The sequence below is a fragment of the Periophthalmus magnuspinnatus genome, chromosome 13 (assembly GCF_009829125.3).
Source record: "Periophthalmus magnuspinnatus isolate fPerMag1 chromosome 13, fPerMag1.2.pri, whole genome shotgun sequence".
Classification (NCBI taxonomy): domain Eukaryota; kingdom Metazoa; phylum Chordata; class Actinopteri; order Gobiiformes; family Gobiidae; genus Periophthalmus; species Periophthalmus magnuspinnatus.
In genome coordinates, this window is record NC_047138.1 from 27,982,821 (window position 1) to 28,271,178 (window position 288,358).

The 288,358-nt window shown below is 41.4% G+C and overlaps 1 protein-coding gene across 3 annotated transcripts; it reads right to left on the reverse strand.

The window, feature by feature from the left end:
* Positions 1-63,865: 63,865 nt before the first annotated feature.
* epha4l (eph receptor A4, like) lies at positions 63,866-194,581 on the reverse strand. Of its 3 annotated transcripts, XM_055225778.1 has the most exons (19): positions 194,297-194,575; positions 192,569-192,636; positions 185,544-186,207; positions 142,688-142,843; positions 129,384-129,719; positions 109,773-109,897; positions 109,335-109,494; positions 106,583-106,694; positions 101,122-101,180; positions 98,178-98,291; positions 94,322-94,507; positions 88,037-88,098; positions 86,660-86,869; positions 85,873-86,022; positions 84,663-84,862; positions 78,739-78,903; positions 77,386-78,397; positions 72,567-73,151; positions 63,866-63,876 (listed from the first exon to the last, which is right to left on the reverse strand). In XM_055225778.1, the coding sequence occupies exons 1-17, from the start codon at positions 194,388-194,390 to the stop codon at positions 78,283-78,285; spliced, it is 2,976 nt and encodes a 991-aa protein (XP_055081753.1). In that variant the 5' UTR covers positions 194,391-194,575; the 3' UTR covers positions 63,866-63,876; positions 72,567-73,151; positions 77,386-78,282. The 3 variants fall into 3 exon arrangements, with proteins under 3 accessions (XP_055081753.1, XP_055081754.1, XP_033832759.1); XM_055225779.1 differs by lacking the exon at positions 63,866-63,876 and having other exon boundaries at positions 70,443-73,151; positions 101,122-101,177; positions 194,297-194,581; XM_033976868.2 differs by lacking the exon at positions 63,866-63,876 and having other exon boundaries at positions 70,443-73,151.
* Positions 194,582-288,358: the final 93,777 nt, after the last annotated feature.

Here is a 288,358-nt window from a genome sequence, read left to right on the forward strand (position 1 = left end):
ATTAAAACATGATTACATTTGCTGCTTTATTTTATTGCAATTTTTGTCTTTTGTCATATAACTCCCCTTTCCATGTAAAGTACTTTGAACAGCGCTATATAAATCAGCACTGTCTATAAAACCTTGGACTATTTTACTGTCTAATATTTTAACATAGACTCTCTCGGTTATTGTGCTGTTAACATTCACCATCTCTTTGGCCTGTATGTTATTAGGTCTCTGGCCATAACATTTCTTTATTGCGCAAAACTGACTCTTGTGAGCTTTAAATAGTGTTGTAATGTTGTTACCTCCTCAAAAACATACCAGGAGTTGTGTTTTGTTTCATTCACACATGTTTGAGTAAAGCTTTATCAGGGCTGTCAGTCTCATTTTCACTGAGGGCCACATCAGCAAAATGGTCGCTGTAAATGTAAGACAGTGTAAATGTAACTAAATGTAATGTAAAATCGTTATCTTGTTAATTAACCGTTTCTGTATTTATTACAAGTTAAAGATATTGCATATGAATTTGCATAGATATGAAAAAACATTTACCTTTTAATTTACCTTGTAGTGGGCCACATAAAATGACGAGGTGGGCCACATTTCACCCACGGGCCTTGAGTTTGACACCTGTGGTCTACATCTCCAAAACTCAAAATGCTCTGTTCCACCTTGTGATGTCATGAAGTGGTAGTTTTCAATTTAACAGCTACTTTTTTACCTTTTGTTCAGCAGAAAATGGGAATTCCAGGTGTGAAATTGTCCTAATGATTCTGGTAAAGGTGCATGGAGTTTAAAAACAAAATGGGGGAAGAATTCAGCCTAAATTTGCAGGGTTTGTGTGTTAAACATGTGCGAATGAAACAAAACGCAACTCCAGGTCTGTTTGTGATGAGGAAACAACATTATAACATAGATCATAAATAGCGTAATATGGTCCATGTAAAAATAATGCTTTAGTCTTCCACCGTGTTAATTCACTCTATTTTCCATTCTAACTCCTCAGTAAAATGAGTGATACAAGCTGTCATTCCATGGTTGTGGTTGGCTGCTCTTGTGGCTGACCGGCTGGCACACTGAGCAGGATTTAAGCTTTTTTCAATATTTATCTTTAGTTATTTATTTTTTATTATCTATGTTAATAAGTCTGTAAGTTGTAATCTCGCACTCTCTGCTTTGGTTATGTTCACTTGCTCAATAATAACTACACTTTAATACAGCACGAACAGAAACTTAATTCATAAAGAACAAATTGTTTATTAAGTATTATTAACGCTTAGTAACTTCTTAAAACCACTGTGTACAACATTTAGCCAAAAACACATTTATTTTATTCATTTCTTTATTTACTTTGTTGTATTTACTGCACTGAAACTAAAAGCATGCGTCATCACTGTGAGAGGTCTTGCATCTCCACAAACCTAACTCTTACCTTGGCCTGGAAAATGGCGTACTCCTGCTTGTTTCCATGGGAATGTTGTCCGTTTGGCTATATCCTTCCACAGTACGGCATGAAACATAATTATCTCCATGGAGAATGTTCCGAAATATGGTTTGAACCTTTTATTTCTATTTTTCCAATCACCCAAGAGCCACCTCCAGAAAGTTACACACTGTATCTTTAATTACAGGCTTCGGATTAGGGTGTTAATTAAGTATTTAGTAAGTCTAAATCATTCTTAATTAACAGTTTGTTCATTGTAAGTAAGTAATCAGCGACTTTTAAGATACCCAAAGCTCTTAACGGTGATTTGCGTTTTAGTTCATGCTTTATTAAGTCTATTATTACACGTGTAGTTCATTACAAAGTGTTAGTGCTAGCTTGTTTCGTTTCAGTGTATGCTAATTTCGCTAAACTCCAAGAACACGTGAACATATCTGGAGACGTTTGTGCGTGTAGAGTGAAAGTAGGCCAAGGGTACGGTCCCCTGCCTCGTACACAAGGGATCCTCTATCCTCCAAACGCTCGGCTAGCATCTCGTCTGAGTCAGGAGAACGCTGGAATGTACAGAGAAAGATGCACGGGGAGTTTCGCGTGAGAGCGGACCTAATCGGATGAGCCGTTTGTGCCGACTCTAAATCAATAAGAGCGCTAGCGTGTGTGCGTTTCAAGGGCTAATTATCACATGCTATGCTAGGCCACGACGCAAGAATGAACTGAATCCAAAACTGTGTCTTTGACCTTCAAACTTCAACACTGGAATGCCTGATTTCATTGTGAGAAAACTGTCGGAACTGTGCGCTCGTTCGAGTCAAGGTTACAAGCTGAACAAGACTGAGAGATGTGGGTTTGATCCAAAGAGGGCAGAAACAGTTACAGCGTATGGCAGAGGAGGTTTCTGGGAGCATGATAAGTTTATGGGATGGATAGCAGAAGTGGAATGGGGTCCAGAAGTCACCAGAGTTTCCTAAAATTGCATTAAAATTGGTCAAAAAACTAAAAACTGAAATGTACTGAAATGTAAAACATAAGTATATATCTCGTCATTTTTCACCTTGCTGCTCAATCATACAGTAACCAGCCACATTTCCTGTATTTGGAACAAGTTTCTTTATACTCAGATCTAAACATGATATCCCACACTGCCACTGATGCCCTCCCAGCCCCCCCCTGTTTCCTAAGAGCACATGCGCCTTCACCCACATGGATATGTTTGTTCAGGCGAAGCGTCTGTCAGATGGTTGTGATCATAAGAGGCCACCGTACCATAAGTGATGAGGAGAAGGGACTTAACTTTGTGGATCAATAATTGCTGGACTCTGGACCAAGCTGCTGGTCCTTTGCAGGTCGTTGGCCTCTTAGGGTCATAGCATATGTGACAGGCCATTATGTTAGATTGTGCAGGGGGAGAGTGAGGCAATTTATCCAGAAACCCCGCACATCGTGTTTTCTGGTTGGCTCGTTTTGAATCCCCTCGTGAGTGAAGGCTGGCACATTCTTTGGTGGCACAAGGAAAGAAACTGTGAAAGAATCAGTGTCTTTAAACTGCAGCTCTTGCCGCACGTTTTTGGGACCAGCTATTTCCTGAAGCCCAAAATATAAAGCAGAATTATGGGATGTCTTGGAGCGACTAGAGTGTCCAGGCACACAGGCTCCAACTGTGTCTAACACAGCAACACAGAATAAACAGAGATGTGTGCACAGACAACCTTTTCAGCTTCATATGTTATGATCAGTGTCGATGTACATCGACAGCCCAACAGCCCAGAGCCTGTGCAGGTGTTTGGTTCTGCACAGACAGACGCTCTGGATCCATGCTCTGGTCTCCAGACACATTGGCACAGCATCTAAAAGGCAGGCCCGCAGCTTATTACAGTAGGCCTATTCCTACAAGTTGGAGTAGTGCCATGTGGCCCATCCTGTCATTAAACAGAAGTAAAATCATAAGAGCTTAATGGCTCTTCCCTTGAGCATTGCTACAGATTATAGAGACTGAGCTCAGACCTGCAGTGACTTGCTCCTATTCAGTACATTAGATGTGAGCTAAATATGTTCACATTAAAATGTGAAATTTTAGGTTTAAATAGTGGAGTCAGAGGAGCAGCAATGGCAACAGGAGACGAGAAGCTGCCAAACACTATCTCTGTCCACAGACCTTATTCAAGGAAGCACAGCTCTGCCGTGTGTTTTGGAGCAGAATTTATTTGCCATTTGAGTAACATCATCTGACGGGGCTCATGCAGTGAAGTTGTGTGTGTACACGAGCAGCCTTTGCTTTGTCCCACCTCCGTCCCAAAGTCCAAAATGTGCCGAGCTTGGACAGGGTTTGATTGGGCTGGTGGGAGCACACTCTGAGGCATTTTTGCAGTTGACAAGCTCGTGTTATAGCCAACTTCTTGAAGAATAGTCTGTATTTTAAGCCAATAGAGATGATAAAAGTTCAGTAAATCAGGCTACTCCGCACTGTCCCACAGACTGAACTGAATCACCTGCAGTAGCCTCATCCTCAAAGTTACATTATGTCGTAATTACGAGAAATTTATTCCGTAACTGCAGGTTAAATATTATTATTTTTTCACGATGTAGAAATGTCTGGAATTAAAAAACTTAAATAAATACATCTGCAGGAGGATGCCCCACACCCCCCGTCCCATGACAGTTCTGTGGCCAGATTGTTCTGGGTCTTTACAATAGCTTTTTTTCACCTAAGTACATCTGTTTGCGTACGGCAGTAATGAAGCCGCTGTGTTTGTATCACCAGCATCAATATTGAGTTGAGATGTGGGTCGTCAATTGTTAAGATCAAGTACCAGTGAAGTGGGGAGGGCCCCTAAGGGACAGTTTGCTCAGGGCTCCCTGAATGCTGATTAGTGATTTTGGGAACAAAAATCTACTATTGTTGCTTCTCTGGTGCAAAAAAACCCAAAAAACTGTAACCGTAATGTTCACACAAAATGAATCTTTTAAAAAACATACTTAAACAATCATTTTATTTCCTGGTGACATTCACAAGTCTGTTACATTTGTGTCTTGTCTGAAAACCTGTCAGGTTGTGGATCGAGTTTCAGATTTCATTTCATTTAAATTAGGACAGTTCAAACTAATGTGTCAACAAGCAGCTTCAACAGAAACATGTCGCAGTGACACAATATCTACATTTCATGAGTTGTCCTCAGGCAGGTAAACACAACACCAGACACAACACTGACATTACAAGACTTTAAACATCAGGTTCAGACAAAAGCAAAGACCCAAAATGTTTAGACTTGAACACAACTGAAACGTGGCTGAAATTCCTTGGTGCTCTATTGTCTCGTTGATACACTGTGAACAGCAGAGATGTGTTTTTCCCATGCAGTCTCCTCCTTTAATAAAGAGAAAGTTCAAGCCTTTGCCCCGTGAGCGATGTATGATCTATGATATTTAAGAACAATGTTGAACACAGCGCTCATGTGTGGCCTGACCTTTGACCTGGACGTGTTATCAGATGTAATGCATTTCTCTGACACATGCAGAGTGTGGCCCAGAGGAATGCACAGACACACCCACACAGCGATGAGCCAGTTCATACGATCACATGTCAGCTCGTGTGTTTTTACATTTTAATTTTTGTGTGTCTAATCTTTAATAAGCTTTTTATTTGTTCATGTATTTATTTATCACACGGTTTGGTCCGAAGGTTGGAGGTTTCGAATCCCGCTTTTGACATAAACGTCATTGGTTGAGCAGTCAGATCCACTGATCCACAGGTTGGCGGTGCGATTCCAGCTCCCACAAATTAATACTGTTGTTGTGTCCTTGGGCAAGACACTTAACCCAACTCGCCCCCAGTGTCTGTGTACACTGGTGTATGAATGTGTGTGTGAATGGGTTTGAAAAGTGCTATATAAAAATGTGACCACTTGCTTTTTATTTTCTTTTTGCATTTATTTGTGTTTTTTTAATAAATATATTTTATAACAGTTTGCTTTTTTAAATATGAAATACAAAATCAAAAGCATTTTTAAGTTGATTACATAAGACGCAAAAATTACTTGGCATCAGCGAATGTGGATCTGGGTCTAATATTTTCTGTCTTCACTGGATGTTTGAGAAAAGCTTTTTGGTCAGAAATTATACTTATTAACTTTAAATAAAGGTGGGACCAAGTCATTGTTTTTCAAGTCTCAAGTCAAGTCTTTTACCTAAAGTCCAAGTGAAGTTCCAAGTTCTTAAAATCAATGCGCCAACTTTTGATAGTCATCTCAAGTCACAGGGCTCAACGGCTCCAGTCCAAGTCAAGTCCTGAGTGTTTGTTCATTTTATCAAGTCAAGTCTCAAGTCACTGACTCACAAGTCCAAGTCGAGACCAAGTCCTCTGCTTTGAAGCTCAAGTCTTTAAACCGAAGTACCAACTTTTAATGTAGTTTTTGAGAAGCATCAAGTCTTCTCAAGTCAAAGGGCTCAAGTCCAATTCAAGTCCTGAGTGTTAGACCATTTTATCAAGTGAAGTCCCAACTCAAGTCCCAATTTAATGGCGCACAAGTCCAAGTCTACTGCTTCGAAGCGCAAGTCTTTAAACCGAAATACCGACTTTTGATATATTTTTGAGAAGCATCAAGTCATCTCAAGTCACAGGGCTTAGGTCCAAGTCAAGTCTCAAGTGTTAGTCCATTTTATCAAGTCTCAAGGCAAGTCCCAAGTCAACGACCCACAAGTCCAAGTCAAGTCCAAGTCCTCTGCTTTGAAGCTCAAGTCTTTAAACTGAAGTACCAACTTTTGATGTAGTTTTTGAGAATCATCAAGTCATCTGAAGTCACAGGGCTCAAGTCCAAGTCAAGTCCTGAGTGTTAGTTCATTTTATCAGGTCAAGTCTCAAGACAAGTCCCGTCAATGCCCCACAAGTCCAAGTCGAGTCCAAGTCCTTTGCCTCGAAGCTCAAGTCTTTAAACCGAAGTACCAACTTTTGATGTAGTTTTTGAGAATCATCAAGTCATCTCAAGTCACAGGGCTCAAGTCCAAGTCAAGTCTCGAGTATTGGTGTTAATTTTATCAAGTCAAGTCCCAAGTCACCAAAATAGTGACTCAAGTCTGACTCGAGTCCAAATCATGACCCACAAGTCCCCACCTCCGCAATGAAAAATATCTATTTCTTATCAATATCTTTTTCTATTTGCTATCATTATTGACTTGTTTGTTGCACCATGTTGCCAAATAAAAAAATAAATAAAAAATCTTATCCTGATTTGTTTGCAATTTCCTAAACTCCCTGTATGTACTTTGTGACTAGTTTCCTGATTGATAAGGGGATTACAGGCTCAGTAATAAGCACACAATGGGTTTCTTTCATAACACAGAGCAGTGAGAGAGAAAGAGCGGAGGAGAGAAAGAGAAAGAGAGGGAGAGAAAGACAGAGAGAGTGTGTGTGTGTGTGTGTGTGTGTGTGTGTGTGTGTGTATGTGAGAGAGAGGAAACTACACCTCAAACAAACCACTGAGGATTACTGAATAAAAAGAGCCATAAAACATGCCCCTGTGGCACGACCCGCGGCTTAAGCTAACACACACGCTGCGCTAATGATTTTAATATCTGTGCTTAGCTGACACTGTAAATTTAACACAGTCCAAAGAGACAGCGAGAGGGGGAGAGACAGTTTAAATCTGTAAAATATTGCCTTCTAACTGTGGGAAAAGGCAGAAAAATTCAAAGCTTTATCCATAAGTTGAATCGTTTCACCTCACCCCAGATTTTTACAACCTCAAAAAACATGAAAAACAGATCTGGTGTAGTTTTAAGCGGTTTGCAGTGGTTCAAAGTTATTCCTCACTTGCCTTATGCATTCAGAGCACCGTAAGTATTCACCATGATGAGTTTATAAGGGCTTTTTACAACTTTCAGAGGCCAGTACATGGACTTATATTGTATGAGCAGCTCTTGAGTTCAAAATATCTGTACTGTAAGATCATTTTTTCTCAAATAGATGTGGAAAAACTGGGTACTGGCCCTTTAATTCTGTAAACTATCGCATATGCTGTTGTTAAAGGGCCCATATTACGCAATTTTCTGATCTATTATAATGTTGTTTCCTCATCACAAACATACCCAGAGTTGTGTTTTGTTTCATTCACACGTTTAACACACAAACCCTGCATATTTAGACTAGATTTCTTCTCTCAAACAGAAAACACTCTGTCCCACCTTGTGATGTCATGTGCCAATACAGGAAGTGCTCTACTGTGTTTTGAAACTCCGCACAGCTTCACTAGAATAATTTCGATCATTTCAGCGTCGGAATCGCAAAACTCTACTGAACAAATGGTAAAACGTAGCTCTTAACTTAAATAACTACCACTACATGACATCACAAGGTGGAGCAGAACATTTGAGCTTAACAACGGATAACGTAAACCTTTGTGAATGAAACAAAACACAACTCCAGGTATGTTTTTGAGGAGGTATACACATTATAACATGACTTAAAGCTCACAAGAGTCAATTTTGTGTAATATAAGACCTTTAAGTTAAGTTGTCAAAGCCACAGTATATACCTTTTAGCCAAAAGTAAAAAAAACAACACTCTTTTCTTACCTTTGCCTTATCATGACCTCCCACAATAATAAGCGTGACATTTTCAGTCCGTACCTGGTCTATTAGAATCATATTTGCTGATATAATAAAACTATATGTCCATTTAAAGCCGTCTTTATATACATCCCTCCTCGGTGACTTGGGGAGTCTGGACCTCCTCGGGCGATCGTTGTCCACATTGGTTTGTGCGAAGAGCCTCATTAAAGGACAGATGCTGATGCTGCTCCTCCTCCTCCTCTACCTCCTCTTCCTCCTCTTCATCGCGTTGCCCTTAAACTGAACCTGGCCTGAGGGAAAGACTCTACAAAGGAGCTCTGATGAGAAGAGTGAAGGAGACAGGTCCATGAAACGTATGGTAGAGTTAACGCGCAGGGCTCCTCTCTGATGTAATGGCATCCGAGCAGTGCCTTTACATCAGATTTAGTGAGTAATATAGTGTGAGTGTGTTCAGTTTCACCTCTACAGTGTGTACGATTAGCTTGTTGTACAGTAAAGGTCCTATATTACGCAAAATTGACTCCTGTGAGCTTTTAGTCATGTTATAATGCTGTTATCTCCTCAAAAACATACTTGGAGTCGCGTTTTGTTTCATTTTCACACATGTTTGAGTAACACTTTATTATTCTCCAAAGGTCAAAATGCTCTACTCCACCTTGTGATGTCATAAAGTGGTAGTTTTCAAGTTAACAGCTACTTTTTACCTTTAGCGTATGACGTAATATAGTTGGACAAATTTTCCTTTCCAATCCTCATTCAAAGCCCGGTACGTTCACAGACGACAGTTGATACTCGGCTAAATTACTTTCAAAAACGGTCTGAATGAGTCGTCTGCTTAAACTGCAGTAAACCTCTTGTATTTAGAATAGCCGATCTCAGCACGCAGCCCGTCTCTCCGCTCGCTGCCTCCCGTTGTCAGCTCGGTTCATCTGACAAAGCACTTATCTCTCCGGTTCTTCTTCAAGACTGGACCAAACCCAGAGCCCTCCCCTGAAGGGCCATCCATCCCCCGAACGCCGCTTTCATGTCTAATCGACTTTCACGAGGCCTAGCGCCGCGCTGCACGGCTTATGAGGCTGAGAGAGCGGATGGGAGCAGTGACACAGGTGCAAAACATTACTGCTTCATCAGGCTGGATTACAAACAGGTGAGTGTGTGTGTGTGCGTGTTTATCAGGTCGGACGGGGACTGAAACGGAAGGATGGCGAAGTGCAAGAAGATCGCGGCGTTTCCGTGGATGTCCTTAGATACGCCATTTTTTAGGAGTGGGCGATATGATTGTGATTATTATGATAGCAAAATGTGCTAATATATACACTACTACGGGGTAACTGCTAACACGTAGCATATTTAGCTCACCGTGTTACTTTTTTATTGTTTTGAAAATGCGTACGCGCCATAAACGTGCTAACATGTTTACTAAGTTTCATTTTCAGAGTCCCTCCTCCCTTTGCTCCCTGTACTAAGTCACTCCCCCTTCTGCTAATGGAACTACTGCACATCCCACCAGATTTGTGAAGTTGTAGTGTATTGTTTTGTATCTTGCTTTTGTATATTTATGGATAATTAGGCTTGTGGGCGGAGTCTTGTACAGAATCTTAAAGCTAACAGTAAGAAGGGTTCGAATAGGGGAGATCGCTAGATTACTCAAACATTTTAGACATTTTATAACGTTAGAAACTGTTCCTAAAAGTCAATTTTGCATAATATTATTTAAGTATTATGAATATTAATGGACTATATAAGAAACAACTAAAATCACTTTGTATCCTTGTTTTTATTTTTATTTATTTATGTATTTTGTATTAATTTATTATTATTTTAACACAAAACTCTTTTATCCATTTCTGCACAGCTTCAAAACAACATTTGCAATACTACCATTTTATTTTATTTTATTTTATTTTTTATTTTTTTTGGCATAAGAACCAATCTAAAGATCTGGTGAAAGGTACCCATAAGTTGGTACCCATACGGCATTCAAGGATGGGTCAAATACAAAAGTCAAATTTCTTAAACGATTTCAGAAAGTCTATTGATAACCTGTTTTTCTCAAAGGCACCAAAAGGATTAGTGTCAAGGTTAAGACAGTAGTAGATACTTTAACCACAGTGAGTCTGGTTAAGATTAGTGTTCAAGAATGTCCTCAAAAGATACGTGAATCCAGAATGTGTGTGCAGGTGTGTGTGTGTGTGTGTGTGTGCAGCTGTGTGTGTGTCAGTACAGGTGGGGTGCAATAAAGGGACAGTCTGACTTGGTTTATGAAGAAAAAGCACAGAACACATAAGTCAAACATGTCCAAACGCTACAGGAGTTTCATGGGGTGAAGTGATGCGTTTCAGTAAGTTACAGCCATTTTGGTTTTATAAAGACGGACTTGGCTCGGCTCCAACCTGCAACATCTGCTTTTGTAGGATTTGAATGGTCGCAAATTATAACCTGGGGTCCCTGGGAAACACCTTGAGTATTATTTTGTATATATTTTTTAAAGATTCTCTACGTATCTTTTTGGTGGAGAGTCTGCCACCTGCTTTTCTTTGCCTTGACTATTCCACAGTATGTCATTAACGATAGCTATCTCCATGGAAAAAAAAACAAAAAAAGAAAAAAAACCATCCAAAAAAAAAGCATAATAATGAAGAAAAAAACATATAAATTGCATCTGAGTATAAGTCGCACGTCAAACTATGAAAAAAAGACCCCGAGGTCGCTCTCACTAGCGTTAGCAACAGGTTTGATTGACAGCGTTGCTAAGTGCCCACCTCCTGCTAAACCAGCGGTGTGGGCTGGAAGCAGTGTTATATTCAACAGCCTCGCTCCAGATTGGCTCTTTGGTTGCTATGATACTCCCGATCGGCATTCCAAACATGGAACTCCACTCTAAATTCACCTCTATAACTGCTAGCTTCGACAAGATTCATTTAGCTAGAGCTGAACGTCACGCTCCCTTAGTCCACTTCTTTATACAGTCTGTGGTTACAAGTCATATCTGTGGAGGGGCAATCCCACTCACACAAGAATGCACATTTTTCAATAGCTTCCGAGTAACAAAAACACCTGGAATTGGACTGGAATATTTCAGGCAAAACTCTCCTTGGAGACAACAGACCTGAACCTGATACGTTTAAAACAGTTGCACCCACTCTTATTCCATTAAACCCTACATATTTTTACACCACATTTTTACTTTCTAAGCCATTGTAAGTTCCTCGATAACAAAATACTCAATAATTAGTCTGAATGTGTTTTCTGAGTGAGCGGTTGGAGGTCAGAGAGGCCAGTGGTTCAAACTTTCAGCCACATTTCCATCACTCAGCCCTAGGGCATCTGTGGCTAAATTAGTAACTGATTTAGACCCCGGATGGCCAGTTTCTTTTCACCGTACTCACAATGGTACAATTTACACTGCGTTTCCATATTTATAATTTATAATAAGCTACGGTTGAACTCACCGGTCTTTCCTACGGAGACGATCGCTGACCTGGGAGCGTAACCACAAAATGTACTTATAGAAATGTCATTGATAGAGTGAATACAAGTTCCTTTTATCAACTCAACCACAGCCATTTGTCCAAAGCCTGAACGTGAACTAGGGAAAACAACTTCAACATGGGGAATTGTGAAATATTGGGCCACTACCCAATTTTTTCCCATGTATTTGAGCAAAATGCGGAGATTCACTGGAGAAGCAGCTCTTGAGGTCAAAATAAGTCCACTATTTAGATCAGTTAATGAAATGGACTAAGATTTGGGATTTGACTCGGATTTGGAAGCCTGGGAATTGGAGACGACTTGATGCGTCTGCTCAAAAATAATAATTATGGATAGAAATAAGTTTGGCGATCAGATGATGGGCTCTCGTGTGCCTCTTGGGGCAATGTTTGGGGTGAATGATGCGTAGTGTATGTGAACAAGAGTAAAGTAAAAAAAAAACATAACTAAATCTAGTGTGCACTGGGGTTGGTCCAGAGAAAACAACTTTAAATACGAGTGTAATGTAGCTAGTCCATTTCCCATTAGGCCTAACCTTAACGCTAATGGGTAAAAAGGACAATGCACAAAGACGCTTGAAATTTTTATTGATTGAGGTTGTGTAGTTTAAATTTTGCTGTTATTTTTTTTATAAATATTTCTGTTGCTGGAAATAAATGCACTTGGGTTTGCAGTGGACAAATCATCTCGTCAAAACCGCTAAGATTGCTGTCCAGGCGATTACAACATGAAAAACAAAACTAGGTCATTTCACATAATTTGCAGTGGACCAAAGTTACTCCTCACTTCCCATATGCATCCAGAACATCCTAATGATTCACTGTGATGAGTTTATAAGTTCACAGCTTTGAGAAATTACTGGAGTTTTACCTTCACGTTAATGCGAAGAACAGGTACCATGCTAACATACATGTCCTAATTATGCATCCGTCCGTCCATTTTATTCTGGGTCGTGGGGAAAGCAGTCTAAGCAGGGACTCCCAGGCTTCCCTCACCCCAGACACGTCCTCCAGCTCCTCCGTTGGGACCCCAAAGCGTTCCTAGGCCAGCCGAGAGACGTATTCATAGACATGTCTCCGCCCGGTGGGACATGCCCAGAACACCTCCCTAGGGACTTCCTGATTAATGGACAGTACAACACTTTATAAACTGATGCACACTTCTGACATATTTTGACCTCAACAGATGTATATACCAAACATCTGTGCTGGAGCAAGACAAATCGCTCAAATACGTGGGAGAAAATTAAGCACAGCACGTTTAACAAAAATAGATTAAAGTGAGGTACTGTCTCTTTAAGAGCTCTTGAGTATCATCACTTGTACTCACCACAAGTTGGTCTAAAACAGAGGTGTCAAACTCATTTTCATCGAGGGCCACATCAGCAAAATGGCCGCCATCAAGGGCCAGATGTGACTGTGCGGCAGGATAAATGTCACTAAATGTAAACAAATGTCATGTAAAATAAATGTAACGACTTTTAAACTTGTTAAATAACTGTTTCTGTATTTATTACTTATTCAAGTTGCAAATATTACGTGTCTGTGTAACTCCGGGTAACTGTGTATTTCCTGATAAAAGTGTGTATCTGGTCAGAACCTTCAGAATTGCTTCAAAAACAGACTTTTTTAGCCTTTTAATTATTGGACAATTTGTTGTTTTTCTTGCAGTCTAACTTTTTCATACTTAGCTCTGTGTTTGGTGTCAAAATGTCGATGTAGATTGTACCGACCCCGACTCATAACACAAAAAACATACAGATTTTCTCCTTAAAGCACAGACTTGTATTCACCTTTAGCACCTTTCTTGAAACTTCCTTCCACGCCGGAAATGTTCCTCTTCCTAAACAATTTGGGATGATTATTTGCAAATATTTCTCAGTGTCACTTGTTGGTAAAATCTCATTAGTTTATTGTCAATGCACACATTAAAGCAGCATAGACTTATTTTAAAATGACAGTCAAGCCTTAATTTACCTTCTCGCGGGCCACATAAAATGACGTGGCGGGCCGCGTTTGGCCCCCGGGCCTTGAGTTTGACACATGTGGTCTAGAGTGTTGTAAACTACCTTCAACTTTTAACCTTTCAAATGTCCTGTCACCTGCTGCAAAACATAACAAACGTCTTTCCAAAAACATGAGAACCATCACTCCCTCTGCGACTCCGGGCACGGCATGGACAAGGCTTAAGCACATTTACAGCTGGATTTGTTGTAATTAGCTTGAGCGACTTCCAAAATCTTTCTTTTTCTTTGCGGTAAATTGGTCATTACTTCTTTGGGGAAATAATGAGGAACATGCCGTACATCTTTGGCAGCTTGAGACACAATTTGGCCTTCACGATTCATTTCTAAGATGGAGTGTCTGAAGAGTTTGGACTTGGGTTACAGTGGACATTTGCCACTTCACAGTTTGATCCAAAATAAGTCCTAACAAAGCAGAGCAAGAAGAAATGTTGGTTTCAAAATAATTTGTACATTTAAGGAAGTAGTGAGTGACATGAGCTTATTTAAAAGTGCTGTCTGATTTTCATCGTCTTAAAACGGTTTGCAGTGGTCCAAAATTATTCCTTACTTACCTTATGCATTGCTTTCAGGGACTAGAGTGGAGTTTTTGCGGAGTTCACTGTAATGTTCAACACAACTAGCATGCTAACACACACTTCCAGATTATCGGACAAGAAAACGCTTCATAATTAGATGCAGACAGCACGCGAGGTGAGGATTTTCGAGTCGAGATTGGACTCAAATAAGTGCTATCCTAGAAAGTGTCTTCCTTCAAAGGTGAGAAAATTGGGTGGAAATTGATGAGAACCATGTGGAAACAACTGCATAAGACAAGTACTATGTCATTTTTCTGGTCGCGGGTCCATCGCCTGGAGACGTTATTGCTTTGTCTGGAGTGCTCCACAATATGGCCTAAAAAGCTGGCAGTAAAAAGACAGGTACAGCACCGAATTACACGTCAGGTCTGTGGAGAGGAGACCCGACCCACATTTCCATCCATAGTAAGAATGGATGTTTTTCAAGGTATTTTTGAGCAATAAAAACACTTGTAATTGAATATAGAGTACCATACTTTCCTGGAATCATGCATTTTGATCTTTTGAGAGCATAGACTGTATATAAATGGACATGCAGTAGCTAATGTCTTCCAGCTTCATCGACTCTGGCTCCAATTCACTTTCTATTGAAAAACTGTCGCCCCTCTTTCTGTAACGGCTGCTGTCAGGCTCGTCATTTTGTCCGTGATATGAACATTAATAACAAACCGATCAGGCTTTTTCCCAAGGTCACTCCCAATAGTGTTAGCAACAGGTTTGATTGACAGCGTTGCTACGTGCCTGCTCCGTGCTAAACCAGCGCTGCGGGTGAGAAGAGGCGTTACCTTGAACTGCCTCACTCCAGATTGGCTCTTTGGTTGCTATGATACTCGTGGTCGGAATTCCAATTATAGAACTCGACTCTAAATTCTCCCGTATAACCGCTAGCCTCGACGAGCTTCAATTGACTGAAGCCGAACGCTATGGGTAACCCCACACTCACTCAGTCCACTTCCATATACAGTCTATGTTTGAGAGGGCGATGGCTCAAATTTGTAGGATTTGTATGAATAAAACAAAACACAACTCCCGGTATCTTTTTAAAACTGCAACATGGCTCAAAGCTCAAAACACATCGTCAGCAGATTATAGGACCCGCGTGGAAAACCAAACATCTCTGAGGTATGTGGATTAAACGCAGCCATCCTTATGTGCTAAAATAGTAAAGACATAAACAGCCTTTTCAATTTGGCAGGGCAGGGAAAATTCATTTTGACTGAACAGCACACGGGAATGTCCAAAATATGAAACAGCTTCGTTTGACAGTGTCCAGACTCTGTGTATATGTGTGTACATGCCAGACGCAGAGCAGGCCAGACAGCTTCTATGTACGCACCGCAACTGGAACATTATAATGCAATATCGACTTGAAATTTAAGTTATATTTGACTTTTAGGGTTTAATTTTACTTACTAAACAGCTTGTGGTTTGGGCGCACAACAGTAAATGGCAAATGAGAAGAAGTCATCATGTGAAGTCTGCGAGTCGTCTCTGTCAAAGCTCGTACGCTGTTTGTACCGACAGAGAACGAGAGCAGATTTGTAAAAACACTATGGTTTTAGCTTGGAAAATCACACATGGTTTGACATGAAGACGTTTTGGATATGTCAATCTATCAGTCGCTATAGTAACAGTGGTGTTTTGGATGAGGGGCAGTTGGCTCTGTGGACGGTGGCACGCTAGCTAGCTCTCTGCGACTCAAAGCTTATGCTAACTTTCATTAAACGCGTAAAATATAAAATAAGCAACCTATTAAAATTCAAACGCATTCAAAATGAAGACTATCAGATTGTTTTAAATGTAGAGTACTGCAGTTTGCCTCGAAATTAGCATTAGCGTTAGCATTGAGACATAAACATCTCTTTTTTCTGAACACAGAAGAGTTCTCTGGTGAAGTATTCAGTTTATTTGTCCACTTATCTCTAATTATTTATTAATTTTAGCGTGACTCTGCAAAAACATAGAGATAAAAATTGACAGGAAGTAGTGACGCTAACAGAGGTTGCAATTGAAACTGATAAATGTAAAGTGAATTGGAGCTTTTTAAGTCCTGGTGACCACTTTTTTTCATGTAAAAGCATTAGATCAACCAAGTTACTAAAGATGCACTATGGAACTTTTCTGATGGTGGTGGTGGGAAGAATGGGCTCTGTCACCAATGGACTCACTCTTTGGAGATATTCTTGCATTACTTGAAATGTTTCCGGCTATGGCATTAAAAATAACTTGCATTTATTCAATTACTATAGTAATATTAGGTGTTTAATGGACTATAGTAATATTAGGTGTTTAATGGACTTGCCTCTCCGTAGATGTGACCAGTAACTTGGCTCTGTACTGTCACCTGTTGTCTCCATTGAGTTATACAGTATTTTAACGCAATATTTTTGGTAAATTCTACACATAGCAATGAAAACTCCATACAGACTAGCAAATGACACCCCCTCCACCAGAAAAAGTTACATAATACTGCTTTAATCAACTCTGTGCACTTTTTTGCTTCAGTCCCACACTCGACTTGTACTTGAGTGGTCTTTTCTCTGTATCGTGCTGGTGCATTGATTAATACATTGATTAATCACAAGTTAAGCACCTCGCCTGACGCACTTACTCATGTGTGCACGGCTCTGCTTGTAACTCACAGTGAAAACATGGATTCAAACTGCACTAGAAAGTCACATCGCTTAAATCAGACCTTTCCTGCAAAATGGACTTTTCAGAGGTTTTACCCATGTTGTAGTCGTTTCCCTCTCATTGACCCTCTCAGAGTTGTTTTTGGAGCGATTCGTGCATGTTTAATCGCTTATTTTCAAGACGCATATTGCAGATTAATGTGACGTACTTACTTTGTTTTCCAATTTAATTTTCTTAATCGGTGATACACATTTATTTATTTATTTTAATTAGGACAGTGCATATTAATCAACATGTCAACAAACAGCATCAATGTAAATATGCACAATAGCTACTTTACATCCGTTGTCCTAAGGCAGGTCAGAAACAGAACATTTAGAGAAACACACAGATGAGACAAAAGTGCACATAGACATGACAACAAGTGAACCACAATAGACCATATTCTGAGTTTAAGATGCCCCAAGGAAAAAACAAAACAAAACATATGACAAAAATATAACACATAGGATTCGGCAGTGTCGCGTAGTCATTTTGGCACAAATGAAACAAAACCCGTGGCTCTTTATGTGATGCGTCAAAGGAGCCGACTCTTTGCGGTTCTGACGATTCTTATATTCAAGGTCGTATATATTACACAAAATGGACTCTTGTGAGCGTTTAGCCGTGTTATAATGTCGTTACCACCTCAAAAACAGACCTGGAGTTGTGTTTTCTTTCATTCACACACGCCTGACTAACGCTTTAATACTAGTCTGTCTACATCTCCAATGCTCAAAATGCTCCGTTCCACTTTGTGATGTCATGAAGTGGTAGTTTTCATGTTACCAGCTTCATTTCACCTTTTGTTCAGTGGAGATTGACAAATCCAATGCTGAAATTCTCCAACTGACTCTAGTGAAGGTGTACGGAATTTAAAAAGACAGAGGAGCACTTCCTGTATCACCACATGACATCACAAGGTGGAACGGAGTGTTTTCTGTTTGAGAGAAGAACTCAGCCTAAAAAAATGCAAGGGTTTGTGCGTTTAACATGTGTGAAAGAAACAAAACACAACCCCAGTAAACAACATTATAACATCAGAAACTAGTGTAATATGGGCCCTTTAAAAATGATTCAGACTTAGGAATGATTCAGGCTATAAGTAGTTACTAAAACTCTATATGTTCATAATGACTTAAGTCTTTGTTTATGCTTTATTTATTCTATTTCAGGTAGTTACCCAAAATCCTTGTGTATTGTTTGTTGAGAATCAGCTGATCACATAGAAAACCAGACCATTACTTGATTAGTGATACCGAGGTGCACAGTTGTATTTCACAGCGCAGTAGATGCTAACTTGTTGTTTTCCTGTAGAATTAGCTTGTGTTGCACCAAAGTGAGCCTGACCGATCGCTGACTAAGGCTCTGCTCGGAGGCATAAGCACTTTCACAAGATTGATTCATTCTAATTCAGCCCATCTGACAGCCTTTTAGCTCACATTTACCTCAGATTTGTGTAGCTCCCAATGACAAGCACAAATTTGTTACGTTCGCTCGGAAAATTTACAGTGTGTTTAGGTTTGCGTTTGCTTGTCCTGGTTTGGTCCTGGTGTGAGACAAGTTTAGTCTCGGTCTAGTCTAGGTTTGATCCCAGTTTGAATGAACTGTGCAGTGTTAGTTTCGTTGGAAAATTTTGTTTCGTTTTTTCACCATCGTTGTGTTTTCAGATGACATCATAACATTCTACACGCCAATAATATTTAATACAGAAAGAATTATTATTATTTTTGTTATTTTTATTTGTAATATAAGAAGTTAAATCAGACCTTTTAACCATGTTATAGTGCACATGTGTCAAACTGTGCGGCCCGCCACATCATTTTATGTGGCCCGCGAGAAGATAAATTAAAATTAAAAGGCTTGACTGTCATTTTAAAATAAGTCTATGCTGCTTTAATGTGTGCACTGACAATAAACTAATGAGACTTTCCCAGCGGAAACTGGAACTGGAACTGAGAAATATTTGCAAATGATCATCACAAAATGTTCATGAAGAGGAAAATTGTCGGCGTGGAAGGAAGTTGGGAGGAAGAAAGGTGAAGGTGAATACAAGTTTGTGCTTTGAGAAGAAAAATCTGTATGTTTTTTGTGTTATGAGGTGAGGTCGGTACAGTCTAGGTCGACATTTTGACACCAAACATGGAGCTAAGTATGAAAAAGTGAGTCTGCAAAAAAAACAACAAATTGTCCACTAATTAAAAGTCTGTACAAGGCCGTATTTGAAGCAGAGCTGAAGGTCTGTGAGGAGGTGTGTCCCGGCCAGATACACACTTTTAAAAATGTCAGTTATCACAGAAACCGTTATTTAACAAGTTAAAAAATAATTACATTTATTTTGCATGACATTCGGCTACATTTAGTGACATTTATCCTGCCGCACAGTCACATCTGGCCCTTGATGGCGGCCATTTTGCTGATGTGGCCCTCGGTAAAAATGAGTTTGACACCCCTGTTATAGTGGTCTCCTTCTCATTTACCCTTTGTTCATGTTTGAGTAATCTTTAATCGCGTATTTTCAAGACGATCAACACCTGTTTTTGCCTCCACTGGTACACACCCACTGCTCTTTACTTACTTTGCTCTCCAATTTTTATTTTCTTAATCGGTGATACACATAGGATTTGGCAGCGTTGCTTAATCAGAGGAGCTGACTCTCTGTTGTGATGATGTTGAGGGTGGCATCCGCTCCCATTGGGCACTGTAGTTTTCTACAATGGACAGAAGACAGAAGATTTGTTTCTTTTATTAAGTCGTTTTACATGAATATTGAGATTTCAGACGTGCAAATTATAACATAATGATCCGCGGGTGTCGTAGATTATAACTGTAGAGCAGATACAAGCACAATAGAGTAGGTCGTCTTTAATGGGTCTAGTCACTAATCAAAATGATCAGGTTCAACATTTGTGGATTTAGCTTTGGAATATTTCATGGTAAAGTACAGTGTAGTCTCGTGGCGTCCATCTGGGAGTACGACGTCATCACAGTCTAGAATCTGAAAACCACCAACAGACTTATATTTCAAAGCAATGTAATTCTTAATGTATTTATTTAGTTTAATTATCTTTGTAATCAATGAAAGAGGAACTGTATGACTTTCTCTATTCTACCACTTGCTTGTCTTCATAGATGTTATCACTTTGCCTTGAATTTTCCACATTATTGCATTAAATGTATCCATCTCCATAGTGACAGGCAGCTCTCAGTAAAAATGCATGAAAAGTACAACACAGTCTCCATAGTTACACTCAGTGCTCCCTTAAAGTTGGAGTTGTGTTTTGGAGCTGTTTTCAATGACCAGAATTGGCTATTTGAATATAGTTACCCCCTTAGATTTTAAATTGCATAAATATGACCTAACTGTGTCCTCAGATACGAGGTAAACATCCATCCATCATTTTCCATCTATTTTCTTCCTCTTGTCTGGAGCTGGGTCGCGGGGGCAGCAGTGTAAACAGAGACTCCCAGACTTCCCTCACCCCAGACACGTCCTCCAGCTCCTCCGGTGGGACCCCAAGCAACATAGTCCCTCCAGCGTGTTTTGGGCCTCCTCCTGGTGGGGCATGCCAGGAACACCTCCCCAGAGAGGCGTCCAGGAGGTATCTTCAACAGATGCCCAAGCTAGTTAAGGCTCGACATGGAGGAGCAGCGACTCTACTCTGAGCTCCTCCGATTGTGACTGAGCGAGGTAAACATGTTCAAATCAAATTTAACTTTTACTAATAACAATTCTGATAAACGGTTACATTTTTATATAGCGTTTTTTCACTCTCAAGGCACTTTACATCAAGGAACCACTCACCCTTTCACACACATCATACACCAATGTACACACACACACTGGGGGCGAGGTGGGTGAAGTGCCTTGCCCAAGGACACAACGACAACATTCATCTGTAAATTCGAACCTCCAACTTTCAGATCAATGGCAAACACTCTACCAACTGATCTGCTGTTTCCAAATGCTGATTTATTCTTAATTACAAAAACACTGGGCATGGCCAAGTGGTTTATGTTATAATTTGGTGTTTTGGTTCTGAAGATGAATGCCCAATCAGAAAGCAGACTGAGCCTCACATGAGTCTCATTTGGGTTGCCACATTTAATAGGGAAATCTGGTTTTGACCTAAAAGGACTCTCTCTGATCTGAATCCTCATTACCTAAACCCCAGCATCTGCAGCCAATCATTAATCAGTGTCTCTGCTGCTACGTTATATGCTGTCCATATAATGAGAAAAATGAGAAAAATCTGTACCCTTGGGCAAAACAATCCCTAGTACGCAACTTACCTCTCAATTAAACTGTTTGCAGCCACTTTACTCTCCTCCGCTGAAGTGGAGAAGGAGACAGCTGAGGACACAGTTTGCTCGTTGTCAGCTGATCTGTCCAGAAGATGTTTAAGTTTGAGTTTAAGTTCAAATGAGCCCAGAGTCTTGGATAAACATCTCAAAATCCGCAGGCGTTCATCCAAACACTGGGTTTCTCATCAGGCTCAGCCCCAGCACATACAGTACAGTACAGACACAGGACAAGAGAGCGGCACCGAGACAGGTCTGAGAGATGGAAGAACACAAGAAAACAAGAAAAAACAAGAAGCATTCAGTTGTGTTGATGTTATTCTCCCCATCCACTTTAGTCTTTAAACGTTCCAAATCGAACTTTCTTTGTGGTGGGACTTCCGGTTAAGCGAGAATCCCATTTGAGAAAAGTTTTGCTGCTAAAATCTGATATAAAGTGGTGTTGATCTGTGTAAAATGTTCAATGTTCACACGACCAACAAATCATCACTGAACCGATTCTCTGAGGCTTTAAAACGGCTCTGTAGTCACTGTAGGGATTATTAATACAACCTCAATGACGACTATGGCATCCACTGCAACTTTTGGAATAAGTTTATAGTTTGGACTGTATATAATAATGAACGTCGCTAACCGTAGTGATCATGGGCGCGCTTCCAGCTCCATCGACTCTGGCTCCAATTCACTTTACATTGAAAAATTATCGCCCGCTGCAGTGAGCTTTGTCATTTTCGGTCTTAAAATGGTCGTATTAACCCGCTCTACATGATCCCGGTGTTTTTATTTCGCTTTTGTGTCTGTAAATCAAGAGATGAACATTAATAACAGGCAAATCAGCGCCTTCTTTCCCCGAGGTCGCTCCTGCTAGCGTTAGCAACAGGTTGGATTGACAGCATTTCTAAGCGCCCGCTCCATCCTAAACCAACAATCCTTACCTTCAACCACTTTGCTCCAGATTGGCTCTTTGGTTGCTATGATACGCGTGGTCGGAATTTCAAATATGGACCTCGACTCCAAATTGGCCGCTAAAACTGCTAGCATCGATGAACTTCATTTGCCTCCAGCTGAACATTATGGGCGATGCCACAGTCCCTTAGTCCACTTGACCGTTCTACCTTTCAGTGAAGTACATTGGTGTTAGAACCTGGATTTACTATTAGCTTTAAAATAAAAACAGTATACATTTTTCTGAGGTACACTGGCTTCCATCATTTAAACAACACACTATAGTAAAAGTATGTATAGATCAGACCAGAAAAAGACTCGCATATGCTTGGATCAAAACTCCATGGCGAAGCTCCACTCTCCACAACTCTCAGGAACTCTCAGGGACTTAACAGAAACTTGGCTTTTTGATGATGAGTGAATCCAAACCAAACAAGAAACGCATCTCCCCGTGACCTTCCGAATGAGAAAAAGTCCCGCTTAGGTACACAGCTCCTCATGTCAAACCATCCATCAAACTCCACACTGCTCCTACAGAGATTCAGACTAATGTAACCGCAAAAGCCCCAAGCTGAAAGACGGGACTCCGCTCCAAATAATGCGCTGGTAAAAACAAGAGAGCTGTGTCATTTTAACCAAAACGGACAAATGAGTGATGTGTATTTAATAGTTTTTATAGGTATGGAATTAATAAATGTAAACGTTAGACCGCAGAGGGTAGAGACAGATCAGTACGGAGAGCACACCGAGTCAAAATCAATCCATCAGATTTTATTTATAAAGCGTTTTTCATGCTTGTAAAGTGCTTTACATGGTGGGACTGGGAATCACAGGGTCTCTCATGATTCGATTCACAACATATGGCTCACAATACAATCATATCAGCTGCATAACTCATATATTGCACAAGGTTTAATGTTGTAGTAGTAGTTTTAGTAGTAGTAGATAGTATTACTAGCGGTTATAAGTATTAGTACAGTATTAGTAGATATAAAAATGTGACAGTTTACCATGTGACCCAAGGCCGTTGTCCTAACTTCAGACATTCAGAACAAAATATATATCTTCTTACAGCTAAAATACGTAACGGTTTGGTACTTGGACAGTTGATTCTGCTAAAATCTGTTCCGTTTCTTAGTGATTTTTCCCTCCTTTTTTATTCGCCATGTTTGTTTTGACAGAACAAAGCACGTGTCTCGCTGATTGGTTAGAGGAGGAATCGGGGAAAGAGGGGAGAAGAGACAGTATACCATATATTTAGAGTTTTTCTCTCAAAAACACTCTGTTCCACCTTGTGATGTCATCTGGTAAAACAGGAAGTGCTTCACTGTGTTTTTAAACTCCATACACCTTCACTAGAATCGTTTGAATGATTCCAGCGCTGGTATTTCCACTCTCTACTAAACTAAAGGTAAAAGGTAGTTGTTAATTTGAAAACTACAGCGTCATGACATCACAAGGTGGAACGGAGCATTTTGAGCTTTGGAGATGTGACAGACTAATAATCAAACGTGTGTGAATAAAACAAAACGCAACTCCATGTTTTTGGCTTAAAGCTCACAAGGGTCAATTTTGCGTAATATAGGGCCTTTAAATCATAGACATTTGGACATGTACTGGACAGAGATAATTCTGTTGCAAAATATGAAGGGAAAAAATAGTCACACAATAAATAAATAACAAAGTTACTAAAATCTGTTTTATGTGATATTTTTACCAGACCAGTGCGATGGCAAGAAACAAGGAGGATAAATAAGCTGTGTTGAATCTGGTCCAGGGGCGTCCTGGGACAGAGGGGAGAGGAGTGAGAGGGGACAGAGAGAAGAGAGGAGTGGGAGAGGGAGGGGAGAGGTAGAGAGGGGAGAGGAGAGAGAGTGAGAGGGGACAGAGAGAAGAGAGGAGTGGGAGAGGGAGGGGAGAGGTAGAGAGGGGAGAGGAGAGAGAGTGAGAGGGGAGAGGAGTAGGGGACAGAGAGGAAAGGAGTGAGAGAGAGAGAGTAGAGAGGGGTGGTGGAGGGAAGAGAGAGGGAAGAGTAGCGGGACAGAGGGGAAAGGAGTGAGAGAGCGAGGGGAGAGGAGTGGGGAGAGGAGCGGGGAGAGAGGAGTGAGAGAGAGAGGGGAGAGGAGTGAGAAAGGCATGGGGAGAGAGGGGGGAGGAGTGGAGAGAGAGAGGAGTGGGGTGGGTGAGGAGTGTGAGAGAGAGGGAAGAGGAGTGGGAAGAGGAGAGGGGAGAAGGGTGAGAAGAAAGGGAGCGAGAGGGGAGAGGAGTGAAGAGAGAGAGGGAGAGGAGTGTGAGTGTGAGAGAGAGGGAAGAGGACTGGGGGGAAGAGGCGAGAGGAGTGGGATAGAGAGGGAAGAGGAGTGCAGGGGAAAGGATGGGAGATAGAGAATAGAGAAGTGGCGAGGAGAGGAGTGGGGGGGATCTCTGGCGTCTGACCTCCTCCTCCTTCTCCTCCTCCTCTTCCTCCTCCTCTTTGACTTTTTTCCAGCTGTATCCTGGCCTCAACATCTGAACAAAGACCGTGCTTCCACAGCCAAGACTGAGACCTTAGAAAATGCTGATATTGCCCAAGCTAATGACGAATGTGTCCCTCTGGATCAGACAGAAGCAGTGGACTTTTTTTCAAGGCCCTGTCCCCGATTTTTTCCCATGTATTTGAGCAAGTACACATATGTTGTACAAGCAGCTCTTGAGGTCAAAATATTTCAGCTGTGTACTGCCTGCATTTAATTTGGAAGCGTTTTACCGTCTGACGCTAATAATAGTTGTTTTTAGCATTACCGTGACAACGAAACTGTGCTCTGGCTTCTGAAAACTGTGAAAAGTGCTTGTAAACTCTGAGTGAGGAATAACTTTGGACCACTGCAAATCTGTTTTTTACATCTTTAAGACAGTAAAAATCAAGTACAGCACCGTTTAACTGGGACTAAACACCTGAAGTTCACCCACAGTTTTCAAATATCGCTGCTAAACTGAGCTGCACCTGGGGGACTGAAGGAGAGTAAAGGCCAAGGGTCTAGATATATGAGGAACAATGCGATTGGTCTAACAGGTATCCACATTTCAAACTTTGCCTCCGCTGCCAGGTGTTTGTAATCACAAGCACCTGGCAGTCATGTCTGTGTAATCCTTCAGTCGTCCACGTCTGATCCATCGTAAAAGCCAAAGTTAAATCTGTCAGCTGGTCAAAAAGTTGTAGGAGTGAAGACGTTTCGCAGAAATAGTTTGAGAGGGGAACTCTTTTGTAGATAAGACAATCCTTGAACAGGAATGGAGGCCTTAGACATCACCTTTTCCCCATCTATAACCCCATAACGTCCTCAGACCCGAAGCAAACAAAGGAAACAAACAGAACAATAGAGCTAGTCAGTAGGCCCATTAAGAGTGAATGAATATGCTAAGTAGGTCTCAGGCACAGTGCGCACTTAGTGTAGCTCAATAGACCTAGCATACATACAGAAACTATAAGCAATAGCGTTTTTAGTTTCAGTGTAGTTAACTCCTCCCTTCAGACAGATGTAAGGCAGTGTCCACCAGTGATCTGACCACAACTGAAGAAAAAAAACGACTTCACTCCTACAACTTTTTGTCCAGTTGACAGATTTGACTTTGGCTTTAAGTTGGGCAGTCATGTGTGTGATGTCACGTAGTACTTGGAATTGCAGCGGCCACACACCAGAAACCTGCAAAATGATCTAGGTTGCACTGAACTTTCCAAAAATGATTAAGAACAGTCATAACTGCAGGAAGTAGGAGTGCTGGGGGTCAGGGAGATGCAGGAAGACCCATTGGTTGCTGGATCTGTCCTGAACAAAACTAGATCTATTCCTAACAGAAATAAGATTAAAAAATAATAATACATTCTAAAAGTTCACATTTTGTTTTTAAATATATTTATATTTTTGCTTTATTGAATCGTTTCTGCAATCGACTATTTGCCTGAAGGTTAAACTGTGGGTAAACTAAACCTGAATGCACTCATATTCTGTTCGCTAACGTGTGCGCTAATGTGCAAGCTAATGTGTGAGCTAACGTGTGACCTATCGCTCTTTTTATTTTGTGAAGGACTTTTGGCGAAAGATCAGAGAAAAGGACGATCCCGGACTGGATTAAGAGGGAGAAACAACAACATGGATCCCTAAAAGTTTGAGGTTTGATTAGATTTGATGTACAGGTCGTGTTTGTTCAAAATTAGGACTAGTTTGTGACCAGATTTACAAGTTCCAAAGTGGGACACACTGGGGTTGGGATGGTTGGTACAAATACATCGTAACTTTGTCCATTCTCGACTCATTTGAGGGTCAGTACATCATCCAAGGGACTTTTGTTGGTGCATTTTTGCCTCATGGCCATTTTCAAGCGTGGGTCAAATTGGTCAAAAATGGGAACACCTAGGACATGTCTTGTATAAAACTGGGACAAATCACTAGTTTTGGATGAATCTGCTGGGACCATAGACTATATATATAAATGGACATAGCTAAACTGCTAGCGTTTAGTATTCTGTATAGGAAGTGATCGTGGGCGCACTTTCCATCGACTTCACTTTACATTAGAAAACTGTCACCCCTCACTCTAGAACTGCTGCTGCGAGCCTCGTCATTGTGGTGTTAAAATGTTTGTATTAATCCGCTTTACATAATCCTGGTATTTTTATTTCGGTCTTGTGTCCATAAATCAAGATTTGAACTTTAATAATACTCAAATCAGCTGCTTTCTTTCCCCGAGGTCCCTCCCACTAACGTTAGCAACAGGTTTGATTGACAGTGTTGCTAAGGGCCCACTCTCTGCTAAACCAGCGGTGTTGCCGGAAATGGGTTCTACCTTCAACAGCCTCGCTCCAGATTGGCTGATACTCGTGGTTAGAATTCCTAATACGGAACTCTGCTCCAAATTCGCCGCTATAACCGCTGGACTCGATGAGCTTCATTTGACTGAAGCTGAACGCTATGGGTGACGTCGCACTCACTTTGTCCACTTCTTTATACAGTCTGTGGCTGGGACAGGGGACACAGGGCTCAAAACTGGGACTGTCCCGGGTCAATAGGGACGTCTGGTTGTCCTAATCAGGAGAACAAGTTGATTTAGTGTTTAGTTTGACTCGAAAACCTGCAAAATCATCTAGTTTGTAAAAAAAAATGGCCAAAAATGTTTAGGAACAGCACACAACTCTACTGAATCACCTTATACACAGTTTAGTTTCAAAACATAGTTGATTTACTGTTTAGTTCCACTTTGAGGAGGAAAAAGCTGAGAATCCTAGTGTGAATTTGAACCGCTGAGGTGGGGAGACGTCATTGGCACGTCGACTTACGCTAAGATGAGTTTTACGAGCGCTTTGAGTGTTTGCGTGGATGTTTTATGGCTCTTTTGTGGATGTAGTCAGTTGATAAACTCATCAGCACAATAAAAGTCATGGAACACTGAATTCAAATAGAGCAAAAAACGTTCCGCGAGTTTATATTTGCACATTTTCACAGAGAGAAAAGGCCAGGTTTGATTGAATAGGAACCAAACGGAGACCACAAAAGGAAGACCCTCGTTAAGCAGTATATATGTGTGCTGTTTTACTCACTTAAAGATGGATTATGTAATTTTTCTGGTAGAGGATCAGCCACCTGCTTGTCACTGTGGAAATGTTCATTCTTCGCCTCGAATATCCCACAGTGTGGCATTAAAGTTTGACTGAACAGCAGCCAAGCAGAGACCATAAAGGAAGACTATCAGTGTATGTGTGTGTGTATTAATGATGGGACTTTCGGCTCTTTTATGGGATTCGAATCTTTTGGATCTGTTCACTTCAAAGAGTCGTTCAAAAGGCTCTTTTTACATTTTTTTTTTTTTTTTATAAGACAGAAGCCAAAGTTCAAACTCATTTTAGCCACAAATGAATCACAAAGAGAAACGACCAAGACTCAGATTTGTTTAAAATGGTTCAAACTGAGAGTGGGAGTGAGTTTAGCCTTTGAAACTGCTCTGCTTCTGTTTTGATTCTTGTGTTGGTTTAGCGTTAACCAGGATAAAAAACGCAGACAAATTAGAAAGAAAAGGATTCAGTTCTTTTAAAAAACAAGAACCAATTCTAACCATTCATGTTAAGAAGCCATTCAAAAGAGTCGACTCGTTCACAAACGCCACATCACCAGTCTGTATGTGTGCTATTTTTACTTATTTAAAGATAAATTATGTAACTTTTCTGGTAGAGGATCAGCCACCTGCTTGTCTCCACAGATATCTTACTTCTTTGTCAAGTAGAAGACATCACAAAACCGCGTTACAGGTCATATCAGTGCATAGGCGAGCCCACTCACACTAAGAATACATGTTTTTCAAAGCTGACCAATACGAACACCTGCGGTTGAATAAATACAAGTTTAATGCCATACTTTGGAACATTTCTGATAAAGCAAGAACATCACCATGGAGACAAACCTGCAGCAGATACCATATAAGGAAAGTTACCAAGTGTAGCTTTAATTTAGCAGTTAGCAGTTAGTAGATATTGAAATGCAGAACACACCAGTGGTTTCAGATAAATAGGCAAATAATTATTTCACATTTTGGAAGTTTTTGTGAAGAACTGTCATACAATTGATATAATATTTTGATTTGATATGCTTAATTGCTATGGCGACGGATGGCCTGTGTCATGGCTTTAAACCCATGAATATCACACTTTGGCAAAACGTTGCAGGTTCATTTCCAGGTTTGGAAATCTTATATTCGCGTTTCTGTTTTGGCCCACTTCTGATGACCACTGCAGACCTCACAGGAGAGTTTGTGATGCTTCGACCCAGTTTTATTTAGTGGAAAAAGGTTAACACAGGTTTTTAGCCATAATTCCTCACATCTGGCGCCTTCTTCTAGCCAAATCTAGAACTGTTTTGTTTGACAGTTTTCATTTGATTGACCAAAACTCGGCTTCGCTCGGGGAAAGCTGCAAATTCAACAGAAGATTTGCCAGCCTCCCTTCAGCCCAAACGTTCGGAGGATCAGACTGTGATTTAACCCTGTAAGACTCAGTGTTATGTCTACAGCCATATACGCCACATAAGAGAGGGACCTAAAGTCAAACAAGTGCAAGTGCAATTCTAAAACATGAATTTAAAGGTCTGCTATGTAACCTTTGCAGTGAGTGACTGTCAGTGTGTTTCTGTTATGTTACGCAAAATAGCATTACACTAATTTAACTTGCATTTATTCAATTATAGTCAACTCGTTTTACGCAAAGATGAGTTTTTAGTATGTTTTTCGCTCATTGTTTGCTTGTTGTAGGAGTGAAGACGCTTGTGAAGACGTTCCACTGCTCATCTTCCGTTCATATCTGGATGAATGAGGGATTACACAGACAACTCAAGCTAAAGTAAGCGGCTAATGCTGGTGACTTTACACAGCAACGGTTTATTTAATAGTGATTTTTTTTTCATAATCAGGATCAACACTGCAATGGCCCAGTGCTTCTACTGTATCTGCTTCATTCAGTCGTGCTGTGTCCAGTTAAAGACCTGTTGCTGTTGTTTTTCCGACTTTCCCAATGCATTGTGGTCTATATTGATCAGTCCAGCGACAATTGATGCCCACTACTTCACCTGCTGTTCATTCTGACGCTGCTAAAAATGGCGTGACCCCTAAATAGTGTCCTAACTAGAGAATACTGTGGACTGTAGCATCGGACAGAGCCTCGGTCGTACATGTATAGGGTTAAAAAGTGTTGCATATCCATTGTTCAGGAATAAAAACACATACAAATGCAACAGGAAGTGAATTGGCTTAATAGTAGAAATCAATGCTGCAGCTTATGTACAAAATAATATAGTTTATTAAGTACCAGAAAAAAATGTGGATGACTTAGAGATCAGCCCTCGTGCCTCAGAAAGTACTTGGTCCGACCTCAACAAACTCATTAAAACGATCCCCTCAGATCCATGGAGGTTTGGACATATTCTGAATCTTTTTCCTCTCTGAAGATGAGATTACTTTTATTCATCCCACACTTTGTCCCACACTCAGGAAAGTTCAGTGTTACATATATATTCATGTTCTTAGCTATTAATGATCGCTTTATCACTTTTAGGATCTCCTGTGTTTCCTCTGTGCCGGGAGCGGTGCTGTGTGTGGGTCGGGTGGTTGTCTGGGGTCGGGCGGTTATGGGGGTGGAGTGGTTGCGTGGAAGAAAATGTGGGATTGTTTTTAGTGACTGTAAAGCAATTGTTTTATAAAAAGTAAAAAATAAAAGTTGGATTTGATTTGAAAAAAAAAACAAAAACAAAAAAAACACCAGCAGTAAAATTAAAAGTATCAAAAATATGCAAGATAAGTAATGATTAAAAATAGAGAAATACTTAGCATCAAATATAAATAATAAATGGAATAGAAGGATAAAAATTAAACAAAACGTCTGACAAGTATTAAAGTATAGACCTAACCTGAATAGAGTTCTACACATCGATCTGTCAGGACCCTCCCTCCCGTCTGCTGTTCTTCCTGTGGACTCCGCCTCCCTTCTGTGCTGTCTGTCTCTCCTCCCACCTGGGCGTCGGTTTCCTTCATTACCTGCAGGATAAGTTCATCGTTGATACTTAGTCGATGTGTTTGGCTCCACAAAACCAGTAAACTTCTTTTGTTTTTGATTTACAGTTGTGTTGTTTTGTGTGTAGGTGCCTCTGTCTTATTTTTGGAAGCTGTCTGTCTGCCTCGTCACCTGTCCACCTATCTTGTGTCTTCACCTGTCCGCCTGTCGCTTCACCTGTCTACCTTTCTTATCTCCTCACCTGTCTGCTCACCTGTCTGCCCACCTCCTCACCTGTCTCCCTGCCTCCTCACCTGTCTGCCTGTCTCCTCACCTGTCTGCCTGCCTCTTCACCTGTCTGCCCGCCTCCTTACCTGTCTGCCCACCTCCTCACCTGTCTGCCTCCTCACTGTCCGCTTGCCTCCTCACCTGTCTGCCCGCCTCCTCACCTGTCTCCCTGCCTCCTCACCTGTCCGCCTGTCTCCTCACCTGTCTGCCTGTCTCTTCACCTGTCTGCCTGTCTCCTCACCTGTCTGCCTGTCTCTTCACCTGTCTGCCTCCTCACTGTCCGCTTGCCTCTTCACCTGTCTGCCCGCCTCCTCACCTTTCTCCCTGCCTCCTCACCTGTCCACCTGTCTCCTCACCTGTCTGCCTGCCTCTTCACCTGTCTGCCCGCCTCCTCACCTGTCTGCCCACCTCCTCACTCGTCTGCCCGCCTCCTCACCTGTCTGCCCGCCTCCTCACCTGTCTGCCTCCTCACTGTCCGCTTGCCTCCTCACCTGTCTGCTCGCCTCCTCATCTGTCTCCCTGCCTCCTCACCTGTCCGCCTGTCTCCTTACCTGTCCGCCTGTCTCCTTACCTGTCCGCCTGTCTCCTTACCTGTCCGCCTGTCTCCTCACTTGTTTGCCCGCCTCCTCACCCGTCTGTCTGCCTCCTCACTTATCTGCCCGCCTCCTCACCTGTCTCCTCACCCGCCTGCCTGCCTCCTGAGTTGTCCATCTGTCTATTCACCTATCCGCCCACCTCCTCACCTGTCTGCCTGCCTCCTCACCTGTCTGCCCGCCTCCTCACCTGTCTCCCACATGTACCTGATGACTTACCTGGACAATAAACAGTTGAACTACTTACCGGCGGTGGTGAGCTGCTTTTGGGTCCTAAGTAAAACCATGGCACAATGAAAACGATCGTAACCAATGATCAAATACTTCACTGTGATTGGTCGAAGCATCACAACCACAACAGCAGAACGAGCCAAAAATGTGTCAAACTTAAGTTAAATCCAGTTGCGAGAAAAGCACAGACATCCTACTCGTACACAAAACCTTTGTTCGGCGCTGGTTTCCACTCGGACCGCAAAGCTGCCCTGTGATTGGTCAGTGAGCCGGCGAGAATTCATCCTGCTGGCGACTATAGCAAAGACACGAAAACGTCTACAACAAATGAGATTACCACACACATAATAAAAAGGCTTTATGATTTGAGCCGTCTCTGAGTGGACGGACCTTGAGGAGTGGTAAGATAATGTACTGAAGCCACCCCAGAAGTAAAAGCCTAAAGTATAAAAGGTATTCCGACATCTGATCCTTCCAACTCCAACTTTCCCAGTGTTTGATATTGACAAAGCTGCAGATCTGTGTGCCGGCTCTACTTAAACCTGATTGAATGAGTGCTGACAGCTCAAAAACGCTCTCTGCCTCTGAGGTCTTTGGCAGCGGCCGATTCAATTTTGAAGAGAACAATTCACCGTTTCCATGTGTCTGAGGAAACGTCAGTGTTTGAGGAGCTCACAAATCTGATGTTATCGATGATACTGCAACTGTCAGCAGAGTTCAGGCTTGTCGAATTTTACCTTTGGCTTGAGTACTGCTACTGCTACTGCTACTACTACTACTGCTACTACTGCTACTGCTGCTACTACTACTACTGCTACTGCTGCTACTACTGCTACTGCTGCTACTACTATTACTGCTACTACTGCTACTACTACTACTACTGCTGCTGCTATTACTATTTCTACTACTACTACTATTACTGCTGTTACTAATACTTTTACTACTACTATTTCTACTACTACTGCTACGGCTATTACTGCTGCTGCTGTTACTATTGCTACTACTACTACTACTACTACTACAGCTACTACTACTACTGCTGCTGCTATTACTATTGCTACTACAACTACTGCTATTATTACTGCTGCTGCTACTACTACTACTACTATTAGTGCTGCTACAACTACTTTTACCACTACTACTGCTGCTACTACTACTATTACTGCTGCTACTACTACTTTTACTACTACTACTGCTGCTACTACTATTACTACTGCCAGTACTATTAATACTACTACTGCTGCTGCTGCTACTACTATTACTACTAATAATAACTAATACAAATACTACTATTATATCCTACTGTTACTTATAACTACGAGTAATACTATTGCTACTACTAATACTTATAACTTCTAGTAATACTAAAACTAACTACTACTATTACTTATACTAATAACTAATACAAATACTACTACCGATACTTATAACTACTAGTAATACTACAACAACAACTACTACTACCACTATAGACCTATAAAAGGGACCAATGCAAACAAAATGGGAGTAACTGCAGAAGATCCCAGAGTCCCATGTGAGGTACGAGGACCACAGTTTGAGAAACACTGCATTTGACCCTGAATGACATGTTTTGTTACGACACGTGGGTAAAGACATTGCAGAAGTAACACAAATCCTTTATGTGTCATTACAATACTGTGGCCAAAAATCACTTTCTCTTCCGCATTAGTCGGGCTCAGAGCGGGACTCGGCTAAATCTTACAAAGCTAATGTTTTGGCGCTTTTTAAATGTTTATGTTGTGAAAAAAGCCAAGAATCCCAACCAAATCTGACCTTTGTGAAAGCTCTGGATGCCCCGTCAGCCGAAACTCGGACAGTTTGAATTCCCTAAAAAATGCTTTGTGCTCTATGGGAGAATTACGAGTCACATTTGTGGAGAGGCGACCCCAATCACAGTGAGAACACATGTTTATGGAGGTAATTATGTGCAATAAAACACACACATAAGGCACAATTTAATAAATGCAAGATAGACAAATTTTAATGACATACTGTGGAACATCCTAGGCTAACCCATAACATCTCCATGGTGACAGACATTCCACCAGAAAAGTTAGGTAGTAGACCTTTAAATCCATTCTTATATTCTAAAAATCTCCGCATCGGGACAGCTCTTGTGTCTATACATGGGTTTCAGTTTCATTTTTGTAGGTGCCATTTTGAGGACTTTAGATCATTACTTTGGTTAATGGTTAATCGCTATGGCAACTGTACGAGTTTCTCATGATTCTGAAACCCATGGATACATGACATGAAAACAGAACATGGAAACATTGGTTAGCTTTAGCTTAACAGTTACATTTGACTGAGTACATTTAGCCTGTGTTAGCTTTTGTAACGTTAGCTTCTCCAGACTTGTTTTCTGTCCCTCCTCCTCAGCGTGAGCATTGGCAGACGGCGCCGAAAAGAAGCTATACAGACCTGGGTAGTGGTCGTTAACACGGCCGGCACATGAGGGACGCATCAAAACATTCAAAACATACGAAACATACCACCTTCAAATTTGGAGCAGGAACCAATGTCCTACCAGGCAGAAAGTCATTTAAGGAAAGTCTGGAAAGAAAACAAAGCTATGGACATGTGTTCTGGGGACACTCACACCTAATTAGACCCAGAAATGAGAGTTAGGACTATTTAAGAGCCGAATCAAATGTTTTAAAAAATATATTTGGTTACCTAAACTCTGCCCACGGTCACATTTCAGCTGATAAACTGGGCAGTACCTGGAGGAGGCGGGGTCTGGGATTATGAGGAATTGGTCTAACAGGTCTCAACACTTTAAACTCCGCCCCTGCAGCCAGATGTTTGTAACACACCTGTAAACACCTGCCTTTTATGAGGGCAGTCCTGCGTGATGTCACCAACTACTTGAAACTGCAGTGACCACAAACAGATTCATGTGTTTTTGACCAGGAAAGCTGCAGATTTACTTTGTTTGTGCTAAAGTTGGCAAAAAAAACGACTAGGAACAGCAGATAATGCTATTAAAATACTATATAGACAGTTTAGTAGCAAAAAAGTGGATTTAGTTTTTAGTTCCACTTTAATGTCAACAAAAACATACTATTACATGTAGTGATTCCCCTTTAGGCTACGAAGCTCAACAGCCTTGCCAACTTCGAAGTTCGCTCTGGTTCTGGTAAATTTTCCATTTTCCCATAGACTTTTGGAAAACTTCTTATTGAGAGTTCAAAGGCACGGCTGAGGCTAACCAGCTATGTGCTAACTAACATCCATAACACGGTGGTTTCAAGTCCAAAAAGTACTTTAAGAAATCAAGATTTGGCAAAAAAGTTTTAATAAAGTTTCACGGTTTATAAAGTTTCAGAAACAGATTTTTTGTATTTTTCTTGGTCATTAGTTACGACAGAGCTGATTAGCCCTGAGCAATCTTTCAAACGTTTTATATTATTATTTCTATGGGAAAATCTATGGAAAAAAATGAATGGAAACTGCACCTCCAGAACCAGGGGGCAGGCGGTCACTGCTTGACTTCACCTTCAGTAGATCCATTAAACGCAGTTATAAACATTCAGAAACATTTCAGGACAGAATTGGGCTAAATCATTGCCTTGGATCCAGAACACACACTTAGTTTATAGTTTATGAAGATATGAGTCTGGTCACCGGTGACTCTCCCTGTTTTTAAATGGACGTGATTGACAGGTGGATGAGCCAATCAGGGAATAGCATGGTCCATCCATAATGAAAAAACAAGGGAAAGAAATATTACAGGGGGCTGAAAAACACTGCAGATTTCTGTATAATCAATGAGCAAACCATTAAACTCTGTGATTTTATTTGTAAATGATACGTGACCAGTGAGATCCCTCGTTCCACATGTCGCTGAAAAAAACAAATCTGATTGGACGATCACGTTTGACTGGGCTTGAGACGCAACGGAGGACATAGAGACTATATGACTGATATGACTGTATAAAAATAGAGAGAGAGAGGTCAGTCTGGATTTGCCAGGCAACGTAAATACAGAAATATAGGCCAAACTTTAAAACTGTGATTGTAAAAGCCAAAAGTAAAATCTGTCAACTGGACTAAAAAGTGAAGTGAAGACATTGCACTGCTCATCCAAGGCGCTTCTTCATTTCTGGTCAGATTGCTGGTGGACACTGCCTTATATCTGTCTGAAAGGAGGAGCTAAAAAGGAGGAAGGAGGTCTGTTGTTCTCTTTGTTAGCTTTGTTTGCTTTGGGTCTGAAGATGGAGTTATAGATGGGGGAAAGCTGATGTCTAAGGCGTCCATTCCAGTTTAAGGAAGCATTGTCTTTCCTAACAAAAATTGCTTCTTTGACTCCCCTCTCCAAACTATTTCTTTCCTCTGTCTATGATCTGAACCTCACTGTCTTCAAAAGAGCGGTTAGCGGTTTTTGAAACTATGAGCATTTCTAAACCTATAGGCCTGCGCTAAACAGCAAACTAGCAATGTCTTATTCCTGAACTTTTGTTATAGCCTTGTGGCCAAATGATCGTAAAAGATGAAACACAATAGTCTAATTTGTAATAGAGCTTAACTCGTAAATGTGGGGATTTATTCAAAGTCCATGAAGAAAAACACGCCAAAAACCAGATTGGCTCAAGTATTTGTTGAATTCCAGTTTGTCCCAAGATCCCATAATAGTAATAATAATAATAATGTACTGGATTTAGTTCTATAAAGAGTCTGCCAGTCTGCGCTACTGGCCTCTCTAACCGCCATCGCCATCCCTCACATCATTCACACAGCTCAATGAGGGTGAAGTGTCTTGCCTAAGGACACAACAGCAGTTTGTGGCCTCCCGTAAAGCGCTGACCAGGCTCACTCCCGCTTAGCTTAGCTTCCGAGGACAAACGAGTGTCGAGGCAATACGTCCGATAGCGACAGGTCATCCCCTCTTCACGAAACGCCCCTAAAGCTTTAACTGTCGTATTAAAACATCCGGTACTCCCATATAATCTCCCGTATAATCTCATTGGTTCGTTCAGACGGTGACATCAGTAAAGGTGATGTGTGGTGAGGTCATTTTGTTTCCTGTGTAAACGTGTATGCAGATTTATGTTTATTGGATGGAGCGTTGCCTATATAATGAGATCAGAGCCGTGTCACGCTGGGCACCGCTATCTGCCGTCATTAATCTGAGCTGCTCCGAAATGCCAACCAACCGCTGTGGCACACTCAAGGAGAACTGCTCGAGTGGCGTGATTGGGAGCCTTGAAACACAGACCCTTAAAATGGGAGAAGTGTATATGTATAATTTATGGGTATCAGCTTATTGTTCTACGCAGTATTTGGAGTTTTGGACTTTTTCCCTCATTCAAAATACATAGTTAAAAGTTTAGACACAACCTATCATTTAATGTTTATTTTTACTACATTTTTACATTTGATATACATACAGCAAACATCAAATAAATAAAACAAGATATATTTGTTTTAATTAATTCGATGTTTTGAATTTTCTTCTGTTGTGTTGGTTTTATTGGAAAGCACTTCACCTTGAGTGTTGTAACGAACTCTATAAATAACATTTAATTGATTGATATGGAATTATGAAGTAGAAAAAACTAATTAAGTAATTCAACTCAGCACGAGGGGCAAGTTACGAGTCAGATCTATGGAGAAGTGATCCCGTTCACAGTAAGAAAACATGTTCATCAAGGTCATTCTTATCAATTCAACACACAACACAATTGAATAAATGTAAGATAGACTAATTTTAATTATATTACGTGGAACATCCCAGGCTAACCAATGACATCTCCATGGTGACACACAATTAACCCGAAAAGTAGCGTGGTAGATCTTATATTCTAAAAAGTAACTCTTTCACAGTAGTTATTTGGACAAGAGTTGAAGGCAAACTGCTGTTGGGCTCTTAAACTGGGCTATCCAACTTTATTCTCGTTGTAGAGGGAGTATTATGCCAAATCAACTTTTTTGAGCCCTATTCGAACCCTCCTTACAGTTCGCAATACAATTCTGTCCAATGCCCCGCCCGCAAGCCTAATTCACCCATGCTCTTACACGACATTCCTCCATAAATATACAAAAACATCATACAAAAAATACAGTACAACTTCACAAACCTGATGCGATGTGCAGTAGTTTCATTAGCAGGATGCACACTGATTGCACTCTGAAGAGGGAGTACGGAGAGCAAAGGGAGGGGAGATCGTAAAAGTGAAAGTTAAACATATTAATACGACATTTTTGTCATCAACAATAAAAGGTAAGGGTTATGTAATAGCAGTTAATGCCCCATAGTGTAATAGCTCCTCTTTAAAGGTCTTATATTATGCAAAATGGACTCTTGTGAGCTTTGTGTATGTTAGAATGTTCTCATCTGATCAAAAACAGACCTAGAGTTGTGTTTTTGTTTGAGTAATCCTGGATTATTAGTCTCCAAAACACTCTGTTCCACCTTGTGATGTCACGAAGTGGTAGTTTTCAAGTTAAGCGTTACCTTTTTACCTTTTGTTCAGTAGAGATTGGGAATTCTTCAAGTTTTTTGCTTGAATATTTTAGGGGTAGTTGTGACTAAATGTTGAACCATTCATTTATTTTCATTTCTGTAGCCGTTAGCTTAATTTGGAATCACGTTTAAACCCACATACATACAACCCATCCTGCTGCTTCGTACACATGTCTCCTCTCTCCTATACCTCCCTGACTGTAACCCCATGCTAGCCTGCAGCGCTGTGTTAGCCCTTTACTAGCCTGCAGCCCGGTGTTAGCCTGTGTTAGCCCGCGGCACCGTTAGCCTTGAGCAGACACTGATAACTCGCCTTATTAACAGCGACCTCCACACATCTCAGGGGAGTACACGGTGAAAGTGCGATTCTTCTTGTCCTTACAGCTCTGCCGCCTTAAGTCCGGCTCCACCAAGAGAGGCCTAGCGAACAGATGCGGCGCGCGGAGACGGTTTTGGTGAGTAATGACAGTCTGAGGTTAATTTGTATACCTCTGGAAGTGTGTGTGTGTGTGTGTACCGAGAATCGTTTATGTTATATTTGCTGTCGTCCCAGGGGCCAGAAAAATGCGGCTCTTAAGGTAGTATTAATGAATCACTTAGAAAGCACTTACAGCTGGTTTAGCACATATAAATAGATGCCACAACCTGTTTTAAATTTAATGTGCACTCTTTAGCTCTGGCTACCCCACAAGCAGAACAGAACTATGTACTCAGCTCCTCCTTTCAGGCAGATATAAGGCAGTGTCCACCAGTAATCCAACCAGAACTGAAGATTAGCCGCGAAACGTCTTCACTCAAACAACTTTTTGTCCAGTTGACAGATTTAAACTTTTCTTTTATATAAAGCAATGAATAGTAATATAATAAACTATGATTATTTATTTAAAACTGATGTATTTGAACACGTTGGCGACCATTTTATCCATAGAAGTTACACTAAATAACTTTGATGAGGGGTCCGCTACCTGCTTCGCTTGTCTCCATGGAGATTTAGCTTTGCCTGGATTGCACGGAATTAGTTCAACTGCATGTGTTATTAATACTGCTTAAAATACCTTGAAAAACGTGTGTTCTTACTGTAAGCTAGGTTGCCACTCCACAGAGCTGACCTGTGAACTTGCTCGTGTTTTAGGTTAAATGGTACTCCGGTTTCCCGCATCAATTCAAAACACGCACAGTAGGCCAAAAATACTCCAGCTAAGGTAGTACTGACCAAGACCAGCTCAAGATGTGGCAATAAGGTGAATGATGGGTCAAAGAGGACAAATTTAACTATGGGGGCAATAAACTTCAACACCTCCCAGAGAATCGGTGAGGTGCTCCTCCTTCAACAGATTTTACTTTTGGCTTTTACTATTGAAAAGAGTGGAATCCCTCCTTAATCCAGAAGTGCCACCATAAAGAAAGTACGATTTGGCACATTTAGAGGCAAAAGTTTGGGTGAGTCTTAGATGGTTATCACATATGTTAGTGGTTCTGTGGAGCGCCCCCCAGTGGTTCTAGATTTAGATACTGCACATCATCCACCCCAAACACCATGAGCCACGTGAGAGGCCATCAGCTGATTAGAGAATGTATTTCCATGACATTGCGCCTCGTCAAACCCGTCAAAGCTCACTTCCACGCTGGCTCTGAAGTGTGGGCTTAACTTTCTATTTCCATGGAATCATGCAGGTGACATGCCGCCTCCAGAAAGTTACATACTGTAACTTAAAGTACAATTTTGGCTCTTCTGTTCATGTTCTTGTTGGTAAGACATTTAAATACTGTAATAAAGAATAAGCAGTAGTAGTAGTAGTAGTAGTAGCAGTAAGTGATGTAACTGAAGTAGTAGTAGTAATAGTAGTAGTAGTTGTAGTAGTAGTAGTAGTAGTAGTAGTAGTAGTAGTAGTAGTAGTAGTAGTAGTAGTAGTAGCAGTAAGTGATGTAACTGAAGTAGTAGTAGTAATAGTAGTTGTAGTAGTCATTGAAGTAGTAGTAGTAGTAGTAGTAGTAGTAGTAGTAGTAGGTGATGTAACTGAAGTAGTAGTAGTAGTAATAATAGTAGTAGTTGTAGCTTTCATGGATCCCCCCAAAAACAAGATGGCGGCAGGTGGAACGGGAGCTGTCACTACTCTCCTTCTGTATACTTTAATTGGTAATCTCAGTCCTCCTACAGTGGATTCCGACCTTTGTCACTTAAGTATAAAGCCAAAACAACCATATTTTTACCACAAACTGCCATGTAAACTGCTGGATTACCTCAATAATCATCCAAACAGTTGGGCTAATGCTGGGCCAAACATCGGCTACGGTCAACACCTCCTGGCCGTATCTGTCATATTTCCAACACTCTACACCCAGTCGAACAAGAACATTAATAAGGCAGCACGTCATCAATGGGCTAATTCACTGATCATCGTGATTTGTTTGTTGCTGTCTGGAGACATTCACCCCTGCCGCGGCCCCAGCACGCCCTCCCGCCAGAAACAGGTGATAAAAGTACCTCGGTGGAGCACTTTACATCTTTCCTAGAGGTATGTTCAGAGCACGATGCTCTACGGTATAATCAAGATAACACTAACCTGTCTTATCCGTCATCCTCGTGTGATGCCGCGGATACCACCGGAGCGAGCCGTGCTAATGCTATACCGGGGTATGGGGACCGGTGCACTCGGGGTTCCTTTAGCGGGGCAGGTGTCTGCGAAACTACGGGGGAGTGCCTCATTACATTCCAAGAGGTATGTCCGCTGCACAATGTGCTTCATGGTCGACTCGATGTCACTAACTCGTCTTCTCCGTTATCTTCGCCATCTACGGGGGAGCGCCTCATTACATTCCGAGAGAGACGAGCCGACGCTGTGGATGTCGGGGACCCTTGCACCCAGGGTCCTCTCGCTGGGATAGGAGCCTGTGAAGCGCCGCGTACCCTCCGGAGCGATTAGACCTCACTCTGGGCTTGAAAACTACCGTACAAAGTGAATCTAACCAGGGTTCACACACTGTTTTAACACGTTTAACCAAACTAAAAACTAACTCATGCGCTTCTCCAATTCACGTGGCATCGAAAAATGTAAATAGGAAACAGCTGAACCAAGGCATACAGAAGAATCGGAAGTGGGAGTTCTTTTAGACTGTCAATCATTCTCGCACTGTTTGGGATCCTGACGCTAAACCAAAGGGAATCCTAGGTGGCCATATAAACATTAGAAGTATATTATCCAAGAGTGAACAAATACAACATCTACTGCTGGACTCCAACCTAGACTTTCTTTGCATGTCTGAAACGTTTCTCAAAAGCAACTCTCCAAAAGCGGCTCTAAATATCTCTGGCTACAACATATACAGGAGAGATAGGGAAGGTCCCAAAAAGGGGGATGCGAAAAAATCCAATGGGCAAATGACCAGCTATTAGAATGTTTAGGCCTCAAAATTTTGCTCTCTCAACAAATGTCTTTTATAATTATATTAATTTATAGGCCACCATCTGCCGACATCAGCTTCTATGGCAATTTCAAACACCTACTAAAGCAATGCAATCTTGACAAGGAAATAATCATTATGAGGGACTTCAACTTTAATAAACTGGGAAGACAGAAACACTCGTCAGAAACTTAAGAAAATCACAGACAAATTTGATCTTGTACAAATTATAAAAGGACCAACAAGAACACAAATTAATTTAATTTTTAGTAACAGGCCAGAGAGAATTGCAAAGTCATTGAATATGCTATCAGCTCTATCTGACCACAACCTCATCCTGTTAAATAGAAAAATTAGCAAAAAGCGCTTTAGTGCAAGCAATACGGAGGAATTTGTGGGCATTCCTAAAAACAAATATCAGGACTTTCTAGTTAAAGTTAATGAAGTCTGCTGGGACAACCTGATAACTATGGAGGATTGTGAACAAGAGTGTGAAAATCTTCTTAATTCATTGGGAAAAATTATAAAAGAATTCTCACAGAAAATTAGACATAAGCAGAGAAAGAATAAAGTTCCATGGATAAATGATAACCTTAAAAAACTAATGAAAGAAAGAGACAGTGCTTTAAAGATCGCGAATAAAAGCAAGTCCTCTCAAGACAGGGTTCGCTTTACAATGCTGAGAAATAAAGTGGTAAGGTCCTTCAGGAAAGCTAAAGCTGATTTCTTTATGACATTAATTGAAAAGGCAAATGGAAATTGTGAAACAATATGGGACCAAATAAAAAAAAAGATTGGTGATCGCCCAAAAACACAGATAACAGTTGAAATAAAAATCGGTCAAAACCTTGTAAGCAGCTCAGCAGAAGTGGTAGAAGCCTTTAACCACGATTTTATTGACTCTGTGGCTAGCATCGCAAATCATTTCTCACCTGAATGTACAAATAATTTTTCTGTAGATCAACATGCGCCTGTGTCTCCCACTATGATGTACGCCGGACTATTAACTCACTTAAATCATCTACATGCAAAGAAATCATCAACATGGACTCAATAATGCTAAAGGAACTCGGCTCATCGCTCTTACAACCCATAACACACATAATTAATCAGTCCATCTCACAGGGAGCATTTCCAAGGACGTGGAAATCTGCCATCGTCGTCCCAATATTGAAAAACGGTGACCCTCATTCATTAGCCAACTACAGACCAATAACTATACTTCCCATAATGTCCAAAGTTGCTGAGAAACTAGTTGCTGAACAGATTATAAACCACCTTAACACCACCCCATTCACGCTACACCCAATGCAGTTTGGATTTCGAACCAACTATTCAACTGAAACGGCCACTTGCTTCTTTACAGAAAATATTCGTCAGTCACTGGACAAGGGTGGGGTCGTTGGCACCGTTTTCCTTGATCTGAGAAAGGGATTTGACACGGTTAATCACAACATTCTGCTGAATAAGTTGCAACACTTCAACTTCTCTGCCAATACTGTAAAATGGATTCAGGCTTATTTAACAGACCGCTCTCAATATGTTAGAATTCAGTCACATCTTTCCTCCCCCCTTAGTCTCTCCACTGGTGTCCCACAAGGGTCAATTTTAGGTCCATTATTATTCTCACTATACATCAATGATCCAGGCCCAAGTTCATGTCACAAATTGGTTACAGCACTCATGTCTACAGCTAAACGCATCCAAAACACTCGCAATGTTCTTTACCAAATCTCATAACAGCTCCTCCATAAATCCTGACGTCCGTGTGTGCGGCGAACAGCTCCAGGTGGTTCCAGAATACAAATACCTCGGTGTCACCCTTGATTCAAAACTCACTTTCAAATCCCACATAAAAATCATCTGTAATCGCATCAAATTTAATCTCAGCGATTTTCGGCACGTTCGACCTCAAATGTCCATACAGTCAGCCAAAATGTTCATACATTCCATGATACTTTCCCATATCACTTACTGTCTCACTGTCTGGTCTCGCTCAACTTCTACAGCTCTAAAACCCATCCACTCTCTTTATAAACGGACTCTCGATCGGAAACCACACTCTTATCACCACTGTCCAATCCTCCAAAAACACAATCTACTGAACTGGGAAAACATGGTCAAATATGCTCATCTCTGTCTCATATATAAAATCATTCATGGCTTGTCATCTCCTCCACTCACACAGTTTATTCACATCAGGACCTCTGACCTCAAAAGAACCAGAGGGGCATCGAGAGGGGACTGCATCATCCCACTCAGAAAAAGTCTCTTTGGCCAAACCACCTTCTCTGTGAAAGCTGCCCATGACTGGAACACCACCCCCACCACAATTAGAAGTCTCCCCACTTACACCTCATTTAAATTACAGTTAAAGAAATGGTTAAGTGAAAATCAGTCTTGTCACCACTAACATCCACCTCTCGATGCTCCTGTCTCCATCCTGCCTCTGTTTGAGTTTTGTTGTATGTCTGTTTGTGTATGTGTGTGTATGTAGACAACGGTATGTTGTGTTTGTGGCTGAAACTGTAAAATGTGGTCTTCCTCAAGGTTCAGTTTTGGGACCAAAATTATTCGTACTATACTTAAATGATATTTTTACAATATCCACTATGTTGAAATGTATTATGTTTGCTGATGATACAAATGTTTTTTGTTCTGGAAAGAATATGGATGAATTATTGCAAACAGTAGAGGAAGAATTAGCTGTGATTAAAAAAAAAAGTGGTTTGATTATAATAAGTTATCATTAAATGAAAACAAAACTAAATTTATGATCTTTTCCGGTAATAGGACATATAATAATGTAAAATTACACTTAAATTGAAAGAGTCTATGAAACTAAATTCTTAGGTGTGATCTTAGATAATAAACTTAGTTGGAAACCGCATATCGAGTATATTAGAAACAAAATTGCTAAATCTTTTGGAATATTATTTAAAACAAAAGATTTAATAAACGTAAAAGGCTTGTATATTATATACTCCTCTTTGGTTATGCCCTATTTATCATACTGTTCAGAAATATGGGGAAATGCAAACAAAACTAACACAGACATGATAATTAAATTACAAAAAGAGCTATTAGACTCATTAATAAAGCAGGATATCGTGAACCAACAAACAAATACCTTAAAATTTATGGATATTGTATATATAAAAATATTGGAAATAATGTACAGAGCATTAAATAAAAGTCTTCCCTCTGGTATTCAGAAATTATTTCAGTTAAGGGAGGGTAAATATAATTTAGGAGGTCTGTTTATTTTTGAATGTGCTAAGGAAAGAACTAATGTAAAATCCAGGTGTGTTTCTGTTACGGGTGTGAATCTATGGAATGGCCTAAATGATCATTTCAAATTATGTACTTCTCTGGTGAGCGTCAAACGAACTTTAAAACAGAAGATTATAAATGATTATTATTATATTATATATAGATACGATTTATTTGTAATCATGTACTGTCCATGCTATCTATGTTCATGTGTATGCATGTAGATGCATATGTATATATCTTCTTTTTTTTTTTTTTCATGTAAAGCTGATTCTCTAGACATATGTCAAGAAGAGCTGGATAGGCAAATATAAGCCTTAGCTTCTGCCTATTCCTTTTTTGGTTATTTATTTGATTGTGGATTTGATTCTATCAATTTTGTAATTTTACCAAAATAAACCATTCATTCATTCATTCATTCAAAATGAATGTATGTGGCTGAATGTGGTTTTATAACTATAAGAATGGAGTTGTATGCAACTGTATGTAAGAATGATTTTAGAGTGTAAATAATAACCTTGTTTTTATTCTATTGTATTTTATTTCCTACAGGTCGACATTTTACACCTGTCCCAGGACTGAAAAATAGCCCTCAGGCTAATTCTGGCATATTTACAGGCAAATGTTTATTAATGTGCATTGTCCCTGAAATAAATAAATAAATAATAAAATAAATAAAGTAGTAGTAATTGAAGTAGTAGTAGTAGTAGTAGTAGTAGTAGTAGTAGTAGTAGTAGTAGTAGTAGCAGTAGTAGTAGTAGTAGTAGCAGCAGTAGTAGTAGCAGTAGTAGTAGTAGTAGTAGCAGTAGTAGTAGTAGCAGTAGTAGTAGTAGTAGTAGCAGTAGTAGTAGTAGTAGTAGTAGTAGTAGTAGTAGCAGTAGTAGTAGTAGCAGTAGTAGTAGTAGCAGTAGTAAAGTTCCACACTGCACTTTCAGTACAGTTTTGGCTCCTCCTCCTGTAGTAACATTAAGTAACCTGCAGGTTCTGGTTGAATCTTAAATGTCCTTGGTCTCCAGTTGATTCGCTGTAAACCGCTCCTCGCTCCTCGCTCCTCCTCTGACACAGGCTCTTGGGTCAGTTTGTAAACCTGGACTGACTTTTGGAGCTCTCCCTCGTTTCCTGCTCAAAAGCACGAGGTCAAAGGTCGGCATCACACCTGTCCTGGGGTCAAAAGGTCGTGACCCCTGAGTGAGGCTGAGTCGGTTTAGGTTTTCCTTTGCGCGTTATGCACCTGTGTCTGAGAGAGGGGAGCCGTAAATTAAGTTCAACGCCATAAAGTGGAGGATTCAACATTCGACAACCATTTTTAAAATGTTATAATTCAGAATGTGAAACTTACAGTGAAGATATATTTGACAGAAAGAGGAAAGTCCACATTTCATTTGTATTGTCAAAGTACATTGTTTAAGTTGAGAAGTAGTAGTAGTCGTAGTAGACGTGGCAGTAGTAGCAGTAGTAGTAGTAGCCGTAGTAGTAGTAGTAGTAGTAGTAGTAGTAGTAGTGGTGGTAGAAGTAACAGTAGTAATTGGTAGTAGGTTTAGCAGTATATTAATTAAAGTATCCATTTGTGATAAGAATAAGTAATATTGGTAGTAGTAATTGAGGTAGTAGTATTAAAAGAAGTTGTACTGGAATAGTACTGATAGTGGTAAAAGTAACAGTAGTAATTGTTAGTAGGTTTAGTAGTATAGTAATTAAAGTAATAATAGCAATTTGTGGTAGCTGAAGTAACAGCAGCAGTAGTAGTAGTAGTAGTAGTAGTAGTAGTAGTAGTAGTAGTAGTAGTAGTAGTGGTAGTAGTGGTGGTAGTAGTGGTGGTGGTGGTACAAGTAGCAGTAGTAATTGGTAGTAGGTTTAGTAGTATAATAATTAGTAGTAATTAAAGTAGCCATGATAAGAATAAGTAGTTTTAGAAGTAGTAATTGAGGTAGTAGTAGTAAAAGGAGTTGTGGCTGCAGTTTTATTAGTAGTTGAAGGAGTGGTGGTAGTAGTAGTGGTTTTTGAAGTAGCACTGGTAGTAGCAGCAGCAGCAGAAGTAATTGAAATCATAGCAGCAGTAATACTATTACTAGTAGTAGGCCTAGTAGCAACTATAGTAGGAGTTGTAAGTAAATGTACTCTCTACTACTCTAAAAACATATTTGATAGAGAGATAAGCACACATGCAGTTATTTGTGTTGCCAATGTATCATTTACGTTCAGATCCTAGTTGAAGTAGCAGTACCAGTTCTAATCATAGTATCAACAGTAGTGCGACCAGTAGGAGTAGTATTTTTACAAGAATTAAAAGTTAAAAATAGTAGTAGCAGGAGACAGTAAGAGCGGAGTAAATGTAGTGGTTTTGGTTGCTGTATTGTTAGCAGTTGAAATAGTGTCTTTTTTTTTGTTTTTTTTAAGTAGTAGTTGTAGTAGTAATAGTAGTAGTAGAAGTAAAAGCAGCAGTTGTAGTTATTGAAATAGTAGCAGTAGTAGTAGTAGGCCTAGTAGCAACTATAGTAGTAGTTGAAATAAATGTACTCTTTATTACACCCAATCCCAATACAGTATTACTATAATAATCACTCAATACTAGCACTTTGCATTGAAGTAATCCTGTAGTAGTGGTACTTCATGTGTAGTGTTGTGATCAGATCACATTATCCCATCAGCGGTTGAACCTCAGATATCTTGTAAGTGGCTCTGGTCTTTCGCTCAATGCTTTTTCTGCAGCTCAGGGCCTTTTAATGTAACTCCAGCAGACTGAGGGCAGAGAGGGGCCGTCACCTCTGAAATCCAACATGGCCGACAGACAAAAGTCCAATTTATTAGTGCTCTCCGGGCTCAAGGCGACGCTGAAATGGAGACTCAGGATCTGACCTTAAACGTAACATGGCGCTGATGGCTCACAGAGGAAGGGGAGAGGAGAGAGGGGGAGAGGAGGTAACTTAAGTGACAGTATTGTCTGTGAGAAGTAGTAGTAGTAATATAATAGTAGTTGTAGGCAGTATAGTGTATTGTTTAGTAGTGTGTAATGGTATATGGTAACTGGATAGTCTACAAGAAGTCTGCGTCCTAGATATTTCTACAGCTTGTCCATTCATAAAAGTGAATATATTCTTTAGTACGTGTACAAGCGTAATAGCAGTAGTAGTAGTGGTAGTAGGAGGAGTGGCTGGATGAGTAGAAGGAGCAGTAATAGTATTAGTAGTAGTAGGAGTAGTAGCACTGGTGGTGGTGGTAGTAGTAGTAGGCTGAGTAGAAGGAATAGCAGTAGTACTAGTTGTAGTAGTAGTACCGTTGTATTAGTATTAGTATCTGAAGCTTGGGCCATCCTAAGCTGTCCATGATGAAAATAAAAGTGCTTGGAATTGGGCAAAAAGGCAAGTCAGTCTGGGTCTGTCTGCGGAGGTGAGCCTGGGTCCATCTGTGCAGGTGAGTCTGGGTCTGTCTGTGTGTCATTCAAAGATTTTTCTCCTCCGTCACCAGCGTGTACAGTCATCACTGCGTTTAGGGAAAGTGAGTGTGTGTCACATACACGGGGCTCTGTCTGCTTGAAGCATGTTGCCATAGAAATACGTTTGGCAATCAGCTGATAGACTCTCACGTGGAAATTTTAGTATAGTGTGTTGTTTTTCCATTGTCCAAGATACACTGCAAGAAGTGTTAAAAGCCACACTAGTCTTTTCAAATCCTTTAGTCTCACAGGAGGCTCTTGGTAACTTTGTGTTTCCATTTACATGTCTATTGTTTGATCTTCCTTACCTGACCTCAAATGCTAATGTAAATATGTTACCGCTCTGAGCTAAGAAGGCCAAATGTCCAGCCAGACTGACCTAAATGTAAATTGTACTTGGGGAAGGGCTTGGACCTCAGACAGTATTTAAATGTTACACCATTGCTCTGGGGCCACTGCAGCAGAAACTCTGTCTGTCAGTAGCTGGACCATTTATTTACCGGTGCAAACATAATAAACTAAGCTAGACAGTCTTTTTGTATGCTATTTAACAGATAATTTCCACAACAGGTCAATGATGCACAGTGTACACAAAAAAGACCTACCCAAACGTAAGTAAACATAACTAAATCTAGTGCATGTGTGAAATCGACCTCACATACCTGTTTGTTTACTGTTTCTGTTTATCATTCTTTTTGCTATGGATTACATCTGGATGACTGAGGGATTACACAGACATTCCCAACACAGTATTACTACAGATATGAGTCAATAACAGTACTGTCACTGTATTGAACACACTGGGCACACCTCGCTCGGTCTCGTCTCTCGTCCCCCGGGTCCTGTCTCCTCATGTTGTTGTTGTTGGAGTCAGTAGGAGTGGTCCAGACAGACACTGCCTTTACGATCTTAGTCAGCGTATGTTAATCCCTCTGTCTCCAGCGCATCGTCGCTCTTTATACAAACTCAGACACAAGTTTTCAGGCCTGTGGAGTTTGTGAAGGGCAACACAATCAGAGAAACAAAAGCTGTGACAAATCACTCACATTCCTCATGATTATCCCCTGATTAAAACGCTCCTCTTATTTTGTTATTCACTCATTTTACATAACACCACTTTTTTGCACTTTTGTTTTGTCTCGCACGGTTCAAGAACAAAAAAGTCCTGTTGAATTCCAAACGGTAGGCCTTGACATAAAGGGGAATTATGGAACTTTCCTGTTTGTCTGCATAAAGAGTATTGTTTTAGCTGGAATGTTCCACAGTATGGCGTTAAACTTCATAAAACTATCTTACATTTATTGATTTACTGTTACTTTTATCAAAATAACATCGAAAACGACGCATTCTTACCGTGTCACCTTTGTTTCCACTGAGATGAATACATTTAACGTCAAACCATAGACTGTATAAAGTAGTGAACTGAGTGTGACGTCACCCATAGCGTTCGTCTCCGGTCAAATGAAGCCCATCGAGGCTAGCGGTTATAGCGGCCATTTTGGAGCCGAGGTCCATATTTGGAATTCCGACTGTGAGTATCATAGCAACCAAAGAGCCAATCCAGAGCGAGGCTGTTGAAGGTAATGCCCCTTCCAGCCCACACCTCTAAAACCACCCCTTAGCAACACTGTCAATCAAACCTGTTGCTAACGCTAGCAGGAGTGACCTCAGGGAAAGAAGGCTTATGTTTTTAATGTCCATATCTTGAGTTACGGACACAATAGTGAAATAAAACCACGAGGATTATGTAGAGTGGGTTAATATGAACATTTTAAGACCAAAATGAAGACATAGGGGCGAGAGTTTGTTTGATGTAAAGTGAATTGGAGTAGAGTGCGTCCATGCTCACTTCGTACCAGGTTAGCTATGTTCATTTATATATTCAGTCTATGTGCCGTACTGAGGAACTTTCTAGGAAAACCAGTGATATCTCCATGGAAAGAAGTACGTGTCAGACTCTCCAAATTTTGCGTAACGTGCCTTAAACCCGCTCTTCTTCTAGATTCATGGTAAATGGTAGCCAGCTGGATTAACCTGTTGTGCCGTGGGATACCGAAGTACCCAGACACGGGAAGAACATGCAAAGTCCACACGGAAAGGTCACGTGCAGCTCAGGAATTGAACCCAAGACCTATTAGTGTTGAGGCGCTGAGTTGGTTGAGGGACGAAAGTGAGAGTTCATAGTAAATAAACTTACCTGGAGTTGTGTTTTGTTTCATTCACATATTTTTAACACACAAATCCTGCATATGTAGCCTGTGTTCTTAAACAGAAAACGCTCTGTTCCACCTTGTGATGTCACGCATTAATACAGGAAGTGCTCCACTGAGTTGTTAAACCTTCACTAGAATCATCTGGATCATTTCAGACCTGGAATTGCCAATTTACTACTGAACAAAAGGTAAAACGTTTTGTTTTTTTTTAACATGAAAACTACCACTTTGTGACATCACAAGGTGGAACAGAGCATTTTGAGGGAGATTGGAGACAGACTAATAATAAAGCATTACTCAGACATGCGTGAATGAAATAAAAAAACAACTCCAGGTATGTTTTTGAGGAGGTAATATCATTCTAACATGACAAAGCTCACAAGAGTCCATTTTACATAATATAGGACCTTTAAATAAATACATAGAAATGAATTGCAAGTATTACCTAGAATATTTAGTTTGTTAAAAGGGAAGCTGCCAGGTCAAACAGAACAGCAATAGAAAAATGCTTTGAATGTGTTTTGTCAATAAATGAATGTACTTTATCCAATCCAAACTGTATTATCTCGCATTATTACAATATTACCCATCAGCCCCTCTTTTAGATGAACCAACTTATCTGGGCATTATAATTTATTCTGATGGTTCTGACCTGGTTCGATAGCCACTTAGTGCATTAAACCCGAGGCAGGACACTGTTCTTCCCGCTCCATTAACCTGCACTAATGACCACCCTATACACTGTAATGATGAATGCAATGCACTCTGGGTATTAATAGAAAGGACAGATTTAAACTGAATTTGTGGTTTATAGCCTCAGGTAACGTTCAAACAGTCCTATAATTAGCATGTAGCTGTAGATCTTACTCCTGATCACTATTGGCAGTTGATAGTGAGTGAATACAGAGGTTTAGAACAAACTCAGACTTTGTTAACCCTGGAAAGAACAACTCGGCGTTTTTAATTTCACAGAGAGAGTGAAGCTAAACCCTGAGTCAGTCACCAGGGTAACTCAGTCTGTGAACCTAACCTGATCCAGAGCAGGTTTTATTCATCTAACCCTGAATTTATCCAGAGTGTACTCCTGAAAGAGAGCTCTGATTGGACAGTTCTACTCTGAAAAAAGTTCAAGTATAAAAACATTTGTGCTTAATCCATCACACAAACGTATTACTTAACATCTAATTTTAATATTAAACCTGAATTTAACCTGTCAGCCGTCACGTGACTTCCTGTCCCTCTAAGATGAACGCCTCCTCTGGTTTACCGTTGCCATGGTGAATCCTCTTTTCTTTGATACACTGATTATGGCTTTTCTCCTAAACTCAAAGTGAATAAACTCTGAGTGGTCCAACTTTGCTTCAAATCTGTTTTCTGAAAAAGGAAAGTGTGTTGGCCCAGTGTGAGTCTGAGTAACATAACTCTGAGTCAGGAATTAAACTCAGTGTTAGTTCATCTGCTTTGTGCAATACAGTCCTGAAAGATCTAACATAACTGTCTTATTTAATTACAGTACCCCAAAATGCCCCAGAATGTCTATACTTAAAGGCTCTGTACCTGATTTTTCTCATGTATTTGAGTGAAATTAGCAAAGCACTTATAAACTCATCATGGTGAATAACTGGGATGCTCGGAATGCTTAAGGTAAATGAGGAATAACTTTGGGACCACTGCAAACCGTTTAAAATGAACAGTCCAGTGCCTTGTGTGTGTCCTGGGTAAGCTCTGATTTAGTCTCGCCTTTAGTTTTTGAGACGCTGTACCTGACGTTTTACTGAATAAGTTCATTTTAAACAGTTTGCAGTAGTCTAACGTTATCCCTCCCTTTCAGAGCATCCTTCTTACCATGATTAGTTTATGTTTTTTTCTCAACTTTCAGAGGCTAGGGCGATAATGCCGACATCAACTAGCATGCTAACAGTGTACCAGCCTTATTTCCTGGTTTGCGGACGATAAAGTTGCTTCATAATTAGATGCAGACAGCACACAGTGGTCTCATCTTGACCCTAAAGCCGGCTGTCCACTGCACAATTTTGGCTTGAGTCATAGCTAAAAATTGTAGGTCATAGGTCTCGGAGTGAAACTGGGACAAAGATCAAACTTCGAATGTGTCTGATATTTTGGAGTCTTGGCTGCAGAGTGAGCCATCCTGTCTCCGCGTCTGTGATCAATCTTTGTGACCGACAGTAAACACAAGCGCTTCTCAGGAACAGCATCTCTCCCTTTTGCCTTTCATTTTGCAACTTTTACAAATCTGAAAACACCTCTAGCATGTAGCGCTAGCCTCAGCTAACCTGTGTAAATTATGAAGACGTTGCCACACGAAGTTTGGAACCTGATATTTGCAAGTCAAGATTAAAGTTTATATCTTGAGTTACAGACACAATGAAAAATATAAACGTAAAAACACGAGGATCACGTAGAACGGGTTAATACGAATATTTTAAAACTAAATGATGAGGCTCAGTGCAGCAGTTACAGAGAGAGGGGGTGACAGTTTTATTATGTAAAGTGAACTGGAGCCAGAGTCAGTGGAGCCAGAAGTGCGTCTATGTTCACTATTTGGAGCACGGGCAAGCTATGTCCATTTATATATACAGCGGTCCCTCATTTATCACAGGGGTTACGTTCTAAAAATAACCCGCAATAGGTGAAATCCGCGAAGTATCAGCTTTATTTTTTACAATTATTATATGTTTTGCAGCTGTAAAACCCCTCACCACACACTTTATACACTTTTCTCAAACAGGCATTAACATTTTCTCACATTTCTCTCTTGTTTAAACACTCTCAAAGTTCAAACCTTTGTAGATTTTAAATAAATAAATATAAAAAACAAACTTTAATTTCATTCCTTGGGTAGAACCTCTTCAACATTACACACCTTTAGCCTGTTCTGTTAACTGTTAGCTCCCATTGCAATAAGAACAGCCCGGTGTATACGGCCTTAACTATCCCTCTGTTCAAACCTTTATATCCCGCAGCCTCTCTGACTCACAAACACATTTTTCCTAAGGATCTCCAGGGCTTTTTCCATATGCACACACTCGGAGAATTAAACGCACTGACCAGCCGGCATGTTGTTGTTGGACCCAGGAGTCTAGTTAGCGAAGGCTAGTATCAATCATTTAGCATTAGCACAGAGCAGCTCCGTGGAGGGGTCACGTTTGGGTGAAGAGCCCAGAATTCCTCACTCCAAAGAGGGGAGGGGGGGGCGAGGTGGGACTGTGAGTTCTGTGAGTCCGGGTTCTTGTTCAGACCTGGTTTATTTCTGGATCGTGTTGGCTTAGTCCTGATTTAGTCCTTATTTAACTTGATTTAAAGGTCCCATATTACACAAAATGGACTGTTGTGAGCTTTAAGCCATGTTATAAAGCCTTTACCTCTTCAAAAACATACCTGGAGTTGTGTTTTGTTTCATTCACACATGTATAAATAATCCTGCGTTATCGTGCTGTCTGCATATCCAAAGCTCAAAATGCTCTGTTCCACCTTGTGATGTCATGAAGCGGTAGTTGTCACCCACCTTTTAACATTTGTTCAGGCAATTCCAGGGTTGAAATCATCCAAATGATTCTAGTGAAGGTGTGTGGAGTTTAAAAACACAATGGAGCACTTCCTGTATCAACACATGACATCACAAGGTGGAACAGAGTGTTTTCCATTTTTTTCAAATATGCAGGTTTGTGTGTTAAACATGTGTGAATGAAAACACACAACTCTACTGTTTGTGATGAGGAAACAACATTATAATAAGGATCAGAAAAGTGCTGGTATATTCTGTTTACTTTATACCTGTTATTTTTCATTTTCATTTTGTTTTGGTTTACACAATAGATCTGTACTTTACTATATGTCCATCTTATCCAAATTTTGACCTTTTTGTAGTTTAAAATGGATTTCAATGCCACTTCAACAATTCAACAGTATTCCTGCATTTATATGTTACAGGTGGCACAAAGTTACAGGTCAGATCTATGGAAAGAAAAACCTGTTCAAAGTAAGAATCATTGACTGTATATATGAATGGACATAGCTAACCTTCTAGCCGTTGCGTTCCATATAAGAAGTGAGCATGGGGGCGTTTCCGGCTCCATCGACTCTGGCTCCTGTTCACTTTCTATTGAAAAACTGTCACCCTTCTTTCTTTAACTGCTATTGTCAGGCTCATCATTCTGGTCTTAAAATGTTCGTATTAACCCGCTCTATAAGATCCCGGTATGTTTATTTAACTTTTGCGTCTATAACTCAAGATATGAAAATCAATAACAGCTAAATCGAGCAGCTTCTTTCTCCGAGGTCATTCCCACTACCGTTAGCAACAGGTTTGATTGAGTTGCTAAGTATTCTCCCTGGAAACGGGCGTTACCTTCAACAGCCTCGCTCTGGATTGGCTCTTTGGTTGCTATGATACAAATTGTCCCCTATAACTGCTAGGATGAGACTTCATTTGACTGGAGTCGAACGCTATGGCCGATGTTACACTCACTTAGTCCACTTCTTTATACAGTCTATGGTAAGAATGCATTTTTTCTCAATACAAACACTATAATTGAATGGGACGTAGATCATTTGAATGTGTTTCTGGGGAGCAATAGGTTACATAGTCCACGATTGCTTCCTAAATCTCTGTTAGCGTAGGGTTGTTGTTGTTTCCATAGTACTACATGATCAGAAAACTCATCGCGTCTCCGTCGTGGCGTTAATAAGAGCTGCGTTCTGGCTGTCCGCAGATCACATGCTGGGTTTGTTATTCCAGAAAAACTCTCTCTTCTCCATCTCCATGTGGCGTCCACGGGGAATGTTTTTGTTTACTGCTAATCAGAAGAGACTGGCCCCATGTTAAAATAAGCCCAATACGAACTCATTATTTCTCACTCATTCTCAAGCCCTTTTAGAGTTTGCAGTGAAGACAAGCAGAGATCCCAGCATGCAACAGGCCAGTGGAGTAAGGTCAGATGGAGCCTTCAGGCTGTTTAGACTCCAAACTTAATTGAAATGTATTTTCAGATTGAGACAGGAGCTAAAATATCTGGGAAGAATTGTCTATGGGGAATCCACATGTGTATTAAGAGCCCGGGACTCCATTTTTCCCATGTATTTGTATATCCAGTACAGATATATTACGTAAGCAGATCGAGGTCGAAATAAGCCAGCTGTGAGCTATCTGCATAAAATGACACTGTTTTATTGTCTGACAGGAACAGGAAGTGATCTTTAGCTTGCTAGTTGTTACTTTTATCATGATGGGAAACTCTGCTCTGGTCTATGAAAGTTGTGACATGTTTATAAACCCATTGCATTAATAACAAAAGAAAATTCTATTATCTCAACTGGACAAAAGTTTTAGAATAAAGATGATTTAGTGCCGTAGACTGCGTTCGGCTCCAGTCAAATTAAGGCTAGTAGTTATACGGGTGAATTTGGAGCTGAGGTCATTATTTGGAATTCCGACTGTCAGTATCATAGCAACCAAAGAGCCAATCCGGCGCGAGATTGAAGGAACCGCCCTTTCCCATCTGCACCGCTGGTTTAGCAGGGAGTTGCAAACGCTAGCCCAAGTGACCTCATGGAAAGAAGGTGCCTGATTTGTTTGTTATTAATGTTCATATCTTGATTTACGGACAAAATAGCGCAACTTTGGATCACTGCAAACCGTTTAAAACAAGCTAGTTCTGTTTTTACGCTTTTAAGACAAAAATCTGTTCCAATGGCCTCCCCAGTAACAAACACACACTCGAGCTGTTCTACAATGACAAAAAACAGTAAATATTTCCAGTTAAATTACCTGTTGTATAGATTTGTAGTTGCATTCTGTCTTTGTGTCTTATTTTGTATGTTTTCAGTTTGTGAAGTAATGTCATTTGCCTTTTATTTAAAATATTTGAATCTTAACATTAACATTTTCTATTAGAAGTGATGCAATTTCTTCTCATAAAACAATCTGCAAGTGTCCTTTTACATTTGCAACATCAAATCAATGTAAGACGCTTTGTTTATTATAACGCTGTCCAAGATCTAGCATTAGCATTAGCATTAGCTCGACTTCAGCAGCAGCAGCCGTAATGCCGTATATGTTAACACAAGCCCGAACCCTTATCTGTACTTGTACCTTTATCCCTTGTTAACAATAATAATCAGGCCCTGACAGAGCGCATGCTAATGGAACACACACTGTATTTTTGAATCGTGATGGTATCGGCCGTGTTATTGTGGCTTTATCCCTTTGGCACGAGGTGTGTTTGGATTCCATAGTGCGACTTGCTGAAAAGTGGGATTAAACTGCGTTCTGGGCGCGCTGTATACATTTGTGTGGGGCATGTGAGCACTGATAGGAATCTTATTGTTGTCATCGCTTTAAATCCCAAAGAGGCAAGGAAAACCCCCAACTCTCAAACAGGGAAGTTACACAGCACGGCTTTAAAAGGGTCAGATTATATACAAAAATAGACTTAATCGAGATTATGAGTTTACTCAGAGATGCCAACCACCTCCTATCTCCACCCACTGCTCTACTTGTGATTATATAAAAAAAAAAAAAAAATCTGACTCTGGGCCGTTCTTGTTGATAAAAAAAAAAAATAAAATACAAAAAAAAATACAAAATTGCAATTGATTTTCCAACAGTTAAAACAAGTAAATGAAAATTCTATTTGCTATGGTGAAAGTTTTACATGAACAGGAAGTCAATGGATGTGTCGTCGTTTCTGTTATCACGCCATTTTCAACCAATATTGTGGTTTGCAATGAACAAAATGTAAAATATAATAATCTATGTATGGTATAGAGTTTGATCCATGAGTGAGGAACAGGTTTTGACGGTGGCTCAGTTGGTAGAGCGTTCATCCACTGATCCGAAAATGATGGTGATTCGAATCCCGCTGTCGACATGAACGTCATCGGTTGAGCGGTCAGATCCGCTGGCTCACAGTTTGGCGGTGCGATTCCAGCTCCCACGGGTGAATGCTGTTGTTGCGTCCTTGGGCAAGACGCTTCACCCACCTCGCCCCCAGTGTCTGCGCGCACTGGTGTATGAATGTGTGTGTGTGAATGGGTGAGTGGTTCCTTGATGTATGATGAAGTGGCTTGAGTATATTTACGATTACAGTTGTCTCTCACTATATCTTACAGTACAGAACGTGTTCAGTCAAATTTACATAAATGTTGGATCGCAGTGTGACTCTGAAGTGCTGTGCGTTTGCAAGTTTTCTCTCCGACAAAACCCACAATGTCGATGAAACGTTCTGCACCGACAAAGGCGTCGACGAAGGTTTGAACTTTGAGAGAGTTTAAACGAGAGAGAAATGTGAGAAAATGTCAATACGTGTCTGAGAAAAGTGTTTAAAGTGTGTGGTGAGGGGTTTTACAGCTGCAAAACATATAGAATAATTGTAAAAAATAAAGCCGACTACTTTATTTTAGAACGTAACCCCTGCGATAAACAAGGAACCACTGTACTGTACTTGTTTTATTAAGGCTAACTAGGTGTGTAGTTATTATGAAAGTTGTTTTTTTCTTCTTTAATCTTATAAAGTAGATAAAAGTTGGTTGCTCTGGACCTTGGCGTGGTCATAACTCACCTCTAATACAGTTCCTGGTCTCACTCCCCTCTCATCTCTCAAATCAAACAGTGATTGATAGCAGTGCTGCCATGAGGTCCATTTCTTCTTTCTTTCACTTTTCAGGTCAAACTTTTCAATAGATTTCTGACCGAGAGCACTCACCAAAACTCACAAAAAGTTTTCAATCAAATCGCTTGGCCGACTCCCAACTTCTCCCTTTCATCTTAGACTTTCTCATTCCCAATCTCCTCCTGCTCGCGTCTTCCGTGTTCACATCTCCGTCAGTCCCTCTCCCATCACGTTCTTATGAGCCGGGTTTGATCTGGGCTTTCGCTCTGATAACTGGTCTACAACTTGTTCAGACAAAACACGAGCTAAAAGAAATGAAGTACCAAGGAATATTCTTCATTTTGCCAACAGATCAGAAAGTTAGATTGGAGATATACTGGGATATGAGGAAGCATACCTCTAATTTAAAAAGATAAAATGTTGTAGCTCATTTTTCTGTCTGTACAATATACAGAATATATGGAAGATTTCATTATCCTCTGCTATTTTAAGACGACACAGACATAGGGCACTTTCACACCCGTTAGTCCGCTTAAGTCAGACGTGCCCAAACTGTGGCCCGGGGGCAAAATGCGGCCCGCAGACCAATTTTTCTTGGCCCTCAAGCTTCCAGGGGAATTGGCCCAGCACAGTACATTTTACTGTACATTTTTGAAAATCTACGCGATCGGTCTATGGCCCTCAATCGGCCCTCAGCTTTGTCTGTGTTTATATATGTGGCCCTTAATGAGAACATTTTGGACACCCCTGGCTTAAGTGGTTCGACTGGGGACTAAATTGTAAAGATTGACCGAACCAAGAGGAAGTAGAACATTTACCAAATGTAACAAATATATGGGCCATGTGCGTAGGCGTGGGACGATATTGAAATTTTGTGTGACAATTATCATGGCCAAAATAATTACGATGAACGATTATATGATCACGATAAAGACTAAAGTTGTTATGGATAGGAATAATTACAACTTTAGCCCTTTAAGGACTGAGCACACTATGGGCCAGTATAGGTCACCTAGACTTTTATATTTTTGTTAGCCATAAAAATCATATTAAAGGAAGTATCAGAATTTACTGCATTTTTTCACACATCTACTTCTATTTTACACATCCATAAGTATTTTTTCTTTTACGCATTGAATAAATGACTGGGAAACGACTGGTTGCGGAGTTACGCTGCTGGAAAGTCTGCATCCGCGCTCAATCGGCGACGATAGACTTCGACGCTATAGGGTTAACAGAGAATATTATGGATGAGCAGGGTCGTGGACTGAAATTTGGGGGCCCAGGACAATAAGCCTCACATGCCCCCCCTGTAATACAAATTAATAGGAAGAGGGTCAAATTCTGGGTCCCTAAGACCCTGGGGCCCCGGACAACACACCCCTTTGCCCCCCCCCCCCGTTGACTCCCCTGTGGGTAAGTCATTTTTTCTGCATATTCTGGTGATATAATGCCGATTATCTTTGTTGCCAATTATCACAATTGTATAAAATGTCCCATGAACGATTATTGTCTACCCTTTTATCACCCCTACATGTGCGCTCCACACTGGGTCATTAGAGGCAGACCCAGGTTACACACGACTGTACAGCTCACTAGAGCATTATATGAGAAGAAATACATGTAAATTAGTCACAGCCGAGCTGAGTGTAACTGATTAGCATAAACTCCACTGTATTTTGTGGTCAGTTCCAGAAACTCTGCTATATCTTTAACTAATCATATGAAATAGCAGAGATTGTTAGTTTCTTCTTCAGTATATGTCATGTCGCAGTTGGTTAAAGGTCCTATATTACAGAAAATTTAAATATGTGAGATTTTAGGCATGTTATAATGTCAAACATCATCAAAAACGTACCTGGAGTTGTGTTTTGTTTTATTCGCACATGTTTGAGTTACTCTTTTACTACATCTCCAATGCTCAAAATGCTCCATTCCACCTTATGATGTCAAATTAACATCTACCTTTTACCTTTAGTTCAGTAGAGAATAGAAAATCCGTGGCTGGAATTATCCAAGTGATTCTAGTGAAGGTTTGTGAATTTAAAAACACAGTGGAGCACTTCCTGTATTACCACATGACATCACAAGGTGGAACAGAGTGTTTTCTGTCTGAGTGAAGTGTGTTAATGTGTGAATGAAACACAACTCGAGGTGATGAGGAAACAAAATGATAATAAAGATCATAAAATTGTGTAATATGGCCCTTTAATCTGCCTGTCTGGCGTTGACCCATGTTTGTTTCACTGTTGGATTTTCTAAGTTTCTGTTGGTTAAATCAATGATCTCGTTAAGCCCTAAGAGGCAACTGCTGTTATGGTTTTGGGCTTTGCAAAAATACACTGAGCTAATAATCTCTTACGAGAAAAACAGCTCAGGCCACACCTCCCCAAAATCATATTGAGCCAAATCAGGCTTAAAATCCTCCATGTGCAGCGTCTTTAGACAGAAGCAAAAGTCCCCCCCACACCAAGACTCTGCGACGCCCCGAGAAAGTGCTTTGCTCTGGGGATTATCCTGTTTGTGCTGCTCCGTGTTGTGAATGCACTTCTTCCCGGGGTCAAAGGTCAGTTTATCAGGTGGAGCCATGCAGCGCTGCGGTCCATGGATTGAGATAAGGACAGATCCGGTGGTGGAGTCGATGACCCCCACCCCCCGCCCGCCTCCGATATGGGAACAGGCCACCCGCGGTCACCCTTGGGTCCGGAGGTGAGAGCAGAGAGGGGCCTCACCCACACGTCCTGCGTCCCAGCGGGGGCGCTCCTCTCCTGGGATTACCCTCGAAGCAGCGCAGGTGGAGAGATGGATCACTGTGGATTTTAAAGCTGGAGTAGACGATTTTATCACTGCCCTTGGGTTTTCTATAGAGTTTGTGACCTCCCTATGCCTATAAATAATAACAATAGCAGGATTTTTCTATTGGTTACGTGCACATTTTAGAGATGATTGGCCTATTCAGCTTATTCTGGAACTTGCCTTGAGCACCGCCATTGTCATTTGGGTCGTATTATTTCGTATGGAGCTGCCGATCTTGACGGCAAATAAGTTCTATACAGACTACAGAGCTGTTTTGAAGCTTCCCGGAGAATCGGTGCAGTGTTGACTTGTTGTTGTGCATAAACATTGAACATTTGACACAAAACAACCTACTTTATATAATATTTTAGCATCAAAACTTTTCGAAATAAACAGGATTCCCATATAACCAGAAGTGTCACCCCAAAGAAAGCACGGTTTAGTTGCGTTTACGGAAAAAGTGTGCAGGCTGAATAAGGTAAATTGTTTGTGTTCACATTCTAGACCAATGAGGTTCTTTGGGTCAAGTGATGTTACTGTGACATGTCTGGTCAGGTGATTTAAACTGGTTTTGGCGCTGTCTTCCTACCGGTGGAGGCAGGACGGCAGCGGTGTCTACATCCTGGATTAAAGAGGCCAACGGAATACAGAAACGTGCTTTAAACCGGGACGAGGGGGCCTTTTTACACTCACACACCTGGGATAAATCCAGACTGATCTCTCTCTATACATGTTTATACAGATTGATATCAGTCTGGTCCCTGTGTCCTCCGTTTCTGTCACAATTCCTGTTTTTCCCTGTGTTCTCCTGTGCTGTCTCCTTCCTCCCTTCTGTGTCTCTTGATGCTTGGAGCTGGGGAGGAGAGTTCGACACCACCCTCAACAATGGTCTCCACCCACTACAGCACATCGTCAATCAAGCTACAGCCTCTGCAGTACAAAGACTCGGCTCATTCACCGAAACGTCGCCCCATCGGCAGTTTATCCTCAGTTTATTGTGACTGTTTGGCCTAGTTTGTTTCGTTGCATTTTTCTAGTTATTAGTTTGTTTTTTTCATCTTTTCTTCAGACTCTGTTTTTTGGACCAGACCCCAACCCGCAGACCACCTCAGCCTCCGACCCAGCTCCCAGCACCCAGTCTTTACCTGCTTTTCAAAAAACTGTGCGTCTCAAGCCTGGTCAAACGCGATCATCCAATCAGATCTTTTTTTTTCAGTGACACATGTGAAACAAAGGAGCTCATTGGTCATTTATGATTTACAAATAAAATACTAATATATATCACCTCAGATTTACAGAATTTGCCCATTGATTCTGCAGAACTCCGCCATGTTTTTCAGCCCCATGTGATCATTTTTTCCTTGATTTTTTTTCCAGATTCACATCTTCGTAAAGTATTTTAGAAGTGTGTATAAGTCTGAATCCCAGGTAATGACTAATGTGGTTAATTAAACAAACAAACTAAGTTAAAGGAGCGCCACCTTAATAGTAATCAACCAATCAGAACAGTGAAAAAATACATTCACAATTGGACTATAATGTAACTACACTATTGTACATAATTCACTTTGCACCAGTTTTTGTGAGTTAAAATACGTGTCATAATGAAATACAGTTGTTACCTTTTTAGTGTGATAACATTTTTATGACTTTTTTTTATGACTTTTTATGATTAGTATGACTGAAACGTTGTACTTCTGTAGAAATCTAGGGATAATAATGGACTCAGAATTGAACAACCACATCAAATCAATAACATCTGCAGCGTTTTACCGTCTAAAAACATAGTAAAAATCAAAAGTATAATGTCAAAACAAGACTTGGAGAGACTTATCCATGCGTTTGTCTCCAGTAGGTTAAACTACTGTAACGTCCTGCTCACTGGCCTCTCCAAACGAGCGTTAAGACAGAACAGTACATCCACACACTGCTGCTCGGGTCCTGACTAGAACCAAGAAGTACGAGCACATAAGTCCAAGTACAAGTCTCTCTGTGGCCTAGCACCAAAGTACATCCCCGACATGTTACTGCCATATGAACCATCTCACACCCTGAGGACTTCAGGGACTGGCCTCCTGCTGCAGTCCTTCTGTAGTCCTGGTTTAGTCCTAGTTTAGTTCTGGTTCAGTCCTGGTTTAGTCCCGGCCTCCTGCTGGTGCCCAGAGTCAGGACTAAACATGTGGGATCAGTGTGTCAGTTTTCTTCAGCTAAAACCTGGAACAGTCTTCCTGAAGATGTGAGACAGGCCTCTACTTTGACAATGTTTAAATCCAGGCTCAAAACAGTTCTGTTTAGTTTTGATTTGTTGTATTGTGATTTTAATGTCTTTCTTATTCTGTAAAGCACTTGGAATTACTTTGTGTATGAATTGTGCTGTACAAATAAACTTGTCTCACCTAATAACAATGAACCAAGAACGGGACAGTGTGCAGGAGTCGTCTTGAAAATTTCATCCAGGTGCCTCTCCTCCAATGTCGCCCTGTCAGATTTTAAAGTAATATGTGACTATTTTTACACTAACAAAATGTAAATTTCTTGTCCAAATGACCACTGATTGGTTGTGAGTGTTTTTTTCTATGTTTAGATCCAGTCAATATAAAAAGGTGAACTTGTCTGACCCACTAATGCTTTTGAAAGCAGACTGAAGGACACTCTCCATCACTGCATCAGACGTCTAAGAGGCTTCTACTGATATTCTAATGCAGCTTTCACCACATAATGTTTTTTTTTTCCTCTCCTTCTAGTCAAAACATCACTCAATCCCGTATTTAAGGTGACAGGTTTACATGTTTTTATAATTCTGACTTGTTTTGGTGGTGTAGGACCTGTGGTATCACTTACCTGATATAAACCTATGATAAATAGGTTTATATCAGGTAAGTGACAGTTTGTTCTAAAACTGAATATCTCTTCGTCATCAACACGGAAAACTCCATCCAAAATGCAGGGACAGTTTACGTACAACAGACTCTGTGAACAACAGCGCCCGGCAACCTCACTGTTAGCGTCACTACTTCCTGTCCAGCTGTATCGCTATGAGGCTTTTGCAGAGTCATGTTAAAATGAATAAATATTTAAACATCAGGCAGTGGACAGGGAGCTGTGGGTGGATGTCACTGACAACAGGTTAAAAACTACACAAATTAAATGTTTTTTTTAAGTCCCTGAGTTGAATAGCTTGTCACATTTTAGTGGATGTTAAAGGTTTGTATTTTTACTGTAGTGGACAAGACTGTGTATTTGTCTTGTCATGATCTCACCAAGAATGTGTGGTTTTGTAAAGATTATGTCCAAGAAGCTATTTTGTTCAACATCATGCATTTAAGGCAATTCATTATTGTAGGTGGAGTAACTTTGTTCACATGTTTTGTACCTTTACTTTGAAGAACCCATATTATGGTATTTTTTCATTTGTTATGTTGTTTTTTTTTTTCATTTGTTATGTTATTTTTTCATCGGGAATGTGCCTGGAGTTGTGTTTTGTTTCATTCACATGTTTAACACACACTTTAACTTAACACTTTAACACTGTCTTTCTAAACACTGATGTTTGTTTCTCAATGCTAACGCTAATGCTAATTTTGAGGCATAATAAATATTAAAACAACACCACAAACTGAATATTCTACATATAAAAATAACTGGGTATTCTTTGTTTTAATTAATTTGATGTTTAATAGGTTTATTTTATGTTTTCCGATTTTAATCAAAGTAACCATTAGCTTTGAGACACAGTGAACTAGCTAGCAGAGCCTACTATTTTTCTGACAATTTATGGGGTCATAGGTCACATTTTTATATAGCACACAGACATTCATACACCAGTGTATGCAGACATTAGCATGCTAGTTGCCATTGGTTTTATAGCAATGGCAAAACTCAGCTCAGTTGTGAAAAGTGCTTATAAACTCATCATGGTGAATAATTAAGATGCTCTGAATGCATAAGGTAAGTGAGGAATAACTCTGGACCACTGCAAATGATTTAAAATTAACTAGTTCTGTTTTTCATGTTTTTAAGACAATAAAAATCAAGTACATATGAAATTAGTTATGAAATTAGTCGTCTAACCTGTTGCACTTTAATCTGTCTTCAACAACAGACATGTCAAAACTTCACCTGGACATTTGACAAACCTCTTCAAAATCAGGAGCAGCATTCCCGGGATTAACATGGGGGCGTTGGGATTATGGATTGTATGGAGAGTGGATTTTAGAAAAGACAGACACAAAGGACAGAGACATAATGATTTTGAATGGTGAAGGGTGGTGCCCAAGGGAGAATGTGCCAGAACACGCTTTATCGTCCCAATCAGGAAATAGAATTATAAAAACGAGAGAGGTTGTTTGAAAGGCAGACATGACGGTTCAGAGCTGCAGAGGTTAAGCACATTTGAAAGGCCCCCACTTCAGTTTGAACCTCCATAATTAGATTGTCTGACAAAAGCATCAGGGAGCAGCAGGGTGAGTGGTCTGTTCTGACTTTTGTTTTCAATTGAAGAGTTAACTTGGAAAAATAGAGGCAGTTTTCCATTGAGGTTTATCTGGCCTTCTGGTAATTTATTTTAATAGATTCTTTTTTCAGACCAAGGTTTAGTTTGTTTTCATACCTGACAAAAAAAAAAAAAAAAAAAGTAAAAAGCAAACATGCCCATGGGACTATAAACCGGGACGAGGGGGCTTTTTTACTCTCACACACTTAGGATACTGTCCTGAAGAAGTCGGACTGCAGATGGCGCTGTCGTCCTGCCTCCATATATAATGTATATAAAAATGGACATAGCTAACCTGCTAGCTGCCATTTTCCAAATAGCAAGTGAGCATTGGCGGGGTCCGGCTCCATCGACTCTGGCTCCAATTCACTTTATATTAGAAAACTGTCGCTCCTCTCTCTGTAACTGCTGCTGTCAGGCTCGTCATTTTGGTCCAAAAATGTTCATATTAACCCGCTCTACATGATCCTGGTGTTTTTATTTCGCTATTATGTCTGTGACTCAAGGTATGAACATTAATAACAGACATATCAGCTGCCAAACCAGCAGCGTGAGCGGGAAGGGGTGTTACCCTCAACAGCCTCGCTCCAGATTGGCTCTTTGGTTGCTATGATACTTGCTTTTGAAATTCCAAAAGTGAAACTCAACTCCAAATTCACCGCTATAACTGTTAGCATCGATGAGCTTCATTTGACTGAAGTCGAGCTCTATGGGTGACATCAAACTCACTCAGTCTACTTTTTTATTCAGTCTATGGCAACATGAAGTGTCCACTCTGAGGAAGATGGAGCAGTTGAAACTGTCAGGTATGAAAAACTAAACCTTGGTCTGGAAAAAGAATCAATCAAAATAAAAATAGAAACAATTTTCCAAAACGTCCTTTGCGTGCTCGTATACTGCAGGAGATCCTCAAAATGTTAATGCTTCGCCTGGAATGTTCCAAAGTATGGCATTACTAAGATACTATACTTACCTTGTAAATCTTATTACCTGTTTTACATTTACTCAAACATGCATTCTTACCTTGAATGTGGTCGCCTCTCTACAGATCTGACTGGTAACTTGTCTGGTCACCTCTTGCTTGTCTTTTAAATACCATTATGTGGAACATTCCCGGCAACTCGATGATATCTCCATGGAGACAGGCAGGTGATCAACCCAACACAAAAAAAAGTTAAGTATCGCATGTTTAAGTTTAGATTGAAGAAAAAAAAAAAAAAAGCAATTCTTACCTTAAGTGTGGTCGCCTCTCCACAGATCTGGCTAGTAACTCACTTGCTTGTCTTCATGGAGATATGTTTAAAGCTATACCGTGGAACATTCCTGGCAACGCAATACTATCTTGTATTCAAACATGCATTCTTACCTTGAGTGTGGTCGCCTGTCCGTAGATCTGACTGGTAACTTGTCTTTAAGTGCTTTTCTGTGGAACAGTCCCAGCAACTCAATGATATCTCCATGGAGACAAGCAGGTGATCGACCGTACACCCAAAAAGTTACATATTGCACATTTAAGCTGAATAAATTGAAAAAGTAAATACATAAAAATACATAATGTTGTTTTTGGGACTGGACACATGCATTTTCAGGGAGTAATCCTTGACTCCACAGGGTTACTACTTCATACTAGTTTTGTGCCAAATTGGGTAACTTTACTCTTTTAAAATTTGAAAAAGCAGCAGAGCAGAGCAGACCAGCAGAGGTTAAGTGGATTTGAAGGGGCACCACTTCATTTTGAACCTCCATAATTAGATTGTCTGACAAAAGCATTGGGATCCGCTGCTGCAGAGACTCCATTGTCCTGTCCCGACTTGTGTGTGTTATTTGCTCTCAAGAGGCTGAGCAAAAGTCAGCTCTGATTAAGATGTTTTATTTTTGCGGTTATAGAAAGCGTGAGCGAAGGTGTTTGGGTAAGACTCACTCAACCTGAACGATCCACTCTATAAAGTAACTAAAGGATCATGTCATAATGTTGTTTCCTCCTCAGAAATATACCTAGAGTTGTGTTTTGTTTCACCGTTTGTCTACATCTCCACAACTCAAAATGCTCTGTTCCACCTTGTGATGTCATTAAGTGGTAGTTTTCAAGTTAACATCTACCTTTTACATTTTGTTCAGCGACAGTTGGCAGTCCCAGGGCTGAAACTATCCAAATGATTCTAGTGAAAAAAACCCCACAATGTAGCACTTCCTGTATTACCACATGACATCACAAGGTGGAACTGAGTGTTTCCAGTTTGAGAGGAGAACTGTTTTGTGTGTTAAACATGTGTGAATGAAACAAAACACAACTCCGGGTATATTTTTTGATATATTGTAATATGGGTCTTTTCTTAACATCATCAACCCTATGAGGAACAATCATTATAATGGGTATTGGAGTTTTTATTTGTTTTATTTATTTATTTTTATTTTTTTGTTAATAACTGCTAACAATGTACCAAGCGTTAGAAATGGTAAGTTTGATGCTACACACTAATTTAGCCAAAAAATATATCAGAGCATCGTAACTAACTGAAGTAACTAACCCAATAACCTCACTGTTAGCATCACCACTTCCTGTCCAAGTTTATCTCTACGAGGTTTTTGCAGAGTCATGTTAAAGTGAAGACATATTTAAAGATGAGGCAGTGGACAGGGAGCTGCAGGTGGATGTCACTGAAAACATGATAAAAAACTACACAAATAAAATGAATACTTCACCGGAGGACACTTCTGTATTTAGAAAGAGACATGTTTGTGTCTCAATGCTAATGCTAATGCTAATTTTGTGGCATAATAAATATTTAAAACACCACAAACTGAAGTATTCTACATATAAAAATAATTGGGTTGTGTTGATTTTAATTAATCTGAATTTTAAGTTTAAGTTGTGCAGTTTATGTTTCAATGCTAATGCTAACGCTAATGCTTATTTTGAGGCATAAAAGATATTAAAACAACCCCACAAACTGCATTATACTACATTTTAAAAACAACTGGGTAGTCTTTGAATTATAATAGGTTGTTTATTTTATATTTTACGCTTTTAATAAAACTTAGCAGAAGCTCTGAGACACAGCGAGCTAGCTAGCCTGATGCTGCGCTTAGAGACTATTGGCTAAAACAGTTCCTCCTCTTCCCATACGATATTGATGAGAGCCATTTCAGATTGATAATGTGCAGGAGTCACGAATCAGTCTGGAGTGAGTCATGTGACCAGAAGTACGGATCATCTGCTCTGAGCTCAACTCGTCAGGTCTGCTCCACACCTCTGTGATCTGTCAACTGCTTGAGAAGACATGTGTTTCCCTTTTGTCTGATAGTCATCTCTCTCCCTCTCTCTTTCTCTGTCTCCTTCCTCCCATCTTTCACTCTCTTTGTCTCTCTCTCTCACACATACTTTCCCTCCATATTTGTCCTTCTCTTTCCTTCCATCTTTCAAGCTCTCTCTCCCTCTTCATGGATCATTCACTCTTTCCTTCTATCGTTTGCTTTTTCTCTCCATCTCTCTCTGTCTCTCATACACACTTTCTTTCCCTCCATATTTCTCCCTCTCTCCCTCCATCTTTCACCGTCTTTCTCTTTCTCTCCCACCATCCATTGTTCACTTTTTCTCTCCATTTCTCTATCTCGCACACACGCAAACAAACAAACACTTTCTTTCCCTCCGTATTTCTCTTTCTCTCCCTCCATCTTTCACGGTCTTTCTCTCTCTCGCTCCTGCCATCCATTGTTCTTTTTCTCTCCATCTCTCTCTCTCACAAACATGCAAACAAATAACCTCTCTTTCCCTCCATATTTCTCTCTCCCTCTATCTACCTTTCACTCTATTTCTCTTTCTCCCTCTCCATGGATCATTCACTCTCTCTCTCTCTCCCTTCATCCATCTTTCATTTTTTCTCCCCATCACCTTCTTTCTGTCTCTCTCACACACACAAACACTCTCTCTCTCCCTCCATTCATTGTCTCTTGTCTCATTGTCTCTTTCCCTCCATATATCCCCCTATCCCTCCATCCATCTTTCACTCTCATTCGCTGTCACCCCCCCCCCCACACACACACACACAAACACTCTTTCCATCCATATTTCTCCCTCTCCCTCCATCCATCTTTCTCTCTCTCCTGCACACGCTCACACTCTCTCTCCTTCCATATTTCACTTTCTTTTGATCTTTATCTCTCACCCTCCTCCTCTCCCTCTCTTTCTTTCCCTCTCTTCTTTGTTGTATGCGTTGCCGTGCGTCGGTCACTTTTGGGGAAATGTGTGCTTAACATTTGACTTGTTCTCAAATATTTTCTTTTTCTTATCACGAAGAGTTTATCTCAGCTGGAAGTGGAAGTAGAAGCAGATGTAGACCAGGGACCACAGCGGACTAGAGACCAGGGACTAGACCCGGGACTAGAGACCAGGGACTAGACCTGGGACTAGAGACCAGGGACTAGACCCGGGACTAGAGACCAGGGACTAGACCCGGGACTAGAGACCAGGGACTAGACCCGGGACTAGAGACCAGGGACTAGACCCGGGACTAGAGACCAGGGACTAGACCCGGGACTAGAGACCAGGGACTAGACCCGGGACTAGAGACCAGGGACTAGACCCGGGACTAGAGACCAGGGACTAGACCCGGAACTAGAGACCAGGGACTAGACCAGGGACCAGACCAGGGACCAGACCAGGGACCACAGCCAACGAGAGACTAGAGACTAGATTCGGGACTAGAGACCAGGGACTAGACCCGGGACTAGAGACCAGATCAGTGACACTTAACTATTGAAATTATTCTAGCTTTTGAATGGTCAAAAGTCCTCAATATGGCACCCATGGAGCAAAGTCCAGAGACTAGACCAGAGACCAGACCAGAGTCCAGAGACTAGACCAGAGTCTAAACCAGAGAAAAAACTAGTGATACTTTACTATTGAAACTATTCTAGCTTTTGAATGGTCAAAAGTCCTCAAAATGGCACCCATATCAGCAAACTGAGACCCATCAACAGATAAATATTTGTATTTGACCCATCCCTTCAGTGCACTCTTAAGAAATGTGCACGTAGTCTGTGAAATGAACCCAAGACCAAACTGTGAAAAAAAAACAAAGGACACAACACTGAAATTTCTACTTTATTAAGAATGCACATCGGCAGTCCTTTGATTTTCTTCACTTTAGGCTATTATTTTTACAAACTAGATATAAAAGAACATAAATAAATGACATAAGTTACATGTACCTAGAGCTCCTGGACAAAACAAGGCCAAAAAAGACATGGTCCGAACATGTACAAAATGTGGTTAGATCATATGGCATCTGAAGCATGACATTACAATATCAGAGTTATATTTTTTTCTTGTTTTTTTTGTTGTTTTTTTTTATTCTAAGCAAAGAAAAGTGGTGGTACAATACATTCGGGGTTCTCCTTCTTGCATATCTCAAACAGGTCCATTTTTCTTTCATTTTTCAACACTGGACAGAAAAATATTATGGAGTTGTATCTGTGTTAAAGTGCCTTTGACAGGGTTAGACCAGGTTTAGACCAGGTTTAGACCAGAGATCAAACAGGTTTAGACCAAAGATCAACCAGGTTTAGACCAAAGATCAACCAGGTTTAGACCAGGTTTAGACCAGGTTTAGACCAAAGATCAACCAGGTTTAGACCAGGTTTAGGCCAAAGATAGACCAGGCTTAGACCAGGTTTAGACGAGGTGTAGACCAGGTTTAGACCAGGTTTAGACCAGAGATCAAACAGGTTTAGACCAGGTTTAGACCAAAGACAGACCAGGTTTAGACCAGGTTTAGACCAGATTTAGATCAGGTTTAGACCAAAGATAGACCAGGTTTAGACCAGGTTTAGACCAAAGATAGACCAGGTTTAGACCAAGTTTAGACCAAAGATAGACCAGGTTTAGACCAGGTTTAGACCAAAGATGGACCAGGTTTAGACTAGGTTTAGCCCAAAGATAGACCAGGTTTAGACCAAAGATAGACTAGGTTTAGACCAAACATAAACCAGGTTTAGACCAGGTTTAGACCAAAGATAGACCAGGCTTAGACCAGGTTTAGACCAAAGGTCAACCAGGTTTAGATCAGGTTTAGACCAAAGACAGACCAGGTTTAGACCAGGTTTAGACCAAAGACGAAAGACCAAAGAAGTTTTCTTCACAAATTGCTTCTTGGTTGGTGTAAAGCTATAATCTATATTTACAAAAGGTATGATCCCACCACGATAAAAACCTGTCATGGCACTTTAAGGACGGAGGTGCTGGGTTAACGGAAACATTCAAGTTATTCAAAAATACAAATAAAAATAAGTCCGTGGAGTTAAACCTGGAAGTTTTGCTTTGTTGAAAAATAAAATTCAAAATGTCCCTTCTTTCAAAACGTTTCGGATCCTCTGTCTCGTCAGGTATGTTGCAATTTCACATTTTTTCAATATGGGGTTTGCACAGAGGTGGGTAGCATTTTCTTAAGTTAATAAATCACTTTATATAAATGGGTGTGAAGCAACATTTTTATGCAAGTAACAATATTTTTAACTGGATAGGTTTCATACAAAGGCAGTAAAAGTGACATCAGAATTTCAATCCAATATGGCCGACTTCCTGTTCAGTACTCCAATTCAACTTTAGGCTTGTCTCATGGAGCTGCATCACTGCTTTGAATTTCATGAGCGTACTCCAAAATTTGCCTGTTCCCACTCCCAATGGGCTCCAATTTGTGGTCGCAATGTTGAATTTTATAAAATTTTTTGTCTTGGCCGTCCGATCCTATACACCCATTTGAGTGTGTGTGTGTTTTTGTTTTGTTTTCCAGTGAAACTAAACACTAAATTAACTAGCTAACTATATTAATAGCACTGCCTACTGCTCCTAGTCCACTTTTTGTGCGGGAATTTTAGTGCAAAAACTCTCCAAAACTGAGTGTGCGCCGCCTCCAGTGGCCTTTGCGATATCAAGTACTACGTGACATCACACAGGACTGTCCCAATTACAGCTAGGTGTTTCTGAATACAAACGCCTGGCTGCAGGGACGGAGTTTGAAGTGTGGAGACCTGTTAGACCAATCACACTGTTCTTTATCCCTCCAGACCCTGCGCCTCACTCATTTCTTTACTTTTCCCAGTTTATCAGCTTTGAATTGTGGTTGTGGGCGGAGTTTAGGTGTTTAGTCCCACGTAAAATATAAAACGCACTTTATTTTTATATCATTGTAAAAATGTTTGTACTGCCACTGCTACCCACCTCTGCGTGTATTTCAAATTTTGTTAGATAAATGCTTTTGTTAAAACTGAAACACACCTTAAATATCTTCAAAAATAAAATACAAAATACAAAAAAAAGTGGGGCTCTTTTTTTTTCTTTTTTTTTACAATATATAAAAACAATACATCTTTGTTACGTCCTCCTACAGTGGCATCAAACACATCATTACCAAAACATAGACATTATTAACAATACTAACATTCACGCAGCCCATTCAAATCACCACCATTCAAACCAAAGCGTGTTACTTTACATGCAACCGAAACATAATTACAAAATAAAACGTGAACATTTCAAAATAAAAGCACATTATTTGCTGGAGCGGGTCTTCTGGATTATATTACATTCTGTTTATTGTCTTTTATTTTGAAGTCGTGAGATCATTTAAAGTAGTTCCAGTTCAACGCTGAGGGACCGATTTGACGACAGAAGCTGGCCTCGGGTTAAGCTTCGTCTTCTCAGAGTTTAAGAGGAGCAGGAGGAGGAGGGAAACGAGGAAGACGACATTTTTGTGGAGGAAAATCTAAGTATCCGGGCTGATTTGTGATGGATGGCAGCAGCTGTAGAGAGAGGAGAGAGAGGTTTGAATTAGTCACGCTGGTTTTAAATGTAAACAGTTCCTGCCTGCAAAATGAATCATTCTAATGTGAGCTCAGAGCACTGTTAGAACCAGGGTTTAGACGGCTTCCATTTTGAAACAAGGACTAAACTTCAAATGAACAAGGCCCTGAACAAGATTTTTTCCCATGTATTTGCTCAAAATCCATCTTACCCCAGTACAGATATAGTGTAGAAGCAGCTCTGCATTAAATTTTTGAGCATATTATTGTGGCAAACTCTGCTCTGGTTTCTGAGAGTTGTGGAGAAGAGCTTATAAACTCATCATGGTGAATATTTAGGATGTTCAGAATGGATAAGGTAAGTGAGGAATAACTTTGGACCACTGCAAACTGTTAAAAATGAAAAACGATAAAATTAACTAGTTCTGTTTTTCACATATTCATATTTTTTTTAGTGTCTCTAAGCAGAACCTGTATTAAAATTGTATTAAGTGTGAGAAAAATTCAATAAAAAGTAGATTTGGATACCCCAAGTGCACCCAGTCTATCTTTCTGTAAGGTAAAACAAAAACCATGTGGCCATTTAAACCTAAACTATAGCAGATCATTGCGTTCACATTTTTCACATTGTAAGTTTGGACCATAGACTGTGTAAAGAAGTGGACTAAGTGTTTGTGACGTCACCCATAGCGTCAAATGAAGCTCATCGAGGCTAGCGCTTATAGAGGCGAATTTGGGCTAGTGTTCCACATTTGGAATTCCGATCACGGGTATCATAGCAACCAAAGAGCCAATCCAGAGCGAGGCTGATGAAAGTAACACCCCTTTCTGCACCGCTGGATCAGCACAGAACGGGCACTTAGCAACGCTGTCAATCAAACCTGTTGCTAAGGCTCCTCGGAATGACCTCGGTAAAAGAAGGTGCCTGATTTGTCTGTTATTAATGTTCTTGATCTTGATCGACGGACACATTAGCAAAATAAAAATACCAACAAAATGACGAGGGGCAATGCAGCAGTTACAGAGAGAGGGGTCGAGTCGATGGAGCCAGAAGCACGCCCATGATCACTTCTTATTTGGAACGCGGGGGCTAGCAGGTTAGCTATGTCCGTTTATATATACAGTTTCTATTCATCACTTGGTTTGGAGCGATAGTACCTGTGGTAAAACTGAATACCTCTGCTTACGTCATCAAAAACATCAACAATTATATCCAAAATACAAGGCCAATTTACGCAAAAGGAAGGCAGTTAAGACCTACATTTAACAAAATACAGGTGTTGTCATTTATTTGTATTAGTCTAATAATGTGTAAGTCTGGCCCCTTGTTTACATTATGGTTGCTAGGTAACAGTTATGGATTTACCTCCCTCCTCTGCTGTCCAACCATATGCACTTAAAGAGAGGTTTTTGTACTGTCTATTGATTTGTTTTACATCAATATTACTTCTTCCACTAGCCCCGCTCGCTACATGGAAAAGTTGTACTGATCCAAATGAGTGACAGGCAGAACTAAAGCATCCAGGCTAATATAGATCTGATATCAATGCCACTGCACCACAATGTTTGCTTTAGAAATGAATTTTGACCTTGGAATATTGGAACAGACAGCCAGGGATCAAAATAAACATATGATAGGGCTACGCTGTTTATGTTAGCGACTGCGTTTGCATCCAAGTGCCACTCAAACCAGCTTAGCTCAATCAAAACAAGCTAACAAGCCAGAGAAATCAATACTGTGTCATGTTTTACAGGGATCAAAATGAAAGGGTATGCTGTTTATGTTAGCGACCATGTTAGCGTCCAAGTGCCAATGAAACTAGCTTAGCTTAATCACAACATGCTAACAAGCAAAATAATATGGATATGCTGTTTATGTTAGAGACCATGTTAGCGTCCAAGTGCCAATGAAACTAGCTTGGCTTAATCACAACATGCTAACATAGCAAAATAAAAGAGGTAATAGAAGGAGTATGCTGTTTATGTTAGCGGCCATGTTAGCATCCAACATGCTAACAAGCTAAATAATAGTGATATGCTGTTTATGTTAACGACCATTAGCTCTGTAACTAACAATTATTTTAGCGGTCATCTTGTCAACAAATAGGCCTACTTTTCTGTGGTACAAAGGGAGTATTATTGAACAAAATCTGAAATATTTTAAGGTGCTGTATCAGATGTTTACAACCTTATAAACGTGAAAAACAGAACTAGTTCATTTTAACATGCTAACGTACACTTCCTAATTATCGGACAGTAAATCGCAGCAGACTTGTTTTGACCAGAAGCTGCGTATACAATATATCTGTACAGCTCAGATACATGGGAAAAAAATTGAGTACAGGTCTAGGGTTTTCTGTATTACTCCCCTAGAGATCATGTTATCATCCAAGGTCCACTCAAACCAGCTTAGCGTAATCACAACATGCTAACACGCTCCAAATCAATACCGTGTCATGTGTTAAGCAGCCCGCGGCCACTTAGTGATTATTCCCCCTGTATGTACACTGTATCCTACACTATCCTCGCACAAGAGGTCACGGCCATTTGCTTTTTTTTATTCTCTTTCACTTATTCATTATATCTACATAAATAAAGCAGGGGTCAAATCAGTGTATACTCTTTATGGTGGTACCAAAACAAAAGGAGTTGCAACAGGGAGAGCATCTCGCATAAGTCCTGAACCAAATCCTGTCACCACATAAGTATTTTAGTCACTGAATAAAACAACATGTGCCTATTGACAGTGGGGTAAAGTGTCATGCTCAAGGACACAACAACAGTCCATGTGTAATTGGTGATGACTGAACTGCCTACACTAGCTACTGCTGCTTATCCAAACCACTAAAATACTATAATTTTTAAGTGCTTATATTAAGCGCAGAAGGTCTGTTACATGCATGTTTTCATATGAAGATGTTAAAGCCAAAATAAACGTTTCACAGCATAGCATTAAATCTAAATCTATTTTGCATTTATTCAGTTAAAGGCATTTTTCTGGCTCTAAAATACCTTGAAAAACACCTCTCCACAGACTTAAACTGTAACTTGGCATGCAATATCATCTCCATGGAGACAGTTAAGCGCACCCCCAACCATAAAGTTACAACATGTGCTAGTTAGCATCTTTAGCTCCCCCCCTTTAGCTTGTGACTGGTCCCACAGCCCCATAGATGCTGTCGATTTACACCCAGGTCACGACAGTTCCATCGGGCACAGCAGATCAATAGCCCCCTGCTCTGTGATGGTCGTGAGGCTTAGCTGCATGCTGCTAGCATGCTAATGACAAATGTTTAGCACTAGAATTAATCCTGCCTCACAGTCCGGCAAGCCCACTCTAGCCCTCTTCAAACCTACAAATAAGATTATAAATAGCCACTATATCGACTATATGCAACCCTCGCATGATAAACTTACAATGGTAATATTTGATTAGCGCTAGCGTCTCATTTTAGGCGGATAGAAATTTATGAACTTCATAAAACTTAAATCGGGCGTAGTCAGCAGGTTACGCACCATTTGAGCCCGGCAATCCCATTTACGCAATAGCACAGAGCGATATGACAGAGACAAGCCACTGCAAGTTCATTAAAAAGTGTGAAACAGAGCCATAGAGTGACGTTTTTCATCAAATAAATATAAAGTGGGTAGAGAGCTGAAGTATTTGACAACTTAGCAAAACTGTAAGTGGTCTTGTTTGGTGGGATTGTGTCATTCACCGAGGACTAAACAGAACCAAGCCACACTGTGTAATGCCACAGCAAATTTATAAGGGACGAAAATTCAATTCCAAGGCTGAATAGAACCACATTACTTCAGAGAATGTATTTCAAAACAGATTCATAACAGCAGTGGAGAAAAAAGTATTCAACAGAAGGCGCCTGATTTGTCTGTTAAGGTTCATATCTTGATTTACAGACACAAGCGAAAGTAAAATAAAAACACCAGGATCATGTAGAGCGGGTTAATACGAACATTTTAAGACCAAAATGATGAGCCTGACAGCAGCAGTTACGAAGAAAAGGAACAGTTTTTCAATAGAAAGTGAATTGGAGCCAGAGTCGACGGAGCCGGAGGCAGCAGGTTAGCTTTGTCTTTTTATATATACAGTCTATGTATTTGCATCTTGTTTTCACATTCTTATTATTAACTATCTTGAGTAATAAACCTTCAGACAGAGCAGTGCCTCCAGCTAGCTTCCTCGCCTAAATATTATGATCTAGTAAAATCTCACCTTTTAACTCATCCGTTGTGACTGGTCTTCAGGTTCGATGCTGCGGTCCCTTCCATGTTTATACTGCATTTATCCACAAAAGTACATCCACTTCAAACCTGCTCCCATAGATCCAGCTGTCCCGGGCACTGAGTCCTGTCCACGGGGCAAAAGAAGCTAACAAATCCAAAAAATTAACACGTTTTCTGAGGGAATTTTGTTGGGAAGACGTGGGGCATTTTCTGGAAGATCAAAAACATTCTTTGCCACATCCTGACGGCAAGTTCAACAAGCAAAACATATCCTGGAAAAGTTCTTCAAAACAAGCTTTCCATGTTTTCCAAGTGTCCGCCGGGAATTGCGCCCTCAACCTGCTCGCTGTTGTTAATCCTCCATTTAATCCAAACAGATCCAGCTGAGTGAGAACAATGGCGTCTGGGCCATGTATCAAGGTTCATGTACAGTTATGACAAAAGCTGAAATGAAAACAAAACTGATCGGAAAATTATTCTCAATATTCCAGAAACAACAGTTCTTTGCTCCAAAACATGGAAGAATCGATCCCAGTTCTCCGGTTTTCCTAAAGGCACTCCAAATTATCCTTGGAAGCACGTCTCCCTTCCTTCCTTCCGTCCGTTCGTTCGTCTATCTATCCATAAATCTTGCCGAAAAAGAGTCAAATTCTCTAAAACAACAAAAGAGTTTCAGGTTTGTCCAAAAAAGTGCCATTTCCTCCACTTTTTTTCTTCAACGTCGTTATCTCTTCTTTAAAAATCCAATTTAAAGTGCATGGATGAGGTAAACTATAATGTCATAGTCTCGTGTCTCTTTTTATACTGAATCTTTTTTGTTTTTTTGTTTATTTTTTTTATAAGAAAAGAAGTCGGTTTTTCCCAAGTTCCTCTAGCTTTTCCTGTCTCAAACGGGAACCATTCTTCCTTGCATTTGTTGCATTTGGGACAGCATTCCTTGGACGCTGGTCAGGATCTTGTTCTGGTGTGCCGCGGAAGAGATGCCGATTCGAGCCATGTCCCTGAAAAACACGAGGAAAAATAGATACAGTTTAGAAGTTTTGGAGGCGAGTTGCACATTTGGAATTGCAAGCTTAAGTATCATAGCAACCGAAGAGCCAATCCGGTGCAAGACTATTGAAGGTAACGCCCCCTTCCTGCCCGTACCACTGGTCTAGCAGGGGGCAGGCGCTAAAAAATACAATAAATACCCCCTTACCCCTTAAAACCTCATGTATAATGTTTTTTACTGTCTGTATTGTATCTAATATGACAGTAAAAAGATAAAAATAAATAAATAAAAGTAAAATGTGCTATGGTGACAGGCCTACATCGCACTGTAGTATCTGAAAGTCCTACTCACTCCTGTGTCATATGCACCACGGCCTCAGGAGTGGTGTACCCCGCCGCGGTGAAGTTGTCGCTGTATCTCTCCATCCCGATGGCTCTGAGCCAGTCCTCCACCGTCCCGGAGGAGGAGGGCGGGGGCTCCGGGCTGCTGGGCTCAAGCAGAGAGGGCGTCGACCGGCTGGAGAGGCACAACGGGAGGGGGGGGTTAGGAAGTGCGGTCTGAACAGAGCTGGTATGTTTGTACGTGGAAGTATTTGTATTTTGTATTAATTAGAGTATTTATTTGAATTAGGACAGTGCGTTTGAATCAGCGAGAAGCTTTGGAGGGTAAAAGACAAATTAACACATAGAGTAGTAGTAGTAGTACAGTTAGTAGTTGCAGTTTTTGTTGGATTTTTGTTGTATTAATTCCAACAGAAGTAGTAGTAAGAGTAGTAGTAGTAGTAGTAGTAGTATTAGTAGTAGTAGCAATAGTAATAGCAGTTTTGAGGTTATAATACCACAGTAGAAGTTATAGCTATTGTTGTAGTTGCAGTAATAGTAGTAGTAATAGTAGCAGTAGTAGTAGTAGTAGTAAAAGGAGTTTTCACCTTGTAATGCTACACTAGAAGTAGCCATTGTTGCAGTAGTAGTAGCAGTAGTGGTATTGGTAGTAGAAGTTGTAGTAGTAGTAGTAGTAGTAGTAGTAGTAGTAGTAGTAGTAGTAGTAGTAGTAGTAGTAGTAGAAGTAGTTTTGATGTTATAATTCCACACTAGAAGTTGTAGCCATCGTTGTAGTTGTAATAATAATAGTAGTAGTAATAAAGGTAAAAATAGTTGCAGTTTTTGTTGTATTAATTCCAACAGTAGTAGTAGTAGTAGTAGTAGTAGTAGTAGTAGTAGTAGTAGTAGTAGTTGTAGTATTAGTAGTAGTAGTAGTAGTAGTGGTATATCACCAAGCAAACTCTAATAGGGCTACTATACCTACTGCTAATACTGGAAATACCTACTACTAACACAATCACTTTTTGTCTTTCTCAGTAATATGATTTAGTAGTACTTGTATTGTTAAAGTACTTCAGAGCATAACTCCACAGTTACATGCCGCTCTGGTCTGTTTATTTTCACCTTGCTGAGTTATTTTCTCTCATGGAACATCTGATCTGAACGCAAAGGCTTGAGCTAACACCGTAACAGTCACAGGCCGCGGCACGGAGCAGAAATGATCCGATTCCTTACACATCACCTCTGTGGAAATGATGTCCACACCAATACAGTGTAGCCATGACGACATCACAGACATTTGAATTTTTATTTTATGTTTTATTAAATACACTTCACACTTACTGGGGAGTGAAGACATAGTGCAACCCACAACTTTAAAGGTCATATATTTCACAAAATGGACTCTTATGAGCTTTAAGCCATGTTATAATGTACTCCTCAAAAACAGACCTGGAGTTGTACTAAAAAAGAACTAAAACAGGACTAAATTAAAACTACATCAGGTCTAAACCAGGACTACACCAAGACTACAGCAGAACTAAACCAGGACGACACCAGGACTAAACCAGGACTACACCAGGACTACACCAGGACTACACCAGGACTACACCAGGACTACACCAGGACTACACCAGGACTAAACCAGGACTACACCAGGACTACACCAGGACTAAACCAGGACTACACCAGGACTAAACCAGGACTACACCAGGACTACACCAGGACTACACCAGGACTGCACCAGGACTACACCAGGACTAAACCACGACTACAACAGGACTAAACCAGGATTACACCAGGACTACGCCAAGACTAAAACAGGACTACACCAGGACTAAACCAGGACTACACCAGGACTAAACCAGGACTACACCAGGACTACGCCAGGACTAAACCACGACTACACCAGGACTACACCAGGACTACACCAGGACTAAACCAGGACTAAACCAGGACTACACCAGGACTAAACCAGGACTACACCAGGACTACACCAGGACTAAACCAGGACTACACCAGGACTAAACCAGGACTACACCAGGACTAAACCAGGATTACACCAGGACTACGCCAAGACTAAAACAGGACTACACCAGGACTAAACCAGGACTACACCAGGACTAAACCAGGACTACACCAGGACTACGCCAGGACTAAACCACGACTACACCAGGACTACACCAGGACTAAACCAGGACTAAACCAGGACTAAACCAGGACTACACCAGGACTAAACCAGGACTAAACCGATACTACACCAGAACTACACCACGACTACACCAGGACTAAACCAGGAGTACACAAGGACTACACCAGGACTACAGCAGAACTAAACCAGGACTACACCAGGGCTAAACCAGAACTACACCAGGACTAAACCAGGACTAAACCAGAACTACACCAGGACTAAACCAGGACTAAACCAGGACTACACCAGGACTAAACCAGGATTACTCCAGGACTAAACCAGGACTAAACCAGGAGTAAGCCAGAACTACACCAGGACTAAACCAGGACTAAACCAGGACTAAACCAGGACTAAACCAATGCATAAACCTATTGTGTTGCGTCCTAATATGTCCCACTGGGTCCTCAGTCCAAAATAAGGTTCCCCCTGAGTCACACACAGTTATTTAATGGTCACTCCACAGACAGTATAACCTGCACACACTCGGTTGGTCTTTACAGCTCTGGAGTCCTTCTTTATATCGTAATCGTGCTCTGTAGTTTGGCCCTGGCGCTGACAGGATTACATCGTTCCTTTTCTCACCTCTTATTTCCCACACACAGAGCAGTCAGCCATGAAACATTAAAGGGGAAGTGCTCTCCAGGTTGTGTCTCGCCCTGCTCCGCTGGCTCTCTCACTTCATCACATCTTAAAGTTTAGTTTGTGGGGTCACATTAGGATGCCACATGTACACACTCGGCCTTTAAATGTACAATGTGTTTGAACGATTTGAGGCTAATGATACATATTTATTTTCATTATGTTTTCAGTGTTTATACAGTAAAAAAGACAGGTTTCCATTTAGCAAAGAGTTTTACATCACATCCTTGAAATGTATTTATTTATTTATCTATTTGTTTATTAATTATTTATCCAGGCATAGGACTGACCAAAGGTTTAGTGATTTAGTGATTTTGTTATTAATGATGATATTTGATTAGTGTTAATTTAATAGTAGCAGTAGCAGTAGTAGTAGTAACAGTAGTAACAGTAGCGGTAGTAGTAATAGTAGCAATATAGTAGCAATATAATCAGTATTAGTAGTATTAGTAGCAGCAATAGTATTAGTAGTAGTAGCAATAGTAGTAGCCATAGTAATAATAGCAGCAGCAGTAGAAGTAGTGGTAGTAGTAGTAGCAATATAATTACTATTAGTAATATTAGCAGCAATAGTAGTAGCAGTAGTAATAGTCATAGCAGTAGTAGTAGTTGTAGCAATATAATTAGTATTAGTAGCAGTAATAGCAATAGTAGTAGCAGTAGTAGTAGCAGTAGTAGTAGTAGTAGTACCAGTATAATTAGTATTAGTAATAGTATTAGTCTCTCCATCTGTTTTTCTAAACCAGGATCAGGATTAAACCAGGATTTAAACTTGTACTATGTTACTTTACGAGAGGATATTAGTATCTAGTATATCTAGTAGATATTATTACTTTGCCTGGAATGTTCTTCAGTACGATATTAAACACATCTAGTTCCATAGAGTCAAGCAGGTAACACTACCAGGCCAAGTTACAGGTCAGATCTGTGCACAGGCAGCTCTCTCACAGTAAGAAAGCATGTCAATTTGAGCCATAAAAATCCTGTAGATGAATTGATGAATTCCAAATTAGATCAGTTTAATGCCATACTGTGGAACATTCCAGGCAAAGCATTAATATCTGATAAGCAGGTGGCGTACTCTTCACCAGAAAAGTTACACAGAACAGCTTTAAAGTGGGTCTAAACCAAGTCAAAATCATAACTAAAACCAAGTCTAAGTCAGAAATAAACCAGATTAACGCAACCTGAAGCCAGCCTACCACAATTAGTCCAAATTTTGAACTTTTTGAACCACTGGACAACACCATAAAACACTCTTTCCTCCAAAAATCCAATTTCCTACGCTTGTAAATGCACCACTCCTGCTAATTACCCCCGGTGTCTACCATTGGGTCCTTGTACACACACACACTTGTTAAAATCAAACAGACCCTCCACGGCTCCTGTCCACTTTGTAAACACCAAGCGCGCCCTCTCTTTCACAGTAATGGTATCCAAGCACGGGGTATGTTTGGTTTTAACACAGCGTCGGCTCGTAATTCTCGTCCCCCGTTTCGCCGCTGAGAGGGAGCGCCGTACTTCAGCTCTAGTGGGATTCATTATGGGGTCTATTTGAGCCCATTTGTGACTGTTAAAGGGGTTAAGAGCAGCTGTAAATACTGGGTTGTTCAAAGCAGTTATAGAGCTACCTGAATAGACTGAAATAAACAGTGTTCAAGGTTATTGTTAATCCAAAAGTGATATTAGTCCAGGACGACTACGAGAAGGCAATCAAATATGAACTTAAGGGGTCCATATTACGCCATTTTCCGATCTATGTTATAATGTTGTTTCCTCGTCACAAACAGACCTAGGGTTGTGTTTTGTTTCATTCACACATGTTTAACACAAAAATCCGGCATATTTAGGCTGAGCTGTTCTCTGAAACAGAAAACACTCTGTTCCACTTTGTGATGTCACGCGGTAATACAGGAAGTGCTCCACTGTCTTTTTAAACTCCATACATTTTTACTAGAATCATTTAGATGATTTCAGCCCTGGAATTGCCAACTTTTCTACTGAACAGACGGTAAAAAGTAGCTGTTAACTTGAAAACTACCACTTCATGACATCACAAGGTGGAACAGAGCATTTTGAGCTTTGGAGATGTAACAGACTAATAATAAAGGTTTACTTAAACGTGTAAAAGAAACAAAACGAAACTCCAGGTATGTTTGTGACGAGGTAACAGCATTACAGCATGGTTTAAAGCTCACAAGAGTCAATTTTGCATGCTTTTATTACTCATTTAAAGGTGCACTATGTAACTTTTCTGGTGAGGAGTTCACTACCTGCTTGTCTCCATGGAGATGTGATTGCTTTGCCTGGCACGTTAAACCTCCATCTTGCATTTATTCAATTGCGTGTGTTTTCATTGCAAAGTCTAGTTTTAAAAAAAGCTATGAGCAAATAAGATTGCCTCTCCACAGATCTGAACTTGGCAGTGGTAACATGGCTTAACCTCCTGAGACCTGGTGTCCTCATCTGTGGACAACACCTTTTGGGTTGTTTAGGCCACAGTGCAAATTTTTAGAAGAACAGCAACAAGAACATGTTCAATTTTGAATATTTCTAGGAGTTTAGAATATTTATTTATTTATTTATTTTTTATTTTTTATCTATTTTTATTTGATTTGATTTTTTTATACTTTTTTAAATTATTTTTTGATTTGATTTTTTTAATTGTATTTTTATTTATTTTTATTTATTTTTATTTTATTTTTGTATTTATGTTTTATTTGATTTTATATTTTTGTATTTTTATTTGTTTTATTATTTTCTATTGTATTTTAATTTTTATTGATTGATTTATTTTTATTTTATTTTTATTTTTATTTAAAGGCATACGTCTTCCTGGACCTGTCAGCAGCACAAATGAGACACATTGATCCTAGAGGCACAATTGTTTCTCATTTTGTTTTTTACAATGTCTGTGTTCAAGCTCTTAATAGTTTTTGCAAATAAAATCCTGCAAGAGCTCGGGTCTCAGGAGGTTATAGCTCAAATGAATCAGTTTTGCTTAATATAGGATGTTAACAGTTGGCTTAGGACTGTACTTTTGCTATTATAAGTAAATACGTTGCAGTAAAACCTCCCCAAGTTTAACCGCATTATTCTAAGCCGTTAGCCTCGTTCATATTTACCGTATGGTGCTGTCCGTTCCCCCGGTCCTCTTCAGGGTGCTGGGGTTTCGGATCAGTTTGTCCAGCATGTTCACGATCTGCCCAAACTTTGGCCGATCGGCTCTCTCCCTCTGCCAGCAGTCCAACATGAGCTGGTGCAGAGCCACAGGGCAGTCCATGGGAGGGGGCAACCTGTACCCCTCATCTATGGCCTTTATTACCTGCAAAAGTACATGGTATTAGTGCTTTAATAACACGATTCTGCTTTAAATTCATATGTAAAATGTATCTGGAAGTACTGAAATATGAATCGACAAGCTAAGTATCAAGTAACAAGTATCGTATTTATGAATTTGTTTGTACATTATGATTAGAGAAGCTGAGAAATTCCGAGCGCGAGTATCATAGCAACCGAAGAGCCAATCCGAAGCAACGCTGTCAATCAAACGTGTTGCTAACGCTAGAAAGAGTGACCTCGGGGAAAGAAGGCGCCTGATTTGTCTGTTATTAATGTTGATAGCTTTATTGAAGGATAAAGTTGAGAAATAGAGAACCAATAGAGACCAAAATGACGAGCCAGACAGACGGGCGGCAGTTTTTCAATGTAAAATTAATTACCTAGAATCGATGGAGCCGGAAGCGCAACCATGCTCACTTCCCATTTGAAAAGCAGTATTAGCTATGTTCATTTATATACACAGTCTATATTTGTGTGTGTGTGTGTATTGTATTTGAAAAAAGAGAGTTTGAGTGCTCTCATTTAGTTCCTCTGCCTAAATAAATAAAGAAATCACGAAGCGGGCCACACACTGACCATCAACAGAGACAAGGGGGCATTTACCTTGCCTCACACATGGAGAAGTTAGCCCCACCTTCTCCAGAGACCACCGTGCGATGGTGGGCGTGGTCAGTTTGATACATTTGCCCGATTTGTCAAACTGACCACGCCCGGGAACAACAGCTGATAAGAGACACTTCACAGGATTCAGCTGACACCAGAAGTCCGTCCGCACGTCAGGTAAATAAACTACCTTTTTACAATGTTTATCTTAGAAGAAAACACAAGAATATGGATATTTTGTTGTTTGTGGAGGAAATTCTGGTACTTGATAAACTGCAGCCTTTCGCGATCGAATTACGTTTGTTCAAACTCAGATTTCGACTCGCTCGTGCTTCAGTTTGACGTCCTAAAAAATAAGCAAATCAAATGATAATATAAACCCCAACTTACATCCTGGTTGCTCATGTCCCAGTACGGCCTCTCTCCGTATGACATCACCTCCCACATGACGATGCCGTAGCTCCAGACGTCGCTCGCAGAGGTGAATTTCCGGTACGCGATGGCCTCGGGGGCGGTCCAGCGAATCGGGATCTTTCCTCCCTGAAACATTAGGGACAAGTCGGTTCGTGAGAGGACACAACCAGGGACGGCAAATGATTCTTTTCTGGTTTTGTGAGATCATGTCACAATTCAAAAGATATAAAATTTTGATTTGAATTGCGTTATTACTATGACAACGGCGGACTGTTGCCTGAAATACAGTGTTGAGAAGAGTACTGAAAGTGCGTGTTTGAGTTAAATACTCTTTATTATATATAAGACCAGTTATATTTTTAAATCTTTCAGTATTTTGTTATTGCTTTACCTGGCATATTCCACAGTATGGCATTAAAGTTATCAATCAGTCATTCCAGTTCTGTTTTGGGTAAAAAAAAACTATCTCAAAAAACATTTTACTCTGAGCGATGTCGCCTAAATTAGTACAGAATCAGATGACATTTGAACTGACAACACGCTCATTGGTGGGTTACGCTTAACACACTGCGCCACTGCCACTTGACACATGTTCAGCAAAATTATTGGTCCCAAAATTCTTAAAAGATTAAATTTTTTGAAAGATAAGCTCATTATTATTTGTAAATATCTGAATAATTGTTGCGTCGCTAATCGCAGTTACAGATTTACCCAGTACCGTTAGCATACACACACGCGCAGATTTCTGGTTTCTGAAGCTCACCCGTGTTGTGTACGCCGCCTCCGGATCGTCCTCGAGCACTCTGGACATTCCGAAGTCGGACACTTTACACACCAGGTTACTGTTGACCAGGATGTTTCTGGCTGCTACGTCGCGGTGCACGTAGCTCATGTCCGACAGGTACTTCATCCCGGAGGCGATCCCGCGCAAGATCCCAACCAGCTGGATCACAGTGAAGCGGCCGTCGTTTTTCTGCAACGGGGATGGAAAATATAAACAAAAAGTTATCAAAAAGGTGATAAAACCGTAGATATTTAACAGTGTGCTATGTCAATGTTCTGGTGGAGGATCTGCAGTTGGCTTGTCGCTACGGAGATGTTATGTTTTGCCTGGAATGTTACACAGTATGGCGTTCAAATTGCCCATGTTGCATTTTTATTACGTGCTAAACTTGCTAGCATGCTAATACGTAGATAGTTTCCTAAGCGTATATGGATTGTGGCTATAAATAAACGTAAAAACATATATCTAAATGGTAAATGGTTGCATGTTTATATAGCCAGCTTCCGACTTCAAGTCACCCAAAAGTGTCTTGCCCAAGGACACAACGTCAGCGAACCAACCCTCCATCGGAAAAGTCACATAGCACATCTGATTTCTAAAACATTTCTATCACGTTAGCCTTTATCTTTATCAATTAGCATCTGTACAGCTAAACAAGTACAGTGCAGTATTTTGCCAACTAAATGAAAAGCTGATGGTTCAATCCTGCTCTGATTATTATTATCCCATGCTGTCATTGTGCCGTTGCGCAAGACACTCCACCTACACCTCACTATATTATAATTTGTCGCATAGTATTGGTATAGGATGCACTTCAACTTAACCAAAAACACAACGCAATAGGCTTTACGCACAGCAACGCGCTAGCTAGCTCACTGTGTGTCACTTTTATTAAAATCAGAAAACGTAAAAGAAAGGTGCTAAAATTCAAATTAATGAAAATAAACTAATACTACACAATTATTTTTATATGTAGAATACTTGAGTTTGTGGTACATAGAGATACGATCGGACAGGAAACAGTGACGCTAACAGTGACGCTAACAGTGACGCTAACAGTGACGCTAACAGTGACGCTAACAGTGACGCTAACAGTGACGCTAACAGTGACGCTAACAGAGACGCTAACAGAGACGCTAACAGTGCGGTCGCGGTCATTTTAAACTCGCTAAATCAGGAAAATGCCTCGAACCGATAACTTTAAGAGATTTCTTGTTGAAAAGTGTACGTACGTAAAGTTTAGGTCCAGTGTTTTGTAAATAAAAGTTTGTAATCCGAGCGGTTTACATCACAGAGAGAGAAGATAAGATCGGTTGACGTACATTTAACACAGACGAGAGAGAAAACATGACTCACCCTCAGGAACGCATCCAAAGAGCCATTCTCCATGTACTCTGTGATTATCATGACCGGTTTACCTGGAAAGAGGGAACGAGGGAGAGATGGAGGGAAGGAGAGAGAGACAGGGGGTGCGGAGGGGAGAAACAAGAGAGAGGGAAGAGGAGAGAAGGAGATAGACAGAGAGAAAGTGAGAGAGGGTGGGAGAATGTGGAAAAGAACGTGAGGGGGAGAGAGGAAGTAACAGAGGGTAGAGGAGGGGAGGGAGAGGGGGAGTAGAGGAGAGAAAGGAGGAGGAAGGGCACGCAGGGAGACAGGGCGGCACGGGGATGAGGATGGATGGGAGAGAAAAGAGGGAGAGAAGGAAAAGAAAGCAGGAGAGAGAGAGAAAGTGGAGGGGAGAGATGGAGGAAGGCAGAAAAGGAAAGGAGAGACAGATAAAGAGGTGGCACAGGGATAGATGGGGAAGAGGGAAGAGGAAAGAAAGGAGAGAGAGGGAGAGAAAGGAGGGGTGGGGGGAGAAACAGGAGAGGGAGAGAGGGAGTAGAGGAGAGAAAGAAGGAGCGCAAGAGGGAGAGGGAAAAAGTGAAAGACAGAAGGAGGGAAGGAAAAGTGAGCAAAAGTGGTACGGGAAGAAAAGAGAGGGAGAACGAGAAGAGAGAAGTAGGGAGAGAGAAAGTGAGAGGGTGTATGAGAGGGTGAAAGTGGGTAGAGTAAGGGAGAAAAGGAGATAGAGGTGGAGAGAGAGATATGGGGGGCACAGGGATGGAGATGGATGGGGGAGAGAAAAAGAGGGAGAGAGAGAAAAAAGAGATGATTATTGATGTACAGCAGCATTTTCTTGTGTTTTTCCTTTTAATGGTTTTATTTTTATTTTTTGACATTAAACTTTCTAAATGGCTAAATTAGCATCACAACCAAACTATGCACTGGAAATATGAGCTCTTCTCCATGTTGTCCAAAATATCTTCCCAGAGTTCCTTTCTCTCTACACCTCCCACCCTCACTCTCTCTCTGAATGTCACTTAGTCCTTTTGCCCTCCGTCTCCTCTGGCAGCTCTCCGCACATCTGTCACTCTTCTGCTTGTTCCTCTCCATTGCTCCCTCTCTCTCTCCCCTGACACCTATCCCCTCCCTCCATCTCTCTCTCTCTGTCTCTCTCTCCATCTCTGTCTCTGGTGTCTTTATCAGCGCTGGGACAAGCTGCAGGTTGTGTGGGTGGACTGTTCCTGGTGGGTCCTGTGTTTGTCTCAGATTATAGAAAAAAATGTGTGCGAGTTTGTTTCTTTTCTTCCCCAAACACGTGGGAGCTGATGGTACTGGCCATGGCGGACGGTACCGGGCATGTATGGTATGGTCTGCTTTTATTTGAAACAGGGACAGTGCACGACATTACATTGACCTTAAAAACAGGAAAGATGTCTGGTGCCAGGTTATAGCATAAATACTAATTTCCACCTGTCGTCCCTGGACAGGCTGATGTTTAATAAAAATAAGTTTGGTGTAGATGGATGAGAAACCCGTAAATCTATGATACATATATCAAATACAACACATCTCACATTCAAATATGACATGTGCACTCAGATGGTGAGAAGTGAAATGGCTGTTTCTGGCCAGCCAAAAGTGCTGAGGTAACGTACATTTGTTTTATGGGTTCTGAGTAATTTTGTGTAGAGTAAAACGGATAATAAATAAACTAGTATTTGGAGGAGGTCCCATGCCCATGCCAGGAGGCTGTCAGTCTGCCTGCGCCCGAGTGACTGGCACCAGGTTCATTCTGGGGCCCTAAAAGAGGAAGTGCCGTTGGATTTGGGGCCGTCTCTGTCAGCCATCTTTGTTCTCTTTGTGGAGTGCCACTGCCCTGGGCAGTGTTTGATTGACAGCTCCCCAGTCCACACAGAGGAGTGTCTGACCTGCGACCCTAAATCCTCGCCCCTGCAGCCCCGCCCCCTTCCTCCCCCTCTATTTGCATGCTAATGCTATGCTAACGCCTGTTTACTGAATATAAGTAATGCCTTTGGCAGTGAACTGTGGGCGCGGGCCCCATAGTGGGCCGATTATCAGCTGCCAACAACACGCGGGGAGGGCTCACACCAGGGGGCAGTGTGGGGCCCTCACTTCTACTAACAAAGACCTGCTCTTTAAAAACAGATCCGTCTGAAATTAGCTAAGTCTTCCTCTTTGTAAAATGCTCTTAAACATGCTGTTTTTGAGTTTTAATGAAGCACGTTTCACTCAGAACAGCTAAACCCACACTTACATTCACTTTAAGAAGAGGACCAGAGCCGCGCTCTGTGAGAGAGCTGTCTGCGCATATATGTACTTTACTCCTCCTCCATCATTAACAAGGCCAAACTGTCCCAGTTGGACATGAGCAAACTGAGGCCACATTGAGAATGCTTTTTAACTTGATTGTCCTGGACAGAGCAGCTCTGTTGTTTTTAATAGATGACTGTGACACAGTGGAGTGTGGAGGGCTGCACTGCTGCAGCACAGGCAGGTCTCAGGCTCCTGCTCATTTAACACCAGGACACAACTGTATGAACAGACATTTAGCTATAAAGCACTTTTCACTTTATTCTAAGAGGCCTCTCCTCATAAGACTTGATAATAGGAATGACAAAAACCACATCCTGCTCATTTAAACCTAAAATCTATGAAATCTCCAGAATAAAGCAATATGTGTTTGTCCTGTCACTCACCAGCCTGTCCAGCCACGATTTCTCTCTGCCTCCTCTCTCCTTCTCTCATCCTTTCTCCCTCCTTCCTCTTCCCTTCCCCCTCTCTCCCCCTCTCTCCTCCTCTCTCCTCGTCTCTCCCCCTCCCTTGCTCCTGTCTGCTCCTTTCCATCTGCTCCTGTTTGCTCCCACCTGTTGCTGTCGGCTCCAGTCTGTGCCAGTCTCCTCCTGTCTCCCCCTGTGTGCTCCTGTCTCCTCTTGTGTGCTCCTGTCTGCCCCTGTGTGCTCCTGTCTCCTCCTGTGTGCTCCTGTCTGCCCCTGTGTGCTCCCCTCTGCTCCTGTCTCCTCCTGTGTGCTCCTGTCTGCCCCTCTCTGCTCCTGTGTGCTCCTGTCTGCCCCTCTCTGCTCCTGTCTGCCCCTGTCTGCTCCTGTGTGCTCCTGTCTGCTCCTGTCTGCTCCTGTCTGCTCCTGTCTGCTCCTGTGTGCTCCTGTCTGCTCCTGTCTGCTCTTGTGTGCTCCTGTCTCCTCCTCTCTGCCCCTGTGTGCTCCTGTGTGCTCCCCTCTGCTCCTCTCTGCTCCTGTCTGCCCCTGTCGCTCTGTATGTGGTCCAGAGGTCATTTTGGAGCCGGGCTGTGAGCTCAGATAACACTTGTATCACTGGCCTCTTCTCCGTCTGCTCTGTGTGGTTGTACTGAGGCTGCGGGAGGGGGACAGTGATATCTAAATTGCGAGATAGGGCCAGACAGTTGCATCATGACACATTAAGACACCCCATCCGTCTAAAGCACTTAACAAAGACGCGTAATCAGCAGGATACAGATGTTAAGGTGTGCTAAAAATGCAACTGAATTTAAGAAGTTGAACAAAGATAAAATGAACTTTAAAAGCCTATATTACACAAAATTGACTCTTGTGAGATTTAAGTCAAGCAAACCCGGAGTTGTGTTTTGTTTCGATCACACATGTTTGGAGACGTAGCCAGATTAATAATGCTGGATTACTCAAAGCTGTAAACGCTCTGTTCCACCTTGTGATGTCATGAAGCCGTCGCACTTCCTGTATTGCCACATGACATCAACCAACCAAAGTGTTTTCTGTTTGAGAAAAGAACGCAGCCTAAATATGCAGAATGTGTGCGTTAAACTTGTGTGAATGAAACAAAACACAACTCCGGGTATGTTTTTGATTGATTTGTAGAGAGAGGGAAAAATGAAGCTTATCGAGGCTAGCAGTTATAGCGGCGAATTTGTGACCAAGTTCCATATTTGGAATCTCAACTAGGAGTATCATAGCAACCAAAGAGCCAATCGGGAGTGAGGTTGTTGAAGGTAGACACCACTGGTTTAGCAGGAAACAGGCACTTAGTAACACTGTCAATCAAACCTGTTGCTAACGCGAGCAGGATCAACCTCTCGGAAACAACTGAAGCGACTGATTTGTCTGTTTTTAATGTTCATGTCTTGATTTACAGACAAAATCGTGAAATAAAAACGCCAGAATCTTTTAGAGAGGGTCAATACGAACATTTTATGACCAAAACGACGAGCCTGACAGCAGCAGTTACAGACCGAGGGGGCGTTTTTTCAAAAGTGAATCGGAGCCAGGAGTCAATGGATCCAGAAGCGCACCCACGATCACTTCCTATTTGGAACGTGACGGCTAGCAGGTTAGCTATGTCCATTTATACATACGGTCTATAGAGGAGACAGAGGACCAGATTTGGGCACTAAACTTGAGCGTACGCAGCAGTAGACACATGGATAGAGCGGGATAGGGGGGTATAGAGAGGGATAAGGTATCACGCTAACCCCAAACACATTTACACATGACACTTTGATGAATGACTCTCTCAGTGGGCTTAAGGCTTGTTCGTCCATTAGAAGCCCCCCCCCTCGTCCTCTCCCAACCAGCCTACACCCCCACGCCCCCCCTTCCCACGTCCACCTCCACCCCTCTGCACCGGACAGCTCCATCTGGACGTCCCACCTGGGGATAGGCCAATAGCGCAGGGGTGTGGGAACAGATACCCGGGGACAGAGTGGTCAGGGGGGAGCGAGGGCGTTGCGTGTGGTAGCTGTACGTTCACCCTTGGACAAAGTCTCCTAAATGAAAGCTCGTGATTTATAGAGTGTATAAGTCTTTGTGTCATTGAGGGAGGGTGTACGAGCGTCGACCGCGTATTTTCACTTTAACTTGGGCGTAAAACTTTGCCAATGTCGGAATGTATTTACCACAGATGTTAATATTAAGGAGTGTAATCGATCTTATATGCCGTCCATCTCTATCTATCAATCTATTGTTTTACTGTCATGGAAACACTGACCACATTAATATAAAATAATTAATACAAAACCAAAAATCTAATTCCAGAAATCTAGTAATAATGAGTTAAACTGTACTTCATTAAAGCTCTTATATTACGCAAAACTGACTCTTTAAGCTCTGTTATAATGTTGTCACCTCCTCAAACATACCCAGAGTTGAGTTTTGTTTCATTCAACCCTTTATTATTCGTCTGTTTAAATATTCAAAGCTCAAAATGCTCCGTTCCACCTTGTGATGTCATGAAGTGGTAGTTTTCATGTTACCATCTACCTTTTACCTTTTGTTCAGTAGAGTTTGGTCATTCCAAAGCTGAAATCATCCAAATAATTCTAGTGAGGCTGTGTTTAGTTTAACTCTATAGCGTCGGATGCTATCGCCGCCGATAGATTCGCAGTTTCGGTCTTTCCATTACCGTAACTCCGCAACCAATTGTGCTTCATGTAAATTCAAACGGCGTCTCAAAGCAGAGGCATGGGGTTCTTTAAATATGTTACATACTTGACCAAAGATTACAAACTCATAAGCTGCAGAACTTCAGATATTCTTTAGTAAACATACCAAAAAATATGACCTGGCAAAATCAATGTCTTAGCTGCATAAATGCCTGACATTTTTTTATAGGAAGGGCTGTAAAAACCTAACCTTAAGTACAATCTGCATAATCTCTTGTATAAATATTGATTATTGTTCATATATGTAATTTAAAGTGTTTCTGAGCTGGCCAGATAGTTTTTTTCATTATTTGCTTGCACAAAAGTTACTCAAAAGTACATTTGTTTTTATATTTTTCTTCTACTTAAACTGGTATTACACACTTTTTTGATGCACCAATGTAAAAATAAGGATGGATTTGTAAAATATAGGTAGTTGTGTGAAAAATGGGGAAAGTACATGCTGATACCTCATTTAACATGATTTTTATGGCTAAAAAAAGAAAAAAAAAGTATAGGCGAGCTGTAATGGTCTAAAATGTACTCAGTCCTTAAAGGGTTAAAAACAAAGTTGAGCACTTCCTGTATCACCGCATGACATCACAAGGTGGAAGTGTTTTCTGTTTGAGAGAGGAACTCAGCCTAAATAAGCAGGGTTTGTGTGAATGAAATAAAAACAACATTATAACGTAGATCAAAAAATACCGTAACAAAAATATCTCAACCTGATTTATACGTACACTTACTAACAAATATACCAGTCGTGAAGTACTATTTTTCGACTCTTATACTTGCAAATTGAGGGTTAGAAAAGCAACTTCGTCAAGCTCCCTATAGTGTATTCTGCTTGTGTGTAGGTGCCTTACATTTGGTGACCACGCCCTCCAGGTGGATGATGTTGGGGTGGTCAAACTGGCCCATGATGCTGGCCTCAGACAGGAAGTCCCGCCTCTGTTTGTCGGTGTATCCTGCTTTCAGAGTTTTAATGGCCACGCAGATCTCCCTTTTCCCCGGCATCTTCAGTCGACCGCTGCACACCTCGCCAAATTCACCTGCAAAATGAGAAAAAAAACAACAACATAAAGCCTCGGGTGGGATTGCGGTTCGCCGACACGTTCAACAATTTGATGATGTCACAAGTTTCAGTTTCAGTTTGGCGGTCAGGGGTCTATGTGATTCAACGGGATATTTACTATTTTTGAAAGAAATATCCAAACTTAAAACATATGTAGATGAATAATGGGAAAACTGATGTTTAATCCCGTGCTGTGGAATATTTCAGGCAAAAGAATAGCAACTGTGGAGACAAGAAAGGTTCCAAAGTGCACCTTTAAAGACCTGGTTTATTTTCCCTGGTTTAGTCCTTTAACTCCTTTACTCCTGGTTTGGATTTGGTTCAGTTTTAGTCCTGATGTGGTCCTAGGTTCATGGTACTGTAGTCCTGGTTTAGTCCTGGTTTAGTCCTGGTTTAGTCCTGGTTTAGTCCTGGTTTAGGCACGAGTTAACTCAAGTCCACATTAGTCCAGTTTTAGCACACAAAAAATCAAAACTGGGAAGAGACTGTCGCTACACCAGAACTAAACGTGGACTAGACCAAAACATAACCATAAAAGACTAGGACAGGACTAAACCAGGACTAAAAAGCCTCAAACTGGGGTCTAGTTTACTCCCGGTGTAGTCCCCAAGATCTGGTTCAATAAAGTCCTTATTTGGTCCTCTTTTAGTCCTGGTTTGTGGCTTGTTGAGTCCTGGTTTAGTCCTGCTGTAGCACCAAGATCTGATTTGGTTGAATGTTATCCTGAATGCATGTCTTGACTTAGTCCTGGTTTGGTTCTAGTTTAGTCCTAGAGTAATCCTACTGTAGTACCAAGGTCTGGTTTAATTTAGTCCTTATTTGGTCCTGTTTTAGTCCTAGTTTGTGGCTCGTTGAGTCCTGGTTTAGTCCTACTGTAGCACCAAAATCCGATTTGGTTGTTATCCTGAATGCATGTGTTAGTCTTGACTTAGTCCTGGTTTGGTTCTAGTTTAGTCCTAGCGTAGTCCTTACCAAGATCTGGTTTAATATAGTCCTAATTTGGTTTAATATAGTCCTAATTTGGTCCTATTTTAGTCCTGGTTTAGTCCTGCTGTAGCACCAAGGTCCGATTTGTTTGAACGTCATCCTGAATGCATACATTAGCCTTGACTTAGTCCTGGTTTGGTCCTAGTTTAGTCCTGTTTCAACCCACTCCGTTGGACCTGGTTCAGCCCTGGTTCATTCCTTCTTTAAAGACATTACGGCTCTTTCAACCTGGTTTAGAATCGTCCCATTTGACTCTTAGACGGTTCTTCCGATGGCGGCTCTATACATTTTACCTTAAACCACAAACCGCCGTCTCTGTTCCTAATGAAATCAGGGAAAGCGTTTTGTCTGGTGGGTCGGGGGAGAGGGCAGTTCTTTTGAGCATCGATCAGCTATAGTCTCTGACCCGGCCTCTCGTTGCCCACTGCCCACTGGAGCGGTGAACGAGGGGAAATGGCTATTGATCTTTTTCTGTATTATTCTGTCACAGGCTCAGGGACCACAGACGGTCACATATTTAGCCACACTCACTGACCTATGTCGAGGAAAAGACTGGACAGTTCAAACGGGCAGAAGAAGAAGAATCCCACTGACTTCAGCTACGTTTTCAGTTTCTCCCAAGATGGATTTTAAATAAAGGTGTAAATAAATATGGTGGGTCATTATTGTTAAATTATTAAACAGCTGACAATAATGGGGGAGGGAGAGAGAGACAGAGAGAGAGGGGAGGGAAGAAGGAGGGAGAGAGACAGAGGAGGGAGGCAGAAAGGGAAGAAGGAGAGAGGGAGAGATGGGAAGGGGGATAGAGGGAGAGAGAGAGACAGGGAAGGGAGGGAGAGAGAGGGAGAGATGGGAAGGGGGAAAGAGAGAGAAATGGAGAGAGAGAGACAGGGAGGGAGGGAAGAAGGAGAGAGAGATTGGAAAGGGAAAAGAGAGAGACAGAGAGAGAGAAGGGGGAGGGAAGGAGGGAGAGAGAGACAGGGGAGGATGGACAGAGAGAGACAAGGGAGATAGACAGGGAGGAGGGAGAAAGAGAGTCAGTAGGAGCAGTAGGACAGAGAGGGAGAAATGAGAAGGGGGAAAGAGAGTGGGAGAAAGAGGGAGACAGGGAGGGAGGGGAGAGGGGAAGAGAGAGGGGGTAATGAGTGAAAGGGAAAATGGATAGATAAAGAGAGAGAAGTGTGAAATGTGTAAATAAATATGGTTGGTCATTATTGTTAAATTATTAAACATGTGACAATAATGGGGGAGGGAGAGAGAGACAGAGAGAAAGGGAGAGAAAGAGGGGAGGGAAGAAGGAGGGAGAGAGACAGAGGAGGGAGGCAGAAAGGGAAGAAGGAGAGAGAGGGAGAGATGGGAAGGGGGAAAGAGGGTGAGAGAGAGACAGGGGAGGGAGGGAGAGAGGAGGGAGAAAGAGAGACAGAGGAGGGAAGGAGAGAGAGGGAGAGATGGGAAGGGGGAAAGAGGGTGAGAGAGAGACAGGGGAGGGAGGGAGAGAGGAGAGAGAAAAAGAGACAGAGGAGGGAAGGAGAGAGAGGGAGAGAGAAAGAGAGAGAGACAGGGAGGGAAGAAGGAGAGACAGATTGGAAAGGGAAAAGAGAGAGAGAGAGACAGAGAGAGAGAAGGGGGAGGGAAGGGGGGAGAGAGAGAAACAGGGGAGGATGGACAGAGAGAGATAAGGGAGATAGACAGGGAGGAGGGAGAAAGAGAGTCAGTAGGAGCAGGGACAGAGAGGGAGAAATGAGAAGGGGGAAAGAGAGTGGGAGAAAGAAGGAGACAGGGAGGGAGGGGAGAGGGGGAGGGAAAATGGACAGATAAAGAGAGAGGAGGGGGAAAAAAGGGAGGAAGAGAGGGAGGGAAAGAGGAGGTGAAGAGAGAAAGAGAGGGAGAGATGGGTAAAAATAGTCTTTTTTCTATTTCTGTTTCTATTCTGTCTGGTTTTTTTCTGTCGTCAGGTGCTCTACTTTTTTTTTTTAAGATATAAGACATGATGATAAACATCCACTACCACTCAATAGTTTGGAAACACCATCTAATGTCATGTTTTTTGTTGTTGTTGTTGTTTTTAAACTCATTTTTACATAATTTTTATTCAAATCCTCAAAGTAGCCAGCATTTGCTTTGTTGAAAAAATATTTAGTAGAGTTATTTATTTATTTATGTATTTATTTTTAGACATAGCAACCCAAGAGCCAATCAGGAGCAAGGCTGTTGAAGGTCAATCCGCTGTCAATCAAACCTGTTGCTAACGCTAGCAGGAACAACCTTGGGGTAAGAAGGCGCCTCACTGGTCTGATATTAATGTTCATATCTTGATTTATGGACAAACGAGCGGAATAAAAACACCAAGATCATGTAGAGCAGGTTAATATGAACATTTTAAGACCAAAATGACGAGGCTCAGTGCAGCAATTGCAGAGAGAGGGGCCATAGCTTTTCAATAGAAAGTGAATTGGAGTCACATATACAGTCTATGATTGAAATAAATGAAACACCATCAGAAAAGTTGGGCAGTCCACCTTTAAAGACAAATCTAGTGAATTATACTGATATATGCTGATATTGTTCATCTTATCTTCTTAATATAACACTGTAATTATGTCAGACAATTATTATCCAGATATTTACAACAACAATATGAACAATTAAATGGTCCTCACCGATGCCAATGACCTTCTCGATCTTGATGCAGGAGGCGTCTATCTCTTTGGCGAACTCCTTCACGGCTTGGTTCGGGTCCTCGTAAGTGAACGGGTCCACGTAGATTCTCACTCCTGTAAACAGAAAAATATATTTAAAACAAAGCAGGAAGGATAGGACGAAAAATAAATGCTGTGGAAGATAATGTAATCCAGAGAGCGTCCCATCTGTTGTGGATTTCCTGTCTCCTCTCGCCGCTTCGGGCCGGGGGCTCGTTGGCGACATTTTGTGGGATGGAAAGGCAGCGGTGATGACCTGATAATGAGCTGTATGGAGATGTTTGTGCAGCAAAACAGGCACTTCAAAACTGTTTGTCTTTTTGTTTCTTTGACTTTTATGGGACTAATTTGTGGTCGAAGGGAAAACGCTGTGATCGTCGCTGATAGACGGAGCTCGCCACAAGCTCTGCAGCGCTGTCAGGTTATGTTGTGTTGTTTAAGAAGCTAACAGTGGTGGGATAAAACAAAGTAACAAAGTAAAAGTAGTAAAGTACTGTACCGAAGTAAACAGTGGATACTTTTTTACTTTTAATTTATTTGAGAGCAGGTATTTGTACTTTCTATTCCACTACATTTTCACTGTATGTTTGCACGTTTTCTCCTCGACAAAACCCACAATGTCAATGAAACCGACAAAAGTTTAAAAAAGAGAGAAATGTGAGAAAATGATAATCCCTGTCTTAAAGTACATTTTTAAATTGATACTTTAATACGTTACTTAAGTAGATATTTTCATGTGATACTTTTTTTATTTTTTATTTATTTATTTATTTTTTTATGATTTTTTTTTGCTCCAATGTCTGTATTATTACTGTGTACTTCTTCCACCACTGGTAACTAAATGATGATATCCGTATAGGCCATAATATTAAAGGTACAGTGTGTAACTTTCTGGAGGTGGCTCGTCACCTGCTTGACTCCATAGAAATGTTAAGTTAAAACCATACTTGGGAATATTCTCCATTAGGTAGATAACATTCCCCAGAGATAGATCATTTTAAGCCATACTGTGGAATATTAGGAGCTCCATTTCATTCCTCCCTCTTCCTCTCCTCTCTCCTGCTCTCTCTCTCCTACCTCCCCACTCTTCTTCTCTCTCCCTCCCTCTCTCCATCCCTCTTTTCTCCATCTATCATCCTCTCTTTCCTCCCTCTCCTTGCTTCTCTCCATTTCTCTCACTCTATCTCTCTTCTCTTTCTCTCTCCACTCCCCTTTCTCTCTCTCTACTCCATCTCATTCCTCCTCTTTCTCTCACCATCTCGCTTTGTCTCTCTTTCCTCTTCCTCTCCTCTCTCGTGCTCTCTCTCCATCCCCTCACTCTTCTCTCTCTCCTCCCTCTCCTTTTTCTTTGTTCTCCATCTCTCTCTCTATTTCTTTCTCTCTACTTTTTTCTTCTTTTCTTTATCTCTTTTTACCCTCTCTATCTCCTTTTCTCTCTCCTCTTTTTGTTACTTCCCCTCTTTCTCTCTTTCCTTTTTTCTCCCCTTCTCTCTCTCTCACCTCCCTGTCTCTCTCTCTCTCTACTCCATCTCATTCCTCCTATTTCTCTCACCATCTCGCTTTGTCTCCTCCCTTTTCCTCTCCTCTCTCTCCATCCCCTCACTCTTCTTCTTTCTCTCTGTTCTCCATCTCTCTCTCTCTATCTCAACCAAGGAACCAACATTTCCATGGAAACAGGCAGGAGAAGGCCCACTTCAAGGCCATGTAAGAGCCAGGTTTGTGGAGATGCAAGCCCACTCAAGTAAGGAGTAAGGATGTATGGTTGTTGTTGTTTTTTAGTTTTTTTTTAGTGCAATAAAAAGAAAAGCATGTCTTTATTTTGGTAAATTTTTGGCTAAAAAGTTGACAAAAAAATAAATAAATAAAAAAGTGAAATACTAATAAACACGGTTATGGTTTGGTACATATGTTTATATTTGTGTTACTTTTACCAAAGAACTTTCAACATTTCAACAGTTTTCACTTTTCAAAAAAATGAATAAATAAAAAGACAGACTGATAAAGAGAGAGAGACAGAGAAATAGACAGATAGACAGACAGATAGATATAGATACATACACAGAGAGAGAGATAAATAGACAGACAGGGAGAGGGAGACTGAAATAGACAGACAGACAGAGAGAGAGAGAGAGAAAAACAGAGAGAGACAGAAATAGACAGACAGATAGAAAGATAGATAGACAGAGAGACAAGAGACAGAGAGATAGAACTCTAAAACAGACAGACAGAGTGACAGAGAGAAACAGAGAGACAGAGAGAGAGACAGAAATAGACAGACAGATAGAAAGATAGATAGACAGAGAGACAAGAGACAGAGAGAGAGTGAGAGAGAGAAACAGACAGAGACACAGAGAGAGATAAATTGACAGAGAGATAAATATATAGACAGAGAGAGACAGAGAGAGAGAAATAGATAGAAGGACAGGGAGAGAGAGAAACAGACAGAAAGAGAGAGATAATTTGACAGAGAGATAAATATATAGACAGAGAGAGAGAGGGAGGGAGAGAGAAATATATAGATGAACAGAGAGAGAGAGACTGAAACAGACAGACAGAGAAAAAGACAGATAGATAGAGAGAAAGATAGAGAGAGACAGAAATAGACAGACAGAAAGAGAGAGAGAAACAGACAGAGACAGAGAGAGAGAAATAAATTGACAGAGAGATAAATATATAGACACAGGGCGAAAGAGAGAAATAGATAGATGGACAGAGAGAGAGAGAAACAGAGAGAGAGAGAAACAGCCAGAGAGAAATAAATAGATAGATGGACAGAGAGAGAGAGAGACTGAAACAGACAGACAGAGAAAAAGACAGATAGATACAGAAAAAGAGAGAGAGACAGAAATAGACAGACAGAAAGAGAGAGAGAAACAGACAGAGAGAGATAGAGAGAGCGCCTCACCCTGGTGCAGGTGCTTCTCCTCGTCAGCGTCCTGTTTGGCCTTGCTGTATTTACTCCTTCTGGGAACAAACAGACCGTTATCAGGGGGAGGACCACACTGGAATCATCTCAAGGCGGCCATGTTCTTTTTTTTTTTTTTTCAGACAATTCTCAAACATTCCAGCTCAAGAACAACCACAACTCTCTCTCCAAGAACATGGATATACATTTTAAAAAAGTGTAAACCGGTTTTGATGTAGGTTTAAAGATGGACTCAACTGAAAGAATGTAAAATCATCTCTTAGGGTTAAAATAAGACCAGTGCGCTGTCTGCATCTAATTATAAAGTGTTTAATTATCTAGGAATCAGTGAATCAGGAAGTCACGCTGTTAGCAGGCTAGTTTTTGTTAGCTTTTGTTAGCCGTGACAAAGAAAATCCACTCTGGCCACAGGAAAGCACTTATAAAGGCAAGGCAAGGCAAGGCAAGTTTATTTGTATAGCACAATTCGTACACAAGGTAATTCAAAGTGCTTTACAGAATAAGAAAGACATTAAAATCACACAAATCAAACATAAATAATCACAAATAATCATCATAAAATCAACATTAAAAGAGAAGAGTGCAGAATAAAAACCTGTCAGTCATATGCACAGCTAAACAGAACTGTTTTGAGTCTGGATTTAAACATTGTCAAAGTAGAGGCCTGTCTCACATCTTCAGGAAGACTGTTCCAAGTTTTAGCTGCATAAAATTTAAATGCTGATTCCCCATGTTTAGTCCTGACTCTGGGCACCAGCAGGAGGCCGATCCCTGAAGTCCTCAAATTGCGAGATGGTTCATATGGCACTAACATGTCGGAGATATACTTTGGACTTAGGCCATGGAGAGACTTATACACAAGCAGAGCTGCTTTAAAGTCTATTCTTTGAGCTACAGGAAGCCAGTGCAGAGACCTGAGCACAGGACTTATGTGCTCATACTTCCTGGTTCTAGTCAGGACCCGAGCAGCAGCATTCTGGATGTACTGCAGCTGTGTTAAGGCTCGTTTGGAGAGGCCAGTGAGCAGGCCGTTACAGTAGTCTAACCTACTGGAGACAAATGCATGGATAAGTCTCTCTAAGTCTGGCTTTGACAGTATACCTTTGATTTTTGCAATGTTTTTTAGGTGGTAAAAAGCTAAACTCATCATGGTGAATAATTAGGATGGTCTGAATGAATAAGGTAAGCAAGGAATAGTGGTTAAGTGTCTTGCCCAAGGACACAACAACAGCATTCATTTGTAGGAGCTGGAATCGCACCGCCAACCTGTGGGTACTTGTGACCGCTCAACCAATGATGTTTGTGTCGAGAGCGGGATTCGAACTGGTCACCTTCAGATCAGTAGACAAACACTCTACTAACTTTTTTTGTTGTTGTTGTTTTTTTTTTATAGAAATCAACTTCCGCGTCTTTAATGCTGCTTCGATAAAATGATTTCAAGATGTCTGAAGGGCATTCTGCATACACTGGAAAATGTGGAAATATTCGTTAAGCTCCGAGGCTCGGTTTGGATCCTGGTGAAGATGAAGCTAAATCCCCCCATCAGCCTGACACCTGTGCCCACGAGAGAGCACCCGGTCTGGGGAGAGAGTGACCAGATGTGGGGTGACAATGCCGGAGCTCCTGCCTTAATGATGCTACATGATTACATCCACGCCCACCTCCACCAGACAATGAGACTGAAACCTACAGTGTGCATATGAAACAGCCACCTGCTCAGAGGAAAGAGGGAGGAGGGAGGAGAGGAAGAGAGAGAAGGGAGGGGGGAAAGGAGAGAAAGTCATGGAGGGAGGAGGGAGGAGAGGAAGAGAGAGAAGGGAGGGGGGAAAGGAGAGAAAGTCATGGAGGGAGGAGGGAGGGAGAGAGATGGGGAAGTGGTAAAAGAGGGAAATTAGTGAAATGGGGATGGAGGGGGAGTGAAAATAGTCAGATAAAGAGGGAGTGAGGGAGGGAGAGAAACAGGGAGGGAGGAGGCAGAGAGACAGGGAGGTAGGAGGGAGAGAGACTGGACTGGGAGGGAGGAGGGGAAGAAAGAAAGGGAGTGAAGGAGGACGGAGAGAGTGAGAGACAGGGAGGGAGAAGGAGGGGGAAAAAGAGGGAAATGAGTGAGAGGGGATGGAGGGGGGAGTGAAAATAGACAGATAAAGAGGGAGTGAGGGAGAGAGGGGAGAGAGAGACAAGGAGGAAGGAGAGAAACAGGGAGTTAGGGAGGAGGGGAAGAGGGGAAGAAAGAAAGGGAGTGAAGGAGGACGGAGAGAGTGAGAGACAGGGAGGGAGAAGGAGGGGGGAAAAGAGAGAAATGAGTGACTGGGGAGGGAAGGGGAGGGAGGGAGAAAGGGAGAGAGGGGAGAGAGAGACAAGGAGGAAGGAGAGAGACAGGGAGTTAGGGAGGAGGGGAAGAGAGAGAGGGAGAAGGAAAGGGAGACAGAGAGAGACAGGGAGTATGGAGGGAGGAGGGGAAGAGAGAAAGGGAGTGAAGGAGGACGGAGAGAGTGAGAGACAGGGGAAGAGGGTGGGAGGGGGGGCAAAGAGAGACAAGGACGGAGGGAGGAGATAGAGAGAGGGAGACACGGGGAGGGGGAAAAGAGGGAAACGAGTGACAGAGGAGGGAAGGAGGGAGAAGAGGAGGGATTGGAGAGAGAGAGAGAGGGAGGAGGGAGAGAGACCGGGAGTTAGGGAGGAGTGGAAGAGAGAGAAGAAGAAGGGAAGGGAGAGAGAGAGAGAGAAAGGGAGTGATTGGGAAGGGAAAGAGAAAGAGAAGGGGGGAAGGGAAAGAGAAGGTTATAGAGGAGGAAGAGAATGAGAGAAAGGGTGGTAGATGGAGATAGAGAAAGAGTGAGAGGAGTATGAGAAGGGCAAGAGAGAGGGGAAAGAATAAGAGAAAGGGAAGTAAATGCAGAGAAAGAAGGAGTGAGAGAAGTAAAAGAAGGGGACGGGAGATGGGGGGAGAATGAGAGAAAGGGGTAGATGGAGAAAAAGAAAGAGTGAAAGGGGTATGAGAAGGGGAACAGAGAGCGAATAAGACAAAGGGTAAGTAAATGGAGAGAAAGAGTGAGAGGTATGAGAAGGGGAAGGGAGGGGGTAGTGAAGGAGAGAAAGGAGTTCAGAGGGAGAGAGGAGGAAATGATGGAGGGAGATAGAGAAAGAGAGAGAGCTGCTTGGACTCTCCCTTGTAATATGCAAACACAATGCAAACATCCTGATGGACAGAACATTCCTCATTTCCATATTAAAAAGCTGCAACTGAAAAAACACATGTGCTTCTCAAACTGGGGTCACCGTACAACGAGGCCTTCAAATCTATTTTAGTCCTGACTCATTTTGGGAGGGTCCACCACCAGCTTAGCCTAAAACGTCCCACTGTATGGCATTAAACATGTCTATCACCATGGAGACAAGCAGGGGCTCTCTCCTGAAACGCATGGGATTCTTACATTAGTTTATCAGTCTTCGGTCAAATGAATGTGAACGTTCCTTATTTTAAACGAGCAAATATGAACAGAAACCTAAATTGCAAATCGAATCGCCATGGTAACACAGAAAAATGACAGCTGCTTATTTTTTCGTTTATGTTCTCAGGTGTTGGACTTGTTGCAAATATGGAAAACCACTGCTTTGCTCTGCTCCAGTCAGATAAATATATTGAAATTGATTCGTGTCCCTTCCCCCCATAGATAAACACACACACACGCACAACCACACACACACGCACACGCACACACACACACACACACACACACACACACAGCTATAGGAGATGTTTAACAGCCCGAGGTGATGACGCCCCATATGCATGTAATCGTATCTGTGACTGTCCTGTTCACTGCTAACCAGCTCTGATTGGACAACGACAAGTCCACCTGATGCCCTTCTCTTCATCTCTCTCTTTTTCTCCGTCTCTCTTTCTATCTTTCCACTCTCCTTATCTATCTATATCGCCTCTCTTTCTCACAACTTCCTCTCTTCTTGTCGTTTCTTTATCTCTCTCCTCCCCCTAGATCACATTTTCTGACACCTCTCTCTGCTCCCCTCTCTTTCTCTCTTTCCTTTTTTCTCCCCTTCTCTCTCTTAGCACCATCTCATTCCTCCCTCTTCCTCTCTCCTGCTCTCTCTCTCTGCCCTCTCACTCCTCTCCTATCTCACCCGCCCCTCTTTCCATCCCTCTTTTTCTCCATCTCTTTCTCTCTCTCCTCCCTCTCCTTGCTTCTCTCCATTCTCCATTTCTCTCGCTCTATCTCTCTTCTCTTTCTCTCTCTGCTCCCCTCTCTTTCTCACTTTCCTTTTTTCTCCCCTTCTCTCTCCTTCAGCTCCATTTCATTCCTCCCTCTTCCTCTCCTCTCTCCTGCTCTCTCTCTCCGACCTCCCCACTCTTCTTCTCTCTCCCCTCCCTCTCTCCATCCCTCTTTTCTCCATCTCTCATCCTCTCTTTCCTCCCTCTCCTTGCTTATCTCCATTCTCCATTTCTCTCACTCTATCTCTCTTCTCTTTCGCTCTCCACTCCCCTTTCTCTCTCTCTCCCTACTCCATCTCATTCCTCCTCTTTCTCTCACCATCTCGCTTTGTCTCTCTTTCTTCTTCCTCTCCTCTCTAACGCTCTCTCCATCCCCTCACTCTTCTCTCTCTCCTCCTTCTCCTTTTTCTTTGTTCTCCATCTCTCTCTCTATTTCTTTCTCTCTACTTTTTTCTTCTTTTCTTTATCTCTTTTTACCCGCTCTATCTCCTTTTCTCTCTCACCTCTTTTTGTTACTTCCCCTCTTTCCTTTTTTCTCCCCTTCTCTCTCTCTCACCTCCCTGTCTCTCTCTCTCTCTCTACTCCATCTCATTCCTCCTATTTCTCTCACCATCTTGCTTTGTCTCCTCCCTTTTCCTCTCCTCTCTCTCCATCCCCTCACTCTTCTTCTTTCTCTCTGTTCTCCATCTCTCTCTCTCTTTCTCTCCTCTCTTTCTCTCTACTTCCCTTCTTCTTTTCTTTATCTCTTTCTACCCTCTCTATCTTCTTTTCTCTCTCCTCTTTTTATTACTTCCCCTCTTTCCCTCTTCCCTTCTCTCTCTCTTCTAACGTTTATGTTGACGCTACAGGCTAATCCTCAATGTCCAGTTGCATATGTTTTCTGCAGACTTGTTTTGTTCCATTTTTACAATAAATTTTTATTAAAAAGCAAAAATGAAGATAAATCTGCATTATTTTTTTTTTTTTGCATATTTGCTCATAATTTTACCCAATTATTCATCGTGAATGCTGTAACCTTAAACCAGGGTTACACAGAGAGGAAGCGGGGTGAACGGCTGGAGCTTTTGTAATGACATCTGGGCTGCTGTCTGACCCGTCAATCACGTCGCCGGTGGCAACGCATCATCTGTCTACTGTGAGTGCTGACAGCGCTAATGCTAACCAAGACGTCGGCCATCTTGGGAAGGTACAGGAAACAAGAAGTCTTACCTGCGGCTGATGACAAAAGCGCTGATGAGGATGAGTAGAAGGACCACGCTGCCAACGACCGACACTAGAAGTACGGTAGAGTTAGCGCCGTCTCCGATAATGGGGGCGGGGACTGTGGAATATAAGGAGAAAGTCAATTTGGAATCCAGATACCAGATACATTACCATACAGTTATGTGTCATATTTAGGTCGTTATATTTGTGGATTTCAGCTTTCTGTCATAGGGTAACATTTTGCGGACTGTTGGCCATTCAAAAGATCAAGTATTTTGTTTTGAATTGTTAATCGCTATGGTAACGGTCCTAACTCTTCATCATTCTGAAACCCATGGATACCCGGATTAATACTAATTTAGTTTGGCCTAAATTTCAGACAAAGTTTCATTGTTTATACTGTATTTTCCAGAGTATAAGTCGCAGCAGCCAAAAAATGCATAATAATGAAGAAAAAAAACAGACAGAAAAAAGCAGTTCACATATAAATCGCATCTGAGAATAAGTCGCACCACCAGCCAAATGAAAAAAAACTGCGATTTATAATCCGGAAAAATGACACATCAAATTTTGTCATAGACTGTATATATATATGCAAATAGCTAACTTGCTAGCTGCCGCAAGAGTGAGCATGGGCGCTCCACTTCTGTCTTAAAGTGAAGTCCTGGTATTGCCCTGGTATTGTCCTGGTTCAGCCCTGGTTTAGTCCTGGCTTAGTCCTGGTTCAGTCCTGGTATTTTCCTGGTTTAGTCCTGGTTTAGTCCTGGTTTAGTTCTGCATTAGTCCTGGTTTAGTCCTGGTTTAGTCCTGGTTTAGTCCTGGCTTAGTCCTGGTTCAGTCCTGGTTCAGTCCTGGTTTAGTCCTGGCTTAGTCCTGGTATAGTTCTGCATTAGTCCTGGTTTTGTCCTGGTTTAGTCCTGGTTTAGTCCTAGTTCAGTCCTGGTATTTTCCTGGTTTAGTCCTGGCTTAGTCCTGGTTTAGTTCTGCATTAGTCCTGGTTTTGTCCTGGTTTAGTCCTGGTTTAGTCCTAGTTTAGTCCTAGTTCAGTCCTGGTATTTTCCTGGTTTAGTCCTGGTATTGTCCTGGTTCAGCCCTGGCTTAGTCCTGGTTTAGTCCTGGTTTAGTCCTGGTTTAGTCTTGTTATTGTTCTGGTTTAGTCTTGGTTTAGTCCTGGCTTAGTCCTGGTTTAGTCCTGGCTTAGTCCTGGCTTAGTCCTGGTTTAGTCCTGGTTTAGTCCTGGCTTAGTCCTGGTTCAGTCCTGGTATTGTCCTGGTTTAGTCCTGGCTTAGTCCTGGCTTAGTCCTGGTTTAGTCCTGGCTTAGTCCTGGTTTAGTCCTGGTTCAGTCCCGGTTTAGTCCTGGTTCAGTCCCAGTTTCGTCCTCTTTTAGTGTTGATAACATTTCCTATAACCATATCCACTTCCATGCCGTCTGTTCACACATTTTACACAGTGTTTTCCTGCTTCTGTGCCTCCATTTTACCAGTGCAGCCCATAAACCTCCTGTTCTTGGCTCATTCACAGACAATGACAGACCAATAGACGTTGTGTTTGTACCATGTTATAATTATGCAGCTCCTCTGGCTTCACAAAGAGGACACCTGCGCTTACCAACATTATAATCCCTATTCAGATCAGATGCAGTTTACTCAGAACACGTTTAAAAATACAAAAGGTCTACGCTGGTTTGGAGGACGCTGAATGACACTAGAGTTCACCTAGCAACAGCAGTTATGAAAATGTGTCGCCGCCATCTTGGTACTGTAAGATAAAGCTAATGTTAAAGCTCCACTATGCAACATTCTGACCAATAAACAGACTAAAATGAAAGATGATGTTGCTGATGATGATGTTTTTGCTGAAAGAAATACCTTGGAAAAAACACGCATTACACAATGGGAGTAATTTAAAACGAGGGTAGAAGTATCGCCAAATTAAAGTCATTTCAAGTGATTTACGAACGAAGTTGACATATTATGCTAATCTATATTTAAGTTAGCTTTATAGCATTAGTGGAAAGATAAGATAAGATAGCATTTTATTAATCCCTATGGAAATACTCGTGCCAGAGAAGCTGTTTAAAGACATTTGAAATAACATTAGATGGTAATCTTTCCCATCTTTTACACATTAGTATTATCTTGGAAGTGCATTGGCTTAAGAAGGACTAGCTAGCGAAGAGTCAAGTAACGTAACAAAAGAAAAATGCTAAGAAAGTGGAGCTCCATATTTGTTTATAATAGTAGACAGTCCAAACATGGCGCGCCTGTAAATGTTGGTGCGAACATCTCATCTATGGTTAAGGTTCATTCTGTCTTCAGTTTTTATCTTAGCGATTGTTTTTGTCAGGCAGGAGTTTGTTTTTTGTTTTTTGCAAGAGACAAAACTACATCATGGACTGGAATCATACATGTTGAAAGCTGGATCAGAGAAGACATCGATACACAAACGAGGTCCAAGGAGCATGAACCGTGACGAGGGAGCATACACCTTATCACGCACGGGATCCAGTCCTGGAGAAAGCGTCAGGCAATAGGTGGCGTAATCTTCCAAAACCCAAGTAAATCAGCGTACAAGACACAGCACTACACCATCACGTGACACTTCTGAGGACGGCAACAGGATGTAAACATATAAACAGAGGTAAACAAATGCACCTGTCTGACAAAAGAGTCGCTAATTCTAAGCCTACTCTAGTTTTCTGTGCTCTTGTTCTGTAGCTGGGTGTGTTGTGGGTAACCGAACAAAAGCAGGACTTACCAGAGTTAGTCATGAACTCAAAGGGAGCGCTGAATTCTCCGTACCCGGCGGCGGTCCGAGCTCTCACGTGAAACACATACGACGTGAGCGGAGTTAGCCCTTTAATGTCCGTATGACGAGCCGACGTTTTGATGATCCTGTAGCTGCGTTCATTCTGGTCCTGGCAACGTAAAAGGGAAGATATAGTCATGTATTTTTAAATAAATTAGAGAAACATTTGGACATTTCTATATATTCGTTCATTTTTTTGTGATTTTGTAATATTGATGTATTTATTATACTTGCACTTTACTACACTAAATCTCAGTCTCTTTCTACGTCTTGAAAACAGCAAGAGACAGATTGATTTTGAAGAAAAACTGTCCAACAACGCTCCATAGCCCACAGCCCTTTTCCTCAATAAAAAAGCCCTATTAAAGTTTCACTGCGGGACATTACCTTTTCATAGTACTTGACCTCGTACTCCAGAATGACCCCGTTGGCTCGTTCCGGTGCCTGCCAGGACAAAGAGATGGTGTGTCTGGTGATGTCCTTCGCTTGGATTGACGTCACAGGAGATGGGGCTAAAGAAACGGAGAAACGAGAAGGATTAACGATTTTTAAAAAGTGCGTTTTTCTCAGTATCACTTGGTTTGGTGGGTTAGTACCTGTGAGTAAGATTTATTATCAACACCAAAACATTGATTTAACTAAATATTTTGATTCGTTTAATCTAATTGCGCGAAAGGAGCTCAGTTGGTAGATCATTTGTCCACTGCTCTGAAGGTTGGCGGTTCGAATCCCGCTCTCGACATAAACATCATTGGTTGAGTGCTCAGATTCACTGATCCACAGGTTGCCGGTCCGATTCCAGATCCCACAAATGAACAGTCCTTGGGCAAAAATGGTTCCTTGATGTAAACCGCTTTGAGGGCCTTGGAAGTGGAAAAGCGTTTTATAAAAATGCAACTGTTTCCCATTTAATTATAACTATTGTGGAATTTAGACAAGTTTTGGCCCTTGTTTACATTATGGTTGCTAGGTAACAGTTATCGAATTACCTCTATGTATGTCATATCTCCTGCCCGTGTCCAACCAGGAAGTAAAAACTATAAACTTCACCACGATTCAAAAACTAGAGAAAACTGGGCAAGGTTTTTAGTTTTAAAAATGAAATATTATGATGTTAAGTACATTTTAGTGAAGTGTGTAGTCTAACGTGTCAGCAGCACTTTAAGCAGAACCTTTACAAGAAGAGTCATATTTTTAAACAGTGGAGTCGCAGAGTCTGCTCGCTCCTGCTGTGAAAGTGCAGAGCTGCGCCAGGCCATGAGGCAATCACTAATATCTCTATGTGAGTTTGGCATTGGGTCAGATTTAAAAGAAAAACTTCCATTTGAGTCTATGGGAAATAGTACAATGTGTTCACACCGTGGTACCATCTCAGTGCAGTTTTGGCTGTTTAAACTAAAATTATACATAATATCAAATACAGCTATGAGGTAGGGCTGTCAAAAGTATCAAAAATCAGATCAGAAAACTCGTATTGAAGTGAGATATTTATTTGAGTAAGTATCGATACTAAAAAAGTTACATTCTCAGGGCAAAAAAGAACCTTCCCTGAAAAGCTTTTGAATGATCTTGAGCTGTATCAGAACAAGTATAAGACACATAGACTAGGACACGCCCATCGACCACAATGGAACCTACTTAGACGACTGAGGTATTACAGTGGCTCCTCGTTTATCATGGGGGTTACGTTCTAAAAATAACCCACAATAGGCGAAATCCGCAGAGTAGTCAGCTTTATTTTTTACAATTCTATATGTTTTTTGCTGTAAAACCCCTCACCACACACTTTATACACTTTCCTCACACAGGCGTTAACATTTTCTCACATTTCTCTCTTGTTTAAACTCTCTCAAAGTTCAAACCTTCGTAGGCGTCTTTGTCGGTGCGGAACGTTTCATCGACATTGTGGGTTTTGTCGGGGAGAAAACAAATTGCAAACACACAGCACTTCAGAGTCACACTGCGATCCAACATTTATGTAAATTGGGTTGAACACTTTTTGTACTGTACAGGAGACACGGCACGGAGGAGACTGATGGACAACGGTCTACAGTCCCTTAGCCAATCAGGACGCAGAACACAATGCACGTTTATACGCTGTAAAAAAGGATGCAAAATTGCCGCGAAAGGTGAACCATGTTATAGTGAGGGACGACTGTACACAGATATAAGGCTGCAAGTTTGAAATTTCCGTGTCGTGACAACACTCGAGACAATGGACTAAGTTAACCTCGTGCAAGAAGACAGATTCTCGGAATATTTCAAAATTCCCAACTCAACAGAATCCATCTTGGCGTGCCGTATCAATAATATTACAAGTTACAGCTCACATTTGCACATTTCCAGCATCTACATCTCTCCCCCTCTGGACTTTCTCTTTGTCTGGGAGTGATCACTGTATGACCCAATTCCAGCTCCGTCACGGTCCCTGGAGATAGAGTGTGTTTGATTTGCGGCGCGGTGACACTCGGGCGGGTGGAGACAAGTGTGAGAGTCATTATCGGGGCTTTAACCTTCACATGTTAGAGGCGTCCAGCGCAGATAGCAGAACGCCGCGTGTGAAATATAGCGTCATTATCGGCGGTGGCAGAAAAGAGTCCAGATAACATCGTTCACTGGGGTTTAATGAAAGCCAATTGATTTGCGCTGCACAAAACACAGAAGGTAAAAAGGTAAAGAGCTCATTTGAGACAGTTAGGGGTAATGTTGTACGTATCCAAGGGCGACCGGGAAAATTAGGTTATCGTACGGGTGTGATATTAACTGACGTAGCAGACAATGTAACATAAAAAAGAGGAATGCTAATGGAAGAATTGTATTCATTTCTGATGTGGTTGGGTCGCTTGATAGTATTCGGGGTTATCCTTGTCGTAGGTTTTTGTCTAGTTTTCGTGAAGAGTTAAGAACTAGTTTACATCTGGTTAAGTCCTGGTTTTGTGATTTTTCCTTTGTAAAATCCTGGTTTAAAAGTGACTCCTCCTAGAGTTAAATCTTGGACTTATTTTGATCATGTTTCAGATGAAAGTTGGATTAGTTCTCGTTCTAAGTTTTTTTAAGGGTATTGTAGGTTTTTGCCTTGTTTTGTAAGATACTTTTAGCCTATTATTTTGATCTATTTTGTTGTTTTTGTGTTTATTGCACTAAAGAATTTACAAAAACGTGTGTCCTTACTATGAATCAGGCTTGCATCTCCACAAACTTGACTCTTACCAGGCTCTGGGAGGGCCTCTTCCTGCTTGTTTCCATGGAAATGTTGTTCCTTTGGCCGTAATCTTCCACAGTTTGGGGTAAAACTGATCTATCTCTATGGGGAATGTTCCGAAGTATGGTTTCGGTTTCTGGTTTCAAGTACGGTTCTACCTTTAAGAAAAAGAATCATTTCGAATGCGTTTGTTCTTAAGTTTTTGATTATTTTTTGTCAATTTCTTTGGATATATGACAAGATTTAAGCTGTAAAAGGTTGAATTTCAAACTTTTATGACTCATTACAGATGCAAACTAAGTACTAAAGTGTTTCATTCTGCAGTTTATTCACGACAGCTCATGATTTTTAACAATATTGTAGATTTAGAATAGTTTCTGTGGTTTAAATCTGCTCTCAAGTTGTTGCGTGGTATAAATTAGTTTCAATATTATCGTTTATCGTCTATATTTACCTCAGAAATATATCAAAATGTGTTCACGTAGCTATTTATACCCAATTTGGTTACAGTTTACAACAATACATCTCACGTTAGCCGGACTAAATAAGGAGACGTGTTCTTTAGATTGTAATCGAGCACTCACAAATTCCTCCGCGGCGTCGTTTCGTTCTGACCCTAAAATCTAGTCTTCAAAGTCCGAAGTCGGGATCATTTTTAACCTTTGGTCTGGTGCGATTCTGTAACCCGACCATCTGCCTTTTAAAAAATTACAGTTGGGATGATTAATGAGGGGTCCGGGGTCTAGCGATTATGATTGGATTAGCCACGACATCATATACATCCTCTTCTCTTCGGCTCCAGGGAGATTAGCCTCGATGCTAACGCTAACAAACGCTACACTGCAAAAAGTAGACCAGTGGCTTCGATCCTAAACATTTTACTTGATTGATTCAACTTTTTTTCACATACGTACGATTTTGTTTCTTATTTGAAGTTGTTGTTTTTCTTATCTTAAAGGAGCTGTGTCTAATTTGTTCTGTTTTTACTGTTTTTGATTCATGCACATTTGAGCAATCTTATTTTCAAGACGCCATATTACCGATCAACTCGTGTTTTCATTGCCACAAGGACACTCCCACTGTGACGTACTTACTTTGTTCTCCAGTTTAATTTTCCTAGTCGTCGTGATACATGTAGGATTCGGCAGCGTAGACTAGACATTTTAGTACAAATGAAAAAAAAAATCTGTGGCTTGCTAACGCTAACTATCCGTTGGAGGTGACAGCTAACGCGCACGTTCTGATTCAGGACGATAAAATAAAACTTTATAATCAGATGCAGACGTACACAGTGGACTTTTAAAATAGTGGCGGGCTTAAACATGCTTAGAAAAGTTAATGCATTTTATTTTATTTTCATAAATATGTAAAACAAAGATATTCTCTATTCTCTGTTGAGTTTTTATCCAATTATATTTCAGCTAGCTTTTGTTGTCAGGCAAAATTAATTTAATCTCAGCTGCGCCACATTTTCAGTTATTTCCTGTCGTATTGTAAAAAATGCAAATGATCTGTTTACTTTATTTTCAAAGAACAGTTTATTGTGTTATTGTCTGGTTGGTGTCTTATATGAAACGGCGAAATTACAGTTTATTGGACAGAGTTGTTTAAGCTCACATAGCGTCATTTTGGCAACGTTTTGTTTGGCATCTTTAAATCTCATTTTAATTTTTTGACAGTGTCTGTGAACTTAGTTTCCTACTCTGAATTGTGAACGTAATGTGTGCTTTTCAGTTTTAAATGCTCCTGAAATGACGTGTTGCTTGACGAGCCTGTACTGAGGTGATGTTGTAATGTGTAAGTGGGATGTCGCTGAGGCCCAAGGGTGAAACGCACGGCCCATCACTGATTTAAAAAAAAATCCGCCACAGTGACTTTAAGTGTAACAAACGCAAAAAAGTGTTGCTCCACTGCCGAATAACTTTACGCAAATCAAGCTAAAACCTTCTTAATTCACGTAATTTCAATTTAAGCTTTTTGCAGTGTAGCTTTCAGAAGAGGGGGATCGAGTTCAAACGCACCCAGGAATCCCAGCTCTCGTCGGGGGTAGAGTTACCGCGAGGTGAGGGGTGGGTGGTTTGGATGGAGGTGGAGACGGATGGGGTTGCACACATCTTTTCATAAATAGATTAAACTGGAGGTTGTGTCATCCTGCTGGCTTAAAGTGTTGCTTCTCTGTTAAACAATTAGATAGGAACCTTTTGTTTCGATCAATCTTAGCTGGAGGGTAGAGCCAATCGCAGAGCCATGGCAACCCGGGAGAGAGAGTCCGTCCTGGGTCAAGTCTCTAGGGGCACGGGGCCCATCCATCACTCCCCCAAAGATGACAGATATGGCTGTTTAATCGTGTTGGTCGTCTCCGGTTGCGTTTTATTTTTCCCTGGGCCCAAGTGAGGACAAAGATGACGGATTTCCAGACGAGACTCAAACGATTTCGAGAAATGTTTCAGTTTTAATCCTGGTGTAGTCCTGAATGCAATTGTGTTTTATCCTTCACTTATACGTGACATTTAAAGCCCCATAGTGTAACTTCTCTGCCCAAAAATCAATTAAACTAAAAGCATGTTTTTTTTTGTTTTCATTCTTTTTAATTTCGGGTGTTTTTATTGCACTGAAAATAATTGTGTTCTTACTCTGAGCAGGCTTGCGTCTCCACAAACCTTATTCTTACTTGGTTTGGAGGCCTTTTCCCGCTTGTTTCCATGGAAATACTGTTTCACTGTCTATAAGCCTTCACAGAATGACACAAAACGTATCTATCTCCCATGGAGAATGTTCCAAAGTATGGTTTTAACTTTCTATTTCCATGCAATCATGTCACAAAGTTACACAGTGCTGCTTAAAATCTCCATTTGACCAGGCTGAAGGCATTTGTCCTGGTTTAGTCTTGGTTAAATGACATAGTTGGCAAGGTTCTTGGTTCGCCCTTTAGATCTGGTTTAGACCTAGTTTGGACCTGGTTTAGACCTGGTTTGAACCTGGTTTTGACCTGGTTCCGACCTGGTTCAGACCTGGTTTAGTCCTGATTTAGACCTGGTTTGGACCTGATTTAGACCTTGTTCAGACCTGGTTCAGACCTTGTTCAGACCTAGTTTAGACCTGGTTCAGTCCTGGTTCAGACCTGGTTCAGTCCTGGTTTAGACTTAGTTTAGACCTAGTTCAGTCCTGGTTTAGTCCTGATTTAGACCTGATTCAGACCTGGTTCAGACCTGGTTTAGACCTGGTTTAGACCTGGTTCAGTCCTGATTTAGACCTGATTCAAATGTGGTTTGGACCTGGTTCAGTCTTGGTTCAGTCCTGGTTCAGAATTAGTTTAGACCTGGTTCAGTCCTGGTTTAGTCCTGATTTAGACCTGATTCAGACCTGGTTTAGACCTGGTTTAGACCTGGTTCAGTCCTGGTTTAGTCCTGATTCAGACCTGGTTTAGACCTGGTTTAGACCTGGTTTAGACCTGGAATAGACCTGGTTCAGACCTGGTTCAGTCCTGCTTCAGTCCTGGTTTAATCCTGACTTAGACCTGATTCAGACCTGGTTTAGACCTGGTTTAACCCCAGCTCACATTTTGCTCCTGATTTGCTCCGCTGTTGACTCCATGTTTAGCCCTAGAACCGTTCCTTTTTCCCTTCCATTTTCCGGGTTTAGTCCAGCTCATGACTAATAACGTTTCTTTCTCTCCGGGGGAAGAACACGGCCAAAGAAAGTCATTTTGTAACGCTTATAGCCAGAAAGATGATACCAGCCTGACCTATCATTTTTTATGCAGGACTAAGCCTAAAATCCCAATTACAATGGAGTTACCTGGGGCTGCGACTCACAACCACGGCCCAGACTGAGCGGCACCTCCTCAGACAGGCCCCCGTTTCTTACTCAACTTTGGATGAGAAATAAAAAAAGTACTAATATATTTTCATGTATTTTTGTTTGCGTATCTGAGGGGGCAGGGACTCCAAGCCTTCCTTTCTCTTTCTCTCTCTCGTTCTTTTCTACTGCCATCTCTCATTCTCTTTCATTCAACTCTTCTTCTTTTTTAATCCAACTTCACTCTACCTCTACTTTCTCTCTCTCTCTCTGCCACCCTTCCTCTCCCTCTCTTCTCCTCTTCCTCTATCTTTTTATCTTATCTTTCCAACTACTCCCTTTTTTAAGCGTCTGCCATTTTTTTCTCTTCTTCTATCCCTCTCCCATTTATCTCTTCTCTTTCTCTCTCCATTACCCCATTCTCATGATCTCATTCTCTCTTTTTCCCTCATTCTATCTCTCTATCCCTTTTCTAACTAACTAACTTTCTCTCTCTCTCTTGCTCTTCTACTCCATCCTTTCTCATTTTGTCTTTCTTTCTCTCATCACTTTTCTAACTAACTCCACCTCTCTGTCTATCCAGCTTTCTCTCTTCTCTCTCCATCCCTCTTCTATTCTACTCCCCCCTCTCTCACTCTCTTTTTCTCTATCACTTTTCTAACAACCAACCTCCCTCTCCACTTTTCTCCCATTCCTCTCTCTCTTCCCATCATCTCTTATTCTTTCTTTCTTTCTCTATCACTTTTCTAACTATGCCCCTTTCTCTGCTCTCTCTCTCGCGCTCCTCTACCCCATCCTCTCTCATTCTCTTTCTTTCTCTCTCTCTATCACTTTTCTAACCAACCCCCCTTTCTCCCTCTTCACCATTCTCTCTGCCCCCTTCTCTCTCCATCTCTCTCCTTTACCACTTCCTCTCTCTCTCCATTTCTCTCTCCTTCACCACCCTCTCTCTCTCTCCATCTCTTTCTCCTTTACCACCCCTTCTCTCTCTCTCATCTACCCCATCATCTCTCATTCTTTCTTTCTCTCTCTATCACTTTTCTAACTAACCCTACCTCTTTCCCTCCATTTTTCTTTCCTCACTCTCTCACTCCTCTACCCATCCTCTTAATCTCTCTTTCTTTCTCTCCATCGCACTTAACTAAACCCCCTTCTCTCCCTCTCCACCTTTCTCCCCTCCCTCTCTCTCACTCCTCTACCCCATCCTCTCATTCTCTTTCATTCTCTCCATCACCATCACTTAACTAAACCCCCTTCTCTCCGTCTCTTCACCCTTCTCTTCTCCCTCTCACTTTTCTACCTCATCCTCTCATTCTCCCTTTCTTTTTCTCTACCTCCATCACTTAACTAAACCCCCTTCTCTCCCTCTCCACCTTTCCTCCCTCCCTCTCACTCCTCTACCCATCATTTTCATTCTTTCTTTATCTCCACCACTTAACTAAACCCTCTTCTCACCCTCTCCTCCTTTTGTCCTCCCTCTTTCTCTTTCCCACTCCTCTACCCTATTCTCTCACTCTCTCTTTCTTTCTCTCCATCACACTTAACTAAACCCCCTTCTCTCCCTCTCCACCTTTCTCTCCTCCCTCTCCCTCTCACTCCTCTATCCATCCTTTCATTCTTCTTTCTCTCTATCTCCATGACTTAACTAAACCCCTTTCTCTCCCTCTCTTCACCCTTCTCTTCTCCCTCTCTCACTCTTCTACCTCATCCTCTCATTCTCTCTTTCTTTTTCTCTACCTCATCACTTAACTAAACCCTCTTCTCTCCCTCTCCTCCTTTTGTTGTCCTCCCTCTTTCTCTTTCCCACTCCTCTACCCCATCCTCTTATTCTCTCTTTCATTCTCTCCATCGCCATCACTTAACTAAACCCCCTTCTCTCCGTCTCCACCCGTCTCTCCTCCCTCTCTCCTCTTCATTCTCTCCATTTCTCTTTCCCTCTGTCTCTCCATCCCTTTTCTATTTCTCAACTAAACCCCGTTCTCTCCCTCTCTTCATCCTTCTCTCTCCTCACTCTCTCACTCTTCTACCCCATCCTCTCATTTTCTCTTTCTTTCTCTCTACCTCCATCACTTAACTAAACCCCCTTCTCTCTCTCCACCTTTCTCTCCTCCCTCTCTCTCACTCCTCTATCCATCCTTTCATTCTTCTTTCTCTCTATCTCCATGACTTAACTAAACCCCCTTCTCTCCTTCTCTTCACCCTTCTCTTCTCCCTCTCTCACTCTTCTACCCCATCCTCTCATTCTCTCTTTCATTCTCTCCATCGCCATCACTTAACTAAACCCCCTTCTCTCCGTCTCCACCCGTCTCTCCTCCCTCTCTCCTCTTCATCCTCTCCATTTCTCTCTCCCTCTGTCTCTCCATCCCTTTTTTTTTTAGCTGCATAGGTTTTGTTTGTAAAATACATTTTTTTTCCTGGTCCTGTTGCAGCTGTAGCTCTGCCTCGACTGTGCGCTCGATTACAAGTTGGATGTAAAATGGGAGACGAGGGCCTGGGAGCACATGTGGTTGCCAGATTGAGGCCCGGTTGCCAGATTGGAGCGACTTGATCTCGCAGCCGCCAAAACGCCGTCCAGGAGGAAGCTGTTCTGAGGTGAATTTGGAGAAAATGGCTCCCCGATAGCAGATCTGTCTTCCCTTTGCGTGGATACACAACTGACAGACGTCCACATGCTGAAAATCTGCTGCAGAAATGGAAAGTTTGACACATCGTCTTAAAATCTGGTCACGCGCAATTCAAGAGTTTGGTGTCACAACATAAACGTTTTACATCTGGAGGGACTGCGGTGTCTACAAAGTCGTTTTACAAGTTTAACTCCTAGATGTGAATCATTTAAGGCCCTGTACACAGTTTTCCCGTGTGTTTGAGTAAAATGTGTCTGTATACGCCGCTGTTAAGGTGAAAATACGTCAAAGGAATGAAAGTAGTAATGAAAGTACTGTATTTAAATATTCATTGTAGGTATCTGTACTATTTAAGTGCATTTTGATACTTATTACTTTTACTTCACTACGTTTGAGAGCAGTATCTGTATTTTCTACTCCACAACATTTTTGAACAGGACCGAAAAGTTAAAGTATTAGTATTTTTTATTATTGTATGAGACCTGCTGTAAAGTCAGATTTTTTTTATTTATTTTATTATTTTTTTTTTTTTACATGTTCATAATTTAGTAAACAAAAATATACACACAAAAACTGCTAAAGATTACATTTTTTGGTTGATAAAAATTCAGCAAAAATCGTAATCAAAATCATTACATTTGAAGTTTTATCAGACCTCAAACTCTTTTACAGGCGTATTTTAGTACTTTTACTTCAGTAGACTTTTTTATGTCATACTTCTACTTTTACTTGAGTATTTTTTTCTCGCTCCTGTATCTATACTTTTAGTTAAGAAGCAAAATTTAATACTTCTTCCACCACTGGCGCTGTTTGCAACTAATTAGAAAGCATTTATAGTCCGATAATCAGGAAGTGTGTGTTAGCATGTTAGTTGTTGTTAGCTTTACCGTCGCGACAAAACTCCGCTCCGGCTTCTGAAAGTTGTGAAAAGTGCTTATAAACTCATCCCTGTGAATAATTAGGATGTTCTGAATGCAAAAAGGTAAGTGAGGAATAACTTTGGACGGCAAACTGTTTGAAATGAACTAGCTCTGGTTTTTAACGTTGTTTAAGACGGTAAAAAACAGATGTTGGTTTGGATCTTGCGTGGTCCTCGTCCTGGCTAGGTGTTAATTAATTTATTTCTGTTTAGTCCTGGGTTAGACCTGGTTTAGTTCATGTTTAGTCCTGATCATAAAGCCAGGAAAGAGTTGGGTAGTGCTGGTTTTGATCAACATTACCCTTATAATGTGAATTTTCTGTACTGTGTTTTGATGCTTTCCTGTTGATTTTTATTTATTTACCAATGTATCACTTGGTTTTCGGATTAAAACACCCAAAACTATGGTGTAAAACAGCTTCAAACGTCCACATACTGAACTCGATTTGTCCTAACTTATAATAAATGAACAAACATACCTTATAATACTCAACTTTACTTCTAGCGTTTAAAGCCGGGGCGTCAAACTCAATTTCACCGAGGGCCACATCAGCAAAATGGTTCGTCTCAAATTTGGAAAGATATAAAAAATATGTCTGTGTAAATGCGTAACTCCTGATAAATTGACATACATTTAAATTTACTTTGTCGTGGGCCACATAAAATGATACGGCGGGCCGCATTTGGCCCCCGGGCCTTGAGTTTGACACATGTGTTTTAAAGTCTGATTCTAACTTCTTAAACAATAACCCATGAGAAAACAATCCCGTTATTTACAGCGGAGGTCAGACCCGAGCTCGGACCTCCTCCCACCTCCACTCCTCTCCAGGTCAAAGGTCATTACACTGGTCCAGATTTACGACACTGGGGTTCGTCCTTATGGGAATCTGACCTCCGCCGCGGTCAAAGAGCCGTGTATACGTAACCCTATTTAGTCATTTTTTATTTTAATGTCCCTCTTTCAACCCGGGCGTGTTCTCTGTATGACCGAACGAAATGTGAAAGCACTTTTGCCGTCCATTTGTGAGATTATAGAGCTAGCACGTGCATTTGAATGACTTTAAGCTACTTTTATTTGATATTAATGCACAAATACACTATAACCAGGGGCGTTAACAGCAATTTGGGGGCTCAGGGCAAGAAGCTAATATAAATTCATAGGATGTGGGTTCAATTCTGGGCCCGTAAGACTCTGGGACCCGGGACAACACACCCCTTTGTCCCCTGCTGTCTACTCCCCTGACTATTATTTAAAAAAGTTAAATTTGTGCAATGCATTAACTAAAATCAATGTTAATTGTAGGTTGCCTTGATACATCTGGCCTGGGGACAACCGATGAAAATTAGCTCTAGTCAGCTAACTCGGGCACATTTACATTTTTTTTTTTTTGTAATGTTTATTAATGTGCATTGTCCACTTTTTAAATAAATAAATAAAATTAAAAAAATAAATAAAAATCAAAAAAGTCACCTAAATATACATGTAATTAATTTGGAACATTTTCCATGGAGACAACTACGTTTGATGTGATACTGTGGAAGATTATGCTAAAGGAGCAACATCTGAGTCAGGTTTGTGGAGATGCAAGCGCACTCAGAATAAAAGAAAGAAGAGAAGAAGAAAAAAAAGTTACAGACATTTAGTTTTTACCATAAACTGTATAAAGAAGTGGAGTGTGACATCACCCATAGCGTCAAATGAAGCTCGTCGAGGCTAGCGGTTATAGCGGCCAATTTGGAGCCGAGTTCCATATTTGGAATCCTGATCGAGAGTATCATAGCAACCAAAGAGCCAATCAGGAGTGAGGCTCTCGAAGGTAACACCCTTTCTCGTCTGCACCGTTGGTTTAGCAGGGAGCAGGCGCTTAGCAACACTGTCAATTAAACCTGTTGCTAACGCTAGCGGGAGTGACCTCGAAGAAAGAAAGAAGACGCCTGATTTGTCTTTTTCATATCTTGATTTACGGACAAAATGATGAAATAAAAACACCAGGATCACGTAGAGCGGGTTAATATGAACATTTTAAGACCAAAATGAGAGGGAGGGGTGACAGTTTTTCAATAGAAAGTGAATTGGAGTCGATAGAGCCGGCGGCGAGCAGGTTAGCTATGTCCTTTTATATAAACAGTTGTTTTTTTTTTTTAATCAACACGTGACTTTTTGAAATATTTCGAGCTAATTGTAAAAAAAACAAAAGAAAAACCAAAAATTTTTCTCTGTGTCTCGCTAACCCAAACGTGACCTCCTGTAGCGAAGTCCGCTCTGGTGACGGTATGAGCGGGGGCCTATTTTCAACGGCGTATAAATCCTAATAAATCTAACACAATGAAAGTGTAATGTCCTGTCTGGATCTACACAGAGAGACAGGCGCAGATGACGGGTTGGGATTACCAGCCTCTGAAACTCAACCTCGCAAAGCCCCGACCAAGGCATTAGCGACAAGAAATCCAATAAGACGACAGCTATTCGGCCCCACGCACGCACACACACGCACACATTGACGCACACAGAGGACATTGTTTAGATTGTGCGCCTCAGCAAAAGTATGGTGAACCTTCAGACGAGCACATTTTTCTCACCAGCGCAAGTGTGAAAGCAGTCAGGCCATTTGTAAAAACATACGGTGGGCCATACGGGGACAGGTTCGAAAATGAAAATTAATTTGAGAAATATTGAGGTGTTAAAGGTACAGTGTGTAGCTTTCTGGAGGTGGCACGTCACCCGCTTGAATCCATGGAAATAGAAAGTTTAAGCCATACTCTGGACACTTATCTTGCTATATTGTGGAAGATTCTAGCCAAAGGAACAATGTCGCTACGGAAACAAGGCCATATAAGAGTAAGGTTTGTGGAGATGCAAGCTCGCTCACAGAAAAGGATGGTACAACAAAAAAAAGAGTCATTTTTTGAAGCGATTTTCCAACTTCAAGTCACTCAAAGCGCTCACACATTCACGCACAATGACAGCGTTCAACTGTGGGAATGCTGCTGGAATCGCACCGCCAACCAACGATGTTTACGTCGAGAGCGGGATTCGAACCGCCAACCTTCAGATCAGTTTACAAACATCCGACTGAGCTACTGTCGTCCGTGATGCAAGTTTTCCGATATTTTCCACTGCTAACACAACCAAAAGTAAGTAAATAAATGAAAACATGCCTTGCTTTAGTCTATTTTTTTTGGCTAAAAGTTGCATATTATGGCTTTAAATTTGGTCCTGCCCTTTTAAGCAGTAAGTTGATGACAAAAATGATCCAAGATTTTAGTTTTCCTCGTATGATTCTAGTTTCAACTGTATTTTTTTGTATTTAAATATGGCTTCAACTTGATTCTGTGAGTTAACAGATGCCAATGAAGCACCAGCCAAATTACAAGTCAGGTCTGTGGAGAGGCAGCCATGCTCACTCCCAATAAGAATACATGTTTTTCAATACTGGCTCCCTGTCAGCTTCAGGATTGACTTTAAGATTTTGATGATGTTTTTTAAATGTCTCCATGGGTTGGCCCCTCCCTGTCTCTCTGAGCTTCTGTCTGTCCATGTTCCCAGTAGAACGTTGAGATCAGCAGAACAGATGATTTTGGACGTTCCAAGGTCCCGGCTAAAAACTAGAGGGGACCAGGCTTTTGCTGTAGCTGGTCCCAGACTCTGGAACAATCTTCCTTTGGGTATTAAAACAGCTCAATCTTTAAATATTTTAAAATCTTTGTTGAAAACTCATTTGTTTGCACCGGCTTTTAACATGAGCTGAGCAGAACAGTTGTATTGTGCAGTACTTTGGGCAGCTGTGGTCGTGTTTAAATGTAGTTTATACATAAATCGGACTTGACTTGTGTGATTTTAGACAAAAATTAATACAATTTGAGAAGTATTACAACTGTGAAAGTGTAAATGTGTCTGTAGAGGTCTAAACTACAGGTAGAACTTTTTTTTTTTTTTCTATTTTAGCTAACATAACAACCAAAATATATATATCAAAGCAATAAGATCTCCATGGAGACAGCAGGTAGCAGACCTTGCACCAGAAAGATTCCACAGCGCAGCTTTACTTTTATTTTTATGCTTTATATTGTCAGTCACTGCTAAATATTGATTTGTTTTTCCCCAAAACATATTAGCGACATATTTAGACCACCTCGGGAGCTAACCTCTATTTCCGCACTGATATTTGGATTATTTTCGGTGAGTGTCTAAACATGTTTATTAGCGCTGGGATAATTCCGGCGCCGACTTCTCCTGATGATGGATTCGCTGCGGAGGGAAGGAGAAGAAGTGATTTTGTGCAATATTTCACTGGGATTTGCGTAATTAGCCACGAGAAGAGGAGGCAGCCTTGGAAGGGAGCAGGGGCCAAGAGCCTGGTATATTTAGCACTGAAGCTAATGAATGAGATGAGTGCTATTGATCTGCGAGGCTTCATTACAAATACACCGTGATGCTCTGATTACTGTTGGAACACACGGCGTGAATACAGACTCAAGACGAGGGTAGGTACAGTTACATGTACTCGAGTAGCTTAAAGGGCACGTATTACACTGTTAGAAGGTCGTTTCCTCGTCGCAAACAGACCTGGAGTTGTGTTTTGTTTCATTCACACATGTTTAACACACAAATCCTGCATATTTAGGCTGAGTTCTTCTCTCAAAAACAAAACAATCTGTTCCACCTTGTGATGTCATCATGTGGTGATACAGGAAGTGCCCCACTGTATTTTTAAACTCCACACAACTTCACTAGAATCATTTGGATGATTTCAGCCCTGGTATTGCCAAACTCTATTGAACTAAAGGTAAAAACGCAGATGTTAACTTGAAATCTACCACTTCATGACATCATAAGGTGGAACAGAGCATTTTGAGCATTGGAGATATACAAAAACTAATAATAAAGAGTTACTTAAACATATGTGAATGAAACAAAACACAACTCCAGGTCTGTTTTTGAGGAGGTAACAACATTATAACACGACTTAAAGCTCACAAGAGTCAATTCGGCGTAATATTGTACTTTTAGAAGAAGTATAAGTAGTTTTGCTTGAGTACTGTAAGTTTTAGTACCATACCTTAAAGACATATTATGTAATTTTCTGTCCTAAGAAGTTGGTTTCCATAAAATATTTCACAGTATTGTATAAAATTTATCCATCTTTCATTCAGATAGTTAAAAATATCTTGTCACCATGGAGTTAAACAATTATAATGTCATACCATGGTACATTCTAAGCAAATAAATAACATCAGCCCTCCTCCAGAAACGTTACATAGTGCAGCTTTAATCTAGAACGGTTTGGAGTTTTGCGTTGTGAAAATGGAGGCTTTTATCTGTGTTTGCAATGTGTTTTAAATTACTTTTTAAAATGTATTATTATATCTAGGGACGTGACTCATTTGCATATATGTTTGTTCCATTTTAGTTTTATCTTTCTCTTTAGTTCAAAATATCGACTGATTATATAAAGCAAAGCTGCAGCATATTTTATATTTTTGTTTTTTCTATAAAATGTTTGCTGGAAGATTTATTTAAACTCGACACTCGCTCTGTTCAGATTCTTAGAGCCTCTCCAGAGTTTTGTTGTTTGGTCATTTATCTGTTTAGTGTTCACTTGTTTAATGACTTTTACAACACTGCTGCTCTCTCCTCCCCTCTCTCCCTCGTCTTATCTCTCCTCAAAAGTCTCTCCACTCTTTCTCCTCCTCTCCCCTTTGTCCTTCTCTCCCTCCTCTCCCTCCTTCCCTTCTCCCTTTCCTCCCCTTCTCTCTCCCCTCTCTTTCTCCTCCTCTCTCTCCTACCTCTCTTCCTTGCCTCATCTCTCTTCAACATTCTCTCCTCCCTTCCCTCCTTCTCTCTTCTCTTTCCTCTCTCCCCGCCCCAATTTCTCTCCTCTCCTTCTTCTCTCTCCTTTCGTCTCTCTCTCCTGTCCCCCTTCTCTTTCTCCTCCCCTCTCCCCTCCCTCCTTCCCTCTCCCTCTTCCCCCCTCCACCCTTTTCTCATTCCTTTCCCCCCTTCCCTCTCTTCTCTCTCTTGCTCCCTTCAATTTTCCCCCTCTCTTTACTCTTCCCCTTTCCTCTCCTCCCCTCTCTCTCTTTCCCCTCTTCCCTCCCTCTTCCCTCTCTCTACCCCCTCTTCCCTCTCAACTCTCTCTCTCTTCCCTCTCCCCTCTCTCTTCCCCCTCTCCACTCTCTTTCTTCCCTCCCTCCCTCTTCCCTCCCTCTCTCTTCCCTCTCTCTTCCTCCATTCAATCCCCCCACTCTCCCCCTTTACCTCTCTCCTCTATCTCCTCTCTATCTTTCCCCCCCTCTCCTCTCTCTCCCCTCTCTCTCTCTCCCTCCCTCCTCTCTCTCGTCCCCCTCCTTCCCTCTTCCCTCTCTCTCTCCTCTTTACAGCTCTGCTCGTGGGTGGCTTCTGAGTGTCTTCTTTTTGTCATCTTTTATCACTCTTTTTATCCCTCGTTTCCATGCCTGGGAACAGTCCGTATCCTGAATGGGAGGCGGTCCGAGCACTTTAAGAACACAGAGGATTGATTTATCAGCCCAGGGTCAGGCCGTTTCAGATGGATGTTTCAGAGTTGGTGGGAGAGTGAGGAGCAGTGCCACACACAGGAGAAGAAATGGAGGCATTTTAAACCGTCAAAGTAGAGACAGGTTTGTTTTTCTAAGAACAACCCCAAACATTTTTCTTCCCAATTTCTGTGATCAACGACTGGCATTTAAACTAGACTGTCCTGGCTAAAACAAATCGAATATTTGAAAAGAATGGCTGGACGATGTGTGAACACTACACATCACTACACAAAACAGCACTACACTTTTTATTTTGCGCTGTTACGATCAATAATTCTAGACAAATCCACATTTAAAGTGCCTATATAACGCAAAATGGACTCTTGTGAGCTTTAATCCATGTCAGAATGTTGTTACTTCCTCAAAAACACACCTGGAGTTGTGTTTTGTTTCATTCACGCATCTAGTTACAGGGGCCAATTTGGCGCACAGTTCCATAATTGGAATTCCGACCACGGGTATCGTAGCAACCAAACAGCCAATCCGGAGTGAGGCTGTTGAAGGTAACGCCCCTTTTTGCTCACATCAATGGTTTAGCAGGGAGTGAGCGCGCTTAGCGACTGTCAATCAAACCTGTTGCTAACGCTAGCGGGAGCAACCTCTGGAAAAGAAGGCGCCTGATTTGCCTGTTATTAACGTTCATATCTTGATTTACGGACAAAACGGTGAAATAAAAACACCAGGATCATGTAGAGCGGGTTCATATGAACATTTTAAGACCAAAATGAGGCGCACTGCAGCAGTTACAGAAAGAGAGGTGGCAATTTTCAATGTAAAGTGAATTGGAGCCAGAGTCAACAGAATGCATCACTTCCTATTTGGAACGCAGCGGCTAGCACGTTAGCTAAGTCCAGTTATATATGCAGCTTCATATGGTTAAACGCTTTAAATCTGACATTTTGTTTAGTCCGTACAGTGTATTTTTGTGACGGGAGAAAGAACAAAAAGACTGACTGATGTGGATTTGAAAGGGCATTATGTTAGATGAGAACCATGAGGAAGCAATAACCAGGGACAGACGGTTTTCTCCACTCAGATGAGAATGTGACTCCCCCAGACAGCTGTTTGTCTGTCATGGTTCAATATTAGAGTGAGACAAGTATGCAGAGCTCCCAGTCCAAAGGTCCACAGTCTAAAACGTGTCTTCGCTACATTACTATTCCCGGGGATCACCTTCTTCTTTATATTCAACATTTTGAGCAGTTTTTCCCATCCATAGATATAGTACTTTGTTTTAAATTGTTCATCGCTATGGCAACAGTCAGCGTTTTTCGTCACCGTGGATATCAAAACTTCTATGATGATTTACGCTTATACAGTAACCCCCACTCACCACCAATCTGTGCAGGGAATGTATGCAAAAGTAAGAAAACGAAATGAAAACCGCTTTATTTTACAGTAACAGAAGAAAGTTTGGTTAATTATAATGTACTTTTCTCTTCAACATACTGATACTTTGCATTGACATCAAACTGCGTCTGTTCCACATCTATCTCTACGGTGGGATGTTACCGTGGAAACGCAATGCACACGTTAGCAAACACTGCCCAAAAAAGTTGTAAGAAAACCCAAGAAAAAAGAGAAAATTGATTTAACCAACACATTTTCAAGAGCCTGTGATCAATCCGAGTGTTCATGGTCCAGTTTAGGTGTTTTAGTTTCAACAAAAAGGTGAGAGTGACTGAAAAACTGTTGGCAAACGCTAGCTAGCTCGTGACTGATGTTGTCTGAGAGGGGCTTGTTTAACGGCACAATATCACACAGGTAGCCTTAATAAATCTGTAACCTGTTTGAGTGTGTCCTTCAAACAAGTAATTCTTAATATGACAAAAAAGAAAAGAATATCTGATTTAATATGAACTAAAATCTCTTCTACTTTGGGGAATCAATATGGGAAAATAAACTCCAAAACAAGTCCCTCAAACCGGGATTAATGCAGATTCAGGACTGCAGAAATGGAAACGACAGAATAGTCCAAATACAGAGCTTGAGTGTCTTTCTTGACTGATCAACAATCTAGCAACAACCGAATGAACAGAGGGAGTATGTATTCGACGGATGCACACTTTGAAATACCGTTCGAAGTACGCAGCCGACGAAGGGTACTCCTTCGTGCAGCCTCCGTCAGCCGCAAAGACCAACACTGTCGGTGCGTTTACGTTACGTCGCTTACATCGCCCAGCAACCGTGACAGCCACCGACTAATGAGCTACATGTTTAAAATGAATTCCGAAATAATTAGTTTTATTTTTAATTCTTTATTAGTTAATTGAAGAAGAGTCGAAGTATCGGCGTCGCAGGTGGTTATTTCTGTTTAGACTGGATGAAGTAAGGAATTCATCTTTCCTTTTGAATATCATAGGTAAACATAACGTTCTAGGTGATTTCTCCTCAATCGTAGCTAGGATTACATAACTTTAAGACAATATGATGGGATATAACAGTGCGCAAAGTGTGCTCGGAACGCACGCTTCGTTCGTGTTCGTCGGGTGCATTGAATTGAGACAGGCCATGTTATGCCGGAAGTTGCGTAAGTGCCCTTCAAATGCACCCAACAAAGTGTGCAACCATCGAATTGGGACACGGCCGTAGGCTACTTTGAGCTGATAACGAAATGAACAACAGCTGCAGGGAAAAACATGGAGGTAGCAAAAAAAAAAGGACCAGAACACGCTGGGACACGGAGCTGGGGATAAACATGAAAACAGGCAGAACTGTGACGCACAAATCAGCTCAACTGTTGTAATTCCAACTAAGTCAGCTCTTTCTCATCGGACTGTTTTAACATAAAGCTTGCATTAAAGTCTAAGAGTAGTGCCTTTAATTAGCATCACACGCCCCAGGGAATGTTAACGACATCAGATTCAGTTGTTTTGTTTTCCGTAACCTCCACTCACCCGCCTGGTTGGTCGTCACGGTGACAGACACAGCCTGCTCGGGCCCGGGACTCTGCGGGGACACGCCGTTGACCGCCCACACTTCGAAGGTGTAGTTGGTGTGGGCTTGGAGCTCGGTGATGGCGACGCGGGTGGAGCGGAGGCTGAGCTGCTGGGGGCTGAAGGTCACTCCGCTACCGCAGGGCAGGCAGCGGCGTCCCTCCGCCCCACAACGCTTACACACGACGTTATAGCTCAGGTCCTGTCTGCCCCCCGAGCTCCGCGGCGCCGACCACTCCAGGTTCACCGACGTCTCGTTCACATTGGAGATCAGGTGGAGCGGAGCAGTGGGAGGACCTAAGGGAAAGAAAATAAGAAAATTGTAAGTATGGCTGTAAAATTCATCGCAATCGAGAGTCCGCTCTTTGTATAAAACTGTATATATAAATGGATATAGCTAATCCGCCAGCCGCCACGTTCCAAACAGGAAGTCTCTCTGTAACTGCTGCTGTCAAACTTGTCATCCTGACCTCAAAATGTTCATATTAACCTGCTCTACATGATTCTGGCATTTTTATTTCACTATTTTGTCCCTACATCAAGATATGACCATTAATAACAAACCATTGAGCTGCCTTCTTTACTTCCACTAACGTTAGCAACATGTTTGATTGATAAGTTGTTGCTAAGCGCCTGCCTTCTGTCAAACCTTCAAACCTTCAACAACCTCGCTCCTGATTGGCTCTTTGGTTTCTACGAGACGCGTGCTCAGATTTCCAAAATGTTGCTCTTGGCCGCAAACTCCAAATTAGCCGCTATAACTGCTAGCCTTGATTTGCTTCATATGGCTGGAGTCGCTGTGGGTGGCGTCACACTCCCTCTGTACATTTCTATATACAGTTTGTCATACTAGCATACCACTTTGAAAGCTATGTGCTGCTCGTTACTGAGAGGGTGGATCCGGTTTCCTCCTTTAATTCGGAATGATAAATGTAACTCAATAAGATGGCAGATTCCCATTCTAAAGTCAGGCATCGGACTGTACACATGGACTTATCCGGATGTGTTACTGGGAACTAGACCGGTTATCAGGTTTTCCTCGCTTGTATGTAAACATAGTGAGTACTGGTGTAGTCATGGTTCAGTCCTGATTTAGTCTTCATTTAAGATCGGTTTAGTCCTGGTTTAGTGGATGTAGACCTCATTTAGTCCTCGTTTAGTCCGGATGTAGACCTCATTTAGTCCTCGTTTAGTCCGGATGTAGACCTCATTTAGTCCTGGTTTAGTCCTGATGTAGACCTCATTTAGTCCTGGTTTGGTCTTGATATAGACCTCATTTAGTCCTGGTTTGGTCTTGATATAGACCTCATTTAGTCCTGGTTTGGTCTTGATGTAGACCTCATTTAGTCCTGGTTTGGTCTTGATATAGACCTCATTTAGTCCTGGTTTGGTCTTGATATAGACCTCATTTATTCCTGGTTTAGTCCTGATGTAGACCTCATTTAGTCCTGATGTAGACCTCATTTAGTCCTGGTTTAGTCCTGATGGAGACCTCATTTAGTCCTGGTTTGGTCCTGATATAGACCTCATTTAGTCCTGGTTTGGTCCTGATATAGACCTCATTTAGTCCTGGTTTAGTCCTGATGTAGACCTCATTTAGTCCTGATGTAGACCTCATTTAGTCCTGGTTTAGTCCTGATGGAGACCTCATTTAGACCTGGTTTAGTTCTCATGTAGACCTCATTTAGTCCTGGTTTGGTCCTGATGTAGACCTCATTTAGTCCTGGTTTGGTCCTGATGTAGACCTCATTTAGTCCTGGTTTGGTCCTGATGTAGACCTCATTTAGTCCTGGTTTGGTCCTGATATAGACCTCATTTAGTCCTGGTTTGGTCCTGATATAGACCTCATTTAGTCCTGGTTTGGTCCTGATATAGACCTCATTTAGTCCTGGTTTGGTCCTGATGTAGACCTCATTTAGTCCTGGTTTGGTCCTGATGTAGACCTCATTTAGTCCTGGTTTGGTCTTGATATAGACCTCATTTAGTCCTGGTTTGGTCCTGATATAGACCTCATTTAGTCCTGGTTTGGTCCTGATATAGACCTCATTTAGTCCTGGTTTGGTCCTGATATAGACCTCATTTAGTCCTGGTTTGGTCCTGATGTAGACCTCATTTAGTCCTGGTTTGGTCTTGATATAGACATCATTTAGTCCTGGTTTGGTCCTGATGTAGACCTCATTTAGTCCTGGTTTGGTCCTGATGTAGACCTCATTTAGTCCTGGTTTGGTCTTGATATAGACATCATTTAGTCCTGGTTTGGTCCTGATATAGACCTCATTTAGTCCTGGTTTGGTCTTGATATAGACCTCATTTAGTCCTGGTTTGGTCTTGATATAGACCTCATTTAGTCCTGGTTTGGTCTTGATATAGACCTCATTTAGTCCTGGTTTGGTCTTGATATAGACCTCATTTAGTCCTGGTTTGGTCCTGATATAGACCTCATTTAGTCCTGGTTTGGTCCTGATATAGACCTCATTTAGTCCTGGTTTGGTCTTAATGTAGACCTCATTTAGTCCTGGTTTGGTCCTGATATAGACCTCATTTAGTCCTGGTTTGGTCCTGATATAGACCTCATTTAGTCCTGGTTTGGTCCTGATATAGACCTCATTTAGTCCTGGTTTGGTCCTGATGTAGACCTCATTTAGTCCTGGTTTGGTCCTGATATAGACCTCATTTAGTCCTGGTTTGGTCCTGATATAGACCTCATTTAGTCCTGGTTTGGTCCTGATATAGACCTCATTTAGTCCTGGTTTGGTCCTGATATAGACCTCATTTAGTCCTGGTTTGGTCCTGATATAGACCTCATTTAGTCCTGGTTTGGTCCTGATGTAGACCTCATTTAGTCCTGGTTTGGTCTTGATATAGACATCATTTAGTCCTGGTTTGGTCCTGATATAGACCTCATTTAGTCCTGGTTTGGTCCTGATATAGACCTCATTTAGTCCTGTAACAGACCTGGTATATCACAGCGTTGCATCTATTCAAATTTCTGTCTTTATTGTAATGAACGTGTTTGGTTCTGCATTTCTTTCAAACATAATGTAATTGACTTAACTCTCTTTCTCCATCTCTCCATCTCTCCATCTCTCCATCTCTCTCTCTCTCTCTCTCCCTCCCCTCCTGTTATCTCTTGCTCGCTCGGCCCTTGCTCTTCCTGACTAATGACGCACACGCGAGCTGCCCGAGAGCGATCGATGCTCGGTGAAAAATGAAAAACGAAAATCATCCCTTAACGGAAATTAATTATCAGTTATTTTTGGAGGAGGGCGGCGACGATGAGTGATTTCACGGCGTTACCGGAGGCGACGGAGAAATGGGAGGGGCAGAGTGGTCGTCCCGGGACACTATGTTATTGATAGATGCAAAAAAGTATCCATGATGCATCCTCACAGTTACTCCAAGTTGGACATTTTAGAGTTTGTTGACAGGGGGAATATAAGGGTTTGTTTGGACCCGTTTAAAGTTTAGTTTTGGGTTATTTCTGGTTTAGATCTGGTTTAGTTCTGGTTTAGTCCTGGTTTAACCCAACAATAACCCTGTTTAGTTAAGAGTGTGCAAAGAACGGGTTTAGTCCTGATTTAGTCCAAGTTTACTCCGGGTTTAGTCCTAGTTTAGCCCTGCTTTGGCCCTTTTTTAGTCCTGATCCTTCGGTTCACTTTCTCCTGGTTATTTAGTCCTGGTTTAGTCCTAGTTTAGACCTAATTTAGCCCTGGTTTAGCCATTGATTAACCCTTTTTGTTTAGTCCTGGTTTAGTTCTGATTTAGTCTTGATTTGGCCCTGGTCCTGGTTTAATCCTGGTTTACCTCATTTAGCTTTGGTCTCGACCTAATTTAGTCCTGGTTTAGTTCTGGTTTAGCCCTAGTTTAGTCCTGGTTAAATCCTGGTTTAGCCCTGGTTTAGTCCTGGTTTAGTCCTGATTTAGTCCTAGTTTAATCCTGGTTTAGCCCAGGTTTAGCCCTAGTTTAGTCCTGGTTTAGTCCTGGTTTAGTCCTGGTTTAGCCTTGGTTTAATTTTGGTTTAGTCTTGGTTTAGCCCTTGTTTAACCCTGGTTTAGTCCTGGTTTAACCCTAGTTTAGTCCTGGTTAAGTCCTGGTTTAGTCCTGGTTTAACCCTAGTTTAGTCCTGGTTTAGTCCTGATTTAGCCCTAGTTTAGTCCTGGTTTAGCCCTAGTTTAGCCCTGGTTTAGTCCTGGTTTAGTCCTGGTTTAGCACTGGTTTAGTCCTGGTTTAACCCTGGTTTAGTCCTGGTTTAGCCCTGGTTTAGCCCTAGTTTAGTCCTGGTTTAGCCCTGGTATAGTCCTGCTTTAGCCCTGGTTTAGTCCTGGTTTAGCCCTAGTTTAGCCCTAGTTTAGTCCTAGTTAAGTCCTGCTTTAGTCCTGCTTTAGTCCTGGTTTACCTCATTTCACCCTGGTCTAGACTTGATTTAGTCCTGTTTAGTCCAGTTACATTCACACATATAGAGAGGAGAGTTCACTGTAAACGAGGTCATGTGATGCGCGGGGTCTTCGTTAAGTGAAGCCAAAATCCTGCTCAAACCTACACTGTAAAAATAGACCTCTGAATTATTACTGAGGCCTGAGTAAGAACGAGAACGCATCGTCAGGACACATCGTCTCTCCAAATCAAACCTTACAGTGAAGGACAAAAAGACCACCAAATACAGTTTTACATTGAAATATTTTTACATTTCAACTTAATCCACATCATTAAACTGGTTACGGTTTCGCTATATATTAGGACATTATATAACCAAAATAACTGCATTTAAAGGTGCACTATGTAAGTTTTCTGATGACGTTTCCATGGAGACACCATAACTTTGCAATATGGCATTAACTTATGTTGTATTTAATCAATAGAATGTGTTTTATATTGTTGAAAAATACATAGAAATGAGAGACGAGCTGGTGGCGTACCCTTCACAAAAAAATTAAAAAATAAAAATAAAAATAAAAATAAAAATAAAAATAAAAATAAAAATAAAAATAAAAATAAAAATAAAAATAAATAAATAAATAAATAAAATACATCGTGCACCTTTAAATTAAGTAATGGATTTTACTGAATTTATTTATTTAAAAAAAAAAAAAAAAATACACAGGTACAATGGTAGAGCATTTGTCCACTGATCCAAAGGTTGGTGGTTCGAATCCCGCTCCAGCTCTAAATGCATTTGTGAGTGGGTGAGTGGTTCCTTGATGTGTCTTGAAGTCAAAAAGTGCTATATATAAAAGTATGACCACTTGCAATATCTATTCAGTTGCAATTAAACTTGGCTCTCCATCACTATTGGGAATTGTACAGTTTTTAAAAAATCCCTTACTATCCTCTTAGTTCTTATTTATGAATTAATCCCAAAATTCCCATTACATTATACATTCCCTTCCTTGTTTTAAATCCAGGTACTTTCCTCATAAGCCTCTCCGCTGCACCTTTATAGTTCAATTATTGCATTATCTTTACAGCCTTTGGCCCCGAGGCTCGGTGAATGCCCCCACCCGCGAGCACGCCGCACGCCTCCACCCATAAGCACCCTGGATGCCCCGCTCGGCCCTAATGAAAACTATTTACTGACTCTTTAACAGTACAAGCGCAATAACCTCCAACAATGTGTTTATTTGTTACCATGGGAACTAATCCATTTAATAGGATCATATAATTTTATGGTAGCAGACAATGGATTGTTATCTGGGCCAGCGGTGACACTGTGGGTTAAGCGTTTACCTGCTAATCAGAAGATATCCGGTTCAAATATCACTTGATTTCATATTACTTTGCAAACTCCAGTCCTTGATTTAAATAGAAACAGATTAGTTGTATTTCATCCCAATAGATGCTGATCCAAGCAAATTAGACTTTTAAATTGATCTAAACTGTATTCATGGGTGACAGCTACCCATTTATGGACGCCATTTTGAGGACTTTTGAATCAGTAGTTAATTCATGATATATTGTTCACTTGAATAGGGACAGATACGACAAACATAGATTAACAACCGAGCAATCTGATGCGGGTGTCAGTGTTTATAGCCTAGACTAATTAGCAACGCCAGCCGCTTGTCTCTACGGCAACAGTGCTAATTTTTCATCACTCTGAAACATAGACAGTGTAAAGAAGTGGACTAAGCGAGTGCGACGTCATCCATAGCGTTCAGCTCCAGTCAAATGAAGCTGATCGAGGGGCGATGAGATTATATAGGGGCAACGTTGGACCTGTTGCTAACGCTAACGGGAGCGACATCGGAGAAAGAAGGCGCGTGATTTGTTTGTTATTAATGTTCATATCTTGGTTTACGGACACAATAGTGAAATAAAAATACCAGGTTCATGTCGAGCGGGTTAAAACGGACATTTAAGAGCCTGACAGCAGCAGTTACAGAGAGAGAGGCCAGAGTTTTTCAATAGAAACTGAACTGGAGCCAGAGTTGATGGAGCCTGGAACGCGCTAGCAGGTTAGCGACATCCATTTACATACAGTCTATGCTCTAAAACCAATGGATGTATTCAGTTGACACAAAATGAATAAATGGAAAAAGGTGACTGCAACTTTTCTGGGTCACGTTGCCATGTCATGGAACGTCCAACAGTCACACTCAACCAGAAAAGTTCCATAGGGCAGCTTTAAGTCCAACAACCTCGTAAAACTGAGAGAATGTCTAAGAACACATATGAAAAACGTCTGTCCCCTCTCTCCCATTTGCTTGTACACATTATTTATACATTAGTCTGGATTTAGGGTCTACCTGCGTCTGCCTGTGCTCTGCGGGGAGCAGGGGAGCGTGGGAGAAACTTCGGCTCTGAATGACAAGCTGTAATTAACCCAGAGAGAGCTACAAAAAGGGAGTGCTACGAGCTAACGGCTAATCAGGCGACTTAAAATGCACCAAAACAAAAACCCGCTGTGTGGAATCTGCAGGGACCGAAAGTTTGAGCTAAAGAGTTCTCCACGTCTGTCATTTGTTTAGTATTCATTTATTTATTTATTAATCGCTACGGCAACAGTCCCAGTTTTTCATCATTGCGGAAGCCACGGGTAGAGTGTAGATGGACTAAAACAGGTCTAATTCAGGGTCTAAACTAGAACTAAACCAGGTCTTAACAAGCGCTATAATATTTTTTTCTAAAGGTGAACGATGTGACTATGGTGTGTCATGATTTTAATGCCATACTTTGGAACATTCCAGGCAAAGCAATGGCCAAAGAAATTACATAAATAAGAACTGAACTACTAAATTTTGAACTTGATTTTGATACTAAGGAATGGACTCGATTCTTGATGCTCGATACTTGATGCTCGATCCGTGATGCTCGATACGTGATGCTCGATACTTGGTGCTCGATACTTGGTGCTCAATAACGATTCCGATACCACAATGATAATAAAAAACACTCTTGGTCTTACACTTGTTCTGGTACAGCTCAAGATCATTCTAAAGTTATTAAGGAAAGTTTAATTTCTGTCCTGCCAATGGGACTTTTTTAGTATCGATACTGCTGATTTTCGATGCTTTTGACAACCCTAACTAAGACTAAAACCATTCTAAAACCAGTTCATACCACGTCTAAACCAGTTCTACAACAAGCTGTGAACAAAACACAACCAAACATGTGCCTATATATATATCGTTGATTTTTAACACTCTATTTTATTATAATGGGAGTTGAAAAGACATAGCACTTTCTCCAGCCGCTCTGCCGCTCGTTTATTTCTTCGAACCAGTGCTAAGAAAACTGAGAAAATCTGAGAATCACATCAAGAGGCCGAAGTAACCCCAAAATGGAGGATATAACTTTTTTACAACCTCGACTCTGAGTCAGCCGCTCCCGTGGGTGTCTGCTCCTACACAGTCTACGGACTATATACAAACTACTTTATATAGTACTTTTGCCTAACTACAAATGCATTTTAAACAAGCAACTCAAAACTCCTAGTTCAAATATATTCATTGTATGTTTATGGGAACGGGAGCGGATTTTTACCCTGTGTTTGAGCAGTACAGATATATTGTATAAGCAGCTCTTAAGGTCAAAATAAGTCTGAGGTGAACTATCTGAAGCATTTTATTGTACGATAATCAGGAAGTGCTGTGTGTTAGCATGCTAGTCTATCCTACCTTCACGGCAAAACTTATCTCGGGTCTCTAAGAGTTGTGAAACGTGCTTATAAACTCATCACGGTGAATAATTAGGATGTTTTGAACGCATAAGGCTAGTGAGGAATAACTTTGGACCACTGCAAACTAGTTCTGTTTTTCACGCTTTTAAGACAGACACAATTGGTTTGGACAGAGGTAACGGACCATAGGCAGTTGCACTTGGGTAAAATTACATTCGAGATATTATCATGATCTGTTTCTGGGGAGGAAAACATATACATTTTAGACACACTCTCTCATTCACTGTTATTTTTTTTTACTTTATGTTTACTACTTTGTACATTTAATACAAGTGGAAGACACCAAATAAATTAAGCAAAATGTATGGAATTCTGTAGTAAAGAAAAAAAGTGAAATAACTTTACTAAATACTTCAAATACTAAATACTTTTTCAACAAAGCGAAGTCTGGCTACTATGAGGATTTGAATATAAAATACAGTTATAGTAGTAGTATAGGAGTAGAGTAGTTATTTACTTTTTTTTTCTGCAATATAACAAGGACACGACAAGAGCATTCATCTGTGGGAGCTGGACTCGCACCATCAACCTGTGGGTCAGTGGATCTCGTTATGTAGAGCGCGAGATTCGAACCAGAGGCTACTGTCGCCCCAAGTAGTTAATAAAAAAAAAAAAAACTTTGAAAAAACTCACTTCTCTAATGCATTATCAGCATTCTAATTATTCACAGTGATGAGTTTTTAAGCACTTTTCACAACTTTCAGAGGACAGAGCGGAGTTGGGAATCGTTGGGAATCGTTGGGAATCATTGGGAATCGTTGGGAATCATGCCAGTGCTAACAACAACCCTGCTGGCAGCGCAACATTTTTACTTCCTGGTTCTCGGACAATAAAAACACTTAATAAATAGATGCAGCCTCAGTTCGACCTAAAGAGCTTTCATTTACAATACATCTGCACTCAGCAAAATAAATGTTACGTAATTACATGGAAAAATGACCATGAAAAAGAACCATAATTTGACCCAAACTGCAAACTGTTAGGAGCAGTGGGTGGTCAGGAGTAGCTAGCTGGAGTATAGGCCATTAATGTTTATCGGTTAATTCCAATACTATATAAGTAGACCAATTAGGCCCCAGTAGTGTACTAAAACACAACACAAAAAAATAATCGTCTAGGGGTAAAAACGTGGCGTGATCCGTATCTTTTCGTTAGTTCTTTCGCTCCATAAAACCCTACAACTCCCAAAGCAGCCAAACTATTGACTAAACTAACATTCCCGTGTTTTTATAAGCAAAGTTATCTCTAATCCACATCTCGAACCGTAACACGACCCCTTTTCAAAGCCAAACAGGAAACAACTTTGCGAGTCCCCCCCCCCCAAAAAAAAAAAAAAATGATTGCGTCCATTTGAGTGACAGTGGTAATTACCTAGCTTTAGCATGTGGCCGAACGCTAGCAGGAAAAAGCGCACATGGAAGGAAAACAGCGGACGACAGACAGGTTCAGGGTTCAGAGTTCAAAGGTCACGTGGCTGACGGGGGGGGAGCCAAGGGTCGCTGGGAGAGTTGGGAGTCTTGAGCCCATACTTACGCTATAGTGGAGATGGATATAGAGCGCTGGGCTAAACCATTGGGGTAATACGCTTTGACAGCTGTTGCTAGCAGCAGCCGTAGTCTAAAGCAGCTCTGATTAACAAGCCTCCATTAAACCCTGTGGTAATCTGATACACGAGGGCCCTGGTCTGCTCCAAGCAATTATTATTCATATCTGGATCTGGATTTTTGCGATAACTCAAATGGGATGGGTCTCGTTCTCATGCCAGGCCTTGAAAATAGCTTTAAAAATCTAAACGTGAACATCTTAAATTACACTTATCTAGGTAACAACAAAATATTACAAATCATGATTAAACAAAAAGGCATTTAGAGCGTTGCTATTTGATCTAAGAATGTATAAAAGCCTTCTGTTTCCATGGAGACAAGCAGCTAACAACGATGCTGTCACATGTCAGATCTGTGGAGAGGCAAGTGTGCGTGTTTTTCAAGGTATTTTTAGCAATGAAAATACATGTAAATGCAAAATGGATGTTCAATACCATACTGTGGAACATTCCAGACAAAGCAACGGCATATAAAGTCACATAATGCACCTTTATACAGGCCCTAATTTGAGCTAACGGCCAAAATTACAACTTCACTTCATTTATAGTTTCTGAGCTTAATCTTTTGAAACTTTAAAACTACATAGGTCGATATTTCCAAAAACACAGAACTGGGCGATGTTGCTCTTGTCGTACTTCCAAACCGTAATAAAAATATAAAATAAATTCATAATATTTAACCAGTGTCACAGAGTAATCTCAACCACCCAAACATCTGTTAAGCTCCTTTGGCTCTCTGGTGTTGGGTTTAAATATTCTGTTGGGCTACAATGGAGTCGTCACTCAGCAAAACACATTATTGACTGAGACAGGAGACCAAAACATGTCTCCAGAGGCTCTGTTTGTGGTATGGGACTTTTCCTTAGCCACTTTAGAAAACGAGCGGTTAACGTTTCCCTGTATGCACCTGGTTCGGAGAGGGAGTTGTTTTCTGGAACGGTGTAAAGAAGGCGAATGAAATGCAAGTTTAACCCTGTTTCCAAGTTGAAATCATGGTTACATTTGACAAATCTGAATAATAACAACACTATGGGCGATTTACATGGGCAAGATAAGGTCAGAATAGTGAATTTTATGAAAAAACATGTATATAATTAAGGGCTGGGTACGTGATTTTTTTCCCCCGTGTACTTGAGCATGGGAAATACTTGGATAGTACATGGGAAGTACATAGGAAGTACTCTGTAGCCTGCCTTGCCCTAGTACAAATATATTCTCCTGAGGTCAAAGGTTCACGGTGTCCTGTCTGCACCTAATCAAAAACCATTTCACTGTCCGATAATCAGGAAGTGCACGGTACAAACTAGTTGTTGTTCGCTTTGCAGTCACCGCAAAACTTCACTCTGCTCTCTGAAAGTTACGATTGTTGCCACAGCGAGTGACATTTTAAAACAGAAATTTCTGAATAGACCACAGTCCTCAAAATGGCACCGTATAACAGGAAGCCGAAACCCATAAAGAGGCTCTGTTCACAGCCGCGCGCTAGCTAGCTGGCAAAGCTAGCAGTCACTTTTATTAAAATCACAAAACATAAAACAAACAACACAGAGCCAATAGATTGAAACACTTCCATGACGACGTGAAAACATAATTCGATTTCGGTGACAATGCCATTTATACAATACGACATCTCGCTGCCTGCCCTCGGCTCCACCTCCGCTGTCAGGTCATCGGAGCGTTTTATCGGCGGTATTCGTCTTTGCTCGTGCTTGTTTTGCAGTCGCTGTTTGTGGGAGCGAGACCAGATGAGCCGTTTTACACTCTCATTATCTCTCTGTCACTGAGACTGATCACTGCGCAACACCTGCAGTCGGATAGAACTATTAAAGCGTTCATTTGTATGTGTGGGAGTGTGGGGCCAGGTAGCTCCGCTTGGTATTGGAAACTATTTTATTTAATATATCCACTTCTCGTTCAATAAATGGGAGATGGGACAATACTTTTTGGGAGTCGATATCTGTCATGAGTACTTTTTTCCAACTTTCGAGCTGAAGAGGACTGAATAAATAAGTTCTATAACTCCTTACAGACGCAAACGACCTACTTAAAGGGCCCGTATTACGCCGTTTTCCGATCTATGTTATAATGTTTCCTCATCACAAACATACCTGGAGTTGTTTTGTTTCATTCCCACATGTTTAACACACAAACCCTGCACATTTAGGCTGAGTTCTTCTCGCAAACAGAAAACGCTCTGTTCCACCTTGTGATGTCATCATGTGGTGATACAGGAAGTGCTCCACTGTGTTTTTAAACTCCACACACCTTCACTAGAATCATTTGGATCATTTCAGACCAGGAATTGTCAATCTCTACTGAACTGAAGGTAAAAAACTTGAAAACTACCACTTCATGACATCACAAGGTGGAACAGAGCATTTTGAGTTGTGGAGATTTCGACGGACTAATAATAAAGAGTTACTCAAACGTGCAAATGAAACACAAAAACACAACTCTGGGTATGTTTTTGATGAGGTAACAACATTATAACATTGAACTTTTAAGTGTTTCATTATGCTGTTTTAGTGCAGTTCATGTTTTTTAATATTAGCGTTTATCGTCTATATTCACTTCAGCTATACTTCGCAGCAGCCGTAGTCTAAAGCAGCTCTGATTAACAAGCCTCCATTAAACCCTGTGGTAATCTGATACACGAGGGCCCTGGTCTGCTCCAAGCAATTATTATTCATATCTGGATCTGGATTTTTGCGATAACTCAAATGGGATGGGTTTTGTTCTCATGCTAGGTCTTGAAAATGGCTTTAAAAATCTAAGCTTGAATATCTTAAATTACACTAAGACATAATCACGATTAAACAAGATGGAAAAAAAAGAACTTTGGGAATGTCCAACTATGACAACTGTGTCTTGCCCAAGGAATGATTCATCTGTGGGAGCTGGAATCGCACCGCCAAAGCGCTAAGTTTACTATACTCTGGAACCTTCACGCTATGATATCTCCATGGAGACTAAACCTTGATCAGAAAAGGTGTCTGTGTAATCCCTCAGTCGTTCCAGGTTTGATCCATAGTAAAAGACAAAGTTAAATCTGTCAACTGGACGAAAAGTTGTAGGAATGAAGACGTTTCCCAGAACTGAAGAAGAGCAGCAAAACAAGTTCATTCCTAATAATAATAATAATAATAATAATAATAATACATTTTTATTTATAACACACTTTACATTTGAACGACAAATCTCAAAGTGCTACAGTGCAAAAAAGACATTAAAAACAGAAGACAATTAGTGTAAAAGCAATAAAACAATAGCCGGTGTTTATCTGTAGGCCAAGGTAAAAAGGTAAGTTTCCTACAACTTTTTGTCCAGTTGACAGATTTAACTTTGTCTTTCACACTCAATCAGAAAAAAATACTTGTCATTGTAGTACCAAAACGCTTACAACCACATCGTTTGAGTAAAGTTATGCAAATAGCTCGAACAAACCGACGTACAATATGACTTTCACGTAAGAGTTTTAGTACTCACGGGTGCAGGGCATTGAGGCGGGGTCAGTCTCAGAGCGGAAAAATCCTTTGTCGCACGCACACGAGGTAGAGCCTTCTTTCGTCGAGTAACTGTGAAGAGGACACTTCATACACAGACCGTCGGAGGCCAGGGCGCGGTAGTATCCGATCTTACAAGCTGGAAGAGACAAAAAAAATACAGTTGTTTGAATGTAAATCACAATCTGAGTCAGGGGCGGCACCAGTGGGGGGGGTTTGAGGGGGCACTGCCTCCTCTAAAATGGCCCCCATAGCTCCCCCTAAAGATCTTTCCTCACTTGCATAGAACATCCAGTTTCGACTAAAGAGTGTGAGACTACGATAAAATAAACAATTTCATATCAGGTTTTATAAGTCACAAGATTTAAATGTGTTTAAAACAGCAAAACAAACATGGTACTCTCTGTTGTTAAAAGGCTCTACGTTAGCTTGTTACGTGAGCACCCACATTAAAAACCTTAGCACGGTCTTAGCGCCTCCAATCAAAAATGTCTGGCTCCGCCCCTGATCTGAGTGGACGCAATTAGCAAATCTCAAAGGTTAATTTTTGAGGTAGCCTGATTTTATCCACAGATTAAACATCCAGTCTTATTCTGCATAAAAAAAACGGCTAATCCTGTAGTTTAGATCTGTACAAACATGTTCTGAAATGGGATTTTTGTATTAGTTTGTCAGTTAATATTTCAGGCTTTTTGTAATTTCCTCTGTAAAAACGTGAACTTTGAACAGAATTGTATTATTAAAACATAAACTGCCAAAAAAACACAGTACTTGTCAGAAAAAATCACATATTTTTCCCAAATCGTTCAGCCCCAGTCGTTTAAAATTTGTAGTTACCAAATCTAATTCTACTGCAAAGGTTTACGATGTTGCCAGTCCCAAGCTGTTTTAAAAGGAAATAACTGTATCCGGGAGGGCATCTGATGTAAAATTCCAAATGCCAAGTGTATGAAATGCAAGAATTCTTAAGTTTGTTTTCACCCAAATGTTCTAGTCTGTGCTGCTGCTTAGACTCGACGCAATGGCAAAAAAATAAATAAATAATTAACGCACAAATTCTGCCAGCTCTAAGCCTGGATAAATATAAATGTTGGTAGGATGGAAGATGGAAGGGCATCTGGAGTAAAATAGATTTTAAAAAAAGAGGGACAGAAAAGAAAGAACCAAAATATTTTTTACTAAACTTTAATTCATGACGTTTCAACTTCTTTTTTTTTTTTTCAAATCAGGGGTTGAACTGAACAGGGACTAAACCAGAACTTGACCAGGATTAAACCAGAACCAAACCAAGTCTACATTAAGACTAAACCAGGACAAGGCATCCAACCATCAATCAAAAAAAAAAACAAAAAAAAAAAAAAACAAAAAAAAAAACGAGAGCAGACAAACAAATCCACTCTGTGTCAAATAGTCACGATACATTGGTGAGACTTGGAGGATTTCCAAAGCCACTGCCCTTTGAAACCGCTTAAACAAATGTCACTACACTTTGCAACCTGTGTTGTTTTTTCCCATTCTTTAGCGTCCACAACTCCAGGGCTTGGCCGACTACAGACATGTCCTCCTGATTGATTGATTGACTACAAAGAGGTGTGGCAAAAGCTCTTAAAACCATTAAATATCTCTGTGGATTTGAACCAAACTGCGCTCACAAGACTACACCTGCAGGGTTTAGTTCATGCCAAAACAACTATTTCTGCAGTCGTACTCAGAAACCAGCCCATCGGTGTACGCAGACACTGGGGGTGAAGTGTCTTGCCCAAGGACACAACAGCAACAGTGGTGGATTTGACCGCTCAACCAATGATGTTTACGTCGAGAGCAGGATTCGAACCATCAACCTTCTGATCAGTGGACAAACCCTGTACCAACTGAGCCACTGTCAGTTCAATTTGCCTTTTCACAAATTTCACAACCTCTTTCTTCTGCGTTTTCCATTTCATTTTCTTCTTTAGCGTCCAAAACACACATGCTAAACTAGCACAGCAACGCTAAGCTAAGTGACACTTTTAGCACCGCTCTGGCTTCTCGCTTTGATTGACGGGTTGATTGGGGCAGATAGTTTTACAGGGGGTTTCTGTGGCTGGTCTGTGCGTTTTTCTAATAGCGAGTGTGGAGTTGAAGAGGGTAAGATTTCTCTCCCAAAGCGCTAAAGCAGAAGGAGGCAACAATAGGACGATTCTTTACAAGGTGCAGTGGAAACAGTTGCAGCTGTGATTGGAGGGAATCACCTGTCAATCAAAAAGAGCAGTGACGGCAGCCAATGAGGTTAAAGCTGAAACACTGTTTTAGAGCAGGTTATGGACGTTTTCAAGCTTCAAGAGAAGAACAAACTATATTTATTTTGTACCCATCTTAATGTTATTTCCATATGTGATTCAATTATTTTATTAATTATTTTATAAAATGTCATAATAATTTAATATCATAATTTATTTACAATGTTGTTTATGTAGCAGTTCTCTTTGTTTGGTACCAATTTTATATGTGACTTTCTTATGTGTACTTTCTTTTTATCTTTTTTCTTTTTTTTTTTACTATTTTTCAGTTTATTTATTTTTCATTTTTTTCTATTTCTTTTTATCTATCTATTTTTCAATTGTATTTTTTGTCTTTTTTTCTATTTCTTTTTGTCTGTCTATTTTTCTATTGTATTTATTTATTTTATTATAGACTTTGTATTGTGTTAATTGTGTCAATAATAATAAAACATGTCAGCTGTTGTCCTTAAAATTGTTTGGGTAAAATTACAGCTTTTTTTCTTATCACAAATGCATTTAATTTTAACTTTAAAACACAGTGTTACTTTGAAGTATCAACTCGAGTAGACCTCAAAATTTGTGTGAAATCTTTTGACTTTTTACAGTTTAAGTACATTTTTAAACAACTTTTACTGAAGTAGATTTGTTTTACATGTGATACTTTTATTTGAGTTTTTTTTTTTTTCTTTTTTGCTCCCGTTTCTGTACTTTTACTTAAATAACAGAATGAGTACTTCTTCCACCACTACATTATAGCCGCTTTGCCTTCGTCGTAAATACATCAGAAGTTCCTCAACATTAAAGAACAGGCACAAAAACAAACTCCCAAATGTGTTCTCCGCACTCAAAATCAGTCACTTTCCACACGGCACCGCAACCAACGGGGCCTCCCTATAAACCCACTGCTTTGCCACGCTCCCATATCCAAACAACAGAGGAAACCCACACGACTGTAAAACGTTGGGAAATCCCATTTTTCCCCGCGATGATCCGTAATAAACTTAGCCTCTGCTAGCCTCCGCGCCCTGGAGACTGGCCTCTGTAGCAGCTGGATTAGCGCTGGGCTAGCTGCAACCTGCTGAGCCATTCTATAGAGCAGTCCCGGCCCATCAATCAGGTGGCGCAAATCCGGCAGGCTGCTTCTCTCGCTAACGCTTAAGCTAAGGGGGCCTCTTTGATTGGAGGCTACAGGGGTGCGTGAAGAATCGCTAGCCTTAAAAGAAAAGAGATTAGACGGGTTGTGCTTTGTGCTATCTCTCAATCTCGCAAGCAATCAGCGCACGCATTTAGCATGAGTAGAGACAGGGAAGACATAGGGATTAGCTGGTATTGTTTAAGAGGATTTCACCACCGCAGTGACCAAAGATGCGGTATGTTATCTTTTAAGGTTTCGGACATGTGCAGTGAGGAGGAAAGAGGTTTGATTTGAAAGGAGGGTCAACCGCATGTCAAAGTAGGTGCCCTTTTTAGCCAACTCCAGAGGGAGAGTTAATTGAGACGCATGCTTCACAGACTACAGGCCCAAAGCTGTTTGAAGAGACCGGGATGCAACAAACCGTTCATAAACATGAGATTTCCAATAGGCAGTAATTACGTTGTCCCGGGCTAACTTATAAGACCTTAGGAAGACAGGACGTTTGACATAGACCAGTGGATGTGAACATTATAGCAGCTAGTATTGTCTTTAATGTGTAGAAATGAGTTTATATCGAAGTTATAATCTAGACAACAAAGTCTGTAATACTAAACCTGGTTCACTGGTCTAGACTAAAAGTAAAACCAAGGCAAAACTAGGATTAAAGTCTGAACCAGGTCTGGACCAAGACCAAATCAGAGGGGCCAGCACACCAAGGCATTTCTACAGATGGCATAAGATAATAAAACAAGGTCTTTATACTGAGGCAGGTTTGCAGGTCTAAAGTAGAACTAAAAACAAGGGAAAAACAGGACTAAATCCACACTAAACCAAGTCTGAACCAGGATTGAACCAAGGCCAAATCAGGACCAAAAAGAGTCTAAACTAAAAGGGTTTGAAAGGACAAACCAGAAATGAACCAATGTGAAAATAATTTGAGATGATTGAGTCAAGAAGACGATCTCAAGTAAGTCTCAATATTGAACCAGGTTTGCAGGTCTAAACTAGAACTAAAACCAAACTAAATCCAGACTAAACCAAGTCAGAACCAGGACTGGACCAGGGCCAAATCAGGAGCAAAAAGAGTCTAAATTCTGAGGGTTCAGCGAGTGAAAGCCAGGACTAAACCGAAGTTACAATCATGGATGGTATGAGTCAAAGCAGTTTTAATACCAACCGAGTTTGCAGGACTAAAACCAAAGTAAAACCAGGACTATATCCGGACTGAACCAGGACTAGACCATGGCCAAATCAGGGCCAAAAAGAGTCTAAATTAAAAGGGTTCGAAAGGGTAAACCAGGAATTAACCAACGTTGTAATTATTTTTAAGACAATTGAGTCAACAAAACAAAGTCTCAATACTGAACCAGTTTGCAGGTCTAAACTAGAACTAAAACCAAGGAAAAACCAGGACTATATCCAGACTAAACCAGGTCTGAACCAGTTTAGGACAAAATAGTCTAAAGTCAGAGGATCCAGCAAGCCAAACCAAACATTCTAGTAAACCGGTTTTACATCAGAACTAAACCAAGACTTTCCCAGACATTAAGGAGGACTTCACCAACAGTAAACCTTGCAATGACAGGACTTAAATAGGTCTTCAAATTTACGACTTGCAAATCTGGTTCCATGTTCAAACGCTAACCTCTGGCACCAAAATTGATCTGCGTTTTTCGAAATTTGTTTTGAAAATTTTTACGTCAACAATTTGGTCCTGTTTATAGCAACATAGTGCGTTGTAGTGGAAGAGTGGATGGAAAAGAGAGTTCCCATTAGGAGACTGCAGAGAGGCAGAGACCGCAGCAGTGGGTGGTCCCAAAGAATCTCCCTTCAAACTGACTGGATTTATCTGTGTCCGGGCAGCTTCGGGAAAACCACATGTAATTCAAACATACACACTCGGCACACATGGAATTAGTTTTGGATCTCATCATTTTTTCCACATACGTTTTGTTGTTTCGCTGGTCACTTGGCAGCTAAATGCTAAATCAGTGGTTGTCAATATGTGGGACAAGAACATGGATGATAACATAGTTGTGGATTAGTCCTGGCTTAGTCCTGGTTGAGTTCCCGTTGAGCTCTGGTTAATTTCATGCCTGCATTTTGGGATTTACTAACTTCTCCTGATGGTTTTCTTCAGGTTCTTTACTTCCCTAGTCCTGGTTTAGACCTTGTTTAGTCCTGGTTTAGTCCTGGTTGAGTTCCTGTTGAGCTCCGGTTAATTTCATGCCTGTATTTTGGGATTTACTAACTTTTCCTGATGGTTTAGTTCAGGTTCTTTACTTCCCTAGTCCTGGTTTAGACCTTGTTTAGTCCTGGTTTAGTCCTACACCCAGACCTGCTGTAGCTCAATCCGAAATTGTTATTTGACCTATATAAAAATAAAAATATTTCTGGTACAAGTTAAGAAAATGTATGTTAGACCTTGATAGAGGTAGAGGACCAGCCACCTGCTTGTTCCCATGGTTATAATTTGCCTGGAATATTCCTTAGTATGACATTAAACATCTATCCCCAGTGTGACGAGCAGGACACACCACCAGGCCATGTTACGGGTCAGCTCTGTGGTAAGAATGCATACTATTCAAGGCATTTTCTAAGCTTTTGAAAACACCTGAAATGGATGAAGCGTAAGATGGACAAATTTAACGCCACAGTGAGGAACATTATCACGCAAACTCTGGCGGACCCTCCACTCGAAAGTTCCATAGTGCAGGTCTAAGATTAGTTCGGACCTGACTTTGTCCTTGTTTCCTTTTCGTTCCCACATACAATTTAGTTTTAGGTGCTTATATAAATGTTCTCAAGTAGTGTTTTTATCCCCATACTATTTCTTTCCCTTCAGTTCGTTCTCTAAGTAGGCTTCTCTTTCAGACAGAGAGCGGTCGTCAGGTCCCAAATCCGTTCGCTGGCAGATCAAAGCTGGACAAAGAGAGTGGTGACTTACTGTTCTATTCTGGATGAGCCAAAAAATGGATTCCCTCATAGACCCGGGACACTACAATCCCCTCTCTCTACCCCATAGTGCTTTCACTCTTTCAATACTGAAGCTTTAGTCCTTTATTTGTGCCATTGTAAAACTATCCCGCCCAGTCCCTGTTGTCTCCTAAGCTGAAGCGTATTAAAAGGGGAGGGCATGGAGGGCGGAGGGCTGGAAAGAGGGGTTTTGTCCATTTTGGGGTGAATTCTTCTGAAGGAGTTGTCGTGCGAAGGGGGTAAGGAAGGTTTAAAATTGTGAGCAAAAATAGGCTGCTCAAAAGCTAATGATACTATTATCGCTATCCACGCAAGACAGTTTAATTCTGACGCTATCTAAACCAGCACTGTGTAACTTTTCTGGTTGAGGGTACAACTCCTGCTTGTCTCCATGGAGATGTCATTTCATTGTCTGGAATGTTCCACGGTATGGCATTAAAGATTTTGCATTGAACCAATTGCAACTTTTTTTTTTTCTTATTTTTTATTGCTAATAAAAAAAAATCACATCCTTCAGTGAGTGGGGCACGTCTCCGCAGATCTGACATGTAACTTGACCTGAAGGTGCCATTTGCGTGTTTTCATGGAGATACAGAAGATGAGTTTAATAAGATAAGATAAGATAAGATAAGATAAGATAAGCCTTTATTAGTCCCACAGTGGGGAAATTCCAGTATTGCACCGCACAGTTAAAGAACAGAAGGAAAATGGTACATGCAATAAAACAAGATAACAGATAAATAGTTTAAAATAATTCAAAAAATATACTTAAAAATAAACTAAAAATAGACTCTAATATAACCATATACCATACTGCGGAACATTGCAGACCAAAGCAGTAGCATCTCCATGAAAACTCAGCAAGTGGTTTCTACGGAGATACGGTAGATGAGTTTAAAACGATACTGTGGAACATTCCGGACAACGCAGTCACATCTCCGTAGAAACCACTTTCTGTGTTTTCATGGAGATGCAGAAGATGCGTTTAATGCCATACTGAGGAACATTCCAGACAAAGCAATAGCATCTCTGTAAGAACCACTAGGGTATTTTCGTGGAGATACAGTAGATGAATTCAATATTATACTGCGGAACATTCCAGACAAAGCAGTAACATCTCCCTAGAGACCAGTTTCTGTGTCTTCATGGAGATACAGTAGATGAGTTTAATGCCATACTGAGGAACATTCCAGACAAAGCGATAGCATCAGAACCACTTGCTGTGTTTTCATAGAGATACAGTAGATGAGTTTAATGCTAAATTGTGGAACATTCCAGACAAAGCAGTAAGATTACCATAGAAACAGGTAGTTGCCAGACTCGATCTCGTTCAAATTAAACTAAGCCAGAACGAAACTAGGTCTGTACCTGAACTAAACTGGACTTAAATAACATAGTCCATAAATAAACCGGGCTCAAGACAAAAGTGACAGAACTGGTTCAGAACTGGTCTAAACAAAGTCTCTAATTCAGTGTCTAAACCAGGGCTTAAGTAGGACTATAACAGATCTGAACCAAGCCCAAAACAGGACCTACCAAGACTAGGTCAAAGCTTCCATCTTCAGGTAGCGTTAGCCTACACGTTTAGCCATAACGTCTCTTTGTCTGCGCGAAACTTCGAAATGAAAACAACAATCACATGCCCACTACTGCCCACCTCAAGACTGGGTGTAGCCGAGCCAATCTGCTACTTCGAGAACACACCGGGGACCAAAACGCATCAGAGCCAACTATAGTCCAACAATAGCTTTCCAAAAACAACCTCGGAACATTACACCGGACCCGCTGTAGTCAATTACTCAGGCCTATCCATGCAAAACAACCCCGTTCTTATCATGGAAGGGGAATTAACTTCAAACCATAGCATTCGCCCGTCTTTTCAACCCAATGTTTTATCTTCTATGGAGCAATGAAAACTCCGCCAGTCGTTTTAAGTCACAACAGACACAGAAAACTCTTCACCGGAGAATCTTCACAAAGGGAGTCTTTCAAAACAAGCAGTGGATCAGATTTCAGGACCAGAGGGCAGGGATCGTCTGCACCTTGGCGATCCAACGCGGCCTATTCACTCTCGCTTTTGGCCTTTGTCTGCCTGCCTATCTCAGTTCCTCTGTTTTGCATACCCCGTGGAAAATAATCAGGCAGGAAAGCACGGGAGCAGCAAAGGATTCTGGGATAGCCGTGATAATAACAAACTTTAACAGTCGGATAACACGCAAAAAATTGATTCTTTGAGGTTTAAGCCGAGTTATAATGTCGTTACCTCATCGAAAACATACCCGGAGTTGAGTTTTGTTTCATTCACACGTGTTTGAATAATCCTTTATTATTACATCTTTATTTATACATCTCCAAAGCTCAAAACGCTCTGTTCCCCCTTGTGATGTCATGAAGCAGCAGTAGTCAAGTTAACAGCTACGTTTTTTTACCTTTTGCTCAGTAGAAATTGACAAATCCAGGTGTGAAATTATCCAAATTATTCTAGCGAAGGTGTACGAAGTTTAAAAACATAATAGAGCCCGTCTTTTATTACCACATGACATCACAAGGTGGAACAGAATGTTTTCTGATTGACAAAGAACTAAATATGCAGCGTTTGTGCGTTAGTGTGAATGAAGCAAAACACAACTCCAGGCATGTTTTGATGAGGAAACATTATAACGTAGACCAGAAAACAGAGTAATATGGGCCCCTTAATGTGCAGGTCAAAATAGATGGACAAAATGATGCCGTTTACAGGTCTGAACTGACTCAAACAACAAGTCATGTGCAAATGATAAGATATGGATTTGTTATCATGTTAAATTGGCCTTGTGTAATTTAGTTTTATGTTTAAAATGACATCAGACCACTAATTGTAATGTTGCTCATGTAAATTGTCAAAGCCATGAGTGAACCAGGTCTAAACCAATGGCCAAGTGAGGACATAACTATCATAAAACCAGAACTAAATGAAGTGTAAAGAAATCTAAAACTCATAACCTGGACTAAAGCAAGTCAGACTTAACAGAACGTAAAGTATGCAGCTTTCTGGAAGTGGCACGTCACCTGCATAATTCCATGGAAATAGAAAGTTAAACCCATACTTCGGAACAATCTTCATGGAGGTGGATATGTTTTATCTAAAAAACTCATAATAAGTTGACCAGCTCCTGATGGCTGTGCCCAAAGCCAGGCTCAAGACCAGAGGTGACAGCGCCTTGGAACAGCCAATGGAACAGCCAATGGAACAGCCTATGGAACTGACAATGGAACAGCCTATGGAACAGCCTATGGAACAGACAATGGAACAGACAATGGAACAGACAATGGAACAGCCTATGGAACAGCCTATGGAACTGACAATGGAACAGCCTATGGAACTGACAATGGAACAGCCTACGGAACAGCCTATGAAACAGCCTCCCTCTGCCTGTCAGATCCTCTCAGTCTTTCGATCCTCGGCCTTTGCTCAGGCATCCTTTTCTTTTCAAACCATCAGACAGTGGGATCACCTCCAGACAGTCTGAAATTGTCTGTAGATTCGAATAAGTTTATTAGAAACTTGAAAAAGTACATTTTAGATAATCAAATGTGTCGACATCTGCCAGGTTCATTTGTACTGTTCTGTTTCACTGTAAAAAAAAAAAAAGCACTTAATGATTTTTATATTGATTTGGACTGTAGGAAACATACTGTATTGGACATGTGGACATTTTATTGTATTTCACTGCTAATGTTAATGATGAACTGTTAGTCTTATGATGTAATTGTAATAAAATGTGTGTTTTTAATGTGTTCACCTGCTCAGCGACTGCACACGGAAAGCAACATTAGCTAAATCTGGTACAAATCATCTTTTCTTTTGTAAGGTTAATGAATTTGTACATGGTCCCTGACAAATAAAGAAAGAAAGAAGGAAACTGAAAACCCACCTCTTCTCCCTGGTATTTAACACTAGCTAGGACAGGACATCTTGACTTTGTATCGCGTGATTTATTTATTAATTTTTCTTGTTATATGAAGCTCTTTGGTCAGCTGAAGTTGTTTTAAATGTGCTATATGAATAAACTTGAATTGAACTGAAGTGAATAACCTAAAAACAAACAAAAACGGACTAAACCAGGTCTAAACTAAGATCACGCCATTCTCATTTCTAACTCAGTCTAATGAGGGACTTAATCAGGACTAAATCAGGTCTGGTACATTTTTCGAGATACATTTTAAGTGGTCCAAACTCATCAATCTTTCACAATAGATTTAGTGATATCTTTGTTTGCCCTTTGACAATGATGCATCCACCGTGAATGTATCTGACCAGACAGACGCGTCAAATTAAAGCCTCATCAAAATGCACACACCTGAGCCATGGCCGCATTAGCATGTGTAACTAGCAACTGACCGCTAGCATCTGTCAGCGGCAACAGCAGGACAGTGGCACAAGTGGTTTATTAAAATGCTAAAAAAAATAAAATAAACAATAGGACTCAACCAGGCCTAAGCAAGAACTAGCAACGTCTAAAGCACATGTGTCAAACTCAAGGTCCGGGGGCCAAATGCGACCCGCCATGTCATTTTATGTGGCCCGCGACAAGGTAAAGTTAAATGTATGTCATGTTAAAATGTCAGTTTATCAGGAGTTACGCAGTTACACAGACATATTTTTTATATCTTCGCAAATCTGACACCATTTTGCTGATGTGGCCCTCGGTGAAATTGCATTTGACACCCCGGGTCTAAAGCAAGGCGGGGCTTTAAAACGACTAAACCAGCTGTTAAAGGGCCCGTATTTCGCTATTTTCTCATCCATTATAATATTGTTTCCTTATCACAAACATACCTGGAGTTGTGTTTTGTTTTGTTTCATTCACACATGTTTAACACACAAACCCTGAATATTTGGACTGCATTCTTCTCTCAAACAGAAAACACTCTGTTCCACCTTGTGATGTCATTAGGTAATACAGGAAGTGCTTGGCTTTTCTACTCACCTCTGTCTAAACCAGGACTACAACACTTGTTTATACTCAGAAATTGATTAAATACAAATATAATAACCAGCTAAGTGCAAGAGAAGAAGTTAGAATAAGTTAGAATATTTACTTCAAACCTGCACGTATAATTCACGTAATAACATAAAAGTATAGACACACATACGCACGGTTTGAAAAGTAGATTAGATTAAAAATGACAGTATGTAAATAGCACACAAACATTTCTAAAGAACACGATTGCAACCAGACAAATTCATCCAATTAAACCCCGCATACAAACACAGCCTACACCTGAGCCGTAGCCGCATTAGCATGTATAACTAGCCGCTGACCGTTAGCATCTGTCCGCAGTAACAGCAGGCCAGTGGGGCAGGTTAGCTTGTTCATTCTCTCATTTGGGGTTATTAATGACATCCGTAACACCGCGACGCAGACACTTGGACACCCGGGCGGCGAAAGCCTTCACAGTGATGGATGAGAGGCACCCGGCGACCACAGCACTGGTCCTAAAGATGGATGACAAGACTCCCTGCTCTATCTGACCTTCACCCAACAGGCTAAAGACGCACACACATTTATTCAAAACGCAAACCAAATGAGCTGCAGGAACAAGAGGTGGGCAGAGCAGCCGCTGTGTTGAAGAAAGAGATAGTGACCCCATGTTTAGCTTAATGCCAGGAATGAAATGCAGATAACGGTTACAATAATATTCTGACGCAAGTAGTTTTTAATCAAATTTATAAATCATGAAATCATTTGCAAATATGATTATTGCTAACTTTTTGTATTCACGGGTAAAGCTTCACAATATGTTATCGTTCACATTAAATTGGTAATCACTATGGCAACCTTTCTAATTTTTCATCATTCTGAAACTCGTGGATAGCGCTCTTATGTAGCTCCGTAATCCCGAACACCTCTAACTTTTCAAGTATTCATTTTTCCCATAGACTCAGATTAGCTGGGAGACGCAGGAGGCAGAGTCTGGGTGAAGCTGAGGTACTCCACAAAAAGAGTTTTGTTAACATCTTCTCAAAAGTCATTGTTGTTTTGAACATACATGAGGAAATATGACAATTCGTGTGGATTTTATGGATATACATCGTTATTTGTTGAATCTTTTGTGACGGGAGTACACAGCAGAGTGACACATGTGTTTGGGGTTTACTGATTTGGCTGAACCTTCTACACACAACATGGTAATGCCACACTAACATTAAACTTTCATATTGTCCTACAGGCCACAAAATATCATCTCACGGGCCGCAATTGGCCCCTTGGCCGCGAGTTGGAGACTCCTGGTTTAAAGGCATTATGGAGGCTAATCAGCATACCAGATTCTGCAAAAACTGTTAAGAACGTAGCGTGGGATAAAGTTTCAGAAACAGATTTTAACTTGTGGCCCTTAGTTACCACAGAACTGATGAGCTCTGAACTTTCAAACTTGTTTTTTTTTTTTCCGAAAGATACATTTACTTCAACAAGTACGGTGTGGGCAGGCACTGTTGAGCTACATAAGTCATGCAGAAAAGTCAAAAGAGAACAATTCTAATTTGTTTACCACTTAAAATTCTAATATAACGTAAAGTCCTTGTTTATGTTGGTGTGGCTGCCAAATAATTAGCCTACGTAACTTATTTTTTATGGAAACAAAGAACATTTTTGCAATACATTTATGAATAAATAAACAAAATAAATCTACACGTAAAGGCCCATATTACGCGTTCTTCTATGTTATAATGCCATTTCCTCATCACAAACAGACCTGGAGTGTTTTGTTTCACTCGCACATGTTTAACACACAAACCTGCATATTAAGGCTGAGTTCTTCTCTCAAACAGAAAACACTCTGTTCCACCTTGTGATGTCATGCGGTGATACAGGAAGTGCTCCACTGTGTTTTTAAACTCCATACAACTTCACTAGAATCATTTGGATAATTTCAATTGCCAATCAATACTGAACCACAGGTAAAAGTAGCTGTTAACTTGAAATCTACCACTTAATGACATCACAAGGTGCAATGGAGCATTTTGAGCTTTGGAGATGTAACAGACTAATAATAAAGTGTTACTTAAACATGTGTGAATGAAGCAAAACACAACTCCAGGTGTGTTTTTGAGGAGGTAACAGCATTATAACACGGCTTAAAGCTCAAAAGAGTCAGTTGCGTAATATAGGACCTTTTAAAGCCCAATTTGATCAAACATTCTGCCAAGTTAATTAGCCAATACCCGCCTCTCGTGCTGTCACATCTGCCCTGACTCCTCACTTCTGCTAATGAATGCTAAGCACAAAAGCATTAGCGCGGACAGTGATGCTAATAGCACACACGCCACTCTATCTGACAGTCAGCGCGGCTAAGCTAACGTAACTGGTGCCAGAAGGGCGCTAAGCTAACGGGGATAGTGCCAGAGGGCGCAGGAGTTAGCCGCAGTTTGTCTGTCAAAAGCTGAATGATTTATCGCTGTATTTTGGGCAGAAGCCATCCATCACAGCTGTCCAGAGCCACACAAGATGGAGCCTAATTAAAATGTCTACCTGACACACAGAGCCGAGCGGGTCAGAGCGGGGGGGCAAGCGGGATAATGACAAGCAAGCGGGAACTGGGTCTAAGAAATACACAGGTTTTAAAATGCAAAAATGTTACTAGAAGATATGTTAATCCAATTCGAAATTTAAATATTTGCAATTTTCTTATTATGAAGGTTGAATTTATTACTGATTCAAGACAGTAGTTCTCATGTGGTGGCCTGTATCTGAGTAGGCAAAAGGTTGTTTACATTTCTTAGGCCATCTTTGGTTTGGTTTGGTTTAGACCTGGTTTAGACCTGGTTTAGACCTGGTTTAGACCTGGTTTAGACCTGGTTGAGATCTATTTGAGTCCTGGTTTAGACCTAGTTTCAAGTCGGTTTTCAGCAGGTTTATCTTACTTCAGCCCTTGTTTAGGCCTGGTTAAGCCTGGTTTAGACCTGGTTTAGACCTGGTTTAGACCTGGTTTAGACCTGGTTTAGACCCAGTTTAATTGGGTTTGAGTTTGTCTTTCTTCACATCTCGTTTAGGCCTAATTTAGACCTGGTTTAGACCTGGATTAGACCTGGTTTAGACCTGGTTTGATACCTGGTTTAACCCTGCAGGTTTTCAGATTATTTATCTTCAGTCCTTGTTTAGTCCTGAGTTAGACCTGTTTTAGGCTTGGGTTTAGATCTAATTTAGACCTTGTTTAGTTCTGGTTTAGTCCTAGTTTATACCTGATTTAGACCTGTTTTAGACCTGGTTTAATCCTGCAGGTTTTGGAGCATGTTTATTTGTCTGCAGACCTTGTTTCCTCATTTAAATCTTGGTTTATATTAAAACATTTTAAACATGCATTTCTCCTGCATTCACTTTACAGCAGTAGTATCCCACTTGAGATAATATTAAGATGGTACTTGAATCAATCCTATTTCCTCAACTTATTAACCAACTCCTTCTATAGTTACACATTTAGACACTCAACAAAATGCAAGTATGAAGCAGACTTCCTTAACGCTGCTGTGGACACGTAGCCCTGCACTTCCTCCTTAAATTTTTGGCTCTTGGCTTTAACGAGGTAATATTAGCACAATGGTTTATATCGTACCAATCTAAAGTATTCCACCCAGTTACAGTAAATCAGAACAGAGAAGGCCCTCCTTAAAATGTGTTGAACAATACTCCAAGGGAAGAAAAGAACCACCTACAATGACCTCTGACCCAGGATTGACCCAGGACTGAATCAGGACTAAACCAGGACTGAATCAGGACTGAATCAGGACTGAACCAGGACTGAACCAGGACTGAACCAAGACTGAATCAGGACTGAACCAGGACTGAACCAGGACTGACCCAGGACTGAATCAGGACTGAACCAGGACTGAACAAGGACTAAACCAGGACTGAACCAAGACTGAACCAGGACTAAAGCAGAACTGAACCAGGACTGAATCAGGACTGAATCAGGACTGAACCAGGACTGAACCAGGACTGAATCAGGACTGAACCAGGACTGAACAAGGACTAAACCAGGACTGAATCAGGACTGAACCAGGACTGAACAAGGACTAAACCAGGACTGAATCAGGACTGAACCAGGACTGAACAAGGACTGAACCAGGACTGAACCAAGACTGAACCAACACTAAAGCAGAACTGAACCAGGACTGAATCAGGACTGAATCAGGATTGAATCAGGACTGAACCAGGACTAAAACAGGGCTGAACCAGGACTAAACCAAGACTGAACCAGGACTAAATCAGGACTAAAACAGGACTGAAGCAGGACTGAACCAGGACTAAACCAGAACTAAAGCAGAACTGAACCAGAACTGAACCAGAACTGAACCAGGACTAAAACAGGACTGAACCAGGACTGAACCAGAGCTACACCAGGATTAAACCAGGATTAAACCAGGATTAAACCAGGACTAAACCAGACCTGTTTACCTCTTTACCAACACACGCTCCATTGTTGAGCGCTCGTGACTAGGCCCGCTCTGTGTTCTGTCAGATTAAAGAGTAAATCATGTTGAAAACGACTCTATAATGAGACTCCTTCACCATAAAACATGTAATCACACAGAGCCACGTCTTTGTTCTCTTTCATATCTGCTGCTGTGACCTGCTTCTACAGGTGTGTGACCCCGGGTGCATCTCCACATTATTAAACCATTACATCATCCCAGGACTATTATACGCACCGAATAACTTCTGTATCCAACGGCAACAAATTTACTCGTCTACATTCACCCTGTAACTTCTTTTGATACAAGCCATTATTTGGGATTAGTTTCAATATTACATAACCTTCTGGGTGTGGCGTTTCACCTGCACGATTCCATGAACACAGAAAGTTAAAACCATACTTCAGAACATTCTCCATAGCGATAGATACGTTATAAGCCGTACTGTGGAATATTACAGCCAAAGAAGCAACATTTCAATGGAGACAAGCAAGTCGAGTAAGGAGGCGGGTTTGTGGAGATGCAAGCCCGCTCATAGTAAGGAAGCAGGTTTTTCTGTGGAATAAACACAACCGAAATGAAATAAAAACATGATTTTATTAGCCTGTTTTTGGCTAAAAGGTTACACGGTGGAGCTTTAAGTAATAGAATGGCATTTGTTGTCTGTATGTTGCAAAAGTGAGTGATTACGAGCCAGTTTTGCACAGCTCAAATATAAGTTAATAAGTTAAAAAGTGAATAAATACAGTACTTTTCTACTCTTGCTTGCAGTGATGAGCATAAATAATATAATTTAAATCATTTTGAACAGCAACCTTAAAGGAACTGTAGGCCTACCTGATTTTTACTGTCTTAAAAACTGGAAAAAAAACTGAACTTGTTTCCCAATTATTCACCACAATGAGTTTATAAGCGCTTTCCACAACTTTCAGAGACGAGAGCGGAGTTTCGTCGCCGTGATAAAGCTAAAAACAACTAGCATGCTAACGCGCACTTCCTGATTACACACAACCTCACGGCAAGACCTGCTTTATGCAATATTTTCTGATCTTTATTATACACAAACATAACTAGAGTTGTGTTTTGTTTCGCTCACACATGTTTAACACACAAATCCTGCATATTAAGGCTGAGTTCTTTTATCAAACTGAAAACACTCTGTTCCACCTTGTGATGTCACGTGGTAATACAGGAAGTGCTCCACTGTGTTTTTAAACTCCATACACCTTCACTAGATTCATTTGGATCATTTTAAGCCCTGGAATCGCCAGTCTCTCCAAAACAAAAGGTAAAAACTACCACTTCATGACATCACAAGGTGGGAAAGAGCATTTTGCGTTTGGGAGATATTGACAGATAATAAAGCAGGGTTACTCAAACATGTGTGAATGAAAACAAAACACAACTCCAGGTATGTTTTTGATGAGGTAACAGCTTTATAACATAGATTAAAGCTCACAAGTGTCAATTTTGTGCAGTATATAGGATCTTTAAGACGTTGTAAACAGGACGCTTTAAACAGGTCTATTGTCTTTTGTTCTGGGCACCTGGTCTGAAACAAAACCCGCTTTATTCCCCGACAATCAAACAATATACAAACGTGTAATTAAGATTCAACAGATCTGTGATATATTTATTTATATATATAGTTTCATTGTTGAGCAGATTTATGGATCTTTGGTGTTTCTGTGATGGACATAGGTTAGTCTTGTTTACACACACTTCTATTCAGAGTACTTCCTCATAGCTTCCTTTTCCTCTCCACCTTTTCTGGCCCGGGTTCTCATCCTCCCTTTTCCCTGCTCTGTTTAACGACGCTGATTGTTTTGCGATGTGTGTTCCCTTAGCAAAACAATATTAGCATACCACCTTCTCTCTCTCCCTTTCTCCTTTGCTCTTCCTCTCTTTTTTTCGATGGTACATTTTTATCCGGCGTTTTTCCACCTTCGATTCACTCAAAGCGCTTTACATCAAGGAACCGCTCGCCCATTCACACATCGGTGGGGGGTAAGGTGGGGTGAAGTGTCTTGCCCAAGGACACAACAATTTGAGTGCTGAACCAATGATTTTGATCCCTCTCTCTGTCTCTCTTCGCTCTGTACCTATCCCCTTCTCTCTCTACATTTATGTATCTCTCTCTCTCCATCCCTCATCCCCCATTTCTCTCCCCCTCTCCTTCCTTCCTTCCCTTGCTCCCTCCCTCTCTCACCTTCTCTCCTTCCTGTCCTTTCTCCTTCCCTCCCTCTCTTTGTCTATCTCTTTCTCTCTTTGTCACTTCCTTCCCTCCCACTCTCCCTTTTCCTGTCTCTTATTATCTCCCCTTCTTTCAACATCACCCTCCCTCTCTCCCTCCCTTTCTCTCTTCTCTCTCTTTATTTCTCTCTGTCACCCTCTCCTTCTCTCTCCTCCTTCCCTCCATCTCTCTCTTTTTCTCTGTCTCTCTTATTATCTCCCCTTCTTTCATTGTCACCTTCCCTCTCTCTCTCCACCACTCTCCTCACTTTATTTCTCTCTCTGTCCCCCTCTCCTTATCTCTCCTCCTTCCCTCCCTCTCTCCCTTTTCCTGTCTCTCTCTTATCAACCACTTTCTTTCATTATCACCCTCCCTGTCTCTCTCCATCACTCCCATCCCTAACTCTCTTCTTTCTTTATTTCTCCATCACCCTCTCCGTCTCTCTCCCCCTTCCCTCGGTCTCTCTCTTTTCCTCTGTCTCTCTCTTATTATCTCCCCTTCTCATCGCCACCCTCCCTCTCTCTCTCCACCATTCTCCATCCCTCTCTCTTCTCTCTCCTTATTTCTCTGTCACCCTCTCCTTCTCTCCTCCTTCCCTCCCTGTCTATTTTCTCTCTTTCTGTCTCTGTTTATTTCTCTCTCTCTGTTACCCTCTCCTCTCTCACACACACTCTCTTTACCTGAATTCCCCTTTTCTTCTCTCGCTCTTGCACCATCTCTCTCCTTTTCTTTCTCTCTCACCGTTCTCTCCCTCTTTCTCTCCATTTCTCTCCCCCCTTTATCTCGACTTTTCCCAGAACGCTGATTGGACCAACGGTTTAGCAGGGAGAGGGCACTTAGCAACGCTGTCAATCAAACCTGTTGCTAACGCTAGCGGGAGTGACCTCGGGAAAACAAGGCGCCCGATTTGTCTGTTATTTATGTTCATGTCGTGATTTACAGACGCAACAACGAAATAAAAACCCGAGGATCGTGTAGCGCGGGTTAATACGAACATTTTAAAACCAAAACGACGAGTCTGACAGCAGCAGTTACAGAAAGACGGACGACAGCTTTTCAACATAAAGTGAATTGGAGCCAGAAGAGCACCCACGCTCACTTCCTGTATGTAACGCGGCAGCTAGCACGTTAGCTATATCCATTTACATATACAGTTTATGATCGGAATACATTACAAAATACACTTTAACGCAGGTATTCAGTAACTAAATACATTTTCAAAGTATTGTTCCCATTGACACTCATATAATGTTGCCACTCGCTAAAAAAACTTCCAAAGACCATGATGTCATCTGCAAATCTCTATTCTTCCCCCCCAATAATTTAGACGACGGTTCTTTTATAGTAAACAATGGAGGGGAAACACATTGGTTCAGATATGGCTCGGTTTGCCCCAGGAGACAAAACAAAACATGAGATTTTGTTTACTACCTCAACCTATTGTGATTCTCATAACAGTGTACTCTCTGTGTACTCTCTGTGTACTCTCTGTGTACTCTCTGTGTACTCTCTCGTATTATGTGTCTGTCCCGGCCCAGGTATCGCTGACATAACTGCGGAGGTGTATCTAAGTTCAGCTGTGCCGCTAAACAGGTGAAAGACAAAGAAAAAGTTTGGCAGATGGTTAATAGTTCGGTTCTCGTTGCTACCAAACATATTTTGTTGTGTCATTGGGCAGGACACTTCACAAAGGAGAACTGTGTGAATGTACTCGCTGATTTGAAGGCTGTCGATCTGATCCTGGCCAGTACTGGAAGTTGTAGTAGTAGCAGCAGGATTAGTTCTAGTAGTTGTGGTGATAACAGTAGTTGTAGAAGTAGTAGTAGTAGTAGCAGTAGTAGTTGCAGTAATAGAAGTTGTAGCAGTTGCAGTAGTTGTAGTAGTTTTAGTAGCTGCAGTAGCTGTAGCAGTAGTACTAATAGTAGTTGCCATAGTTGTAGCAGTTGTAGAAGTTGCAGTAGTTGTAGTAGTTTTAGTAGTTGTTGTAGTAGTATTAATTGTAGTAATAGTAGTTGTAGTAGTAGTAGTTGTAGTAGTTTTAGTAGTTGTAGTAGTTTTAGTAGTTAAAGTTGTAGTTGTAGTATTAGTAGTAGGTCTTGTAGTAATAGTTGTAGTAGTACTTGTAGTAGTAGTTTTAGTAGTTGTAATAGTAGTTTTAGCCATAATAGTTGTAGTTATAGTAGTAGTTGTAGTAATAGTAGTAGGTCTTGTAGCAATAGTTGTAGTAGTAGTAGTCGCAGTAGTTGTACTAGTAGATGTAGTAGTTGTAGTAGTTTTAGTAGTTGTAATAGTTTTAGTAGTTAAAGTAGTAGTTGTAGTATTAGTAGTAGGTCTTGTAGCAATAGTTGTAGTAGTACTTGTAGTAGTAGTTTTAGTAGTTGCAAATATTAGTTTTAACCATAATAGTTGTAGTAGTAGTTTTAGCCGTAATAGTTGTAGTTACAGTAGTAGTTGTAGTAATAGTAGTAGCTGTAGTAATAGTAGTAGCTGTAGTAGTAGTAGTAGTAGTAGTAGTAGTAGAGGCTTTTTGCTGTTGCATTCTGCTGTTCTTTTGTTGCAACAGGTTTTTGTATCTAGAAACAGTAGTGTTAGTCATAGTAGTAGTAGTAGTACTAGTAGTAGTAGTAATAGTAATAGCAGTAGTACTTTCCATTGTAACGCTGAAATTTCCCCATTATGGACAAATAAAGGTTCTCTATCTTATCTTACAGTAGTATTAGTAGTTGTCGTAGTAGTAGCAGTAATAATAGACAGATCCCATACTGGTATCGAATATCGGCATCAATATCAAAAAACATGACTGGATCAGATATCGGCTTTCAAATATCAGTCCAGTCGATATCCTGGTTGGACGTATAAATTAATAAGTAATAAGACAATTTGTTAGTTATAGTCGACGCAGAAAGTTTCATAATGTTTAGATTTGTGTTGATTTTCATTTATAGAGTTGTTCTGTCAAGATAATTAACACATTTGGATCCGTTCGTCTTATTTTATTTTTGTTTTAAAGGAAATGCTTTTTTTTTTTTTCATTTTCTGGAGCTGAAAAAGCTGGTTCGATGCGTCCCTAATAATGCCAAAAGAAGTGGTTGCTATGGTAACACGACACAAGGTTAATACCCGTAGTAACGACATAAGTTAAAAAGCAAAACTAGGAGCGAGTCTGTAGAAAACTGTCTTCTTGAACTGCCAATTTCAAGTCCGTAAAGAAACAAATAAAACGAAACAAAAACAAAAAACAACTTGACGAATGAGATCGGGCTTAAGATCTGCGCTCACTCAAGTCTCTGCAAAACCCATCCAGAGTAGCCCATGTGTCCACGATCTCTGGGGACATTTATCACCAAAACGGTCAATTTTTCATAACCGCTCCGTGATTCAAACGTAGAGGTCAGGAGAAGTCGCGCCACGGCTAAGATCCAGGTCTATTTTTAGCTTGTTTGTTTAGGTACAGCTGGAGTCGACCGCCTGTCTGGGGCCAGTGCACCTTCTATTGTCCACATGTGTTTTTGGGAGGACCGGGCTTCACGACGGCGGGGACGGAGGAGGGAGGCCGTGCTGTAGGACTACTCGAGAGGTGTGGGAGAATTCTGTAGTGTGCTTTGAGTTTAAACACAGGGGAGTAGACAGGCGGGGGGGGCAAAGGGGTCTGTTGTCCCGGGGCCCGAGGTCTAGGGGGCCCAAATTGGACCACCCACTTTCTATTTATTTATACAGTGGTCACTCGTTGTATCGCGATTCGACACTACAACGGAGCGGTGCTAGGACGGAGAGGCGCCATCGTCAGAGTCACTATTAATTAATTAAACAAGAGAGAAATGTGAGAAAATGTTAATACCTGTCTGAGAAAAGTGTATAAAGTGTGTGGTGAGGGGTTTTACAGCTGCAAAACATATATAATAATTGTTTAAAATAAAGCTGACTACTTCACGGATTTCACCTATTGCGGGTTAGTTTTAGAACGTAACCCCCAAGATAAACGAGGGACCACTGTATTAGAGCGGGCCCCACGCGAGGATTTTTGCCCCGGGCCCTCAAGTTTCTATTGACTGGCCTTGTTACACAGATTTTATGTTTTAGGAAACAGTTTAGAAATGAAAAGATATATTAAAGGTACTCCGTGAATAGTGTACTGTTTGAATGCAATTTTGACAAAACTTGATTTTCACACTATTTCTGTTTCGTGTATTCCTGAGAGGTGACTGCTGTTGTGCTTTTGAGCCATACAAACAGTGACCGTAGCCGTGTTTGACTGTTTGTCCACTGATCCGAAGGTTAGGGGTTCAAATCCCGCTCCCGACATAAAAAAATAAAATAAAAAATAAAAAAAAGTTGGTTGATTGGTCATATCCACTGACCCTGATTCATTAATTACGTCTCATTTTTTTGTGTTATATACGGTAATAACAAACCTTAAATTTAAAATCATGAAAATAATAACTTTCCAAAACTTCCATACCACCTTTAAGTGAGGAAGTACATTTAATATTTCTTTTGACAAGTTGCTCCCGGTGTTACACAAAAATCCTCCCCGGGTCACTGGGTCCTGAACTGCTCTTGTCGACTCGGTGCCGCTCTGCTGGTCTCCGGGGCGACTGTCACAGCACTCGACCTTTGACCTCCGGTGATGTCACGCGCTCTCGCCCCCCCCCCCTGAACTCTCTCACTTTCCCCAAACATCGAGGTCACTGCTGTCACCGTGGCGATATTTCTGTAGTCGCGAAACTGTGTCAGCCGAGTGTGAGTTTTTCTAAAGGTGAAAATGACGGTAACGAAATCTAAATTTACAACTGCATTCATTTATTTTGATTATTTCTATTCAATTTTCATTTTGTGCACTTATTTCTAGTGTCAATTTTGTATTTATTTATTTTTTCCACATGAAGTGCGATTTTTTAAAGGTATGATACTTTTTTTTTTAATGTATTTCTAGCTTCACTTCGGAACATTCTCCACGAAGATAGACACACTTTATGCCATACTGTGGAATATTATAGCCAAATGAACAACATTTCCATGGAAACAAGGGGGAGATTTCCTTTAAGCCAAATAAGAGTCAGGTTTGTGGAAGTGCAAGCCAGCTGCGAGTAAGGACACATTTATTTTCTACATTTTTCAGCGCAACAAACGCAACCAAAATTTGAATTCTTGTCCATTTTTGTCTAAAATGTTTCATATTGTGGCTTTAATGGTTCAGTGAAGGAAGTAGGTGGGTGAAAAAATGTAAAATGAAAATGAAAAATGTATAAAAATGAAGTTAACTACAAAACCGTACGCTAAAATAAATATAAAGTTATCGTCATCAGGTCTGGGCAAAGCTTAATCTGCCCCTGCTCAATGTGAAGTGGGTCAGTCAACATTACAAGCTAAAACTAAAAAATATTTTGTTGACATTTTAAATATAATAATGAATATATAGTCTATTATTTTTACTGTCTTAAAGCAGAACTAGTTCATTTTAAACAGTTTGCATTTGTCTTGTATTCCTCACTGACCTTATGCATTCAGAACACCCTAATTATTCACCATGATGAGTTTATAAGCGATTTTCACAACTTTGGGAGAACACCGCGGGGTTTTGACTGATAATAAAACGCTTTATAATCAGACACAGACGGCACACAGCTGATTTATTTTGACCTCAAGAGTTGCTTGTACAATATATCTGTACTGGGCCCGGAAAAATTCCAGTGGAAACAAAATCAGGTAAAGAGCTGATTTAAACATTTACAGTCCTTGACCATTAGGCCTGGGACGAATTTAGTGTCACTTTTAACTATTTAATTATATCACGATAATTAGTAAAGTTGCTGACAGTTTAAAAATGTTACGGATATGAATGATTATAATTTTAATATTATGAATAGGTTCCATATTTAAGTGTTATAGTACTGTACTTTGTTATAAGTGAAAACAACAAGTCAATTTGAATTAATGTTTTTTTATACTATTCACAATGAACCAGATATTCTATGTTCTTAAGAAAGTTTGAATTGAACTGAATAGAAGACGCCATTGTTTTCCCGATTATCACGATTACATAAAAAGTCCCACAAACGATTACTGATTACTCTTTTTACCATGATAAACGATATTATTATTGTTTATTTCCCATCCCTGCTGCGCATTTCTGTCTAAATCTAAACTACAGTATCTATATGATATTTTTTGTGGGGGGGTTACACTTGCTCCGATCTCGACCCAGGACTACGGGGGGGAGGGTCAAGATCTGGAGACCGCGGGGTTGTAACATGATCTGGAGGTTAATGCGTGTCGTCGGGACCGGGTTACACGGCTAATGATGCTAACGGCTTTAGCTTTGAGGTTTTGATGTGAGGACAGACACACAGGCGCAGCGATGATAGGACTACAAAAACAAAAAAAAAACTACAAAAAGATGCTAGCTTTGAAGTAACCGTTTTGGCAAAGCTTCCTGGATGCATTTGGCAAACGCCTGACTTCATCCCATTCATCACTGACATTCCTTGTGTTTTTCACTGTTGTTGGAGCATCTAGTTGTTTTCACTGCTTAAGCTGATGTCGGATTCTTGGCATTTCAAACGAGGCAGATGCAAACATGTCCACAGTGTTTAGCGGTGTTTCTTAGACTAGCCGATCCTTTTGTTTTTTTTGGTAATTACCTTGTATTAAAGTGATAGTATGTAACTTTCTGGAGGTGGAAAGTCAACTCAACTCTCAAATAAAAGTTAAAACAATACTAAAGAACATTTTCCCTGGAGATAGATAAGTTTTATGTTGTATTGTGGAATATTATGACAAAAGGAACAACATTTCCATGGATACAAGCAGGAGTAGGCTCTCGAGTACGAGTCAGGTTTGTGGAGATGCACACCCACCCAAAATAAAGATGCATTTTTTTTCTCAGTTTCTTGAAAAAATAGTCTCTGTTTGACAAAAGTGACATATTGTGACTTGAAATTGAACTGCACTTATATTACTTTTGAGAGTTTTATTTAACAGAAACAGCTAGCTTTCTACTATTTCCCGTTTCAAATTTAAAACCATTATAAAACCTTTTTATAACGATCATTAACTTTTTATTACTGTGCTTTAACGGCGTAAGCTAAGCCACTTTTATAGGTCAGTCAAATAAGAATTCACCATTGAACAAAAGTAGATTCCTCATTCATAACAGAGGATTGAACTCACGACCTCCTGGTTAATTGGCGAGCGTCTCCGCCGACTGTACCACTGCTGCTGAAGCTTTTAAAGCTTGATATTAAAAAACGTGAAAAACAGAACTAGCTCATTTTAAACAGGCTGCACCCTAATTATTCACGACGATGAGTTTATAAGCACATTTAATGACTTTGTTTCGCTGTCACGGTAAAGCTAACAACAACTAGCATGCTACCGCGCACTTCCTGATTATTGGACAATGGAACACAAACTATGATTAGATGCAGAAAGTACACAGCGGACTTATTTTGACCTTAAGAGCTGCCGTCCTGAGGTATGAAAGATTTAACCTAAATACACACGGGGAAGAAAAAAAAGTCCGGTATAGGGTCTTTAATACTGAGACATTAAAATGATATTCTGCTGTTGTGAAAATGTACCGCACAAGTTTGACAAATGGTTTATAAAATACTATGATCGAAGCAGCTACAGCGTTGATGCTATGTGTAGTTGGTCGTATAGATTTTGCAGTATAAGCACTCGGGGCAGTGTAGTGAAATTGGGGCAGTTTAAAATGTCCTGCAGGTCGGGGGTATTTTTAGACACATCAGTTGCAGCTGTCAGAGGCTGTGACACAAACAAACAGAAAAAAAACATCACTGCGCACCCCCTTATCGTAAATCCACTTCCTCTTAAGGCCAAAATCACATCACAGACTAATAATAATTCGTAGGATTTTAGCGTTCTGGGGTAAGTTAACGCAACAAAGTTCTTCTTGTTGTTTATTTTCTGAACACAAGGGCTGCTGTAGGCCGTAACCCACGCCAAAAGAACCTCGATACGTCTTTGTGTGTCAGTGCTAATGCTAACGCTAACTTCTATTCAAACGTTAAATTTGGTCTAAGTAGGACCCAGTTATTTTTAGGCGTAGATTATTTCAGTCAGGGATGTTATTTAAATATTTATTAGGCTCTGGAGCACAGACTGTTTATATAAATGGACAAAGCTAACGCGCTAGCTGCCACGTTCCAAATAGGAAGTGAGCATGGGAGCACTTCCGCCTCCATCAACTCCAATTCACTTAACATTGTAAAACTGTCGTCCTTCTCCCTTTAACTGCTGCAGTGAGCCTCATTTTGGTCTTAAAATGTGCGTAATGACCCGCTCTACATGATCCTGATGTTTTAATTTCGCTATTTTGTCCATAAATCAAAATAGGAATATTAATAACAAACAAATCAGGCGCTTTCTTTCCCCGAAGTGACTCCCGCTAGTGTTAGCAACAGGTGTGATTGACAGCGTTGCTAAGCGCCCGCACCTCTGGTTTAGCAGGGAGCGGGCAGGAAGGGCCGTCATCTTCAACAGCCTCACTCCGGATTGGTTCTTTGGTTGCTATGTTACTTGCAGTCAGAATTCCGAATATGGAACTCACCTGCTAGCCTCGATGAGCTTCACTGGACTGGAGTCGAACGCTGTGGTTGACGTCACACTCACTTAGTCCACTTCTTTATGCAGTCTACGTGAGCTTTTAAAACTGCTACAATTATGAATTTTTGCCGTCACATTTTTATATAACATAAATTACAGAATAATTTTGACATTTCTACAATCACATGCCCATTGTCTAAAACATGTTTTATGGACAATTTCCTCTGCCAATCTCATCAGAAAAGTGTTCATCTGGACTAATTAAACCGTTCCTCGTCTTGTCCCCGTCCCATCAGATTACATTACTACTTTTATATTTCTGCGCTTCTGTCACAACCGCAGAGATTGAAACTGGAGTAGGGCTTTGATTTGTGCACTGAACTTTGCCCCCGGAGAAAATGGGAAGACGGGGGGGAAAGAAAATGGAAGGAAAAATATCGTAAAAGACCACCTATGACGACGTTAGCGCAGATAGCAATCAGACAGATAAAACATAGCCAACGCAATCAGGGGCTTTTGTTAACCAGCCCGTGTCATCGGAGCGGCGCGGGCTTTTTGTCTACGAACTCAGATGGAGCGACGAGATTGGGGCAGTAATGAAAGGTTTAGGAGATGGAGAGGTAGAAGATGTTTGTAGAGAGCAAATCTTTTTTATGAATCTAGTCTTTACAATATAAGCTTATAGAGATTACGCGCGGACATTATTGTATTAAAAAAAGCTCCTCGACATTCGACTGAGAGGCACTGAGGCAGAACTACAGCAGCGCAACAGACGCAATGTGTTTATTTACTTTTACTGGGCTAATTTTTTTAGCTTAAATTATCTTTACACGGCAAAATGGCAACTGAAAGTATCTTCTCTGCTGTTGCTGTGTCTGTGTAGAGCTTAGCTAGCTTGTTAGCTGACGATAGAGGGAGATAAACAAGTCCCAGGGCCTAAACATGAAAAACTGAAGTCAATGGGCCAGGCTCGATGGTGTGTGTCGCCAGTTTAGCCTTTAGTGGCTAGGAACATCCGGTCCTGCCATGTCCGTGGACCGTGCGCAGTTGAGCTACCCTGCATGAGACTTTGCACTACGAGAACCAGCGGAGCAACCACGAACGAGACAATACAGAAATGATAAATTATAATGTTTGTGCTTCCAGGAGCTTCTGAACCATGCTCAAAACCTGCAGCTCATTCCCGACAGTTGAGCTCATTTGCAAAGCTCACATCGTTCATGTCGTACCACGTGACCGCTCTAACCAGCGCCTGAGCTTAGCTAGAGCGGACACAGAAGCTAATAATTAAAAAGCGTTTTTAAGACAACAGATGGATTTTGAGCTGTTTAAAAGTTTTTGATCTGAAAATAGGTAAAAAATCGCCACAAAATTTGGCCTTTGTGAAAGTCGTAGGTGCCGTGTCAGTCCCTGTCAGCCGAACACGAGCAGTTTGTGATTACATTGCGCATATGAGAAAAATCCTTTCTGGGCAGGAGGGATTTTTTCGTTGTAGTACCGATGAGTGGCCACTAATCCAACTCAAGACAGCTCTAAGCTAGCAATACCCTATCCAGTTATTTTTATAGATCCGTGGAGATAAAAGAGACTTCAACTCGCCCCAGAAGAATTAATCTCCTCAACACACGGACTCAGAAACATTTTATTTAAGGAGAGAAAGATTGAGTTCAACTGTGTCTGATCCAAAATGTTAATGTTAGCATAGCCTGCAGTGTCCCTGTTCAGCTAGCTTAACTGTTAGCTGTTTGGCTAACTGTTGACTGGTTTTCTGATGCTGAATCCATCAATAAAACGGCCTCTTCAAACTTTATATTCCGTACCAATGGTCAAAACTATTTCACTGAGATCATGAACCTCAAATTTTATGTCGCCAAATAAGTTTTCAAACCGTAACTAACCCCTCTTTCCTCTTCAATCCCTTTTCATCCCTTTTCATCCCTCCTCCTCTGCTCCCTCGCTTTTCAGAGCCACTACAAAACCTCTCCACTCCTCTTTCCCTGTCTGTCCTCACTGTCTTTCTCTGCCTATACATCTGTCCATCTCTCTGTAGAAAAAAAGCGTGCGAGTAAAAAATGGAGGAGAAGAGGAGTGGAACCGGGCAAAAGAGGAGGAGAGGTAGGGGCGCGCCGCTCGGATACAGCCCAGGGAGGGGGCTCGGAGCGTGGGGAAGCGTTGGAGGCGCGCTGGGGTATTGATTCGGGGGCCTTTTGACATGCTAATTTGCTAGCTGACTACTTTAATGGTGCCCTCTTCCCATTGCTAGCTTCAAAGAGAGGATGCGATTCAGAAACGCCAGAGAGGCACTTTAATTATTTTTTTTCTTTGCATTTTCAAGCCCACTTTTCCGACATCTTGACATCACACACTTCGGAGAGTATTAGATCCAACATTCAAACGCCCAACGGAAGCAAAACTAATTTTACACAAGAGGTAAAAGAAGTGATTTGTGCTAAACATGAGGCTCGAAGTGGAAACAGATGTTCAGATGAGTCAAATGTTTGGGATATTAGTGGAAAATGACAAATTATTCCATCAAGTGCAGTTATAAAGTTTGCAGGTCTAAAGAAATGACTAAAAATGAGTAAATTAGGTATATGCGGGGGAAAAATGATACAAAAATAAAAATCTGCAATCTGTCTGAAAACATGAATGATGACAGAGTTAGCAAAAAGCAAAAAAATAAATACAAAAAATTTTGATTTTTTTCTAAATTTACATTACTATGTAACTTTTCCATTTTGGGGTCGACCCCTTAGACTGTATGAAGATGTGGAATAAGTGAGTGTGACGTCACCCACAGCATTCGGCTCCAGTGAAATGAAGCTCATCGAAGCTAGCAGCTGTAGGAGCCAATTTGGAGCCGTGTTCCATATTTGGAATTCCAAGTATCATAGCAACCAAAGAGCCAATCCGAAGTAGAGCTGTTGAAGATAACGCCCACTTACCTGCCCACTTCCCATTTAGCAGATAGTCAATTAAACCTGTTGCTAAAGCTAGGGGGGCGATCTCAATGAAAAAAGGTGACTGATTTGTCTGTTATGAATGTTTATATCTTGATTTACAGACACAATTGTAAAAAAAAAAAAAAAAAAAAAAAGGCAGGATCATGCAGAACGGGTTAATATTAACATTATTTTTTCAATAGAAAGTGAACTGGAGTCGATGGAGCCGGAAGCGTGCCAATGCTCACTGATAAATCCAAAAAATAATAGTAATAATAATAATAATTCTCAAAGTCACAGAAGCACTATGTGACTTTTCCATTTGGAGCTCCACCTGCTGCTTGTCTCCATGGAGATGTTATTGCTTTGCCTGAGATGTTACAGAGTATGGCATAGTAAGATTATCAATTACAAGCAGGTGGTTTACTCTTTATGAGGAAAGTTACACAGGGTACCTTTAACAATAATAAAATTGCTGTACAGTGGTCCCTCATTTATCGCGGGGGTTACGTTCTAAAAATAATCCGCAATAGGCGAAATCTGCGAAGTAGCCAGCTTTATTTTGTACAATTATTATATATGTTTTAAGTCTGTAAAACCCCTCACCACACACTTTATACACTTTTCTCACACAGGCTTTTTTGTTTAAACTCTCTCAAAGTTCAAACCTTCGTAGGCGTCTTTGTCGGTGCAGAACGTTTCATCGACATTGTGGGTTTTGTCGAAAAACTTGCAAACACACAGCACTTAAGAGTCACACTGCGATCCAACATTTGTCTGAACACATTCTGTACTGTACAGGAGACACGGCATGGAGGAGACTGATGGACAATGGTCTACAGTCCAACAGCCAATCAGGACGCAGAACACAATGCACGCTCATACACCGTAAAAAAAAAAAACATGTAAAATTGCACTAAATAAGTCAGCTAAACAGCGAGGCCGCAAAAGGTGAACCGCGTTATAACGAGGGACGACTATTACTTTAGACATATTTAACATTTCAAGCCAACTAGAAGAACAGCCCCCTCCCACAGCCGCCGCCGCCGCCCCCTCAAAGGCACCTGTTGTAGCCCTTTCAAAACGCGCACACATGACCTCATCTCTCAGACTGGAAAACACAAAGATCCAGACGAAACTTTTCAACAAAACAATTCCCAATTTGTCAAACACTTCGGATATATTGAAGTCTGCTCATGTCAAACTGCACATTTTTCCCATGCTTTGAGAAAATCCCAAGCCGGAACGCATCTATTCTGTTTGTGGCGTTTCCTTGTGGTTTTCGGTGTTATTCCAGTGTGGAATAGAGCGAGAACAGAGGAAGCAATGCATCGTGCCCGGGTGACGCTCCGTCGCGAGTGACTTCCTGTTTTAGGAATGGGACACGGCCGCCAGCAGCAGAAGGAGGCAAGGGAAGGAAACAAACGAGGCGGTAAGAAGAAGGAGACGAGATGAGGACATAGGTAAGGAGACAACAAGGAAAGAAGTAGTGGAGGGTAGTGGAGAAGGCAAGGATGTAGGAGAGGAGTTAAGAAGACAAAGGGCGCAGCCACAGCAGCTGAAGGAGGCAAGGGAAGGAAACAAACTAGGTGGTTGGAAGAAGGAGATGAGGTGAGGATGTAGGAAAGAAGACAATGAGGGAAGGAACTAGGAGAGGAGATGAAAAAGTTTGTAGGAAAAGATAAAATTAGGCATGGGAGAAGGTAAGGATGCAGGTGAGGATTTAAGGAGACAAAGGACACAGCCACCAGCAGCAGAAGGAGATAGAGAAGGAAACGAAGGAGGTGGCAGAAACAGTTGCCAAGTCTGCTTCTTTATAGCACCTTTGGGATTCTTTTTTGGACAGTCGCTTGGAAATTTTGAGAGCCGTGGGTTGCGTTTCTTGGGCTTGTTCCCGAGTGGCACTTTGTCAACATAAAAAGGTGATTTTGACAAACTAGGTGCTTATATTTTGCACTCATTACGACAGGCTGAGGTCACTTGATTTGTTTTTTTTTGTTTGTTTTTTTTCAGAGGCTTGGTCGCTTGTTGCTCTCTGAAAATCTGGCAACCCACGTGGTAAGAGATAAGATGAGGAGATGGGAAAGAAGCACAAAGGATGTAGGAGAGGAGACAAGGAGGTAAGGAGCCAGGCGAGGAGACTAAGGAAGTAGGTAGGAAAGGCTACAAGGAGGTGAAAGAGGAGAGAAGGTGAGGAGAAAAGGAGATAGGGAGGAGATTAATCAGGGAAGGGGAATCTAGAACTAGGAGAGGAAACAAGGAGCTAGGAGAGGAGACAAGGATGTAGCAGAGGAGACAAGGAGGTAAGGAGCCAGGCGAGGAGACTGAGGAAGTAGGTAGGAAAGGATACAAGGAGGTGAAAGAGTAGAGGAGATGAGGAGAAAAAGAGGTGGGGAGGAGATTAATCAGGGAAGAGAGGTCTAGAGCTATGAGAGGAAACAAGGAGCTAGGAGAGGAGACAAGGATGTAGCAGATGCGAAAAGGATGTAAGGAGCCAGGACAGGAGATGCAGGAATCAGGGAGTAAAGAAGGAGAGAAGATGAGGAGAAAAGGAGATAGGGAGGAGATTAATCAGGGAAGGGGAATCTAGACCTAGGAGAGGAAACAAGGAGCTAGGAGAAGAAACAAGAAAGTAAGGAGCCAAGAAAGGAGATGAAAGAAGAAGGTAAGGAAGGATTCAAGAAGGTGGTAGAGGAGAGGAGATGAGGAGAAAAGGAGATAGGGAGGAGGTTGATAAGAGAAGGGGAATCGAGAGCAAGGAAAGAAAACAAGGAGCTTGGAGAGGAAACAAGGAAGTAAGGAGGCGAGGCGACTAAGGAAGTAGGGGGGAAAGGATTCAAGAAGGTGGGAGAGGAGGTGAGAAGAAAAGGAGATGGGGAGGAGATTTATCAGGGAAAGGGAGTCTAGAGCTAGGAGAGGAAACAAGGAGCTACGAGAGGAAATAAGAATGTAGCAAAGGAGACAAGGAGGTAAGGAGCCAGGCGAGGAGACTGAGGAAATAAGGGGTGAAGTGTTGAAGAAGATGGGAGAGGAGATGAGGAGAAAAGGAGATGGGGAGGAGATTAAACAGGGGAAGGGAGTTTAGAGCTTGGAGAGGAAACAAGGAGCTAGGAGAGGAAATAAGGAGCTAGGAGAGGAGGGGAGGAGGTGCTGAGTGTGAGAGGAACAAACAGTGTGGCAGGACGACGGCTCGAGCAGGAACTGGATTTCAGCACCTCCGATAATGAAATCACCACTGAGTCCCAGTCCCACTAACTCCTCCCCCTCGACTTATCCCCGCCCCCTCTTTGAGACAAGCCCCGCCTCTTCATGAATAATTCTGTTTTGGTTAAAAAAGTTTGACTGATTTTCAGCTGTGTGCAGAGTTTAAATGTGCTCGTCTCATATGTATTCTGCCCCCTGTGGAGAAATAATGTCATTACTCAGGCAGGTTTGTGCTGCTGCTGCCACTGCACACGGCTCCACACACAGAGAGAAAGAGGGAGGGAGGAGAAAGAGGAGAGAGAGAAGAGAGGGCACACAGCTCCACACACAGAGAGAAAGAGGGAGGGAGGAGAAAGAGGAGAGAGAGAAGAGAGGGCACACAGCTCCACACACAGAGAGAAAGAGGGAGGGAGGAGAGAGAGAAGAGAGGGCGCACAGCTCCACACACAGGAGAGAAAGAGACGGAGGGAGGGAGGAGAAAGAGGAGAGGACAGACAGCTCCACACACAGAGTAGAGAAAGGAGAGGGAGGAAGGAGAAAGAAAAGAGAGAGGAGAGGACAGACAGCTCCACATACAGAAGAGAGAAAGGAGAGGGAGGGAGGAAAAAGAAAAGAGAGAGGAGAGGACAGACAGCTCCACATACAGAGGAGAGAAAGGAGAGGGAGGGAGGGAGGAGTAAGAAAAGAGAGGACAGGACAGACAGCTCTGCATACAGAAGAGAGAAAGAGAGAGAAGGAGGGAGGAGAAAGAGGAGAGAGAGGAGAGGACAGACAGCTCCACATTCAGAGGAGAGAAAGAGAGGGAGGAAGGGGAGAGGAGAGAAAGACAAGACGGGAGGAGAGGGCACACAGCTCCACATAAAGAGGAGAGAAAGAGAGGGAGGGGGGGAGGACAAAGAGGGGAAGAGGAGAGGACAGACAGCTCTGCATACAGAGGAGAAAAAGAGAGCGAGGGGAGAGGGAGAGAAAGACAAGACGGAAGGAAAGGACAGACAGCTCCACATACAGAGGAGAAAAAGAGGGAGGGGAGAGGGAGAGAAAGACAAGGCAGGAGAAGAGGGCATAAAGCTCCACATACAGAGGAGAGACAGAGAGGGAGGGACGGATAAGGAGAGAGGAGAAGAGAGAGAGAAAGAGAAGAGAAGACAGAGGGCAGACAGCTCTTGCGCTCACCAACAGAGGAGAGAAAGAGAGGGAGGGAGAGAGGAGAAAGAGAAGATAGTCCCTGTACTAACCAACACGCAGAGGAGAAAGAGAGAGTAGAGGAGGGAGGGATGGAGAAAGAGAGGGCAGACAGAAAGTAAGTACGTCACAGTGGTCACAGTACTGGGGACGGGGAAAACATGGCGTCTTGAAAATAAGTGATTAAAGATTACTCAAACAACCACGACTCACTCCAAAATACAACTTCAGAGGGTAAACGAGAAGGAAATAACTACAACCTGGTTAAAAGCTCTGAAAAGACGCTTTTGCAGAATAGACCTGCTAAAAAATAACACCATAAAGTGACATTTCTGTTCATTTGTGAGCCAACCCGCTTCTATCGGACTGACATAACAACGTCTGAATATTGCCAAAAAAGACCGAGCTGTGCGTTTTTGTCAACACCCCCCACCCCCTATGGAGACATACAAACTAGCATGTTCTCCCATAAAGCTAATGTCCCATAATGCTAAACAGGGGTCTTTAGCACTCCCCTCTGCCCCAGGAACAGACGAGGAGCGAGGGATCGGCCAACCCCCAGCAGTGCCCCAACAGAGAACCCCATGGGGAGGGCAGTTAGCGGCGAAACCATCCCCAATGCGCCCAGACAACCAGACAACCAGCCCTTTGCTCGGATCAAGCCCCAGTAGACCCTGATGCCCCGGTAACACCCCCACCCTCTTCCCTTTTTTTTTTTGGTACGTCTGTCCTCATAAGTACTATATCGACTTATCGTTCAATATATGACAGACGGAACAGTAATTTTTGGGGGGTCAATATTTATCGTGTGGGCTTTTAATTTGTAAAAGGGCTGTAACTGATAAAAATAAATAAATTTAAAAAAATCTGGGTAGACTAAAGACATTTCCTGCCGATCAATTGACTAAAAAGGGGGCATGGAAAAAATCTCTCAAAACTATTACGAATCTCCCTGTATCTGCCCCAAACTGCACTCACAAGACAAGACCTGCAGGGGGAGTTCATGCCAAAACTACTATTTATGTAGGAAAAAGTACTTGGATACAATAAATGTGTGTAAAAACAGATTAAACTTGTGAATCGTGAGTTTAATCTGCCTTTTCACATGTAAAAAAAACACCATTTTCAGCTATAACTCACTCACTCACTCACTAACGTCTCCTTTCTGCTGTTGCCCCATAAAAATCCTTATAAATAAAATAAAATAAAATGGTTCCTCAGTTGTCCAGGTAGGTTCCACAGTGGCCCATGGGTGTATTCTAATCTATGTGTCTTAGACTTGTTCTGATGCATCTCAAGATAATTCTAAAGATATTCAGGAAAGGTTCACTTCTCTGTGAATGTGACTTTTTTTAGTATCGAAACCCGTTTGACAACCCTAGTATAGATTAGTTTTAACATTAGCATTTACTGACATATTCCCTTAAGCAACATCAAAACTTGTTATCGTGAAAATCCGAAGCTTTGGTCTAACTTAACCTTCCCAGAATGCCCCTCTCTCCCCCTCCGCAGCTGCTGTCAAAACCATGTGACGTCTTCATCAATCCTGCGCCCCAGCTATGTCGCACTCCGCACCGAGATGGATGCCGAGAAGGGTAACCTTTGACCTCTCCTGTGCCACCCTGTTACCCCCTCTGTTCTCACTCTCCCTTACCCCCCAGCAGACCTCAGCGGGCTGGGGTCGGCTCCGCGGCCTCCCCCCTCCCCTGAACAATGACAGAGGAGAGTCTATTGAACCAGAGCTGAGAACTATACGAGCTGCGGTGACCTTGTAATCCTTCACGAGCCAGACGCACAGCTCTGAGATTCAAGTCTGTTTCCAAGAGACAAGATTAGGACAAGATTTTTTTGTTTCTATAAGCACACATTACTGCGTTTTAAGTTGGGATTTAGTTTTAAAGCAGACCTACCGTTTAACCATGTTGTAGTTGTTGTAGTCCTTCTCATTTACCCTCTGGAAGTTGTTTTTGGAGCAATTGGGGCATGTTTGAGCAGTCTTTAATCGCTTATTTTCAAGACGCCATTTTGACATTTAACTCTCGTTTTCACCACCACAGGTACACGCCCACTGTGACGTACTTACTTCATTCTCCGATTTTACGGTTAATACGGATTCTGCAGCAAAATCAACCACATGGCAGACACAAGCACAATATGTCTTTAAATTAGCCGTTTTTAAAGGTGAACTAGGTAACTTTTCTGGTAGAGAGATCACCATTTTCCTGTCTCCGTGGAGATGTCATCGCCTGCTCTCCGATATGTCATTAAAATGTTCCACCTTCCGTTTAATTAAAATGCAAAACTAAAACAAAACAAACAACTGAAAAGCATGTATACTCCACAGATCTGAACTGTAAATTGGCCGGGTAGTGTTTCTTACTTGTTCCCATGGTGACGCACAGACATATGCGTAATGCCATGCTGTGTAAGATTCTAGTCTTGATCAGAAATGTTACAAAGTGGATCTGCAAATATGTTGGAATACTGCGAATATGTTGTGTTGGTTGATATAAAATATACTATATACTACGAAGCAAAACAGTTGTATTTCTTGTCTCCTTGGTAACGTGTGTCTTCAGGAGTTTTCCCGTCCTTCATCCTCATTAGACCGACCCGTCTATGGATCTTGGTTAGATTTCGGTGACCCATCCCGCACAAGAGCGTCTAAAAACATCTAAAACCCATTAAACGTACGACGTGGCTGGATTTACTACCATATTTATAAAAAGTAGCGTTCCCCCAGTAACACAGTCGCTCCAAATTGCTCGGATAGCTTTGATTATGAAGATTTGTCATTGAAATTCACGTGTTTCATTAGGATTATTCCAAAATCAGTACGTTTACCTGGAAAATACCTCTGGCCAAACCCACGGACAATATTGTTCTCAGCAGCTCTTAAAAAGCCGCCCAGGAAAACCGCAGACCTGGCAACCCCCGGTCAGAACTACCTGTAGCCTATGAGTATCAGCCAAGTTCAGAAACCCAGATCGTCTTGCTAGGAGATGCGAAGGCTAACCACTCTGCTACAATACAAACAATACACGTTTAACGCTCGTCCGACATTTAGACAGGACTTGAACGTTTCTCTTTTCAAACTGGTCCGAGCCTTGACCGTCTTGAGCAGCCTTTTGAGTGACAATGTTACGACCCCGAACCCCGAGTTTAACCTCCCTCAGCTGACCAGACGCTTCCACCAGCAGTTCTGTGTCATTCACCTCGTAAGCCGCGCTCACAACAAGGAGGGAGGGAAGTTTACGTACTTAAACAAGAAGGCAGATATCACGAATAAAAGCTACAAAACGGGACAAGATCTCGCGAGATGAGATGTGCTACGATGTTTTCTTTTCATGGCCAATACCGATTGTTTAGAATAAAGGGCCAATATATACGGGTGGTTTTGATCAATTCTAGCTAAATTATTAGATCTGATCTGGCAGCAAACTTATCCATGAACCTATCTCACTGCAAACCCATCAGAGAGCGGTGTAGTCACATTTTGAGTCACATTAAAGTGTCCAAATTAAGCTAAGGGTCTCTCCTTTAGGCAGATGTTCAACTGAAACAACATATCAGTCCATGTTGAAGATTAAAGCTGTTGTACTAGAAAGTGCAAATATCTATTTCTATTGTGCACACAAGAGGATAGTTACCTAGCGAAATTTGCTTTGGACATAAAAAGGGTTATGCCATACCAGATATACCATAACCAGGTCCAAACCAGGTCCAGACCAGGTCCAAACCAGGTCCAAACCAGGTCCAAACCAGGTCCAGTCCAGATCTAAGCCAGGTCATATGGAATACATGTCTCTCCTTATTATTCTGATACAACTGATTAAAACTAGATACTGAAGATCTACTAGTTTAAAATACAACTGAAAGATATCTTTTAGACCAATCTAATGAAAACTGAGAAATTGTAATTGTAAAGTAGTTAAATTCGCTCTAAAATAAGTAAAAGTATCATAGTATTTAATTTTTTTCTTCAATAGCAATATTAAGTAAATAAAACATCTTAAATAGTTCTTTATAAACACCTTTTGTGCTCGTGTCTGCTCTATAGTTATATCTACGACAGCCGTGGATCGTTTTGTTATAATTTGCACATTTTAAATCACAATATTCATCTAAAATGACCTAATAAAAGAAACACATCCACTGACTTCCGTGCTAGAAAACTGCAGTGTCCAATGGGAGCTGACGTCACCATAAATGTCATTTCAACAAAGAGCCGTGCAGCTGTCGGCTCCTCCTATGGATAGCTGCAGATCACACTAGCGAATAGCGGATTTTTTTTTAAATTAATTGTACCAAAATGACTACGCAACGCTGCCGAATTCTACGTGTATCACCGATTAAGAAAAAAAAAAATGGGAGAAGGAAATAAATACATCACAGCGGGCGTGTACCAATGGCGGTGAAAACGGGAGTTAATCGGCAACACGGCGTCTTGAAAATTAGCGATTAAAGATTACTCATGAACGAATCACTCCAAATACAACTTCGAGAGGGTAAATGAGAAGGAGAAACAACTATAACACGGTTGAAACTCTGGAAAGACGATTTTTGCAGAATAGGCCTGCTTTAAAGTAAATGAACAAAGTACTTCCATTACTTGAACATGTCAGGCTTGCTCACTTAATTTCACTGCTGAGTAGTCCGTCTGAAGCTCTGAGTGTATGAGGTAACAGTTTTGGCATAGTAAAATTAAACAAGGCTGGCGTTGCTCCTGCGATATGTGCTCTAAATGAGTGTATTGGCTCAAACAAGCAGCACTACCCCTGTGTACGGCCTGGCAAGAATCCCCATCAGTCATGTAAACCCAAAGCTTCCAAAGGCTATATTACACACGGCAGACAACTTATTTATTTAAAGTGAAATTAAAACGACGAGATAAGGGGGGGCTTTGCCGAGCTGTAAAGTACGGCATGACATCAGGGCTCTCATTTTCAAACAAGGGAGGCTTTAAGAGTAATTATGAGACCCGGTTGCCAGTTCAAGAGAGATTTATCCAAAGTCGAGGTTAAAAAGATACCATCCTTAACGCAAATGAACGTCTTCGCTCGACCGGAGGAGAGGTGGGTCTTGACAACAGTGTTTAACAAATATTTTAAGATATCTTGGTTAAGCCATTGCTCAAAAAGTGAATGGACTGACAAAAAAAGAGAAGCAGAGATTTCTTATGATACACTATGTACACTTAAAATCGCATTATGTAACTTTTTAAAAATGTATCTAAGGCCAAGTTGTAGGTCAGATCTGAGACGCAGCAATCCCGCTCGGAGTAAGAATGTTTTGCAAGGTATTTTTGAGCAATAAAATAAATATATATGACGAAATGCAGTATAGATAAGTTTAATACAATACTGTGGAACATTCAAGGCAAAACAATAAGATCTCCATGGACAAAAACGGGGGGTAAATGGTCACATTTTACACCTTCAATGCACTTAAAGCACTTTTAGGTCATTGGATCTGATCGCTCAATCAACGATGTTCATGTTGAGACTGGAATTTGAACCCGTTACCCTTCAGATCAGTGGCTAAACACTCTACCAACTGAGCCACCAACTTTTTGCAGAGATGCTAAAACGTGCCAGTAAACGCCCCGGTGAAGATATTACACAAAAAGAATAGAAAAAGTGCAAAAATTTAACTGCAAGATTTCTTAAAATACACTATTTATACTTAAAGGTTCATTATGTAACTTTAAAAAATGTTATTTATCTCCATGGAGACCAGCCAGTGACACCACAAGGCCAAGTTACAGGTCAGAGTATTGTAGTTTTTATAGTATTTTTCAGCAATAAAATAAATATATATGAAAAAATGGTAAGTATGTAGGTATATAGGTAAGTTTAATGCAATATTGTGGAACATTCCAGGCAAAACAATAAGATCTCCATAGAGACAAGAAGTGGCGAATGGGCTTGCCACTATAAAAGTCACACAGTACAGCTTTAATATTAGAATTTCCTCAATAAACAGTTTCATTTGTGGACAATATACAGGCCATCGCTGGACATTTTAAACCAGTGATTTTTTTTTTTCTCACTTTCACTTTTCACGTAGAACTCATCGTAAAAAACATCTGTGCTCATTTGAAGTCATCTGAAGCCCACCCTGCGTCTGCCCAAAGGTAGCACTAAATCACAAAGACTTTGGTCGTGTCATTATCCTCGAGATAAAGGCTACGTCGTAAATTATGTGTTGTAAAGGTGGTCCGCCCCCTTCTAATCACAGCCATTCATCCTCTGCCCGGCCTACGTCGTTTGTTAGCGGCCTGCTAGCATTCATGTTAGCAACGGGTGGCAATTTACTTCAACGGTAAACTAGTGGTTAGCAACAGTTTAAACATGTCTGTATAGATTTTGAAGTTGAATCTGTAGTAGGGTTGGTAAAAGCGTCAAACATCAGATACTTAACCGTTACGAAAACTAGTATCGAAACTAGAGAAAAAAGTCACAGGACAGAAATGAACCTTTCCTGAATAGATTTAGAATGATGTTGAGCTGAATCAGAACAAATATAAGACACATAGACTCGTATACGTCCATGGACCACTATGGAACCTACCTGGACGACGCAGATATAAGAAAACATGAAGAAAGTACTATGATTTAAAGGGCCCATATTACACTATTTTCTGATTTATGTTATAATGTTGTTTCCTCATCACAAACAGACCTGGAGTTGTGTTTTGTTTCATTCGCACATGTTTAACGCACAAACCCTGCATATTTACGTTAAGTTTTTCTCTCAACACACAAAACACACAACGTTCCACCTTGTGATGTCATCATGTGGTAATACAGGAAGTGCTCCGCTGTGTTTTTAAACGCCATAACAGCTTCACTAGAATCATTTGGATGATTTCAGCCCTGGAATTTCTCTGTTAAACCAAATGTAAAAAGTAGTCGTTTAACTTGAAAACTGCTTCATGACATCACAAGGTGGAACAGAGCGTTTTGAGCTTTGGAGATGTTACAGACTAATAATAAAGTGTTACTCAAACATGTGTGAATGAAACAAAACACAACTCCAGGTCTGTTTTTGATGAGGAAACAACATTATAACACGGCTAAAAGCTCACGAGAGTCCATTTTGTGTAATATAGGGTAGTAAAAGTACTTTTAATTAGCACTGTAGTATCGGTATCGTCAGTACAAAGTATCGAGTCTATTACTTAGTATCAAAACCAAGCTTGAAATTTTAGTATCAGCAACACCAATTGTTCAGAAAGCTGGTCTGCGCGATGACCTTCAAACTTCATCATATCGAAACATTCCTAGAAAACCCAAACTGAACAAAAATTGGACTATATAAAAATCTTGGGTTATCCGTGTTTTTTTTTTTCAAATCCCACAATCTCCCCGGTGTGTGCTTCCACTGCTCCGGAGCCTGCCCGGAATGATAAACCAATTCTCCCCTCGCTATGTCCTCCAAAACTGTCTATCTCCCATCGGCAGAACAAGACAAAGGAGCAGGTTGGGAGCAGAGGCAATCAGCTAGTGCCACGGGTAGCGAGTTTTTTTTTTTTAGTGCGCCATTTGACGTTGACCAAATTCTCCGGGGATGCGCCCCATAGCACAACACCTCCCCGTGGGTCTGCTAATTACTCTATTTACAATCATCACGGCTTTTATCGCACAGGTAGGAGCTGGAATGATACGAACAACAGGAGGAAGAAGAAGAGAGAGAAAGAGAGAGAGGTGATGGAGGGAAGGACAAAAAATGGAGGAGGAGACGAGGCAGCGATGAAAGACAGCGTGGCGTTAAAGGCGCTGTACCTGATTTTTAAAAACGTGACAAAAATACTTCATTTTCAACAGTTTGCAGTGGTCTGAAGTTACTCGTCGCTTACCTTATGCATTCTGAATATCCTAATTACTCACAGAGATGAGCTTGTAAGTGTTTTTCCCAGCTAAGCTAACAACATCTAGCATGCTAACGCGTATTTCCTGATTGATGGTCAATAAAGCGATTTATAATTAGATGCAGACAACACGCTGTGGAGTTATTTCGACCTCAAGACATCCATAAATAATATATCTGTACTGGGCTAAGACACAAAAATCAGGTACAGCGTCTGTAAAATGTGACAAAACTATTTAAACTACAGGACTAAACAAGTTCTTAATGAAACTAAACCCATTTATGATTCATTTAACTGATTCATAATTTAAATTTGATCCAAAAATAAATGGATCTAAACCGGGACTAAACCAAAACACGAATCTAAACCAGTTCCATTGTCAGACTGAACAAGGAGTAGATCAGGGCTAAACCAGAACTGAACCAAGACTTGCAAAAGATTCCATAGTACTCGTCGAGATCGCCAGCAGAAAACCAGCTCCCAGTTTATGAGACTTAAAAACAAAACAAAAAAGTTGTTCAGTCTTTGGGATATACCGTATTTTCCGAACTAAAAGTCGCACTTTTTTTGGCCGTGGGTGCGACTTATACTCAGATGCAACTTATATGTGAAATTATATGTTTTTTTTTTCTTCATTATTATGCATTTTTTGGCTGGTGCGACTCATACTCCGGTGCGACTTTTCCGGTAATTACGGTACTTGGCATTTTGTTAAAGATGTACCATGTAACTTTTCTGTTGAAGAACGTAACCATGACGGCACCAGGCCAAGTTACAGGTCAGAATTTGCAAAAGAAGTTGCTTGAGAATTACAAAACGCCTTTGGATAAATGCAACATCGATAAGAGAATGCCATACTGTGGAACATTCAAGGTGCATCAATAACATGTAGCAGAAAAGTTACATAGTGCAACTTAAAAGTCTTCATGTTAGCATATAGCAATACATATTTTTCAAGGCGTAATCCATATATATAAATAAAGAAAATTAACAAAAGAATATTGGCTCTACCTTGGCATTCCGAGCTGCGTTCCTCGTATCCGGGATTGCAGAGGCAGTTCCCGATGGGCACCAGCCACTCTCCGTCAGCCCCACAGTACATTTTGGGAACTTCTTTCTCTTCCGAATTATCCACACAAGATCCACGGACTTCCACAAGCGACGACGTATCCGCGCCTGTGATCGTGTCGGGAAACTGGGCTAGATTTCGCACAGCTAGGGGGCACTTTTTGTAGAACACTCGGACTGAAACCAACGCGATGCACGCTCCGACATCCTGGAAGGCTAAATAAAAACCTTTCCTCGTCAAAGCGCCTACATCTCGAACTTCCGTGTTTAACTTCATGATCCGATCACCTATGTCGACTTGGGTAAAGCTCTCGTCCGCGGCAATAGTATCGATTTTCCCGAACTGGTTTTCTCGGATGTAGCGTTCCTTGTCGTTGTTGGATTCGTAGTAGTAGAGGTTGAACGTTTCCTTGCAGGTTCCCATGACGCCGGGGAGACTGTTGCAATCCCGTAGAGTGAATTTGATCTCGATGTAAACGCGCTGGGCTCCTCCGCGCGGGATCCAGTCCGTACGGAGCCAGTTGTTCTGGTTGGGTTCCATGACGTTGCAGACCTGGTAGGTTCGGATGGGAATGTTCTTCTCGTCCATGATGCTCACCTCCTCCCACTGCGGAAAAACGACACGGGAAATGATATTAGAGTTCAGATGTTGTGCTTGTGTCTGCTATATAGTTATAATTTACACCTGTGGATCATTATGTTATAATTTGGACATTTTAAATTGCAAAATTGATTTATGGCGGTAAAAACAGGAGTTGATCGGCAAAATGGCGTCTTCAAAATAATCAAACAGGCACAGATGCAACTTCTAAACACAACTTCGGATGAGTAAATGGTGAAGGGAAACGAACTATACCATGATTAAACGCTGTAAAAAGTCGATTTTTCGTAGGTTTTTTTGGTAGTGATGTCAACTTCCTGTTTGTCTCTATGGAAAATTGGACCTAGAATTTAATAAATAGATGGAGGAGAGAGGACATTTTCAGGCAAAGCAATAACTGACAATAAAACATAAAAATGCAGAGTCAGATTGTGAGTTGGAAATTGTAAAAAGTTTTTCAAATTGAATAAGATCAACTACGCAACAACGCACAAAATTTACACACAAAAAAAACTGGACGTTGACTAAACCGATGGTAAATCCAGATCCGTACTTTCCAATACGTTTTAACCAGGTTGAGTCCGAGCGGAGCCATTACAGAGGGATACGCATTGTGCAATCCAATGTGCAACTGGTGCCGACATTTTGGGAATCACGCTTGGGAAAACAAAATCGGTAAAATGGAATATAAGCCAGGATTTTTGCTTAAAGAGCTCGTATTACGCTATTTTCTGATCTATGTTACCTGGAGTTGTGTTTTGTTTCATTCACACACGTTTAACACACAAACCCTTGAGGCTTCTCTCAAATAGAAAACAGTCCGTTCCACCTTGTGATGTCATGTGGTAATACAGGAAGTGCTCCACTGTGTTTTTAAACTCTTAAACTACCACTAAAATAATTTGGATGATTTCAGCCCTTGGATTTGCCAAACTCTGCTTAACAAAAGGTAAAAATGTAGCTGTTGGCTTGAAAACTACTGCTTCATGACATCACAAGGTGGAACGGAGCATTTTGAGCTTTGGAGATGTAGACAGACCAATAATAACAGATTATTCAAACGTGTGAATGAAAAAAACACAATTGCAGGTGTCTTTTTGATGAGGTAGCAACATTATAACACGGCTTAAAGTTCATACGAGTCATTTAATTCAGAGAAAAATTGGCACCGACGCAAAAGCATCAACCCTCCGGCAAAATGACACAAAAAAAATGGTCTGTTTTAACACTTAGAAAGAGCTGTAGTTTATCCTTCCATATTTGATTTGACATCTTATCATGAACAATCTCCTTTACGCCTTATTTTCCAGGAGGAGAACTGAGGGGGCTAACGCTAAACATAGCCACAGCTGCACAATTTAAGCTAACGTCCATCACCGGCCCGCTGCTCCTCTCACGCGTCCTTTTGTTGTGGAAATACGCGAGATAAGGCTAGCTAGCGTACCTTTCCGCGATAGCACAGAACGGGCAGAATATGGGGCCAATTGGTGCTAATGAGAGGGCGAATGAGAAGCGGTACGCTGTCAGGACCCTGTCAATCAAACGGCTCGCTGATAAAAAACCCCCGAGTCTGAATACCAGCCAAGTGCAACCACAGAAGGCCAAATCACAGCTGCTCCAAAGGAAGTCTGCGCAACGCTCCGGCTCCGAGAGGAATCGCTTGTGAGGGCTGTCAGCGGTATCGAAAATCAGATACTATCGACTATAACATCAAAACTAGATACTCGTTTGAGAAGGTATCAATACTAAAAGAGTCGCATTCACAGGACAGAAATGAACCTTTCCTGAATATCTTTAGAATGATCTTGAGCTGTGTCAGATCAAGTATAAGAAAGTATTGAAGTACCTGTTTAAATATGTACTTAAAGAGTAAAAAGTACAAGTATTTCGTGCTGATTTTCAGGTCTAATAAAGTGTAAAATGTAGTGATTTTGATAGTTTTGTGCAATGGGGCAATGGAATTCATATTTTTATTTGAAGAGTTTTGTTTTGCTCAAATTATGAACGTGTTAAAAAATAAACCCTTAGCCTTTTCAGCAGGTCTCAAACTATAATAAAAAATGCTTTTATTTTTTAGTCCAGTACAAAATCCTAGAGGAGTAGAAAGTACAGATAGATGTAGTTTAAATTTGTACAAACATGATCTGAAATGTGATTCTTGTGTCGGTTTGTCAGTTTATTTTATGTCTTTTTTATTTCTTCTGGAGTCCTATGATTAAAATATAAATCGCAAATCTAATTGGAAAAATCAGAAAAAATGGGAATTAGACCTTTTTTCCCAAATCCTGCAGCTTTGCCCCAGACCCACGCACGAGTGTCAGTTTTGTTTTTTGTTTTTTTGTTTTTTTGTTTGTTTTGGGTCAATTTTTTTCTTTTTTTTTGCCTTACTGGGACATCTATATAAGATTAAAGCCATAAAAGTTGAATTAATAACTTCTAAGGCTCATTACAGATGCAAACTAACAACTAAAGTGTTTCATTCTGCTGTTTATTTATTGCAGCTCATGATTTTTTTAACAATATTATAGATTTAGAATAGTTTTTGTGGTTTAAATCTGCTCTTGGGTTTTTGCGTCTGTGGCGTAAATGAGTTTCAATATTATCGTTTATCACCTATATGTACGTCAGCGATATATCAAACTTCAAAGCATGGTATCGTGACGGGCCTAAAGCGCAGTTGGAACACGTTTAAAGTTATTTGAAAATTTGAGAAGTGTGCGTCATGGTTACAGCTTGGCACTTAATGATCTTTACGAAATGTGTTACGTATTTCAAATTTGGTTTTATTTACAAAAGCGCTGTCACAACACAAACGTTAACTTGGATTACTTAATGCTATTTGCTCATTTTAAGAGATGTCAGACCATATTTAAAAATACATTTGGAGAATTACATGAGAAGCATTTCAGTTTTTTTTTTTGTTTTTTTTTTATCAAATTCTACATATTTTGATTATGAGAAAGTGAATAATAGACACTGACATATGATATAATGGAATATTCCGCTTGGTAGAACAGTCAGATCCACTAACTCACAGGTTGGCGGTGCGAATCCAGGTCCCACAGATGAATACTGATGCTGTGTCCTTGGGCAAGACACTTAACCCATCTTGCCCCCAGTGTCTTTGTACACTAGTGTATGAATGTGTGCGTGAATGGCACAAAACCATATTTACGTTTCAATTTATGAGAAAGCCAATTTTTTATAATAATAATAATAATAAAATAAAAAAAAATAAAATAAAATAATAATAATAATAATATATTTTTTATTGGGATAGTTTTGTCAATTTAAATTTTTCTTATGACAAAAAATAACTTCTACGGTTCATCTAGGCCTATCATGATAACACATTCTGAAGCTCGATATATCGCTAAAGTAAATATTGACAATAAACGATAGTATTGAAATTGTTCATGCCACTGACACAAAAACCCAAGAGCAGATATAAAGCACAAAAACTATTCTAAATCTACAATATTGTAAAAATAAATCATGAGCTGCAATAAATAAACAGCAGAACGGAGTCATACAAGTTCATTTATGGCTTGCATCTTATCATTTGGCTAAAAAATTACCAGAAATCCTGCAATAGTGCAAAGAAAAAATACACACATGATACATATTGACCCGAAAAATATACTGTTCCAGCTTCATATATAGAACAAGTCGATATAGTAATTAAATATCGCCCTATTTTCAGTGCAGATTTTGGTTAAACCTCACTCTCCCTGATACCTCAAAACCTTAGACCCTGGTTCAGTCCAGGTCCTGATCCTGGTCTTGTCCCTCTCCTTCTCTCTCTCCCTCTCTCCTCATTCATCCCTCCATAGTCCCCGTCCCCCCCTCCTCCCCCCCTCTCCTCTCCTCTGCCAAGTCTTCCTCGCTCCCTGCTCGATTCAATGGTGGAACGGGATATAACGTTTCACCACAAAGAGCGATTCAAACAGGCAGTATTCAGGAAACTCTACGCCCTCCGCGGTATCGCTTCTGGGGATCTGACCGTGATGGGACTCTGGGAGTGGAGGAGAGCGAGGGGCCAGAGGTGCTGCCGGCTACAGGTATGTGGGAGAAGAGTGGGATCTCATCGGAGTCGCAGTTCGATGTGGCGCATTTATCGAATTATTTAAAGGTTCTATATTACACAAAATTGACTCGTGTGAGCTTTAAGTCGTGCTATAAAGCTGTTACCTCATCAAAAACAGACCTGGAGTTGTGTTTTGTTTCATTCACGCATGTTTGAGTATTTTTTATTATTAGTCTGTCTACATCGCTAAAGCTCAAATTGCTCTGTTCCACCTCGTGATGTCATCAAGTGGTAGTTTTCAAGTTAACAGCTACTTTTACACTTTGTTCAGCGGAAATTGGCAAATACAGGTCTGAAATCATCCAAATGATTCTAGCGAAGGTGTGTGGAGTTTAAAAATACAGTGGAGCACTTCCTGTATTACCACATGATGACATCACAAGGTGGAACAGAGTCTTAAACATGAGTGAATGAAACAAAACACACCTCCAGGTCTGTTTGTGATGAGGAAACAAAATTATAACATCAGAAAATAGTTTAACATGGGCCCTTTAAATTCAACATCTGCAAATAACTAAATGAAACATGTTCTAAAATATGTGGGATCCTTGTGTTAAATTATCAGTTCATATTTCAGTTTTCTTTCTAACGTTAACGCTCCTGAACAGAATCCTACATATAACGAAGTCATAAAAATTAAAATGAACTTTTTCAAATTCATCCAGCCCTAACACCTGGTTGTCAGTTTACGTAGTATCGGAAAAAACAAGGACTAAATCAAAACTAAACCAGGACTATATGGGGGCCAAACCCAGACAGAAAACATGAAATTACAAAACCAGGACTAAAGTAAGTGTAGAGACTATACTGGGGCTTGAAACCAAATGAATTCAAAATATGTAAAGAGTAAATGTAAAAAAAAAAAAAAAAAAAAAAAAAAAACACCCAATGAGATCTGCATCAGGACTAAACTAGGACTGAACCGGGACTAAACTAGGACTGAAACAGGGCTAAACCGGACAAATCCAGGGCTAAACCAGGACTAAAGCAGGACTGAACCAGGACTGAACCAGGACTAAACCAGGACTAAACTAGGACTGAACCAGGACTAAACTAGGACTGAACCAGGACTAAACCGGACAAATCCAGGGCTAAACCAGGACTGAACCAGGACTAAACCAGGACTGAACCAGGACTAAACCAGGACTAAAGCAGGACTGAACCAGGACTAAACCAGGGCTAAACCAGGACTATATGGGGCCAAAACAAGACAGAAAATATGAAATGAAAAAAAAACAGGACAAAACTAAGCATAGAGACTAAAATGAGGCCTAAAACCAAAAGAATTTGAAATAGAGTAAATGTAAAAAAAAAAAAAAGATTAAAAAAAAAACAACGAAATCTGCACGAGGACTAAACCAGAACTAAACCAGGACTATATGGGGCCAAAACAAGACAGAAAAAATGAAATGACAAAACTGCAAAATGACTTCTAATTATCTAAAGAGTAAACCCACACATAATGAGATCTAGACCAGGACTAAACTAGGACCAGCCCAGGTTTAACCCAGACTGAAATATGAAAGCAGACACTTGAATCTGACTAAACCAGGTCTTAACATGGAGAAAGTTGCGTTGAGCACTAAACCTACGCACAAACACATTAAAACTGGGGCGATATTGATTCACAATGTAACTGCTTTCGAGATATGTTTTAACATGGAGTAGCCACATTAAAATCACCACTAAACCTGAAGCTAAACCGAGACCAGATCAGGGCTAAACCAGGACTAGAACAGGACCAAACCAAGTCTACGTTCAAATTAAACTGGGCTCAAACCAGGACCAGACAAATCCATGAACATGAAGTAAACCAGCCGAAAAATGTCTAAATCAGACGTAAACCAGATGCACTTGAATATTTGGATTTTATCAGATTCAAACCAGCTCCAAACTTGAACAAACATTAACTCTGCAAAATATATACTGAGAAATAAACCAAAAACATCTCAAGAAGTGGCCAACGTACCACCACACCACAAGTTGGGAACCACTTACCCAGATAAACCCTCAAAGTGCTGTATTCAATTCTTTACAATTCTATAAATCTGTCTTTCGTTTACCCCGGAGTCCCATCTCAACCAATCAATAAGTCATCGCCAAACTATTCCCACAGAAACCCAGAAGGGACAAAAACAGAAAAAAGCGCTCAGTGTATCTGCGCGAGGCCCTGTCCAGAGTCTGCGCCACTTAAGTGATAATATCTGTCCATTTTTGGGTCAATGGCGAAGCGCGCGTCGGTAACAAGGACGCATTATATCGCTTCTCTGCCGTACTTACCCCTCCTTCTGTCGGATTGGCGACCCATCCCAGCTCCCCCTGCACCGATCTGGAGTCCAGTAACGTGACTGGAAAACAAGGAGGAGAAAAAGTGAGCGTGCGAAGGTAGAAAATAAACATTAAAGGCGAAAAAGCGCGTGCGTAAAGTTTGAAAAAGTCAAACAGATTACAGTTATCAATCAAAGTGGAAAAACACTGCGCAAAGAGATTTATAGAGCACGAGAGAGTAAATATTTGTCCAGCTTAAGCCGTTTGAATGGATTGACTAAGAATTCCCTCGTGTTTCTAAAATGTTCCCGTGTTTTTTTTAGTTTTTTGTGTTTTTTTCCCTCCCTCTCTTGGCTATGCGTCTGATGTGTGGCATGTTAGATGTGATCAAATCAATTAGCCGGGCGTCTGCGCAGTTCTGGCACGTTGGCACAGAATGCCCTTGATAAATGGCACGGGTTTTGATGTCTACATCCAAGCACATTTGTTATGGAGCCGTGTGTACATTACGCGCAGGATTGATCCACGACGTAACTGACGTAGGCCTGTTTTAACACAGCGTGACACTTAGAAGAGGAAGATTTGAGACTATTTCTGAATTTAAACTAAATTGTAAAAGACATTTCGGAATTTTGAATAATAAAAGTGAAATTAAATAGTGCAGTTTTAGAATAAACAAAAATAAAAGATTAAAAAAAGACTCCAAACAAAAGCTTATAGACCAAAACTGATTTAAAAGAGGAAAAAATACTGAATTTGCATGTTTAATCTAACATAATTATAGACAATTTGAAGGTCTTGTCATAAACGTAATTAATTTGATAGATACGAGCCATTTGTTGTTAATTAAAAGCAATGAACGCATGTGGTGATAATTAATGTGTAAACAAGTCCCTGGAGCCTTTTTGGCACGCGAGTTGTTCTTTAGGATTTTTTTTTTAAATTTTTTTAATTTTTTATCATACAGCAATAAAATCCAAGCTTCATGCATTAAACATAAGTTGGTTTAACATGTGTGGATCCCATTTTACACAGTCTGTACCAGGCCCTGTGAGTACTACACCAGTAAAAACTCTATCCGTCTCATGAACACGGCTGGAGAGCTTGTGCCAAAAAGTCTACTCTGCGCAATTTACCATTTGCACCATTAATGCAATCTCAAAACCAATTCCGAATCGAATCTATCTCTAACTAGACAACCCGTTTGACATTTTTAATTTAATGTCATCGTGATATTACTTCAGCTGGTGCCATGAAACTTTTGCTTGGACATTTTTGTGGACACACTTTGGAAAACGGGGTTATTTTGATACTGATCTAATGCGTAAAAAGGCAGATTTTTGCAGCGACTTTCACTGGACACTGTAACGCGCTGGGTGTTTTTGGACAAGTGTGAAATTCTTCTTGCCAAATTAGGGTCTAACTATGTTCCAAAAAGCACAATTGCACGAGCGCTAGACAGCAAAAGAACAAGTGTTTTATATCCCTTCGTTTTTTGTGTGTTAAGTCTTCACAATTGACGCTCGGAACAGAAATCAGTATGCAGCGTTCGACTCCGCGCTCCCCAAATCCAGATAACCTTCAGTGCGTAATTGTGCCAAACCGTGTCTTTTACGATTTCACCTCGGAGTTCCCTTTCCGCGCACAGCTTAATCAAGAACCACTGACACTGAAACCAGCTGAAGCAAGCCCCAAAAAGTCCCGGAGCAGTTTGTGCGCGTCCCGCTGCCCTTATCCTACCTTCATTCGGGGGATATATTCGCGCTGAAGACACGAGCGTAAAAATCCCCAAAACGAGAACAGCGAACACAATCCTAGAATCCATGGGTGCCATTTGGGTCCGGTTTTTAGTCCTCGTTTTCGTCTCTTGTCGCTTGTTCTTACAGGTCTCTCTCTCTCATTCCCTCTCTCCCCCTCGCGCACTCCGCAGACTCGCTCGCTTTCTCTCTCCTCGCGCGCTTGTGTGTGTGTGCGTGCGTCTGCGTCCGTACGTGTGCGTCCTTCCCAGTGGAATATTGGTCTGACTGTGGCGAACGGATCCGAGAGGCACAGAGCTCGCGGAGCAGAGGAGCATTGGAGGCGGGGACTAAAAAGAAGCGAGCGCGTGGTGGTGGTGGAGGTGGTGGCGGTGGTAGTGTGGGGAGTCCGGACTTCCATATAGGAAACGCAATGGTAAAGAAAGACATAAAGAAAGAAAGAGGGGGAGGAGGAGGAGGGCAATGGGGCAGTAATCGTTAACAACCCCCCTTCAACCATCACAATAAACAAGTTAGTGACAGGCGCGCGTTTGTGCCATATTTAGCCAACTGAACCTGTGCGTAATTCTCCGCGTATATCACCAAAACGCACAAACTGTACATATAGAAACCTGTTATTCATTCATTTCTGATTTTGACACAGCATACATTGATTTTTGACACACATTTGAAGCTACTTTTCACCCCCCAAATCCGTATACAGGCTACGCGAGGACAACACCAACCCAAAACCCATCCAAACAAAGGACTGTAACTTTATCTGTAGCAGTAACCTTGACCCAGTTATAAACACTCATATCCAAAGTCTTAAGGTCTTCACAGGTGTCCATTTTGTACATTTCTAGCCAAACAATACGATCATATGCGTCAGTTTTGTCCTCTGTCCTCGCTCCAAAAGTCACATTGTGCTGAGCCTGCACGAACCACCAGCTGAACTCGCGCGCACAGCTAAAGGTGACAGTCCCGGAGCAACGTCGCCACCTAGCGGACACGAGCGCGCGCGTTTCTTGCTGTCCCGGTCCATAGATTGTATTAAGGACAAGTCTGAGCGTGACCCGGGGAAAACATTACACGCGTTTGCACTTTGCGTGATTGACAAAGCGCAGTGTTTATAGCAGCTCTGTTGGATCATTGTCACGTGCCGTTATTGTAATATTACACAGGTTTATGGGGTTTTATGGGGTGACACTTGAACTTACAGGCATCCGTCAATGTGGAAAGGCCGGAAATGGAGAAAAAAATGTCACTTTATACAACAAAATGTACAGCAAATAGAACATGTGACATATACAAACTACAAATGCTGCGAATTATACTCTCTAAGAAACAAAATGTGTCTTGGCCCAGTACAGATATTTTGTATAAGCAGCTCTTGAAGGCAAAATAGTGTACTGTCCGGGGATCTGGAAGTGCGTGTTAGCATGCTAGTTGTTGTTAGTACATAGCAAAACTCTGTACTGGTCTCTGAAAGTTCTGAAAAGTGCTTATAAACTCATCATGGTGAATAATAAGGATGCATAAGGTGAAGTGAGGAGTAAGTCTGGACCACGGCAAACCTAGTTCTGTGTTTCACTTTTCACAAAATGCTGTTACAGACGGTTTGGAGATGGATGGTGTGATGTTTGGTCTGTGCTTCCTTGTCGTTTGAAATCATCTCTCCTTATTTTGTAGCTCTAGTGAACACAGTCTTCAGATTTTTTGTTGTTCTAATTGTTCAGGTTGGATCCAGTCACAGTGTGCAGAGGAAGTATTCATCCTCCATTTTCCCTTCCCTCACTCTGCCTCCTTTCTCTTTTTCTCCCTCTCTCCCCTGTTTATCTCTCTCCCTTTTGCCTCCTCTCTTTTCTCCCTTCCCTCCCTCTTTCTTTCTCGCTCTCTCTCTCTCTTCGCTCTCGTTCTCTCCTCTCTTCTTTCCCTCTCTCTACTTTTCCTCTCTCTCCCTTCTCTCTCTCTTTCTCTACCTTCTCTCTTTCTGTCTGGTCCCTCTCTTTCCCTCTCTCTCCCGCCTCTCCCTCTCTCCCGCCTCTCTCTCACTCTTCCCTCTCTCTCTCCCACTCTCCCCCACTTCCCTCTCTTTCCCGCCCTTCCTCCCTCTCTCTCGCTCCTTTCCCTTCCCTCTCACTCTCTCTTCCCCCTTTCTGTCTCTCTCTCCCTTCCCACTCTCTCGCTCTGTCTCCCTTCCCTCTCTTTCTCTCTCTTCTCCTTCTCTCTCCCTTCCCTCTCTCTTTCTCTCTCCCTTCCCTCACTCTGCCTCCTTTCTCTTTTTCTCCCTCTCTCCCCTGTTTATCTCTCTCCCTTTGCCTCCTCTGTTTTCTCCCTTCCCTCCCTCTTTATTTCTCGCGCTCTCTCTCTCTCCCTTCGCTCTCGTTCTCTCCTCTCTTCTTTCCCTCTCTCTATATTTCCTCTCTATCCCTTCTCTATCTCTTTCTCTACCTTCTCTCTTTCTGTCCGGTCCCTCTCTTTCCCTCTCTCTCCCACCTCTCTCTCACCGTTCCCTCTCTCTCTCCCACTCTCCCCCACTTCCCTCTCTTTCTCGCCCTTCCTCGCTCTCTCTCGCTCCTTTCCCTTCCCTCTCACTCTCTCTTCCCCCTTTCTGTCTCTCTCCCTTCCCACTCTCTTGCTCTGTCTCCCTTCCCGCTCTTTCTCTCCCTTCTCCCTCTCTCTCCCGCCTCTCTCTCACTCTTCCCTCTCTCTCTCCCACTCTCCCCCACTTCCCTCTCTTTCCCGCCCTTCCTCCCTCTCTCTCGCTCCTTTCCCTTCCCTCTCACTCTCTCTTCCCCCTTTCTGTCTCTCTCTCCCTTCCCACTCTCTCGCTCTGTCTCCCTTCCCTCTCTTTCTCTCTCTTCTCCTTCTCTCTCCCTTCCCTCTCTCTTTCTCTCTCCCTTCCCTCACTCTGCCTCCTTTCTCTTTTTCTCCCTCTCTCCCCTGTTTATCTCTCTCCCTTTTGCCTCCTCTCTTTTCTCCCTTCCCTCCCTCTTTCTTTCTCGCTCTCTCTCTCTCTTCGCTCTCGTTCTCTCCTCTCTTCTTTCCCTCTCTCTACTTTTCCTCTCTCTCCCTTCTCTCTCTCTTTCTCTACCTTCTCTCTTTCTGTCTGGTCCCTCTCTTTCCCTCTCTCTCCCGCCTCTCCCTCTCTCCCGCCTCTCTCTCACTCTTCCCTCTCTCTCTCCCACTCTCCCCCACTTCCCTCTCTTTCCCGCCCTTCCTCCCTCTCTCTCGCTCCTTTCCCTTCCCTCTCACTCTCTCTTCCCCCTTTCTGTCTCTCTCTCCCTTCCCACTCTCTCGCTCTGTCTCCCTTCCCTCTCTTTCTCTCTCTTCTCCTTCTCTCTCCCTTCCCTTTCTCTCTCCCTTCCCTCACTCTGCCTCCTTTCTCTTTTTCTCCCTCTCTCCCCTGTTTATCTCTCTCCCTTTGCCTCCTCTGTTTTCTCCCTTCCCTCCCTCTTTATTTCTCGCGCTCTCTCTCTCTCCCTTCGCTCTCGTTCTCTCCTCTCTTCTTTCCCTCTCTCTACTTTTCCTCTCTCTCCCTTCTCTCTCTCTTTCTCTACCTTCTCTCTTTCTGTCCGGTCTCTCTCTTTCCCTCTCTGTCCCTCTCTCCCGCCTCTCTCTCACCGTTCCCTCTCTCTCTCCCACTCTCCCCCACTTCCCTCTCTTTCTCGCCCTTCCTCGCTCTCTCTCACTCCTTTCCCTTCCCTCTCACTCTCTCTTCCCCCTTTCTGTCTCTCTCCCTTCCCACTCTCTCGCTCTGTCTCCCTTCCCTCTCTTTCTCTCCCTTCTCCCTCTCTCTCCCTTCCCTTCTCTCTCTCTTTCTTTCTCCCTTCCCTCTCTCTTTCTAACTCCCTTCCCTCACTCTCTCTCTTTCTCCCCTCTCACCCTTGCTTCTCTCCCTTCTCTCTCTCTTCTTCTCTCCCTCTCTCAGACAAAACCTTGTTGTTTGGGGGGTCCAGCTGGTCTTGTTTGGGGTTTAGATCTGGGGTGGACCAGGTCTGAGACTCCCACACAGGTCTCGTATCGGCCCCATGGGAGGTGGTCCATCACAACGAGAGAAAGAGAGAGAGAAAGAGAGAGGGAGGAGGGGCTCTTTATCTGTCTCTTTCTCTCTACGAGGGTAAATTGTGATGTTATGAATGCGATTAGGAGTTTACTGATGATGTCCTGATTTCAGATGGAGCAGAGTCCGTGTGACTCTAGGGGAGATTCACCGTCTAATGAGCCACAAATCTTATGACCTTCAACCTCACTGTTAGCGTCACCACTTCCTGTCCAGTTTTATCTGTGTGAGGTTTTTACAGAGTCACACTAAAATGTATAAATATTTAAAGATGCAGGTGGATGTCACTGACAACATGTTAAACACTACACAAATAAAAACAATACTTCACCAGAGACACTGTTTTTAGAAAGTGACATGTTTGTGTGTCAGTGCTAATGCTAATGCTAACTTTGAGGCATAATAAATATTAAAACAACACCACAAACTGAAGTATTCTACATATAAACATAATTGGGTAGTGCTGATTTTAATTAATTTGAATTAGGGTAAGTTGTGTATTTTATGTTTTCCAATTTTAATAAAAGTGACTGTTAGCTTTAACGCACAGTGAGCTAGCTAGCGTGCTACTGTAAACAGAGCCTTGTAATATTATGTGAATGCAACCAACAATGTTTTTACTTACACCAGTGTTGACATTTTAAGTTTCAAAACCATTTAAAGGTGCACTACGCAACTTTTCTCGTGGCGTGCACATCATCTTCTCATCTCCATTATTGTTATTAGTCTGCTTTGGAATGTTTCAGAATAGGGCATTAAACAATATATTCTATTCTTAAAGTGTTTTCATGGCCAGGTATACCTTAAAAATGTTGCATTCTCGCCACAGATCTGACCAGTAACATGTCCTAGTGGTGTCACCTTCTTGTTTCCTTGGCGATAGATAGGTTTAATGCCATACTGTGTAACATTCCAAGTCATATTATAAAGAAACAGCTAATAAACAGCCCAGTCTTATTTTGAAATTGTTAACTTAAAGGTTCAATACTACACAAAATGGACTGTTGTGATCTTAAAGTCATATTATAAAGCTGTTTATTTCATTCTGACATGTTTGATTAACCCTGCATTATTAGTCTGTCTACATCTCCAAAACTCAAAATGCTCCGTTCCACCTTGTGATGTCATGAAGTGGTAGTTTTCAAGTTAACAGCTCATTTTACCTTTAGTTCAATAGAGATTGTGCAATTCCAGGTCTGAAATTATTCAAGTGATTCTGGTGAAGGTGTATGGAGTTTTAAAACACAATGGAGCACTTCCTGTATCACCGCATGACATCACAAGGTGGAACAGAGTGCGAGGAAACAACATTATAACATAGATCAGAAAACAGTGTGATATAGGCCCTTTAATATAACAAGAACAATCGTGGGTTAAACACTGAAACAAAGCTGCTTATTGTCTTCACACACTGTAACTTGAGGTCGGACAGATAATCACGCGTTGCCCAAGGACACGCGGGCAGCAGGGTGGTGGTGGTGGCGGTGGTGGTGGTGGTTTTCCGGTTCGGCGGACACAATCCCCCTCCTTTTTTAAAAGCGTCACAATACAGATACCTTTGTCAGGGAGGTTATAATGGCTGCTGTTGTGACACTGTGGAGCTGAGGGAGCTGAGGTGGAACACAATGACCCACCTGCCCACACACGGACATCTTTTCCTGGGTACAACATCCAGGGGAGATGGGGTGGAGGTGGAGAAGGTGGAGGACTGGGAATGTGTGATTATAGTAACTTAAAGGCCTCGTACCATTTTTTTTTACCATGTATTTGAGTAAAATGTGTCTTGCCCCAGCACAGACGTATTGTATAAGCAGCTCTTGAGGTCAAAATAAGTCTGCTTTGTGTATTACTGTTAGCATGCTAGTTGTTGTTGGCGTTACCGTGACGACAAATCTCCTCCCCGGTCTCAAAAAAAGTGCTTATAAACTCATCGCGGTGAGTAATTAGGATGTTCAGAATGCAAATAGTTCTGTTTTTCATGTTTTTAAGATGGTAAAAATCAGTTAGTTCTAATTTTTGTGGTTTAGGGTCCTCCGCGTGGTTGTCATGGAGATGTTAATGCTGTGCCCAGAATGTTACGCAATATTGCAGGACAAGTTACGGGCCAGATCTATGGGAAAGCGACACACCGTTGGTTACGAATTGCATGTTTTTCAAGGTATTTCGGAGCAATAACGACACGCGCAGTTGAATAAACGCCAAGTACACGTGTTTAATGCCGTTTTCTGTAACTTCCCAGACAACACAATATCATCTCCATGGAGACAAGCAGAAAAGTTACATGGTGGACCTTTAAAGAGTAAGATCAACAAGCCTCCCTGTTTGTTACCAAGACAATCAGTAGAAAAGACAGGGTTTTTTTTGGGGTTTTTTTGTTTGTTTTTTTTCAGTTTCGTTCATTTTAAAAACTATTTTCCAGTCAAATTCGCGATGTACCTTTAGCGTAGCCCCCGTATTAGCGCCGCAGGGGTTTGATTGATTACGCTCGCTTGTTGTCTTCCTCCTCCTGTCAAACCGGCGCAGTTTTCCTTCACTTCAAATAAAGGAGTGGTTCTCTCTCTCCCTCCTCCCTCCTCCTCCCCCCTCATCCCTCCTCCCTCCTCCTCCTCCCTTCCCCCTCCCCCCCCCGTGCTCGGCCCACTCAGCCTGCTCCAGATGCCACCCGCTGCCCACACATCTGCATTGTGTGCCAATCAAACCGCCAACTCACAAATCAATGAGCAGCCATGTCTACAGGCCCTGGAAAGTTTGGTGTTTTGGCATTAAAGAATATGTCATTATTGGTGAGAATTTGTGTTTTGAATTAGTGCAGATATTTCTTTCTATATCAAAAAGGCTATAGATACATTTAAGAGACTCCGAAATGTTCCGCGCAGCTGCTGGAGTTGTTTATATTTTATCTGGAATTCCACACGATACCAGTAGATTTGGGAGATGACAAAGATTCTAAAAACATAGGCTGCATACATAAATAGACATAGCTAACATGCTAGCCGCCGCGTAACAAACAGGAAGTGAGTATTGGTGGCTCCAATTCGCTTTCTATTGGAAAAATTGTCACCCCTTTCTCTGCAACTGCTGCTGTCAGGCTTGTCATTTTGAGTTGTTGTTTTATTTTTATTATTGTTTATTTATTTATTTTTATTGTTTTTTATTGTTTTTTATTGTCTTAAAATGTTCGTTTTAACCCGTTCTACGTGATCCTGGTGTTTTTATTTCACTATTGTGTCTGTAAATCAAGATATGAACGTTAATAACAGACAAATCAATCAAATTCTTTCCCCGAGGTCGCTCCGGCTAGCGTTAGCAACATGTTTGATTGACAGCGTTGCTATGTACCTGCTCCCGGCTGAACCAGCGTTACCTTAAACAGCCTCGGTCCGGATTGGCTCTTTGGTTGCTATGATACTCGCGGACGGAATATGAGATTCGGCTCCAAATTTGCCGCTATAACCGTTATGGGCGTAGTTCGTTAACTCCTGTTTTTAACCTCATGCTGTTAAATGTAACGTTTCTGCTGCAGGGTCTACCAAATTCTGATCTGAAAATAATATTGATTTGTTTGAAATGTACCACAGTATGGCATTAACCAATGGTGGAAAGGTTCACTTCTGTCCCGTGAATGCGACTTTTTCAGTATCGATACCTGCTCAAATGAGTTTCTAGTTTGGATACTGCTATTAGTATCGATAAGTATCTGGTTTTCGATACTTTTCACGAGTCTGATCCACTTTCTTTTCTCATTTACACCTTGAAAACAGCGAGCTTGTTCCTGTCACACACTCTAGATGGATTCAGGACGCTTTCTTTCCTCTGGGCACATCCATCTCACCTCTCCAGGAAGAACATGACTGTCCACTGAGCGAACCTCCTCCCTCTGGTCCTCCCTCCACAGCGGGGGGCCTTTCTCTCAGCTCATGCCCCTAAATCAGGCCTGTCCCCGGGCAACAGTCGCTCCCTCGCACCCCTGGACTCATGTGGAGCTCCTCCTCGGGGCACGAGGATGGAGGGACCGGTCCCTCGAGGTCAGAATGAGTGGGAGGAAAAGTGATAGAGGGAGGGGGGGGCAGGAGGATGGAGAGGAAGAAAAGGACAGAGGGTAGAGAAAAGGTATATGAGAGAAGAGGATGCGTAAAGTGAGAGAGAAAGAAAAAGAGAGGGTAGCGAAGGTATATAAGAGAAGAAAAGGTGTAAAGAGAGAGAGAGTGAAAAACAGAGGAGTATAGAAGGTATATAAGAGAAAAAGAGGTGTAAAGAGAGAGAGAGTGAAAAACAGAGGGGTATAGAAGGTATATAAGAGAAAAAGAGGTGTAAAGAGAGAGAGAGAGAAAAGGAGAGGGGGTATAGAAGGTATATAAGAGAAGAAGAGGTGTAAAGAGAGAGAGAGTGAAAAACAGAGGGGTATAGAAGGTATATAAGAGAAGATGAGGTGTAAAGAGAGAGAGAGTGAAAAACAGAGGGGTAGAGAAGGTATATAAGAGAAAAAGAGGTGTAAAGAGAAAGAGAGAGTGAAAAACAGAGAGGTATAGAAGGTATATAAGAGAAAAAGAGGTGTAAAGAGAGAGAGAGAAAAGGAGAGGGGGTAGAGAAGGTATATAAGAGAAGAAGAGTTTTAGAGAGAAAAATAGAAGATGAGAGAAAGAAAAAGAAAGGTATATATAAAAAGAAGGTATATAAGAGAAGATGTATAGAGAGAGAGAAAGAAAAAGAGAAGTGCTAGAGAAGGTATATAAGAGAAGAAGAGAAGGTATATAAGAGAAGATGTATACAGAAAGAGAGAGAAGATAGACAGAAGAAGAAAAGATGGTTATAAAGAGAGAGCGAAGATGGAGAGAAAGAAAAACAGGAAGAAAAAGAGGGAGTAGTGAGAAGGTATATAAAAGAAGAAGTTGTATAGAGAGAGAGATATAAGAGAGAAAGATGGCGGGGTAGTGAGAAGGCACATAAGAGAAGACGGGTATAAAGAGAGCGAGAAAATGGACAGAGAAAAAGAAGGGGTAAAGAGAAGCTATATAAGAAAAGAAGTAGAGAGAGAGAGACAGAGAGAGAAAAGGAGAGAGGTTAAAAAGAATGTATATAGGAGAAGGTAGGTATGAAGAGAGAGAGAAGGTGGAGAAAAAGAAAAAGAGATAAAGAGTAAGTACATAAGAGAAGAAGAGGTAGAGAGAGAGAGAGAAGATGAGAGGAAGAAAAAGAGGGGGTAGAGAGAAGATATATAAGAGAAGATGAGGTAGAGATAGAAGACAGAGAGAGAGAAGCTATATAAGAAAAGAAGTAGAGAGAGAGACAGAGAAAGTAAACGAGAGGGGTAAAGAGAATGTATATCGGAGAAGGTAGGTATAAAGTAAGAGAGGAGATGGAGAGAAAGCAAATAGAGAGACGGTAGTGAGAAGGTATATAACAGAATATAGGTATAAAGGGGGGATGGAGAGAAAGAAAAATAGGGGGTAAAGAGAAGGTGTATAAGAGAAGAAGAAATATAGATTGAGAGAGAGAGATGAGAGTGAAAGTATATTTGTCACATACCATAAAAATAACACTGTGCACATCTCACTTTAAAGGTACAGTGTGTAACTTTCTGGAGGTGGCATGTCACCTGCATGATTCAATGGAATAGAAGTTCAAACCACACTTCAGAACATTCGCCATGGAGATGGACACGTTTAATGCCATACTGTGGAACATTATAGCTAAAGGAACAACATTTCCATGGAAACAAGCAGGAGGAGGCCCGTCTCCAGGCCAAATAAGTGTCAGGTTTGTGGAGATGCAAGCCTGCTCATAGTAAGGACACGTTTTGTTTTGTTTGTTTGTTTGTTTGTTGTTGTTTTGTTTTTTTTCACTACAACGAACAAAACCAAAATGAATAAATAAAACATACTTCTATTTTAGCCGAAAAAGTTACACACTGGCTTCAAATAATGTATAGATTACTCATTTATTAGATTATCTACTCAATCTTGACCACTTCTGCCTGGAAAAGTCCACAGTTTAATGCAATTCTGTGGAACATTCTAGCATTAAGAATCCATGGCGACAAGCAGGTGGTGGACCCTACAACACAAAAAATCTATAGTACATTTTTATAGACAAATAATGACCTTTTTTTGTTTTTGATTCTTTACTAAGACTGTATTCTGAACAGAAGAATTACACTGGACTGTCTTCAGACATCTCCATTTTTACCGCGCTGTGATTCTCCTCAGACACGACACAGTTTACCTGCCTCTCCATCTGCACCTGCGCCCCCCTGTGGACTCTCAATAACACCTCAGCAGGAGTAACAGGGATCCAACCGGGGGCAGAGCGGCCGACTGGAGGCTAAAACACAAGGGTGCCATTTTGAGGACCACATAGAGAGAGAAAGAGTTAGTTAGACAGAGACAGAGAGAGTGAGAGAGTGTGCGAGAGACTTTTGGAGAGAGAGTGTGTGAGAGAAGGTGTAAAAGAGAGAGAGAAGAGACAGTAAAAGAGAGTTAGTGAGGGAGAGAGTGAGAGAAGGTGTGTGAGAGAGAAGAGACAATAAAAGAGAGTTAGGGAGAGAGAGAGAGAGAGAGAAGGTGTGAGAGAGAGAGAAGAGACAGTAAAAGAGAGTTAGTGAGGGAGAGAGAGAGTGAGAGAAGGTGTGAGAGAGAGAAGAGACAGTAAAAGAGAGTTAGCGAGGGAGAGAGTGAGAGAAGGTGTGAGAGAGAGAAGAGACAATAAAAGAGAGTTAGTGAGGGAGAGAGAGAGTGAGAGAAGGTGTGAGAGAGAGAAGAGACAGTAAAAGAGAGTTAGCGAGGGAGAGAGTGAGAGAAGGTGTGAGAGAGAGAGAGAAGAGACAGTAAAAGAGAGTTAGTGAGGGAGAAAGAGTGAGAGAAGGTGTGTGAGAGAGAAGAGACAGTAAAAGAGAGTTAAGGAGAGAGGGTGAGAGAAGGTGACATTGGAGACATTGAGAGCAACCGTGAAAGCAAGAGAAAGTGAGGTGTGTGAGAGAGAAAGAGTGAGAGATGTGAGATGAAGAGAGTAAGAGAGAGTTAGGGAAAGCATGAGAGACAGTGAGACTGAGAGAAAGTGTGAGAAAGAGAGAAGATGTCTCTCCGAGAATGGGAGTTAGGAAGAAAGCGAGAGAGAGAGAAATTTGGTGAGAGACAGTGAGAGCGACCGAGAGAGAGGGAAAGAGTGAGAGAGGAGAGATGTGAGAGGAAAGAGAGTGAAAGGTGAAAGAGAGTTAGGGAAAGAGAGAGAGAGAACGAGAGAGAGCATGTTAGAGAGACAGTGAGAGTAAGAGAAAGTGTGAGAGAGTGAGGGCGAGAGGGTCAGAGAGAGTGTGAGAGAGTGTGCAAGAGTGTGCGAGAGAGGAGAGTGAGAGAAAGTGAGAGAGTGAGGGCGAGAGGGTCAGAGAGAGTGTGAGAGAGTGTGCAAGAGTGTGCGAGAGAGGAGAGTGAGAGAAAGTGAGAGAGTGAGGGCGAGAGGGTCAGAGAGAGTGTGAGAGAGTGTGCAAGAGTGTGCGAGAGAGGAGAGTGAGAGAAAGTGTGAGAGAGTGCGGGCGAGAGTGTGTGAGAGAAAGTGTGTGAGGGTCAGAGAGAGTGAGAGAATGTGCGAGAGAGGACAGTGAGAGAAAGTGTGCGAGAGTGCGGGCGAGAGAAAGTGAGGGAGAGTTAGGAAGAGGGAGAAAGTGAGACAGAGAGCGTGAGAGAACGAGAGAGAGAGAGGGGAGAGACTTGATTACAGTTCATTAATGTCTATAATCAGATGAGGGCGAGTGAGCCGCTTTACACAAAAGTCTGAACAGTAAGTTTTAAATTCTCACTCACTTCCTGTTGCATTTGTGGCTGAAGCTCATTTCCTTTTTGCACAGTAAAAATATTTAACCAAAATCCTCCATCCTGACAGTGAAAAACAAGTCTGGATGGATTGATGTGCTGTTTACGGACCACACTGTTACATTGAGAAACATCACCAGCGCAAATCCCTCTTGTGGTGCGCGACAACATCTGGCTCTTATTGTTTTGTTTTTAATTAATTTGTGATTAATCGACGCCGTAAAGAAAGAATGTGAGATTTAATTAAGAACATGGGCGTCTGTGGGGAGCGCAGTCAAAACAAAAACAACATTTGAGGAAGATTCAAATCGTTTTGTCTGCACAGCTGTAAAACAAGGGCAGATGTAAGTTAGATATCAACACGACGAGTTAAGGTAAGGTACGTTTGCCTACGGGACGTCGTCGACACAGTTTTAATTCTGTTACACTGATTGGTTTGTGACTAGCATCTGTAGCAGGGAAAAACTGCTAGATTACATGTTGTGTGTTGTTGTCCACATCTCGAATTCCAAGCGCGAGTGTCATAGCAACAAAAGAGCCAATCTGGGCGCCTGATTTGTTTGTTATTTATGTTCATATCGCGATTCACGGACAAAATAGCTAAATAAAAACATCAGGATCATGTAGAGTGGGTCAATACAAACATTTTCAGACCAAAATGACAAGTCTGACAGCAGCAGGTACAGAGGGAGGGGCCAGAGTCGACGGAGTCCGAAGCGCGCCCATGCTCACTTCCTATTTGGAACGCGGCGGCTAGCAGGTTAGCTAGGTCCGTTTATGTATGCAGTCTCTGTTTGTGAGGGTTATGTTTTTAAAGGTGCACTGTGTTACTTTTATGTGGAGGGACAACCACCTGATCCTCTCCATGGAGATTACCGTAAATTTCGGACTATAGAGCGAAATATAGAGCGCACCTGAATATAAGCCGCACCAGCCAAATTCGAAAAGAAAATCAATTTTGTACATATATAAGCCGCACCTGAATATAAGCCGCAGTTGTAACATGTGATATTTACACAGAAAGATAGTACACAGAAGTTTTTGTTTGTTTTTTTTTAATTTAGGAAACGCTTTTTTTTCTCTTTTAAACTGTGTCTGAAAAGCATCAGTTCATAATCTTTCCCCATGTCTCACTTTTGCATTTACTGTTAGAGTGCCCCCCAGTGGCCGTTAGGCAGTAAAAATCTATAAATCAGCCGCACTATTGTATAAAAGTTGAAAAAAGTAGCGGCTTATAGTCCGAAATTTACGGTATTCATTTGCCTTTGCTTTTATGTATTTTCTTTATTACCAACCTTTATGTAATGTAAACTATAGTCTTTTGTATATTGCTCGTACTCTACAGATTGCCTGGAGATAATATTTGGAAACTAGCTGTAGCTGAAATCCCTGTTCAAATAAACTCATAATAAAAAACACAGTTAAATTATATTTCTTTCATTTATTCAGTTACACATTCAAATAGCTCTGTCATGTGGTAATACAGGAAGTGCTCCACTGTATTTTTAAACTTAATACACCATCACTAGAATTATTTTGGATGATTTCAGCCTTGGAATTGCTCATCACTATTGAACTAAAGGTAAATGGTTAACTGTTAACTCAAAAACTACAGCTTCATGACATCACAAGGTGGAACAGAGCATTTTGAGCTTTGGAAATGTACAGACTAATAATAAAGTGTTGCTCAAACATGTGTGAATGAAACAAAACACAACTCCAGGTCTGTTTTAGAGGAGATAAAAACATTATAACATAACTTAAAGCTCACAAGAGTCAATTTTGCGTAATATAGGACCTTTAAGATTACATTCATATAGGATTTAGACCCAGTCCCAATCCTACCCCTCAGCCCTTTGCCTTACCCCTTCCTGTTAGCTTTCATTTTGAAGGGGTAGGGTAAGGGATAGGGCTGGGGCTGAGGGGAAGGGGTAGGAGTGCAAAAGGGAATTGGGTTTGGGCTTTGGGTGTTTACATTAAAGCTACTAGCTATTTATATATAAAAATGTATATATGAAATAAAAACTGGAATAGCAGTCGCAGTTGCTTTTGTTGTAGCAATTAACAATTCCCTGTTGACATAAACTAGTGATAAAAACACAGTTAAAATGATCATTCTTTCATTTATGTGATTACAGATTCACAGTTTTGTCTACGCTGTAAAAAGTAGGGCAGTCCTGAGAAGTTTGGCAGGTATCCACAGAGCCACAGAAGCACTTTTGCATTTGGGACGTTACCAGCACAGTGTTATTTCTGTGACAGTGTTTGATTTGTGAACAACATCTGCTGTGGGGGGAAAAAGTTGTGAAAATAAAGTTTGGCTATAAAGTTTACTTGTTTTGAGAGGGACATTTTTAAAGGTGCACTACGTAACTTACGAGTCTGTCACCTGACTGTTTCCACCTGGAATGTTCCACAGTGTCTCATTAAACATATCGACCCTGCATGTATTCAATTATCGGTGTCCCTATTGCCAAAAAAAGAGTGAGTCTGCCTCTTCACCTCTTCACCCGTAACTTGTGTCTCCATGGAGATAGATACGTTTCATGCCATATTGAGGAACATTCCAACCAGGTGGCGATCAGCGTTGCATTTTATTTATTTATTTTTATATCTAAAATCAAAATAGATGATTAAAAACTGCAGGAAAATATATTGATTTAATATAATCTGACTTGTTTATGTAATGATGTAAATTAGCCAACTTTTATGTTTCAAGAAATAAGATAAATGCAGTCGCTCACACGCCGTCGCAAGAGCAGCTCAGGACCCCAATCTGCTGTTCATCTCCATCTCAAAGCCACTAACCACTCCTTTGAAGACAGTGAGGTGCAGATCTTAGCCAAGAAAAGAAATGGTTTGAGGGGAGAGTTAAAGAAGCAACTTTTGTCAGGAAAAACTATCCATGTTTGAACAGGAATGAGGGCCTTAGACATTATTTATCTCCTATTTATGTAGCACAATAGACCTAGCCAACAAACAGAAACTTTAAACAAATAGGTGCGCTAGTTTCAATGTAGTTAGCTCCTCCCTTCAGACAAATATACGGCAGTGTCCACCGGTAATCTGACCAGAACTGAAGAAGCGGCTTGGATGAGCAGCAAGACGTCTTTACTTAGAATTATTTATTTATTTTTTTTGCTATGGGTCACACCTGGAGGACTGAGGGATTACACAGACATATCATTATCCAATCAACAAGTGAAGAATAGCGTCTTGATGTGTGGTGAAATGACAAAAAACAGCCAAAGTTTGTCTAAAAAAATAAAAAATCATCCATAGCAACGTGAATATAAATGTATTTTGTTCACATAGAGCTTGTGTGTGTGTCAGGTACAGTGTGGTGCGATGGTGGCTGTGTGGGAAGGAGAGGGGAGACGGGGGTGAGAGAAAGGGCTCATGGGTAATATGGAGGAGGGGCTGGTCGCTCTGGCGCTCCCATGCCAAGCACATTGACAGCGCGCAGGTACACAGAGGAGGAGAGAGTGTCAGAGGAGCTGAAATTACATTCACATCACGGTTACTACACCTGACAGGAATCTGCTTAAGTTACTGTTACAAAAGTATATCTTTGTTTCACGTAATAAAGTCTGTAACAATTGCAAAGGCAGCTCTAAATGAAATCCATGTGTGCTGTCTGCATCTAATTATAATTCAGCTTTTTTTTTTTATTGTCTGTGGATCAGGAAGTAAGGCTGGAGCACTTTTGGCATGCTAGTTGTTGTTAGCATTACCGTGATGCCGAAACTCCGCTTTGGCCTTTAAATGTCCCATATTACGTTGTTTTCTGACCTATGCTATAATGTTGTTTCCTCATCAAAAACGTAGTGAGGGTTGTGTTGTGCATATTTAGACTTTATTCCACCTTGTGATGTCATGTGGTAATACAGGTAGTACAGGTGCTCTACTATGTTTTTAAACTCCATACACTTTTACTAGATTCTTCTGGATGATTTGAGTCCTGGAATTGCTAATCGCTACTGATCTAAAGGTAAACAGTAGCTGTTAACTTAAAAACTACAGCTTCATGACATCACAAGGTGGGACAGAGCAGTTTGAGCTTTGGAGACGTAGACAGACTAGAAATAAAGGGTTACTCAAACATGTGTGAATGAAACAAAACACAACTCCAGGTATTTTTTTTGAGGAGATAACAGCATTAGAACATGGCTAATGCCCGTTCTACCTCTTAGCCCTTTGCCTTACCACTTCCCTTTAGCTTTAATTTTGAAGGGGTAGGGGAATGGCTAGGGCTGGGGCTAAAGGTAAGGGGTAGGGGTACAAAAGATAATTGGGACTAGGCGGTACTTTGGGAGTTTACATCAGTATTAATTTAGTAGGCTGATGTATTTTGTCATTTAAGCCATGCAAAACTGAATAAAAAATAAGAACTGGAATAGTAGTTGCTGTTATAATAGCAATTATCAATTCAAAACAAAATATCTGTTGGGTGGTGAGAAGTCCTCAAAATGGCACCTATAAACAGGAAATTGAAACCCTTTAAAAGGTTGGTCAGTCCGAGAAAAGAACCCACAACCTTCTTTACAGAAATCAAAAATCATTAACTAGTATTTTGATCGAGAGAGAGAGACTTATTGAAACTGAATGAACTTTGGCACTTGGTTTTTGAGATGTATAGATTTGTTAAGGAAAATACCTCTCTACTGGAACTAGTGATGAAGATGAGGAGATGGAGAAGCTGAAGAGGTTTGTGCTTCTGCTGCTGCGGTGGAGATAGGAATTATGGGTGCAATGGCAGAATGAAAAAGGGAAACGAGTACAGTGGTCCCTCGCTACATCGCGGTTCACCTTTTGCGGTCTCGCTGTTTCGCAGATTTTTTTGTGTGTAATTTTACATGCTTTTTTTTTACAGTGTATGAGCGCACAATGTGTTCTGTGTCCTGATTGGCTAAGGGACGTGCCGTGTCTCCTGTACAGTACAGAATGCATTCAGCCAAATTTACATAAATGTTCGATCGCAGCACTGTTTGCAAATTTTCTCCCTGACAGAACCCACAATGTCGATGAAACGTTCTGCACCGACAAAGGCGTCTGCGCCCGTGCCCAAAAGGCAGAGGAAAATGCTGACCATCACAGAAAAAGTTGGACTTCTGGACATGCTGAGGGAAGGTAGAAGTCACGCGTAATGGCGCCATGTAGGGCAGAATAAATGAATCTTTGGTTCGCCGCATAAAGAGGGAGGACAATAACATAAGGACGACAGCAGCAATAGGTTTTAACAAGGGACAAAAAGGGTTGTAACTGCAAGAAAACCATTGTAAGGATGGAGTCTGCTTTAGCTTTGTGACGTGGTCAAAGGAACTGTGAAACACGCGAGTCACTATTAATCATTTCTTATGTGTCCAACCTCGTAAGTTGATCATTAAAATTTTAATTGTTACAGTATTTCTAAAAGCTGTCATTTTTATTTACAGTACAGTATAGTATTTGGAAAGAAATATGAAAATGTTAATGCCTGTCTGAGAAAAGTGTATAAAGTGTGTGGTGAGGGGTTTTACAGCTGCAAAACATAATAATTGTAAAAAATAAAGCAGATTTCGCCTATTGCGGGTTAGACGAGGGAACACTGTATATCTATATGAACAGCTTGAGACATGATCGGCTCAAACGACAACGTAGCGATTGACTGCGATTTCCTGACAGCAACCGACAGGAAATACTGTGGGCGACAGTAGCTCAGTTGGTGGAGTGTTTTGGTTGAATTAACATGTCAACTTCACATGACAAACTCCCTCCACTACTGCTTCTTTATACAGTGGGATACCAGTCCTTCCCTTCTCCATAATAACTCTTTGTCACCTGCTTTGTCAAATGAAAATCAACATGTCCAAACCGCACACAGCGAAAGAAACAACCCCATTCAAAATAATAGGATTCAGAGCAGTCGAAAATCCGTCCTTATTCAGAAACTGACAGCTGCCCACACGGCGCCTGGCACAAACACATTCAGATGGCACAGATGGGCACAAAACAGTGAACCAGCAAAGCAGCCCCCCAGCAGCACATCGCGGAGGAAATGAAAACTACAAATATTGAACGAACCAAAAGGTGCCACCGCTAAAATTGGCACTTTCAAACGCCGCACGAAATAAAACGTATTTCCTGGATGCTTCAAAAATGATTTCTGAGTTGTGTGTGGAGTTGGTGATGGAGCAGTAAATGGAAAAAGCTACCGTCAGTACCATGGTCCAAAATGGTTCTGTGCGATTGAGGTCTTTATCGGGGTTTACGACAGGATCTACATCAAGAGAATTTTAATTTAACTATTTATTCTGTTGGAATCACCTCTATTGTGTCCACAGACCATATAAAGAAGTGGACTAAGTGATTGTGACGTTGCCCATAGCGTTCGGCTCCGGTCAAATGAAGCTAACCGTCAAGGCTAGCAGTTATACGGAAGAATTTGGAGCCGAGTTCCATATTAGGAATCCCGACCGCGAGTATCATAGCAACCAAAGAGCCAATCAGGAGCGAGACCGTTGAAGGTTACGCCCCTTCCCTCCCGCACCTTTGGTTTTTCAATCACCAGTTTTATGAAGAAAACTGTATGCTCTGGATGAAGTACTCAGTTTTGTTACTTAAGTAAAAGTACAGATACAGAGGGACAAAAAGTTACTCAAGTATTTAAGTATCTCTTTAAAAATGTACTTTAAGAGTAAAAACTAAAGTATTTCACAAAACTGTTGCTATTTATAGTGCAAGTGTAGTGATATGTGATTAAAAAATGATACAGATTTTGGTCGACAGTAGTGATACAAATCCATTTTTTGTGTATTTATTTTTGCTTTGACATCGAAAACTTGAGTCAGAATGATAAAATAACCCCTTAAATCATACGAATGTACTGTTTACTTTTCAGCCCAGTTCAACAATATAATGGAGTAGAAAGTACAGACACTGCTCTCGAATGTGGTGAAGTAAAAGTAAAAGTACCCACTGTTAAATGTACTTTACTACTTTTACTTTGTTACCTTCCACCACTGATGCTATGCTGCACAAATATATTCAGAACAGTGTTAGTACTAGCAGCAGGAGCAGTATTTAGTATCATGTTTCTCACGCTCCTCTGTGTTATCAGGACACAAAGTCAACAATAGAGCTAATGATTGACAGGAGCTGATAATCTGATCCTGACTTTGACTCAATACTTTGACTTTGAATCAATATAACATAGTCTAATATTAACTAGTGTTTACGCGTGTTTTTCTGCGGTAAAGAGGTCAGCGGTGTATGTGACTGATGTACTTTCTATAACAAAGATGGAGTGTTTGAAGTACTTTTCTTTGGTAAATATACAGTAATAATACAGATTTGGCTCTATATTTTTCAAAGTTGTGAGGGGAGACCATAGACCGTATAAAGAAGTGGACTAAGCGAGTGTGACGTCGCCCATAGCGTTCGTCTCCAGTCAAATGAAACTCATCGAGGCTAACAGTTATAGGGGCGAATTTGGTGCACCGAGTATCATAGCAACCAAAGAGCCAATCCAGAGTGACTGCACCGCTGGTTTAGCAGGGAGTGGGAGCTTAGCAACGCTGTCAATCAAACCTGTTGCTAACGAGGGAAAGAAGGTGCCCGATTGTCTGTTATTAATGTTCAAATCTTGATTTATGGACAAAATAACGAAATAAAAACAGCAGGATCACGTAGAGCGGGTTAACGTGAACAATTTAAGACCGAAATGATGAGGCTCACTGCAGCAGTCCTCTCATATTATGGCTAATTTATATACGGAACGGTTTGAACAGAATGCGTTGACCTCGTTTCCAGGCCCTCCACCCACGCACTGGAATCACTACGTGGAATGACAACTGGACTAAAATCAAAATTCAAGATCTGGAACCCTTTACTGCACATGTTAACGCTATGGATCCAAATATCAAGTTCACACAGGAAGAAGCCAAGGAGAACAAATGTGTCTTCTTAGATTGTGCAGTAATTATAGGAGAGGACCAGCAACTCCAGGTAGAAGTCTTAAGGAAACTCACACACACTGACCAATACCTGGGTTGTGTCTGAATGTCCCCCCCAGCCCCTAACCCCTCATTCACTACACAGGCCTGTACTCTTTAGTGGACGCTATAGTGCCCTCATTTCACGGAGCAATTCAGACACTCAGCTCACTATTTTCGGGTCATGTGAAAAAAGTCTAAAGGCTAAACTCTAATAAATCTTGATTACTGTCATAAATAATGATCAGATTGGACAGGCACAAGTATTTATGGACGAATATTAATCATACAAGTTTTTGTCAAGCTGGATCTCACGGAAACTGACTAGATTTTTACATTTTTTGTCTGAGATGTGGAAATTATCGTTCGTTTATTTAAGTGTTTTATTCATAAGGAAAAAGACCCTGCACTGTTGTTTTTCCCAACTCTCGCAATGCATTGTGGTCTATATTGACTCGTCTAGTGACCACTGGTGGACCCTACTTTTCAAGGCGCATTGTGGGAAAAAAAACAAAAAAAACAAACAAAAAAACATGTAAATAGTACAGATAGTTAAATAGTACAGATAGTTAAAATTTGTACTTTTTTTTCCCTGTTTATTTTCGTAATTTTCAAAATACAGAGAAAAAAAATAATAAAAGTAAAAATATATAGATAGATAAAATAATGCGTATGTAAAAAGTACTACTGGTTAACTACTACAGCGCTTTAATACTTTTACTTTACATTATGTTCCACCTCTGCTAGACACAAGCTGGCAGCAGGTATGTCCCCATCTATATTCACTTCCATTATAAATTCTGCTCCAAATGTCCTGTCCCGATAGAGTCTACAAGCCGTCTCATATACTTAACATGCCTCCCCTACCCATCTCTCTCTGGGGCAGCGCTTCTATGGAGGTGGGTGGCTCTCCTCGGCCACTCTGCGTAATAAAAATCCAACTCCATCTGAAAAGACCCCATTGTGTCTTCATTCCTCCCAAATTGGACAAAAGAATTTTAATGGGGCGTCTAATGGACTGCGATTAGATAGCACGAGAGGGAGGAGAGAGAGAGGAGAGGGAGGAGAGGTAGTGCTTATAGTAGTGGTAGTGTGGAGAGGGGGGGGTTGGGTTTCATGCATCCAGGGAGAGGGGGCGATGGGCCACGAGATTATCCCATTTACCTGCAGCCTTTGAGGGGGGGAGAGGAGGGCTGCGTATGGGGGTGTGGAGGAGGTTGGGTTGCACGTTCGCTCTCCACCGCTCCACCTGCTCTTGGCCTCGTGAGGGTTGGCGCGGCTCGAATGCCAGGAGCAGTCGGTGGGTATAGGAAAAGCAGAGTGCGTTCAGCAAACTGCCTTATTAGACAAATAGGTGCACTGGAAAGAATACAGCGATGGCATTGTAAGTGGATATAGACCTGAGACCAGCGCTGTTCAAACACAAAAATCCCCCCAGTTACAAAATGTAACTTGTATTAATGGGTTTGGAAGTTGAAATAATGCATTGGTCTTATTTAAAGGGAAAGACAATTCTTCCTTGAGCAGGGATAGAGGCCTTAGACATAATCTATCTCTTATCTATCTCTCCATCCTCAGACCCAAATCAAACAAATAAAACAATAGGGCTAGCCATAACGCTAATAGCCGTGAAAGTACCCATTAGGGGCTTGAATGATTATGCTAAGTATGACTCAGGCCCAATGGTGCTCAACAGATTTAACCTACAAACAGAAACTGTAAACAATAGGTGTTTTAGTTTCAGTGTAGTTAGCTCTTTCCTCAGACAGATATAAGGCAGTGTCCAGCAGTGATCTGACCACAACTGAAGAAGTGGCCTGGATGAGCAGCGAAATGTCTTCACTCTTACAACTTTTTGTCCAACTGACAGATTTAAAATGTTTCTTATACCATGGTCTATATTATAATGTGACTTCCTCATATGCACCTCGGCTATAAGTTTCCCCCTATAACTAGCCGGCCTGGATCAGCTTCATTTGACCTGAGCCCAAAGCTCTGGGTGACGTCACAGTCCCTTTGTCCACTTCTTTATACAGTCTGTGGGCATAAGTTGAATAACAGCCACAGCAGCTCTTTGTGCAGTACGATACTTTTAGTATTAAAACACAAAAGATTGAGGTAGCAATTAACAAATTAAAGTACAAAGAATAAATCCAGACATTTCTCTCCCTCTCTCTCTCCCAGTTTCTCTCCCTCCATTACTCTCCGTCTGTCCCTGTCTCTTTGCCTCCATTCCTCTCCTCTTCCTCCCTCTCTCCGCTCTCCCTCCCTCCGTTCCTTTCCCTCTCTGTCCCCCTCCCGCTCTCTTTCCCCATCTATCTCTCTCCCTCGATTCCTCTCCCTCTCTCTGTTCCTCTGTCTCCCTCCCTCTCTCCCCCTCTGTCACTCCCTCCATTCCTCTCACTCCCCCTCTCTCTCTCCATTCCTCTCACTCCCCCCTCTCTCTCCCTCCATTCCTCTCCATCTCTCTCTCCCTCCCGCCCTCTCCCTCTGTTCGTCTCCCTCTCTCTTTCTCCCTTTCTCTCCTTCTCCCCCTCTCTCGCTGCCCCCCTCTCTCTCTTCCTCCTTCTGTCTCCCTCCCTCCCTCTCTCTCTCCCTCCATTCCTCTCCCTCTCTCCCTCCCCCCTTTCTTCCTCCCTAACCTCTCTCTCTCTCTTTCGCTCTCCCTCTCTCTCTTTGTTCCTCTCTCCCCCTCTGTCACTCCCTCCATTACTCTCCCTCCCTCTCTCTCTCACTCTCCCTCCCCCCTTTCTCCCTCCCTAACCTCTCTCTCTCTTTCTCTATCTTTCCCTCTCTCTCTTTGTTCCTCTCTCTCCCTCTGTCACTCCCTCCATTACTCTCCCTCCCTCTCTCACTCTCTCTCCCTCCCTCATCCCTTTCTCTCTCCTCTCTGTCTCTCTCTGTTCCTCTTTCTCTCTCCCTCCCTCTCTCTCTCTCCCTCCCTCCCCCCTGTCACTCCCTCCATTCCTCTCCCTCACTCTCCCCCCCTCTCTCTCTCCCTCTTTCTCCCTCTCTCTCCCTCCATCTCTCTCCCCTCTCTCACACATGTTGTTATCAGGGCGCTCTCTCTCTCTCTGGGACGTGGGGCAGCAGACGACAGCGGAGCGACGGTCGATAACTGAAAAACTCACACACGGGTGGTATTTATCACATTGCGGGGACTATAACCTGCACACACACAGACATTATGGGGACCTGCCTCACATTAAACATACGACATAAAACAGGTTAAAGTTACACAGTTGGTCACATAATAAAGATGGAGCTCATTATTGTGAACATAAAATCGATACATTTCTGTGTTAAAATCGTTCTCGTGACTTGGTTAGAGCAGCAAACTGAAGTTCTCTCTCTTCGACAGTGGTGTTAAAATGTGTTTTATAAGACGGAGATGGAAACAGCTCAAATCCTCATTATACGAACACGAAACACTCAAAGAAACTCAAATGTGTGTTTATGTCACAATGGGCCAGTGTAATGTCCCCATTGTTACTGCAAAGAGGAATCGAGCTCCCTTTCCTCTTCTCTCTCTTTCTTTCGCCCCGCTCTCTCCTTCTCTTTCCCTCCTCACTCTCTTTCTGTCTCTGTCACTCTCCCTCCTCTCCATCTGTCTCGTTCCCACTCTCTCACCTCCCCTCCCCTCCTTTTCCCTCGTTACTCTCCCCCTCTCTGCCTCCCCTCTCTCTCTATGTCACCCTCTCTCTTCCTCTCCATCTCTCTCTGTATCTCTTCCTCCTCCTCCTCCCCCCTTCTTCCCTCGTCACTTTCTCCCGCTCATCCTCTGGCCCCTCTCTCTTCCTCTCTTTCTCTCTATGTCACCCTCTCTTCTCTCTCCCTCTCTCTCTCTTCCTCCGGTCCCTCTCTCTTCCTCTCCTTCTCTCTATATCCCTCCTCTCTCCTACCCTCTCTTTCCCACTCTGTCTCTCCCTCTCCTCTCTCTTTCCCTCGTCACTCTCTCCCGCTCATCCTCTGGCCCCTCTCTCTTTCTCTCCTTCTCTCTATGTCACTCTCCCTCCTCTCTCCATCCCTCTCTTCCCCACTCCCCCCTCTCTTTCCCTCCTCACACTCTCTCCTCTCCTCCCTTTCCTCTCTCCCCCTCCCTCCTCTCCTCCCTTTCCTCTCTCCCCCTCCCTCTCCCCCACTCTCCCTTCTCTCTCTCCCCTTCCCCGATTCCTACCACCTCTAATCCCATCTCTCTTTCTCCCCACTCTCTCTCCTCTCTCTTTCCCTCGTCACTGTCCCACTCTCTTTCTGTCTATGTCATTCTCCCTCCTCTCTCTCCCTTTGCCCCCTCTCTTTCTCTTGTCACTCTCCCCCTCTCTTCCTCTGGCCCCTCTCCCTTCCTCTCCTTCTCTCAATGTCACTCTTCCTCCTCTCCCCCTCCCTTTTCCCCACTCTCTCTCCCCCTCCCTTTCCCTCGTTACTCTCCCCCTCTCTTCCTTTCCTTCTCTCTATGCCACTCTTCCTCCACTCTCCCTCTCTTTCCCACTCTCTTTCCCCCTCCCCTTTCCCTCATTACTCTTACCGTCTCTTCCTGTCCTACTGTCTATGTCACTCTTTCTCATTTCTCTCTCCCTCTCTTCCCCACTCCCTCTCCTCTTTCCCTCATCACTCTCTCCCTCTCGTCCTCCGGCCCCTCTCTCTTCCTCTCCTTCTCTCTGTACCACTCTTCCTCATTTCTGTCTCACCCCCTTGCCTCCCTCCTGTCTCTTTCTCTCTATGTCACCCTCTTTCGTTCTCTGTCACACACACACACAGTAAAGTGGAGTTTAAACCCTGTTGTTATGACGGTTGCCAGGTTGGTTCTATGACAAAGTTTTCAGCCCGACAGAGGAAAATTATTTCAGCGTGTTTCAAATATGGGACAAATCTCATGAGTTAATTTTACAACTGAACAGAAACAACCAAAACACACAAAACTGTAGGATCCACTGAGAAAAAGCAAAACACAACATTTTTTTCATAAAGAGGGTCAAAACAGAAGACTTATCTCCATGGAGAAGATTAAAAGATTCAATTAAAGACGCACTATGTAACTTATCTGGTTGATGTTCCACTACCTGCTTGTCTCCATGAAGATTTTGTTACTTTCCCTGGAATATTCCACAATCTGGCATTAAACTTATCTATCTGTATTTGATGAATTTCAAGTGGTTTTTTTTGTGTTTTTTTTTTAAATCAAATTCAAAAACTCATGTAATGTCACTATGTGTGCAGCCGCCTTTCCACAGATCTAACATGTAACTTGGGCTGGGTGCGTCGTCTGCTTGTCGCTGTGGAAATAAGAGGTGAATTTAATGCCATACTGTGGAACATTCCAAGAGATACCAGAAAAAAATACATAGTGCACACATAACCTGAAACAAACGTTGCATGAGAAACTTGATAATGTTCTATTCTATTTTCCTCTTCATCCTCTCTGTCTCTCCCTCCTTCCCTCTTCTTTCTCTCTCTCTCATTCCCATCCTCTCTCACCCTCTCCCTCTTCTTGATCACTCCCTCTCCCGATTCCTTAGTTGAAATTTTAGCATCGTAGCAACACAACTTAAACACAAATGCAACATAATATACGAGATACCATGTCTGTCGTGCAACAAAACATATACAGGAGAAACAGAAAAAACAAAACACAAAACAAACATCCAAAAGACAAACACAAGCAATGAACAAGAACAAGAACAAGCAGAGCAGGAACATCTGAAATCAGCCAAATCTGTCACCAGGTTCACCACTGGATCAGAGAGGACCATCAAGATCCACAAACGAGGTCCAAGGAGCATGAATTGTGACGAGGGAGCATACACCTTATCACACACACACGGGATGCAGTCCTGGAGAAGGCGTCAGACAGTAGGGGGCGTAAGCTTTCACTAATGTCTGAGAAAACAAGTAAAGACTCATGACTACCATAGAAGTGAGTGTGATGTCACCCATAACGTCCATATTTAGAATTCCGACTGCGAGTATCATAGCAACCAAAGACAATCTGCTCCCTGGTTTTGAAGGGAGCGGGTGCTTAGCAACGCTGTCAATCAAACCTGTTGCTAACGCTATTGGGATCGACCTTAAATATTGAACTTGTTTCTCAGTAAGAATGTGACACGTCCTTATTTTAAGATGTCTTTCAGTTGACGAGAGGTGTTGTAATACATTTTTTCAGTGACTGCAAGCATCTTTTTAGTGACGTATTGTACCTTCCTGTAAACAGCTCACCGTATATCCATTTATGACCTTGTATGGACAGTATGTAAATAGGACAGACCTTCTATAGATAGCACTTTTTTCGGGGTATAAGTATGGACAAAACAAACATAACCCATAGATTAACCTACATCCAAAACACCCACTATCTCATTTGTAAAGCATCACATTTGAGCACTTGGAGTCGACAACAGCACATTGAAGATACAGGAAAACTCCCATCTCCAACATGTCTGACACAAGTGCGACTCCCATTCACTTCCCTTGTGCCAATGAGCAGGACGCTGGAGAATACAGGAGGCAGCTGTCTCTTCAAAGCACCCACACGTCAACACTATCCTGCGGCATCCCCACATCAGAGAGGAGGAGGAAAGGGGCAACAACATGACGACAGGCCCACAGACCCTTATCACTGCTGGGTTAACTTCAGCAGGACTCCCCCCTCCTCCTCTGGCCCTCCTGCTCTGACCACAGTCTACACTGTCATGAGTGTACGCACAACTTTATAATCTTTAAACTAGGATCAGCATGAGTAGAAAAAAAAGTATTAAAGTACCTGTTAAAAAAATGTATGTATGTAAAAGTAATAGTATTTTGTGCATATTTGAAGTTGTTACAAAGCTTCAAATGTAGTGATTTTGAGATTTGTGCTGAATTTTGTTCTTTTTTTTAAATTTAAGTATTGATCTCATTTCATCTCTCAAAAAAAACATTTTTAAAAATTACAATAAAATAAAAGGTAGAGGTATGTTCTCATTAACTGTTTTTGTTCAGTATGGCAGTAGGGATGTTCATGCCAAATAATTTTTTTGTGTCTCATTCTAAAATTCAAGGGGGCGCTGTGGAGAAATATAATGTCTGACCCATGCAAATTGTACATCATTACGTTCATTTTTAACAAAATGTACATTAATGCCAAGAAATAGGACACTGCGAGTTTGAGTTATGAGCAATTTAAAACTTAAAAAAAAAAAACTTTTTTATTTACAGGCTGACCACATCCACATTTTTTGATGTAGAAAATTCCAGAGGAGTTACCCATAATCCCACAGGGGTCTAGTTAATTTTGTCCAGTTTGCAAGTTTCTTGAATTAAAATTCACAGTGTAAAATATTCAAATGTGAGAGGTAAAATTTTGAAAAAATTGGGTTCCGGCCAAAATGGCCGACTTCCTGTAGGGTTTAGGGTGGGGTCATAATATAATGTTTTACTTGTCTTGACATGTTCGATGTTTGTACCAAATTTAATTTGTATATGATAAAAAAGGTCTCTCATTGCCGTCAAAGCGGTAAGTATAATAATAATAATGGATTTTTTTTTCCACTCATTATTTTTCTCCTAAACAATAAAAGCTATAGTCATGTGACTTTCTCACGCTGTGCTCCATCATAAATAAGGGCCCTGTGATTTTTTTCACATCTCCACGACAGCTCGATTATCTTCTATGAATTTTTAAAAGTGAAATTTGAAGAGGGCGCTAGAGAGCCATTTTGTGATATAGTGCTATGATTTGCATATCATTGCGTTCAGCTCACAAATGTGCATAAACGCTGTATTAGCGTTTTCCCAACAAAAAATGTGTGAAAGAGAAATATTTTATTGAAATATTCCAAAAATAGTGATTTTGTTGAAAATTTTCCATGACCACACCCAAAGTCATAATCAAAATGTAATTGATAATCTTTAATCATTATATATGCAACTTTAATAGTTGCATATATAAGCCCTTACATTCCGATTTTCTGCCATTTTCTCTCTGCACTCGGAGCTAAGCTAAGCTAAGCTAACTAGCTAATAGCGTCAAGCTAATTGGCTACTTCTTCATTTGTTTTTCAGCAGAACTTGAACTCAACAAGCCTCAAGTTCAACCACTTCAGCTCTCAGCATGTCCCAGGTCAGATGACTTTACTTTTTACTATACTTTACCTAGATTTAGGCATTTAATTTATGTACAAAATATTAAATATATTCTGTCTAATGCTAGCTAACTGTGAGAGTCAAATGTTTCTGTCACTTGATGTCTGTGCAAATTGGGTAGAGTTGGCCACAAATTGTACTAATAAGATTAAGAATAACCCAAGAAATTTGTCAAGTAGCAAAGAGTATTTATACTTATGTATTTGGGGAAACTACTACTGAAGAACGGTGCAATAAACACAAATGTTCAGATAATTTCATATCATCAACATAAAGCTTTTGTCACTTGTTGACTGTTACTTCAAACTAAATATTAATTTGGAGTAAGGATACGGTTGTTCAAAAAGTAAAATATAACTGAGTACTACACATCTGTGCTTATAGACTTCTTCACAGTGGGAAAAGTCATAGGTGCAGGGCTGGTGAGACTTCTATTTATTCAACATAAGTGTCATCATAATAATTGTGATAGGCCTGCTCTAGACTCAATGTGGGTTATGGGTCAGATGTCTCTATTTTTAACCAATTTGATACCTGTTAATGATAAAGAAGGGAATATACTGTCATTTGTTTAGCTAAAATTAAGAAAACCTTGCATATAATGAGCATAAGGCAAAAATACACCAGCAGAAGTCCCTGAGATTATATAATGACCCACAAGTGAGTCAAGAATTTACAATATTTACTACTCTTTTCACCATGTAAAACCATAACAACAAACCTAAAATTAAATCAAAACAATCTAACCGCTGTCATGGTAACCAGATACATTCCATGGTTGCTAATAGTTGCATATATAAACCCCTACATTCCGATTTTCTGCCATTTTCTCTCTGCACTCAGAGAGAGAAGCTAAGCTAAGCTAACTAGCTAATAGCATCAAGCTAATCAGGTAATTCTTCATTTGTTTTTCAGCAGAACTTGAACTCAACAGGCCTCAAGTTCAACCACTTCAGCTCTCAGCATGTCCCAGGTCAGATGACTTTATTCTTTACTATACTTTACCTATGTTTAGACATTTAATTTATGTACAAAATATTAAATATATTCTGTTTAACTCTAGTAGTTATTAGCGAACTGTGAGAGTCAAATGTTGTTCCCTTGATGTCTGTGCAAATAGGTTAGAGTTGGCCACAAATTGTATTAACACATTTCTTGGGTTATTCTTAATCTTATTAAGTACCAAAGAGTATTTATACTAATATGTATTTGGGGAAACTACTACTGAAGGAGCGGTGCAAGAAACACAAATGTTCAGATCATTTCATATTGTCTACATAAAGCTTTTGTCACTTGTTGACTGTTACTTCAAACTAAATATTATTTAAGTAGGAGTAAAGACACAGTTGTTCAAAAAGTAAAATGTAACTGAGTACTACACATCTGTACTCACAGTGGGAAAAGTAACCAAAACTATATACTCCAGTACTGTTACTTCAAACTTTAGATGTGCTCATAGAACTTTGTTTTTCAGGGGTTGTGGTTGCTGATGGATGTTTGTTCACAGGACGGACTGTTTACATCCCAGAGGAGCCGTCGGAGGAGCCTCTATTCCCACATGGGCCTATTTCATTTTGTCCAATTTGCAAGTTTCTTGAATGAAAATTCACAGTGTAAAAAATTCAAATGTGAGAGTTACAATTTTGAAAAAAATTGGGTTCTGCCCACAATGGCCGACATACTGTAGGGTTTAGGGTGAAGTCATAATATAATGTTTTACTTGACTTGACATGTTCTATGTTTGTACCAAATTTCATTTGTCTACCATAAAAAAGGTCTCTCATTGCCGTAATGTATTTTGATGTTTGAGGTGGCGTTATTGAGTCATTCAAAATAATACATTCCTCAAACAATACTTCCTCATGGGGTGGACGATACGGCAGCACCATTTTCTCGGAGCGTTGATCACACTTCAGTTTGATCAGCATTCATTTGTATTTTTTGTATCTGAACGTCGTCTTCAAGAGGTAACTAAAGCCATCTGAGCTTCTTAGATGTCAAATATCAATGCACACTTAAATAATGTCTTCAAAATAACCAAACCTCTGTAAAATGTCTGTGTAATCCCTCAGTCGTCCAGGTCTGATCCATAGCAAGAGACGACATTCAAATCTGTCAACTGGAAAAAATCGTTGTAGGATTGAAGAGGTTTCGCTGCTCATCCAAGCCGCAATCTGACCAGAACTGAAGAAGCAGCTTGGATGAGCAGAGTCATTTGCTATCAACCTTTGTAAATAAATAACATCGGGTTGGGTCAAGACTGGACCATCCCTGCCCCTGTTGTGCCGTGTTTTTACTTATAATTGATATTATTTGTGTTTCTGGAGGTGACCCAGATGCAATAGGGCCCAGCGCATTCACCCACCTATAAAAGGGACCAGGATCTGCCTCCTATGCCTTAGCACAGGCATGCCCAAACTGTGGCCCGAGGGCTAAATGCGGCCCTCAGACCAATTTTTCTTGGCCCTCAAGCTTCCAGGTGAATTGGCCCATATTAGTTTAGTACTTTTTACTGCACATTTCTGAAAATCTACTTTAACAAGCTCATATCAAATAATGATGTATTTTTGAGGATGTGAGCATGAACAAAGGTCTAGTGGTTCAGTCTAACTTGTAATAATAACACAGATTTGAAGTATTCACTGTATTCGCGACCAGTCTATGGCCCTCAATCGGCCCTTAGCTTCATCTCTGTTTTTATATGTGGCCCTTAATGAGAAAAGTTTGGACACCCCTGCCTTAGCACAACTTGTACATATTTACAGTAAGTTGTAGGCCTTTTTGAAGCCGTGTCTGCCGCCTTCCTTTATTGCAGTCGCACAAGCAACATGGACCAACACACCTGTGGTTTATTCTGACCCGGCGGTTTGGGTTATTATTTTAAGGCAGGAAAATGTCTATCGTTATGTGTCATGTGAAATTACCCAACTATTACCCAACCTGAACCAGCAGGAGTTGGGCCATTTTGCTTGGGTTAAGCCAAACGGCCCAGTTCTGCGACAGTAACCGGATAAAGTGACCCAACAGCCCAAATAATCCAGCATTTTTAGGGTGTGTAATCAGTGTGTGTTTCAGTTTCCTGTTGTAGGTGACATTTTGAGGACTTTTCACCAGTCAGGTCAGAAGATATATTTGGTTTTAAATTGTCAATTGCTATGGAAACGGTCTTCATTTTTATCATTCTGAAACCTATGGGATAATAAATGATGGATCGCAGTGTGACTCTGAAGTGCTGTATGTTTGAAAGTTTTCAATAAAAACCCACGATGTCGATGAAACGTTCTGCACCGACAAAGGCCCCGACGAAGGTTTGAACTTTGAGAGTGTTTAAACAAGAGAGAAATGTGAGAAAATGTTAACGCCTGTGTGAGAAAAGTGTATAAAGTGTGTGGTGAGGGGTTTTACAGCAAAAAACATAGAGAATAATTGTAAAAAATAAAGCTACTACTTCGCGGATTTAGCCTATTGCGGGTTATTTTTAGAATTTAACCGAGGGACCACTGTACTTCATTTGAAACAGTTTGCATTGGTCTAAATTTATCCCTCTCTTACCACTAATCACTCACCACGATGAGTTTATAAGCACTTTTCACCACTCTGGGAGACCAGCTAACAACAACTAGCATGCTAAGGGCACATTTTCTGATTCTCGAACAATGAAACGCTTTATAATTAGCGCACACAACCATTGAAAACAGCAGCTGACAGCACACTTAACGACTCTATACCCTCCCCCCTCTTCTTCTTTTTCTTCTTCTTCTTCTTCTTCTTCTCACAGTAGTTTTTTAGAGTTTATTTGGAGAAATTTGGAGTCAGTGGGAGATCGGTCGGGATTAACAGCCTGATAACGAGCTGCGGTCCCGGGGTCATGTTTACGGCAGCGGGGGTTTGAGATAAAGAACTGTCCTGAATACAAAACAGCGCCATCCCTGTTACAACTCGAGAACGCAGTCGTTAAAAAACACTGTGGAGAGACTGGGGGAGGGCAGAGGGTTGGAATGCAGTGGACCTGTGTGTTTAGCCAAGTTCCCCCCCATTGAACAACTTTCATTTTACTAGTTTTGAGCTAAAAACAGTAGTACTAGTAGTAGTTTAGTAGTACTAGTTTCTGTAGTAGTTTAATCTATGACCCATATGAATTATTATTTTACATTTTTAGCTTTTTAAATTGAAATATTGAGCTAAAATTACATAACAAAAGTCCTGTATATGGACAGCTACAGGCCACAGTAATGAGTAGCGGATTTTATTTGTATTTGTGAAAAAAAGGGAAAAATTATCAGCGTTTTCCTACTTAAGTAAAAGTAAAAGTACACTGGAGCAAAAAAAAGAAAAAAAAGAAAAAAAACACTCGCAAAAGTAAAAGTATCACATGAACAAATCAAATAAAAGTATTAAAGTACTTGTTTAAAAATGTATTTAAAGAGTATTTTGTGCAAATTTTGATGTCTTATAAATCTCCAAATGTAGTGATTTGAAACAACTGAATTCGTACTTTTTTATTTTTATTTGCTCAAATTATGAATGTGTTAAAATTAAACCCTCAGCGTTTTCAGCAGATCTCAAACAATACTAAAAAATACTTTTACTTTTCAGTCCTGTTCAAAAATACAATGGAGTAGAAAGTACAACTCCACTTTAAAATCTTCTTAAGTAAACTACATATACTACTTTTACTTTGTTAAACTCCACCACTTTCTTTATACAGAAATGTTTTAAGAAGGAAAAGTCATAAAACAAAGTAAGTAAAGAGCAGTGGGTGTGTATAGGGGGTAGGGGAAACGGAAAATTTTGAGGCAACAGAGTCTTGTATGTCAGACAATAACGATTCCTCAAACACGCATGAATCACTCCAAATACTACTTTGAGTGAGAGAGCAGTAACGGGGGAACATTACAGCATAGTTCAAAGTTTTTAAAAGTATATTTAGTGTAATATTCATTCATTCAGTCATTGAAGGATGGGTCAAATACAGAGGACAACTTTCTCTAAGACCAGCGCTCTCACTTTGTAAAGACAGGAGGAGACAGTCAGGACACAGGAGCGAGAGTCTGTAGAGCGGAGTACACTTCCTCCTCCTCCTCCTCCTCCTCCTCTTCCTCCTCCTCCTCTTCTGTTTGTTTATCTCTGTGTGGTGAGGAGTGTGGACACGATGGTGTCAGTACACAGACAGAGACTGCGAGGGTGGACAGTAGTAGTAGTAGTAGTAGTAGTAGTAGTAGTAGTAGTAGTAGTAGTAGTAGTAGTAGTAGTAGTAGTAGTAGTGGTGGTAGAAGAATTAGTAGTAGTAGTAGTAGTTGTAGCAGCTGTAGCAGTTGCTGTTTTATATTAGTAGTCATAGTAGTTGTTGTTGTAGGAGTAGTAGTAGAAGTTGTAGTAGTGTTAGTAGTAGTAGTAGTAGTAGTAGTAGTAGTAGGGGGGGACAAAGGGTTCTGTTGTTCCGGGATCCAAGGTTTTAGGAGCCAAGAATTGGACCCTAATCCTATTAATTTATATTAGAGGGCGACCCGAGTGAAGTAGTAGTAGTAGTAGTAGTATGAGTTGTAGTGGCACTAGTTGAAGTGGTTGTAGTAGTAGTAGTAGAAGTAGTGGCACTAGCTGTAGTTTTTGTTGTAGTAGTTGATGTTAGGGTTAGGTTTGGTAGCTAATCATTTCTATTTTCAAACTATGTGATTTTGTACCTCAGATATAAATAAAATGAAGTAGTTGGGGTTGTAGAGTATAGTAGCAGTTTTTTTTTTACTTCTTACATAATGTCGGCTTGAAATGGAGGTGGCTCTTCTCCTGTTACATTGTTTGCTAATGGTACCTTGGTGTGACTTTACGATCTGAGGATTGTGGTCAGTCTGGTTAGTCCGTACACAAATAACTTCTAACCGAAGTGAATATTTGAACTTTCTAGAACAACATTATAATGAAACTACAGTCAGATTTCAAATGCTCCCATCTTCTTTCCTCTCCACGTTGGATCAGTGACAACACATTTGACTGTACAGGGCCTGAACCAACAGCAATGCAAATGCAGAGACAGATGATCCGGTGACTGGATTTTACTGAGTTTTATTAGTGTCTTTGAACGTCACGCTGATTTGTGTATCAAACAAAGGCACGAGAGGCCGTCTCCTGCATGATTTGACTGGAGTTTCCAGAGCTATCATCAAAACATATGGGAGTAATGAGCTAAGAAAACAAATAAGATTACATTTGTTTTTTATCAAGAGGTAATTCAAAGCGGCCATTTTGTTTTTTAAGACCCCAAAATGTTTTTTTTTTTCATTCAGAGTGTTTTGTTTTATGTTAAGTTGATGTCTTAAAAACATGAAAAACAGAACTAGAACTAGTAACTATTTCTTGCATCCTAATTATTCACCATGATGAGTTTATAAGTGCGTTTCACAAGTTTGAACCACTAGAGCGGAGTTTTGGTGGAGTCACGTTAATGCTAACAACAACTAGTAAACAGAACTTCTTCCTGGTTTGAAGATGATAAAACACGTTATAAGTAAATGCAGACAGAACACAGTGGTCTCATTTTGACCCTATGATCAGCTTTTACAAAATATCTGTACTGGGGCAGAACAAACTTTACCTTTACCTACCTTTACCTCGCATAGACTGTATATATAAATGGACATAGCTAACCTGCTAGCCACCATGTTCCAAACAGGAAGTGAGCATGGGTGCACTTCCGGCTCTGCTGACTCTGGCTCCAATTGACTTTACGTTAGAAAACCGTCACCCCTCTCTCTGTAACTGCTGCTGTCAGACTCGTCATTTTGGCCTCATGTGTGTATCAACCCACTCTACATGATCCCGGCATTTTTATTTTGTGATTATGTCCGTAACATTCTTTCCCTGAGATTTGGTTCCCTGCTAAACCAATGGTGCAGGCGGGAAGGGACATTACCTTCAACAGCCTCGCTCTGGATTGGCTCTTTGGTTGCTATGATACTCGCGGTCAGAATTGCAAATATGGAACTCGTCTCCAAATTGGCCCTTATAACTGCTTTATCCTCGATGAGCTTCATTTGACTGAAGTTGAAAGCTATGGGTGACGTCACACTCACTTAGTCCACTTCTTTATACAGAACAGAGACTTGCCAAGAATGTTCCTCAGTGTGCCATTGAACTTATCCATCTCTATGGCGACAAGCAAGTGGCCAGTCGACCTCCAGTCTCCCTCTATGTTTTGGTTGCGTTAAGAACCCGCAGACAAAGCGATTTTCCATTGCAAGATATGACTAGAGCCTTAGCGGAGGTCCACATCCTTCAAGTGCTCTAGTTGGCCCTTTTCGTCTACAGCAGTTTTGTAGATATCGTTATGTACTTTATCAACCAACCAAGCTGAGAGTAAAACCAAACGCGATACATGGCAACAGAAATACTCACACAGAGGAGACAAGAAGCGGCTTGTCCCTGGAGTAGGTGTGTTATCAGCCATGTTTTGATAAAACGTGTCAATGCTCTGCTTTTATCTCCTGCACACGGAAAGACATGAGATACTCGAGGTACTCACAGGTCCCCGCAGCCGTAAAAGTGCTCAGGACGTCAGGAGTCGACATGGAAACACTTAACACAGATAAGACAACGACTTTTTCTCCCATACATGTATTTAAAATGAGTGGTCACATGCCTGTTCTTAGCCTGGGAACAGTGTTGGGAAGTCACTGAATATATAGAAGTTTACATACACTATATAAAAAGACACATACGCTTTTTTTTCTCACCGTCTGACATGAAATCAGACTAAACTTTTCCTGTTTTAGGTCAATTAGGATTACCAAAATTATTTCTATTTGTCAAATGCCAGAATAATGACAGATTTTTATTTATTTATTTATTTATTTATTTTTTGACAATCTTTCAGTCAAAAATTTACATACAGTAAGAAAAGCCAGATGATGTCATGTCTTTGGAAGCTTCTGATAGCTTCTTTGTGTAACATCATGGGAAATCAGCCAAGATATCAGGAAGAGTATTGTGGACAAGTCTGATTCATCCTTCGGTGCAATTTCCAGATGCCTGAAGGTGCCACATTCATCTGTTCAAACAATTCTACAATTATACCATGATGTTTATATAAGTAAAAGCTTCATGAGAATATCCAGGTATCACATCGCTCAGGAAGGGTGATAATCGTGACACCAAATTTTAATATTCTCCCATGCGTAGTGGCCTTATATCTGGGTAATCCTCAGTTTCCAGGTAGGTTCCATAGTGGTCCATGTGTGTATATAAGTCTATGTGTCTTATCCTTGTTCTGATACAAATGAGTATCTCGTTTCGATACTAGTTTTAATGTCGGTTACTCACAGATTTTTGATATTTTTGACAATCCTCGTACAAACATGTTTTGAAATGCATGGGATTCTTGTATTAGACGGGTTCTGTGTCCCAGAGATGAACGTGCTTTGGTTCAAAATGTGCACAACGACCCAAGAACAAAAGCAAAAGACCTTGTGAAGATGCTGCTGAAGCTGGTAAGAGTGTGTCATTATCCACAATGAAACGAGTCCTGTACCGACATGAGCTGAGGTGTGTGAGAGTAAAAAGCCCCCCTCATCCCCGTTTAAAGTCTCGTGCAGATGGCGCTGTCGTCGTGCCTCCACTTGTAGGAACACCGCGCTAAAACCTGCTTAAGTAACATCACGTGACCGCGCTGAGTAAGACCAGACGAACCTCATTGGGCTAGATACTCATTTGAACAAGTATCGATACTTAAAAAGTCACATTCAAAGGACAGAAATGAACCTTTCCTGAAGCTTTAGAATGATCTTGAGCTGTATCAGAACAAGTACGACACCACATGGACTAATATATGCCCACGGACCACTATGGAACTTTGAAAATCACATTGTATCGTCTAAAGAAAGAGTGTGTTTAATTATCACCATGGTACCAGAATCGGTATCGAGTCTAGTCCTAGTATTGAACTCATTACACAAAGACTCTCCAAATCATCTCAAAATGGACACTGAGGAAAGCGGACTTAAACAGCGGACTTGTTTTTTCCCTCATATGCTCCTCTCTCCCTCTTTGTGTATTTTCCTTCAGGCCCGGACACTGTGTTAGCTCTCTACCGCCCCCTGCCTGTCCCTATGGATCCTGCTTTTGCCTGTGTATGGGAGGATAAAAGAAGGGTAGCAGTTTGGTGTTAATCTGAGGCAGTGGAGTGGAAGGAGACCCTCGTTCTGTTGTGTTGCAGCAAACTGTTAAAGAAATGCAAAATGGAAACAAGCGAAGGATCCATCTGCTTGTCTATGTGAGGTCAAGGGTCATTTATGGCTTTCCCAAAATGTTCAGACTTCAAGAAGAAGAATCCGGCGACAAAATACTTAAAGTTCCCATATTACGCTATTTTCTGATCTATGTTATAATGTTCTTTCCTCATCACAAACAGACCTGGAGTTGTGTTTTGAGTTCTTCTCCCAAACAGAAAACACTCTGTTCCACCTTGTGATGTCATGGGGTAATACAGGAAGTGCTCCACTGTGTTTTTAAACCTCGTACACCTTCACTAGAATCATTTGGATAACTTCAGATCTGTAATTACCAATCTCTGCTTAACAAAAGTAAAAAATAGCTGTTTGATATATCGCTGAAGTAAATATAGACGATAAACGATCATACTGAAACGAATTTATGCCACTGACACAACAATCCTTAAGCAGGTTATCCCCAAAATTTGACTCTAAATGTATAAAATAGTTTAAATAAAAGACGAACTGCAATAAATAAACTATGAATAATAAAGTTAGAGACCCCGGGGAAGGCCCAGGACACGTTGGAGGGACTATGTCTCTTGGCTGGCCTAGGAACGCCTCGGGGTCCCATCGGAGGAACTGGAGGATGTGTCTGGGGTGAGGGAAGTCTGGAAGTCCCTGTTTAGACTGCTGTCCCTGTGACCCAGCCCTGGATAAGCGGAAGAAAATAGGTGGATAATAAAGTTATGTGTTTGACCGTCTACAGCTCAAATCTTTTCGTAGTACAGAAAAATAACAAAAAGTCCCTCTGATAAATTTTGACCCCCAAAAATGGTTCTCATCTAACATATACTGAACGATAAGTCGATATAGTAATCACTCTGCGTAACATGCGGGAAACGCAAATGAGGCAATGAAACCTTCAAAACTGCTTTGGCACATGGAGACTAAGCGCCTGGGATTAAAAGATAAGATTTAGAGTTTTTTGAAAGAAACAAACGTGAGCAAGAAGGAAAGAAGAAACAAGTGCAGGACTCACACTGATGCAGCGGTTTGGTGAGTTGTATTTTTTATGCACTTAACTTATTTTTGCCATATTTATCTGCCAAGTGTAGAAGGCCGGTCTGTGAAAATAAAACCTACATTGTTCCGGTCAGTCGTGCAGAAAAGGTTGGACACCACTGACGTAATGTATCTTTAAGACAGGAACCCCTAACCCGAACCTACTGACTTGACAAAATCTTTCAAGTTCTAATATGAGTAGCTAAATATATGTTTATATCACTGTGGGTGTATGGGGTGTTGTTGAAGTAAAACTGTTGTGCTTCTGTGTGGTGCGTTTTTGGGGCCCACGGGGTCCTTTGGGTGCTGGAGGGGTGTCAGCGGGTGTCAGGGTGCTGTTTACTCACCATGACGGACGGGAGTGGGGTCAGCTCAGGGCATTTCATCTCTCAGCACTTTCCAACCTACACATTTTATCTGCGATGTGTGTGTGTACGTGTGACGGGGTGTGTGTGTGTGTGTGTGTGTGTGTGTGTGTCCCTGTGTGAGACAAAGACCTAGTGTCCGCTGAGCTCTTGGGCCTAAACTGGTCTTTTGTTTTTGGAAACACGACAGCTTTATGAAACAGAACTTCACACAAAACATAATGAGACAAAGTTCCCAAAGTGTCAGATTGTGCCTGATCTGTCCCTGATTTTTATTTATTCTTTTCCAGATAAATGCTCTTTACATCGTGCATCGTGTACAATATAATCTATTCAGTTTACAAGGCATTTTTTTAGGTAATAATCATAGACTGTATGTATAAATGGACATAGCTAACCTGCTAGCCGCCACGTTCCAAATAGGAAGCTCCACTGACCAATTCACTTTCTACAAAAAAAAAACTGTCGTCCCTCTCTCTGTAACTGCTGCCTCCTGATTTTGGTCTTAAATGTTCGTATTAACCCGCTTTACATGATCCTAGGGTTTTTATTTCGCGATTTTGTCCATAAATCAAAATCAACCAAGACAAATCAGCTCCCACTAGCCTTAGCAACAGGTTCGATTGACAGCGTTGCTAAGGTCCTGCTCCATGCTAAACATCCATGCTATGATACTCAAGGTCGGAATTTCAAATATGGAACTCGGCTCCGTATTCGCCGCTATAACCACTAGCCTCGATGAGCTTCATTTGACTGGAGCCGAGCGCTATGGGTGACGTCAAACTCACTTAGTCCACTTCTTTATACAGTCTATGATAATAACTAATACTGAAGCTACTGCGAAGGTCACATTTTTGTCCAATCAGACACGTTGTTCTCTAAGAATCATGGGAAAACACAGGTTGCAGTGGTCCAAAGTTATCTCTCATTTACCTTATGCATTCTGAACATCCTAACTATTCACAGCGATGAGTTTACAAGCGCTTTTCACAACTTTCAAAGACCAGAGTGCAGAGTTTTGCCTTGACTAGCATGCTAACACGCATTGCCTGATTATCAGACAATAAAACACTTTATAATTAGAGACAGACTGCACACAGATGACTTATTTTAACCCCAAGAGCTGTTTATATAATATATCTGTACTGGGGTAGGACAAATCGTGCATAAATACATAACTAAAATGTAATAGTCTACTCCTACTACTACTACCTCTACTACTACTCCTGCTCCTCAATACTCATTCAGAGCAGGACAAATTAATGATTGGGATGCCGCTCCTGCTAGCTCTCACACCCACACACACACACACACACAGGTATGCTAATTCACCACCATTAGCCTGGTATTCTCTGTCCCAGCTGGAGTCTGCTGAGGCTGGGGTCCCAAGTGGAGAGGACAAAACCCGAGACAAAAGAGTCATTACAGCGGATCTGAAAAGAAGGGCCCTAAATCATCAGCTGCACGCGCTCGGTCACATAGCATAGACGCTAAGCTAGCACAGGAACAGACGGAAACAGAGAGCCAAATACACATCCACCATAACATCAAAACACTACACAAATACTATTACTGTTTAACTCACAAGGGAAAGTTTATGAGAACAATACAGTAGTTTACATTTCTTTAGCTCTTTTGTGCGATCGTCAAGCTTGGATAAATAAAGAGGCTATAGGGAGGGCATCTGATGTAAATTTATAATCAACCTCAACTCAAGATCCTGACAAGTTGCCCTAGAGACACTGAAGGACGGGTCAAATGCAGAGGACGAATTTCCTACGGGGACAATAAAGTGCACCTTAACCTTTGAGACTTATATTCACAGTTGATCTCTACTACTACTACTACTACTACTACTACTACTACTGATACTGCTGCTGCTACTACTCTTTCTACTACTACTGCTACTACTACCCCTACTACTGCTGCTGCGACTGCTACTGATAGTACTCCTACTACTGCTGCTAGTACTACTACTAATACTGCTGCTAGTACTACTACTAATACTACTCCTACTACTGCTGCTGCTACTACTACAAGCTCTACTACTACTACTACTCCTTCTACTACTGCTGTTAGTACTACTACTAATACTACTCCTACTACTGCTGCTAGTACTACTACTAATACTACTCCTACTACTACTACTCCTACAACTACAACTTTCAGAGACCAGCTCAGACTTTCACCATGACTAGCATGCTAATGTGCACTTCCTGATTAGCTCATTCCCTCTGTTTACATAAACTCTATTCATGTTACAGCTAATTATTATCATTCAGTATGTGAGCGTTTGCCCGTGTGCGTGTGTGCGTGTGTGTGTGCGCGCGCACGTGTGTGTGTGTGTGCGTGTATGTGCGTGTGTGTGCGTGGGTGTGTGTGTCTGTCTGTGTGTGTGCGCGTGGGTGTGTGTGTGAGAGAATTCCAGTAAACTCCTCCATTCTCTGTCATATCTTCTGCCTGCATATTTCACACACTATATGAATTTGTATATTTGAAAAACACAGTAGTACTTCTATACACAAATACTGCAGCGGGTGGTTCACACAGGCCCTTAGACCAGGTGCCAACATAAACCCTACTCCTCTGTGCGTCTGAGCGGGTTTGGGAGGGCTGGCACTGCATTGTGGGTAAAGGAAAAACAAATGGTCCGCTCGATCCAGACTATAGCAGTGGCTCCGGTCCAGGAACAATATAAATACACCTACGTCTGCTGTGACGCTGATAACAACAGAGTGAGCACGGACCAGGAACACACCTGTGTGTGGACACAACTCACACTGTACTGCAGAGGAGCAACCACCACTGGACCGGGACAGGACCGGGACGGGACCGGGACGGGACCGGGACGGGACCGGGACGGGACCGGGACAGGACCGGGACTGGACCGGGACGGGACCGGGACTGGACCGGGACTGGACGGGACTGGACCGGGACTGGACCGGGACTGGACCGGGACCAGGACTAAACTAGGACTAAACCAGGGCTAAACTAAGACTGAACCAGAACTGAACCAGGGCTAAACTAGGACTAAACCAGGACTGAACTAGGACTAAACCAGGGCTAAACTAGAAATGAACCAGGACTAAACCAGAGCTAAACTAGGACTAAACCAGGACTGAACTGGACTAAACCAGGGCTAAATCAGGACTAAATCAGGACTAAACTAGGACTAAACCAGGACTAAACCTGGACTGAACCAGGACTAAACCAGGACTAAACCAGGACTAAATCAGGACTAAATCAGGACTAAACTAGGACTAAACCAGGACTAAACCTGGACTAAATCAGGACTAAATCAGGACTAAACTAGGACTAAATCAGGACTAAATCAGGACTAAACCAGGACTAAACTAGGACTAAACCAGGACATTAACATTCATACACAGGGACGACATTGTTTATCAGAGCTGGGGTTTTGATAAAAGACAAAAGTGAGGCAAAAGGGCGTGGAACTATTTGAATTCTTTACACAGACGTCTGTCAAGCGGCTCTGGCGATAATGGCGCCGTTGTGGTGGGTGTCCAAACAAAGATGGCAGCTCCTTTGTTTCTCCAAACTGCTCCATGTGAGGCCTATTCACACAGTTATTAACTGAACTGTTCTGTTTGACATGTATGAAATCAACAACAATGCCACGCCGCTAAAGACGAGATGCACTGACAAACTGGAGGGAGGCGTCTGGGGAGGGGGAAGCATTGATGGAGGGAGACAGGAGACAGCTGCACAGATTCAACTCAAGACAGGAGCTTTGGAGAGTAGTGGACGATGAGCATAGGTGTTTAAAATACATGGAGCTGCTCTGTATTGGGCTGCATGGGGATTTGGAGTTTAAACCAGATGCCCTTCCTGCGGTAACCATTTCTGTGGCTGGAATAAACAACGTGTTATTTATACATACATTCCTTTAGCTAGCTTTACTGTGCTAGCTAAAGGAAAGACAAATTGACACAGGGAGAATATGCAAAGATATCAGGGAATCAAACCAGTAACTCTCCAGGTGTATGGCGACTGTGTTATCAACTGCTTTAAAGTTTCACTGTGTAACGTTTCTGGTGGAGGGTTTGCCACCTGCTTGTCTCCAGGGAGATGTTATTGCTCAGTATGGTATTAAACCTATAGATTTATAAGTAGACAGACACCAGGTCAAGCTACAGGTCAGATCTGTGGAGAGGAGATCCTGGTCTCAGTAAACAAGCTCAGAAATAAGTGTATTGCCATGGTAACCAACAGAGCTCACAAACTAGAGATTAGTTTCTGAAATGTGGTGTAACAGAAAACATTGAATACTGATGGTGAAGTAAATCATAAACCAGGACTAAACCAGGACTAAACCAGAACTAGACCAGCACTAAACCAGGACTAAACCAGGACTAAACTAGGACTAAACCAGGGCTAAACCAGGACTAAAACAGGACTAAACCAGGGCTAAACCAGGACTAAACCAGAACTAGACCAGCACTAAACCAGGACTAAACTAGGGCTAAACCAGGACTAAACCAGGGCTAAAACAGAACTAGACCAGCACTAAACTAGGACTAAAACAGGGCTAAACCAGGACTAAACCAGGACTAAACTAGGACTAAACCAGGGCTAAACCAGGACTAAACCAGGACTAAACCAGAACTAAACCAGGACTAAACTAGGACTAAACCAGGGCTAAACCAGGACTAAAACAGGACTAAACCAGGACTAAACCAGGACTAAACCAGAACTAAACCAGGGCTAAACCAGGACTAAACTAGGACTAAACCAGGGCTAAACCAGGACTAAACCAGGACTAGACCAGGACTAAAACAGGACCAAACCAGGACTAAACCAGGACTAAACCAGGACTAGACCAGGACTAAGCCAGGGCTAAACCAGGACTAAACCAGGGCTAAACCAGGACTAAACCAGGGCTAAAACAGAACTAGACCAGCACTAAACTAGGACTAAAACAGGACTAAACCAGGACTAAACCAGGACTAAACCAGGACTAAACCAGAACTAAACCAGGGCTAAACCAGGGCTAAACCAGGACTAAAACAGGACTAAACCAGGACTAAACCAGGACTAAACCAGAACTAAACCAGGGCTAAACCAGGACTAAACCAGGGCTAAACCAGGACTAAACCAGGACTAGACCAGGACTAAAACAGGACCAAACCAGGACTAAACCAGGACTAGACCAGGACTAAGCCAGGGCTAAACCAGGACTAAACCAGGGCTAAAACAGGACTAAACCAGGGCTAAAACAGGACTAAACCAGGACCAAACCAGGACTAAACCAGGACTAAACTAGTACTAAAACAGGACTAAACCAGGACTAAACCAGGACTGAAACAGGACCAAACCAGGACTAAACCAGGACTAAACTAGGACTAAACCAGGACTAAACCAGGACTAAACTAGGGACTAAACCAGGACTAAACCAGGACTAAACTAGAACTAAACAGGGCTAAACCAGGACTAAAACAGGACTAAACCAGGACTAAACCAGGGCTAAACCAGGACTAGACCAGGACTAAAACAGGACGAAACCAGGACTAAACCAGGGCTAAACCAGGACTAGACCAGGGCTAAACCAGGACTAGACCAGGACTAAAACAGGTCTAAATGCATTGCTTCCATCTGGGCGACGGTTCAGTGTTCCACGATTTAATAAGGTTAGGCTGAAGCATTCTTTTGTTCATCAGTCAATCCTTAAAATAAACAAGGAGCTTAATCCATAGCTATCAAAGTGCTAGAAAGTGACTTGAATTAATGTTTGTATCGTGTCTGTGTCGCATGTGTGATGTTAATGTGTAGCAACGGAGCCACTGTTTTTATGTGCAAGACAAATTTCAGATCTCTGATCTGACAATAAAGTATTATCTAATCTAATCTAATCTAAATGACAAAAACAGGACTAAACCAGGGTTAGGGTTAGGGTTAGTTTCAGAATGATGAAAAGATTATGACTGTTTAAGTGATTAACAATAAAAAAAAAACAACAACTAAATATCATATCATATCATATCTTTTGGATGATCTTTAATACCCCATAGATGTAAAATACCCCCTCTTTAATATCTCATACAAGTAAAATACTCCCTCTTTAATAGCCCATAGAAATAAAATACCCCGTCTTTAAACTCAAACATGCACAAGGTGAGGAGAGCAGGAAACCTGTGTCCTTGTCAGAGCCGTGCTGTGTTAGCGATAACCAGCCTCTCCCAGGGTTAAAACCATTTAGCATGCCCGCTCTCGAGGCTCCGTGGCTGGGTACACTTGGCCACCTCCATCCCTCACCTCCACAACACCCAGAGCCGCTCCGACAGCTACATCCATCACAATCGCACTATGGGAAATGATGCACCGGGACAAACAATCAGGAACAACAAGGAAACATGCCAGGGACACAAAAGTAGTTATATTACAAATGACGCTAACAAAAGTGATTTTACAACTGTTAAAGATGCACTGTGTAACTTTTCTGGTGAGGTACCTGCTTGTCTCCATGGACATTTTATTGCTTTCCTTGGAATGTTTCACAGTATGGCAAAAAAACATCTACTTCAAGATACATGTGTTTAATTGTATATGGTTGTACTGTTCTCACTCTCTTTCCACTCTCTTTGTCTCCTCTGTTTCTCTCTCTTTCTCTCACTCTTCTATCCCTCTAGTTCTCACTCCCTCCCCCCTTTCTGTCTTTTTTCTATCCTGTCTCCCTTTCTCCTCCTCCCCTCCCTCTCTCTCTCTCCATCTCTCCCCTACTCCTCACTTTCTCGTTTTCTCACCCCTCCCTCTTCTCTCTCTGCCTCCTCCACCCTCTCCTCTCCTCTCCCTCTTCATTTCTCCTCTTGTCTTTTTCTCCTTTCTCTGTAGCCTCTCCACTTTTTCCCTCTCTCCTCCCTCTCTACCTCCTCCACCCTCTCCCTCTCTCCTCCTCTGCCTCTCTCCTCAACCTCTCATACTCTCTTCCCTCACCGCTCTTTCTTCTCTCTCTCTACCCCCTCCACTTTCTCATTCTCTCTCCTCTCCTTCTCTCTCTTCCCTCACCCTCTCTCTCCTCGCTCTCTCTTCCTCTCACCCCCCTCCCCTCCTCTGTCCCCCTCCAATTTCTCCCTCTCTCCTCCTCCTCTCCTTCTCTCTCTTCCCTCACCCTCTCTCTCCTCGCTCTCTCTTCCTCTCAACCCCCACTCGTCCCCTCCTCCCTCTCTCTCTCCATTCTCTCTTTCTACCCCCTCCAATTTCTCCCTCTCTCCTCCCTCTCTACCTCCTCCACCCTCTCTCCTCCTCCTCTGTCTCTCTCCTCAACCTCTCATTCTCTCTACCCCCTCCTGTTTCTCCCTCTCTCCTCTCCTTCTCTCTTCCCTCAGCCTCTCTCTCCTCGCTCTCTCTTCCTCTCACCACCCACCCCTCCCCTCCTTCCTCTCTCTCTCTCCATCCTCTCTTTACTCCCTCCACTTTCTCCTCTCTCTCTACCTCCTCCACCCTCTCTCCTCCTCTGCCTCTCTCCTCAGCCTCTCGTTCTCTCTCGTCCCTCACCGCTGTCTCTTCTCGCTCTACCCCCTCTTCTTTCTCCCTGTCTCCACCCTCTCTCCTCCTCTGCCTCTCTCCTCAGCCTCTCCTTCTCTCTCATCCCTCACCGCTCTCTCTTCTTTCTCTCTACCCCCTCCAATTTCTCCCTCTCTCCTCCCCCTTCCCTTCTCTCTCTTCCCTCACCCTGTCTCTCCTCGCACTCTCTTCCTCTCAACCCCCCACTCGTCCCCTCCTCCCTCTCTCTCTCCATCCTCTTTCTCTACCCCCTCCAATTTCTCCCTCCCTACCTCCTCCACCCTCTCCCTCTCTCCTCCTCCTCTGTCTCTCTCCTCAACCTCTCATTCTCCTACCCCATCCACTATCTCCTTTCTCCTCTCCTTCTCTCTTCCCTCAGCCTCTCTCTCCTCGCTCTCTTTACCCACTCCACTTTCTCCCTCTCTCCACCCTCTCTCCTCCTCTGCCTCTCTCCTCAGCCTCTCCTTCTCTCTCATCCCCCACCGCTCTCTCTTCTTTCTCTCTACCCCCTCCAATTCCTCCCTCACTCCTCCCCCTCTCCTTCTCTCTCTTCCCTCACCCTCTCTCTCCTCGCTCTCTCTTCCTCTCAACCCCCCACTCCTCCCCTCCTCCCTCTCTCTCTCTCTCCATCCTCTCTCTCTACCCCCTCCAATTTCTCCCTCTGTCCTCCCTTCTCCTCTCACTTCCCCCCCCCCCCTTTCTCTCTCTCCCTCCCTCCCTCTCTCTGTCCATCCTCTCTCTCTCTCTGTTGGCGTGTAATCTTCATCTGTCTGTGAGTCTCTAACGGCCGCTCTCTCAAAGGTCCATATGCTGCAGAGGCCCTAACACAGACTCATTATACAGCAAAACGTCAATACAACCCAAGGACAACCGTGGAGGAAATACTTCTGTTACTTAAGTAAAAGTACAAATACAGACTCTACGGTACTAACCAGGTCCGGCCCTGTTTATCTTCTGAGATGTGACAAGGTTTAAAGGTTTGTCCTCCCAAACGTGTAACCCTGCCTGTGACTCTACTTCCAAACAGACTCTCAAAGTACTGCGTATTCCAACACTGCAGTAACAATTGTACCTCAGTATTCACCACTTCTCAGATGAGCCAAACCCAGTGGGACATGTGAGGGACCCAAGCTGCTTATGCCCCCTCCGGACTCGGCACAAAAGACCTGATGGAGGAGCGGATTTACTCAATGACTTCTCCTGATTGTGTGTTCTACTCCCGTCCCTGTTGGACCCCGGATCACAGCACGGCCCCGGCCCTGTTTACCATCAGAAAGAGCCTCGCTGCTGCCCCCCGGAGGCCTGCTCAGTCTGGGGTTAACTCTTAATCAGGTTTGGGGATGTGGCTGCTCTTTCAAACATGTCTCTAATCCTCCTGTCTGTGTCTCAGAGCTATTGTTTTAGGCTTAACAGGTAACGAGATCATGTGCTGTAGGTAAATGAGCAAACATTTTCAGAACTACGGGCTAACGTGGCTGCGTTCATTTGTCCCGGGTTAGCTCTGGTGTTTTTATAGACTGTGTACGTGGACAAAGCTAACCAGCACATTTTGACACTTAGGAAAAAGCCTGATGCTCTGTGCTAATAATCTTTGTACACTGCAGCACGCTAGCTAGCTCACTGCGCCTCAAAGCTAACAGCCACTTTTATTAAAATTGGAAAATAAACAACCAATTAAGGCAAATAAAGACTACGCAATTATTTTTATATGTTGAATAGTTCAGTTTGTAGCGTTTTATTATTTATTATGCCTCACAATTAGCATTAGCGTTAGCATTGAGACACAAACATGTCTCTTTCTAAACACATAAGTGTCCTCCCGTGAAGTATTTATTTTATTTGTATAGTTTTTATCCTGTTATCAGTGACATCCACCTGCAGCTCCCTGTCCACTGCCTCATCTTTAAGTATTTATTCATTTTAGCGTGACTCGGCGAAAACCTCATAGAGATGAACTTGGACAGGAAGTAGTGATGCTAACGGTGAGGTCTGCCGGGCGCTATGTGCACAGAGCCAATTTCGATGCCACAATTAGAAGGAAGATAGTCGATAGATTGTAGTTATGAAGTCAAAACAACCCTTTAAACCAGTTTCAAGTAGTTGGTGACATCACTCATGACTGCCTTGATTACAGCCAGATGTTTTTGATTGCACACCTGGCTTCAAGGGCGCAGTTTAAAGTGTAGAAACTAATCAAACTGTTCTTTATACCTTGGGACCCCATCTCCATCTTCACTCTCCCCTCTTTAGTCCTTCAGGTACTTCCCATATTTGAACTACGGTGGTGGGAGGAGTTTAGATGTTTAGTCCCACTTTAAAATATCAGTTAGTGTCTGGGTATAGAGTTTTGCTGACATTAAATGAATCAAAACGGTAAATAGTCACTAGTCATTTTTATATAGCACCATATAACAGTGTACACAGCCACTGGGAGCGAGGTGGGTTAAGTGTCTTGCCCAAGGACACAACAACAGCATTCATCTGTGGGAGCTGGAATCGCACCGCCAACCTGTAGGCCATCGGATCTGACCACTATACCATGTCTATGTCAAGAAACCTTCAGATCAGTGGACAGACGCTCTACTAACTGAGCTACTGAGCTACCGTCAACTCCACGTATTTGGTTGAAGTGTCTTGCTCAAGGACACAGCTCTAGTATACACCATGCTAGTTGCTGACAGCTCCACTTTACCTTTAATGGTAGTGGTTTATGTGTTCACTGAGCTACTGTGGTCCAGATGTGCGACTGTTATCGTACCATTTCTCTTTCGTTTGTGACCTGCAGTAGCACACAGGAAGGCCAGTTTAAATGGCCTCTCCTGATGAGTATTGATGATCGTTCCCTCTGTTATTCCGGAGCAGCCTTTTGGAAAAACGGCTAATTTCTAAACTATAAAGAGAGGAGCAGGTCAGGCAGAGTGAGGGAGGGAGGTCCACTTCATATATACGAACTCTATGATTAAAATCTCATTCATTGTGTTCATTTGAAGAGGAGGTATTTTTTACTTTCTACCATGTTCTTACGTTGTTCCCTCATCAAAAACATGCCCGAAGATGTTTTAAATGTCATTCATGCATGTTTGAGTAATTTAGCGATCTCTCACTATTCAAACCCTCTTCACGGTTAGCTGTAAGACTCTGTCCAAAGCTCCGCCCACAAGCCTACATCACCCACGCTCCCACACGAATATACAAAAGCATGATACAAAACTGTGCGCAACAACTTCACAAACCTGATGCGATGTGCAGTAGTGTCATTAGCGGGACGCACGCTGATTGTGTTGTGATTGCGCTCTGAGCGGGGAGTGACTTAGCGCAGAGAGCAAAGGGAGGGGGACTCAAAGTGTTAAAAACGAAAGTGAAACTCATAAAAGCATGTTAATATGTTGTTGTTTTTTTGGCAAATACTGAATAGCATTTTCAAAACAATAAAAGGCAACATGGTTATCTAAATATGTTGTGTTAGTTAATAGCCCATAGAAGTACAGTAACTCCTCTTTAAAGCTGCACTGTGTAACTTTTCTGAAGGAGGCCGTTCTGCATGTATGTTATTGCTTTGCCTGTAACGAGATGGTGTAATCCGTCAAAATCAAAACTTTGAGGCTCCCGTCCAGAAGCTATATTCAATTTGATGGTAGTGGTTTGGGGATTTTTGAATGTGCCGTCAGTTGGTAGCTGACAGAGCTTTTCTCCCCTGATCGGAAGGTTGACGGTTCAAATCCCGCTCTCGACATACAGTAAATCATCATTGGTACAACAGTCAGATCAGGAAGGCTGGTTTAAATGGCCTCTCCTGATGAGTATTGAGGATCATTCCCTCGGTTATTTGTATGAATGTTGTCGTTGTGTCCTTGAGCAAAACACTTAACCCCTCCTCGCCTCCAGTGTCTGTGCACACTGGTGAGCGAATGTGTGTGTGAATGGGTGAGGGGTTCCTTGATGTAAACATGTGACCGTTGAGTATCATCAAATTCAATATGGCTTCCGGATGGGAGCCAGTGTGACATGGGCCGTGTCCCAATTCACCAAATGTACTATTCGAAGTACCCATCCAATGAAGGGTACTCCTCCTTGTAGCCGCCTTCATGTCGAAATAGGACACGGAGCGTACGTCAACCGCTGTCTGTGCGCTTGCGGAGAATTTAGCGCTGGTGAATAAGTGCCCATTCTCCCCTCTCAGGCAGATACATTTCGCCGGCTGCTCGTCGCTCCCTAAAGACAAAAGAATATTCTTAAATAAGGACGAATATTAAACATTACGATAGCTACTCTAATATACAAGTGTAAGGGACAATTCTGCTCACCGTTTGGTCAGTTACACACCGATTTCTATAAACCCAAATTAACAGGACCTCATACAGATCTTTACGCAAATTTTAACAGTTTCATGTCGCACTGTTGTCGGTGACATAAACCAGTACTTACATTTGAACGTGTGTTGCGTAGCGTACAACATTTTCATCTCTTTTTTGCATAGGCGCGGCGCATGATGGGATATAGCAGGGCGCGAAGTGTGCTCGGATGCGCGCTTCGGCTACGGTCGATCTCCATGGAAACGCAGGGCACATTTTCGGTCGCATTTGTCGGGTGCATGAAATAGGACAGCACTTGTTGCACAAAAGTTACGTGAGCCCTTAAATACACCGTTCGAACGGCGCATTTAAGGGCACTTCGGCGAATTGGGGCACAGCTCATGGAGATAGATAGGTTTAATGCCATACTGTGGGACATTACATTCAAAGCAATAACATAGAGATAACAGTTACATACCGCATTATACAACATTTTTATTTTTTTTATCTGAATTATGTAAAGCTAAAATCCAGCTGAGTCTGAACATAAAGCAAAATCCCTGTCAGTGCGGGAGCCAGATGGCATCAGTATTGACATTATAAATCTGTGCCCTGTGACCATTGAGTTCTCAGTTCCACTCCCATTGTAATGTTTTTGAAGAATCCTAACCACAGAGGGGATGAGCCCCAGGGAGGAGTCACCTGTCGCACCTGTCGCACCCGCTGTAGCATACGGCAGGAGCACGGCTGTGAAACCACCAGAGCCGTTATGGCGCCAGGAGGTCAGACAGTCCCCGAGGCTGTTTGGTTTATTTGAGATAAAACGGAAAATAAAACTTAAGTCAATACAAAATTATGGGATGAGGTAACGTAAAGTAAGTGTTACACGAAAATACCAATATGATACAACAAAATAGGCCTTGTCATAAAAAAGAAGTGGATTGATGGTAATGTGGTTACTATTAAAGAAGATATATTGTGTTTGTGTCTATGGAAAACTGTATACTGCTGGAATCAAAAGAAAAGCAAAAGGTTCTCTGGGCCACAGCGGGAAAAATAGTAGTAGTGGTAGTAGTGGTAGTAATAATAGTAGAAATAGTAGTAGTAATAGTGATGGTGGCACTAGTAGTAGTAGTAATTGTGGTGGTGGTGGTGGTAGTAGTAGTAGTAATTGTGGTGGTGGTGGTAGTAGTAGTAGTAGTAATTGTGGTGGTGGTGGTGGTAGTAGTAGTAGTAGTAATTGTGGTGGTGGTGGTAGTAGTAGTAGTAATTGTGGTGGTGGTGGTAGTAGTAGTAGTAGTAATTGTGGGGGTGGTGGTGGTAGTAGTAGTAGTAGTAATTGTGGTGGTGGTGGTAGTAGTAGTAGTAGTAATTGTGGGGGTGGTTGTGGTAGTAGTAGTAGTAGTAGTAGTAGTAGTAGTACAAGTATAGGCTAATTACACTGGTCCATTTAAAATAACTGTATCAATATTCATTAATCGACCTTAAACGCCACAGTCACTAAAAACAAAACAACATATTGACATTTCCAGACCATAGTTTCTATCACGTTACATTCTTGTGTTTTTCTGTGGCTGTCCTGATTGAACTGGGATTTTAAAATGTCAACTATCCTCTAAGAGTAGACGCCCTCGGGTGGCTTAGAGCACCCTGTAGTTTAGTCATTAATCACCCCCACCCACCCACTCACTCACTCACCCGCCCTGCCCACCCTCGCCTCTCTGTTTTGGGGGTGTTCAGAGCAGCTCCATCTTGAAAAGGCTCAGATCTCTTCCAGTTGAGATCATTATGTAAGTATGTGTTGTGTATTCAGTCTTTTGCAGTGGATGAGTTCTGTATTGACTTTCCTTGAGGTGTTCGGTGTAAAAAAAACAAACTATATTGATTCCTCTCCTTCAACGCACATCTCAATCATCTCTTCACACAAGCACATTCTTTTCATTCAGAGATAAGCCTCCAGATGCGTGAGACTGATCACTGTTGTATCTCCCAAAGGTCGATGGCGGTGATTGACAGGTGGATTAGCCAATCAGGGACATGCACGGTCTGTCTGTATCAGAAACAAATATGGCTGCTTACGAGGTGAAAACTAAAGAAAAAAAAAATCACAGGGGATTGAAAAACATGATGATTTTTTGCAGGTGAGAGACATGTGATTTTGTTCAAAATGATGGGTGACCAATGAGCTCTTTCGTTTCACATGTCACTGAAATAATCTGATTGGGCCATGGTGTTTGGTTCTGGCTCGAGATGTGAAGGAGGGGATGTTATGTTGACCAGACTGATCTGTCTGTATAAAAAAAAAAATAGAGAGATCATCCTGGATTTGAATTATTCCTCCAAAATATTCACATCCATCCTATGAACCAATATAACCATCTCCTGTCCCTCTCTCTGTCACTGTCTCTCTGTCTCTCTCTCTCTCATTCTCTGTTTTTCTGTCTCTCTTTACTCCTTGCTGTCTCCCCCCCCCCCCCCCTCTGTCCCTCCCTGTCCCTCTATCTCACTCCCTCTTTCCCCCATTTCTGCCTCTCTTTCTCACTCTAGTTCTCTCCCACTCTCTCTGCCTCTCTCCCTCCCTCTCTCACTCCTGACCTCTCTGTCTCATTCCCTCCCTCCCTCCTTCCCTCCCTCCCTCATTCTCTGGCTCTCGTCCTCCCTCCCTCTCTCTCTGTCTCTCTCCCTCTCTCTCTTTCTCTCTTTAAATCTCTCTGTCTCTGGACCTCTCTCACTCCTCTATCTCCCTCTCTTCCCTTTTCGCTCTCTTTCTCCTCTCCTTCTCTGTCTGTCTCTCTCCCTCCCTTCCTCTCTCGCCTGCTCTCTCTCTGTCTCTCTTCCCTCTCTCTCTGTCTCATTCCCTCCCTCCCTCATTCTCTGACGCTCGTCCTCCCTCCCTCTCTCTCTGTCTCTCTCCCTCTCTCTCTTTCTCTCTTTAAATCTCTCTGTCTCTGGACCTCTCTCACTCCTCTATCTCCCTCTCTTCCCTTTTCGCTCTCTTTCTCCTCTCCTTCTCTGTCTGTCTCTCTCCCTCCCTTCCTCTCTCGCCTGCTCTCTCTCTGTCTCTCTTCCCTCTCTCTCTGTCTCATTCCCTCCCTCCCTCATTCTCTGACGCTCGTCCTCCCTCCCGCTCTCTCTGTCTCTCTCCCTCTCTTTCTGTCTTTACCTCTCTCTGTCTCTGGACCTCTCTCACCCCTCTATCTCCCTCTCTTCCCTTTTCTCTCTCCCTCTCCTCTCCTTCTCTGTCTGTCTCTCCCTCCCTTCCTCTCTCCCTCGCTCTCTCTCTGTCTCTCTTCCCCCTCTCTCTCTGTCTCTCTCCTCTCACTCTGTCTCTCCCCTCGCTGTCTCTCTCCCCCTCTCTCTGTCTTTCTTCTCTCTCTGTCTCTCTCTCTCTTTCCCTCTGCCTCCCTCTCTCTGTCTCTCTCTCCCTCTCCCCCCTGCCTCCCTCTCGCCCTGTCTCTGTCCCTCTCTCTCCCCCTCTCTGTCTCCCTCCCCCTCTCCCTCCCTCAGTCTCTCTCTCCCCTTCTCTCTCCTCTCTCTGTCCTCCTGCCTCCCTTCCTCTCTCTCTCCCCTTCTCCCTCTCTCAGTGTCCCCCCCCCCCCCCCCCCCCCGCCGCTCTCAGTCTCTCCCCTCTCTCTCTCTCTCTCTCTCTCTCTCTCCCTCCCTCCCTCTCTCAGTCTCTCACTCTCACATAACACAATCACTTGTTTTAACACTGAATAAGTCAGTATTTTCCAAACATCATCATCTCGTTGAGGAGGATGTGGAGACGAGCCCAGATCATAAGCTCCGATATCACAGAGTTTTACTTGTGGCCGAAGGCACTGAGACAAACTGCACAGGGAAGATTTTACAAGATTAAAAAAAAAAACAAGTTTACCTCACAGCACAAAACACTCTCTGAAGACTGAACCCTCAGATATTACACTTTACACTGTATTACTCCTCCATTCTCCTCACTCTGTGCTAACACCAGAGCCACAGCTGCCCTGGGTCTGACTGACATGGCTGCCAACAGGGGTGTAGCACTAAATTCTGGGCCCTAGGTAAAAATCACCTCAGGGGGCTGCACTACATATTGTCTTAGGAAAAAGAATATTACAGACTTTGTGAGGGGCCCCTTTGTGTCTTCCCCAAGGACACAACAACAGGGATAGAACCACCAACTTTTCAGTGTGGCCCCAATCATAATGTTAAGCTCTTTCTCTCTCGCTGCCTCTCTTTTCCAGCCTCTCTTGCTCTCTCTCTCTCTCTCTGTGTATATCTATCTCTGTCTACCTCTCCCTTCCTCTGTCTCTCTCTCTCTTTCTCTCCTTTTCTCTCTCTCTTTCTCTCACTCTCCTTATCTGTCTCTCTCTCTGTCTATGTATCTCTTTCCCTCTCCCTCTCTCCCTTCTGTCTCCCTCTCTCACTCCTCTCTGTCTCTCTCTTTCTCCCTCTGTCTATCTCTCTCTCCCACTCTCTCTCCTTCTCTGTCTCTCTCTCTTTCTCCCCCTCTTTCTTTCTCTCTCTCTCTCTACAACTCTCCCTCTTTCCCCCTCTCTCTATATCTCTTTCTCTCTCTGTCTATCTCTCTCTACCTCTCTCTCTGTTCCCTTCTCTCTATCTCTCCCCGTCTCTCTGTCTCTCTCACAGCCTCTCTTTCCCCCTCTCTCTTGGTCTCTCTCTCTCTCTATGTCTGTCTCTTTCTCTCTCTCCCTCCCTTTCACTGTCTTTCTCTCCCTCTCTGTCTCTCGCTTTCTCCCTCTGTCTCTTTCTTTCTCTCTCTGTCTATCTCCCTCTCTCCCCTACATCACCCACGCTCCCACACTACAAAGATTACGGAATATAAAACAATGCACTACAACTTCACAAACCTGACGCGATGCACAGAAGTTTCATTAGCAGGGATGCACGCCGATTGTGTTGCGTTAGCGCTCTGAAGGGGGAGCGACTTAGCGTGAGGGGCAGAAGGAAGGTGTATTCAGGGGCCAAAAATAAAACCGAAACTTATTAAACATTTTACGAAGTTGTTTTAGGTGAATATAGCAATTTTTAAAAGGACAAAAAGTAACACGGTGATCTAAATATGTTACGTGTTAGCAGCTAGCATAGACGTAAAGCACCTCCTGTTTAATAATATGCTATATCAGGGGCGTCATTAGTTTATTGTCAGCGCACACATTAAAACAGGATAGGCTTATTTTAAAATGACAGTCATGCCTTTTAATTTAACTTCTCACGGGCCACATAAAATGACGTGGCGGGCCGCATTTGGCACCCGGGCCTTGAGTTTGACACATGTGTGCTATATGAACACAAAACACAAAAGGATAGCACTTTTTGTGGCATTAAAATAAAATAATAAATAGCAAGTATGGCCATTTATTTCACTGAAACCTGAAACTGTATCTTAAGACGCTACTTATAGATTGTTAATTCCTTGATCAATAGCCCCAGTGCTCAAGCCGCGCTCAGATTAGCATTCTCAGATTAGCATTTTCACATAATCAATATCACATAAAACGCTACATTCTTCAGATATTGACAACAACGCCCCCTACTGTTCACCTATTCATCCACAGACAGGTCAATGGAATAGCCGTTTATGCTAGCACGGTGCAGTTGGCTAGAGTACGCAGCTGTCCCCCCGGGGTCAGAAGGGGTCAAAGGTGAAGTAGCAGGGGATTGTGGGTATTAGAGTACAAAGAGGTGATCCATATGGAGTAATAGGGCAGGAGTTTGTTATCAGTCTGTGATCGGCAGAAGCCCTGGTCAAACGCAGGTGCGGTGTGGCGTAGGGTTAGCGCGGTAATGAAGTCAGGGGTGTGTAAGGTAAAGTTACACCGGTCGCTTTAGTACGGGATTATGTAGGTAAACGTTAAAGTAACACTAGCTAAATCCTGTCGCACAATGTTATTCTGGGATCGTTCCTTCTTACGCTTAAAGGGCCAGTGTTACGCTATTATCTAATCTAGGTTATAATGTTGTTTTCTCATCAAAAAATGTACCTGGAGTTGCGTTTAGTTTCATTAATGCATGTTTAACCCTTCTCTTAAATGGAAAACACTCTGTTCCACCTTGTGATGTCACGTGGTAATACAGGAAGTGCTGCGCTGTGTTTTTAAACGCAACACATCTTCACTAAAATCATTTGGATGATTTCAGCCTTGGAACCGCTAATCTCTACTGAAATGAAGGTAAAACGTAGATGTTGACTTGAAAACTACCACTTCATGACATCACAAGGTGGAACAGAGCATTTTGAGCTTGAGAAATGTAGACATACTGATAATAAAGGTTGTGTGAATGAAACAAAACACAACTCCAGGTATGTTTTTGATGAGTTAACAACATAATAACATGGATTAAAGCTCACAAGAGTCGGTTTTGTGTAATATAGGACTTTTAAAATGCATTTAGTCGTATAGGGTCTTATTTTTGCTTCACTCCAATAATTTATTTTCATTATAAATAATAATGATCATCATGTTTTCTGATCTGTGCCGAAGCAGAACATGATCAGAGACGATTGTTGCATTCTCTTAAGTGTTGTTGAGACTTAAAAACTTAAGGGAGTTTAAGAATAGTTTAAAAAAGATATATATTAACAGCAATATTCATCTAAAAAGCCTTAATAAAACAAACAAGTCCTCTCATTTCTGCGTTAGAAAACTGTTTTGCCCAATGGGAGCTGACGTCAACCGTGACCATCCAGTGAATACCTGCAGATCACACTATAGCGAGAAGCTGATTTTTTTTTTATTTATATCAAAATGACTACGTATCGCTGCCGAATTCCTACATGTATCATCGATTAAGAAATGAAAACTGGAGAACGACCTAAATACAGAGCAGTGTGGCGCTGAAAATGGAGGTCGGTCGCCAGTACGGCCTTAAAAACGCACAAATACAACTTCAAGAGGGTAAATGCGAAAGAAACAACTACAACGCGTTAAAAAGCTCTGGAAAGTCCATTTTGCGTAATAGTCTCTTAGATCTGCTTTAGTAAAATGTGACCCGTTCAGTGATGCCAAAACGTGAGCCCATCTCTTATCGTGAGTATTTTTGCGTTATTAAAAACAAACAAACACGGCGTTCAATATTCATTTCCTGAACTGACTTTTAATCATTCCCATTACAAAAAAATAGCCAGTTTTCTCCTTGCAATGGTTGAACTCTGCTCCAAACCACACGCAGAGCAGAGGACAGAGGATTGGCTGTGGACCGCTCCATTAAAAAGACTCAAGTTGACGAATTCTTGATCTTAAATATTGATGTATTTCCTGCTACTGAAGCCCCCAGCTCACCGCCCCTATAACCCCGCATGGTTAACACACCCGTTTCTTCCCTGTGTCAAAGCTAATCAATGTTAGCGATAAGGATCCAGACCAAACCAATCGATCTCTGCAGTGTAAATGTTTAGATGTGCGGTCGTGTCACTTCCCATGTTAAAACACAGACTCCCCTATCGCTCCGCTAACAGCCTTTATCAACGGGACACGCGGCACCTGGACCCTCTGTGTATATTTGCGTTAGCCGTATGGAAGGGCGCGTTTGTTTTTACACGCGGGGTCAGGTTGGGGCGAGAGCGGGAGGGGCGGGACGGTTCGTGACATAACAACTTAAACATAAAACTACACGCAGCGGCTGCCACAGAGGAATGTCATTTTTCAGACGCTCGGACTTCCCTGTTTGAGTTAAAGGCGACGGAGACGGACGATGTGGAGTCAGGGCCAAGAGAGCGAGGCCACACTGATGAGGAGGATAGAGAAAGCAGATAGTACTAGTACTACTACTACAACTACTACTACATCTACTACTACTACTACTACTACTACTACTACATCTACTACTACTACTACTACTACTACTACTACAACAACTACTACTACTACTACTACTACTACATCTACTACTACTACTACTACTACTACTACTACTACTACATCTACTACTACTACTACTACTACTACTACTACATCTACTACTACTACTACTACTACTACTACTACTACAACAACTACTACTACTACTACTACTACTACATCTACTACTACTACTACTACAACAACTACTACTACTACTACTACTACTACTATTACTACATCTACTACTATTACTGCTACTACAACTACTACTACTACAACTACTACTACTACTATTACTGCTACTACAACTACTACTACTACAACTACTACTACTACTACTACTACTATTACTGCTACTACAACTACTACTATTACTGCTACTACAACTACTACTACAGCTACTACTACTACAACTACTACTACTACTACTACAACTACTACTACTACATCTACTACTATTACTGCTACTACAACTACTATTACTACTGCTACTACTACTACTACTACTACTACAACTACTACTACTATTACTACTACTACAACTACTACTACTACATCTACTACTATTACTGCTACTACTACTATTACTACATCTACTATTACTGCTACTACAACTACTAGTACTACTACTACTACTACTACTACATCTATTACTGCTACTACATCTACTACTATTACTACTACTACTACTACTACTATTACTGCTACTACAACTACTATTACTACTGCTACTACTACAACTACTACTACTACTACTACTACCACTACATCTACTACTATTAGTGCTACTACTGCTGCTGCTGCTACTATTGCTGATGCTACTACTTATACTACAACTACTGCCACTGCTGCTACTACTGTTACTACTACTATTACTACAACTTATACTACAACTACTGCTACTACTACTATTACTACTGCTACTATTACTATTACTACTACTGCTACTACTACTACTACTACTACTGCTACTACTGCTACTACCATTACTACTGCTACTACTACTACTGCTAATGCTACTATTACTACTACTACTACTGTTATTACTACTATTACTACTGCTGCTGCTACTGCAACTACTACTACTACTACTACTACTACTACTACTACTACTACTACTACTGCTTATTTAGGCTGAGTCCTTCTCTCAAACACTCTGTTTCACCTTGTGATGTCATGTCGTAAAACAGGAAGTGCTCCACTGTGTTTTTAAACTCCACACACCTTCACTAAAATCATTTGGATAATTTCAGCCCTGGAATTGTCCAAACTCTGCTGAACTAAAGGTAAAATGTAGATGTTAGCTTGAAATCTACAGCTTCGTGACATCACAAGGTGGAACAGAGCATTGGGGCTTTGGAGATGTAGACAGACTAATAATAAAAGTTACTCAAACATGTGTGAATGAAACAAAACACAACTCCAGGTCTGTTTTTGAGGAGGTAAAAACATTATAACATGACTTAAAGCTCACAAGAGTACATTTTGTGTAATATAGAACCTTTAAGTGAGGAGTAACAATTTTTAATAAGTAAACAATTGGTAAAATTTCATAAAAATTGTACTATTTTTTTGTGTGGAGGTGGACATAGACACAGGGGACGTTTTATACCTGTCACGGTCACAGGAAGTTATAAACCAAACTGTAAAATTCTGTTTTGACTCACACACTTGAATAAATAATTAGCTAAGCGCCGCGGTAAATGACGCTAATATTTACCGCACCGGTGACATAAACGTGTGAAATATCACCGTGACGACAAGCGGGCCGCCTCCTCATTATGCTAAGTGATCGCGAGCTAAAGGCTAAAGATGAAATAGCGTTTTTACAACGGGGGAGTCAACGCTACAGTTTACCGTCAACCAGCGCTATCAATTAGCACTCCGTTTATTTCATTACATTAGCGTATGAACTATAGGCACAATTAAAAAGATTAAAATCATAAACGTGCCCAGTGCCGTGCCTTATTTTAGGGTTTAAGCTAAGTGATGCTAACCGCAGATACAGAAGTCCTCGTTAACTCTTATTACTGTCCACATAGAGCCTCTCTTGAGAACCTTTGCACCGGGCAACCATGGACTCCCGGCCTGTCCAGATGTAATTACGCAAATGAATGAGGTAACCTTTAACACCGGCATAATCGTATTCCCAAAGCCCCATTTGTACAATTTGTGGGAGATAATGATGCAATAAAATTCCCAATGTCCTTGCACACATCGAACTACACTTCCACTGATACTTTACTGGAAAAGTGCGCGTCTACAACAAGGAATACGGTAACAGGAAAGAGTGAACACGTACTTGCCTCATAAACGCAAGGTCGGTGGTGAGATCCCACTGTCTGAATTTGATTTTGCTGTTGTTTCTTTGGGCAAGACACTTTGAGCATCGTGCTATCCAAGTGTAATATGGTTTTTGAGTGGATGATTGTGCTAACGGTGGTGGTGGTTGGTGCAGACAGGCAGCCACTTCTCCGTTATTCAGTCCCAGGGCAGCTTCGGCTCTGGAACATGAAGAAAAAGTGTGAATGAAGAATGCAGTGTAGTTTAGTTTATCAGATTGATTTTTTGTGTGCGAAAATATAAATCACAGTAAAGAAGAGATGCTTTATGCCAGATTTAGCTAAAGCTCGTTTACATCAGCAGTTGCCGGGCAGGTTACAGTTGTCCCTCACTCTACTGCAGTTCACCTTTCATGGCCTCACTGTTTCGCGGATTTTTTTAAAGCAATTTTGTATAAGCGTGCATTGTGTTCTGCGTCCTGATTGGCTAAGGGACTAGTACTTTCTGTCCAACCTTGTAGGTCGATCATTAAAATTTAATTTGTTACAGTATTTCTAAAAGCTGTCATTTTTAGTTATTGTATACGATTATATTTTTATTTCTCAAACAAATGTTGTGGCCTGAAAACAGGTCTTGAACTTTGGTTTCATTCTATAATACTGTACTTTTTTCTTTTTTTTTTTATCTACGAAGGTTTTAAGTTTGAGAGTTTTTAAACAAGAGAGAAATGTGAGAAAATGTTAATGCCTGTGTGAGAAAAGTGTATAAAGTGTGCACCGTGAAACATATACTGTAATAATCGTAAAAATTAAATCTGATTACTTTGCGGATTTTGCCTATTGCGGGTTATTTTCAGAACGGAAGCTCCGCGATAAACGAGAGACCACTGTACACACAATTAAAATACATCTAAGTATCCATCCATTTACACTCAAACCATGTCTTTTTCCATTCTTTCATTTCAAAACATCACACTCCACTTCAGAATCCGTTGACGTCTTATTTTAGTATTACAGTGGCTGCTTTAAAAGGCCTATATTACATGATTTTCTGATCTTCTGTACTACTTTATAATGTTGTTTCCTCATCAAAACATACCTGGACTTGTGTTTTGTTTCACTCACACAAGCACAAACCCTGCATATTTAGGCAAAAAGTTAGGACCGTTGACGTAGCAATTACCAATTCAAACCAAAATAATACATCTTTTGAATGGTCAGCTGTTCTCAAAATGGCACCGTCTATAACAGAAATCTGAAAATAGGAAATAGGAAACATTGCTTGCTGTCTTGATTGCAGCAGACTCCTATGTAAACAGCTTCAGTCTACTCTCCAGCGGCTTCACACCAAACAGAATCCTTGGCATATTGTATTCATGCTGTTTAATGTAGCCCCTTTAATCTCGAGGCAAACCCGTGGGGCTCTGATCAGCAGCGTCCCAGGCCACTGCTCTGAGCCATGCATGCTCCTCTGGGTGTATACGCGCTCCTATTGTGCTTTAAATCACACACTCATTACAACGGATCGAGCCCATGCCAGGAGCAATGCCCAAAGCAACATTTTGGGTGGGTGGGCCCCCAAACTGTGCCAGAATGCCCACTTTGAAATGCAGCGCCATGTTGACAATAAAGCAAAACAATGCACCCAGTGTGTTTAGGACTGGATGGACTCGTTAAAGGCCATCCAGTCATGAACCCAATTTTTTCCCATGTGTTTGCGCAAAATTTGGTCAAAATAAGTCCTCTCCGCGCTTCCTGCTTATTTATTGTCGGATAATCAGGAAGTTAGCATGCTAGCCAGAACAAGTGAACCAGAACAATCTCAGCCAAGCCCGAGTGAACCGGAACAATCTCAGCTAGACCTGAGTGATCTGCAAGAACCTCAGACAGGCCCGAGTAAAGCAGAAGCTCGGCCAGGTCTGAGGATATTGCACAGACTTCAGCCAGGCCCAAGTGAACCAGAATCTCAGCAAGGCCCGAGTGAACAGCAAGGACCTCAGCCAGGCCAGAGTGCACCAGAATCTCAGCTAGACCTGACTGATCTGCAAGAACCTGAGAAAGGCCCAAGTAAAGCAGAAACTCGGCCAGGTCGGAGGATATTGCACATACTTCAGCCAGGCCCAAGTGAACCAGAATCTCAGCAAGACCCGAGTGAACAGCAAGGACCTCAGCCAGGCCAGAGTGCACCAGAATCTCAGCTAGACCTGACTGATCTGCAAGAACCTGAGAAAGGCCCAAGTAAAGCAGAAACTCGGCCAGGTCGGAGGATATTGCACATACTTCAGCCAGGCCCAAGTGAACCAGAATCTCAGCAAGACCCGAGTGAACAGCAAGGACCTCAGCCAGGCCAGAGTGCACCAGAATCTCAGCTAGACCTGACTGATCTGCAAGAACCTGAGAAAGGCCCAAGTAAAGCAGAAACTCGGCCAGGTCGGAGGATATTGCACAGACTTCAGCCAGGCCAGAGTGAACCAGAATCTCAGCTAGGCCCGAGACATCTGTAAGGACCTCAGACAGGCCCGAGTAAAGAAGAAGCTTGGCCAGGTCTGAGGATATTGCACGGACCTCAGCCAGACCCGAGACCACCACGTCAGCATATACAACAGGCCATTAAGGCCATAAAGTTTCTGCTCCAAAACGTAAAACCATAAAACATCGCGGATTTGACAACTACACTGGTCTATACACATTGTGCATAGCGGCTATGTACAAGGTGTATAGACCCGTGTAGTTAATGAAATTGTGCTAAGCTAACGTTAGCACAGACAATATCAATGTACAGGTATGTAATTATTTAGAATCAGTTTATGCAGCTAATATCACGCATTTGGCACCATTTTTTATCTATCGTTTCATTCGTTTTTGCACATTTTAAACTACAGCGTTTAATGATCCTATCTCTAAACACTGAAATATTAAGGAACGTTTCAGAGGCCGTTTCCCAATTCGCCAAAATGGCCTTAGAATCATCATTGGAAGTGTGCATCCAAGGGCAGTTACGTAATTTCCGGCGCGACAAAGGCTGTCCCATTTCAATGCACCCGACAAACCTGCCCTGCCCTTTCCACCGTTTCCATGGAGATCGGACGTAACCGAAGCGTGCATCCGTGCACACTTCACACACTGCTATATCCCATCATGCACCGCGGCTACGCAAAAAAGAGAAGAAAATGGAGTCCGCTGCGCAATACACATTCAAATGTTCATACTGGTTTACCTCATCTACAACAGTGCGACATGAAACTGTTAAATCTGAATAAAGATCTGCACAGGCCGTGTGTTTGATGATTAAAAAGGAGGGGAGTTACATGGAATAAAGGAATGTGGAGTTATTGCTAGACAATAAGAAGACATTATTATCATTAGAAATTATTATTGCAATAAGAATTATGTAAGAATGTTTGTTTCTATTGTAAGCGTCAAAGACCAGGAGACTCAAACATAAAGTCAGAAGAGTTTAATGAGTTCCACACAGGTAATGTGAACAATAAAGCAACGGACTCTGATGTAGCGCTGCACTGCTAGAAAATACTTTACAATAATAAGATGAAAAGAACTGGCATGGCATAGAAGGGAAACAGTGCCCTCTACTGTTATTAAAGTGGTGTAGACACTGGCCAAAATACCGAACCATTAAACTGCAATATCCCACTATATGTACAACTAATCAGTGTTCTCTGGTTTATAGACTATGAATGTAAAAATTATATTGTTACCTCTGTCTCTGTTATTACATTTTCACAAGGTATATTTTGTTTAAGTTATGAAGTAGCTACAATTGAGAAAAACATCACCTTGAAACTTATATTTGTCTATTGATATTCAATTTAAACAGAAAGATATATATATATATATATATATATATATATATATATATATATATATATATATATATATATATATATATATATATATATATATATATATATATATATAGAGAGAGAGAGAGAGAGAGAGAGAGAGAGAGAGAGAGAGAGAGAGAGAGAAAATCAAAATGATCATTTTATTACAGAAACACATATTGTATCCCAATAACAGAGTCTCTCTGATTGGATTATCCACCTGTCACGCCCTCTGCAAACAGGAAGACAGAATACAGTACCAGACCAACTCGTGTCTGTAAAGTTTTGTCAAAGCGTGTGGTTCTGGCTTACCAGGTAACTTACTCTCCATGCTAAATCACTCCCCTTTCAGAGCACTGTCCCAACACAATCGGTGCGCATCCTGCTAATGAAACTAGGTGAACTGGTCTCTATCACCATCTGGTGGTTGGACTCAGTATAGCTCAAAAACCCCATCTATTGTTATCAGTGAAAACATTAACAAGCACTGTGTAACTTTTATAATGGAGGGTCCCTAACCTGCTTGACTCTTTGAGATGTTTTTAAACCATTCCACAGTATGACATTAACCTTATCTATCTCCATGGAGACAAGCAGGTGACACCACACAGGACAGGAGGAGTCACAAGTCACATCTGTGGAGAGATACCAACAGTTTTCAAAGTATTTTTCAGAAAAAAAAAAAAAAAAAATTAAAAAACTAAACTATAACTGAATAAATGCGATAAAGATAAGTTTAATGCCATATTGTGGAACATTACATGGAAGCAATAACATCTCTATGGCAACAAGCAGGTGGCGGACTCTCCACCTGAAAAGTTTCATAGCGCAACTTGAGAAAAAGCTGAATTAGCCGACGCACTCTCCACTATAACGCGGTCATTCAAAAACTCACATTACTCAGATAATAAATACAAGGTGATTGTGATGAATGCATACAGGAAGTCATTTATTCCTTGTATATTTGGCTTCTTAAAACTGAAAGTCTGAAAAAGCTCTTTATACTAATGTGCATAATGATTCTATGGCTTTTACCTGAACAGTTTGTTATTAAAGGAGCTCGGTGACAGCTGCTTTAAGAAATCTGGAGCCTATCCAACTAAGCATTAGGCCCAAGTGCCAAACTCAAACTGATGCTACGCTAATGCATAAAACAGCAGATCAATGAGTGCAATAGTGTTAAAGTCACTTACCGTTAGCACGTCGACCGTAGCCAATGACAACACGCAGAGCCAAACTCCACTTCTGAGTGAAAGTGAAAGAAAACACGGAAAAAGATTTTTTAAGGCCACTAAAGTGTTCATTTGCTGCACATCTTTGCCCGCTAGAGGACTTTGTGCACGCCAGCTAGCTCACTCTGTCTCAAAGCTAATAGTCACTTTTATTAAAATCAGAAAACACATAGTAAACAACCTTTTTAAAATCCAAACTAATTAAAATAAAGACTACCTGATTATTTTATATGTAGAATATTTCAGTTTGTGGTGTTTTAATATTTATTATGCCTCAGAATTAGCATTAGCATTAGCATTGAGAAATAAACATCTCTCTTTCAAAAACAGAAGTGTCCTCTGGTGAAGTATTCATTTTATTTATGTAGTTTTTAACAAGTTGACATCCGACATCCGCTCACAGCTCCCTGTCCATTGTCTGATTTTTAAATATTTATTCATTTTAGTGTGACTCTGTAAAAACCTCACACAGATAAAACTGGACAGGAAGTGGTGACGCTAACAGTGAGGTTGAAGGTCAGATTTCAAAAGTTCAAGTTTTGGAATCTAAACACAAAACACAAAACTAGAAGTAAAGTTGCTTAGAAAGTATTTGTTTTTCAAGGTATTTAGAGCAATCCCTTGAAAATAAAACCTGTTTAATGCCATACTGGGGAACATTTAAAGCTAAGCGATACATATCCATGGAGACAAGCGTGTGACGAACCTCCTAAGAGAAAAGTTGAGGCAACTTTTCTCTTAGGAGGTCCTCTCTCTTTCTCTTTTCTTCTCTCTCCCTCTTTCCCTTCACTCTATTCTCTTTTCCTCTCTACCTCTCCACTCTATTCTCTTTCTCTTTTCCTCTCTCTCTCTCCCTCTACCTCTCCACTCTATTCTCTTTCTCTTTTCCTCTCTCTCTCCCTCTACCTCTCCACTCTGTTCTCTTTCTCTTTTCTTTCTCTCTTCCTCTACCGCTTCACTCTTTTCTTTCTCTCTTTCTCTACTGCTTCACTCTTTTCTCTCTCTCTTCCTCTACCGCTTCACTCTTTTCTCTCTCTCTTCCTCTACCGCTTCACTCTTTTCTCTGTCTCTTCCTCTACTGCTTCACTCTTTTCTCTCTCTTATTTGCTTTTCCTCTCTCCTGCCACCCCTTCACTCTATTCTTTCTCTTTTCCTCCCAATCTCCCTCTATCCCTTTACTCTGTCCTCTCTCTATCTCTCTGCCTCCCTCTTTCTTTCTCTTTTCCTCTCTCTTCCTCTACCTCTTTACACTTTTCTCTATCTCTCTGCTTCCCTCTGTCTTTCTCTTTTTCTCTCTCTGCCTTTTCTCTCTATTCTCTCTCTCCACCTTTTCTCTCTTTCTCTCCCCCTTCACTCCGTTCTCTCTCCTCTTCCTCACCCTTTCCTCCTTCTCCACACCTCCATGACCCTCTCCCTCTCTGCCTTCACTCCATTCTCTCTCCTCTTCCTCACCCCCTCCTCCTTCTCCACACCTCCATGACCCTCTCCCTCTCCCCCTTCACTCCGTTCTCTCTCCTCTTCCTCACCCTCACCCCCTCCTCCTTCTCCACACCTCCATGACCCTCTCCCTCTCCGCCTTCACTCCATTCTCTCTCCTCTTCCTCACCCCATCCTTCTCCACACCTCCATGACCCTCTCCCCCTTCACTCCATTCTCTCTCCTCTTCCTCACCCTTTCCTCCTTCTCCACACCTCCATGACCCTCTCCCCCTTCACTCCGTTCTCTCTCCTCTTCCTCACCCCCTCCTCCTTCTCTACACCTCCATGACCCTCTCCCCCTTCACTCCATTCTCTTTCCTCTTCCTCACCCCCTCCTCCTTCTCCACACCTCCATGGCCCTCTCCCTCTCTCCCGTGTTTGTGTTTGTGCCGTGTAACAGTTCAAAATGGCGTCCGATTCTTGGGGAGGATGAAACATTTATCGTTGGGTGATTTTTCATTAGACGAGCCGAGCGCGTCCATCAATATTTCACCAGCTGCGCCTGTGTGTGCCGCGAGTGTGTGGCCTCAAATGTCCTCACGAGTACAGCGGGGCAAACGCCATCTGCTGCTTACACACCACCTTAGACATGTTTACTCCGCTAGTTATGTTGTGTTGTGCTTATTACAATGTTTATTTAACTTTATTTTAACTGGAACAAAACATATACAGATAGCACGATACAAAGGAAAAGAACGATAAAACAATAAGATATCATGTATAGCAGGGGGGTCAAACTCATTTTCACAAAGGGCCACATCAACAAAATGGTTGCTACTACTTTTTAAATCTTGTTAATTAACTGTTTCTGTATTTATCACTTATTCAAGTTACAAATATTGCATATGGATTTGCATAGACATGAAAAAATGGCTGTTTAACTGTGTATTTAATGATAAACTGACATTTTAAGACAGTCATACCTTTTAATTTCCTTTGTCGCGGGCCACATAAAATGACGTGGCGGGCCGAATTTGGCCCACGGGCCTTGAGTTTGGCACATGTGATGTATAGTGATAAATGCCAGGGAGAAGAGGTGGGTTTTCAGTCTTGTCTTACACTGTGTTAAAGACTGACAGGATCTGACAGGCAGAGGGCGCTGTTCCATAGTCCCAAAGAGGACCCAATTACTGTGGTCCCGCATAACCCGGAATTGGAGAAATCCGTGAAGTATCAGCTTTATTTTTAACAGTTATTATATATGTTTTGCAGCTGTAAAATCCCTCACCACACACTTTATACACTTTTCTCAAACAGGTATTAACATTTTCTCACATTTCTCTCCACTCTCCAAGTTCAAACCTCGCTTCCTCGACGATCACTTTAAATGTGTCGTTCACGCGCCTCTGCTCCGGCGGTATCCACAGAGGCGCCTCTCCCCGCAGAGAAACACTTAAATCCAAAGCGTTTCTGAAATTTGTCGGTGCAGAACGTTTCATCGACATTGTGGGTTTTGTCGGGGAGAAAACTTGCAAACATACAGCACTTCAGAGTCACACTGCGATCCAACGTTTATGTAAATTTGTCTGAACACATTCTGTACTGTACTATGGAACATTCAAGGCCAAGCGTTAACATCTCTAAGAAGGCCATACTCTCCACCAGAAAAGTTACACAGTGCAGCTTTAAATATACTTCATGTCATCATAACTTTATTTCTACTCAGTCTGTTAATCATCAAATTGGTGTTCTGTTGATAAGTTTAAGGTTCCTGTTATATGCAACATTTTGACACTTTTCCCGATTCAAAAGATATAATATTATGTTTGAATTGTTAATTACTATGGCAACGCTCCTAATTTTTCATCATTTGGAAAGCCCTTTACCTCAGTCCAGTGAGGTTCATCTGGTCTTATGTTCATTTATTCTAGTAGATTCTTTTTTCCAAACCAAGGTTTAGTTTGTTTTCATTCCTGACCGTTTGGACTGCTCACTAGCGCCTCAGAGTGGTCATGTGATGATGCTATGACGTGACTGGTCAGCTGATTTAAACAGGTTTTGGCGCTGTCTTCGTATCAGCAGAGGCAGGACGATAGCGCCATCTGCAGTCCGACTTCTTCAGGAAAGTATTTCAGGTGTGTGAGAGTAGAAAGGCCCCCTCGTCCTGGTTTATCGTCCCGTGGGCATGTTTCTGTATTTGGATTGCCTCCTTAATCCAACGACGATGTTTGTATCCTCTGTCCTGATGATGTTTTGGAACTTTACCTTGTCGCCTTGTGCTGTAAAAAAAAATAAAAATACTAACTAACACATCTTTACTCACTTGAAAGCTAATTTTTCCGATATCTAGACTATAGACTGTATAAAAACGGTATCATAGCAACCAAAAAGCCAATACAGAGTGAGGCTGTTAAAGGAAACACCGCTTCCCGCTCACTTGTTTAGCAGGGAGTGGACGCTTAGCAACACTGTCAATCAAACTTGTTGCTAACGCTAGCGGGAGTGACCTCGCGGAAAGAAGGCGCCTGATTCGTCTGTTATTAATGTTCATATCTTGATTTACAGACACAATAGTGAAATAAAAACATCAGGATCATGTAGAGCGGGTTAATATGAACATTTTAAGGCAGTTTTTCAATGTAAAGTGAATTGGAGCCAGAGTCGACGTAGCTGGACGTGATCATTTGCTATTTGGAAATGTAGCGGCTAGCGTGTTAGCTATGCCCATTTATACATACAGTCTGCGATTGAGACAAGCTTTCCCTCAAATAAAGTGGGTCACACGAGCACAAACCACCAGGGGGAGCTGAGCGGGATGAAAGAGACAGAAGGAAGTGTGAGCGGAGGAGAGGAGGATGGAGAGATGGCGAGGGAGAGATGGATCAAACAGGAAGACGACACACAGGACCAGTGGGTGTACTATGTAACTTTTATAGTGAAGGGTCTGCTATCTGCTGGTATCCATGGACATGTTATTGTTGCCTAGAATGTTCCACAGTATGGCATCAAACGCACTGAGACGAGCAGGTGATGACACAAGTTATAGGTCAGATCTGTGGAGAGGCGACCCTGCTTAGAGTGAGAATGCATGTTTTCCACCCAAGTGAAATCATGAAGTGTCAGCCAGGATTTAAAGTCTCTCCCCCGGCACTACACCTCCCTTTTCTTTCTCTCTCTCTCCATCTCCTCCCCATCTCCTGCACAATACACCTCCTCTCTCTCTTTCTCTCCCCTTGCATTATACTTTCTCTCTCCTCTCCCTCCTGCCTCTTGTTTCCCCTCTTCTCCCACTTTCCTCCTCCCTCGCTTTCCTCCGTCCCTCTCCTTTGTCTTTTGTCTTCATTCTCCTCTTTCTCTCCCCCTTCTCCATATACCTTTTCTTCTCCCACACCTCTCTTCTCCATCCCTCTTTCTCTTCTCCCCCCTTCTCTCTCCTCACCTCCCTCTGTCCCCTCACCTCCTGTCCTCTTTTTTCTTTCTTTCTTTCTTTCTTTCTTTCTCTATCTCTCTGCTCTCTCCTGCCCTAGCCCTCCCTCTCCTTCGCTCCTCTTTCACACCCCTCTCTCCCTTTCCTCCTTCACTTCTCTCTCCCCAATCTCTCTTCTCTCTCTTCTCTCTCTTCAATATCCCTCTCTCCACACTCCCTCTTCCGCTTCCTCTCCCTCTACCCTCCTTCCCTCTCTAGCTCCTTCTCATTTCTTCCTCTCTTCCCCTTTCTCTCTCTCACCATTGCTTTCTCTATCTCTCCCCTTTCCTGTCCTACTCCTCTCTCTCTCTTTCCTCTTTCACACCCTTATCTCCTTTTCCTCTCACTTGTCTGCCCCCCGCTCTCTCTTCTCGCTCTCCTTGCACTATCTCTCTCTCTCTCTTCTCTCCCTCCCTAAGTTGATAAGCTACTTCTCATTTCTTCCTCTCTTCTCTTTCCCTCTCTTCTCCCTTCTCTCTCCCCTTCTCTCCTCATCTGTCTCTTTTCCAGTCCCTCCTCTCTCTCTCTTCTCTGTTTCTCTTCTCACCTTCCTCTCTCTCTTCTGTCCCTGCATTATACCTCTTTCCTCTCTCCTTCTATCTTCTCCCTCTTTCTCTCCCTCCGTGAGCTCATGAGCTACTTCTCATTTCTTCCTCTCTTCTCTTTCCCTCTCTTCTCCCTCCTTCTCTCCCTCCTTCTCTCCCTCCTTCTCTCTCCCCTTCTCTCCTCATCTGTCTCTTTCCCAGTCCCTCCTCTCTCTCTCTTCTCTGTTTCTTCTGTCCCTGCATTATACCTCTCTCCTTCTCTCTTCTCCCTCCTTCTCTCCCTCCTTCTCTCCCTCCCTGAGCTCATGAGCTACTTCTCATTTCTTCCTCCCTTCTCTCTCCCCTTTTCTCCTCATCTGTCTCTTTTCCAGTCCCTCCTCTCTCTCTCTTCTCTGTTTCTTCTGTCCCTGCATTATACCTCTCTCCTATCTTCTCCCTCCTTCTCTCCCTCCTCTCGTCTCTTTGTTTACACACTCAAGTGCCGTTGGAGAGTCTGTGAGTGTGTTCATGATGAGACATAAACACACAGAGTGGAGGCAGAGGGCTGAGGATTAAACTGTCCGAGTATCAGAGCGCCACGAAGATTTCCATACCTCCAACCTGTCCGCCGATCTTTTCAAACACTCCAGAATTATGAAAAATTACAACTGTTGCCATAGCGATTAACAACTTAAATGACCCATATTACGCTGTTTTCTGATCTATGTTATTATTTATTATAATGTTGTTTCCTCATCACAAACAGACCTGGAGTTGTGTTTTGTTTCATTCACACATGTTTAACACACAAACACTGCATATTTAGGCTAGAAAATGCTCTATTCCACCTTGTGATGTCATGTGGTAATACAGGAAGTGCTCCACTGTGTTTTTAAACTCCATACACCTTCACTAGAATATAGATTTGGATCATTTCAGCCCTGGAATTGCTGATCTACTGAACAAAAGCTTAAAAAAAAGTAGCTGTTAACATGAAAACTACCACTTCATGACATCACAAGGTGGAACAGAGTATTTTGAGCTTTGGAAATATTACAGATTAATAATAAAGTGTGACTCAAACATGTGTGAATGGAACAAAACACAACTCCAGGTATGTTTTTGAGGACGTAACAACATTATAACATGTCACAAAAGTCAATTTTATGTAATATAGGACCTTTAAAACAAAATATCATATCTTGTTTATTTGGGGAAAAGTCCTCAGTCAGGCTATAAACGTATGGATTCTGCTGCCTGCGTGTTTCTCCCACATTGTCCAAAGCCAAAGCTTCATAGTTGCTTTGACAGCCTCCCTCCTCCTCCACACTCCGTCAGGCACAGTTTAAACAGCAGCCTCGTCTCTGCTCCGGGCCCAGCGCAGATACCGAGGATTCCCTCCTCTGTATCCCCCTCTGAGCTCTCAGGCTGCGGGTTAACGGGTTCATCCACCCCCCTCCACTCACGGGTGTACACTGACATCTAGTGGACGAGTTTAGAATGCAGACTTTATACTAAAAGTTAAAAAAATAAAAAATAAAAATAAAAATAAAGTGATATTGTGCAGCAGAGGGCAGTGTTGAGCTGGGTACGAGGGGCACACGCACCAGGCGGGCAAAATATATCTTTATATATATATATATATATATATATATATATATATATATATATATATATATATATATATATATATATATATATATATATATATATATATATATATATATATATATATATATATATATATATATATATATATATAAATACATAAATACATAAATACATAAATAACATTGTATAGCTTTTCAATGCACAACTGGAACAAGTGTAAACATTTTCAAAATATGTGCTTTTATTTTCTTCCTGTTTCAGTCCTGTCATAGTCCTGTTGTAGTCATGATGTAGTCCTGGTTTAGTACTGGTTTATTCCTGGTTTAGTCCTGGTTTAGTCCTGGTTTAGTACTGGTTTAGTCCTGGTTTAGTCCTGGTTTAGTTCTGGTTAATCTGGGACTGTCTTGGACCTCTGGGACTGGCCTTCTGCTTTAGTCTTTCTACTTCTGGTTTAGTCCTTCTTCCATAGTCCTGGTTTAGATCTAGTTTAGTCCTGGTTTAGTTCTGGTGTAGTCCTGGTTTAGTCCTGCTTAGTCTGGGACTGTCTTGGACCTGAGGAACCGGCCTCCAGCTTTAGTCCATCTACTCCTGGTTTGGACCTACTTTTATAGTTCTCGTTCAGTCCTGGTTCAGTCCTGATTCAGTCCTGGCCTCCTGCTGGTGCCCAGAGTCAGGACTAAACATGTACAGTTTTCTGCAGCTAAAACCTGGAACAGTCTTCCTGAAGATGTGAGACAGGCCTCTACTTTGACAGTGTTTAAATCCAGGCTCAAAACAGTTCTGTTCAGCTGTGCATATGACTGAAAGGTTTTTATTCTGCACTCTTCTCTTTTAATGTTCAGTTGAAAAGATTGTTTGTATTTGCTTTTATTGTGATTTTAATGCCTTTCTTATTCTGTAAATCACTTTGAATTACTTTGTGTATGAAGTGGGGTTTGTGGTTCAAACAAGATCATTGTTACGGTTTGAAAACTGTCCAGATGCAGAAACATTAAAGGGCCCATACACTATTTTCTGATCTATGTTATAATGTCGTTGTTGTCATGTGTTAATACAGGATGTGCTCCACTGTCTTTTTAAACTCCATACACCTTCACTGGAATCATTAGGATAATTTCTGTAACATTTCGGTAAAAAGCAGCTGTTATCTTGAAAACTACCACTTTGTGACATCACAAGGTGGAACAGAGCATTTTGATCTTTGGAGATGTAACAGACTAATAATAAAGAGTTACTTAAACATGTGTGAATGAAACAAAACACAACTCCAGGTCTGTTTTTGAGGAGGTACCAGCATTATAACGTGGCTTAAAGCTTCATTTTGTGTAATACTGTACCTTTAAACAGGATATATGTTTGTACTTTAGTAGCATCAGGACAAATAAAAAAAAAAATTAAACATTAAAATTGAAAAAGTATGATATTATCTAAACCAGATCTATCGTCTTGTTGTAAATCGTTTGTGGTGAACCCTGTGTTTCTGCTTGTGGATATTTTGTTGGTTGACCGAAACTTTAATGTATGACTCACTGAAGCAGTTATGAAATATTAAGGTCTTTTTTACTGGTCTGGTCTTGAGTTAGATTTTTTTTTTAAAAGATGCATTGTGTAACTTTTCTTGTTTGCATCCACGGAGATGTTGTTGCTTTGCCTGAGATGTTCCACAGTATGACATAAAACTTGTTTCCATTGCGTCTTTTCAATTTTAGGTGTTTATTGACTTAAAAAAAAACTTTAAAAAATGCATTCTGACTGTGAGTGGTGTCTCCTCTCCACAGATCTGACCTGTAACTTGGTGTGGCATCATCATTAACTTTTATTTGCCTCATTACAAGTAGATCGCTGGGTCACAATCTAACTGATGTGTGCTGTCTGCATTTTATTATAAAGGGTTTTTATTGCAGATGAACATGGAGGTAATGGTGTGTGCGCTGTTAGCATGCTAGCTGTTATTAGCATTACTGCAATGATAAAGTAGTAGTGTGGTAGTAGTAGTAGTAGTACAGGTCTTCTGCTCTTGTATGATATAGTGTGTATTACTAGTAGTAGTAGTAGTAGTACACATCCTCTTCTCTCGTATAGTTATTGTAGCAGTAGTAGGAGGAATAGTAGTAGTAGTAGTAGTACTAGTGGTTGTAGTAGTAGTACACGTCCTCTGCTCTGTTATAGTACAGGTCCATGTGTTTTGGATGAGGCCGGCGCGTCACGCTGCCTCAGTCTGATTCATGATGTGGACATGTTCAGCTGCTCCAAACTTCCACCGTTTTACATTCACTTCATAAATGTAAAAGTACTTACATACCAGAGACAGGACATGAACATGAGTGTAAAAGTACTACATATCAGAGACAAGACACGAACATGTGTATAAAAGTACTTACATACCATAGACAGAACATGTACATGAGTGTAAAAGTACTACATACCAGAGACAAGACATGAACATGGGTATAAAAGTACTACATACTTTTACATTCATGTTCAGACACAACAAGACAGTAACAGTAAGGCAAGTTTATTTGTATAGCACAATTCGTACACAAGGTAGTTCAAAATTACAGAATGAGAAAGACATTAAAATTATAATACAAAAAATAAAAACATAAATAATCACAAATAATCATCCTCAAATTAATATTAAAGGAGAAAAGTGCAGCATAAAAACCTTTCTCTGGGCACCAAAAGGATCGGGACTAAACCAGGACTAAACCAGGACTATAGAAGGACTGCAGCAGGAGGCCGATCCCTGAAGTCCTCAGTGTGAGATGGTTCATGTGGCACTGACATGTGGGAGATGTACTTTGGTGCTGGTCCATGGAGAGACTTGTTCACAAGCAGAGCTGCTTTAAAGTCTATTCTCTGAGCCACAGGAGCCAGTGCAGAGACCTGAGCACAGGACTTATGTGCTCATACTTCCTGGTTCTAGTCAGGACCTGAGCAGCAGCGTTCTGGATGTACTGCAGCTGTGTTAACACTGATGCAAACAAAGTCTCAGTCTTGATCCCTTACAGAGACTGGAGGACTGGGAGGGCATCTCTGATACGGCACTGAACTAGTTAAAGTCCTGTCTAGAAAACAGGGAGTACTTTGTTGAAATTGGAAAATATGTCTCAAATAAAATGTCCCTGAGCTGTGGGGTCCCCCAGGGGTCAATCCTGGGACCCCTGTTGTTCAGTCTCTACATGCTGCTGTGAGGCCAGTTAAGCAGCAATAATGTGTCTTACCACAACTATGCAGACGACACTCAGATCTATGTCTCACTAGCAGCAGGTGAATATGGACCAGTGGATTCACTCTGCCACTGCATCCAACAGATCAGTGTGTGGATGCAAAACAACTTTCTTCAGATAAACTCAGACAAGACTGAAGTCATAGTCTTTGGCCACAGAAACATAGAGAAAGTGTCAGCAGTCACATCCAGTCTCTCTCTAAAACCTTCAAATCAGGCTAGAAACCTAGGGGTAATAATGGATTCAGACTTGAACTTTAACAGCCACATCAAATCAGTAACATCTGCAGCTTTTTACCACCTAAAAACATTGCAAAAATCAAAGGTATACTGTCAAAAACAGACTTGGAGAGACTTATCCATGCATCTGTCTCCAGTAGGTTAGACTACTGTAACGGCCTGCTCACTGGCCTCTCCAAACGAGCGTTAAGACAAGGCAAGGCAAGTTTATTGGATATGAGAGTTGTGGCTGCAACTTCCAATAATGTCTGAAAAATACCTCTCCCTTGTTCTACATAAACTGTGGTTGTACATGTGCATCTTTTCTCTGTAAATTTCATAATGAACCTGGAGCTTTGACTTGCGCCTTTCCCGCTCGGCCCTCCGGCACTCCCTTTTCTGTTCCCTGACCGAGTCATCATTCCTCCATGGCGCTTTCTGCTTATTTTTAACAATTTTAACCTTCATCGGGGCAGTGCTGTCCAGAACATTCAAAACACTCAAAGTCACAGAGTCCAACAAATCATCAACATTAGAACATGAGGTATTTTCAAAGTGGATCATTTCCATGAACAGCGCACCTGTGTTATTATTCATGTGTCTCCTTTGAACAACTGCTCGACTGGATGCTGGTTTGGGGATAACAGACAAGTCAAAAAAGACACAGAAATGATCAGACAGAGCAACATCCACCACATTGACATTTGAAATATTTACTCCTTTTGTAATGAGCAGGTCCAGAGTGTGTCCTCTGTTGTGGGTGGGCTCGCTGACATGCTGAGTCAGACCAAAGGTTTCAAGGACAGAACTGAGCTCTTTAGCATTTCTGTCCAACACATTTTCTACATGTACATTAAAATCCCCACCAACCACTCTACTAATGGTGTTTTTTTTTATGTCAAAAGCAGGATTCAAACGATCAACCATCAGATCTGTGGACAAACACTCTACCAACTGAGCCACTTTCAGATTTTGATAAGCCGAGACAACGCAGGTGGAAAGGTATTTATTTGTAAGTTGCTCAGTGCTTTATTAAATACAAGGGAAAAGAGTACACGTTTTTCTTTATGTATGTTTTCATATATTCATATATAAAACAAAGGCATTTTGTGTCACATAAAGCCATATAACTCAAACCCTCACCTGTTTCATGTGGATAGGCCCAGGAATTACACATGTATTAAATATAAACCAGTCTAAAAAAAAAAAAAAAAAAAAAAAAAATTAAAGTTATAAAGTAAAAAATCTAATTCCCTCACTGAAAACTGACCTGTACTGTCCTCCAGCTCAGTTTTAAACTATAGGCAGAGGAATGTTGTGATGTCATGTGAACAAAAATTATTACCGGGGCGACAGTGGCTCAGTTGGTAGAGCGATTGTCCATATGTGACTGTTTACCATTTTACCACTGAGATGACATCACTACATTACACTATAGGCCAATATCTTTTACTACCGATGGGGGCAGCTAAAATGAACATTGTCAAACTACAGATTTTGTTGTAACACAGTAAGTTCTTAGGTCTCGTCACTAATAGAAATGATCTGGTTCAATATTAGCGAATTTACCTTTTGGATATTTCATGGCGAAGTCCAGTGTAATTAATAGGGACGTTTGGCCCTTGGCTCCGTCCGGGAGTATGACATCATCACGCTCTAAAATGTACAGTTTGAAAACCACTGTCCAAACAGGAAGTGCCAATCACCCATTACTATGTACCTACTCTCCTCTGTTTTTCTATGTTTCCTAGATTAAATTTCTTCTGCTTGATTTGCAGAAGTCTTTAAAGAGCCGGTACCAGATTTTTTTTTCCCATATATTTAAGCAAGAACCGTCTTACCCCAGGACAGATGCATAGTAAAAGCAGCTCTTGAGGTCAAAATACTAATTGTGAAGCGCTTTATTGTGCGTTAATCAGGAAGTGTGCGTTAGTGAAGAACTAAAATTAAAAAAAAATCTCTTTGTGACTCTCTGTACTGTACTTTTAATGTCACAGTTCCAGAGAAGACCTATTTAATGATTCCCCCGAGGGTCTCTGGCACAATTTGGTACACCTCCCGTCTCCTCTCTTCCCAGTTCTTTTAGTACCTGAGGTGAAAACCTTAAATGAGGACGACAAAAACAATCTTTAGGCTGTTTATTTACGTTGAGGAGTAAGAGTGGTTTACAAAGTTGATCTCCGGAGTGAGAAGAGCACTGCACCTGCTCAGTGGAGTCTGCGCAATGGAGTCTATGCAAGTACTTACATACCAGAGTCAGGACACGAACATGAGCTTAAAAGTACTACATACCAGAGGCGAGACGTGAACTTGACTGCAAAACTTCACTCTGGCTTCGAAAAGTTGTGAAAAGAGTTTATAAAGTCATCGAGGTGAATAATTAGGATGCTCAGATTGCATACGGTAAGTGGAGAATAACTACTGTATGGATCGATGCAAACTAGTTTTAAAAATCAGGTAGAGCGCCTTTAATTGCTGTCTGAGCTCTTGTCTTTTCCCCTTTCACACTCCCCCGCAGACGAGTGCTCACAGCAGTGGCCAAACTTCTCCAGACTGCTCCTGTGAAATGCTTTTACGCACAAGAGCCAAACCGTAATGGTGAAGTATTCTGTATAGATTTAAATGACCTCCTCTGTCAATCAAACTGCAGGAAAATGGCAACAGGAGCATCTCAATTATAAATGGATACTGACAGCTTGTAGTCTACTTTCCAGTCTTTCCAGCAGCGCTCAAACGTTGGACAGATATATTGTGTTGGCTCATGATATTTTATACTTGGTGTTGTTCATTTGTATAGTAAAAATGATTTGTTTTGATTTCTATTGTGGGAGGAGGGTGAGATTAATATTTTTTGTATTGTAAACTCTTTGGATCATGGATTGGAGTTGGTGGTATTCCAGATATTGTGTCTCCCTGATGCCGAACGTTTGGACCAAATGTGGGAAAAAGACCAGTCTGTTTGTCTTGGAACATATGCAGTAGGTGTGTGATCCCTTTCTCCTCCCATGAGTGGAAGTATATGGGTTTCTTGTCTTGCTGGAGGTCCGTATTGTTTCAGGAAAGGTGTGAAGTTTGATGGTGCTGCGGTGGAGTTAGAGCTTTAAAGCTTGGGTGGTGTTTGATTGTTTGGCTTTGGAATGGAAGTCAGATATTGGGATGTTGCTACAAAATGCCTGTTCTGTATTGGATCAGGGGTTGTCTGCTGCGTGAGGGTGAGTCTGCTGGGTGAGGGTGAGTCTGCTGGGTGAGTCTGATGATTGAGGGTGAGTATGCTGGGTGAGGGTGCTGGGTGAGGGTCCTGGGTGACGGTGACTCTGCTGGGTGATGGTCCTGGGTGAGGGTGCTAGGTGAGTTTACTGGATGAGGTTGATTCTGCTGGGTGAGGCTCCTGGGTGAGGGTGAGTGTGCTGGGTGAGGGTGAGTATGCTGGGTGAGTCTGCTGGGTGATGGTCCTGGGTGAGGGTGAGTCTGCTGGGTGAGGGTGCTAGGTGAGTTTACTGGATGAGGATGAGTCTGCTGGGTGAGTCACCTGGGTGATGGTGTTGGGTGAGGTTGATTCTGCTGGGTGAGTCTGCTGGGTGAGGGTGAGTCTGCTGGGTGAGGGTGTTTGGTGAGGGTGAGTCTGCTGGGTGAGGGTTTTGGGTGAGCCTGCTGGGTGAGGTTGAGTCTGCTGGGTGAGGGTGTTGGGTGAGTCTGCTGGGTGAGGTTGAGTCTGTTGGGTGAGGGTGTTGGGTGAGGTTGTGTCTGTTGGGTGAGGTTGTGTCTGTTGGGTGAGGGTGTTGGGTGAGGTTGAGTCTGCTGGGTGAGGGTGTCGGGTGAGGGTGAGTCTGCTGGGTGAGGGTGCTAGGTGAGTGTGCTGGGTGAGGGTGTTTGGTGAGGGTGAGTCTGCTGGGTGAGGGAGCAGTGCAAGAAACACAAAAAGTCCAAATCATTTCACACCAACACTGTACAACGTATCACTCAAGTAGAAGTATGGCCACGCTCTTTGGGTAACGACAAAAAGAACAAGATCGCAGATACAAGCAGTTAAATGAGTTTCCTCCGCAGGGTGGCTGGGTGCTCCCTTAGAGATAGGGTGAGGAGTTCAGTCACATTGAGGTGTTTTTCCTCGAGTGATGCAGAAAAGAGGGAGCCACCGTCTGTGTGAATGGTCATGTATGTTAGAGTGTCCCACTGAGAGGAGGTCCCAGGGAAGGTTCAGAACACGCTGGAGGGACGATGACGCTCGGCTGGCCTTGGGAACGCTTTGGGGTTGCATCGGAGGAGCTGGAGGAAGTGTCTGGGATGCTTAAACTGCTGCCTCCAAGACCTGGCCCTGGATAAGCAGAAGAAGATGGATGGATGAAGTGATGGTGTTTGAAAACTAGTCAGAAAAGTAAAATCATATTAAAAAGACGTGTAATCCCTCGTTCGTCCAGATGTGGCTCAGTGCTCAGAGGTTTCAGCCGTCCAGCCTCAAAGGAAGGCATTTTAAAGTGAAACTGCCCTGCCCTTGTCTTTTTTTTCGCTAACATCATTATGGGTCATCATTAAAAAATTACTCATAGAATTTCCAGTTAAACTAATATTCAGATTTTAAGATACTAAATCTTGCTAATGCTGGGTTTTGACCATAGACTGTATATATAAATGGACATAGCTAACTTGCTAGCCACCGTGTTCCAAGGAAGTGAGCATGTGCTGTTCCTGTTCCATCAACTCTGGCCCCAATTCACTTTACACTGAAAAAACATTGCCCCTCTCTCTGTAACTGCTGTTGTCAGACTCAACATTTTGGTCTTAAAATGTTCGTATTAACCCGCTCTTCATGATTCTGCGGGCTTTATTTAGCTATTGTGTCGGTATATCAAAATATGAACATTAATAACAGACAAATCAGGCTTTGACACACCTGAGAGTAAGTCCAGAGTCATATTGTACTGCTACACTCCAGCTACTATCACTATGTACGTTGGGTTTTTTTTCTTGTTGTTCAAAGGCAGTTCTGGAGGTAATTGTTGAGTCCAGACTAGACCCTGTGATGTCTGAAAAAAACACAACACTACAGAAGGATATGGGACCAGCTGAGGACAGGAGCTCAGGTTAAAGGGGACATTCACATTCCAGTCTCTTCCTCTGCGTCACTGTCTGAGCAGATGACAGGTTTTCATGTTTTTCTAATTATGACTTGGTTTAGTGGGAGCATAGTTTTATGTCAGTTAAGTAGCAGTTTGTGATGAAAAGATGAGGAAAAAAAAGTTTAAAATTACAGGAAGCGCAGATCTCAGACAGAGACGGAGAGGCTTCCTAGCTTCTGACTGATCCCGAGGACAGAGACTTTAAACAGGACTCTTCATCTGTAGGAGCCAGAATCGAACCGCCGACCTGTGAGGCAGTGAATATGACCGCCGTACCAATGATGTTTATGTCGAGAGCGGGATTCGAACCATCAACATTCAGATCAGTGGACGAACGCTCCACCAACTGAGCTACTGTCGCCCCAAATGGTCTTTTAGAGAGATTCAGGGATGTTTGAGTAATATTTAGTCTACTGCATTAGAGACGCCATCTCTCTGAAAACGCCCCCTGCTGTTCGTAAAAGTTTAGCACAAGTTTGAAAAATGTCGCTATTGCAAACCAGTGGTGCAATAAGTACTCAGTTTTGTTATTTAAGTAAAAGTAGCAAAGAAATACTCAAGGAAAAGTATCACATGAAAAAATCTACTTGTACTTGTTTAAAAATGTACTTAAAGAGTAAAAAGTTTAAAAAGTTTATTAATTTTTTGCAGATTTTGAGGTGATTTGATTACAGATTTGTGCTGAATTACAGATTTGTGCTGAAAAATACTGTCACTTTTCAGTCTAGTTAAAAAATGTAGTGCAGTAGAACGTACAGATACCTGCTCTCAAATGTAGTGAAGTAAATGTAAAAAGTATTCTCTTTAAAATGTGCTTACGTAAAGTATAGATACCTAAAATGTACACTTAAGTACAGTACTTTACTACTTTTACTTTGTTAATTTCCACCACTAAGGCAGGCACGAATCAGCTCTGACCCATTTCTATGAAGCTGTTTTTGATCATTATTGCAATTTAAAATGGAAACATAATTTACTCTTGCATTTAAGATGAATATCATGTCTCCTTTATAAGTTAAAACACAAAAAGCAAACAACTATTTCATTTTAAACAGTTTGCAGTGGTCGAGAGTTATTCCTCACTTACCTTATGCCTTTGGAACATCCTAACTACTCCCTACAATGAGTTTATAAGCACTTTTCACAACTTTCAGAGACCAGAGCGGAGTTTTGCCATGATGTAAACAACAACAGTTACCATGCTAATGCACACTTCCTAAATATTGGACAGTAAAACGCTTTCTAATTATCGTATTTTCTGGAGTATACGTCGCTCTGGAGTATAAGTCACACCAGCCAAAAAATGCATAATAATCAAGAAAAAAGCATATATAAGTCGCACTGGACTATAAGTCGCATGTTTTGGGGAAATTTATTTTACAAAATCTGACACCAAGAACAGACATTTTTTCTTTAGGCAAGTTATAATAATAAAAAAATAGAGAAAAACGAATAGCAGTACAGCACAGTAACATAACACATATATATTGGTTCAGCTACATGAAGCATAGACAGAACTGAATACGTGTCTGGCAGAATTTTCTTTGTGTGGTTTTCTTCTTTGTCTTTCACAAATGTCTTTTAAATTACTGTAATGTTGACATTTTAAAATTTCAATGGCACTGGAGTAGTAGATACAATAATAATACGGACAATAACGAACATGTGAAATTATATATTTAAATAATTTCACATATAAGTCACATCTGAGTATAAGTCGCACCCCCGGCCAAAGTGAAAAAAGTGCAATTTATAATCCTGAAAACATGGTACACAGTGGATTTATTTTGACCTCAACAGCTGCTTATACAAATACATGGGGAAAATGGGTACAGTGACTTTAACCTCCTGAGACCCGAGCTCTTGCGTCGCTTTATTAATTTCTCTTCGTTATTTGGGCTGACTGGGACCTGATGAGTCTAAATACAAACTCACTTTGATAAAACATTTGAATAATGATTTGCAAAAACTCTTTATTGAGACCCTGAACACAGCAACATTTGTCCTGAATGTAAAAACAAAATGAGAAACAACAATTTTGCCTCTTGGAACAAAGTGTCTCATGTGAAGAGCTGCTGACAGGAGCAGGAAGAAAAACAAAAAAAATTAAAATAAAATATTCTAAACATTCTAAACTGTTAAAAATGAATATAAATACTACATTTACATTGTTGCTGTTCTTGTTGCTGTTATTCTTCATCTAATAATTTGCACTGTGGCCTAGACAAACCAAAAACGTGTTGTCCACATATGAGGACGCCAGGACTCAGGAGGTTAAAGCAGGGCTCAATCCACACTTTTAATGTACTGATTGTGTTGGGAAAATGTTTCTATAGAATACAGTTTATAGAAGGATTTTATATAGAATTGTCCTATTACTACTCTTCAAACAGGACTGACCTATTTTAATGTCGATTTCTTCCCTGTACATGAACAAGCAAAGGCTGTATCCGCACATGAGCCTCTCTGATCTGCGTCGCATCCCCTCAGAGCCAAAACATCACACACTCAATATATATGTGCTGTTTGTATTCTCCAAACATGGGACAATTCTTTCGGACTTGTGCTTTATGTCTGCTGTGTGACTCGTACAGTACTCTTGTTGTTGAAGTGGGTTTATTACGATCTATTTTGAGACATCTATAAGAGGTCTAAAATGTATCATACAGAGGACGCATTATACTGCTCGTTTCGGATGTAGGATCTGGCAAAGTGTGGAGCTCATATTTTGCGTTCTGATCTGCTTGAGAATCAAATCCTACAAATGTACATTAATATATAAACATGTTAAATTGATACTAGGACACAAATAGATCATGTTTATACAATATTTAAAGGTGCACTTTGTAACTTTTCCCGTGAGAGGTCCATCACGTGCTTACACAGCTTCTTAGAGCGTCCATGTTTGTCACGATGTCATTCTCTGTGGCTGGGCCCAAACTCTGGAACAAATTGCCTCTTGATATGCGCATCATTACTGACTTTGGTCTTTTTAAATCCAGGCTTAAAACATATTTATTCAGACTGGCTTTCAACACTTAGTAATGTTGTGACACGTTATCATTATTTATAATTTGTTATATTAATGTATTTTATTCTATTTTATTCTCCTATTTTACTGTTTTAGTCTGATTTTAACTTGTTTTAATTTGATTTTACTGGAAAGCACTTTGGTCACCTTGAGTGTTGTAAAGTGCTCTATAAATAAACGTTGATTGATTGATTGATTGATTTATATAGTGGCGTACATATGTAAAAAGAAATGTACAATTCACACTTATGTATTAGTATGGAAGAAGCTTGAGTGTGTAAATATGTATATACTACGTGTGTGTGTGTGTATTTACCTTTTATAATGTTGACCATTGTGAAAAATAAACTGAATTGAATTGTCTCCATGGAGATGTTACTGCTTTGCCTGGATTGATTGAGCGCGACAGAAAAAAAAACATATCTTACATTGAGAACGTGTTGATGTGTTTTTATTCATAACTAACTGGCATGACATTTAAAGGTATAATTTAATTTCAAAGTCTCCATGGCGATAGATATGTTTAAAGGGCTCATTTTACACTATTTTCTGATCTATGTTATAATGTTTCCTCATCACAAACAGACCTGGAGTTGTGTTTTGTTTCATTTGCACATGTTTAACACACAAACCTGCATATTTAGGCTGAGTTCTTCACTAAAACTGAAAACACTGAGGTAATACAGGAAGTGCTCCTGTTAGGCCCGGGGCAGACACTACTGAAAAGGTTTTAAGATCTATGCTGGAGTGTTTATTCGGTAAGTTACAATAAATAATAAATTGTGCTGAAGTGCGTTGAGGCGATCGGCTGATGATGTGGCCAGGTGGAGTCGAACCAGAGGAGCAGCACCGGGCAGAGGAGGCGGGTCCCTTTTATAGGCGGGAGTATGCGCTGGTCTCTAGTGCGTCTGGGTCACCTCCAAAAAAACACCTTCACTAGAATCATTTGGATAATTTCAGCCCTGGAATTGCCAATCTGTACTGAACAAAAGGGAAAAAGACAACTGTTAACTTGAAAATTACCACTTCATGACATCACAAGGTGGAACAGAGCATTTTGAGCTTTGGAGACTCAAAACGCAGCGCTACTCAAACAAAAATGAAACAAAACATAACTCCAGGTATGTTTTTGAGGAGGTAACAACATTATAACATGAAAAAAAGCTCACATTAGTCAGTTTTGCGTAATATAGGACCTTTAACGCCATAGTGTGAATCTTCCAAGCAACGCAATAAGACCTCCATGGAGACAAGCAGGCACCAGACATGTTACATAGTGCACATTTAGAGCAATCATGTGCATTTTGAATTACACATTTTATAACAAACAGTATTTTGTTCATTTATTGATAATCCTAAAAACACTGTTTCACTCACACGGCTTAAACGAACATTCAGAATAATTAGCCTATATGTTTTAATTTGAAATGTAATCCCATCGTATTTGAAAAAGCGCCCTGACGATGTCCCTGCAGGGCATCTGACTCTCTCTCCATCATAAGTGCCAGTGTGAGGCGGGTGTGAGCTGAGTGCACTCTGGGGCCTAATGCACAAATAAAAGTCTTTTCACTGCGGCGTTCATTAATAAAACTAATGTTCCGGTTTCCACAGGTGAGATTCCTCTGCAGCACGAACCTGATTAACCACAAACACTGCCTCGTGTGGTCCTCGGGCGTCCACGGAGAGGGAATTTTAAAGCTGCACTGTGGAAATTTTCTGATTTAGGGTCCACCACCTGCTTGTCTCTATGGAGATGTCATTACTTTGCCTGGAATGTTTGATAGTTCGGCAAAAAGAACGTATCGTACATCGAGAACATGTCGATGTATTCGTTTCATTCGTGACTAACTGTGAGTGAGGATGCCTTTCCAGTGATCTGACCTGTTACTTGGCCTAATCGCAGAATCTTCTTGTTTCCATTGGGATAGATTACCGTATTTTCTGCGGTATAAGTCACCCTGGGGTATCAAAAAGTAAGTCAAAAAATGCATATTAATGAAGAAAAAAACACGGTTGACAGTGTGACCGTAATGAAAATGTGAAATTATATACTCGACTTATAGATGCAATTTATATTCCACATATAAATCACATCTGAGTATAAGTCGCACCCCCGGCCAAACTATGAAAAGTCCAGAAAATAGTAGTAGAAAGTAGTTTAAAAATGTATTCGATTTAAATAGCCCCTTGGAAGACACTTTGTGTTGCTTTATTAATTCACTCCATACTCTGTGGTGCTAAGTTGCTATTGTAGCCACAGCTGCCCCGGGACAGACTGACATAAGTGAGGCTGTCAATCTGCTCCATCAGCCCCTCACGCACACACCGCCTTCATACTAGGTCGGTGAAGTGTCTTGCCTAAGGACACAAAGCACTTTGGTTGTTGTAAATGTTGCTATAAATGAATAAAGTTGTCCTTGTCCTTCACTGGAGTCACTGATGTCCCACTTCCAGGTAAAGCAAAAACATCTCCATGGAGACAGGCAGACTGTAGACTGTGTAAAGAAGTGGATTAAGTGAGTGCGACGTCACCCATAGCGTTCGGCTCCAGTCAAATGAAGCTCATCGAGGGGCGAATTTGCACCAGATTTCCATATTTGATATTCCGACTGCGAGTATCATAGCAACCAAAGAGCCAATCCGGAGCAAGACTGTTGAAGGTTAGCTTAACAACGTTGTCGCTCAAACCTGTTGCTAACACGAAGGGGAGCAACCTCAAAGAAAGAAGTCAGGATAGAATATTTAGCTTTACAAGAAGGTGCTGGAACTTTGCATGTTCTGGGATGGAATGAATAGGAAAGATGATAAGACTCACCAACTTCCAAGGACAGAATAGTTAATTTTATGATGATTATTTGTGATTATTTATGTGTTGATTTGTGTGATTTTAATGTATTTCTTATTCTGTAAAGCACTTTGAATTACTTTGTGTAAGCCAGGGGTGTCCAAACTTTTCTCATTAAGGGCCACATATAAAAACACAAACAAACCTGAGGGCCGACTGAGGGCCATACAATGAAAATCTGTGTTATTACTATAAGTTAAACTGAACCACTAGACCTTTATTCACGCTCACATCCTCAACAGGACACATTAAATATTTGATATGGGCAGTAAGTAGATTTTGAGAAATGTACAATAAAAAGTACTGTTTAAGGTAATATGGGCCAATTCACCTGGAAACGTGAGGGCCAAGAAAAATTGGTCTGAGGGCCGCATTTAGCCCCCGGGCCACAGTTTGGGCATGCCTGGTGTAAGCATTGTGTTTTACAAATAAACTTGCCTTGCCTTGTGTTGCTAGAGTAATAAATATGACCAAATATACTGTTTAGTTTTAAGTGTTTTTGAGTTCGTATCTTGATCTACAGACACAATAGTGAAATAAAAACACCAGGATCATGCAGAGCGGGTTAAAACGAACATTTTAAGACTAAAATGACGAGTCTGACAGCAGCAGGTACAGAGAGAGAGTTCACAGTTTTAAAAAAGAAATTGAATTGGAGCCAGAGTTGATGGAGCCGACAGCGCATCCATGTTCACTTCCTATTTGCAACGTGGCGACTCGCAGGTTAGCTATGTCCATTTATATATAAGCAGTCCATGGGGCGGACCCTCCACCTGAAAAGTTGCAGGGTACAGCTTTAATTTAGTGAGGAAAATTCCATGCACAGTTGTGAGCTTGTGGTACACTTCACACTCTCTCCACACCAGCTCGAAGAACATGTACTTTCCTTAAACCACATGGAGTTTCCAGCCTCTCATCTCATTGGTGGAAACGATCAGACTCGGCAAACAGAGCTGACAGCCACATGACTGATCCCAAACGCTCCAATAGACTTTATTTACAGTGTGTGGTCCGGCCCGGCACCCCACCACCTCCACCCAGAGAAAAGTATACCCCCAACACACACACAGGCACACGCACACGCTGGGTTTTCATGCATCTTGGGGACATTATATCGACTTCCATTAATTTCCTGGAGATAGATCCGAAATTTAAAGGTCCTACATTACGCAAAATTGACTCTTGTGAGGTTTAAGTCACATTATAATGCTGTTACCGCCTCAAAAACACACTTGGAGTTGTGTTTTGTTTCAGCGTAACCCTTTATTATATTACCTCCCCTGGCTTTAGAAACTGTGAGGTTTTCTCAAGCCCCTGAAGAAGAAAGACTCTGGTTTATGTGAGTTGGGAGAAGTGGAAAGTGAAGCTCATTGTTTGTTGTATTGTCCCTTTTATGATGAATTTAGAAATCCTTTATCTACTCCCAAGATGAAATGGTTGTTTCATTCTAATGTTTATAAGTTGGCATCATTTCTTTGTAAAGCCCAGAAGAAGCGGCAGATGAGTTTGTTTAAATGAGTCGATTGGTTTTCGTAACACACGTCTGGCAACTGGCCTATAAGACACGATAATAAAATACAATCAGTCAGTCTGTCTACATCTGCAAAGCGCAAAATGCTCTGTTCCACTTTGTGATGTCATGAAGTGGTATTTTTTAAGTTAACATCTACCTCTTTTGCCTTTAGTTCAGTAGAGTTTGGCAATTCCAGATCTGAAATCATCCAATTGATTCTAGTGAAGATGTGTGGAGTTTTAAAACACAATGGAGCACTTCCTGTATTACCATATGATGACATCACAAAGTGGAACAGAGCGTTTTCCGTTTGAGAGAAGTACTCAGCCTAAATATGCAGGTTTGTGTGTTAAACATGTGTGAAAGAAACAAAACACAGCACAATAAAACAGCGTAATACGGGCCCTTTATACAGTCATTACTTACCTAACCTTAAGGCGAAACACTGCAGGTGAATAGGAAAAAATATTAGATTTAAAGATATTAATTTGAAACTTCTTCAGTAGTTTTCTCACGTCAACAAAAGAAAAAAATGTATTACAAGTTTTTCACTATGTAACATTTTCACATAAAAATTGGGTAATTAGGGAGTAAAAATGGCCAAAATTGATCATATTCGCGATGTATAAATCCATTGCTTCACTTTGTTAGGTACTAAAAACTGTTTTGCATATCTTTTTCAGTATTTGAGTAAACTAGACTTGATAAAAAAATACAAAAAAATTCTAATTTCGCTTCAAATCCTTCTACGCGAACCCTCAAAATCTGGTATAAGCCTGGTAAGTGTGGCGTATACTGTATCGCTGCTACTTTAACGCGAGGCAGGTCCCCATGAAGTGAGCGTGTGTACACATTTTAGTCCCCACGACGCCGTACGTACCCGTGCACACGCAGAGCGGCCCTCCCGTGCGGCGGCGGCAGACAACATTAATCAGAAGAACGTTATAATTAGGCTGAAACCTGCAGGCGAAACACACCACGTACAATGAATAAGGCCCAATGCAAAATATACACAGAGCTCCAATGTTACGCTAACGCAGTCTTCATTTTGACGAGGGATTTGAAATGATTTTAGTTTTAGCCAACATCTAGTCAAATAATTTTCTCCGGTTAGGATGTAAAAAGCTGCTGCTCCCTTTTTGTACTGAAACGCATTGATGTGTTTGTTAAACATTGGACAGTGGGTGTGTTTATGGTCTGGTTCGGGGATGTGGGGTTAAAAAGCGGGACTTGGATCTTGGCTCTACTCGTTCCTTTTGGTAATTTATGTTGAGTTATTATGGTTTGTTTAAAGAAATCAATAGTTTTAGCTGATGAGAGTTTCTGCTTCAAGGTTTTCCATCTGCTTGTAATGGATGGATCATGCTTTTCCGAGATGGATCCATGCAAAGTGATGACCTTGTGTGGATCCATCTTGGATTTATTCAGTTACAGATGTTTATATGGTTAAAAAAAAAAAAAAAGAAAAGAAAAGAAACTCGGAAAACATGCATTCTTGCCGCGGACTGTATATATAAATGGACATAGCTAACCTGCTAGCCGCGGCGTTGAAAATAGGTGACTCCAATTCACTTTCTATTGGAAAACTGTGGCCCCTCTCTCTGTAGCTGCTGCTGTCAGACTCGTCATTTTGGTCTTAAAATGTTCGTATTAACCCGCTCTACATGATCCTGGTGTTTTTATTTCGCTATCGTGTCCGTAAATCAAGATATGAACATTAATAACAGACAAATCAGGCGCCTTCTTTCCCTGAGTCACTCCCGCTAGCATGTGCGTGGACCTGTGACTTGCCTGGTAGCTCCACCTTCTTGTCAGATAGATGTGTTTAATGCCATACTGTGGAAGATTCTAGAGAAGATTAACATCTCCCTGGAGACACAGGATCCTCCAGCAGGAATTGTTACACAGTGCACTCCACCCTGGATGAAAAAGTACATTTGGAAGTGTTTAAAGTCCAGGGTTTACGGCAAATGGCAAGGCGAGTTTATTTGTATAGCACAATCGAATACAAGGTAATGAGAAAAACATTACATCACAATACAACAAATCAAAACATAAATAATCACAAAGAATCATCATAAAATTAACTTTAAAGGAGAAGAGTGCAGAATAAAAACATTTCAGTCATACGCACAGCTAAACAGAACTGTTTTGAGCCTGGATTTAAAGTAGAGGCCTGTCCCACATCTTCAGAAAGACTGTTCCAGGTTTTAGCTGCAGAAAACTGACACACTGATTCTCCATGTTTAGTCCTGGCTCTGGGACCAGCAGGAGGCCGGTCCCTGAAGTCCTCAGAGTGTGAGATGGTTCATATTCAGATGTTCTTTGGTGCTGGTCCATAGAGAGACTTGTTCACAATCAGAGCTGCTTTAAAGTCTATTCTCTGAGCCACAGGAGCCAGAGACCTGAGTACAGGACTCATGTTCTCGTACTTCCTGGTTCTAGTCAGGACCTGAGCAGCAACGTTCTGGATGTTCTGTTCTGTCTTAACGCTCGTTTGGAGAGGCCAGTGAGCAGGACGTTACAGTCGTCTAACTTCCTGAAGACAAATGCATGGATAAGTCTTTCCAAGTCTGGTTTTGACAGTTTACGTTTGATTTTTGCAGTTTTTAGATTGTAAAAAGCTGCAGATGTTACTGATTTGATGTGGCTGTTAAAGTTCAAGTCTGAGTCCATTATTACCCGTAGATTTCTAGCCTGATTTGAAGGTTTTCGAGAGAGAGAGACAGACTGGAGGTGACTGCTGACAAATAAGTTCTACATGTTCTACAGAGCCATTTTAAAGCCTCAGAGACAAAACTTTTTTCCAAATTCTCCAGTGAAATAAATGAGATTCCCACTTAACCAGAAGTGCCACCACAACGAACGAGCGTCAGTGGCTCAGTTCAGAGGCTTTTAGCTGTTCTACTTCACAAAAATGGAATACACCCCAAGGAAAAGCAAAACTGGATAGGTTGGTTACACAATCGAACACACAGCTGCTCCTGTTTTTAAAGTTGATTGTATTTTAAACAAGACGCCCATGAAAACGAGAGCCCAAGAGCGTTTATCCACTCATCTGAATCCTAATCTCGACATAAACATCATCAGTTGAGTGGTCAGATCCACTGATTCACAGGTTGGCGGTGCGATTCCAGCTACCACAGTTGAATGCTGTCATGTCCTTGAGCAAGACACTTAACCCACCTCAGCCTCAGTGTCTGTATATGAATGTGTGTGTGAATGGGTGAGAAAAACTGCTTTGAGTGCCTTGAAGGTGGAAAAGTGTTTTATAAAAATGTCTGTGTAATCTCTCAGTCATCCAGGTCTGATCCATAGTAAAAAAAAAAATCTATTGTGTCAACTGGACAAAGGAATGAAGTAAATAAAAAAAAAAAAAATAGTAATAAAAAAATAAAAAGATAAAATAAAATAAAACTAAAATAAATAAAATAAAATAAAAAATAAACTAAAATAAACTAAAATAAAACTAAACTAAACTAAACTAAATAAATAAATAAATAAATAAATAAATAAATAAATAAATAAATAAATAAATAAATAAATAAATAAATAAATAAATAAAATAAAATAAACTTTTTGTTCACTTGAAAGAATTTTTGTTTTGCTGTATAAAAATGTGACCACTGACCATTGACCATTTAAAGGAAAAAGTTAGTGGGCCAGAATAAGATTTATAAGCAAAAAAAGAGCCAGATGTCCTTATTAATTGATGGTCATAGTCATAGTTGCATTTTCTATAAATATCCACAATGAAAACCCATAATTGTTGGAGGGTGGGTCAAATGCAGAGGACAAAATGTGACAAAAGTTAGAACGTACTTTTAGTTTTCAGTTGCTAAAATGTGATTGTGTTGTACTCTCAGATGGGGGCAAGAGCCAGATCTGATTACACTGTATTTTCAGGAAATATCCACACTGAAAACACATGATTGTTTATAAAAAAAAAAATTAAAAAAAATGTGACCACTGACCACAGAATAAGATCTATAAGTAAAAGTCAATGGGCAGATGTGGATTACAATATTTAGGCTGCTTTAATTGGAAGAAAAAGTATTTTAATTGACAATTAATGACACAATTCTCCACCTCGGGAACATCTGAACATGGGACAACGTCTGAGTAACTGTATCTTAAAAACAAAGGCGTTTTGTATCAGCAGATTCTCAGAGTTGGAGCTGTTTGTGTAGAACGCTCTGAGGCTCCAGGAGAGAGTGAACAAAAGTCAGTTTGTACCAGATGAGGAAGGCCCTGTACCCAGCGCCGGGTGACTCATTTTGGGATATTTTTAATCGGAGCGTTCACATGACCTCTTCCAAGAAACATATTTGTGTCCCTATTGTCCAGAGCTATTCACAGCGACGGGTCATTTTAATACAATTTGTGGTCAAAATAAATTGTATTAAAATGATCCATGTATGCAGTCTCGTACTACTATAATGGGAAGAACTGTGTCAGGGAGGGCATCTGGCGTAAGTGGACCTAGTAGTTATTACAAGTATTGATTTTCATTTTGGATATTTCTTTGTCTTAACCTGAACCCCCAAATCTGTCTCCTAGAAACTCAAAATAAAAATAAAAAATATGCAGATTTTGTTATAGAAATGTATTGTCATAAGGAAAATGGAAATGTGTCCTCTGCATTTGACCCATCCTACAACAATCATGTGTTTTCAGTGTGGATATTTACTGAAAATGCTGTGTGAAAATGCCTCCATCCAAGAATACATCATAATCTGGACACTAGAAATAAGCACATTTTGTCCTCTGCATTTGACCCATCCTTCAATGTGGGACAATCTGCCCTCTGGATTAACCAACTGTTTATTTTCACTTCAAAAGACCAGTTTGGGAATTGAACCAGGGACCAAAATGTAGAGCAGAAACTCTAGTCATGAAAAAATTGACCTTTAAAAATGACAAAATATTTTCAGCATTTTTATTTTAACATCAGCTGTTTATAAAGGTAAAATATTGTTACAGAAATGTTCTGTCATAGAATTTGACCCATCCTTCCTATGAATTTGACCCATCCTTCTATGAATATGACCATCCTTCTATAAATTTGACCCATCTTTCCTATGAATTTGACCCATCGTTCCCATGAATTTGACCCATCCTTCTATAAATTTGACCCATCCTTCTATAAATTTGACCCATTCTTCCCATGAATTTGACCCATACTTCTATGAATTTGACCCATCCTTCTATAAATTTGACCCATCCTTCCCATGAATTTGACCCATCCTTCTATGAATTTGACCCATCCTATAAATTTAATTCATTCTTCCTATGAATTTGACCCATCCTTCTATACATTTAACCCATCCCTGCTATGAATTTGACCCATCACTGCTATGAATTTGACTGATCCTTCCTATGAATTTGACCCATCCCTGCTATGAATTTGACTGATCCTTCCTATGACTTTGACCCATCGTTCCCATGAATTTGACCCATCCTTCCTGTAAATTTGACCCATCCT

Coding starts and splice junctions, on each gene's coding strand:
- epha4l (XM_055225778.1), bottom strand. CDS start 194,390: ATGGCACCCATGGATTCTAGGATTGTGTTCGCTGTTCTCGTTTTGGGG. Junction 142,844..185,543: donor ACGCAGCTCGGAATGCCAAG/GTAGAGCCAATA, acceptor TGTCTCTTCCAG/CTTGTAAGATCGGATACTAC. Junction 86,870..88,036: donor CTTTGGATGCGTTCCTGAGG/GTGAGTCATGTT, acceptor TCCCCGTTGCAG/AAAAACGACGGCCGCTTCAC.